The 288,358-nt window shown below is 38.6% G+C and overlaps 6 protein-coding genes across 7 annotated transcripts; 3 read left to right on the forward strand and 3 right to left on the reverse strand.

Annotated features, from left to right (window-relative positions):
- Positions 1 to 20,901: 20,901 nt before the first annotated feature.
- On the reverse strand, positions 20,902 to 59,098 carry COLEC11 (collectin subfamily member 11). 2 transcript variants are annotated; one of them, XM_056488343.1, is made up of 7 exons: positions 58,858 to 59,098; positions 41,805 to 41,960; positions 36,001 to 36,072; positions 25,784 to 25,855; positions 25,025 to 25,078; positions 23,274 to 23,369; positions 20,902 to 23,124 (listed from the first exon to the last, which is right to left on the reverse strand). In XM_056488343.1, the coding sequence occupies exons 2-7, from the start codon at positions 41,932 to 41,934 to the stop codon at positions 22,715 to 22,717; spliced, it is 834 nt and encodes a 277-aa protein (XP_056344318.1). In that variant the 5' UTR covers positions 41,935 to 41,960; positions 58,858 to 59,098; the 3' UTR covers positions 20,902 to 22,714. The 2 variants fall into 2 exon arrangements, with proteins under 2 accessions (XP_056344318.1, XP_056344319.1); XM_056488344.1 differs by having other exon boundaries at positions 20,902 to 23,106; positions 58,858 to 59,074.
- Positions 59,099 to 74,299: 15,201 nt separating this feature from the next.
- RPS7 (ribosomal protein S7) lies at positions 74,300 to 80,965 on the reverse strand. The gene is made up of 6 exons (XM_056486761.1): positions 80,572 to 80,965; positions 80,186 to 80,257; positions 78,476 to 78,619; positions 76,859 to 76,923; positions 75,039 to 75,189; positions 74,300 to 74,415 (listed from the first exon to the last, which is right to left on the reverse strand). The coding sequence occupies exons 1-6, from the start codon at positions 80,644 to 80,646 to the stop codon at positions 74,338 to 74,340; spliced, it is 585 nt and encodes a 194-aa protein (XP_056342736.1). The 5' UTR covers positions 80,647 to 80,965; the 3' UTR covers positions 74,300 to 74,337.
- Positions 80,966 to 85,118: 4,153 nt separating this feature from the next.
- Positions 85,119 to 92,409, forward strand: RNASEH1 (ribonuclease H1). Its single transcript, XM_056486762.1, has 8 exons — positions 85,119 to 85,298; positions 85,368 to 85,492; positions 85,954 to 86,157; positions 86,718 to 86,817; positions 87,298 to 87,352; positions 88,398 to 88,482; positions 89,903 to 90,027; positions 91,999 to 92,409. The coding sequence occupies exons 1-8, from the start codon at positions 85,189 to 85,191 to the stop codon at positions 92,083 to 92,085; spliced, it is 891 nt and encodes a 296-aa protein (XP_056342737.1). The 5' UTR covers positions 85,119 to 85,188; the 3' UTR covers positions 92,086 to 92,409.
- Positions 92,410 to 94,597: 2,188 nt separating this feature from the next.
- Positions 94,598 to 100,091, forward strand: ADI1 (acireductone dioxygenase 1). The gene is made up of 4 exons (XM_056488927.1): positions 94,598 to 94,838; positions 95,241 to 95,360; positions 96,863 to 97,042; positions 98,665 to 100,091. The coding sequence occupies exons 1-4, from the start codon at positions 94,719 to 94,721 to the stop codon at positions 98,794 to 98,796; spliced, it is 552 nt and encodes a 183-aa protein (XP_056344902.1). The 5' UTR covers positions 94,598 to 94,718; the 3' UTR covers positions 98,797 to 100,091.
- An 8,717-nt stretch (positions 100,092 to 108,808) lies between these two features.
- On the reverse strand, positions 108,809 to 157,601 carry TRAPPC12 (trafficking protein particle complex subunit 12). The gene is made up of 12 exons (XM_056488925.1): positions 157,532 to 157,601; positions 155,547 to 156,757; positions 152,258 to 152,374; positions 144,989 to 145,102; positions 144,033 to 144,171; positions 133,465 to 133,577; positions 126,894 to 126,966; positions 123,271 to 123,344; positions 116,525 to 116,623; positions 111,423 to 111,523; positions 110,552 to 110,639; positions 108,809 to 109,149 (listed from the first exon to the last, which is right to left on the reverse strand). Exons 2-12 carry the CDS (start codon positions 156,750 to 156,752, stop codon positions 108,907 to 108,909), a joined length of 2,367 nt encoding a protein of 788 aa, XP_056344900.1. The 5' UTR covers positions 156,753 to 156,757; positions 157,532 to 157,601; the 3' UTR covers positions 108,809 to 108,906.
- Positions 157,602 to 157,635: 34 nt separating this feature from the next.
- On the forward strand, positions 157,636 to 232,305 carry EIPR1 (EARP complex and GARP complex interacting protein 1). Its single transcript, XM_056488926.1, has 9 exons — positions 157,636 to 157,746; positions 166,897 to 166,980; positions 171,786 to 171,918; positions 193,350 to 193,506; positions 206,128 to 206,227; positions 215,485 to 215,621; positions 218,898 to 219,065; positions 220,299 to 220,466; positions 230,029 to 232,305. The coding sequence occupies exons 1-9, from the start codon at positions 157,705 to 157,707 to the stop codon at positions 230,201 to 230,203; spliced, it is 1,164 nt and encodes a 387-aa protein (XP_056344901.1). The 5' UTR covers positions 157,636 to 157,704; the 3' UTR covers positions 230,204 to 232,305.
- Positions 232,306 to 288,358: the final 56,053 nt, after the last annotated feature.

A 288,358-nucleotide genomic window follows, 5' to 3' on the forward strand; every position in this document is an offset into this window, starting at 1 on the left:
GGGCCTCCCACAGCCTTAAAATAGCCCCACCATTTGGTTTGCTTAAATTCCAACACAAGCCACTTGAACCACTTAGGTTATATTTGGAGGATATAAATGGGTCTTCATTAGTGCCAGCATTCCATATTGTCTGTTATGTCCCTGGCTGTAACAAGCTATTATAATGATAAATACAGCAGAGATGTCACAATGCAAGTGTGCATATGCTAGCTAGGTCAAACTGCCAAAAATCACTTGAAAGGAAAGTTTAGCATTGTATTATCTGTATCAACACTGTCATAAAACACCCTGTAATCCATACTAGATGAATTACACATAACTAAAACTTATCTGTTTGAAAAATAAACAGTTAGGAAAATGGGCAATTATTCTGTGTGACAAAGTCATATGGATTTAGGTTTATGATTCAGTGTACTTGCATTCTAATTTTGAATGTTTCTTATCCTCCAGTTTAAATCCAAATAAGCTAACTTAAGACCTATGTGATTTGGTCAGTCTCTGGCTCCACGAAAGCAAAAAAATGAGAAAATCTTACTTATCTGGCATCAGTTTGAGCTGGGATGAAAACCATGCAGGATCAGATAAGAAAGAACAACTCTTTTTTTTCAGTGAGGTGGGTCAAACACCAGCTGGCTGCCCAGGCAGATTGCAGAGCCTGCATCCACTGGATACATTCAGAACCTAAATGGACAGGGCACTGAGCAACCTGTTTATCTGTCCCCACAGTGAGCAGGGGTTTGGACTGGACGACCTCCAGAGGTCACCTCCAGTCTCAACAATGCCATGACACTGTGATTAATCACTAAATGCTATCTGTAGTTTACACTGCCTGAACTTCTACTTTTATACTCTACAGCAAAGGATGTGAGAGTTATAATTACTTTTAATTCCTGAAAATATTTCTTGCCAGTCAACTGATGTTTAAAGAGTTGCACAGTAAGGACAAAGGAAAGTTAGGATAGAGTAATATTATCTTTGTATGTAAAATTTTACGTAACAAATCTCAGGTAAATTGATATTATTATCATATCATACTCTTCCCTGAAACAGCATACATTAACAGTTAAACATAAATTATACAAGCATAAAGTAATGAATGGGTATTTTTTCATAGTAATTTAAACAGGCAGTATTCATAATTAAACACTTACTATCATTTCTTTCTTTTTCCCCTCAGGCTTTTTAATTCCAATTTCAATGTAACTGTAGAGGGAAAAAAAAAGACACAGTAGATAAAGTATGTTCATTTGTATTCAAATTAAATAGACAATCTAAAAATACTTTGGCCTCCCTGTGAAATCCTTATCTGAGGACTGAGACACAAAAAAAGGACATGTGTAACATCACTTCAACTTACTAGAAGTGAAAACTGAATGTAACGCATTGTCACCACCACAGAATCTGAAATCCCATCAGGCACAGGACTCCACAGATTTGGAGGCTTTAAGACACTTCCAGGGCTGCTCAGAAATCCCACTCTGCTAGGATTGCCTGCAGATGGCCAGCAAGAGATATTAGCCACGTGTAACAGTACAAAGCACAGTTGCACACACTAATTTACTGAGACAGGAGAGAGAACGTGCTCTGCCAGCTCTCAGCCCTGAGTCTGACCTCTCCCTGAAAACTGCTGTGCTTCTTCTCATGCTGCAGGTAGTGACAGCACCACCCATCTGCAGCACAGCAGCACAATGACCAACACACTTGTACTGAATCACTGTGGTTTAACTTCTGCTCTACAGTCATTTTTTTGATGTCTACTCTGATACATTGCATTTATGTGTATATGTGAGTATACAGAGTGGGAGCTTCATGGCCAGATTTATTCCGTTCCAGAAGAAATGTCTGTAAATGGTCAATTAAAATACAATTTTTGAAAAAGGTTTTGCTGTCTGGATAGGCTTATCCATGGAGACGTGTATAACAGAAGACAAGAGACATTGTATTTATTTCTGCTGTATTCTTTCTCAATAAAATCTGACCAAATCTCCTGTGCAATCTTTCATTGAGCTAAGCAACAGCTCATGCTGGATATCTAAGCTAGTTAAACTAATTTTACTCAAGTTGAGATCTGCCAGCTAGCTAATCTTGTTCACGAAAAAAAAAAAAATCTTTAATTTTACAGGGAAGTGATTGATTGCATACAAATGTAGCTTATTGCTTATTCAGAATTTTAATTCAAATTACTGAATTCTGTTTTGCAGCAATCCATTAAGTCTATCACTGTTCAAAAAAAGAAGGAAAAGAAGGCCCCTGGATGTTTTTTGCTGCTCCAGTTTCCCTAAGGCAGTAGCAGCAAAGTGTGTCTGAACATTATGAGGCTCTTGACCATTTTTGCTATACTCTGAGGTTGTTCAGAGCAACAGTAAAACTGAATAAATCTTACTGTTTTGACTTGCTTGACAAAACAGAGACCTAACAGAGTTGTCTGTACATTTGGGAAGATTATTCATTATTTGCACAGAATTCCAAGAGCTCTTGCTCAAATTCACTGCCTGCTGTGAGCACCATTACTCTCACTGGTGAAAAAATCGATTTTATCTTGCTGCTACTGACAGCCCTGTTGCTGCCTTCTCAGAGCAGGAACAGCTGAACTCTGTTACAGCACCCCACATGAGAGCAGAGAATTCTAAGATCAGCTCTGAAAAGCTTTGCAGGGTGACAAATTAATTACTGTATTAAAGAAAGAAAAGAAGCCTTTGATCATCACTATTTCCCAGAGGAGCAACATGGCTGAATAAAACTTAGGTGTTTTCTCAAGCAGGCAATTTTCCTTTCCAATGTAACACGTGGTAGGGAAGAGTATATCCATACGTCCTCCTCCTCCTCCTCTTCTCTCTCCTTTTTGAGTTTTCAAGCAGATTTCAGTAATTCATAATGACAAACCCTGGCAGCACTAAGGCAGTTTATAAACTCAAGGGCCAGGGCAGCCCTTCAGCAGAGAGGGCTTAGCTGCTCAGGGACAAAGGCTGCAAAGAGCAGCCACTGGCAGCTTCCATGGAAGTTTTCTCCCCTCCCTCATCCCAAGCCCTGATGTTCCTCATGAGCTCAGCAAGCCCAGGGTGGGGACCAGCCAGCCCCATCCCTGCCTGGAGGTTCAGCTGGGGCAGCCAGGAGCCAGAAAACACCTTCCTGATTCCTGCTGCCCATCCCACCTGCCCTGCCCCAAGGAGCTGGACACGTTGGGTGGCTTCCACATGTGCTCTGCACACAGGGTCAGACCCACAGGGTGGTGGGAATACTAAAACCTCATGAGGTTAACTGCTGAACATGTCAAATGCCCTGAACAGCACCAGGTTCTGGGGTGGGTGTTACAGAACACTTTGCAGTGAACAGGAGATCAGCTTTTAAAATTGATAAGACTTCCCTGAAATCTGAGGCCTTTCCTTCTCTGCATGAGTCATTCCTTTCTCCTGCTCTGCATTTCTTTTTCACAGCTTTTTCCCTAACTGATGCTGCAGTGCCTGTGGAGCACTGGGAGGGCAGCCAGCTTCCTGGAGCAGCAGACACAGGGAAGATCTGAGGAGTTCAGCTGGGGATTGTGTGGAGATGCCTTTCCCCTGCCTTGTGTCACAAGTTTAGAATGTCACTCACAATGAGCTTCCTATTTTATCCAGTTTTATTCCTTTCCAATAGGACAGTCAGCACAGAAAAGGATTCTAAGGACCAGAAGTCCTTACATGAAAGACAATATCTAAAAAGTGTCATTTGGACTTGTAAAACAAACAGTGACTTACAAAGTCTGTCCTTATACAAACAAAAATATTATTCTTATTTTATAATAATATTCTTATTTTATAATATGATTAAATAGAAACACAGAAAATGGAAATGCAATAAATCGAAATAAATACATTTAATGATAGCATTACTCACTGCATCACAGACACAAACATTAGCATGAACGAGAAAGGAACAGAACAACTATGAAAACTAGGTAATTTCTAGCATGAGATATTAATATCTGTGATTATTGGGAAGGAATAAAAGTCCTAATGCTAACCTGGTTCTGAAGATGTGGAATTAAAAATTGTATTTCCTACACACTTCCTGTTTACTGTCTCTATATCACCTTGTTTCTGTCTTATTTCTCTGGACAAAATATATATTCTGGCATTTATCTGTCACACAAAGCATTCTGAGCAGAAATATGTTACATGAGGGCAGAAATGGACATGAGGGCCATTCTACAACTTAATTTTTACTTAATTTCTTACGACTTTACTACTTTATATTGTTTGGATTACATGGTTACATAACCTGAATTTAGTATTTTTATATAAATATTCTTACATATGTAAAAAGGTGAGCTACAGGAATCATATTCATGTTACAATTCATGCTGCTATATACATGCATAGAACAAATCAAAATAAATAACAAATCAGCATTATTCAGAAGTAAATTTTAAATGTATAAAATGGCTAATTCTTCAGTGTGGTTTTTTTTAACCTCCATATAATAAACAATTCACAATATAACTTCAGTGGTATTTAAATAATCTGGTGCTATTTAAAATGCAAGTTTGGAAAACACAATGTCATATGTTACATTGCATTTTACAGCAAAATAAGTGAGCACCATTTTTTAAGGGGATACTGCTTCAAAATAGTACAAACACAATAAAGAATTTGCATTCCACAATTATCACACAACTAAAGAAGTGATACTGCATCTCATCTGAATGATCAAACAGAAAAGTTCACAGTAAAATTGTGTATGAAGGTCTGTCTGAGATATTACCTCTAATGGAAAAAAAATCTTAGCTAATTCTTTCAAAGCATTTGAGTTGTTTGGTTTTATATTTTCTTTAAAATTAAGTTCCTTTTGCCAGGCACAAAGCACTCCTTGGCAGTGAAGCTGGGGAAGATCTGCCAGTCAAGATGAAGATCAAGTCAAATCAAGATGAGGGTGCTGTGGAAAAAAGTGTTGCAGGAAAACCCTGGTGGTCCCCAGCTCCTGTGTGGGCCAGGCTGTGCTCAAGCTGTCACATCTCAGCCAGCAGGGGACAAAGGGGACAGGGGCACACAGCCAGATCTGCCCTGCACTGGTCCCACATCTTCTTCTGAGGGTGGTACATTTGCTCTTACAGATGCAGCTCAGGAATCCTGCAAGGAAAATGGTTCTCTGCAGGGTCACTGGTTGCTGGCCTTGTATCCTATATGAAGGATTTTTCTTCTTATAGCCACAAGGTATGACTCTCAAAACACCTATTGATAGCAAATGCTGCATCAAATAGATGTGATGGAAAGCAATGAAATTAGCTCCTCTTTCCTCCCTCTTCCTCCCCACTGGCATTTTGTCCTTGATAAGACATAGCTATTGCAACACTATTCTTATCCAAACATCAGATTTTAAGGAATTACTTACACCAACTATGAACTCTAAAATCCAATTCCTCTGAAAAGAGCATACCTGTGGCCTTAACTATAGAATGTAAAGATCCAATAGCTCTTTCTCTATGAAGTCTAGTAAGTTTTCACAAACTAGTCTTTTACCTTTTTTCAAAACTAAACTTTTATGTTGCTTCAAAACATGCTGCTTGAATTGATATAAGAAGAACACAGCTTCCAGCAAAGTTTAATTCACAACAGATAATGCCAGATGCTCCCAGCTGGGTAATGGATTAATCACACCTGGAAATGGAAAAATATAGAGAATATAAGTTTTCTTTTGTTTTTAACTAAGAGAAAGAAAGAAAGAAAGAAAGAAAGAAAGAAAGAAAGAAAGAAAGAAAGAAAGAAAGAAAGAAAGAAAGAGAGAAAGAGAGGAGAGAAAGAGAGAAAGAGAGAAAGAGAGAAAGAGAGAAAGAAAGAAAGAAAGAAAGAAAGAAAGAAAGAAAGAAAGAAAGAAAGAAAGAAAGAAAGAAAGAAAGGTCTTCATTGGGATCCTCATCTGTTAAGGAAAAAAGTCAAAGATTTAGTTGGTTTTATATGGATTTTTGGACCAGTTTATTTTATTAAAATTATAATTCACACCAAAATCTAAATTTGGGTAATGAAATTATTCAGTTGCAGACCTTCAGACCTTCAGGCTGAATGCACCTGTATTTTGAGATAACCACTATGGCCATTTGTCAAGCTCAGGAAAATTTTCAGAGGTAATATATTTCAGTGAAAGTAGGAAAAAATTAGTATTTCTTGGTTTTAAGAACCATTTTAGAATAGACTTGTGGCACCACAAGAAGTCCTCAAATATACACAAAATTCTTCACAGCCCAACACAGGTTAATTTTACCTACCAGATAAACAGGAGAGTGCATAAAAGCTGAAGGTCTGCATTTTCAGTGGACCAAAAAAAAAAAATCTGCCTATACTTTTCATCATTGCATTATGTGAAAAATTAGAACATCCATGTGAAGATTTTTACTGGTACTTTGTTTTAGATTTGGAACTTCTCAGAAATTTCCCCACAGTCACCAGAAAATAAAGGATTTGGCAGGATCAAAGCATTCTGCAGGGTTATGCCAATTCAGTTGCAACCCTTGAGGAAAATCTGCTGGTTTGTGGTCACTCTGCCCACTGCCCCTCTCCCTGGTGCTTGGCTGCTGAAGCCCTTTTCCCAGCCAGCTCCTGGCTGCTTAATCTCTTGAGCTCTGTGGGATTTTCATAAGCAGCCTGGCAGAGTTCTCAGCCACCATCCAAGCTCATAAAGGAGCTGCTAAGGTTTAGCAATTCCCTGGGCAGCTGGAAATCAAGATAATACAACAAAGATGAACCCTCTGGAGCTACTGCCTCACTCTGCAGCCAGCTGGCTCCACATGCCACAGACAGCACCAAACATCCTCAGCAGCTTCCCAAGCTCTCTGAGCTGCATGGGTAAAGAGTTCCTTGACAACTCAGCTCTCCAGACATTCCCAGTGTTCCTTTCTCAGATCTTCATCTTACTGGCAATACTGCTTCACAGCTGCTCTTTTACAAGATGGACAAAAAAAATTTAAAAATTAATTTTAATTTTAACTTTTTTTGTCTTCTATAAATTATCCCTCATACTAATTGTTGTGTTCCTGAAATTTTGTCTTTGAGTTGGATTTGGTTTTAAACTAGGGTAGAGGGGCAGGGGGGGAAGGGTTTTGCAATGGCCTGCCAATCCTCTGGCCAGCTGGAGATTGTGAAATTTCATTGTCTCTCATTTTTCACCTCTCGATTCTCAAAGGTTTGGCTCCAAAAGGTTGGCATTCCAAAGGCTGACACTCCAAAATATACTTACCTGTTTTTCTTGTCCAAAGAATAAAAGTGTTACTGAAACAGTCATTATCAAAAATGAAAGAGGATGTTGGAGGAAGAACACAAATATGGTTCAAATAATTAGCACATCCTCTGCTGAAGTTTGCTCACCACATTCTGCTCATTTCAAAGTTGAAGTGAGCAGCTAAGGAATGTTAGTTTAAAGCTCATAAATTTTCACTCCATCTACAATTTCAAAATCTTAATTGTCACATTGATCATCATTTTTGTATTTTATTGATCCACCCTCTAGAATCATTCACCCTTTATGTACTTAATAGTTCAATTTTCTTTGGGGAACTTTTGTTTCTTGCCATATTGGATGACAACCAGAGGTTCCCAGCAGTGGAGCTCCAGGACCACACATAATCTTCAGGAGAGGCTGGTATTCAATCTTACATCTGCTTATAGAGAATACACAAGGTATACACCTGGAAAGCTGAGAGGCAAAAGAACATGAATAAAAAATCCCAAAATTATTTATAGAGTTGACTATTTCTGTGTAATACCAACATGAAACTAGATATGTGAACTACCTTTTTTAGTAATAATGTGCAAATTCTCTACTATTGGGCAAACCAAGCATCAGTCTACTTTACCTTTAATAGCTCTTCTGATGCAGCAAAAATCTCATCTGAAGTAAACAATGTTTATCAAGGAAAAAAAAAAAAAGAAATTTAATAGTTTATGAAAACTTGTAAGTAAAGCAAACAAACAAAAAGCATGAACACAACAGCTTTCATTTATGACCACTCACTTCTCACTTAAAAAAAAAATCCCCTTTTTGCACCCTGTGCTCCTACTCTTTAAAAGTGAAGCAGTCCTGAAGACCACATGAAAAAGAAAACTCCCTTAAGTTAGTTTGCAGGTTATATATTAACCTCTGGCAGGGCACATGCCACCTGTGGAGCAGCCATGCTCTGAGCAGGAGCAGCAGGTGAGCTCAGCAGTGGGTGCAGGCTCCTCTGCAGGCAGGGCAGGGCAGCAAGGCACACCTGCCCTGCACAAGCAGCCTCTGAGCAACGGGGCCATGCAGCAACAGGGCTGCTGGCTCCTGCTGGCAAGGACACACCAGCCAGCTCTCCCCTTCCTGACAGATCCTGCTGGCATCACCCGTGTTTCACCCAGAGCTGGGACCCCATCCACTGTGAGTTGTGTCAGCAGGAAAGGTGTGGCCAGGAGTGGGCACAACCTCTCCCATCTTGCCCCTTCTGCTCTGCTGTATAAATAGGGCAGGCAGCAGCTGCAGCTAAATCTATTAGAGCATTTTCACAGGTTTTGAACAGAGATAGGAAAGGTTTCTAGCCTGCAGTCCCACCTCTGCCTGCATATTTTCTCAGGGTCATCAGCTTCTGTGTGTGCAATTCCTACTTCTAATAAATTCAGTTATTTCACATGGCATTTGCAGAGAGTTCAGTTCCAAGATACACATCTGCCACTAACAGCAGCCACCTGCCACTTCTCCACCAGCTAACTTGATTTTTCCCCCTTTTGATTTTTAATGATTCAGTAATGCACCATAAAAACAATATTTTAATTACAGATAATTTTATAGAATTAAGTCTTCCTTCTTTCATGGGTAGAAGCATGAGGTTTCACATACAAAGCAATTCAGAAGGATATTTTTTCATCTTTTGATTAACACTCTCTCTTATAGTACATAATTCTATTTGCTTCAAAGGCACATAAAAAGAGGGGGATTATGCTAGTGACCCATAGTTTATGCTAAAGTACAGGGAGGAGAAAATTTTGGCTAACAAAAGTTAACTTTCTTTTTATGAGCTCTGCTGTGGGCTGTTTGTGCCATCCTCAGAAGACTAGAACCTAATTTCCAAGCTTTAAAATATTCAATATAAATTTCAATGAGTTATATTATCAGAATTTCAACCTGTACATCTACTAAAATTACTGAGAACCACTTACTTTAGGAAACAGCTTTAATTAAAGCAGGAGACTATGATGAAGGTTTTCAGACTTTATTCTGATTTTTATCACAAGATTGCAATGATGTGGTTGATAAATCTGATCATTTCCTTGTACCTTAGTTTTTCCCATAAGGAAAATTAGATCCTTACCTAATTCACAGGGATGCTGAGAACCTTAATTTTTATGGTCTATAAAACACTTTTTGATCTTCACCTAGAAATAGAAGTTTACTTTTTTCTGTATCTTCTTTTACATATGAGAAGTCAGATAAATACTGAGTTTTTCTGCTTTGTGATGACCAGACTAACAGGTCACTTGTTTTGCATGTCTGCAACATTTAGCAGCAAGAAAACTGTTATGACTGGAATTAGTTGTTAATTTCAAAAAACACACATCCACTCAAGGTACTGCTTTACTATCTACAAGTATTATAATACAAGCTACTGAAACACATAAGACACATGTATTAGGTAACAAAGAATTGTAGAATAAGTTTTTTAAGGTTATATTTCCTTCAAGTATGTAAGGCTGACAAATAATTATGTTTTTATTGCAGTCATATTATAAAAACATATACTTACCACAACCATAATTTTTACTAGTAAGGGTGATTCCCAGATTCCCAATTGACCAGATAGGAAGGACTGTTTTAGAACCAGAGGGCAAAAAGGGATCTCCATCCTTGGCCTGCATAGCTTCAACTTTGAGGTAGACCAGGTTTATCTTAGGAAAGGATTTTTGTGCTGTTGTAGCACATTGTCTGCATCAGAGATGCAAACAATAGATTTAAGGAAATGTTGTGATATTTGTTCAATCAGAGTCTTATTTACTTTGTTATCAGAGACTAATTTACTTTCATAGTTTTTATCATCAGTTGCCTGAACACCATTTTGGAGAACATAAAGTAGAGTGAGGAGCACAGGGCAGTCCATGTGGAGATTGGGATGCCCACTGAAGCCTTCTAAGAAAAGCATATCCTGTACCAACTCTGACTCTTCTTTTGGCTGAGTCCAGCAGCTGATGCCATCCATCACTTACTTCCTGAGCAAGAGGACCCAGGGTAATGTGGGAAAAGGAGCAGGGCAGTGGCAGAGGAAGAAGAAGGGATAGGGTCCTACAGTCTTGGAACAGGGAAATAGCATCTGAGTAGAGCAAGAAGAGGGATGAGTTACAGTAGAGGTCTGTGGATTTGTGAGAAGCTCCCACAGTATGGAAAGGACCAACTTTTCATGGGCTCTTCCCACACAACACCAAAAGCTATTGGATAAAGCTAGTTGGAATCATCCTCAGCAAAAGTAAATGTTGTGAAGCTCTACTTGGAACATTTACAAGGGTTCTTTGACATTACTTTAGAAAACAAATATTCAGGTTGAACAACTCATTCCAACAGAACTACCCTCATATTTCTATGAAATGCAATTTAGCCTCTCAAAAACAATACTTAGAAGTCTTAAAATAATAATTACTTTACGCCTGCTGCCACTCTAGCATCTGCCAGAGACTATCTGCTGGGAGATCAAAGTCTAGAAAATATTATGGAGATCCCAAAGCAAAGCTATACCACTGAGAAGCAAACAATCCCTGGGCTTAATCTTGATTCTAGAATGCCAAACGTTAACTGTTTATGTTTCCTTATTTTGGAGTGATATTATATGTGTGTGGGTGTAATTCTTTTTGTGTAAAGACATATAGTTATTTATATCAGCCTCTTATTACTTGAGTTGCCCTTGGTGCTAAGCTGGCCCAAAGGAGCCTGAGCTACAAATGGGAACTACAAGGGGTTGGGATGGGAAAGTCAACAAATTCCTCACAGCTCCTGGAAGTCAATATAATTGTGCACCCTGTGCAGGGCAGGCACAGGCAGGCAGCCAGATCAGCATACAGCTGGCTGAGAAAGCTCAAAATCCTCTCATTATCAAGCATTGCCACACTACACTCCGCCAGTAAAAGAAGCTGTAGCATCATGGCACTGGGCACATGGGCCTGGAAGGAACCATTCAGCTCATCTTGCCTTTAAAATAAGGCAAGAAGAATTTTTTTTCAAATAACTGGCAATGCTTCCATGAAGAACACAGAAGTATGATAGTAATAACAATAATAGGTAGCACTGATTCACTATAAAATCTGTTTTAGAGCTTAAGTGTCTCTTTTGTTAGATTTTTTTTCTGGTATCCAAATCAAATCCTGTTAGCTTCACAATTAACTTATTTTTTTATGCCACATCATGAGCAGACATTGAAAATAATCAGTTATCACCATTATAAAGAGTCTTTACTCTTCATCATCACACAATTGCATCACACACTTCCTTACTTCAGTCTCCTCTAGATCAAATGGTGCTCATTACACAGGTCACATTTGCCAGCTGTTTATCTGTTTTATTGTTTCACCTTTGTATTCCCCACACTTTGTCTGTATCCACTGCTCAGAAGTGAGCCCATTACTCCAGCTGAGACCCCAGCTATACAACAGAAAAGAAATTAACTCCCTTCCATGTCCTTTATGAGTATACCCCAGACTGAAATATCTTGATAAACAAAAAATCTTTAAATCTTTTGCCATTTAGCACTGACATTAACCCTAAACCTCTAAGCCTCTTTTGTCTTTCACATATTCTGGGGTGTCTGGTCACTTTTTCTTATGTACAATACCTTTCCCTTTCTGTTATTGCATTTCATTTGTTAATATCTGGCAATTTTTCATACAGTAAAAATCGATTTTTATCATGACACTGTCTCCAAAGTTCTTGAAGTCTTCCTTATTTTTTCATTATGTCATTGAAAACAGCAACATGAATTTGAGTAGAACGGTGCTCAGGATAAACCTCACAGAACTCTAACTTCAAATGTCCTCTAGTTTTTACCCAAAGCACTGATAATGTTTCTTAGCAGGTGTTTTAATCAGTGCACTCACTTTATAGCAATGAATCAAAGCTCCATCCCATTTGACGTGTGAGCATTAAGAATACAACATCTTACTGCTTTTCCACATCTACCAGATCAGCAAAGAAGCCAAATATGTAAAGGAGGATTTGACATGATTTGCTCTTGACAAATCCACAATTATTATTTCCACCACTTTACTATCCACTTGGTGCTTCCACTTATTTGTTTAGACCTTTGCTCTGGTAAACCAGTTAATCTGCCTGGTGAGTTACTTTGCATTTTTTTTTTCTTTAAATAAAGGCACTGTCTGGAGGATTCTCTAGGGCTATGAGACCTCTTGATCCTCCACAAGCATCTGAAGACAGTCACTAATAGTTCAGCAACTCCTTTGGCAACCTTCAACCAGATTTCACCTGACCCTGCTGACTAGAACATTTCTAATTCATCTAAATATTTTTAACTGGCCCTTTCTCTCTTCTGACCTGTGATTCTCTTCCCCTGTTAAAATTAATTGCATCGACGATCTGATTGCAATTAACCTTGGGGGAGTGAATCTTTCAGCCTTTCCTATGTCATCACAGCATACAAAAGCTTACTCAGTCAAATTAAAAAGAAATGTGTTGTCTACATAACACCAGCACCTCAGTAAAGCATTTTCATTCTGCATCAGCAGACATTTGTCCTCTCAATAGTTACAATGCAGATGTGCACCCAGTGATGCTGCTGGATTTGCAGGCCTGGCCCCCTCTCTGCTGCTCAGCACTGGCTGCTGTGACAGGACCACAGCATGTCTCACACTCCACAAGGGCATTTTACCCCAGCACACACTTAAAGGGCAGGGACATCACACACAGTGTATGATGTAGGAGATTCAAATGCTGTTCCCCAGATCAGAAACAATTGTTTGATTTTTCATTTACAAGCAGGAAATCAGTAATCTTTTTAAAACATTCAATATGGCAAGTTCCCTTCTGGGCTCTGGAGCACACACACCATGCTTCTCTGTTGAGTTTTTTGCTACTGAAACTAGTCAAGTGAGAACATCTGTGCATGGAAGTTACTGAAATGATCTCTGACATGTCTGTGCCCATGGTTTCTTCTTTCTGGGGGTGCTATTTATTGCTTTGCAGCACAGACAAGGAAAGGTAAACATCACAGTTTGCAGGGAAGAGAAAAACAATGCCAGGCAACCATCATTGTCTCTCTCTCTCATGCAAGAAAGAGAAGTAAGAACAAATTCAGCTTTCCTCTCACACAGTGATCATAACTGCCAGTTTGAGAAAGGAAGAAAGAGAGTTATTTTCTGCAGACAGAGCATTGGTTTTTTCCTGAGTGTGACTCATGAGCCTGTACCACACTGGGCTGCATGATAGAAGGGGCATCCAGATCCACCCTGTGACAAAAGTCACCCGTCGCAGGTCGTGCTCCTCTGCTGGGTGTCACACCTCCTTCAAAACCTTTTACAGCCTCTCCTCACAACCTTACATGACAAGCACCACTGGTCAGCAAAAGAAACATTTGAGTGGCAGTTCCACATAATGGGGATTTTGTGATGGAAACTCCTGAGATTTGATGGGTAGGATTCATCTGATCAGTCAGAAATGTCTGCGTTTTAGCTTGTCACCTTGGTCTCAGGGCAAATGAAAGAAATGAAGAGTCAGAAAAGGAACATTCCTATCCCAATTTAGACATCTAAAATAAGACAGATGAATCATATCCTGAATGCATTTATTTCTCCCCACAGACCAGAGAGACAGTGTGACTAGCTCAGATGCATTTACCGACAGTGCTGATGTTCAAACCTGGAGGAGACAGCTCCCCACCCCCAGACCTCAGCCAAGGGTTCTGGACAAACCCAGAAGGCTGAACTGGTCATCACGATGGACTCAATTCAGCTGCCTCATGGGGAGGTGCCTAGTGCCCTGTTAGGCACCCTAGGACATCCAAGACATTCAGCAAATTTATCCACTGGCCTCTGCCCCAGAGATGCAAAATTGACCTCAGCTGAGCGAAGTACCAGGTCAGGCTGCTCACTGCAGGGCTGTTCCCAGGACAGTAAACCCTACACAATGTCACAGCAGGTGAACATCCTCCATCACAAGACTGGTAGTGAAGCAGGGATAGAGATCATGCAAGGCAATCTGTAAGAATAAGCCAAAAAACAGTACCTAGTTTAAAGACACGTTTTTTAAAAATGGACAATTTAAGGCAATTAAAGGCAAAATAGGCTCACCAAAACCTTCAACAGTAAGGAACATCCCAGTTAATTATGCTCCATGTTTGCTACCTTTTAATACTTTTTTTACATGTAATATTACTTTCTTATTTTCAATACTAATTTCATAATAACACCTTAGTTAATATTGATTTCCACTGTGGGTTTTTCTTATTTCTTTTCATTTTCACTACATACCTAGCAATAAACTGAGTCTGCATAATCATTATCATACTCCTTAAGACCTTTAAAAATTTCATAACAGGTTTAAATATTCCCCTCTGTAATCTTATGACAAATGATTTTTCCCTGCCTACTTACTATTAAAAATGGATTCTTGTGAATGCACTTATCTGTAGTCTCCATTCACATATATACATTGCTTGTTTAAACAGCAGAAAAGACCTTTTTTTCTTCCTATATCACAAGTAAAGAGTAGGGGAAGCAAAATACATCCAGGTGGGAAAAGGTATTATACATTGAATAAATGCAAACATAAAGCATGCAGAACCCATCCAGCAGTAAAAGTGGGATGCACAGGACTCTATTACCCAGCTCTGTCTTTGCCTTTCTTGCTCCCAGGAGAGCCAGGACAACGCTGAGTGGTTTGGAAAATTCTTTCTTTATCCCTCATTAGTGATCTCAACAATGGAGGGGAAAGGCACAGGATCAGTGTGGGATTAAGTACAAATATGAACAAATATCATTTACACTCGAATCACAGCAAAGCTGATTCCAAATGACATGGGTGGAAAATGCTCTCTCCTAGGGTGAGAGATGATCTAATGGTCCCTTTTCCCTGCAGCCAGCATAACATCAACTGGACATCACAGAGCAGCTGAGTTGTGTGGTGGGGCAATCCAGCAGAAAGGCTGGTTTCCTACAGCATCCATCAATATTAGTTCAAGTCTTCAGTGCCCAGAAAGCACAATTTCTCATCAAGTCTTTTCCTGTGGTCAGAATTTTGTACAGCCTGTTTCCAAGATGTCCCTCTGCTGTTTTAACAACAGGTGAGCTCCCACTGCAGCCATCTCCTGAGGAGGGAAATCTTTGTTTACTACCCATTCACATTTTTACATAAAGTGTTTAAAAAGTGCAAATCCCAGAGACCTCATGTCACACCTGGTTGGCAGTGGCTAAAAGGTTCAAAATGTATTTTAGGGAAATACACCATGCAATCACACTAGCTCTGTTCTTCACACAGCTGATCAAAGGAGCAGCCAGCACCCGAGGCAGGCGCTGCTTGATGATGATCTGCAAGTGGCACTAAAACCAGAGATTGGGCCTGTGCAAAACTGGCCCACAAAGTCCCAGACCAGGAGTCTCTGGTGCCAGCTGACAGGGGACATGCAGAGCACAGCCTGGGCTCAGCAATGCAGGCACTGCTTTACCTGAGCTTGAAGGTCACTCACCTTCTCACCAGCCCATTCCGGTTTAACTTGAAATCATAAAGCAGATTTGTCTCATGGGTTAGATTTGTGGGTATTCTATTTATCATAAGCAAAAAATACTAGACTGGAAGGAGATTTACCTTTGTCAACAATTTAAAACACACTTTCAAAGAATCCTATTTAAGTTGCTTATGATTTGAAACTACTGTACACACAAATCAATTTCCAAGAAACTACAGTATGGAACACATAATCAACATACATAATTAACCTCACTTTGGGTCTGACCAGACCTGTGAACCATGACAGTAGTCTCAAAGAATATTTTTTTAAGTGAAATGAAACCACTGTGTGTTAAGCATGGTGTCAACACATCAGCTGTAATGCATTTATACTTTTGCAACACGAGTTTAAGGGATACAGCATTTATGTGTTGTTTTCAGAAGCCAGAGACAAAAATCAGGATGGAAAAGGAATTCCCTGAATCAAGAAAACTGTAAGTCTTCTGCTAACCCAGCTGGGATATTTGGAGAAGGTAGTTACTATATTAGAATTATTTATGTAGAACAGGTTGGTAATGCTGGGGAAGAAGTAGGGAGTTGGATTAAATAAAAGATGCTGACATGTATATGTTAGGGCATAAATGGCAGGGCATTTGTAATAATGAAATTATACCTTATTTTTTTCTGTGTTCTACAAACACAGTGGACTTAACATATTCATACCTTCCCTCTTGCAGAACGATCATGTCATTCATTCCATACTAAAGAATAAAGCAGGAAGAAAGTTGGATTTGTAGTTCTTTAGATATGCAATGAATCTTTTCTGCACTAGATGGCACCCTGTCTTCTCCTATGGATAAATATTGAATACTGCAAAAAGCAAAGGTTTCATTTTCACAGACTATAAAATGATAGAGGATTTATTCTTTGTGTTGAATGCTTTTACTGCTTCTTTTGTGTTCTACATCATACCCCTTGTGTACTTGCAAAGATAAAGTTCTGCATCGTGGACATACTTCAATTATTTTACATCAAATATTTGTCTCAAAATTGATTATTGCCCAGAAATCTTCATGGGAGACACACCCATTGCAGTGGCTCAGACTCTGAGTAACATTTAAAGTGCTTGGAATAAATTATAAATATCAAAATACTTCTCTCTCTTTCTTTCCAAAATAAGCATAGATCTAGAATTGATGACAATACTGTCTCAAATTCTCAGCAGGTATAAATCAATTTGGCTTCACTGGAGTTGATTGATGCCAGGTGAAGATCTGCACCTGCAATTTAGATGCTGGCCTGCAGAGCACAGCTTGACTTGTTTTCTTTTTCTTCACTCCAAGGCATGATAATTGAGCTCATTTGGGCACGCTTCTCACTTCTTAGTCAAAACTCCCACCTGAGAATTGGACTTAAAATCTGTGCACATCTCTTTGTAATAATTCAAAATAATCTTTTCACAAAGAAAAAAGAAAAGAAGAAGAAAGCTGAGTAAAGACTTCAGAGCTGGGAAGTCTGTTGTTCAATACAGCATCAGTGATTTCAACACTGCAACAGATGCAAGCAGAAGCAAAACACCACTCAGCTCCTTCATTTTTACCCTTGCTGCCACTAGATGATAGTATGGTAACACCTGTATGGCTCAGCTGCACACCAGACCTTCTGCTGCTGAATTCCTGGCAGCATTCACACTTTTATATGTAAAGAATATCCAGAAGCTCATCAATACTACATGGCTAGCCTTTGAGTAGCAGTGCTTAATTATATCCCCTGTGATTTCATGCATTAATATACCCAGAGACTGGTGGATGCTATTATTTGTTCATAGACCCAAACTGGGCTTTATTTAGGCACAGATATTGCACTAAATTGGTCAACTCACTCTATTTTTGTGAGTTACCCATCCAGAGCTATAGTGAGACATTGTGATGGAAAGGGCAAGATAATTACATTTCCCTAGCAGGAAGCTGGAGAATGGCTGGAGGTAACATTTACATTCTGCCTCATGGGCATCCCACTCACTGCCAGTTCTGCACATCCACTCACTGCTTCTTCCACCCTTTCCATTTTGTGCTCTCCCTCTTGAGAGGATTCCCTCCTCATCCAATAGAAAAGCTCTGGCCTAGGAGGAGAATTGCATCTGGAAAAACACCTTGAGCAAATAACTGCATCCTCTCCACAAACCCTTTCTCTCCCATTTCACATAGTTTGTACTCTCCTATCACAGCAAAATTAAAACCAAACTGTTCTTTCTCACAGCTGCTCAGTAAAGTAAATAGTCAAAATCCTTCACTGCACAATTTTTCCCTAGGTGAATCCTAAAACTCTGGTTTCTTTTTACCCACAATAGCAAGGTCATTTTTACTTTTGGTGGGCTGGACTGACTCTCCCTGGCCAGGAATGTGCACCCCAAGGAAGGGGTGAGTGGGCAGCTCCAGCTTTGCACAATACCTTTCCCATCACAGTTTTACAGGCACCTCCAGGTCTCCACAGTGGAAAAAGTCCTGTCTCTTTGTAATCTGTGGCAGACATGTAGAGTGGTGAACCTGTTGGCACCACAGGAAAGCCAAAAATTGAAAACAGAATCTCCAGTGAAAAGACCCTTGGACCAACAAAGGCTAAGGGGATGCAGTTCAGAAAGTGCAAATGGCAAGGTCACACATCATTGCATTGTTCTCTGCTTCTCTACTCAAGGATTTGATTCAGCCATCACAAGCCACTGAGTTTCCCACAAAAATTAGGTCTGGCTATAGACCTAGAGGAAACCCTGAATTTCTGCTTTACTGTAAATTTGGTTGCTTTGGGAAATTTCTGTTTTAATTCAGGATGAAAGTAGATTTGTAAGACTTTTAGGTTTCAAAGGGCTCATATTTATCTTATATAATGATTGGTTTAGACATTTGGAATAGTGCATAAACTACTAGTTATATGACATAATACTTAAATGAATAATTTTCAAAATCAGTAAGAATATCTTTTATGTAATGTCAGTTGAACTATCTATTCTTCTGCACTCTAAGCATGTAAAGTGTCATAGCAGGTTCAGGAGGAAAAAACAATTCCATTGTCACAGTCTTTCAGATAGCAAACAGAAGTCTCAAAAAGGTAACTTGTTCCCATTGGAAATCAAGACCTAAAGAATAAAGTAAAATATTTCAAACATACAGATCACTGTTACTGACACGGTGTAAAGCATATGAACAATACTATAAAAATCAAATCCCTTTATGGCTCAAAATAAAGCTTTTGGAAATTAAATTCTGAAAAATTCTAAAAGTGAACATCTTGAAAAATGTCTGCTTCAAAAGTCTTCCTCTGATGTGAACCTTCATCATATTTTACAATTAAAATTGTTTTGATATCATCTTCTTTTGCTTTTCATCAAGAGCTGTAACAAAAAAGGTCCAACCAGCTGCTATTTTACGAAGCATATTTGAACTGGCATTTCCTGAGCTTATGAAAAATGAAGCACTCCATTTCACTTGCATGAATAAGGATGCTCTATATCCCACATATGAATATTAATTTTTTTACAGTTCTTCCCTGTGATACAAGGATGTTTAAAACTCACAGTCAGGGAGTTCTGCTGCTAACAAACCTGTAACAAACCCATATTTCCAGGGATAATCATGTCAGCTGTCAGAGCACAGTGAGGAGCAGCTGGTTCATGAGGGATGGTGAGCCAGGAGCTGAGCAGAATAACAAGGCAAGCGGGAGCAGCACTTCCCACCAAGCAGTGAGGTTGTGGAGTGGCAAATCTGGATGGTGCTCAGGATCAGACATGATCCAGAGCTCTCCCAAGGTGTCCACAGGGAGTCAGAGCTCTCACAGCACTGGAGCTGCCCTTGGACTCAGCCAGTCAAGTGCTCCACCTTCACCAATCCCTCTCCTAGAACAGGAGTGCACATCTGCCCTGACATTAATACTACAACATCCAGCCCTAGCAGCTAAAAGTGCAGAGTACAGCTGGATGAAATCCACATTTTATAGGAAGAAGTCATCCAAAAATATGAATGGGTGACTACATTAAAAAAACTCTGCTATTGTTGCCTGTTTAAAATGCCACAGAATGCCCTTTATTTGAGAATAAAATAAAAAAGGGCTATGGGGATATATTTATGAGGAAAAATTATCCATCAAAAATAGAGCATATAAGAATAGTCTGAGAAACACCTGTGCTTGGCAGGCAGACATGTTCCAAAGGCTTCTGCAGAGCTACACAAAATGAGCAATTATATTACAGCTGCAGGTTTTAATGTACATGGAAAACACCCCAAGTAAAATTAACGTATCACTCATTTCATTTTTTAAAAAAACAATAGTTCCAAATTCCAGAGAGAGTAATGGAAACCTTTCCAAGCATGTCAGCAGGCTTCATGCAGGCTGAGCACTACATGCAACATTGATTCCTGCCTCCAGCAAGGCTGCACCTACAGGCATCAGCAACTCGAGGGTGAAAGAAATTATGAAGGGCTCATTCATTTCCAATGCCTCCATCATTTCTCACCCAGTTCCTCAAAGGGGATGTGCTGCTGTTGCCCCTTGCAGGGCAGCTAGAGACCTTACACACTAGCCTTGCTCCCTTTGCCCAAATGGTGAAATAAGGGCTGCTGCAGCCAGTGTACAGGTATTTGACATTGAAACTAACTTAGTTTCTACCTCATATATCCAGCATTGCAAAAAAAAAAAAAAAAAAAAAAAAAGTATCCTGAAGAACATGAAAACTAGGAAAAAATAAATGTCTTTTCCATTGCTTTTACTTTTTATCCTAAATTATAATAGAAATTGAGACTGTTTAAATGTTCCAGATATCAAGGCAATCTTTAAAACATGGTGTGACTTCAGCTAAAATAGGAGGATTTGGCATCTCAAAAAGCTTCCCCTCTCCCTAAAAAGCCTCTTTTCATCCTTCTGAGGAAACTGAACAATACAACAGAAATTTTCAAACCTAGGTGAAAAACTGCAACTTCAGCACACATAATGAGGGAACTTCAAATATCTGTATCTCATGTTAGGACTGTTTTAATATAGCAACAATGATTTGACAAAAGTATGCTGGAGATTTAAAGAGTTTCTGAGGATTTGTACAGCAGGCAGGAAACAATCATGATATTCAAAAGCCACTACTCTAAACAAATTGCTCTACTGGAATTGTTAGCTCCCTGCAAATTCTACAGAGTTTTGAATATTAGCATAGGAAGCAATTCACATTATTTAATAGATTTCGATATGCAGTTGGAAGAATGACTAACACACAGGTGTTATACTTATCTTTATTAAAAGAAAATAAAGCAATCAAAGGACCCATTCATTTTGAGTGAGTGCTCTGGAGCTGGGCTGATAATGAAATACTATAAGATACTATAATACTGCTAGTGATCTTCAAAATTAATAGCAAACATATATATATATATAAAGGATTGAGATTTACAGAGTAAATACAGCAAGCAAAAGAGTTTGTTCTCTTGATTATACAAATCAAATAATGTCAGTGTCTGTGGATATGAACAGCATTGTATGGTCATTGATGGTTTACATGCCAGAGCAGAGTTGATAGGAGTTGGTTTCCATGTTGTAGGGAAATGTCTGGGACCACATACCATATCCACTGTGGATATCCTATATGCCAATCTGCCATAATGATCAGATATGCATTTTGATCAGAATATTATGCAGGGATCATTTATCCTTAAAAATCATCTTAAAACACTGTGCAAGGTACTCCTAAAGAAACACAGCCAGAGATTTTGTAGATTTTTCTATGCCCAACAGTGAGATGCATCCAACTGGATCCTGGGAAGATTTAAAGTAATTTATCATTTCTTGTGTGAAATTATGCTGGTTTTGTTTTGTTGGGGTTTTTTAAATATACAACACATTTTTCCATCACATGCAATTGTAAATTTGGTACATAAATTATTTGTGCAAAGTCATTTATTACTGCTATATACATAATCAGGAAAATTGCAGAAACTTTTCTGCTTTTCAGGGCATTATTTTAACAATCTGTGTAAACATGTAAGCTGTTTTCTTACTAAAAGGAACTGATAGCTAATGTGTTTTCATGAGCTTAATTGCATATATATGAAGTCTGCCTTAAATTGTGGAGGGGTGGTATTTTGCTTGTTATGTAACAAGATGAACACAGATTATCTTTAAAAAATGTGAAAGGTTTACTTTAGGGAATTATTTGGGGTCTGAAATTCTCCATGCACTGAATCCTTTTCAACAAAGGAATGCAGAAAATCGAATTGCTACTTTTACGTTTAGCCAACCCCAAAGCACCATCTGGATGGAAACCCTCTTTAAGTGCTAAATTATAAGAGTTGTCATAGCATAGAATCATGGAATCATAGAATATTTTGGGTTGGGAGAGACCTTAAAGATTACTTAGTTCCACCCTCCTGCCATGGGCAGGGACACCTTTCACTAGACTTTGTCCTCCCTCAGCACTAAAATTCAGTTTACTTAAATGCTTCCTGGCCATAAATCTGTGAACAGCTTAATAAAGAAGTATTACAAAATTGGTAGGAATCATGACTTTTTGGTTTGCTTTGGCTATTTAAAAAAAAAAAAAAAAAGAGTTGTAACATTCAAAAAACCTACAGCAATATTTGCACTTATTAAATTGAGTATAGAAAATATTTGTCTTGTTGCCAAAATATCCCTGTAGCACTACCAGTAATTAGCACTTATAACTAAAAATTTTACTAAGATAAAAGAATATCAGGAATCTAATTCTAATGATTCTAACAAGCAGAGGTCAAATTTTGCCTTCCCTTACAGTCATGTAATCACATTTGTTAACTGTTGTAAGGGCAAAATTTAGCCCAAAAGCACATTTTTATCTAAATAGATATATTTTCCTACATTAAAAAAAAAGCCAACCAAACTATGCCTTATTACTGCTCCTCCCTTCTGAAGGGTAAATTCTGATATTTGAATACCTAAACTGTATTTACAGCTGTACAACTCTTGCAAAACTTCACTTGTACTCTGTAAACGCGGAGTATGTCGCTCAATCAACTTAGAATCAACTTAAACTCCTAGAATGAAGAAAGAGCAGAGCAGCTCAGACATTTTCCTTGTCAAACTCGCACACGAAGTACATGGTGATGTGGCAGGCCACGTCGTTCCAGCCGCCCGACGCCACCATCTCCACGCAGTCCTCCTCGTCGTAGGCGTTGTTGGGCTCCCCGCTGCGCCACTTGTTGAAGGTCTGCATGGGCGACCGGTCCGAGTAGACGAAGTTCCCCTCCTTCTCCAGGTCGTTAATGCCGATGAAGACCCGCGTGAGCCCGGCTTGGTTGATGTAGGAGGCGATCAGGCTGTTGGCAGTCTCGTCCTTGGGCATGCCCAGCGTCCCTCCCCGTCCGTGGCAGTAGAGTTGCGCTTCCTTGTAGCGCTTCTCCTCCTTGACCAGCAGGTAGATCTTGTGGTCGGTCTCCCGCACGCCGGCGACAGCTGCGGGGGAGGGCAGTGCTGAAAAGTGAGCGTTTCCACAAACCCAGTCACTGCGCACCCCAGGACAGCTGCACGGGTCACAGGAGGAAAGGGGCGCTCTCTGCGAGCGATTGCGCCGACACAACGAGGCACAAAGAAGGGAGAACAGCTACGTAAAGTTAACCTACCATTTTTTATGAATTTCAGTTCTGTCGTCAGCTGGGCTACTTGAATATCCATTTCACCAATAGCCTTCCTCAGCTGACTGCACTCACAAGGGATGCCTGTGAAATGATACAGATAGCCCAAATCAAAAAGCTACCTAATTTCAACAATTATCTCAACAATTTTATGAAAAGGCCCAGCATGGCAGCCCTGGAAAAAGCTGTCTTGCAAGTAACAGACAGAAAATTAGAGCTTTCACCACCCTGCACCATTATATGATTCTCAGAGGTGTCTCGACCTGTGCAGAACAGCTCAGTTCACTTCCTATGAATCTTCAGCTCTGAATTATTAGCACTAACCTAAGCACAGATAGATATTCTCTGAAAAAAATCCACAGTATTTTTAAAATAAAAACATTTTCCAACAATTCTCGTTTTCAGTAAAATTATTTTCTTTAGCTTTCTCAAAGATTTTTTTCTCAGCAAAAAACATTGTTTGCAAGTTTTTCCCAAGGAACATATCATGGCAGATCCTAAATTCCAACCCATAATGCACATAACTACCTGCAAAATGCAGTTCTGTTTTTGAAAGTACAGAATTTACAATACTTCTGACAATAAAGTTAGACAATAAAAAATCATCTTTTAACCCAAATTGGTATCGGTTTGATAATCTGAATGTGAGTACTGAAAGGATAATTGTCACATCTCTGACCACAAATCTCAAAATGAGGGTCAATTACTGTTTGCATTTATTACAGTTTGCAGTTCTGTACGTAATTGTTAAAATGTGCATTGGACACCCAATTACTCAGCCCAGTTGTGTAAGTCAGTCTGAGCACAGGGTACTTGCCCTGCAGAGCTGTGCATGCTGGCCAGGTGCACGGCACGCTGGCTCAGGAGTCAGAGTGACAAATTGTGCTCTGATGAGAAATCCAATCTGTGCACCTCCAATGCACCCTGCCAGGAAGGGATGAATTCAGTCAAATCCTGCCACTTTTGCAAGGCTTGCACTCCTTATGCTAGGCTGTTTCTCTAGAACAGCTGTATAGCTCTGGAAGACCCATATACCTCCATATAAGAATCTGAAGAGGGGGTGACAAGACCAAGCCAGGCTCTGCTTGGTGTGCCAAGCACTATGACAGGAGGCAATGGGCAGAGACTGATGCACAGGAAGTTCCTCCTGAACATGAGAAAGAACTTCTTTACTGTGTGGGTAACAGAGCATGGGAACAGATTGCCCAGAGAGGCTGTGGAGCCTCCCTCACTGGAGATATTCAAGAACTGTTTGGACACAATCCTGAGCCATGTGCTCTGGGATTACCCTGCTAGAGCAGAACTTGGACTAGGTGACCCAATGTGGTCCTTTCCAACCTGACCCATTCTGTGATCTGTGTTCTTGACAATCTCCTGCTTCTTTAACCATAATCCATGAAGGGGCAGGAATCCATGAATCCAACCTGCTCCTTCGTGTTGACTGGAAGACAAAGTGGGATATGCAGAGACATCCCTTTGCCCTGGTGATAAGTGATGCAGACAGTCTGACTTCACCTCCCACTAGACTTCTGGAGAGATTACTCCTCTGAGAAAGTATGATATATTGTTTTAGCACATACATCACAAGTCCAGCAGCTGCTGCAACTTCAATGATTTTAAGTCATTTGGAAATATCACAGTACCTATTAAAAATCATTCATTATTTCCCCCAGTATGTAAACAGATGCATTTTTAGTGATGAAAAGTCTTTCACATAAACAAGATGTGTTATGGATTACCTGGGTCACCATTAGGACCTGGTGGTCCTATGTCACCATTATCTCCTTTTTCACCTGAAAAAAAACATAATGTTAATGCAGCCTTTTCTGTCAATAGTTCATTTAGCACTTATCTATTTTTTTCTCTAGTGAAATTCAAATATGGAAAGTAGAAATATGCCCAAGCAAAAATAAAGGTTTTCCTGTCTGAGTCATCCCACAACAAAGGCTAGCCAAAGCTATGAAACTTGAATCCAAATAATATGTACCAATATACACTTCTTGACATTCATGAACTCCACATGAACTTCACAGTAAATTCAGATGCTGTAAAAGGGCTGGATATACCTAAATTTCAAATCATAATCTAGATGATTAGGTAAACACTGGTCCAAATGACTTAACCAAAGTCACACAGGAAGCCTATAGAGTAGGCAACATAAGGAAACACATCTTCTGGCTCTTAAAAGTCTGCAAAAGTACAGCACATCTTCCCACTGCTTTGACTGTCCACACTTGTGTGATAGTGTGAAGTTCTTTATTTACCCTCAAACTAGGACACTCTCAGGGCTTTGAGACTAAATATACTACTGACACAGCAAAAGGTAACTGGTTGAGAGATCTCAGTGACCTGGCTGACTACAGTGTGAGAAAATTCCTACTGAGGTAAACTGTGAGAATTGTCAGCCATTTTTCAAGCCCCTAAACTTTTCTCAAACATAACTGATCACAAATTTTTCACCTGAAACACAATCAGAGAAACAACTGAATTAAACATACCTTTGGAACCAATAGGACCAATTTTTCCATGCCGTCCTATGCTGCCTTTCTGTCCTTTGTCACCCATTTCTCCTGCACATAACAGAAGGATGAAAGGCACAAGGTAGTAATGCAGTCTGATTCACTCAGATTCTCCTGTGTTTGCAATATCAGCTTTTACAATGAACAAAACCATGCTATATCCCAAATATTCATTGAACTCCAGAGGTCTAGCTCAATCCTTGTGAAGAACTTACAAACAGCAACCTAGACAGTGATTTTATCTTTGCTAAACAATTGACATTGACAAGGCATGAAGATGTAATTGTCAACAGCTCTTGGCTGAAAACCACTGGAAAAGCTTTTGCAAACTTCTTTCAGCTGATCATGATAATCATATTGAAAATACAGATTGTTGCATTCAAACACAGATCAACAGATTAAAACTATCATGGAGTTGAGAAGACATAAAGGATAAAACACAATCGACGTTTCATCTCAGACAATGACTCCACTGTAACTGAGGACTGGCTTTGGGCTTAATGCCTTATTTATATATATAAATATATTTATTTATTATATATACTATTATTATTATTTATATATTATATATATATTATTATTTATATACATATATAAAGTATAAACACTGTCACATGAGATAGGTTTCCCTCTGTTCCACACTATTAAAGCAGAGGATATATGGAGGGACTACATGGATTAATGCCTTCTGAGGTTCCCATCCAGCAGAAATCCAAGCCCAAGACTGCTTTAGGAAATATTTATGAAGTTGTTTTCAATGACTGTTGAAAAAATTTCTTCTTTGCTGAAAGCAACATCTGCTATGCACTGGTCAATTACACAGGTGCAAGGGAACAATGAGACAAGCTGGAAGGAAAATCTACTGTAGGAATCCAACAAAAGGGCTTGTGCAAACTGTCATAGCTCAGCCTCAGTTGTGGATCTATGACAACTGAAGAGCTGTTGCCCCCTGTTGCTACTGCAGCTGGACAGACATACATATTTTTGAAAGCTGGATAATTTTATGACCCATTTTGTCATTACCTTTAACTTAAAAGAGAAAAATCAACAGAAATCAACAACAAGTATCAGAACATAAACTGACCACTAAGAGATGTTATCTCTATTACTCCATGAAGTCTCAAGCAACCCCTGTCACTTTATGGCAAAAAGAAACTATTTCCTCCAAGAGATAAATGTGTTAGATTTGTTGATCTAATTAATTATTGGCAAGTCCTACAACCAATGATTTTCCTTTGTTTCTAATAAGTATCAAATTCAGACACTACAGGCTTTCACCAGAAAGCAAAATATTTTTCTCTTATCTATTCCTACTGGAAGTACCATCTTGTAATCAGTTTATCAAATTGCTCTGAAAATTATATCTCTTGCTTTGCATATTAATGAATTTGGATTGCCATTACAGATCATGAGATGTTTGAATGCTTTCTCTTTTCAGGCTGCCACACCTGAAATTAAATAAACTGGTAGATCTAATGCATAAATAAAATAAAATATATAAAATTATTTCACTTTCTTTCTCACAGAAACTGGCCAGAAAATGAACTTGTTTTCAGTCACAGCCAGTAAAACCTATGTGCTCTGCTCAGAAGTAAAAGGAAAGTGTGTTATCTCAAGCAATGAAGACATATATTAAATCTCCTTTCCTCATTAAAAGAATTGTTCACATTTGGGTTTTTCTTACAGTGACTAACCCCTGCTTCCACTTCAGGGGCTTGGTTATTCTGCTTCTTCTGCAGAATAAATCACAAAGTTTCAAGAGACACCCATCTGCCTTGAGGGTTTCAAAAGTTTTAATACCTTTTGTAAAACCCTTTTTAGTGGCCCTATGGTTGTCAAAAATGCAGTCTGAGGAGTCTTAATGAAACCAGGAAGTGAAAGCTGGAAAGAAATGGGGACAATAAAAGAAATTAAGTCTCCATAGACCAAAAATAGGAAATCAAACACAAAGAGTGAATAGAGAACTGAAGAAAATCATCTGTCATCTCTCAGATGAAGGTGGCATACACTGGAACCAATTACAGAAGATTTAAAGGATTTGGGAAGGAACTGAAGAGAAGGAATTTCTAAATTATCTGCTTGGTGGCTTTTTCAGGCCTACAAACAAGTGGAGAAATAAAATTTGAGAGATGAGTGGTGGGCTACAAAACAAGTGAAAAAATGGGGGGTTTGACTGTGCAATATTATAAATGGGGGTCATAGAGTATGGGCAATATCTTCAGAATTAATTGGAACAGACAAGAAGGTATAAAACTACCTAGAAACAGAAAAAGAGACCAAAAAGACAAATCTATCCAAAATGCAAATTGACCATGTCACAGACAGATTTAATTGAGTCAGGTTTGAAAGAAGAGAGCAGTAGTTTTCTTCACAAACGTAAGGATTTTAAGATAAATCAAATCAAATCAAATCAAATTCATGATTTGACATAGAGGATATCACAGACACCTATCTAACAAGGAAAGTAGAAGTGTACCAAACCACACAAAGATCTCTTGAATCTAGTGCCATCTTTGACAGCAATCTGCAGAGGATACTTAGAAAAAGAACATAAGATATAGGTGAAGATTAAAAAGTCTTTCCCCCAGTGCACCTCGATAGTCTTGCAGCAGTCAGCATTCCCAATGCAAATAGCTAGCCTGACTTGAATGAGAATGATATTTTGAAAGGGTATAATGATGATATAGTAGTAATCTACATTCAGGACACTTCATTTTTAGAAAACTATTGGCAACTGGAAATCACAATATTCCATATATGTCAACAGAATACAGAAGTGCTTTACATTGAAAAATCTGAATTATCCACCCCAACGAAGGTCAGTGACTGGTGGGGGAACAATGGCTACAATAAGTTACATCTTATTGTAGAATCATAAAATGGGCAGAGTAGGTCTAGTATATCTAGTACAATCCATTTCCATGGGCAGGGACACCTTCCATTAGACCAGGTTACTCAGGGCCCCATCCAACATGCCCTTGAACACTCTTTGAGGGATGGAGGATCCACAGCTTCTCTGGGAAATTTGTTCCAGGGTCTCACCATCCTCACAGTAAAGAATTTCCTCCTTATATCTAATCTAAATCTGCCCTCTTTTAGTTTAAAGTCATTCTTACTTGTTCTATTATTATAAATTGCCCTTGTAAACAGTCCCTTTCCAGCTGTCTTGTAGGTTTCCTTTACTGGAAGAGGCTCTAAGGTCTCCCTGGAGCCTTCTCTTCTGCATGTTGAAGAAGCCAAACTCTCAGCCTGTCTTCAAGGCAGAGGTGTCCCATCCCTCTGACCATCTTTGTGGCTCTCCTCTGGACTTGCTCCAGCAGGTCCATGTCCATTTTGTGTTGTGTGCCCCAGAGCCAGATGCAGCACCCCAGCCAGGCTTCTCATGAGAGCAGAGCAGAGTGGGAGAATTGCTTCCCCAAATCCTGCTGCCCACACTGCAGTTGCTGCAGCCAGACTGTGGTTGGATTTCTGGGCTGCAAGGGCACGTGGCTGGCTCATGTTGAGCTTCTCTTCAACCAACACCCCCATGCTCTTTGCCTCCAGGCTTCTCTCAACCCACTCTCTTCCCAGTCTGTATTTGTGCTTGGGATTGCCCCAACCCAGGTGCAGGACCTTGAACTTGTCTTCATGGGCCCACCTCGAGCCTGTCCAGGTCCCTCTGGGTGGAATTCCTTCCCTCCAGCAGGCTGACTGTGCCACACATGTTGGTGGCATTGGCAAACTTTCAGAGGGTGCATTAGATCCCACCATCTGTGTCACCAACAGTGTTAAACAAATATTCTTACATGAATGAACACTGCATAATCACAGGAGACATTTTATATAGCTGGGGCAAATCAATTTCATCCAGCATTAGCCATCCTAAAGTTAGGGTTTTTAGTCTAAGATGTTTATTTAAACTCCCACGGTAAGCAACAGAAAAATAAACACCTCTCAGTAGTGATCCAACCCTCATGTTAGACAGGGATCATAATGACAAAGTGATATTCTTAAAGCCTTGCACAACAAACAGGAGGGGAAAAAAGAGTAAATTATTTTCAATATATACTAACTAGAAACGAGAATAGCCAGAAAATTTGCAAAGGAAACTAAAGCTAGGGAGAAAAAATCCAATCCAGGAAGGCAGCAGAAAATACTCAAGGATTTAAAAGTACATTCAAAAAAAATGAAAATAGAAATAGTATGGTACATTCCTGAATGGAGGAGTTTCTATTTGGAGGCAAGCAAAAAAAAAAACAACTGCCCTCATGAAATATTGTCTTGCTAGAATTATGTTAACAACACAGTACCAAACTTCTTCAAACCAGTGGTCCCTCTAGCCCAAGACTTTGTTTCCTGTGATGGCAGCAGAAGGTGCAGTATGGCAAGACCCCACAACCACAGCCATTCTCTTCAGGTGGAATTGCTGGATCTGTCCCCAGCAGCTTCAGAGGGTGCCTCCTAGTTCAGGTAAGATGGGATGAGGTGATTCTGTAATCTTGATTATAACCTCCTCAGACTACTCTGTACAGATGCAAGAGTCTCAGCCTGTCCAGTTTCTCCTTATGAGGCAGCTCCTCTTTTTCACGTTTTTGGTGCCCATCTCTCACCTCTCAACTCCTTCTTGAGAGACAGAGGTCAGAAGAACATTCTTGAGACAGTGCATGTCAGGCTTTTGTACAGAAAAAAACAGCTGCAAAAAGAAGCTTCCTGTTTTGTCCTTTGTCATCCTTTTGTGATGATGGGCAGTGTTCTGTTGGCCTTGGGACTCTTGCTAATGACTTCAGACAAGTCCTGGAGTTTTAAGTGACAGTTTGGGGTTTTTGGCATCATGTAAGTATGGATTAAATCATGCATCCCTAATTTCTCTAGGCAATATATTTATTTACATTGAAGCCCATCTGCCAGCTTTTTCCCCACTCAGTTTCACAGGATTTTCTCAAAATCCTATTGAGTTCAGGTGAAACTGAAAGACAGTTTTGAACCAGATACTCACTTTGTGAATTCACAGCTGTCAATGTCAGGACTTTTATATGGAATACTGCCTGCAGCACTCCTTAGTGAGCAATAAATTCATGTAGAAATTGACTCAGAAATGCAAAGGATTGATTGATTACATATTAATGAGCAATCAGTAATAATAAAATATAAATTAAGATATTATTACCTCTTTTTAGAATTTGATTATACAAATGACTGAGCACTCTGGTTCCAATCCAGTTAAATTAATGAGTCTTCTCTTCTGCTTAAGAGGCTGTGCCTGTATTAGTAAACTAAATGCCTGGGACTATTTCCTGGCAGTGGAAAACAGGTAGTCAAGAATGGGACACTCCATGATACTAAATTGCCTTACTCTTCAAACCAGGATAATCTTGAAAGCTGCTCATTGTGTTAGCTCCCAAAATATGCCCAAATAATGCCCAGGAAAGTGTTAGCTGACAAAAGCCAAAATCACTGTGCTAACCCTGCAAAGGTAGAGACAGTTGAATTCCAAGCCCAAGAACAGTATATGACTCTTTATCACATACCACTATAGTTGTCTATAAATTAAGTACAATTGTATAAAGGCTGAAATTAAAATACTAAAATAATATACATTCTAAATGGTTATGGCTCTAAGAAAATCTTAGAACGTATTTTCAGTGTTCTATTCCTTTGATGTTACATTCCAGGTGTAAATCCACTTTGCCCTCATTTTGATTGCTGTAAGGCACTCTGGGAATATTCACAGGACAGTAGAGTTACTGAACTGTTTGTGAGGAATTTGAAACATGGAAGTTTCAGTCTCACAGACTGCACCAGGACTCAGATAAATATCTGAGTTTACCCCCAACATGGGAGAGCACAGTACAGCCATCAGTGCAAGGGGGGAAAGTTAATTCTGTGAACTTCACAGCCCAAAACTTGCACTGCAGTACACACTGCTTTCATCTGAAACAGCCATTGTACTTGACCCAGTGCTCTGTGCTTTACATAAGGCCAACACAGTTTCACATTCTGCTGACATGCTATGCATCATAATTGACCTATACAATTAATTAAAAGCAATGAGGAAAGTAAGTGGAATTTAACCTTAATCAGCACCCAATGACTTCAGTATTTCTGATGTCACCCTGAAGCATCAGGACAGCCAGAGCAAGATTAATTTCAGGTAAGCACCAGAAAGTTTTAGTTTTTAATTTTTCTAAGTTACCAAATCTGAAAATATCATGAGGAAAGGTTATTATAAAAACATTTGCAGCACTTTCTGATCTTGAGCTGTTCAGGTCAAATATGCCATAAGAAGATAGCTTCTTTTGTAAGTGATTTTATGGTTATTATACACCTATGAAGTTCAAAGGAACTAAACACATTTTCTTGGTCATGAACTTGCTAGAAAAATGAAACAAAAAAAGGGGAAAGAAAAGAAATGAAAGAAAAAATATTAGTGTGATTTTGATAATGCAAATTAAGGTCAAAAATAGAAAACTCTACAAATGTGGTAGAAGGATTACAGTTTCTTCCTCATGTACTCAAAGAGGAGAAAAATAAAATTAAATTTAGCATCTTTCATCAACAGAAGGAGCTAAATATTAGACCAAGACAAAAATTATCAGATTTCAAGAGAAATACAAGGCATTGAACACATGCTAACACACTGACTGAAATTCAACAGACTACTGCATAGAAGCAGAGTTGCTGTCCATGGGTGTTTTTAGGGGCAAATGCAATGTCAAGTGATTTTTGCCAAACATGTTGTTATACTTTATTTTTATCTGAATGTTCCATCTTCTGGATAAGAAATAGGAAAATCCTTAATCTGCTGGAAGAGAACATACTCAGTCTCCTGCAGCTTGAGAGTATAGAAAAGTATTTATGCATGAACTTAGCTACAGGTCTGCACACTACATACACTCTGTGGAGGTTAACCAGAGACTGAAAGGTCAGGAGGCTGAAAGGTTTTTCAGGTCAAAGTTGGATATTATTCTGTGCTCTTTCCACAGAGTAGAAATTACACCTGTGAAGTCTGTTTGCTTATCCAGTCAACACTGGCATTCAAAGTATACTGGATATACTACCATGATGAAAGTGGTGATATGTAATCCAAATTGTTCTTAAGGTGTCTCTGTTTTTTTTCTTTGACAAAGCACTTGTGGAAAGGAGTTGATGCAGACAAATAACCACAAAATGTACAGCATTAATGAAAGACTAGTTAATTAGAACTTATTTTAAACAAGAGCTTGTTTGTAGAAATTTCTGGATGCAAAAAGCAAAGCAGAAAAATATGTTGTTACAGAAATAGTATGAAATTTTCCTGTGTTTAGTTGAAAGTATTACCTGGAAAAATACCAATATAGCATGCACTGATATTCAATTTTTTTAATCTATTTTCTGTTTCATTTATGTTTTCTTGTGTGTTTCCACTTCAGTGTTTCTTCTTTCAGTCTAATCAGAATTTTGGACTTTTGCAGGTATGAAAAACTAGAAAATTACCACTGTTGCTAGCATTAACCAAGCATACCTTATGAGAATTATTTTCCAAACAAATGCAATTTTACAGTATAAAAGAAATAAATGAAATGCTACACCATGGATTGCCCTGACTGAAAAAGAGTACTTCTACATCTCAGATGGTCCAAAGCATTTTGAAGTGACATGACAAAATGCCAAGAGATGCAGGACAGACAGATGAGAGGGGTTCTCAAGAAGCTGCCAAGACAACCTCATGCTGAAGGACACAGAGAAGGCTGAGGCATTAGTGCTTTCCTTGCCTTTGTCTCTGCTGGCAAGGTCTGCTCTCTCTCCTAGTTCTGCATGTCTGGTAGCCAAGATCTGGGGAGGACAAGCTGCTCCTGGCAGCTGACAATTGAGAGAGGGACTGCTTCACCTGGGTGTACCTGAGCCCATGGTCCTGCCCACAGGCATTCAGGGGTGCTGAGGGCTGCCAAAGCAGAACAGCAGCTGCTAATGAGCCCTTCACTCATTAGGGAGAAGAAGTAGAAGATGCTGCATGCTGGCAGGAATGGTTGGTGCATTGGAGGATGGCCCTGCCAGTCAGGAGGAGCTCAACAAGCAGAAAGGTGTGAACAGGAATACCATGGGTTCAGCCAGGTCCTAAGTTCCTCACTTGTGATGCTTTGATGAAGCCTGACCAATGGCTGGGTAAAAAAAATCCTTTGCATAAGAGGACCCAGAGATTTTTGGGCTCTCATATGTGAGAAGCAAACTGAAGTCCAGCTGAGGAAGGTGGTTTTATTTAGCTTGGAATACAGAAAGATAAAGGGGAACTTAATTGCAGTCTTCCACTACTTACAAGAAGTTTCTAGAGAAGATGCAGCCTTTTCTTCTCAGACTCACACAGAGAAAGGGCAGAATGCAATGATTACAAGTTGCAACAGGTCTTTCACAATTACACCTGTGAAACAGACTGATCAAAGAGTATGTGGAATCTCCATCCTTGGAGATTTTCAAAAGTCTACTGGACAAGGCCCTGAGAAACTTGTTCTCATATTGAAGTCTGACCTGTTTGAAGCAGGAGGTTGGACTAGATGAGCTCTTCACAAGCTTTTAACCTAAATTATTCCATCATACTTCACTTCATACTGCTTTGCCTTAGAAGAGCCAAAATTTAAGTTTCCAATTATTTCTTTTTTTCAAAGAGTCATCCTTGAAGGTACATGTACATAAAGGAAATACACTGACTGAACACACACACCTCATGGAATTATAAATTTTTCAATGCACTGTAGGAGGAAGAGATCTAGCTATGGATTTTGGTCCCAGGGTAATCAGTAACAGACTTGCATAAGTGCCTAAAAAGAACAACATAATGGATCATGCATCATCATAAGGAAGTATAAATTATTGCTACAATTGCTTTGAAAGAAAGATTGCAAACTCAGTAAAAACCAACTCCAACCTTCTAATGATAGCAATGTCAATCTTTACTTTCAATATTGAAATCAAAGGCTTTGACTCTTCCTAATTTGAACCTTCCAGAACACAAATGTCCTGGAAAACTTACGAAGGTCAAATTTTCTCCTTGCTTCAGGAGGAAAACAAATGTGAAAAGACAGAATTTTCTGCAAGGCAGAAATGCTATGTTTCTCTCTGCTGCATAACTGAACATTGTTGAGCACCATTCTTCTCAAGAGCTCAAAATATTTTTGAATTACAATGCAAACAAATTTTATCACCATTTTCCCATATCAAAAAATTGTGGGAACACTCATGTTCATCTTTGCCTGTTATGGCTTACTGCCTTCCCTCAATGGTTTTAATTAAGATATTGTGAGTGCTCAAATTCACAAAAAAAAAAAACAACACAAAAACAATAAAATAGAGCCTTCTGAATTTTTTCCTTTTGATCTAATATGAGATTTTCATTTGCAGCAGGCAAATTATGATGGAAACCTTATGATGCCTTTCTTCATAGATATCTTTTTTAAAAATCAAGATTATTTTAAAATTTCCAACATATATCTTTTTAACCAAAGGTAATACTTAGTCTACAAATAAGTGCATAAAGTTGTACTGGTTTTGGCTAAATTAAATTAAATTAAATTTTATCATCGTACCTTGGAGGGTGCTGTATTTGGGATTTGTGACCAAAGCAATGTTGATAACACAAAAACATATTCATTATTGCTGAGCAGTGTTTGCACAAGGTTAAGGCATTTTCTGCTCATGACCCCACCCCATGAGTGGGGCTGGGAGTGCACGAGAAGCTGGGAGGGGACACAGCCAGGACAGCTGATCCCAAGTGACCCAAGGGAAATTCCTTAACCTCTGGCATTGTGCTCAGTATGTGAAGCTGGGGGAAGAAGAAGGAACAGGGGGCATTTGGAGTGATGATGTTTGTCTTCCCAAATTACTGTTGTGTGTGATGGGCCCTGCTCTCCTGGGCATGGCTGAACACCTGCCTGCCCTTGGGAAACACTGGATTAATTCCTTGTTATGCTTCACTTGTTTGCACGTGGCCTTTGCTTCCCCTATTAAATTGTCTTTATCTCAACCCATGGGTTTTCTCACTTTCACCCTTCTGATTCTCTCCCCACCCAAACCAGGGGATGTGAGTGAGTGACTCCATGGGCTGAGCTGCTGGCTGGGATAGCAGTAAACAGGAATGCCCAAGGAAGAATTAGTCACCAGGATAAGGAAGAATCATCATCATCTCACAAGAAACAGCAGCATTTTCTCAGGAATGACTTCCAAGACATCTTCTTTATCAAAGATACCTTTTTCTCCTGGAGGTCCAACTCTGCCCGGGCGACCTGGAGCACCTTTCTCCCCCTTTTCTCCAGCCTCCCCTGTTGATAAAAAAGTAAACAAAAAGAAGAATCATATTAAACCAGGACTATTTTCTGTTAGCAGAGTGACAAGGATGCCATTCTCTCCAGTGAAAAAAATAGAAGCAGACGTGATCTGATTTAACAGCTTTACTTGATGGACGGAAAACAGATTTTTCTTCAATTAATGTAGACATTGGTAAACCTTGTCAAGATGTTACTGAAGTCTCATACAACAGGTCTACTTTTACGTCACTGACCTCCAAAAAGCCAACAGCACAACTCACTTAAGTAGAAGCTTCAGAATTAGACCCCAACTTAGCACATAAATTTCTGTGTTCACCAAACTCTTTCCAAGCCTCTGCTAAGGACATGCTGAAGTCTCGAGTGAAAATAGTTTACTATGACCTCGAATTAAAAGAAAAAAATGTCTTTTTTGAGACCTATAAGAAGGCACTGCTACCTCCATCATTATAGGACCATTTTTAAGCATGAAACTCCCTACTCCATATCCTCAGCTATATCCTTTTAATCTCTGAGGTATGAACCACTGAGTTTTTTTATTTACACACACATAGCTTGTGGTGCATCATTATATTCAGCAATTTAAACACCAGTTTCTGTAAAAAGTGTTCACCTCCCTGGTGCCTTTCATTAAAATTTTGGGGATGTTTATCTTGTTTTAGTTGTTTACAACTGTACTACTACTACTTCTACTGTAGTCTGCCATTGACATAAAATTAAAATCTCTGACAAACAGAAGTTTAAAGAATTATTTATACAGCCACCATGACAAAACAAGATTTACATGATGAAGGAGAAGAAAGTATTATGGCTTCCACAGAAAATATAGTACTGCTATTTAAATTTCAGAGTTAGCACAGCACATATGATGTCCCAACACTGTATTTCTATGGAGGAGAGTGAGCATTAGCTGCTCTCCAGGAAGCTGATGGGAGCACCACAGCAGGAAAGTCAATGCACCCCCAAGCTCAGCTCTCTGGCATAGCTGGCAGCTGATTCAGAGAGCAGTCACAGAGATGACATGCACAAACATGTCACACCATGGTACATTTCAAACATGCAGCCTCCAGCTCTCTTTCCATCTCTCTCTTTACTGTAGACCTAGGTGGCTGTGAGCTGAACTCAGCCCTCCATCTGTTATATTTTCATTCTTCAGGCTGCTCCAGACCATCTTCCCTGCATTCAGACATGCAAAAATAGGCCATTCTCTGACCTTAATGAGGACAAACTTCACATAATCCCCAGTGAATAATATTGTTAGTATGAAACAGGCTATAATTTGGCACATTTGGGAATGTCGCATTTTTATTATCAAGTAACCAATAGGCTCTGTGTGATTGCCTTTCACCCCTCAGGGCTGGTTATGAGTTCTTTGCTTCCCAAAGATAAATCCTGACAATGACTTTTCCTTGCTCTCTGGAGGCTGAGAGCAGGCTATTACAGCCTATTGCTTCACATGTTCTCCAGAGTGAAAGCTGTGCATTAGGGATCAATAAAATAGATCACTCTTGCTTCAGGCCATTACACTTGCCTGCATTTATTCTTATAATACAATGACACCACATTCCTTAGGTGGGTGTTTTAAAAACTTCCTCCAGGAGGAGATTACTCCATTACAGGCCCAGCTACAGACCAGTCAACATTTTTTTCTAATCAGCTGTTTTAAGGAGCACGACCTTGGCCAAGAGGGACTGATCAGTGGTACAGCTTTGCCTTGTGTGAGTCCCTATTCTTGCTGTTGGTGCCCTGAGCATTGTGCAAATTGAGGAAGTAAAGCCTGTGCAGGTGTAGGCAACAAAACAGTGTTCTAACAAGAAATTTCAATCAATTTAACTTTTCACCAATAAACAATCATGTTTAACTTCCTGATTTGTGAAATAAAGACACTCCTGTGTCTCCTTTCTGGTCTCCAGTCCCAGCTCAATCTACAGCCAAGTCCCTTCAGAACAGGTTGGGGTCTGTGCATTATGGTCCCTACCCAGCTGATCTTTTGCTGCCTCTTCCACCAGCCACAGTCCCTTAGCACTTGCACCTCTGTCTCCTCTCCATCCCTTCCTGGATATTTACTCCAGCCCAGAAACAGAACTGTCTTAGCACAGTGCAGCACTGCCTACGCAGCTGGGACAGGGTGAGATGTAGCTAGCAGTGCTCCACAGTGCTGAGATACCCCACACTCCTAGAAGAAATTTAGCCCTGCCACCAATGTGAGCTGTGGTAGGATTATGGGTATCTGGCCCTGACACTATTACAAGTTCTTCCTACATCATCTCTGGAAGAGATATTTCTTAATTCAGAGTACATGTCTTAAAACTGCTGTTGATTTGACTCCTTTTATGAATTCTTTGGGATAGGATTTGTCTATGTTGATATTTGCAACTTCCTACCATCTACATGTACCATCTACAATGTGCAATGAAAATAGCACACAAATATTAACTTTGTGAGCTATTAAGCATTCCTGGCTGGTGATAACTTCTTTCCATTACTCATATTCCCTGTGTGAGTAGATGCACCAAGTGTGGGAGTAAAAAAATTGGGTTTTTTAATGTAGCATCCACTTTTTTATGTATTCAACATCATTGAGACTACTAAGACAATTCCTGCTTTAGACTCCTGAAGGCAGATAAAACAAGTTGGCAAACTGAGAATTTAAACTTTGAAGGATTGCTCTATGTTATTTTTTTCTCCACAATAATAACAACTTCAATTTCATGTGCCTATCAAAAGAAACTGGACTTCAGGAAGAATATGAGTGAGCTGAGTAGTGAGGCTTTACCATCCATTGCTTTTTCACACACAGCACACTTTTCTTATTATTAATATTGCTGGCTTTCTAAAACATGGTTGAGTCTGCCATCTGCATCCTCAGAGCCATGGTTTTTCCCTTACACTTTTCATCTTGTTCCTTTATACTCCTGAGTTAAAAAAAATCCACCAAAACCTGCCCACTAGAAAAAGCTTACCAAAATAACTATAAAAGACCAAAAAAAAAAAAAAAAAAAAAGACAAAAAATTCACAAAAAATCAAACCAAAATAAAAATGCTCCAAATATACAAAAAATACCCCCCCAAAAAAAACAAACAGCAACAACAAAAAACCATACTAGTCCCTAAGACCTAAGCTGCTGAACTAAATCTCATTTGTGCTTTTTCTATTCTTCATGTCTTTACTGGCTTTCTTCCTCATCCTTTTCCACCTCCATTCTCATATCATGCCCCTTCTGATTTCCTCTTTTGCTCTGTGGGATCTTAACTGATTTTGTGTCCTTTTATATTTATTTAGTTTCCAGTCTCTCCATTCAGTCTCATTCTTGAGCTCTTCTTCCTTTGTTCCTTCCCTGTTTTCTCTTTCTGTTCTTCTAAAATTCCTCCTTTATGCTCTCCTGCTTTTGCATAGTTTTCCTTGATGACCTTCTCCCTCTTCTTCATCCCATTTGGGCTCCACTTTTTGCATCAACTCTTAAGTGTCTACCCTCTGGCACTCACATATCCCATGGCCTCCCTCATTTCTTGCATTTTTCCCTTGTACCTGTTCTTCCCAAATTCTGCCAGAGCCATGCCCAGCAGCAATGTGGCACTCAATTCTCCACCACTGGAGGTGTTGCTGGCAGCCCAGCAGAGGAGGAGATGGTGCAGATCTAAAAGCTGCAGTGAGCAAATCCCGCAGCACAGGAGCTGAGATTTGGGCACGTGTGCTCATTTTAAAGGAAGCCTTGGCCAGTGAAAAGGGTTGGAGATGTGCCAGCAGGGGACAGCAGGATCTCATCACCACCTCTCTGAGCATAGCTGGAGCATTGAAAGCTTTTTGGGGATTTCATTAACTAGGTCTGTATCAGGCCATTTGTGCTTCACTGAATTTGTACATCAATTTCTCTCAATTTTGCAAGGCTTATCTCTTATGAAACTGAGTGAAATCATTAACACACAGTGGTTTTTCAGGCCTCTCTCTGGTTTCCAAGCTCAGAATTGTCTTCTGACTAAGGGTCCTGCACACCCTGAAAACACACCCCAAAAACCTCTGCTGCACGGATCCTTTAATGCAAGGATCATTAGTATTAATGAAAATATTGATTCTCACATTAAAATGGTTATAATGGATGCTAATTTTGACCAATTAGAGAAATAAGGAAACCAATGCAAAGAAGTCACAAAACTGTCAACTTCTTTGATATGAAAAATATTTCCAAACCTTAGGGCTGTGGAGTCTGACTCTTTGGCCGATATTTCATGAAATTTGGACAATACATTTAACTTGGTTGTGTTCTCCTCTGTTAGTCACATTAACAGCACTATCTTATGCCTCTCACTCAGTAAATATATCAAACAAATTAAACAACTTTACTCAAGCCTTATTCAAACCTCAGCAGGCCTGGATAAAATGTTGTTCTTTCTAACTAGAACATCTGCAGAAGGTCTAAATATTATTAAGATCAAAGCCACTTATTAAAGTAAATAGAAAAAATAGCTTTTGGTTGAGTCCAGGAATTCAAAGTTCCAAGAATAATAATAATAATAATAGTAATAATAATAATAACAACAACTATTTAAAATAATAATATTCTTAAAGGCAATTGGCCAAGAACAGCCCACATCCCTGTAGTCTAGTTCTCTTGCCTCAAGCAGAGGGCAGCAATGTCTGGAGAGGGCAGTTTACACCCAGCCAAACCCGTGCCCCAGCTGGGCTCACAATTAGCTGTGTGAACAGCTGCAGAACAGAACTGAGCCTCACCCTTCCCATCAGAACAGACAATGCCTGCAGTCCATGCTGTGGCCCTCAGGCAACTCAGGAAAGCCCAGATTTGTACAGATAAGATTAATGGCACCAGTTCTGGTTAGGTGGGTTTTGTGACACTACAAGGCATAATTACAAGAAAAACTGAAAGGTTTGTGTGGTTGTGTGGTTCTTAAACAATGCTTTTTTTTTTTTTTTTTGATGATAAACTGGTGGTTTTCACGGGTTTTTTTTTTTTTGTCCTTAGTTAAAACATATTTCCCCATGTTCAAAAGTGTTATATATCAACAGAAATGTCATAGCACCCACCAGGGGAATTATTGTTATTGACTAAACAGGGCTGGGATTTCAACAACCATAATGGATACTGTTGCTTTAAAGTGCTAATTCTTCCCAGTGGTTGATCTCTTATGCAAGATATATTTTTTCCTATGAAAAGACCAATAATTTATTACACCACCTACTTTGGGCAGGAGTTTCAGGGAATATTCTGTAAAAATATGGCCTTTTTCCATAAAAACTATAGAAATGCCAAAAACTTAACTAATGATTGCTTTCTCTTACGAGGTATTTGAGCTTTTAAAAGATCAAAAGAAGACAAACAAAAGACAAGAAAACACAAAATAATTCGTATTACATTGCAAAATGGAAATTAAATACTCTCCAGGTATAAAGTAGGGCCTGATTTTACAGGTTTTGGGTATGTGTACCATTGCTCAGTATAAACACAGAGACAATAACCAGGAAATGTATAAGAGTAGCAAGCACTAGTGATCACAAGCAAATCTGGGATAGTGGCCTGCATTCTCTTAACCATTTAATTTCACCTTATGGACCTTAAAATTCCATTTTTAAGGAGGCTTCAGACAGGGGCAAATAAGAGGACAACTGAGAGGCACCTTCTTTGTCTCTGTTAAAACTGTCAGCTGTGCAGTTCTAACTGTCAGTCAGAACAAAAAGATTAATATTTGAATAATGGAGCAGGCTTTCACATTACCTTTGAGGCCTGGAACAAGGATCTGAACAGAGCAGGACTCCTCTGCAATGTGTTGAGGATATCCAGATCTTAGCAGTGACAGGAAGGCAAGGCTAATTAGAGTCACCAAGAAAACCAGATCTCTCTTCATAATGAGCACTTACAGGTCACTGACTCCTAAACAAAAGAATGAATAAACAGTTATAAGAATTCCAAAGGCTTCCAACAGTTTCTGAACACATGCAGCATCCCACTACCAACACAATATATATTTGTGTGCCATAACCACACTGCTTGAGAAGCACATGTGCAGCACCTCCAAGCAGGTTATGTGTTCCTCAAACTCACATGAAACAGGCAGCAGCACATTTAGCAGGTTTTCTTGATGTTAGACTGGAGGATAAAGCTCAGGAGAAATTTAATTAAACAAGAAGGAGATTAAACAATGCTAATCATTGGCAATTCTGTGTTCATGATTTCTCATTGAAGGAGCAATCTGGAAAGGTGAAAGGAGATAATGCAGCATGCAGGCTTAGAATCACAGAATTGCTTAGACTGGAAAAGACCTCTAAGATCATCAGCCAAGCATTAACCCAGGACTGCCAAGTCCACCACTAAGCCACATTCCCAAGTGCCACATCTACATATCTCTGAAATAAGTCCAGGGATGGTGACTCAACCACTTGCCTGAGCAGCTTGTTCCAGTGCTTGACAACCCTTTCCACGAAATAATTTTTTCCTATATACAATCTGAACTCCCTCTGGCACAACTTGAGGCCATTTCTTCCTGTCCTATTCCTTGTAACCTGGGAAAAAACATCATCTCCACCCTGGCTACAATCTCCTTTCGAGAAATTGTAAAGACCAATAAGGTCTCTCCTGCACCTCCTTGTCTCCAGGCTAAACCCCATTCCTCAAAGGACTAAGTTCCCACTTAGAGTGGATTCTGCTTTAAAGAGGGAATTCAGTAACAGATGAGACCAACTCAGAGGCCTGAAAGTTCACTTCCCATCTACCCGAGCACTGGAATTGTGCCCAGGCAAATTGTCTGATAAAATAGCTCTCATATAAGTCATTGAGGGTGGAAGGCAGGTAATATTTCACTGTATCATTCAATAAAGTTGAATCGGAGTCTTCAATAACTCCTGAAGAGAATCACCTTTGAAACACATCCTAGTCTAAGCTGACAAGTGAAATGGCTTGCCTGAAATTAGACTGTGAAGAGATGTCTCAGAAAACAACCAAACAGAAATGGAGTTTGTGTGAAGGGACTGTCAAAAGACAGTATTTAGGAGGCCTGTAAGAATACCTTGACAAAAGTGTTATTTATGTATTTCTGATATGTTTTTTCAGTCTGTCCTTAACCAGAACTCTGTACTACACAAATAAGCTGAAAGTCATAATAGGTTTTTTATCATCTTTTATAGCCACCATAAGGACATGTGCATTTTACACCTAGAGCAAGAAGATTGAGCTGTATTAATTTCCACTCCCTGAATCCCTTAAAAAATAAGTCAGCTAAGATTAGGCACAGGTGTGGGACCAGTATGTGGGTCTGTATGCCTCATAATATTGGGGATCTAGGAGAGTGGAATTGTTATTTTTGGAATGGCCTGAAGGTATTAACTGGCATAACAGATGTATTAGCAGCAAGGCCAAGTAGATGACTTTGGAGTTGGGGGAATAAATAGTCCCTCTGAATTACTACAGTTTGTGCTTCCATTATCCCCTAGGAGACCATAGCAAGGGAATCTGATGGGAGCAGACTTTGTCTCCTTCCTCATGTGTGGAGGGCACTGTGTGAGTTACAGGCCAGGTTTCTCTGCCTCACAACCCCCTTGCCACACCATCTGTTGCTACATCCACATTGCAGGACAGGGAGATGCCCCAATACACCCCTAAGTTCTTACTGATCATCCAGATCTGAGGCAGATTGTATTTGCTATGAGTCCATTTTGATCCAAATCTTTTCCCCAGGTTTCTCCCCAAAGGAGAGAGACCTGCAGCTGGAGGACCTTAAAAGGTGTTATCTATGCTTAGAGCTGGGAAGAGCCTTTGGGCCAAGAGATCTCAATACAGTCATAGTCTAATGGGCAGGAAACCCTAGGGAAAAGATAATCCTGGGTAATGCTGGGTCATTTTCCCATGGGCCAAGGGAGAAACTGGGACTATCTGAGGATTTCCACAATCTGCCATGGAATGTAATGTCCACGAATGGGTCAGTCCTGTAATGGATCAGGCATAAAATACTTCATAGACAAGCTTTGCCAACCAGAAAGAATACCCGGGAGTGTGTGGAACTGCTGCTCAAGTATTTAAGCCATGATAAGGTTTGTCACAATTGCAGCAATTATCACTTGAGTCTTCACAAGAGTACAGGGCAAAGTTGACTTTTGCCACCCAAGGATGAAGAACAAGAGCTAAAGGAGAAGGCACATCACAAAGCCATTTATGGATCTGTTAGAATGTGTCCAGAGGAGGGCCACAAAGATGATCAGAGGGCTGGACCACCACTCCTACAAAAACAGGCTGAGAGTTGCAGCTGTTCAGCCTGGAGAAAAGAAATCTCAGGGGAAACATCACTGGGCCCTTCCAGTACTTAAAGTGGGTTTATGAAAAAAGAGGGAGAGCGACTTTTTATACAAACAGACAGTGATAGGACAAGGAAGACTGGCTTTAAACTGAAAGAGGAGATATTTAGATGAGTTAGAACAGGTTGCCCTGAGAAGTTATGGATGCCCCATCCCTGGAAGTGTTCAAGGCCAGATTGCAGAGGACCCTGAGCAATCTGGTCTAGTAGAAGATGACCTGTCCATGGCAGAGGGGTTGGAATTAGAAGATCTTTAAGGTCCTTCCAACCTAAGCCTTTCTATGATTCTATGATAAAGGTGGACATAAAGACCTGCAATAGTCAGGGAGGAAAAGTAATGGAAATTTGGATGCCATGGAGAAGCAGCAACCAGGCCAGCTCCCCAGTGCTCTGACAGATAAAACCAGCAGGAAAACATTTGCCATATTGCTGAACTCTGCTTTTCTGGGCTACAGCCTCCCTTGCCTATGCACAAGGGAGCCACAAGCATTAGAAACCAGGTCAGGTCACCACCTACTTTACAGGTATTTTCTAAGGTTATGCAAGCTATTTGACCACCAGTCTTGAGATAGTTTTGAAATATCAGTTTCTGTGAAAGCACTTCTCTCCAAAATATCCTCATGTGCCTACTAAAATTACTTCAGAAGCATTAAGCTTGAATCTGACTACATCTCCCCAGAAGGAGATTCCTAACCCCAGTGTACAAGGAATTTGTCCACAGTGGACAGTCCTGCCTCTTTTTTCTTTCTCTGATTCACAAAAGTCAGCAAGCAAGGGGGAGCAACAAAAGCTAGTCAATAAGAAAGGTTGAAGAAAAGGGTGTTTTTCCAGATCTTCAAAGGTTTCTAAGTACAGTCTTGACATTTGAATAGTCAGTACTGGCTGGCTGCAAAATGAAGGGATCCCTGGCAGGAAAACTATTTACAATGCCAGATGAGGAACCAGTGCTCCCTTATGGAGGAAAGCAGTGAGTTGTGGTTTTCTCAGCCAGCCAGGAGGATGTGCTGGAAGTCTCTTTTAGACACCCTCAGCAGCAGCCACCCTTGAGAGACAGAGTTTGCAGGCTGAGCAAAAAGAGGATGTGGGACCCATCTGCCTCAGCCTGCAGGACCCCCCTACACCCCAGGAGAACACCTGGTCACCAGCCTGCAGGACATCCCAGGCAGGATATCCCACCTTTTTTATATGGTAGGAGCACTTCAGGATTCGGAAGATCAGACAAAGAGGCTTTCAAGCCAAGTGGTTCAGATACCCAGCTGAAAAGCCTGGAAATTAGGCAGTTCCAGCATGAGCACCTGGCAGACTGGTGATAAGGATTCCTGATGGACAAATTGGAGAGTAAAATGAGATAGCCTGAGATGGAAGAACAAATTGAAATTACAATGGTGCTCCAGTCTCTGCATTAGTGAATAAAAAGCAATATCATCTCTGTCTGCATTTTCTGAGGATTTAGATGTACCCAGACTCCAGTTGAAAGATCAAAGACACCAGGTATGTTAAATATTAATCTGCCTTTACAAACTCCTCCACAGCTCAGAGATGAGACAGACATCGAGCAGCAGAGAACTGTCAAGGCTGCTTCTTGCTCTGCTCAGCAGCCACATATGAAGGATTTTCTGGGGAAAACAAAATCTCCAACAAAGCTTCAGCACATTCCCTGCTGTCTGCTGTTGGGCTTACATCTCAGGGACAGAGGGGATGCAACCCCACCCTACCTCGTATTAGTTCAACTCACAGAGGAAATGCACTTGTTCTAGAAAAAGGAGTTTCTTTAGTATCATTCAGGTAACAATACCCAAATCCATAGGAACACTCAGGAAATTACCTTGGTCTGAGAAGAGCCACTAACAGAAGGAACCTCTGAAGAGGTTGCACATTAAATACTCTAGAGAATCTGTGGCTGCATTAAAGGGACACATTAATAGTAGAATCAAGCCAAAAGTACTTTGTATATAATTTTATCCATCTCTCCCTGCTTTTAAAATAAACCTTCTGCAGCTAAAATTTCTTTCTATGATTGAAATAACAGTTTGATCTCCAGGTATGTGCTGCAGCAGTTTCTTTCACTTTAAAATCCTACAAAAAATTTCTTGTGGTTTTGACCTACTTTCAAGCCCTTCCATGGGCTTGCATCTGCATAAATGGGCTTGCATCTATGCATAAAGCCATTTAAGAAAACTAAATCCCACTGAAACTAGTCCTCAGATAAAGAAGGACCAGCCAGTTTTTTCAAACATTATTTAGGCCCTGGTATTTGGAGCATCATTTGGTAAAACCAATGCCAAAAAGAAACCTAGACATGTTCAGCACTTGTAAAAGTATGAATGTTTTCTCACTTCCTATGCAGGGATCAAAAGTCAAATTTATGGCCATTAACAGTGGCCATTAAATCAGTAAAAGCTGAAAGTATTGGAAAAAAAATAGGAGAAGAAAAAAGCAGCACTTACTTAAAAAATAAAAATTAATGAAGTGCCTCTATTTCTACTAGAAATGAAAACATATCAATGCAGCCAGCACAATAATTCCAAAACAACTTTTGGGACCTCTCAGCTTTAGGAAATCTGCCTCGGTCGCCAAGAGAGAAGAGGTTTCCCAAGCCAAGCTTTAAATGACAAGTCCTTGAGAGGTCACTGGAGAATCCCAAAGGCCCCACAGGCTCACTCAAAGCTGCTGCAGGACAAGCCAGGCCAGCTGGCACTCACCGAGTTCCCACACTTCCCCCAGCTCTGGATGAGATCACTTTGGCCAGCTAATGCCTCATGCATGAAGTCCCTGCATCTACCAGTGGCTCCACAAGTGCCAGTGGCTAATTCCACACCATTATTTTGGACCTAGAAGACACAACACAGATGATCTGCTGAACTGAAACCAAATGGATGAAAAATGCAGAAGACAAATGATGCTCACTGGCATTAATGCTCAGCCAGCCAACAGCTCCAGAGTAACTGTAATCCTCTATATCATCCTACAGGACTCATCTTTGAGCTGGTTTTATTTCACTAAGTAGTTTTCATGCAACAATTTTTTTCTTTTTTTTGCTGTTGTTTTTAAAACTATACTTCATTCTCAGGTATCTGATCTGAATTATCGATATTCTGAGTTGAGTATGCTTCTGGTACAGACACACAAATCTGCAGAGCCACAGCCACATTTGGTGAGTGACTTTCCCAAGCCAGTTTGAGTCAGGACTACAGAAACAGCAATAACTTCCAACAGTTTTCACTCCCCTGACTTTTCAAGTCCTTGTCATCCACATCTCAACACCTCCCTGGCTCATGCATCCTCAAGCACCTGCAGGCCCTAAGCTGAATTCTAGGAGATGCAACACATCATCAAATCATGCCCACAAAACAGCAGGCTGTGACACAGCCCTCATGCTATTCCAAACATTTTGAACAGATAAAAGACCAAAAAAATGTCAAGTCCCAGGGCTACCACCAGTGCCCACTGCAGACCAGGGACAGGGTTCTGGAGGAAGCAGGGAGCAGCAGAAAGGACAAGCCTCCAGCACTGTTGTCACAAGCTGGGTTTCACCCCTTGGCCCAAGGGATGTGGATCATTCCCTGGGGAAGAAGCATTTCACATTGGAGATGAAACCTGTGTCACTGACCTCATCTTTCTCCATTACAGCTTTAATAATCTTCCTAACCTACAGATGTTTAGTGCAGCTATGCTTTTACTTTATCTAAGCATTTTCTCATTTGTCCTCCCAGTTCCCTTGCACGTTACCTTGGGTAATCAAACGTTTGCCATTTAGCTAGACCATAAAAATCAGAATCAATTACAAAGCTGCTTAAGCATTGGGTGATCATTATCATAACATTGCAATCCTCAAGTTAAACCCTACGTGTTGATTTAAAGGTTAAAGCAATGGACTTGAAAGACTGAAAAAAATCCCTAAATATTAATACTGTAGAATTGCAAAAATGAGGACCATAATTGCTGTGGTTACCAAGTCTCTGAGAAATCTATGGAGCATGAAGTAGCATAAAGCAGAGACATAACACATTTCAGCTCCTGATGATGCTGAAGAACAGCAAGGTTTGCTGTAGAGGACAAAAGAGTGAGTCTAAGCTGATTTTCTGCTAGCTGAAGCTAGCATTACCTGAAAACCAAACTGATAGTAAGTCCTTGGCTACTCCTCAAAGTACACTTAATACTGGCACAACGGGGCCAATTCCTCAGATGATGTTCGTGAGGTATAAGGTATGAACAGTTTGTCAACACAGATGCCCTTACCAGATGTATAGTAGTCCCAGTTTTCATCAAGAAAAATGTTTTTAAAAATTGGGACAAATTTCTTCCTGATGTTGTTCTGCTGAAGTCAATGAGTTCATGTTAGAATCAATTTACTGTCATCTGTACTAAAAATATAAAAACAAGGCTGCAGCAAGAGTGAGATGAAGCAGTGCCAGAAAGGGGCAAGTTTTCAAAACTTTTAACTAGTGCCAAATCTTTCACAATAGTTCTCTATGGGTTTTTAGACAATCTATGGATTATTTTGTATTTTGTAGAAATAACACTCTAGTACATTTTTATTTTTATGTAAGATGTCTTCTGCCTTCAGCTACGTTTTACAAAAATAGTTTGTGATTTTGGATGCCATCATTTTTATATGTCAGATCAAATTGTTGGTATTCTTAACCACCAAAAAAAAAAAAAAAAAAAAAAAAAAAAATAAAAAAAAGGAAAACAAAAAATGCTCAGGGCTCTAATTTAAGTATCAGGTCTTCTAAAACCTGGGTCTAAATGTCTCAGTTCACTCCCACTCCTACAAAGCATTTACATGAGAACGTCATACTACCCCCACATGGCTTTCTGTAGGAAACAAAAAAAAAAAAAAACCAAGGATTCAACAAGAACCAGTGAATGATGTGGAGAATGCTGCAGGGAACATTTCCTTACATCAATAAATACATAATGTGAATTTAAAATGCATGTGTGATTTTATTTATTAAGCTTTAAGGCGTTGCTTTCAGCCTTTCCATCCACAGAGGCTTAGGACTAGCTGCACAAGTTGGGGTATCTGTGCAATATTATGCCCACTCTTACCAACATACACTTTGTGACACATTCTCACTCTTGAGGTGCTTGGATGTTTTCCTGGGTGGGCCTGACCATTGTCTCCTTGAGGGCACTGGACAGGCTCAAAAGGCAAATTAACCTTGGGAGGAGGGTGTCCCAGTCCTGCAGCTACATTTTGGAAGGTGTAGAAAAGAGGCAGAAAAGTCTATCAGGACCCCATCCAACCATCCCAGCCATTCCAGCAGTGGCACCTGCCTTTTGCACAACAGAAATGCCACTCACCTCTTGACCCAAAAGGTGTGAGATAATAGCTGGGAAACATCCTTAACTTAAAAGGATTGAAACACACAGCTCCAGTTCCCTGAGACAGTAATTGCTCACATTGGATGGACACAACCAGTGAAATTAATTAACTCAGGCATGCTACAATAAAGGATGAAAGGAAGCAGGGAAGAAATCTGATGATGAAGACAGCTCAAGCCTAGTGATAGGACACTCAACTAAAACTGGGTAAAATGAGTATTCTGATTTCTGGTTTTATGTCCCACAATTGAGTCATGTATAAACACAGGGACAGGTCGGGAATATCCAGAGAGGAGACAAAATCTAAGAAAAGCAGTTTATGAGGTTAGAGGAAGAATAAAGAGACAAGATATAGGATACAGACTACTAGCTAACATACAGCAAAAGTGAAAAAGCAGAGGTCTGACAGGGGAGAGTATCAGAGAAAGGACAGAGGAGCAGTGGCACCCTCCCAGAGGGCAAGGGGACAGGAGAAAGGTTTGCTTTTGGTTGTCACAATATCCTACTTCTCATTGAGGAAAAAAAACAAGAGCAGAAACAGCTTTTGACCCCCTTTTCTCACACATTAGATGAGTGACAACTACATTTAAAGGATGCTCTAAGAATAAAGGGAAGCCACTTGACTGCTGCCCAGTTCTTCCCAATGCTGCAAGTATGACACCTCAAAAAGTGAACCACAAGACAGAGCTGCCATTAGCAGATGCATGTTTATCAGGACAACTCTGCTTAGACCCCAAGCTAGCAGAGACTAGTTTTAAACAGACCCTTGTGGGGGATTTAACTGTTCTGGCTTAGGAGGTCAGTCTGAGAAAGCCATCCTGAGCACTCTGTATAACCAAGTCAGAGAAAGGCACCTTGACACAGGGATTCATTTCATCCCAATACAGAACAGAACAGGTAATTGACTCTGGAAGTACCTGTTCATTGCCTGGTATCACCAGTTCAGCCTTGCAGGTATGTAAAATTAGGTGAGGGGTGTCCATCATTGCTAATTATCTAAGTCAATCTACAGGAGGCATAACAGCAGCCTGGCTTCCTGCTGCAGTCACATACTTCTCTGTACTGTCACCAGTGGCCAGCTGATCCCAGCTAGCACAGGCTGCTATTCCAGCAGTAAGATATTCCTCTGCTTGTAATGTCATTTTTCAGTTGATTTAGTTCCTTGGTTCCTGGCAAGGATAAAATGGCCATAACTCCTGTGAAAAATTATGCCAGCCAAGGAAAGGAATGCCCTTGGCAGCAGCTGAGATGTGTGTTACTAAACTGTGCCATTGCATGCCAGCAGCATACAGAAAACAGGAAGATGTATAAGAGAAAAAATTCAACGGACTAAATTACCAGACAAACAAACAAATAAACAAACAACAAAAATCCCTAAACCAAAACAACAAACAAAACCAAACAAAACACACATACACACCAAAAAAACACAAAAAAACCCCACTCACCCCCCAAAACCAAAAAACAACCCAGCACATAATTAGAGTGGGGACATTTTAAAAGAAGGAAAGATATGGCAAAATACCAGCCTGCAATGGAAAATAATAATCAGCAAAAGATACAGGACATAGGAAATACAACAACATCAGGCATTTTGTACTAGCATGCAAGCCACCAAGAGTTATGGAAAGGATCCAAGAGTGTTATCCTCAAATGACAAGGATGTATTTCTTGGAGTGATGTCCTCAATATAACAAAACACTGTGGTACATAAGTATTCATAACCAGAATCTTGCATTTGAACTGGGCAGTGTCAATGCTATTTCAACAAAAGGTTATTTTTACTTTCAGGCTGAGAGACCAACTAACACTCTACATGTGATTCTATATGTGACTGCATCAGTGGACAAGGCAAGGGCTACAGATGTCATTTATCTGGCCTTCTGTAAAGCCTTTAACATGGTGCCCCACAACATCTCCCTAAATTGGAGACAGATGGATTTGATGGGTGCAGTGTTAGATGGACAAGAAAGTGATTGGACAATCACATCTTGAGGGTGGTGGCCAACAGCTCAGTGTCCCAATGGATATCAGTGATAAGTGGTGTCCCTCAGGGGTCTGTACTGGAGCCAATGTAATTAATACAATTATTAATAACATGGATGAAGGGATCAAGTGCACCCTCAGCAGATTTGCAGATGGCACCAAGCTGAGTGGTGCAGTGACCCTCCTAAAGGACAGGATGCCATCCAGAGGCACCTGGACAAGCTGGAGAAATGGCCCCTGGGAATCTCATGAGGTTTAACAAAACCAAGTGCAAGGTGCTGCACCTGGGTCACAACCCCAGGTACCAAGACAGGCTGGGGATGAACAGACCCAGAGCAGCCCTGCTGAGAAGGATTTGGGGTGCAGGGGGTGAGGGCTGGACATGGCCCAGCCATGTGCCCTGGCAGCCCAGAGAGCCAAAGGTGTCCTGGGCTGGTCAAAGGCAGCGTGGGGAGGGGATTCTGCCCCTCTGCTCTGCTCTGCTCAGACCCCACTGCAGAGCTGCATCCAGCCCTGGGGTCCCAGCACAGGAAGGACATGGAGCAGCTGGAGCGAGTCCAGAGGAGGCCACCAAGATGAGCAGAGGGATGGAGCACCTCTGATACAAGGAAAGGCTGAGAGAATTTGCAATTCCTGGAGAAGGCTTCAGAGTCATCTAATTGCAGCCTTCCAGTACATAAAAGGAGCCTAAAAGAAAGATGTGGAAAGACTTTCTACAAGAGCATATAGTGATAGGACTATAGTGAGTGGGTTCACACTGAAAGTTATAGAAAGGTTTAGATTCGACACTGGGAAGATATTCTTTACTGTCAGGGTGATGAGGCACTGGAACAAGGCTGCCCAGGGAAGCTGTGGATGCCCCATCCCTGGAAGTGGTCAAGACCAGACTGAATGCGGCTTTGAGCAACCTGGTCTAGTGGAAGATGTCCCTTTCAATGGCAGGGGCGTTGGAACTAGATGATTATAAAAGTCCTTTCCAATCCAGGTCATTCTGTGATTCTATAATATCTTCAGTGGACAAGTGACAGGTGATCTTGATAGCAATAGTATTGCTCAACATTCTTTTATTCTTAGAGCTCTGACACACCTTTCCAAATACAAATAAGGGAAAGAAGGCAAAAGAAAGGGAAGCTTATCAGAACAGCTGCCCACATTAATAGGAAATATATGGTTGGTACACAGAAATGGTTCTAGAAGCAAAATGAAGTGGGAAAATAAACAGGTTTCTTTGCGTCTGATGTGACTTAGTTGAAGCACACACTAAGGCACTCAATTCCTGCACATAACAAGACATTAACAAAGTTCTCAGAAGTCAAAGTATTCTTACACTAGTATGCTACAGCAGACTCTCACTAATCAGTCAATTGGCAATAGTCATGATCCAATGTAAAAGCTGTTACCAAAAGGAACCCAGCTGAAATATCTTTGAGTGGCACAACCTCCCAGAGCAGTTCTTACACATACCACAGCACATGCACTCAAAATACTTTACCATGTACAATGGGTGACAAATATTTTTAAAATCTGAGGAGTACAAGAGATTGCATGCAGTTTGAGATGCTTTTGATAAACACATCTCATTTTGAAAAAGACATATGAATTCAGAAGGAAACAGATAGAATCTGTAGAACAAAATTTGCAAGCAAGGGTGTTTATCTGAATTTATATAAACTGAAAGTGTTACTTCCCTTAACTGTATGCCATGATGCTTCTGCTACCAAAAGATTCTGAGGATGACAACCCCCTTTGGAATTTTTTCATTAAAGTTCTTCCATCTAACCAACTGCCCTGAGAGATTTCTGTATTTTAATAATGCACATTTCTGGGGAATAATATAACAAGCTGTGTTAAGTATGTGATAACTACTGGCATTTCCACCTGCTTTGGTACTCAGCAAATTCTCTAACATAGCAGCAGATGTACCTTTCACACAGCTAGAACATGACCAGAGGGCAGCTGTGCACCAATTAAGAAGCTGCAGAACAGCTAAGCAGTGATCACTCGAACCTCCACGTTTGTCTGCTCAGAATTTATAGGGCACTTACAGAAGCAAAAACTTATGCTTCTGTTCTGATTGTGCAGTTACCAATAAAATAAAAGGCTTCAGTGGTGTTAAAGAGTACGCTGACCTGAAATCCCAACTTCAGCCACTTCATTTAGGAAAATGAACAATGAAAACAAAACCAAGACTGACAAAAAGATACAGAGGCATCAGTATCAGAGCTACTCAGCACTGTAGCTGCAATGTTTAATGTCATCTTCCCTAAAATCAAGGAGCAGTGAGAATGCAATCACTTGTAATGAAGTGTAAATAGGCAAATGCACGTTTAAATTCAGAGTTTTTTATGAGAGTCAGTCAGACATGGTGGGCTGGCCTTGGCTGGATACCAGCTGCCCACCAAGCCCCTCTATTGGCTTTGTACAGCACCCATAAAAGTAGAGAACGACAATAGAGACTTTTTTACATTCTACAATTAAATAAAAGGCAATTCTGACATATCACATCATATATGGCCTCTGTTGGAGGGAAGTTTAAAGATCATCCAGTTCCAACCCCTTTGCCATAGGCAGGGACCTTTCACTAGACAAGGTTGCTCAGAGCTCCAACCTGGCCTTGAACACATCCACAACTTCTCTGGGCAGCCAGTTCCATTGCCTCATAGTAAAGAATATTTTTCTAATATCTAATTAAACCTGTCCTCTTCCATTTTGAAGCCCTCTCCCCCTATCAGGCCTTTGCAAAAAGTCCCTTTCCATCTTTCCTGTAAGTTCCGTTCAAGTACTGGAAGGTCACCCCCAAAGCCTTCTCTTCTGGCTGAACAAGCCCAATTCATGAAGATACTAAACAGCACAGGAAGATAACCTCCAATAAGAGTTTTTCCAGCTGCAGCTCATAGCATGACTCTCACTGCATCACCTCACTTCATCTCTACATTGGCTTTAAACTGCAAGTTCTTTGCATAGCTGGAGAGAGACACTGCAAATGCATCTGTAGGTGCTGCTGACAGATCCAGCACTCTGGAATCTTCTCAGCATGCACCATTAGTCCTTCTCTTGCTCTGCCACAGGTTCTCAGTGTCTGTTTCCTTAACATTTCTTGAACATAACTCCACTCCAGTGAGTCATCAGATGTTTTCTTATTAACACCATTCTTACAAGAAAGCTCATTGATATACATTTTTCTTTTCCTATTTAATAAGATACTTATTTTTTCTGGTTTCTTGTCCTAGGCCTTCATTAGATTCTTGTCTCATGTTTCCAATTGATTGGCAATTATTACTGTGCCACCTGACAATGCCAGTTCTTCCGTATCAATTTTTTTAAAGCTCTTTTTTTTAATTCCCAAAAATTAGATCTCTTACAAAACTTTCTCTGATGATAATAAAAAATTCTCTATATAAGTAGAATTAAAATTATACAATAATTTATATCATTTTGTCCTTCCAAAGAGCAGACTGACCCTGACATTCAGACCAGATGGTGATCAAATCATATCTCATCAATGATCTCTTGGAGGCTCACAGACCATTTCCAAAGAGTCCACTAAAGATGAATAAATGCATACCTACTGTCAGCAAGTTTCAGTATTTGCAAAAATCATCAGCATCATCACAGGAGATTTTGGGGTGGTCCACAACTAAGCCTGGAAATTACTCAAATTAAACAGAAGATCTTAGAGTACTGTCTGAAGGATTTTTTGATGTTGTTGTTATTTATGCTTATTCTGTAATTAGCAAACAGGACAAAAAGAAAATAATCACAGAGAATGCCATGCTTCAGACATGCACCAGGAAATTAAGCACATATGTGGGTACAGGTTCATTCTTCAAGGTCCCTATTCAAAAACCAGCCAAAGCTGAAGCAGTTTCCACTCTCCATGCTTTTCCACCATTTTTCACCCCTCAGCCTCCAAGTGAGAGCTGCTTAAATTCAATACTGGCAACACTACTCTGAATCAATCTCTATGGCCTCATCCCAGGTTCAAACAAAGCATCCAAAATCATCTCCTAACAATTCAGCCAGCTGAAGAGGTAGGAGGTTCCTGTGGTTTTACTGGAAAACTTGAGTGCCTAAGCTTTTCTTACTGCACAGACCAGAGACAGTCAACGTCTTCCCTGAGGAGAATAATAAGACACTCTTCTCCCACCTTCACATTTCCATCAAGGAAACACATCCAAAATCATTCAGTCTCCTCCAAGCACACCAAATTTCTGTGTTGGTTAGTTACAAGGGCACCTTTCCAGCAGATGGGAGGTAGAGATTTGGAGCACTGCAGTGAGCTGCATTTACACCTCCTACTTCCCAGGTAAGTAGTCTCAGACAGGTTATTATGTGACAGCTGGGTAGAAACAGTCTATTCTTCAGAGAACTGTAGAAAACACTTTTCTCAGAGCCATTTTTCAAAATCTCCATGCTTGAAGGACAACTCAGCACACAAATTCAAGGTAAGCTTCCACCTCCATCACACACTTGTCTGAGTGTGGTGAGTCACTTTCTTCAGCACTTAGCCTTCCTCCACTCACTCCATATTGCACATAAGCATAGCCAGTTCTTGGTTTGGAGTCTGGTATCCAACTTATAGCACTGTGCAACTATTTATTCATGTCTATGTTTCATTCACATGCTGTTGGACTAGATCTTTAAAAGTTCCTTCCAACCCAAACTGTGCTATGATTCAATGCAGAAGGAAACCAATGTAAATCCTACAACTTCTCACAGTTTGTCACACTGCTCTGTCCTGGACCCTATGGACCTCTTAAACAAAATTCTGATAAGGTTTTGAGGAAGCAGCATCCAAATAGTCCCAGAAGCTAAGGATCCTTAGATCCTAAGGAAAAATTAAGAGACTGGTACACTGATGAAGTGCTCAAGCAGACCAACTTCTGTTCTTTTCTTGCCCACACACATCTTATACAACTATAGGCAAATGACCCACAACTAGATTTTTCTGAAAAGCCACTTAGATGGGTGGGATGACACCTTGCTGGATTTTCAAAACCACCTCTTTCTAAAGCTTCAGGCTCCTAGTAGGTTGTTTTCCTCTTGACTTAAGAGTTCTTAAAAGATCTTAAAATCCAGCCATACTCCCTTGCATTTTTCAGTTCCAAATACATAAAATGGAACACTTTTAGCACAAAAGTTGGCAGAAGCATTAACAAAGCCTTGGAAGTGCTATTAAATGTTCTCTCCCTCGTACAGGTGTTTGCATGGCTAAAAACACCAAAAGGCTTTGAACCTTCTGCTGACACTCTCCTGAAGGTCCTGCTCTCATGGCTGAAAACCAGGATAGCTTGTGGCTCGTGCAGACCAGAAGGAAACACTTGAAATCTAAGAAGCTGCCAACAAGTTATCAACCAGCTGATGCCTTATGAGCCCAGTCTGGGCCCTTTTCATGAAACTAACTTTTCCAAAATACACCCTAATGCTCCTTTCATCATGGGAAATTAAAATAGTGAGACCCTGACCACACAGCCTTACGGGGAGCGTGGTTCAGCTGTGAAGTTCAGCCAGTAGTGAAATGCAGTGCAAAGCACAAACTACACTTCCCAAGAGATACCATCAGAGTATTTTTGGCTAAACTGTCCTGGTTTTCAGCCAAAATAATTTGACAAAAGAACTGAACTATCCCAGAAAACTAACACTTTTCTTTAAAAAGCTACTCTGCCAAAAGCCTCCCTACTTCAAAAGGATTCTGGTTCAAGAATTTTTGGACAGACCTAGAGATGACTAAAAAGGGCTTTAGAAACAGTGTGAAATCACTCAAAATAATCAGAAAAAAATAGCCTTGAACATAACATACAATTAGAAATTACACAGTAGATTTCTGGTGCTTCCACAGAGCAATTCTCTGTTGACTGTAGGGTTATGCCATGTTTAAAACACTATTTTGACTATGAATTTAACTTGCACATTATCTTTCATGTATTAATTTAAAAAATAATTTTATTTTAACAGATACATCTAAGAATTTAATGAAGGATGGTCCAAACATTTTTAAAAGAAATACTCAGCTTGGAAATCTTACTTCTTGTCTACAACAGTGGCACACCTTAGTTATGCTGCAACAGTAATATATTACAAGTTTAGGGAGAGTATTATTGTGTGATCTTTAAATCAGTGTTTGTTCTATATTTTCTGATTACTATAATGCCTTAAATGTTCGTGATCATGTAAACAGTCACATAGATATTAAATACAAAGATCTCAGCTACAGAGAGGAGAACATAGAGCAACCGTTTTTATATTTGCAACATTTTAAAAGTCTTTCAATACCCAAGAAGAAAAGAGTATTAGTTTTACACCAACAAACAAAGTCATAGTATTTCCAGTCCAGTTTCTCTGTTTCTCTGTATGACAAGTTAAGTTATGTATTGAGTTCTCCACAGTGATTTGATTTTGGTAGAAAATTATTTCCCTCCAAAATTTCACTGCCTATACTGAGCACACATGTATGCATAGAGGTGAGAAAGGAAACTTGCAAGTCCTTTATGAATCCTAGTTTTCATAGCTCATGACTAAAAAGCAGGCATGTGCCCTCCTGCTTACTCCAGTATGACTTACTCTCATATTCCTGCTCACTTGGACCAAGATTTTATATCATTACACACCCTTATATCTCACTAAGCATTTCTGCATGGCACTACTCCCAACATGATTTAGTTTTCATTGAGATGGCTCTTAATTATCCAGCCATGTAATTCCAGCCCTTACTGGATCTTCACTTCTGCAATGCCAGTCTTAATTCTCCGATTTGCAGTTGTATTAAAAGATCACTTTTTAAAGTGGAAAACAAACAACTCCCTGTGTCTGTTACCAGGAATTACAACTCAAGAATGAAGTAAAATAAGTTTCAGTTGTAGGAAAAGTTAAAAGGAAAAGTTTTGTCCTTCCCTGCTAAAAGGAAAGCGAGCTCTTCCAATGGCATTTGTACATTTTAAATACAACCCCCCCCAACTAAACTTGCATTCAGTGATCTAACCCACATGGGTGCTTCTCAGTAGAAAAGTCCAATGTTATCCAATAGACTCGAGCAAGCTCTTTTTCCTTTGCCTTCCCCTTCTACTGGGGATTGTCAATCATGTTTTGCCATATACAAAGCAGCCCCCTAACAAACATTCAGATTTTTTCCTCTACATGTTTTTACAGAGTGAAAGCATAAAAGTCTCTTACCTTATGGCTGCTTAGAGAATGGGAGCTGCACAAAGCTCTGTGCCTGCAGGGACACTGCACAGATGAACCTCATTGCTGCTGTTTACAGAAGTCTGACAGTTTTTAATTTGAAAAGAGGTTGTCTTTTGCTTTTCGACAGTTCAACAAATCAGACAAAACAGTTGCAAGTGTTATCTGTAAACAGCTTCCTGTTTGAAATAGATCAGCTGTCCTGCAGGACAATAATTAGGGAAGAAGTGTGGGAAAACTGAAGAGGTCCATGATGTAAGCTTTTTATTTTGGGAATGTACTTTTTTGGGAATGCACACTTACTTTCCCCTCCTCCTCTCTAGCAGAGAACCCCTTTTTAACCATTTATATCTATTCAGCTCTAAGCCATGCATGAACACTGCTCCAGCACAACACTCTTCTTGCTTTGCTTCAGCAGATATGAAAACACATGAAACACAGCACTGAATGTGATCATCTTGTGTGCATAATTAGCACACTCTCCCTTGCTGAAATTCTCTCTCTTCTTGCAATTGTGAGAATATCCTGCAGCATTCTTGACTTGAGTAAAACAGGCAACTGTTTCAGAGCCATGTCTGAACACCCCACAACAATGAAAATGCTAAATTATCCACATGGTAGGCATCTTCACAAAATATTGTGGGGTTTTTTTAAACACCTTTTGATACAACTTTAGTGTTATTCCACTAGAGCTTCTAAATAATTGTACACCTCTGGTTTTTACCTTAAACAGCTAGATTAGTTTGAGGCCTGGATAAACCACAGTACTCCACATTCAAGCTGCAAAAAACTGGGGCCAGCTGGGTCTGGAAAGTGGGATTTCGAGAACACCCCCTCAGTTACAGCAGCTTATACTTCAACAGATATAAACAGATATAAACAGCTTCACTCTCAATTTCCAGGGCAAATAGAGAGCACCACTTGTGATAAAATCAATTAATACCCTCTGATGAAAAGCTGCTGTATTTTTAAGACTGTAGCTTTGATAGCTACAAAAAAAAAAAAAAAAAAATCCTGTAAATCATCTGTCTCCATCCCTCCCATGCCACAGTTCCCTCTTCCCAGTTCTTCCAAGTAATGTTTGAGGGGTCATGATACAAGCAAGCCCCCAGTGGGCTGGGAGCCTGGGTAACCCTCAATATGTGACCCTTTCCTAGAGAACCAGAACAGGAGCTAAGGGCAGTAGTGGGAGGTTCCTTTCCATCTTCCACAGCCCCAAGGTCAGGAAAGTGTCAGAACACAGAAAAGGTTTTAGACTGAGGGGCTAGAAAAAGCTGCAATAGCATCATCTGTGTGTTCACTTCTTTATCACTTTTCAGATCTCTTTTGAGGTGTAGGTCCACTCCATTGAGGATTTTGTCCTGTGGTGGGGCTTGCAGTACAAGCTGATGACACAGCACTGATGTACTCTCTTCCTGCTTTGCTCTTGATGTTACATATATCCTCTCTCCCAGCAAACCTCTCCCTAAGCCTGGGGTGTGCAGGCTCCTTGCCCACAACAGCTCCTGTTTTGTTAGCCCACAACACAGCACACTGACCAGCTTTAACAGCAAAGACAAAAACAGCTACACAAAGAGGCAGTGATGCCTCACTCTCAGGACTCCCCGTGGACTACCTACACACAGGTTTCCAAGTTGGACTGGAACCTCCTCCTCCACTGCTATGAGTTCCTGTATTTTAACACACACCAAATGGTTGTGAAAAGTTAAGAGCCAATGATCACTTCCAGATTACCTTAGTAAAGAAAGAGCAAAATGGTAGAACATGAACAGAACTGTCTGAGGACCATGCAACTTTAAAGTTCATTTTTTATGCATACAGTCCCCTTCAGTTCAGTGGGAGCAGAAGGCAATTAGCAGGACAGGGCCCCTGCAGTACTCTGTTGGCAGAAACTTGCCAAGACAAACATTTTATTTATTTTATGTAAAGAATGCAACAAAGTGACTGTATCCAAGCCTTTGAAGATCATATTACCATGGCAAAGACAACATTTACATACATATCTACTCTCCCTGTAAACATAGGCAAATAACTTTGAGGCCAGAAACAGAATTCAATGGAGAAATAGAGCCATCCAGGGAAAGCTGGTAGAAAAGGTAGGACTCAACACCAGGAAAGCAGAAGTTAAAACAAACATAAATGACCAGAGTTCAAAAGGAAAAGGCAAACACTAGAAATCCAGGGAAAGTGCTTTCTCTAGGAAAAGAGAGAACAAGCAAGTACATGGTTTTCTTTCTCATTATAGAGAGAAAGGCATGGTCCCCATACAGAAGGGATAATTAACCTTTTCCCACCCCAAAAACTGTAGCCATATTGGTGCATCTAGATCACATAGGTTACTATGTGCAAACTGGGGTACTGATGCATGGGCCATGTGGGAGCAGCTTAGGTCATCACCAGGTCACAGTAGCTGCTGGTTATTAAATTCTTTATTATGTTGAGATGTCTGTCCAGGACACTGCAGCATTTCAAGGGATGGTTCCAATGATTCCCAAGTCTTTCAGCTCCCCTTGCTGGATAGAGAAGGACAGCCTTCAGAGACCACAGTATACCAGTACAGAGGAACAAGGAGCTCCTGGACAAACTGAAACACAGAAAGGAAGCCTGAAGAGGGTGGAAGCAAGAATGGGCAGCCTGGGAGGAATAGAGATTGAGCAACAAGGGATCATATTAGGAAAGTTAACATGCCCTGAGAGAATTAAATCTGGCCAGGGACATCTAGGGCAACAAGAAAAGCTTCTTTATGTACCTCAGTGACAAAAAGGAAGACTAAGGAAAATGTGAGTCCTCTCTGCAAGGAAACAAGAGACTTGTTTGGCAGGCTTGAGAGATGGGCCTGTGCAAACCTCATGAAGTTCAACAACACCAAGGGCAAGATCCTGCACCTGGGTTGGGGCAATCCCAAGCATAAGCACAGACTAGGCAGAGAATGGATCAAGAAAAGCCCTGAGAAGAAGAACTTGTTGGTTGATGAGACGCTCAACATGAGCCAGCCATGTGCCCTTGCAGCCCAGAAATCCAACCACATCCTGGGCTGCATCAAAAGAAGCATGGCCAGCAGGTTGAGGGAAGTGATTCTGTCCCTCTACCCCTTTCTCATGAGAGCCTGCCTGCTGTGCTGCATCCAGCTCTGAGACCCCCAACACACAAAAACTTGGACCTGTTGGAATGAGTCCAGAGGAATGCTAATGAACATGATCAGAGCTGGGCTGGAGAGCTTTTCTAATGAACACAGGCTGAAAGGGTCAGGCTTCCTCAGCCTGAAGAAGGCTCCTGAGGAATCTCAGAGCACCTCCCATGACCTGAAGGGGACTTTTTACAAGGACATGTAGTGACAGGGCAAGGCAGAAAGGCTTCAAGCTGAAAGAGGGCAGGTTTATACCAGGTACTATGAATTCTTTACTGTGACTGGTAATGCACTGGAACAGGTTTCCCAGAGAGGTTGTGGATGCCTGATCCCTGGAGGTGCTCAAGGCCAGGTTGGATGGGGCTTTTAAACAACCTTATCTAGAGGAAGGTATCCCCACCCACAGCTGGGGGGCTAGAGTAGATCATCCTTAAGGTCCCTTGAAAATCAAACCATACTATGTTTCTATACAGCAAGACACCAGTTAGGCCAGCTACCTCAGCTTAACCCACTGACAACTTTTCCTCAGCCTTTAAATTCAGGTTAAATACCACAATGACACAACTACAAGTAGAATTCTTGGATTCAAACCAAACCAAAACTATGCAGATAATATCCAATTGGTTGTAAAAAGACAATAAAAGTTTTTAGAAAACAGGATAAATATGCTCATACATTTTAGGAGCATCCAAGAAACTTTTCTATACTTTGCACAGTCAGTTGGCATTATCTTTGCATCTGTAAGTGGATTAAACACAATAGGTATTTAAAAACACAGTGGTTATTTAAAAATCTTAACAGAAGATGACAATGCCCTGATTCTCCCTTTGGTTTAAGAAAGCATCCAATGGTATCAGCATTTCCCAATCAGATTTTTCTACAGGATGAAAACTTCCAATATCTAAACTCTTTAAGGAATCAGTATCTGAGCTCAGTTTATTGCAGGCCATCACAAATGCTGTTCCAGTTATTTTAAGTAAGAATGGCCTCACTAACCAGCCCTTATTAGGCCTCCCAGGGCACCCCCAAGGAAGTCCTAAAAGTGGCAAGGAGATGCAGCAGACACAGGACTCCTCCAAGGTACACACCCCCACACAAGCACGCCAGGTGCAGCCCCTCTTCTGCTCTCAGGGCAGCACAATGATATGTCCTGCTCCCTTTCCTTCACATAACAGTATCTGTTTAGCCAAGAAAATAGGAATAACATTATTAAGCACTAAGGCAATCCTGGTAAAACACAGCTTGTAGACCTGTCCCTGTGAAAATAGCCATCTGCCATCTGAACATCTTAGCACTGCCCCAGCACCTCTGCCCTCTGTGGGCACAGAGCAGAAGCTCTCCTTACTGACTCTTCTGTGCAGTACATGAGATGTATGGTGGGAAAGATCAGTGTGGACACATTAATACAGAATTAACTTTATTTGCAACTGTATAAAACCTGGCCTTCTACTTCATTAGTGATGTTGACCTAATTGTTTTTTTGTATAAAAATTTATAAGCAGCACTCACTGCAGCAATTGTGCTTTTTCTGTTAGCCATCTCTAAAACTGGAATAATCTCCTCAGTGCTTGGATTTAATTCTGTTTTTGCTGCTTCAGGGGCAGATCACAACTGAGCCAAATGTTAGCTATTAATCATTTAGCAACACGAAGTAGCAACTTTATGACACTAAGCTTAAGAATGATTTTCCTGAAAACAAGAAAGAGTAACTGCTAGAAGAGGAGGTACATGAACTAACAGACTTAACAAATCCAACAAACTTTCTCCTCTTCATGGCAATCCATAAATAAGGTGCTTTACTTGTATCTCTGCAGGGAATAGAGTACTAGTACATAGATGTTCATGTCAGCAGGGTTTTCACAGCAGCACCCTCAAGGCCAGCAGCAAGGGGCAGGGCAAAGGCACTTTGTTTAAGAGCAGTGGATTATTCATACTGATCAGTGCTGCAGTCAGCCCCTACTGGAGACAGGGAAACTCACAGTCCCCCAGCCAGACCACCAGCCTTCATTTTAGGAGGCTTCGTAACTTTCTGTAATTAACATCTTTTTTTCTGTCTTTCTGATAAAGTTCTAGTAGTCTAAATAGCACATCCCACAAACTGGAAAAGGTATAGCTTTTCAGCATTCCCCTGACCTTCAGATGCTCAGACCTCCCACTTCTAAAACTCAGGAAAAACAAAGAAATAGGAAATAGATTATTTTAGTCCACAATGCAGGAGTGATAGGATTTCCTTTGAACGCTGCTTGGCATGAGATCACTACACTGAAACTCACCCGCTGTTCCCACTTAATACTCAGGAGGGGTTACTCAGACATGATGTTATCATATTTCAAGTTACCCTATTAACACAAGATAGGTCAAGCACTTACCACCCAACTCTTCAAGCAAGTTCTGTTACACTAGAATTGTGACACATCTAAACACCTTCTCGAAGAAAAATTACCAGGGATCAGTCTTCCTTACAGGCAAAAATATTTGAAGGTATTGTGAAAGGATTCATGTGAAATAAACAACTGAAGCTCTAAGATCAGGTGAAAGCCTCATGAGCTCTTAACAGAGGTAATGCCCTTGCTTCTCATTTGGAGCTATTACAGGAAAAAACTTCAGTATATGGCTGTCTCTCCACATTGATGCTACCCACACTACTGCTGCACAGTCTTGGTACAGAATGCCCCACCACTTTTTCACTCAGAGCAGCTGACAGAACTTGTGATCAATCACATGTTCAGAGTTCAACTGTGCCAGCATATGAAAGGTACAGGAAAAGTCTAGCATCATCTCACATGGAGTCTGCTTAGGTTAAGGTAACATTTGACACCAGCATTCCAGCAGCCTCATTAGCACTTGACCAGATGGCATCAAACTGACTTTCCAGATTGCAGGCATGCACTTAGTATGCTTGTCAAGAGACAGAGGGAGTTGTCCAACTCTATCACTGACACAAACACACAAGGGAGTCTGTAAATAAAGGCAAACTAAGACTAAAGTCTTTTGCAAACACACAGCCTTGTATTTTTATGCCACAAAAGTTCAGCTTTTTTTGTAGCTTAGTTGATGTAAAAACCACAGAGCTTTGACAGCATTATCCTTTCCCTCCAAGAATTTTCTTATGGGGCCATTGTGAGCCTTTGCATATCATAGCAGTTCAAGAGGGCTTGCAACAAGAGCCAAGAAAAATCTATAGCCAGCTGGCAACGCCTGGGAACGTTTGCAATCTTTATGTTCAGTTTACTGGATTTCTCCTCCCCTGCTTGCCCCCTCCCAGTGCTTCAAAAGAAACTCAACTGACATTTTTATTACTATGAAGATGAAACCTGAGTTACATTTCCCTACAAAACAGGAAATGCTATCTAGCAAAGCCTGCTGAGGATCACCTCTCCTTGCAGAGGTTACACAGCCCCAGCAGACTCACCCATCTCTAACTAAAGGTAGTTAACATCTGGTAAGTCTCCAAATACTCCCCAAGCTGCTTCTTCAGCCCACACCAGCTAAGGTCTATTTGCACAGGCTGCCATCTGTGACTGTTTTAGTGGAAAGCTTAGTAATGTGTCTGACTCAAGACTGTATTTTTGGGGGACTAGACGAGGTGGCATTTCCAATCTGAGTAATACCCACTTTTGCAATGAAAACTTGAATTCAAAAGTTGTGGCTCCTCTATGGTAAGATCTTTTACAATTACACTCCACACAAGCAGGATTTGGGGTTATAAAATACCTACAGCTCCTCTCATCTAATTTTAAGGGAAGCTGATGCATTCACTTCTGCTGAATCATTCAAGATGAACAATAAACAGTCAAGGAATAAATAAGGAATTAAGTTATACTCCAGAGACAGAAGTTTGAAAAGGAGATGGGAAAACAAAAGGTAAACAAACTTCTTCAAAGATACAGCATGCTTTCTGTGCAAATATTCAAGCCTTGTCAGCAAGTAATAGGAAATTAACTACTAATTGCAACAGGGCACATTTTCCTCCTCTTTGCATTCTTGGCACCAACAGTAATAGCACCGGGCTATCCATCCTGCCCTACCAAGGATGCCGTAACTTTTAAAGTCTTCATTTTTAAATGCAAAAACAATGCAGAACTTGTTTTAACCTTTTAGCTCTCCATAGAGAGCTCCTTTTAGCTAAAGAAGAGGTGTCAAATGGGAAGCAACCAAATGATGCGGTTACACTGTGTCTATTTCCTAATTACTTAAGATCAGACACAGTATCGCATCATGGATGGAGAAGGATACCAAAAGACGCTCTTTCAGTCTCAGTTTATTCCTGGGCGATGGTATGGCCGGAAAGAGGCCGAGTTTCTCTGGGGAACAGGTAATCAGGAGAGGGGAATGGGAGTGGCCTTGGCTGGCTGCCAATGGGATGAAGACACAGAGGGGACAGGGACCGGAACCCGACCCCCGGTGGGTACAAGGACACAAGGGAAGGTCACAGGACCGGAAAGGAAGACAGGAACTGGGGTTTGCAGGAAGGGGGTTACAGGATACCTTGATTTCAGTTCTTATACCTCATATACCGAATTACAACATCTCACCGTTTTTTTGTTTTTTAAGTAGGGGGATGATATTAAACTAATTCTAGTCCGAATTTATGATTTTGCTTACCATTTGTGATAAGCAGGAGAATTAGATTGTTTTATATTTGCTATCTCTATATGATTGTCTGCTGAGGTAGAAGAAGTGATACCAGTAATGGCTTAAATATTAAATGACATAGGATACCAAATGCTATCGCTACAAAGGAAAGAAATAACAACAAATAACATAATGGTTTTTACTGTGGAAGTCCACCACCCAGAAAACCCCCAGCCCTTGAACAGTTCATTAAGCCAGTCCTTTGTTTCTTGCAGAGCAGCGTGGACATTTAGGAGCTCTTGCAGTCAGGTTCATGCAGCAAAGTCCTTCAAATCCCTGGCATCCCAGGCAGGTGGACACAGGGTCTGTTGCTGCTGCGGTGGACAGGCATATGTTTTCTGAGGGATGATCCACGCAGCTGCCAAACTGTTCAAAGCTAACAGGACACAGGGTTAACTGGAGGGTAGCTTTCTTCTAAAAGGAAAAACAAACAGTTTAAAACATGTTATAAGTCCTTTTCTGCCAGAGGGTATTCCTTTATGAGGTTTTTGTTTCCTTTCCCTCTGCGGCGTCTTCTTTTCGAAGCAGTGGTTACTTGCTTCTCATCTCCTTCTGCTGTGGCTGGAGTTTTGGGAACAAAAGGTTTAACCCACTTTTGGGGAATCCATCGAGGGCCTGAGGGGGTTGACACACATGCATAGCCCCTTCCCCAGGTTACTAGCTCATAGGGACCCCTGGTTTCCCATGTTTCTGGATCCCTAATCAAAACAGGTGGATGCTGAGACAATTTAAACTGTTTACTGCTGTTAAAATGACGGACCACAGGAGGTGTCATGGTTTCAAACGAACAATTCAAGAAATTGATTGTGAACAGAGCTTTACAGAGCTTTTGTTGGGGAGACATCCACACAGTTGAACTGTTTTGCCTAGCAAGAACCTGTTTGAGTGTCTGGTGTGTGCGTTCAACCACTGCTTGGCCTGTAGGGGAGTGGGGGATGCCTGTTTTATGTCCCAGTCCCCACTGCTGGACAAATTCCAGGAACTCCTTGGATGTGTATGCTGGTCCATTATCTGTTTTTATTTCCTTAGGGATCCCCAACACTGAGAAGGCTTGCACTAGGTGTTGTTTTACATGTACAGCCTTTTCCCCTGCATGTGCGGATGCATAAACTGCACCTGAATATGTGTCTATACTCACATGAACATATTTGAGGCGTCCAAAACTAGGAATGTGTGTGATGTCTGTTTGCCACACCTCACAGCTGCCTAGGCCCCGGGGATTAACCCCTACACCCAGCGATGGCATGGCCTGGAGCTGGCAGCTGGGACAGGTGGCTACAATAGCCTTGGCCTGACTCCGTGTTAGCTGGAACTGACGGACCAAACCTGGTGCATTCTGGTGGTACTGCTGGTGGCTCAGCTTTGCCTGTTGGAAAATGTCAGGAAGGCGTGCCTTTTCAGCTGGAGCTGCAAGGGTGTCTGCCATCCGGTTCCCTTCTGTGATTTCACCTGGTAGTTCTGTGTGTGACCTCACATGCATTACATAGAAAGGATGTTCTCTGTGTGAAATCAAATAGATTAGTTTTGACAGCAGCCTAAAGAGCTGCTCATTATTGATGTCTTTGAGCACTGCCTGCTCCGCCCTGGATACTATCCCAGCAACATAAGCTGAATCTGTTACCAGGTTGAAAGGCTCTGAAAACTGCTCAAAGGCTCTCACAGCTGCAGCCAGTTCTGCAATCTGGGGTGACCCCTCCACAAACTTAACATCAGCTTCCCAATGCTGAGTCTGAGGATTTCTCCAAGTCATCACCGACTTATGGGAGGCCCCCGATGCATCTGTGAACACTGTGAGTGCCTGAAGCGGTCTCCTGCTTCTCTTTTCACGAGGGATGAGGTGGAATTCCTCATTGAACAACTTATGAGCTGGGCTGTGAACAGATATCTGTCCAGTGTAGCTATCCAGAGATATCTGGAGGCTGGCATTGCTCTGTAACAAATGCTCAAACATTTCTTTTGTTAGCCTTTCAGGAGAGTTTTTTCCCTCCATAGAAAGTTTAATTGGCAGGTGAATGCATGTGAAGTCAGACCCAGACAGTTCACGCAGCCTCATTCTTGCTTTTTGAATCAACTGAGCCATAAGCTCCTGTGGTTGTGTGATAGTTTTGGATCTTTGGTGGGAGAGGAAGACCCACTCTATGATTAAGAGTGAATCCTTCTGCCCCTCAATCCACTGAAATATTAACCCATGTAAATGTGGTAGTTTTCCCAAAACAATGAATTTGAAAGGTAGTTCAGGCTGGTAGCGGTGAGCCTGCCTTTCAGACAGGGCTTGCTGTACCTTTTCAATTGCAGCTTTTGCCTCAGGTGTCAGCTCTCTGGGAGACAGTAGCTCCCTCTCCCCTTTCAATAAATTAAAAAGGGGTTGTAAGTCCTCATTAGTGAGGCCTAACCAAGGTCTTACCCAGTTCAATGACCCACACAGAGAGTGAAGATCTGCAAGAGTTTTAGGGTTACAATTAATTTCTAATTTCTGTGGAACAATGGTCCTGGCTGTAATCTGTAGGCCCAAATATCTCCAAGGTGGCATCCTTTGAACCTTGTCTTCCTGTAATTGAAATCCAGCAGAGGTTAAAACTTTAACTACTAGGTCAAGAGTGTGTTGGAGTATGGAATTGTCAGGAGCACACACCAGCACATCATCCATGTAGTGTAGGATTATAGCTTCCCTGCTTTGTGCACGCACAGGAGACAACAATGAAGCTACATACCACTGACAGATAGCAGGACTACACTTCATGCCCTGTGGAAGCACTTTCCAGTGGTATCTCTTCATTGGAGCCTCTCTGTTCAATGATGGTACTGAGAATGCAAACCTGGGAGCATCTTCAGGGTGTAATGGGATTTGGAAAAAGCAATCTTTGATGTCTAAAACTGCCAATTGCCAGTCTCTAGGTAACATGCTGGGACTAGGCATTCCAAGTTGAGGAGACCCCATGTCCTGAATTACTTTATTTATTTCCCTAAGGTCATGCAACAATCTCCATTTGTCTTTCCCTGGTTTTTTCACTACAAAGATTGGAGAATTCCAGGGACTAAGTGTTTCTTCTATATTATTTTTTGCCAATTGTTCCTCTACAAGTTTTTCAAGTGCCAGTAACTTTTCCTTTTTTAGCGGCCACTGTGTTGTCCAAATAGGTGTGTCACTTAGCCATGTTAGCTTCTGGACCTGGCAGTCTACTGTGGCTGCTTCCAAAAAATCTTGAGGGGTTTTTGGAATTATCATTTTAACTCCCCACTGTGACATGGAGTCCCTCCCCCACAAGGGACATTTGTAATTAATTACAAACGGACGAACACTGGCCAATTTGCCGTCCGGTCCTTCAATTTGTACCATGCGTTTTGATATTTTTGCCAATTTAACTCCTCCTATACCCTGGAGCTGCCCAGCCACAGGTTGCAATTCCCAATGTGAAGGCCAAAGTTTTTCAGGAATAATGGTCACATCTGATCCCGTGTCCAGAACACCCTGCACGTGTAGGTGATCTGATCCATGTGTCATGTTGCATGCTAGAGAAGGTTTTTCCTCCTTTACTGTTTCTGCCCAGTAAACCTCAGGTGACTTAACATCTGCTGTGATGTCTGCTGGAATAGGAAAGGCTTGGGCCAGTACTTGCCCCTCACACAAATAGAAAGGTGCTTGAGAGCAACGGGCTAATATTATAACACTGGATATTTTCCCCTTCATGATCATAGGAGCTATTTCAATTTCTAAAGGTGTGTGTGCTGTGTCTCCCACAACAAAATACTCACTCTCCATGTGGTAAACCGTCATGTCAATTAAGGGGCTTGAGATGTCCACTGTAATGATGGTCCACTCAGCAGATCTGAAATGAAAACCTTTGGTAGTCTGGAGCCTGACACGGCCACAGGACTGCCTGACCTGGTTAAGAGAACATTTAACATTTATATCATCTGTTATCCCCACATTGTCCCTTCCACCGTCCCCCTTTGTTTTTAAGAGAGAGGCTTTTGCTACAGTATAGCCTGCAGAATTTATATCCTGGCGCTCTATGGTGTTTATGGCAGGCCAGCGCCTCAGTTCTAGTTTTTTGGTCCACTGATTTTCTTCTGTTTCCTGTTCTGAGGACAGTCCCTAGCAAAGTGTCCTTCCTGCTGACACTGGAAACAGGTAATTTTCTTTAGCTGCTGTGATGACATGTGCTGCTTCTTCATCTGTGGTGGTGGAGGTGCTGGAGGCTTAGGAGGTGCTGGACTCGGGTTCCTCTCAGGATCACTGAACAGTTCTGCTTTGCGCGTGCATGCTTCGATCATCTGTGCTAGGCTGGGCTCCGGGTAGAGTGGTAAGCTTGAGATGACTCTGCGACATGCTTGATTGGCGTTCTTTTCTGCTAATTCCTTAATCAGTTCTGCATGCATGGCTGGATTTTGCACCTGGCGTTCCACCTGTGTCTTTAATCGATCTATAAAACTTAAAAAACTCTCAGAAGAATGCTGTTTAATATGAACATAACTAGTAGTTACTTCAGGTGTTGGCAAACTGATAAAGGCCTTTTCAGCTGCATCACTAACCTTATTCAAAATAAATTTAGATAATAACCGTATTTGTTTTTCAGGGCAGTGAATTTCGCCCTCCCCACATAAATGGTCCAATGTAATTTCATTATCATCAGAATCTTTGGAATGCTCAGGGTTTTTGTGAAGCTCTGTTAAAAGACTGCTTAAAGAACGTTTCCAAATATTAAGCCATAATTCATATTCAGCTGGAGTTAGCAAACACATAAAAAGGTCTTTTATATCCTGGGGAACTAATTCATTAGACAAAAGAGTTGTTCTTAGCATCCCTTTAAATATTTCACTTTGCCTCCCAAATTCCCTTTGCACCTTACAAATTTCCTTTTTATCTTGGTATGAGAATGGCTCGTAGCTTCTCCTACCATTCCTTCTACCCACATAACTAACCGGAGCTGCATCAAAGAACTGAGGAGGGTTAGTCAGCAAGTTAGGGGTTAAGTGGTTCTGTGTCTCTGCAGTCTGCGTTCCTGAAACACGTGCTGCCCCTCCCCCCGTCTCAGCCCTCCCGGAGTTCCCATTGTTTTCTGTCCCCGTGTTAGAAAGATTGTTACAAGGTGATATAGAAACAGCAGCTTGGAAATATGGGTTTACATAGCTAGGAAGATATGGAGCAGAAATGGGAGTTGGATGCAGGAATGGGTTATTGGAAGAAAAAGGCATATGGTTTGAAGTTAGTACAGGTTTTCCCCCTTGCACTGAAGAAAGGTGATTTTCTAAATTAGAATTTTCAGGCGGCAACATTGTATAACTGGGGGGATTGTTAGAATTAGTAGTTTCTTGAGGTATTTCTGATTTCTCTTTTAATTCAGGGACAGAAGATTCCGAATTTAATTGCGTTAAGTGTTGGTGAATATTTAGAAATATAGGCAAAAATAAAGCAGCCGTGGTATCACCTTTCTGTATTTTAGAAGTCAATAAATTTCCAACATTGTCCCAAAATAAAACTGAAGTGACATCTTGCTTTTCAAATTCTATAACTTCTCGAGACAACAAACTAACAAATTTCTTAATCTGTTTTTTAGAAATTACAAAATTTTGCGCATCTAACATTTCTTTAAGCTGAGAAATAATACTCTTTTGTTGTGCAGAAAATTTCCCCCCCATTCCGATGTTATAAACACAAATGCACGATTCCTATACTGTTGCAGAAAGTTACAAATTAGCAGTCCGTTGCAAACCCAGGTGGGGGTGCTGGGCTTTTGTTACCACACGCGGCTGTCGCTACGGCAGCACCAGGCGGTCCCGGGGAAATCCTCCTAAGGGAAATCCCCGCGCCTGTACTCACGCCAATAGCCCAACCACGCCGGTGGAGCGGCTGAGCACGTAAATGCCGGCGGGATTTCGCAACACCGCCCACGTGTTCACCACTCCACGCGGAACTGCCGCCGCTGCCCCCCTCGGGATACAAACCTCCCCCCGCGAATTTGGGGCTACTCCGTCTAATCTCCCCCCTCCCCTGTACCTCGGGGCTAGATAGGGGTTCCCGCCTCCCCGAAGGGATATTTTACCTTCCTCAGACGGAGTGCGGTCTCGCCGTAACTCTGCAAAAGCTCCAATCCAGAATCGGCTCCTCCGAGTTCGCGGAGAAGTTACCCGATTCACCCTCCTATGTTCGGGGCTGTCAAAAGCAGCTCCGACCCACAGAGGTAGTTGAACAGCTCAACGGGCCTTTCTTAGCCAAATGGGGTCTAAAACTGAGAGCCCCACGTTTGGGCGCCAACTGATGCGGTTACTCTGTGTCTATATCCTAATTATTTAAGATCAGACAAAGTATCGCATCATGGATGGAGAAGGATACCAAAAGAGGCTCTTTCAGTCTCAGTTTATTCCTGGGCGATGGTATGGCCGGAAAGAGGCCGAGTTTCTCTGGGGAACAGGTAATCAGGAGAGGGGAATGGGAGTGGCCTTGGCTGGCTGCCAATGGGATGAAGACACAGAGGGGACAGGGACCGGAACCCGACCCCCGGTGGGTACAAGGACACAAGGGAGGTCACAGGACCGGAAAGGAAGACAGGAACTGGGGTTTGCAGGAAGGGGGTTACAGGATACCTTGATTTCAGTTCTTATACCTCATATACCGAATTACAACAACCAAAACTACTGCAAATGGAGAAAGCAAAGGTACAAAGACCCCCACAAAGAGTGGCACTTGTCTTCCATCTACTCTCACGTAGAAAAACACAAGTTATTAAGTGCTCCTGTCACACAGCTTGTTCTCAACTTAGCTCTCCACATAACAGACTGACTCCAAAATTACTTGTCTTTTACTGTGTTAAACACTTGCTCCTAATACTATGTTTAGTACAATCAAGTACTAAATTAATATAACTTGCTCAGAACTTTATATGACCAACACCACCCTAAGCTTGTGTAAAGTGTTCTTTAACACAGACACTGAAGTCAAAAGTGTAGTGCTTCTAAGACAGTCGGCCTTCAGATTCTGACACATCTAGTCCTTCCCCACCTCTCCCTGTATCACTGAGCATGTTAAAACATCATCTAAAAAAGAAAAAAAACCCCAAAATTTCTGAAAACAAGATAAAAAAAAAAAAAACCCATAGTTTTTGTACTGTGATGTAGTCAAGCACTCAGAAGTAAAAATTCCTTCCCATTTCAATCTGAAAGGTGAGAAGTTACAGAGTCTGCTTTTAGCTAAGTACTGTTGCCATTTAGAGGAAGTTAAGTTACTTCAAAGTCAACTGACACCTCCCCCAACCTATTTCCTAAGAATTCAAACCCCTTCAAATTCAAATCCAGATGTCATCTCTATGTATGTCATATGCCACAGATCACTTGCTAGTTGACTTCTTCCAGTGTCAGGAACATGTAGGTCTCCAACCTGTAGGTCTGCAAAACTGAGGAGTTCCACTGCTCTACAGTAATTCTCTGTATTTTCCCCAGGTGAGATTTGGAATACGTAGGTTTTTCAGTATGAATTCCTTTGCAGACTCTGGACTCTTTCATCCAGTTGTGTTGCAACAGTGCCAAGAAAAACCTAACAGGGCTATCATTAAAATGCTGGGGACTTAATACTTTGATTCACAGGTGTCACTCTCCAGAAAGTGGGGAAGTCCCATGAACTAGTGAATCCCTGTCTGTGTCTATGGAATTCAAAATTTAAATGAAATTACTCTGTTATATGAACAGTTGTTTATTCAGCCATTTTTTGCATTTTACAGCTGGAATTCTGGAAATTCAAACACCACATCTTTGCCTGTGAGCTTCTTGTACACACCAGAAAATGTTTCCACCTGTGAAGACAAATAAATCTTGCTTATACATGCTGCGTAAACAAATAAGTCAAAGTTAACATACTTAAGGTACTATACTATTTGCCAGTGTATGTTCACTCTGATGCCAATTATTTTTTTCTACATTAAGATAGCTGAGGATTTACAGAAAAGGTAAGTTTCCTTTAAAGTATTTGGGCCCTCTCTGATTTGCAACAATGTGAGACCCGAGAGCTGAGCAGGCCCAAACACAAGCCTCTCATTTCCCCCCACCAGAAAAAAACCAAGCAGAGTGCAGGCTTTACTGAGCACATCTGTTTAACATCAAAACTAAGCACTTCACTTGAAAAACAACAAAAAGAAAAACACAAACAAACAAAGCCCAACCAACCCCTACACATACAAAAAGCCCAATAAAACACTGTCTGATCCCATGAGGGAACCAATATAGCTACTTTATAATCCAGGGGCTTTGGCAAGTTGAACTAGAGCTTTAGCTCAAAACTGTTTTGCCTCTATTTCAGCACATTACTCCAAATACAAACAGAAGCATCTCCACAAGCCAAAAGGCAAGGTATCCCCAAGCAGTCTCTTCAGGCTGTCATAATGTCACTCTCACCTGCATGAGAAAGTTTTTTATTTACCTTGTGTTCAACATTGTTCTGTTGTGCTTTGTCCAGATGGACTTTTATAAGCCTGCTGCCGTCCAGTTTTACGCGGATTCTCTTGCCCACGATTTCACTTGGGAAGACAAGGTCCTCAAGAATAGCATCGTGCACTGCAGTAAGCGTACGGCTGAAATGTCACATTTCTATCATTAAAACACATCCTTTTGAAAATTTTCCAGTTTGACAAGGTTTAAATCTTCCACAGCATGCTTTGGCTGAAAATTCAATGGCGTTTTTTCTTCTTAATGCCACAGTGTGACAATACAACACTATCACAGGGCATGCAAATAGAAAAGCTCAATTCTACAGAGTGCAGAAACTTAATGACTATACAAGTCAAAATAGCCAGGTTTATGACCTTTTAGAGCACACACTGTTTTGAGGCAACAGCCCTGAAACATTCTTCTATTTCTACACGTTTAGTAAATATTTAAATAAAAACGAAAATGCTCCATCTGCAACTCTGCCAGAGACATTGACTGGAAGAGTTTAAGTGTGTAAGTATCCTCAGCTGCACAGAGTACATTCATGGGAGACTCAGTTTTGGAAACACTGGTTTCTTCATCTGCCTAAACCCAAACAGCTTAGAAGACCAGTGTTATACAGAAAAAGACTAGCTAGCCAACTGAGTCCATGTTTAGAAGACTGTTTGAAATCCACATGTGTGTTCCTGAACTGTCCAGAAGTGAGCCAACATGAGAAAATGTGGCCCAGGTTATTTTACATGAGTCTACAGGACTGGTAACTCTTCTGATCTGCAGCATCCTGATCTGCAGTTTCAGGGCAGTATCACTAGTAACCAACATCTGTGTCTAGAGCAGTACTTCACACCTCCTGAGACTTGGCATAGCTAAGGGAGACAGACATCCACAATACAGCAGCCTGACCTCATCTCAGGCTGAGACAGGGGCAGTCCTGCACACCTGCCTTCCCTCAAACAGAAAGTGGCAGCATGCAACTCAGACACAAATGCCAACTTCTCTAACCACTGCACAGTGCTCGTTTTAATACAATGCAGGCAGAGTCCTCCAAAGGCAGGACTGCAGCTACATGAGTACTGTGAAACTACTTTTAAAATCCATGCCCGAAGACTGCAAAATACAGTAACACATGACACAGGTATAATAATGGGGAGGGGGCAGGGAGCAGGACATGCTGCATGTCACAAAGAGGACAAACTTTTAAGACACAAACTTACATAATGATATAGCAACATACAGATGAGGCACTGACATCCACAGAGACATAGCAGTGTTGCATGTCTAGCAATCAAGTGACTAGATGAGAGCAGGGAGGCCATTTAACACAAATGACTATACTACTGCTATCAAATTCATATCCAGAGGGACTAGTACTCGTACCTACACCCCTCCTCAGCCACTCTCTCCCTCATTGCATCCCCTTCAGTGTGCCAGCCTTGACTTCTGCACAGTCTAACATGTGATGTGGAAGAGGCTCTTCCTACAACTTAAAAAAAAAATAGTTCTTGTCAGCACACTGTGGTAACAGAGTCAGCAGGTTGGGGTTCCTTAAGCCAGCACTACTAGCTGAAAATTTGCTATAGCTGTAGCTGAAAATAAAAATTGAGTGCTAAGAAATGCAACACAGTGCCCAAAGGTGAGCTTTCCACTGAACACTTTAGCAGTCAAATGACAGATACTACTTCAAGCAGCAGGAGAAAGGACAAGTCCACCCAATCACTCAAATGACTTCTCAAAGACTCAACTAACCATTACTTGACTAAACTACCAGATACAAAAGAAGGCTGTCATACTGAATCAGTATCATTTACTAACCTCCTTGGACGCTTTTGCTTGTTTTTTGTGCGGCTTTTTCTTGTTGGCTTGGGCAGAATCCTTCTCTGTAAAACAAGAGAAAAACAAAAAGGCATTTCTCAGTATCAGCACATACACCTTCTCCCCCTACACTAAAAACCAATTCATGGAAAGCCAAGAAGGAAGAGACTTAAGTATGCCAAAAGTTACATCAGCATTAGCAACCACAGAACGGTGGAGAAGGTGAAGTGCTGTACTGCTGTTTTTCTCAATTACTACTCCTGTATTCAGTGCACTAAAATAAAATATTTGTACTTCATCCCTCTTGCCAGGAATACAACCACAATAGTTTACTGTGTCTCATTAGCACTGTGAACACACTTCTTTGGGAACAGAAATCCCAGGGAATGTGAAACTTCTGGGAGACTGAGCCTCTGGTGCAAACCAGAGTAGTCAGCTCAGTTCCGCAGACAGCTAGGTGACATCCGACATTGAAACGCTAGTTTCAGTAATAAATAATCTATTGCACAATCCAGATCAAACCCTGGCTTAAATATAAACTGTCCCAAAATTAGGATCTAAATGTTAGGTCAGTAAAACCTATTTTCTACTTCCCTACTCCAACGGTAGATGTTTTAAAACATTCTAGATGAAGTTTTAGCCGCATGCAGTATTTTCTACCAAGACATCACAGCTTCTCCACGACTGTATTCAAAATGGAGTCACCATAAATAATCCAGACTGGGTCATATCATGCTCAAAAGCTCATGTTCCCTTCTAAAATACCGATTACTGAACCAATAAGGAATCCTCATGGGATTACAGAATCACAGAATATGCTGAGTTGGAAGACACCGACAAGGACCACTGAGTCCAGCTTCTTGCCCTTCAGAGAACATCCCCACAAGTCACACCATGTGCCAGAAAGCATTGCCCAAACATTTCTTGTGCTCTGTCAGGCTGGTGCTGTGACCACTATCCCGGGGGGCCTGCTCCAGTGCTCAACTAGCCTCTGGGTGAAGTGAGCCACAGCACTTCCTTAAAATAAATCTTCTTGGCCAAATAAAGAGTAAGGGTAAGGTGCTCTAGCTCTTAAAATTATATTAAAAATTTTCAGCTAGCTTCAGTTTAACCAATCGTCCATTCTGCAGACAGATCCCTAGTTTGTCCAACCCATAAGTACTGCCCAGGGATCACTCCAACACCTTTTCACTCTAGCTCCTGCCATATATTTAGAATTTGCATGAAGTTTTTTTCCTCCTTTCCTAGTAACTTTAAGTGCTTAGATTGTCTAAGTGTAGCAAAGTTCCTATTAATACTCGCTTTCTTTTATTTTAAGCTTTGTGCAACAAACTTCTGAAGGAGAGACCAGAACAAGAAAGTTATATCCTCCATGAGAGAACTTTGCATCTCACCAAGTTTCCACTGCTGCCAGCTGAAAACATTTTAGCTAACATTCACCAGACACTCATTACATCTCCTGCTGGTACAATGAATTACTATCACTGTTACCAGGAATAGGTAATGCAACACTGGAATATACTTGAGCCTGGACTAAGTCACCTCCAGATATCCCTTCAAATCAACATTTTTGTGATTCTAAAAGTTTTGGTGGTTTTTGTTTGGTTTTTTTTTTACCTGAGCAATGAACACCACATGTTTTCCACTAAATTTCTTCTCCAGCTCCCGAACTAGCCGCACCTGAATCTTCTGGAAGGACTTCAGCTGAGGAACTGGTACGAAGATAATGATGGCTTTTCTGCCACCACCTACTTCAATTTCCTGAAACAGAAGTGCAAAGTAAACATTAGCTGGAGGTGAGAAGTAATGTTTGGTTTGACTGTGAATCCTCTGAGTACAGGTATTGATAGTCCTGCTTCTGACCCTGTGGGGCAGGGAGAGCATCAGAGAGCAGTACCTGCCTTAATGCTCTACTGACAAAGCACTGAACAGAAAAACTTTTATCAGAGCACTTGTTTCGCTGTGAAGGAGTGATTGGGCAATAAATCCCACCACCCCTTCAGAATCCCATCCTCTGAACAGCAAAGCCCATTCCTTCTGCAGGATGAGACTCAGGTGCTAGAACTGTAACTATACTGAACACTTACCATCACATCAGCAGTTGTGCTGATACAAACTTTCAAAAACTACTTGCCTCTAAATTAGACTTCAGATAAAGTTCAGGGGAACAAATCTCTTACTTTTAATCTACTGCTTCATGGAAATGACCTTCTGCCCACCACTTGCCTAGGCCTGCATCACTACTCAATCTAAACATTTATCACTCCTCCAAATACCAAAATAGGATTACAATACACTAGGAGACATTACTTCTCCCTTGGTTTATTTCTCCAGAAGTTGATCAAACCCAAAGTTTGCACAGGCTTACAAGGCACTTCTTCCATGAAACTGGCTGCAGAGACATCCTCATTCTCCAACAGAATGGAATGATGGATTGTTTTTTACCAGCTACCTTCTTCATATGAGCCAACTCAGATGCCCATGGCACATTTCTCAAAATTAAAGTCAAGCAGCTCAGTAAACAACAAAGACATGTCTAAAAGCCCTTCACTAAGGACATCTAGCACCACTCTACTTCCAGAGAAATATGTTTTCTTCTGAAGGCCCCTCAGCTCATACACCAAGCTGCTTTCTGCATTCCCAGATTCTTTAACTGAACTCTAAGCAGCCAGGCCCCTGTGTCTGTATTGGTGGGCCTGGATAAGAACTAAAAGCAGACCACTAAAGTTTCTGATTGCAGCCTCATTGCTGCCATCCAGTCTCCCAGAAGGACAAACTCTAACACTAATTTTCTTTCTCCTTTTCCAATAATTGCCACCTTCTTTTTCTTTCTTGATGTAAAATTGAAATGTACAAGCAGGCTAAGCTACATGATCAAGTCAGTCTATTGCCTTAATCCATCTACCACCTATTAACTACACATAAGAGACTCAACAACTTTTTTTTTTTTTACAAAAAGTATTGTAGTTTAATACTCTGACTTTAGATAATACCTACATTTCTAGTCAGTATCTACATGTGAGCAGCCAGCTTCAGACCCCAAACCCAGTCTGCAGAAACATAAAGTAGAATAATCATTGCTAAGCACTCTTATTTAACACACTGAATTGCTATTTGGGTTTTTACAAAATCCTAATAAAAACACTGTTATGGAATCCTACGAGCTAGCAGCAAATACCAGAAGATAAGCCACAACAAAACATAACAAAACCATCACAAGCCATAAGGGCTTAAGACACCATTCACCTAGGACATTAACATCCACAAAAATTAAACATACACAGAATAAGCCACCACCCAGTTCTCAGTGGAGAAGGTCCAGCCTACCTTAGCTGCTGTGATGTTCAACTCCCGCAGCTGAGCCTTTAAGTCGGAGTTCATTTCCAACTCCAGCAGAGCCTACAAAAGTGAGGTTGCAGAATAATCCGTCACATACACTTCAGTTCATGAGAACACCTGAGACCAAAGTGTGTCCACAGTGCCAAAGAGCAGATACAGACTTTTAACCACAGTCAATATCAAAAACAACTTCCTGGAAGACACACCAACATCCAACAAGTTTAACTGATGGAAACAAAGGCTAACTGACTCAGTTGCCAAGTAAAACTAGAAAAGAAAACACATCGACAGGATCAACCTCAAAGTTTAGGGTCTGGAAACTCTCTCTATAACCTGAAGTGAGTTACCAAAGAGCACAAGGAAAAGCCACATACCTGGGATATACCAGACTCGAACTCATCTGGTTTCTCGCCATTAGGCTTCACAATCTTGGCGCTAGAGCTGAACATGGCCTCTCTACAACGCAAAAGAACACTTCGGCTGTCACCAAGCACGTGTCACCTGTTCCTAACACAGCCAGACTGTGCAATCTGGCTGAGCAGCCACACGCTCCAAAACTAAGCCAGAGAGCGCCCCGCGGGCCGGGCCAGCCCCAGCACGTCGCACCAGAGGAAAAACGTCCCAGGGAGCACGGGGCCTGCCCACCTCGGGGCCCGCTGCAAGGCCCCGGGAGCGCAGGGGAGCGGTACCACCGCTCCCAGAGCCCCGCGAGCCGCCCGACGAGCGAGCTGCACTCCCGGGCCCTGCTCCCGGCCCCAGCCCCTTCCTCCCGCGGGGCGCCGCCGGCCGAGGGAGGAGGGAAACCCCGCCGGCCGGCCATCCCCGGCCCCGGGCGCCCCGGCGGCCATCGGGCCCCGGGCAGGCGGTAATCGGGCGCATCCCCACGCCGCGGTGCCGCAGGGGGCCCCGCTCCACGCCCGGTCCCGTATCGCGGCGGCCCCGGCGGGGAAACGGCGGCCGCGGCCCGGGCACCCACCTCACTCCGCGCCGGCCGGGAAAAGGGGGAGCTCTCGCGAGAGCAGCGCAGATCGCGGCCCGGGAAGGCGCTGCCCCGCCCACCGCGGGTGAAGCCAGAGCCGGAAGAAGGGCAGGGCGGGCGCTGCGAACGGCCCGCGGATCCGCGGCAGCGAAGCCCGAGCGGACATTTCGAGTCCTGGCGGGGCTGGCACAGGCGCAGTGCCGCCGAGCGCGGCGGGAGCTGCTCTCCCGTCCCGCCTCAGCCGTGCGCGCTTCCCGCGGCCGGGAGCGGAGCAGAGGGCAGGGAAAGCTGCTCTGCTCTGTCCCTCGCTGTTACGCCGAGCCTTCGCCCTGGGCCGCCCCCGGCGCGCCTCTCACGGGCGGAACTCTCGGCCTCTGGTGTCGCAATGCCGCTCCTGTGCAGAGCCGCCAGAATCTCGGCCTTGGCACCGCTGTGCGTTCTGTTTGCGCAGCCCGCGGAGGAAGCGCGGCTCTGCCTGCGCCGCGGAGCTCCTTCCATCTCTCCCTCACTCCCTCCATCTCTCCCTCCATCCCTCCCTCCCGCCAGGGCTGCAGGAGGCCACAACCACCTCTCAATAACGGTGGGAGAGTGGATGGTTGTTGTCCCTGCCCTCCGTTCCATCGTTCCGCGTTAATATGGTGTGTGGGAGCTCACCCTGATGTTCTGCCCTTTCAAGGAGAATTGATGGAGCAGTACTGGCACAGTCACCCCTGGCCTGTAGCGAGGACTGTGCTGGAGAGCCATGGCCAAAACCAGGGAGCATGCTGGTAACCCGGGAGTGTGGGCAATGCCCTGCCAGCACAGGACAGCCTGGCGCTGGTTTTTGTTTGCCTCTCCAAACATTACCTCTCTGTTGGCTCTGCTAAGACAGTGTCACAGTGATCACAGCTACCAGACTGTTACTAGGCTGGAAATAATGCATGAGTCTTCAGCTGTGTTCAGGTACTAGCTCTAGATGAGAGTTCTGGGCTCAATGTACTCTGTCATCAGTGGAAGTACTCTTTATTATATACTGTGTTATTATCCAACAGCGAAAGCTTTAATAACACTTGCACACTGATAAATAGAACAAACTGCACTTTTAACTTCAAAAGAACTGACTTGCATGTTGATTCAAGTAGAAGTGCCTGGCCGTATAAATATCTGAAGTGAAGCTAAAACCTCGCCTCGACAAAAAAATCCCCACCTTGACACTTTTCTTGGTTGATTTATGTTTCTTGCTCAAGGGAAAGTCCCATTTGGAAGCTGGTGTGCAACTCTTTGCACATACTGTCCAGGGATGTTAGGCCCAGGAATGGGGTTCAGAGCACTGGTTCTGTGCTCAGATTCCCTGGATTACCCTAAGGGCAGCCAGTTTAAGCTTGTATACAAACACATTTGCTATTACCAGGTAATGCTGTGTGTAGTCTGTTACTTTACAAAATGCAATAGTAGAGTAATAAGCTCTTGTAAACAAAAAACTGACAAAGACACCAACATTCCAGATTAAACAACTTTAGCATCTGCAAAAGGCAGCTCATCATGTTTTCTAACCTTTGTGGACTTTTCACTAAATTTATGATAGCCAGAAAAGCAGATTGTTCAGTGCCCATTTTTCTCACAAGTCATGCTTCTTTCCTAGCATTAATTCAATGAATGGGAAAAACTGCTCAGCTCATACTGATGGCCAGTATTAGTATTTCTAGAGATTTGGATTGGCTAAACAACAGTGATTAGAACCTGATTGAAGAGTACCAAAAAGATAACAAGGAATCATCTCATCAGTCCAGCAGCATGCACTCAGTTTATACTGAGAAGCCATTCGTGAGAGGGAGAAAGAACAGGTGATGTGTGGATGGATCAAAACAGGACTGTTCAGAGAGTTAATGAATAAAGTTGCAATGGGACTATCTGCAGCTTCCCATCTCCATGCTGTGAGTGCTGCTGAACAGACCAGGATGCTGCATAAGAGCAAGGAGAAAAAAAGCGTAGAGAGATGTTTCCTTTTGAACACTGAATTTATATTAAGAGAGGGATGTGGAGTGATCAATCATGCCTGGTACTCAAAATATCTGACAGGTTTTTAAGAGTCACTGTGGACCTGTGATCTTTAAAAGAAGTTATGTCACTACAAAGTAATATAATTAAGAAGGTTCTTATGCCGAGCAGAATAGGCAAGGTGAAGAAGTGGAAAGAATAAATTAGTCAGATTGTGTAACAAAAGTATCCCAACAGCAATGGGATGCTATGAGTATGTGCAGTCCCATGAATATATTGGAAGAAGCAAGGAAAATGCAGTAATTATATTTTCATACAACCCTGACCAAGTTGTTTCTCTGTTCCAACAAGGCCTGTCAAATACATAAGCTCTTTGGGTTTGGGGTTTTTTTAGGAGAAGTGTTATCCAACTAATACACATAGTAATTATGTGTAATGTTGAGCTAATTTGTTGGTTTTGCAACAGAAGGCAAAAGCAACACCAGTGTTTTATATTCCTGGCATTTTACTGGCCCACCCTTTTAAATCTGAACAAAACACTCTGCAGCTCTGGCACCATGTGGTCATCTTTGTCCCAGGGATCTGTATTAGAGCTATGAGTACAACAGCAGCTTGGATACCTTAAGCTCTTTCTGGAGGTGGCCACACCAGTGCTACTTCATTCTTGTCAGAAGCCGGGGTACTGATTTTGGCACACACCCAGCTCTCAGCTTTGTTTTCCCAGTCCAGGTGCTAGGAGGATGGGGCCAGACTCTTTTTGGTAGTGCTCAGCAGCAGGATGAGGAGTAGTGGCCATAAACTAAAACATGAGAAGTTTCACCTCAACATGAGGAAGAATTGTTTTACACTGAGAGTGGCAGCTGCTCAGGGAGGTCATGGAGTTTCTCACTCTAGAGACATTCAAAACCCCCCAGGACATGCTCCTGTGTCACCTGCACCAGCTGACCCTTCCATGGTGTGAGATGTTACATAGTGATTCATGTCATTATGAAAATACACGAGGAGATCAATATAAACAAGAATATTGAATCCAAAATAAAGCATGGACATAAGATGTAAGAATACTTAATAATTTCACTATATTTGTTTAAATCACTTTGCTGTAAATTGTTAATTTTTTTTTTTTTTGTTTTTATTATTTTTTCACAATAATCATGAATTGTATCCACTTTTATGTAGAAGGAAAATGTGAGCTTGTTTGGACATGAGCAAGCTTGTTCCTGCTGTTACCTGCTTTCTAGGAGTGTAACCTGAGAACGCGTTCAATCCTTGTCCAGACCAGGTGGGGGCTTGTAGCCACGGCTGCTGGGGCCCTGGCCGACACGGTCGGGCTTGCACCCCAGCACAGGGGCATGTCACAGCCCACCCAGAAACTGCCTGTAAAAGGGGCAGTGACCAGGGGTAGGGTGGACGTGCTGGCAGAGCACAGACTGCCCACGTCCCCAGCCTGTTCCTTATCAACGAACTAATAAACTGCTTTATTCATTGACCTACCCGATTTTGGCGAGTAATTTATAAACACAGGCAGATGATCTCCAGAGGTCCCTCCCAAACTAACGTCCCTGCTATTCCATGAAGATGTTTCTCCTCACTCCAGAGGCCATGTCGACACAGGGCTCAGCTGGAACACATGCACCTGGAGCCTGGACAGCAGGATGAGAACCAGCTTAATGACCTTGTTCCGCTCCAGCCTTTTGGATGTGCTAAACATGTCAGCGCACCTGAGAGGTCTCCTTTGCTGCTAGCAAATGGGGCTTCCAGAACGAGCTGGTTTGTGTAAAGCTGCTGCGACCTCACAAACCACATACGCAACCCCCAAAACAACAGCTGATTTAGGTTTTTAAAATGCCATTGTTGGCGGGGGGAGGGAACAAAACCAACCAAACCAAAAGCCGAGCCGCACAAAGCCCCGCGCTGTGGATTTTTCTGGTGCTTTGGTCTCTCTGGCGGCCCGTAGGAGGCCCCCGCGCAGGCGCAGCGGGGCGGCGGTGGGTGCGGGTCGGGGCGGGGGCGCGGATGGCGGCCGGGCCGCGCGATGCTGCGCTGGGTCGTGGCCGTGCTCAGCCACTCCTGCTTTGTCCCCAGGGACGGCTCCATGTTCTATGCAGTGCGCAAGGGCCGGCGGACCGGCGTCTACCGCACCTGGTGAGCAAGGGCCGTGGTGGAGCGGGGAGCGCGCCCGGCCCTGCCTCACCGCCTCCCGCTCTGTTGCAGGGCGGAGTGCCAGGAGCAGGTGAACAAGTTCCCCTCCGCTAGTTTCAAGAAGTTCGCCACCGAGAAGGACGCCTGGAGCTTCGTGCGCGCCGGCCAGCCGGGGCCGCAGCAGCCCGAGCCCGCAGGTGCGGGGGGAGAAGGGGAAGGAGGGCGGGCGGTGTCTGCCGGGGTCGGGGCTGTGCCAGCGCTGCGGCTGCAGCGAAACGCGGCCGCCAGCCCCTCTTCATTCCTCTCACTGGCGCAGCGCCGTGCCCATGGCCTCCGGACACGGCCATCGATGTGCTAGTGCAGTGAAAACATTTATGTGGGTGTTTGGAGAGCGTTGCCTGTTCCGTGTCCGCGTTAAGGTGTAAAGGCCCTTGCATGTCTTTCCTCTTCGCTTTGATTTAGGATGAAGAATGACTGGTGTATTCTGTTTCTTTTCGTTAATAGTTTGGGGTGATGCCAGATAACGGACTAACCATGCTAATAGTTGCGAACAACTGTTGTCTTTAGAAGCAGTCGTTTCAAATAAAATTTGATTTTGCCGAACTTCCTTTTTTTTTTTTTTTGTGTTTTGTTTTGTTTTTGTTTTTGTTTTTTTTAGGGGCATTTGGTCCTCCAGCTGTAACACAAGAAAGTGGTAGCTGGAGAGAGGAACCAGAATTAAATACCGTGTTTTACAGTACATATAAAAGGCCACATGAACAGTCTACAAACGAAGAGCAGATTCCAAAGCGTGTAAAGCACGATGAAGTACACTCAGCATGCTCAACACCAACAGTCAGTGAAGATAAGTTTTCATATATGGGTGAGGTCTATGATCATTCCTTTAATTATTTTCATTTGTTTATTATGTGACAAGCAACAAGTGTAACTATTAGAAAGCTATCAGGGAGGTTTGTATGTGGTAGCATCAGGCCCATTATTTCTTTTTGAAATGAAAATGTGAACCATAATCTATTTGTTCACATTGTCTTTCAGCGTAATATTGATTGGTCTTTAACTGGTATGAATATATAGCTTAATCATATTGTTATAGGTGTGATTTCTGGGCTGCAGATTATATTTAAATATTTGGATGTATCTGGGAAGTTTTGAAGAAGACATGAACTGTAGTGAGAAGTATGGGACTTGAGGCAGAAGTTCCTGTTGAGGATGACTGGTTGGACAGCAGTGAGGGTGTCAAGCTGCAGCAGGACTTGTGTTCTGTGCTGCTAATTCACATGGCTTCTGCAGTTACCTCTTGGAGGGGTTGTCTGGGGAGGGAAGTTTTGGGGATTAATATGCTGGCAAACTGTTCTTCTATCTGAAATAGTCAATGTTTTTGAAAAAGTGCATGAACTTCTGATTTTGGTAATTTTTTTGTAGGGGACTTTGCAGTTGTTTATACAGATGGTTGTTGCACTGGTAATGGACGTAACAGGGCACGTGCTGGAATAGGTGTCTACTGGGGACCAGGCCACCCTTTGTAAGTAGCTCAATGGATTTTTATTTTTTTTTAATTAATGTATTCTGTTTGGTTTTTATGTGACTTACAATACCAGCCTCCTTTTAAATATGAAACTGTTGTTGAGACTTATAATGTGTTATGAGACTGAGCCAGGAGATACTGAGGGGAACTAAGAAAGCAGCCTCTCTGGGAAAAATCAATTGGAAATAATATTTTCAGGGGATAAAGCCAGAATTCAAGTAATGTGGAAAGTTTTAAAATGGAAGTCTGTGTGCACAGAAGGTGACAAATGTAGTGTCATATTGATCTCAGGTCCGCATATGCAGATTGCTCTATGGAAGAGAAAGCTAGAGCTAGAATATCCATTCATAATTTTTTATAAAAACAAAAGTGCCATTCTTGTCTTTATTTTTTTTTTTTTTTTTTTTAATGTGTAGCTGTTCTGCACCATTCTGAATACTTGGGATAACTAATGTATTATTTGTTCTTTGGACACAGAAATACCAGTGAAAGACTTCCTGGACGGCAGACTAATCAAAGAGCAGAAATCCATGTAAGTAGCAAATGTCCTGAAATGCTTTTCCATGTTAGACTGCAGCTGCACTTTCATGCCTGTTTCCACTCTGGTTTCCAGAAATCAGTATGGAGCTCTAAGGGAAGTAACCAAAACATTAAGAGTTATGACTTCAAACAAGTAGTTATCTCCAATTTTTACTGGTCTTTATTGGCTTTGAACTATGTAATTCACCTGGAGAATTCCCAAATGTCACCAAGCACAGCTATTTAAACAGTCTTACATTTGGAAAGTCTGGCTCAAATCTATATAGATTCCTTTAAAGTGTATGTTTCAAACCTTAGAGTGAAGGCTGCTGAGTATTGGTTAAGAGGAGAGTCAGTGTCTTATGATGGCAGGATCAGAGTATCATAATCCTTAGATAAATATAAAAAACAATTCTAGGCTCCTAACTTCTGTTGACAATAGCAGATTTAGCCTTCTCATCTCCTCTTAATTATGGTGTTGCTGCTATCTCACACTCCATGTTTGGAGATGAACTGAAATGGGCAATTGATCTGCTTAAAAACTAAAAGTTCATTTTAGATGTGGTGTTGGTGTACCAGTGGTCCAACTGGTCATTAAAGAGCTTTTCAGTTCTACATTCACACCCAGCCACTTCTTCCTGTTATATTTCAGAGCACCAAAAAACCCTCAACCTGTTAAGGCTTCCAGGCTGTTGAAACTGATACGAATTCTTCCTCTTCAGAGTTTTGGAGAAAATGCCTTAGTGTTGTTAGAGGTTTTGATAGTTAGAAAACGAGTCAGAGAGCTACTCCTTCAGCACATAGTTGAACATCAGAATGTTATGAGGTTTTATTTGCCATTGAAACTTAAGTGCCTGCCTCTTTGCCTGAATCATCAAGGTGTCATCTGCAATACACACCTTTGGGATACTCTGCGTTAAAACTTGTTGATAACCTCTCCACAAATGGTTATAGAAATACTTTGTAGTTCTGTGTTAGCATCAGGTACTTTGTTGGTATTTTAATTCCATATGGTCAGAATCCTTTCTGAACTGTGGTTGTTTTCAAATGTTCTTAAGGCAGCCTGCAAAGCAATAGAGCAAGCCAAGAGTCAAAACATCAAGAAATTAATAATCTACACTGATAGCAAGTTTACCATTAATGGTAAGTTAATGATTTTAATTTTCCTGATCCTTAAAGACACAGTGCATGCTTTTCCATTATATAAGACCCACAGAACATTCTGAGTCCTGGAGAGAGGAATGTTAGGAAGACAGTACATAACTTATCACTCACGACTGCTTGAGAGAAAACTTCAGGGTATCAGAGATTGCCTGCTAACTGCATGAAACAGAAGTAGAGTCAAAGTGTCTGTTACAGTAAATGCTGACAGAAGTTACAACAGGATTTGTCTTGAGGTGTGCAGTGTGACACAAAATCTAGAAAAATGTTCTTCATGTATAGGCTGTACTCAGGAAATTACTTGGAAGTCAGTGTGGTAACCTGTGGAGTTTTTGTTGTTCTGCTTGTATTGGATAGACTGTATTTAACACACACGTGTGAAGTACATGCACATTCTCTTGCTTCCAAACTTTTAGGCTACATTGGAAGACTAGCCAGAGATATGTGCTCAGAGTATGTGTTAAAAGACCTGGAAAACTTAGTTTTATTTTCTACAATAAATACCATATGAAGCAGCCAATAAGACTTAATTTCTGAGAGAAACTTCTTTCTCTTTCCTCAAGATCTTCAGATTTTGTCCTGTGATAATCTGGAATTGCATAAGTATTTTTTCCTGTTTTCTCAGTTTTACAGAAACAGTATGTTTTTGTTGTTTCCAGATCACTTTGGAGATTTTGTGGGTCTTCTTTGAAATAGCATTAAACAAAAACTTACTGTAACATATGGTTGGAAATTAAATATCACTCTTTTTGGTTTTGTCTTAGTCTCTTTGGTTTTGCTTGCAGTTTCAGTTTGCATTTTGGGTCACTGGGGTGCAGGTTCTATTCTTGTTTAACCAAAGTTATTTTGTAGATATGTCTAGGAGTTATTACTCAAAAATGCCAGAGAAGGAGGCTTTTAGTTAAGCACAAATGCATGTAATTTGGTTTTTAGGAGGTTTGGCATGCAAGATCGGAGTTTTCCTATTTGGTTCAGACCATGAAAGCAGTAAAGATGTCTTACATTGTCCACACCAGCAAAGATTTAAAAAAAAAAAATCCTTACTTAGGAAGTAATATAGAAAACTCTCTGGTGAGGCATAGGCTTTGCTTGCTGTATCATCAAGCAAACCCTTAGCTTCAGTTTATTGAAGCTCATGAGATAATTTGTGTACTATGCATTTATAATATTGTAGCCTTTATATTAAATACCTGTTTGGAAAAACATAGTTGGGTAATTCAGGTAATAATGAAAAAATCCAATCCTGAAAGACAGCAGCAGAGAACCAAATGAGAATTATCTTTTGTCTCCAGTGTTTTTGCCTGAGTACAGAGGTAATGATTTGTTAAAAGGTTGTTGGCTGCAACTTGATCCTTGCTGGCTTCTTTAATAGCACTCTTATGGTGATACTCCCTCTGCACAGGTATTACGAGCTGGGTTGACAACTGGAAAACAAATGGTTGGAGAACAAGTTCAGGGGGAAGTGTAATAAACAAAGAAGATTTTGAAAGACTTGATAACCTAACAAAAGACATAGAAATCCAGTGGGTAAGTTCCTTGTTTCTTTTTCTTAATGACACCTTAAACATGTCTCTGGTAGAAACTTAAAAGTGTGATCATAACTATCACTTTTGTAGAACACATTATTGTGCATCCTTAAGTAAAACTGCAAACACAGAGAAGCTGCTAGTTGTGTTTAAAGAAAATTGGCAACATAACCTAGATTCTTGGAACCAGTATTTCATTTATTTAAATGAATATTTGTATTTGTTTCCTGTCTCTTATTACTTCTTAGGAAATGCCTGCAATAATTATTTTTAGTTTATTAGTGCTGTTAGTAGATGCAGTTTTGGTTCCTGGAAAAATAACCTTGGAACATAACGTTTTTTTTGTGCCATAGCTGAATTTTTGTATTTGTTTTTTAGAACCCTTTAGGATGCTTGTTGGAGTAACTCAAGCATGAGTGTCTTTAAACTGGGAAAACTGAATGTGTATAACCCCAAAGAAACTAACTCTAGTTTTATGTGCCTTAACTGTGTTTTTTCTAAGAAAAATTGATGAGGTCTTTAAAATAACAATTTTTAAATTGTTTTGCTCTCCAGTAAAGAGGTAAATCAACTTCTATACAGGTATTTCTGGTAAAATGTATTTTTCTGTAACCTCTAATGTCAGTGCTTAGTACTTCTGGGAATATATTCCTTTGCTCTTAAATTTTAGCCTAATCATGGTATAAGACTACTGATTTGATAAAATATATATAGATATACAGTTGACTTTGTAGCTGCTAATGACATGTTTACTCAGCTTCTGGCATTACTCTGTAGAAAACAGGATCATATAGATATTTAATGTGCAGCTTTTTGTTGGGAATTTATTGCAGGTATTCATGTTATTCTGTTTTAGAGTTGGTGACTGCAGTTTACAGGCTGACTAGATTTTCTATAGCTACTCCTATTTCCTATTGAGGAGAAAGCATAAAAATTTAAAGACCAACTAAGTTCAGCTGTTCTTGGAAATATTTTACATAGTTAAAAGATATTTCTTTATGCATACTTAAACCTGAATCTCTTAAAAAAAGTGGGAAGAATTTTGTTTCAGGAGGAGTGTATGTATACATAATCCTCAATGGGCTGTGGGTGAACCTGTGCTCCACTGTGGCTCTCCCTGGGCTGTAAGGGGGACAGGCTGACTGACTGGTCTGCAACACAGACTGCAGGGGAATCTCAGCTCAGGTGCTTGGACCACCTCCTCCTTCTGCACTGACCTACATTTTTACCCTTTCTTAAACATGTTATTGCAGAAGAGCCATCAGCTTGGAATGATGGGCTTAGCTGTGTCGAACTGTGGGTCCCTTTTGGAGCTGTCTGGATCTGGCTCTCTCTCATGTAGGGGCACTGCTGGTGTCTTTTCACAGAATCCACACCTACAGCCCCCCACGTGGTACCAAAACCTTGCCATGTAAATCTAATGTCATCTCACACACACTTCATGCTTGTCCCATCTCAGATCTTCCTCACCTTCCTGCTCCACCCTTACTTCTGGCTTAGAGTATAAAGTTTTTTTCAGTTCCTGATTGATGGATGGACAATTAGGACATCTGAAAACTGAGAGGATCTTTTAATATTCTATATATGTATCCTGAGTGAGTGCTGTAACTATCAAGGCTTTTAGTGGAATAGTGGTCTTTGGCTTTTGGGGAAAGATTAACTCAGTTTAAGCACTGAATGCAGGATGGTGAAAGTTTTGAATTGGAGCTGTTGTCTGCATTTCTTAAAGGTAGGTTAGCTGATCCTCCTGCTTTTTGCTAATTCCCATTAAGATGATAGTCACAGTTTGGCAAGAGTTTCCCTGCAGGAAGAGAGACAGTGAAAATCCCTGGGAAGAAAACCTAAGGGCTAAATATTAGATGAGGAGGTGCTCCTGTACTATCAGTGATAGAACATTGCTTGATCAAATTTCATGTATCTACTTCTTTCTGGTTTCTTCCATATCTAACACTCCTGTATTTTGTCCTGACAGATGCATGTTCCTGGCCATGCTGGCTTCCGAGGAAATGAAGAAGCTGATAGACTAGCAAGGGAAGGAGCTTGTCAACCAAAGTGCTGATGTCCTGGGACTAGAGACTGCTGCACTGGGAGGAAAAGGCCTAACATGGCAGCAACAACTTGAACTGCTGTAATTGTTTTGGAGTTGAACTTTGAGCTGTACTTCTTTCTGGCCTGAAGCACTAAATATAAACCAACTTCTAGGAAGGAAAAACCCATATTTTCTTCTATGGCATTTGTTTTACAGTTGAGACAATATTTAGTTGATGATACTGAGTATTTGTTTATTCTCCATCTATTGGAAGGGCTGTGGTCAGTGTTTCTAGCTGTCTTGAGTACTCATGAGTTTACCTTAAAGACAGGCTTCTGAAGAAGTGATTTTAAATTGAAGTGTTTTGTATTTTCCTCTTAGTGAAATAAACTTTTTTTTTTTGTACAGAGGTATATATTGCAGCCCAAAATAGCTGGGCCTGGGACAGACTTTGGGGTTGGTTTATTTGGTAGGAGGTCACCTAACAAGATGCCTGTTGGTCTGCTCTGGCATTCTGGTACTGGCAACTGCTCCACAGATAGGCTTGTAACACTGACCTGTGTGTGCCTCACAGTGTCAGCACCTGTTGCTTTTATCATGTTATTTTGCAGGGTAGCTTGAACAAAGAAAAAAACAGGTCTCAAGAAAACTGGAACAATTAATCTTTATTGTTCTCTTTACCTGATTATGTTCAAGCTCTTTGTCTCTGGCTTCCTCTTTCCATTAAGGAGTTGTTTTGGTTTGGTTTTTTTGTTGGGTTTTTTTTTTTTTTTTTTTTTTTTTTTTTTGTTTGTTTGTTTTTTAAATGCATATTGGTTCTTGTTAGCATTGTTAGTTTCTCTTTGGTGTTGTCCCAGAGGTACTAATTGACCATTTCATCTGAAAGGGACTAGAAGATGAGCTTCTCCATATCTTCTGGATCTCAAGTGTTCGACTTAATTTTTTCCAGTCAATTATGAGATTGGCTAATGTGCACTTGAATTGGAGAGTAATTACCTGCAATCAACATGGGTTTATTTTCTATGCAGGTATACAGGAAAAGCAAACACGTTTGTTATGTTATCTGTGTCAGCTTCTCTATACTTGTACTACTGAATAGTAGGGCTTAAGCTAGGAGTCACTGAAATGTTTTTGTATTTGTTAATTTCTATACGGATGGTTAGAGCTGCAGAAATTTGTTACTTAATAGTTCTCATGCATTACAGTATCTTTCCTGAGGCAAAGTGTGAGGTTTTACAATTTTAATCACATGGTTGGAGGAGGTAGTTAATAGATCCGTGAGGATTTTTTTTCTCTCATTCAGAATTGCACATTGCACCTCATTTAGGGGTAAGGAGGGCACTGATTGAGCCCCCTCTGCTTCTTTGTATATATGCACACAATTAGCTATTTACTTTAGAAGTTTAGCTGCAAAGACATACCACCCCAATCAGTAACTTGGCTATCTTACATATTCTGTTAAACAAGCAAATCCTAGTAACTATATGGAAATCAGTTTTGGTTTTTGGGGTTTTTTTTTGGTTTTGTTTTTTTTTGAGTGGGAGCTTTGGAAAACCTTTAAGGTATGGGTAAATCATAACTGTGTAATACTGAATTTAGGCCACTTGATTACCTGAATCTAATAGGTAGATTATAATAGAAAATCTAATAGGACAGAGTTTTGTATCCATTTGATATGAATGTTTATTCTTATTCTGGAAATTCAGGACAGAAGAAAGCCAAGAGGGAGGTTACAAGATTAAGGCTGATTAAAGGACAGAAAGCAAACAGCACTTCTCAAAAGGACTTAACAGACGCTCGAGGGCCTGCAGAGGGTGGTGGATGTCAAAGTCATCTTTTCAGAGAACTGCAGCTTTAGGAGAATATTGGGATTTAGCAGCCATGATATTCAGTGCTGGCTGTCCAAACATTTCCTTGTCCTCCACGTGCCTTAGCACAGCTTCTAGAGTACATGTTTGATAACCAGTAGTGCTTAAACATAAATACTAGACATTAAAGGGATCTGGTACATTTTCATGAGAATTGGAATAGTAGTGATTGAGACACTTTGGTAAGTAAACTCTTTAGGAAGAAAAATTCTAAGGAGGGATTGTTTAAGTTGCCTTGCCATTATTACATTGTGCTTAGCTGGCTGATGGTTTATTTGCCATATAGGATCAGGCAGATGCAGAAGTGTGGAGGCTGGAGGGGACACCTCAGGGTGTCTCCTTCACTCCAGCTTGGGGAGGGCGCTGAGGATGCATCATGTATCCTCACGCATGGAGGCAACACGAGTTACCTGCGCAAGCATGTTTTGCCACTTGCTTTGTTCTAGTTTCTTTTTGGTTTTTTACATATTGTGGGGTTGCAATGCAGGCCTTTAAGCCTGAGACGTACCAGTGATTTCTGTCAGAGCATATGCGAACACCCTGGCCGTCCACTGGGTTTACCCCGGGCGGCTGGTGCGGGTGAGAAGCACTCGGGGAGAGTCTCGGCCCTCAGCCCGGAGCTGTTTCCCCAGAGCAAAGCCCCGCGCCGCGCCGCGCCCCGTTCAGCGTGTTGGGAGCGGCCCCCGTACACTGCCCTAGGCCGCGGGGCGGGCCGTGCCGCTCGCCGCCGGGCCCCGCAGCCCCGCCGGGGCGGGACGCGCTGCCAGCCCGGCCCTGCCGACCTGCGGCGGCGCCATGGTGGAGGCCTGGTACATGGACGAGTCCCAGGAGGACCAGCGGGCACCGCATCGCCAGCGGCCCAACCGCGCCGTCAGCCTGGAGCAGCTGCGCCGCCTCGGCGTGGTGTACCGCAGGGTACGGCGGGGGGAGTATCGAGGGTACGGAGAGGTGTGTGTACCGCAGGGTACGGCGGGGGCAGTATCGAGGGTACGGAGAGGTGTGTGTACCGCAGGGTACGGCGGGGGGAGTATCGAGGGTACGGAGAGGTGTGTGTACCGCAGGGTACGGCGGGGGGAGTATCGAGGGTACGGAGAGGTGTGTGTACCGCAGGGTACGGCGGGGAGCCCCGGGGCCGGGCCGGGCCGGGCCGCCCGCTGAGGGGGAGGCAGCCGGGGCAGGGCACGGTGCAGGCTCCCCGTGTCTTTGTGGCCGCTCCCCTGCCGCACCTCAGGGTTCCCACGAGTGCCCAGAGATCCGCCTTTAGCAATGGCGTCCGAATGTTTTGTTTGTTTGTTTTCCCTCTGCCTATTTTTTTAGTTGGATGCTGATAACTATGAGACTGATCCATGCTTGAAAGAGATTCGGAGAGCAGAGAACTATTCTTGGATGGATATAGTGACCATACACAAAGACAAGCTTCCAAATTACGAGGAAAAGGTACGCGAGGCTTTGCTTTCGGCGCCGTCTGCCGCTGGACACCTGCGCAGCCCAGCGGGGCACGGGCATGAGGCTGCCACGTCTAAAATACATCCTGTACCCACGGCCTGAACATAAAAAAAGAACTTTTGATAGTATTTTAAAGATAGCAGAGGTCTTTTGCTTCTGTAGATTGCCTTCAAAGGTTTTGAGGATCACTTCTGTCACTGTCATTTCAAAACTAAGATTCCTACCAGGGGAGTTCTGCCAATGCTGACTTGTCCTCAGAAAGCCTCTCTGGGATGAAGGCAAGTGGCTGCCAGCTGGGCCTGGCCTTTGAAGGCTTTTACATCCTAATGGCTGCTTGCATAATACATCTTTTTTGAGTGTTAACCCCATGGAATTGGAGGGATATATTCTTTGTACAAGAAGATTTTTTTACCATAGGGAGCTTGTACCTTGACAATTTCATAACAGCTCAATGCTGTTCAGGTGAGCCCCCTAGAAGGAGATTTCTCATCCCAGCCTCCAGGTGCAGATGGCTTGCTGCTGTGACTTAGGGACAGCAACCCAATGACACTTTAATATTTTTACTAAATTTCCATTTACCAGTGTGTTTTAAGCCTGTTGTGTTCTAGCAGTGTTGTCTTGGTAAGAAGGTGAGTTAGGTAGTAACTCATTAGGTAGATGGCCTGAGAAGGCTCTATCTGACAGAAAGAGCCATTCTTTTCAAGATGTGGGGACTTTTGCTCATCCTGGTGTGCTGGATCACTTCTGGCTCAAGGACATCTGCACAAGTGTGGCTAAATATCTTCCAGACCTGAGCAGGTGGTAATGGTACCTGGCATTGCACTGCTCACTGTGCACTAAACCTCTCAGGTCTCTGTTAATTTTAAAATGTGTTTTATCTTCTGTGCGTGTACAAAGAATTTGCCATTCCAGGAAAAAGAGAATGTTGCTGCCACTGTCTTGCCTGTGAGAGCCTGGAGCTGGGTCTTTGTGTGTGGGCAGGCATGACACACTGTTTACATCAGATTGCTGTAGATGGGCTGTGTTTGGTAGTAGCTGCATTTTCACACAGTAGTAGTACCCTGTAGAGCTAATTCAGCTCTATGTAAGTGTAAAAGAGGCTTTGTTTTTGTGCTGCATGTTGGGGGGGGAAAAAAAAGTACAAAATGATCAAACAGAGCAAGCTCAAGGACCAAATCCTGCAGTGGGAAGTTTCACCCATCTCTCTTTCAGATGGGTGTAAGCATTACTGTTGTTCAGAGAATGGTTATGTACAGCTAGAGCTGCTGTTTCTTGTCAGAGGAGTTCCTTCCCTCCAAAGGAAATGTAGGAGCCTGCTTAGGTGTGCCCTGAGACAGGGGCTGGCTGGCTGACATGGCCATCTTAACCATGTTGGTCTCCCCTGTTAGAACACAGCTGCCCTTTGAACGCCATTCTCAGCTTCTGTGCTTTTACCAGATTTCCTTGCAGTTTTCCCATGTTCAGTAGTTTTACAAAATATTTGCTATTCCTAGATAAAAACGTTTTATGAAGAGCATTTGCACCTGGATGATGAAATTCGCTACATCTTGGAGGGGTCTGGCTATTTTGATGTTCGGGACAAGGACGACAAATGGATTCGGATTTCCATGGAAAAGGGAGACATGATAACCCTCCCTGCTGGCATATATCACCGATTTACACTGGATGAGAACGTATGTTGTTGTAGACTACTGTAAATTTTGGTGACAAATCCATGTGAATGTATATCAGATTAGTAACTACATGCCCTGAGACCTGCAGTTCATTAGCAAAACATATTAAATATGAAGGAGGAGAATGAAAAATACTAAATAATTCACAGCATCTGAACCTTTCATCTCCAGGTCAAAAATTCAGCTCCTTCTCAGCTGTAACTGTAAGTCATTCCACGTGATCTCTGTGGCATATCCAGCCTTGGGCTGCCACAGTTGCCCCAGCTGTCAGTTGAGGTGGAAGAGGTGTAGATGGATCATTCTGTATTGCCTTGTTGTGTATTTTTGGGGATAGAAGAGCATGTCTGTGTCCAGCAGTGACATTTTTCACAAGTGTTAAATTCACCTTCAGGGAAAGGAAGATTTAAAGGCCTAGAGCCACTGCTTGCAACTGCTGTATGCTAAGCTGGCTTCACAGGTGATGACCTCCTTTGGAAAGATATTTTTGTCATTGGGAGTGTGAGATTGGCACTTATAATCCCAGTCTGTGTTTCTCTTCTGGTGGGTTTTTACAAACCTGCTTGTCACCCTTGCAAAAGGGGGTACATGTGCTGTCTCCAGTGGGGTGAAATGGCATCTCTGGTAAAAAGAATGGTTTTGAGAAGGTTTTTGTTTTGTATCAGCTGCCCAGATAGCAGCGTTCATACATGTGAAAAATGGAGATGCTGCTTTGGTGAAAAGCATTACTTTTCCCATTTGCATATTGAGATCCACAGCAAATAAGCTACTATTCTCAAGCTTTTTTTTTTTTTTTTTTTTCACATAGACAAAATGTCAGGGGTTATGGTTGAATCCCCAAGGAGTCTTAAGTGTTTGTTCGTGCAGTCTTCAAAGTGAAGTCTTTAGGTGCTTCTAGACCCTGGCATTTTGCAGCTAAATTCTTTTGGTACCTAACTTTATTCTTACCATTGCTAAACACTTGGGTGTAAGATAATCATCTATCAGACTAAATCTATAGCATAGTGGGCAGAAGAGGAGGCTTCCCCATAACCCCATGGTTGGAGCACTTCTGCAGGATGTAAAATCCCATTTTCTGCTGCCACAGCTGCTCCTTGCACCAGGCATACTTTTGGTTAGCTGGTGTTAGAGGCTGTTGCTTTTCTTATTGGAATGTGGAGACTTTTTCAGTTCTTGTAAGCATTATTTTTTGGGTTGTTTATGCAATCCCCATTCAGTTTTCATGGCTGTGACTTTGACACTTCTTGTATTCTCCAGAAGCATTGTGTAAACATCAAGGGTGCTCTGGCTGCTGCTGTTTAAGTAGGCAAATAGGATTTAAATGCTGCACTGCTGAGTATTGTGGATGCAGTGTGGTTTCTTTGGAATGAGGAGTACTGCTTCTGTCTCAGCTGAAGGCACTGATCATGACACAGTGTCTCACTGCTTAGGTGCCAGAGTCCTCCACTGCAGGTGGAAGCAGGAGCAGCAGTAGTGCTGTCATTTTCTGGAGTATGTGGAACTTTCAGTCCATCATTAAATGGTTTCAAAAATTTCTGCAGAAGCACAAGTGAAATCTTAACTTTGGAATGAAGATCCCTTGAAGAGGAGCTGTTAAATTTTTTGTCACTCTTGTTCTTGGGCAGAATTACGTGAAGGCAATGAGGCTGTTTGTTGGAGAACCCGTCTGGACTGCGTACAACAGGCCGGCTGACGATTTTCCTGCTCGGAAACAGTATATGAAGTTTTTGGCTGAAGAAGCACCTAATGGTGTCTGAGACCTGACAGGTGGAACATCCTGAAGCCCTGCCAGAATAAATGTGCCTTCTTGGTTCTCACTGATAAAGCTTGTATTTACATAGGAAATTGGAATCACAGAATCATAGAAAAATTCAGATTGAAAGGTCATTTGGACGTGATTTAGTCCAACTCTGTGAATTACTATGCCAGTTTTAAAGCTAGACCAAGTTGCTCAAGTCCCTGAAGTTTGGGATCCTCTGGTGGTGGAGGTCCCGCAGCCTGTCCAGGTGCTGGTTGCAGCACTTAGTTGCTGCCGTGGCCAAGCATTTGTTCTTCATGCCTATTGCCCTTTCATTGCATGTCTGAGGAGAATCTGGCTCTGTCTTCTTCACAGGCCCTGCTCTAGTAGAACCTGTAGTTGGGTCTCCTCTGAGCCTTCTCCTCTCCAGGCTGCACAAACCAGTGCCCTTGGCTGGGCTCCCTTCTGTTAACTATGATGTTCAACATGTTTTGCCCTAGTTCTGGTGACTGGGGGATGTCACTTGTAACCACCTGATAGTTAAACTTGACCCACAGACTGTTTTGAGCCCAGTGGACCCGAGGTTCTGCATCTTCCCAGTAGTTTGTATCCTCAGTCAGGCTGCAAGGCTGCTGTGGGACAGACCAGTGAAAGTCATGCTGGGGTCAAGGTGAATGGCACCTCTGGTGTCCCCTCTGCCACAGAGCCATTGCCCCGGCCGTCAGTGTCAAGCACAATGTGTCCTTGGTGAATTGGCCCTGACTGGTTGTCACCCATTAGGGTATCTCTTGTGCCTGGAACACTGTCCATAATGGCTTATTCTGTAACATTCCTGGGGACTGAAGTAGGGCTGAGCAGCCTGCAGTTTCCAAGATCTTCTTTTGTGCCTTTTTGAAGGTGGTGATATTATTTGCCTTTTTCCACGAAAAAGGTTTTCCTGATCTCTGTGACCTTTCAAAGATGCCAGCAACTTTGCAGTGACATTAGCTAGTTGCATTTACAGTTGCTCAGGAATCCATTTTCTAACCTTTTTTTCTTGGTATTTCTGGCAGGTAGAATTGCAAGAGGTGGGCTACATTAATATTCATTTTGCTCAGAATCCATGCTAATGAACTATGTAGGATTCTGGTTTTAATTAAAGAAAATAAACCCTCCTTCATTCTTGTCTAAAAATGTTCATAAGAGAAATTTGCATAATCAGCATTTTAGTATGCAGCTTTCCAAGTTCTGCTCTGGTACATAAAGCTGTGGTTTTCTCAGTAAAATGTAGCAATTTGTTCTTGTGAGTTATTAATAAAATTACTTTGACCTGGGTATGTTGATTTTTTTTTTTTTTTTTTTTTTTTTTTTTTTTTTTTTTAATTGGTTTGTTTGGGTTTATTCCTCTTGCTGACATTTAGGACCCATTGAACAACAGTGTTACTATAATTATTTAATTATTAAATAATTAACAATCAGTTCCTTGTGCTGGCACTGATTTGTTCTGTAACATGGGACAAATCACTGACTGTGACTCATTTGCTTGAGCTGTGGAGTAGGCTTAGGCACACTAGGCTGGTTTTCAGTAAATGCCTTGTGCAAACACAGGACATGGAGCTCCCCAGCAATGGGCACTGGAGCGTTTTGCTCTTCTCAGTGATGAATTATGGCAGCTGGGCACATGTACTGCTTGCTCCAGCTCTCAGTGGAAGATGAGCCAATTGCAGCCTGTGTGCTTATTTCAGCCAGATATAATACATGCTCCCTCCTTGCAGTCTCCTAAAATAAAAAAACTCTAGAAGGAAGTTGAAATGGCCCTACCTGGATCTTCCTAGTGTAGCAGATGATGGATAATTGGAATTTCCTACTGCTCTTTCCTATGAGTGTGTGCACAACCATTCTTTAGTAGGTTACAGTGTGTTTCTCACTTTGTAGCAGCATTACTGTTAAGGGTTTCTAGGTGTTTTATTTCTTTTAGTTTTTCCAAAAGTGAAGTTGCAGTTTTGGAGTGAAATTGTACTAAACTTGCAAGTTGGAAAGGGTGAAGAAAAAAGTCATGTTTCCTGGGGTTTGAGTTGCAGGCTAGATGAGATGTGGGGACACAGCTGACCCTTTAGTCTGCCAGTGTGGGCTCAGTTTATTGGAGGGGCTGCAGGCACAACCCAGACTTGCAGAACTGAGACTCACTGAGGTCTCCATGCAGCCAGCACTGGCTTTTGTGCCATGGTCCATAAGCCTGTTTGAAAAATCAGTGTCGTGAACAAATAGGAAGTATAGCTATAGTCAGACACACAGGGGAGGCTGTGCTGTGACATGTGCCTTACTGGCTCAGGGGTTTGTGTGCCACTTGTCTGAAGGGAGAACTTGAATGTCCTCTTGAACAGCACAGTGGGGCTTCCTGCTCCCAGAACAAACTGGGGATTTTCAAGGTACAAATACAGGAATAAATGACAGTCGTTGCCTGCAGCAGATTTTATTCCTTTGATTTATATGCCACAGAAAATTTGGTTTCTGAATGTAAAGTAAAATGACTGCTTTCTCCTGGTGCTGGTATCAGTCCCTGGTATGTCATCTAATTCACCCCCCTTCTAAGCTTTTGTTTCCTTTTTTTTTAAACAGAAGCCAAGGTGAGACTGTTCATTCCTCCTATGGGCCTTTCTGTTTTGATCTCTCTCTGCAAAAGGAGAGGTGGGGCAGCAGCACAGGCCCTTAGGAACCCCACTTACAGAGCAGCCATCCCCTGCCAGGCTGGGGGAGAGCGAGAGCAGGTAATGCATTCTCCTCGGGAGAGATTTACAGTGTGGAGCAGTGATGAGGGATGGACAGTAAAGCAGCTGCCTGCAGCAATTGCTTTCAGCAGCCTGCTGATGTAGGATGTGACCTGGGAAGCAGGACTGAACCACCTTGTTTTGTTGCCTCTCTGGAGGAATATATACACCCAGTACAGCTCCCATCTCCTGGCTGTCAGAATAACACACGATCACCCCACTGGAGATCGTTCATCATTTTCATAGCACAATGCATTCTGCTGCTGAGAGGTGGCAGGGGCTGTGGGGGTCTGACTGTCAACACTCTGGAGTCCATGCCCTTTAGTGCTATAGGTGTCTTTGAAAGGGTGAAAGCTTTGCACTCTCAAAGTGGTTTTTGTCAGCCAGGAAAAAAGCAATTTGGGGCCAGTATAAAGATTCCACACCTGCAAAGAGGTTATGTGAGAAATTACAGTGGGAGGAAACAGCTGGGCAGAAAAAAATATTAATAGAAAACATTCTAGAACGCAGAGAGATGGGAAGGAGAGCATGACATTCCTTTAGATGAAAAATGCAGTTTATTTTCATCGTGATTTTTGTGGTTTTTTTCTTTCTTCCCCCACCCCCCCACCTCCCCCCACCCCCCCAAAATGCAAAGTGAAATTGATTTTTGGTCCAAAAACATGGTTCTGTTTTACCACAGCTAGTGGAAAATCTTGGTACATTGATGTAGTATGAAAATTCATGTAAGTAGATCCAGCAACATCATATTGGCAGCATTAACTCAGGCATGATTTTGTATTTCAGCTCCTCCAGGATTAAAAAAAATAGGAGAAATGGTACTGAACTGAGATGTTTAAAAATAGGTTTTTTTGGTACCTATGTATTATTTTCTGCTTTAATCCAAACTTCCCTGAAGTGGCATATATCCCATTTTCTCATGAACATCTTGGGAGAGCTTTTCTGAAGTGGACTCAGTGCAAACTGTGGATGGACAGTAGGATCTTCAATAATTTAGGTGGGCAAACTGGTGGCTGCTCTCCCTTGTTATATGTCCTGGGGCAAGTTTCTTTGGCTGGATTTTTTAATGAAAAGACATTTCATGGCCAGCAGGTAGTTAACTAGTAACATCCACTTGGGGGGGCCTGAAAATAGGTGAAGGGAAGTGCTGCTGGTGATGAGTGTCTTGCCCTGGGCTGCCTGATAGCAGGGGCTGTGCTGCTTCCTGCAGCCCTGGGAGCTGGTAGCTGCCTCCTTGACTGGTAAAAATCCTCATGTACTCAGAACATCGAGTCCTACTGGCAGAATAGGTACTCTCCTGCCGGATTTCTGGTTCCAGAAACCAGAACTTGAACTTGGAACTTACGAGAAGGGACAGTTTCCTGACAAAGGCAGTCTAGTATCAGCTGGCAAACACCAGCACACGTGAAGACTGATGCAAGCTGAGCACTGCTTTGAAGAATATTTCTTCCTAGCCACATTATGGACTTAGACATTTGGCCAAGCTGTAGACCTGACTTGTGCTATGCTTGAAAATGACATCATTTGTTTGTGACTCTTTCCTGGGAAAATTATAGAAATTCTCAGATTCTCCTCCAAATAGGGGAGAAAGTCTGACAGTAGGGTTACTGCCAGTTGTCTTCTATTTCCTGAAGCCAAATAAACATATCAACTCATTGGGGGATTAATTGGTGTTGCAATTAAAATATTTCTGGCTCAAAGATGCAGATTTCATCTGATTTACTGCACTCATTGTGATTTTACAGCTTAATTCCCAAAACATTTTGTGTGGCTGCAAAAAGGTAATATTCTGCTATACCTGCAATTTGAAAAACCTATTTTTGTGCAACTGAGTAACTAGCTCTCATTATTTATTAACTGTATAAATATCCAGATAAGGCAAAGAAGCAAAATTTCACAAACCAAATGCTTGGGGAAAGATTCAACAGTTAAAGGACTGTGAATCTCTTTCAATTCTGGCTTCCCCTGCTGCAGTTCTCTCTGGGATACCTGCATTAATTTTGTTTTATTCTCTATGCTGCTTCTCAGAGTACCAATTAAAAACTGTTGTGCCTGTCAATATTGGCTGGTAGAAAATTGGGCTGGGTATGCTCTGGGATTGCCTTTGGTCACAGACACAGCCCAGAGCAGCCAAGCTGAACTCTGGGTTCTGGTTTCCCCTGTGATCACAGGCATTTGAGCTGGGAGAATTTGATTTGGGCCTGCCCTCAGGCTTATTTTTTTTTCCCCGAATGATTCAGGCAACTTAAAGCTGTTCATGGGAAAGAGGTGACGCTGTAACAAAACAAAGTGGTGGCCAGGTTATGCACAATGAGCTGCTGCCCCAGCCTGGGGTGGGCTCAGTCCTGCTGCCTGCACTGCAGCGTGTCCCAGAATTTGAAGTACTTGCTCACATCTTGCATTGCAAATAGTGTTTTGGTTTGGGTTTTTTTTGTAATTTTTTTTTTTTTTTTTTGTTTCTTTGTTTTTTGGTTATTTTTTTTTTGGGGGGGGGGGTGGGTTGGAATTGTTGTGGGTTTTAATAAACAGCTCTAGTTCTTTACTTCAGTTTTTTCAATTTAGTACTGACAGTTTTGACAGTTTTTCAAAGCCAAAGAGGAACCTTGCCCCCACTTCCTTCCTTGCCTCAAAAAAGTAACATCCAATTTTTTCCCCTCTTTGTGGGAAAATTATAAGCCTTTATTTCTTCCTTTCAGGTGGATTCATTTTAATGACTCTCCTACATAATAAACTTCTGCAGATGACTGCCCAAATCTAGGATAGAAAATTTACATGTTGATCCAGAACAGCTTGGAATGGCAGCACCTAGGTCCTCCTCCCCATCCACACTATTCCTCCCTAAAAACAGGGTTGTGACCACCTCTCATGCCTCTTGAAGATGAGAATCTTTAAATTTGTAATCCCCAGACTGGCTGGGAGAATTAAGTGGGAAAGCAGCTTTCTGCTACCATTTCCTGAAAGTGCTGGGGCTTGTTTGCATCCAGCACTATGCAACTGTTGTTCAAATGCCAGAAAGTCTGTGCAGGTTCTTACATTGTAAGGTACCTCACTGGTAAGAAAATTTCTTCCTCAATGTTTAATTAAATGGGTAGTAAGCAGGATGAAAGAAGTGGATGGCATCTTCCTTTGAACTCTTATAGTTGTGAGGAACTCACTTTGTTTTAACATCTTTAACTTCCCTGGCTTCTGCTCAGGACAGCAGCGATATAAATTGCTACTGAGCAACCCCAGAGAACTTGACCCTGCCTGCTGTGGGTCTTCCTGTCTGAAATACATTTGCATCTGTATTTGATGCTTCAGTCCCATTTTGCCACGCTGCTTAGTTGCAAGTTGCAGCAGAGAGGGAATGTGTGTTTCTCACTGCAGCTGGTGATGGCAGTACCACACATCCTGCACTTCTCTTTCAGATGGCTCCAGCACATGCTGATTAAGTGTCAGCTGACAAATGAGAGAAACAGAATTTAGCTGCACAGAGATCACACCTGCTAATCCCCCTCTCTGGGTGGATTTGCAAAACACCTGCAGCAAAGGCTTGACAGGGGGGCTGTCTGTGCACCTCTGATTAGACCTATAGTGCAGAAAGCCTAGCAGCCTCCCCGGGCAGCGTGGAAATTCCCAGCACATCCTCGTGTTGAAAGCCTCAGGATGATGTGTCTGAAGAGGGCGTTAGCTGGCTGTGAGTTCTTCCACCAGGTCATTGAGCTCATCCAGCTTGTGCAGAGCACTCCTGCTGACATGAAGGATGGGGTAGGTGAAGGAATGACATCCTTTCCAGTACACTGGCTGAAGTCCATTGTGGAGTTTCAGGCATGTCTGCACGTGCCTTTGGGGAACACTCAATGTGTCCAGTCTGAAAACTGAGGCACAGGAAAACGTCAGTGACCAGCTGGTGAGGGGATGCCATTATCACCTGAACTGCAGTTAGGTATTAGAAATGCCAGAGATGCTCAAGTTCTTCTGAGGATCAGAGTCTCTGTGCATAATGTAATTATCTGAATGTCTGAAGTATAGCTTCTTTTCTCCACTTTTAATAAAAGTGGGAATTTAAATGCAAAAGTTCTGTTAAGGCACATTAAGCTTTAAGATTTGAATACAACAATCGGTGCATTCAGGCTCTGCTTTCCACAGCTTTTCTCACTTAGCCAGATGACATATGCATGCTGTGTTTTAGAACTGAGCTCTGCCCTCATTTACACCAGGAACCCTCATTAAATTCAGCTGAAATCACTGAATTTAACAGGATTGCCTGGTGTAATTAATGTTTTGAGGACAAAGTTTGTCCTTAGCTTTAATGTTTTAACATCATATAGAATTTTCAGATGTGTAATAGGGAGAATTTAGAGAAATCGAATACTTGAGTTGTATGTATGTTGAATCCAAACCATAAAGTGACATTGAGTCTTGCCTGCATTTCATAAGCAGTTAACAATTTGCATACATCCAGCAGTGATAGTATGCCTTTGCATTTAAATTTTAATTATTCTGCAAGTCTACCAGGATGTCACTTGTTTAATGGCTCGCTGAGCTTAGAGGTCACCCAGTCCAAGTCTCCTCTAATGGCATTTTTATCTGAGTAAAAAGCTTCTACTAATAAGAACACAGCAAACATGCTGAAATAAGACCTATGTAGTAATACACATGATTAGAATGTAGAGAAATTTGGAGAACAGGGGATTTTGTTTTCAGAGTGTTTCTTTTATAATGGTTATTTTACTCTGACTAGGATAATAAATTTTTATTCTCTGCTGATCAGAATACAGACTGTCATTTCCATGTGCAGTATCAGGCACTAGAGAATCAAAAAGGAAGCTTTTAACTTCAGTTGTAAAGAGGCAAGTAGCTTCAGCATGCTGGATGATGATGGATCATGTACTTTCACTTAGCATTAGAACAGACAAACGACACTTCCTGAAAGTGTAGGCAACAGTACAATAATACAACACGACACTTCCGTCTAAATGTATGCGAATCTCTTTTATATTATTTTACATATTATTGAAAAAAAAAATTAATGGGAATTACAGATAGCTTGGGTTGGAAAGGGCCTTTGAAGCTCATCTAGTTCAGCCCTCTCCAACAGCACAGACCTTCCACTGTAACAGGTGGCTTAAAACCCATGGAGTCTTTGTCTTGAATGCATCCAAGGATGGGGAGTCTCTCTGGGCAAACAATTCCAGTGCCACACCAACAGGAATAATATTTTTCTTATGTCCAAGCTAAACCTATCCTTTTTTGGTTTAAATCTGTTGGCCCTTGTCCTATCACTAGATGTGGTAAATTGTTCAGTGCTCTCAGCATCTTTGAGAACAATGGTGGTCACATATTAGGAGTTCTTTTTACCTCCAAAGAAACCCCATGCCAAAGAAAAGGGACCTATGCTGAAGAAAATATACTACTAGAATAAAAAAAAAGAGTACAGGGAGTAACATACCTGATCAGATTAACAGCTGTAACAAAAGGAAAACGACAGTGAATTCAACTCAGTTATCAATGTAAACTGAGAATCTGTCCAGTTATTGTTAAACCTTGTCTAAAATCCTATCAGCAATTAAAACAAATGTAAACCCTTATAAAGGATAATACCAATATAACTACTTCTAATTTACTATTTCGATACTCACTAAAGTTATGTAAATGGTGTTTAAGCCCAGCTGAAGCAGGTGGTGCTGAATATTTCATTTTTGAGTTTAGTAGTGGTACCTCAGGACAAGTCTACCCAGGTGCTGCACAAGTTTAATTCAGATCCAGCTGTTCAACCTAGAGGCCAAGTCAGAAACAGAAATACCAACTGCTTTCATTTTTTTTCAGTTGATTGGTACACAACTTGTACACAACTGTTGTTGTTTCAGTGTACAAGTATAGCCTGTCAAGCAGAAATATACTGTAAAAATGGAGAAAATTCTGTTTCTGTATAAGCTGTAGGCTAATGTCTTTTCAGGTGACCAGTGACTTTGCAGCATCCTTATGTCTCTGCACATCTAGACTGCAGAAGCTTTTAAACAACCTGACTTTTGAGGACAACTGTTTGGCCCCTGTACAGTATCTCCACATAGGCAAGCATAAAAATGAGTTATTGGTTACTGAAAAATACAAGTTGGGGTATTTAAAGGGAGTGAGAATTAATTGATGGATATGGTATTAAAAATGTAACACATTTATAGAATTGTCCTATGGCAGTGATTTATGACAAGAAACTAGTTCAATTGCTAAGCATTAAATCTCAAACAATAGACCACCCCTATGAACAGATGCATATATTGTGTTCATGTATGAGTGGGAGCATCTGCATTGAATCTTTATGATACAGATGAAGGGAGAAATGTAGGCAGAGATGTGAAATACACTGGTATCACAGTGGTACTGTGATTCCAAAAATCTGTGTTCTGAGGGATGCCAAAATCAGTGTATGCTGATACTGCTGCATCACTGATAACTGCCTTGTGTCCTGAACCCCATTTGCTTCCACTCTGTGCGGCCTAACCCTTAGACACCTCTGCCTCAAGCTCTGCATCATTTTCCCTGGGAAGTACTTTGTGCTTAGTGTTTTTGCTTTATGATGGGAGAGGAACTGAGCTGGAATCCACAGTGTTTCCACTCCAACTGGCACTGCTCCTTTCTCTATCCAGCAGAATGCCAGAGTGGAGCAGCTTTGCAGAATCCACGTTTTAATCTAAAAGATTTAATAGTAACACAAAACCAAAGTACAGGGAGATAATTTAGTCCCTCATACTGTGGGAAACTGACACTGTGCAGGACTCTAGGACTCCCTCACATGCTCTTGGACATGTCCCTGTGGTACTGGGACTTGGGCCAGATGGCCTCCAGCAGTTCCTCCCAACCTCAGCCATGCTGTGACCCTGAATGGTGGTTATCAAGCAGCCTCCTCTGACAGCCACAGACACACACAGGTATTATATTCAGGAGTCTGACTGGGACAAATTAAGCACACGCAGTAGAAGCAAATGAAGAGAGGTGCATTCAGAATTTCCGTAATACATGTACTGATATTCTCTCAACTCCTAGCTGATGAAATAAGCTCATGTGGCTTGCTCATTGACTACTGAAAAATCACCAAGACCACATAAAGTTAAATTCAGTTTTTCTCATAAAAGAATCTGAGTAGTAGATTGTGCATATATATAATATATATGATAGTGCACTGTAATGAGGAATAACTGAACAGTAACAGACCTGTAGGGATGAAGCTGGCTCTAAGTCAGCACAAAGTCTTTGCAATGACAGGCCTGTTAGAGATGACAGGTTCTGTAGTAATGCCACTGAATATTCATAATTGAATAGATTTTATTTCACATTTACACACTGGTGAGAGTATATACAATTTAAAAAATCAGCCTTGCTGGAAAAAATTAGTTGGAAACGATCTATCCTAACTTGAGACACTGAGTATTAAAGCTATCACCCTCTTTGATAGCTACAGCCTCTAGAAGTGCCTGCTTCTTCTGCATACTGCGAGATGACTCCAGTTCATACATAGTGGTCAGGTTGAAGAGGACACTCTCATGAAGGTAGTGCTGAGGGTCCTGCTGAACCATTCCTTCCAACTGCCGGAGGGAATCCTTCAGTTTCCCCAGATAAAGAAGACAAACAGCAGCATTGTTGTTAGCCTAGTGAAAAACATATTGTAAATAAATAGTTTATAGATATATATATATGTATGTATTTACAAGTGATGAGTGAGAAGGAAAAGAAGTCTAGCATCTGCAGTTACAACATATTTACTGCATGCTAAGAATTACTATTCTGTATGCTAAGAATTACTATTCTGCATGTGTGTGCAAAACTAATATATTATTGATTATGTAATGCTATCCTTTTCTTCTTATAATTCTCAAGATTTACCCTCTGCCAGTACAACCTGCTGACTTCTAAAAGCTGAAACTCTAAAAGATAGTCTAAAATGAAATATAAATAGTATAGGACATTAGTCAGTTAATTCTGAAAGCCAAGTGAAACAAATTTCAGAAACCACATGAGTCTCTACATGCAGTAATTTTCATAGATTTTTAAAAAAAAATTACTTCACAATATTTTCAGAAGTGTTTTTCTCTCTCTCTGGCTTACATGTCCACATAAGAACAGGAAGATTCTTTCTTATCACAAAAGCATCTACATCTGACTTCACGTAAACCTAGCAGATAGGGCAGTCTAAATACATAATAAATGATCAAGTCAGGTTCCATTTTCCTTACCACACAACACAGGTTTTATGAGTTACTGAAAGATATTGTACAGAAACAGTACAAAGTGATATAACATGTTTAGCACCAGAAACTTTCATATTTTTCTGAAAGCTACAGATAAAGGAAGAACATGGCCTTTTAGAAAAAAGTATTTTTCTGTCAATTCAGGAAACCTTACTGATCTTGTGTGATTTATAATACACACAATTTTATAGCCTGCAAAATAATGCAATTCACATGTTCCCTAAACTCAGTCCATTCAGTCTGTACATGGCCTTGGAGCAGATTACTGGGGGTAAGCTGTCTGACTTCTCAGGAGCACTCTTATATGACCGTGCACTGAAAACTGCCAGGTGTAAGAAACCCAAAGGTAAATAAACAGCTCTTTGATCTCAGTTTGTGACAGGAACCCAAGGTTCTGATATGCAATGTGTTAAAAATTTCATATTTAGAATTACAATATCCTTTCAATGTTGTGTGAAATCAAGTTAATTTTATACATGTTGGCAGCTGCCGTTTCTTTTTCTGACATGCAAGTCTATGCTAAAAACAGTGAGTGCAAAAAAAAAGTACTTTTGCAAAGATCTCATAAAAGAAAAGTGTCTTGGAATTTCTACAGGCATGCCTAAGTATTCACGCCCTTCATACAGACTGGTTCTTAATTTCCCATTCCATTTCCCTTATGTATATTGAAAACCTTTTGGCACACATGCCACATTTTTCTGTAAAGCTCTGAGAATACTCTGGGTACTAATTAAATCCATGCATGAAGTATTATGAGAATAATTTAGGTGCTCATTATATATGTAGCAATTTGAAGATTTACCACAGCATTTGATGAGTCGATCCTTAAAATTTCTGTGAAAAATCGATGAGCTTCTGCAAAATTATTCTGACCAAGGTGGAGAAATGCTCTAGAAAGTAAGTGACATATATAAATGAGTTCTCCTCATAAAGCCAAGGTAATAATACATTTAAAAAAGAATGGACGCCATTTTTTATTTTTCCTGTTACAGATGTGAGAGTTTCTGACATTTATTCTTCACAGTGTGGAGACACTGATTTACAGACAAATGGAATGACAACTTGGATCACTCAGCTACTGTATTTTCTGCCACAAAAGCAACAGTCTTCATTGTGTTTTTATTAATTTAAATGCAGATACTCTCTTCCCAGAATTATTTCTCTTCATGAAATCAGCCATATAATTTTCAGAGCACTTTTGAATAGTATCTTCTAAATATATTAAGCCAATGTGCTAACCATTGCAAAGTGAGTCTCCCATCACACAGCTCTATTTACTACTGTGTGTTCAAGCATCCTTTGAAGCTACTGGGTGGTACTTTCCTGACAGATCTGATTATAGGATAACTGCCCAAAATAACTTCTCCTCTCCTTAGAGTTATTTATGCAAACGTATATTGAAAAAACACAGTGAAAATATGCAGTGCCTGAAAGAATGAGAAAAAGCTTTGTAAAATCAACTGAAAGATTGCAGTTTCAATGCAGGATAATACAACTGTACCAAGTTATAGAGATCTCCTGAGTCTGTATGCCATTCAGTCTCACTTATGACAGATGAAGTCCCATAGAAGAGAGAAAGAGAACAGGATTGTCTCACAGGTAATTTAACAATCACCTTGCATACTTTTAGAACTACATTTTAAGAAGTTTTATTTAGCTATTAAATTATCTACCTGTTCATTAAAACCATAATTTGGCTCTGTAGTCCATCCAATTTGTGAGCTGCTTTCTCAACATCTTGAAAGTATTTTTCTGCAGTTTTTATGTCTCCAATCTAGACAGAAAAATCGTAAGTAAGTCATTACAATAAGAAGAAAAGAGCTACATCCTGATTAAATCTTATAAGGACACAAAAGCATATATAACATATCGAAGTCCATTAACAATCTCTACACCAAGGTGACTGGGTAACACCTGTTACCAAACAATGTATTTGAAGAGCCATGTTAAGGTAATAAAAAGCACCCCAAAAGCACATTCAGTTTGCCCAAGGCAGTTTCACAGTTGGGGCTGTGGAGCTCTCATGGACTGTAAGACAGGGACCCCATATACTCATTTAGCTCCTTTGTTGTAACTAACTCCACAGTTCAAAAAAGCAGCTGAAAACGAGAAAGGTCAGAGTTACTTCCAATGAGATGGGGCATTAGTCCACAGGAAGAGAAGACAGACACAGTGGCCTTGTAGGTAGCACAGGATCCACACCTGGTCAACCCACAGCCTCTGGGTCATAGTCAGGGGCCACCAGGCAACTTCAGTGCATCACACCACCTGTCAGAAAACAACTCCAGTACAATGGGCCACTGAGGATATTGGGAAGATGGTCCATTTGCAGATTAAAAAAACATCTAAGAGTGAGGTGAGCAGGATGAAGGAATGAGAGATTTGAAAACTGGTATAAAAAAGTAGAAATTGGACGGGGGGTGGAATGGGCAAGGGGATTCACCTAAAGGTGTGTCACATACATTGCTTTTTGAGATAAAAAAAAATACTTGAGGAAGGCCACTTATTTGGAAAATAAGTTAGCAGAATGTTTTTTATGCTGGAGAGATGGAAGAAGATGAAAACTTACTACTGGGCAAAATAAATCTATCAGAATATATCAAAAGGAGTAAAATTAAACTAGTTCGGAAGCATAAAGCCATGGAAACCAGGTAGTGCTCAGGTGGGGAAATTCAAGGGGGCCCTCAAGAGACCACCCATTTGTTTAGGAACAGTATGAAAAATGTTTGTGACAAATGTGTTGAAGTCTCCTTAATACTCTCAGATGGTGCATATTACACATTTAAGTCTTCTTAGGAAACTTAATCCAGAATTCTTAAATTGCCCTAGCATTAGAAAATACCTTCTATCTTATTGCACTTTTTACCTCAGCTTTTTGTTCTGTCCATAATGGTAGGGGAGAATGTACAATGGTTCTTTTTTTATAGTTTTTTAATACTTGAAAATTTTTCTTCCCCTTCTAAAATGAGAATAAATTTTCAGGCTAAGCAGTGTTTATCCCTTTCTCATAGATAATGCTGAAACATTATGGTTCACATGTGAATATGAATTTTTTTTTTACCCCAAGTATCTGGAAGTCCAATTTGTTTACCCTTGTGTAGTTTTCTGCAGGAAATAGGCTTGTTGTTGCTTCTCATTTTGTATTTGTATATTACTCCCAGTCTTTGGTAGCATTTTGCCTTTGCTGTTTGAATCAAAGCCAATTAACATTTCAGCTTCTAACTTGTCAAAATTATTTTGCATTTTCTGATCCTGCCCTTCATAGTGGCTGTATCACTCCCAGCTTGGCATCATCTGTACATTTTACAAGCATGCTTCACATTTCATCATACAAATACTACCTAAACAGAAGATACAAACACTACAAACCCTAAAGAGATCCTTGTGGAAAAGATCATCTAGCAATGACTTCTACTCATCAGCAAATGACTTTCCAATTGCACTTTTCAGAGACAGCAAACATCCATTCATTTGAAGGCTTCATCTACATTTCTTCCCAATTTGCTTATGGGAATATCACAGTGGCAGTACCCACAGCTCTACTAATACCACTAACTGCTTCACCTCTAACCACAAGATTTATCCCTTGTCAACAAGGAAATTATCCTTCTTTACATTTAGGATATGATCCAATTGAAGACTGCAGTCAAAGACGCTACTGTTAATCTACCAAACATTTCTGAAATACCTGTTAATAGTCTTTTTCTAACGAAACAGATGCATTTCTTCCAGACATAACTGGACTCAAAACGAGTATTATTCATTCTAAAATACCATACATTCAGTTATAATAACAAAGGATAGAACTTCTCTCTATAAATCCCACTGCAGATGTAAACCACCAAGAAAATAATTACATTTAACTAGAGGATAATGCTGGCAAAGCGTAAATGAATCTGTCCTCGAGTATTTTTAGCCTGGGAATCCCTTAACCATGAGAACAATCAATTTCTAAACCGGTTTGTTATCCTGGGAGCTTGATGAGTCCAAATCTAGTAAGCTTTGATACTAATCACACATTATATGTGACCATGAATAGTTCTGATTTCTTAGCAGCATCTTGTGTCTTCTCAGCAAACATGCCACACTCTTAAATCTCACTTTCCCACAGAGGGGAAACAGTTTAGTTTTTAAATTTTTTTGTGGGAAAGATAATTTAAAATAAATAACTAGTTTTAATTAGTGATTAAAGTAATTTAACCAATTTAAGTGATCTTTATCACTTATTCACTTATCACTTTATCACTTATTTAATTCAGAAAATATAACTTCAGTATCTAATAATAATTAGCACATCAAATGAAAATGGAGATTCTACTGTTTACCTCAAATAATCATATTCTCTAACAAGAAGTCTCCAATATACTACGTGCTTAACTTTTTTGTTTGTCTGGAAACCAAGATTATTTTTCTTCTAGAAATTTTTTATTGCTTTTGACTCAGTTTTTCAGCAATTTATTGCAGAAGTTAAGGTCAGGCAGCTTTTAAAATTTTTTCTTAATGTACTTATTCAAATGGAAATTTTGGATAGGTCAGGTAGTGAGAGCTACACAATATAATCCCAGAGACTAAAATGTATTCACTGTTTCTCTATTTCATGTGAATTTCTGTTTTACAGGTCAGGTGACTGCTGAAAGAATTACAGTCCTTATGAAAATTTCTTTGTGAGAGCCTCTGTCTTTTCCTCCATTCTGCACTTCTATAATTCTCATTTCCCACTTTTTAAGGCAACAGCCAAAGGCCACACATCAGATCTAGACCTCCTTATGTTCCACTTACATGTGAAGATAAAGAGGACATGATGCCTTAGACTAGTTAGCTCAATTTAAGAAAAAATAAATCAAAGCAAAAGAAATAAATAAATAAAGCAAAGTTTCACATGATGAAAAAGGTTGCAACTTTTTTCTGTTAAACTCCTGAATTACACTTTGTTCTACTTTATTGCTTTGTTTCATATGCATGATTGTCTACTGTCAAACAGTGGCTGCAACTCGTAAGCAACTGGAATCTGGCTGCCTTACACCCCTCTTGGTAAATGTTCAAAGTTAGCAGCACAGTCTGAGTTATTTGGGAATTACTACTTGTTTTTGAGAAGTTGTGACATTTGAATATGAGAAAATTGCTGTTCTGTATTACCTGAAAGACATTTTAGTTTTTTCCATAGAGTGCCTTCTCCAGAGTGCACACTTACCACAGAATGATCTCACCAAAATGATGATGCCCAGGACTGCAACACATTTATTTTTCTTGAATTCAAATGGCTTGGTTTTGATTACCTGGACACTGCCTATTTATCTTAATGTATCAAAATCTTACATCTGCTGCACCAGTATCCCCCAGACAGAGCTCAACATTTTGTCACAGAAAAAGACAACAAACCAAGCAATAAAACCTTATCTCATTAAGGTGCTAGAAGAAAGGAAAACATTTGAATTTAGAAATTTTTTTTTTTAACTTCTAATTAGGTCACATGAAAATATCAAGGACTCCTCATAACCCTTTTTGCTATGCCCAGATCTGACAGTAAAACCCCTCAGAACTGGAGCCCTGTTGTCACAGCCAGCATTGTGGAGGTCAGTGATTTCAAATGATTCTGTAAATTACAAGATGCTTTCCTCATGGGAATGAAAATCTCTTCATAGTAAATGGAACGACAAACAGACTTTGGGTGTGACATCATGGCAGACACTCTTGTCAGAAAGGCAGTGGCAGTTAACAGACCCAGTCATTTTCCCAGTAAGACCAGAACTATTAATAACTTGTACTGCCTTTAGTATTTTGCATATTTACAGTACCATTATTTAATACGCATAATTATTATGTTCCCAATGTAGGTAATAATTAATGCACGCAGTCAATATCATGAAATTGCTCTACAGTGATGGAGATCCACTTTAAAATAGAGACTTTTAAAGACAGACCTGTCTAACACATTGTGAAGCCATGCTCCTGCTGAGAACTGAAATTCCATAATTGAATCTGAATGACAGTCCATGATTTCAAGCAAGCAGTGTTAATAATTATGTATTAAATGACTCAATTTCAATATAATTTTATGACAGGAATGTCACAAACAAGATCATTTGTAAATACTTGACAATCCAAAATTAGATTTATCATTAACAACAGAAGTAGATAAAAGAGGAAAAGTTTGAATTATTAGTATCGAAATATGAAAGAACTGCAAAGAATCTGTGGAATACTAAAAATTTTAAAAATCAGAGCTAAGTAGCATCATTTTCTGAAAAACAAAAAGACATCTATTTTTATTTATCATTAAATACAGTTACATGGACATTAATGATGCTGGTTTTTTTCTTTAAGGTGCCCTCCCCTGTCTTCTCAGGGATATGATCTGGACAAAAGAAGGACACTTCAATTTTTTCTAGATGAAGATAGCAGTTATACAGTGTGACTGAGAGTTACATGCAGTTTGAAGCAGTGAGACATGAGATTTTTAGTGATACTGTGTCTCACTAATGTCAATGGGAGCTTTACCCTTAGTTTTAGGGAAAGCAGAATGTCACTTTTTGAATAAAACACTAGCATAACTTTGTACAGCATGCTCTTTGTTTGCTAATGCACTTTTAATACTATAGGTGTTTCATACTGTCTAATTGTACCTAAAATGACATGGTAGAAGGGTTTTTGTTTTGAGCACTACTACAATTTGACATGTGCCCTACAAAACAGCTGTAGTTTTAAATGCAGTGATTATTCTCTACACAGCTATCAATAGCAGTATCACCTAGCAAATTCAGAATAAAATGCATACCTGAAGGAAAATCCTTCCAATTCCACTCAGCAACTGAGGCTCTTGCTGTGGGTAATATTTGATGACAGAGTGGTAAGCATCTACAGCCAGCACGTAGTCCTAAGGGTAAAAAGCATACAATCAGGTATTTAAGCTCAGAATACTTCAGCCTTTGTGTCACCTTCTTTGTAAAGACATAGTCCAACGGAATTAAAGTATTTGCACCTTGTCATGGGACAGAATTTCTATCAATCACTGTAAGTACTACTAGTAGCTGACTACACTGGTTTTAGTTATACTGGAACTGCATACATAGGGGATCTTTCTTTTTTTGTTTTTTCATATTCTTTTTGTAGCTAAATGCCACAAACTAAACCTCTGAACACTTACTCTTCATCTTAGATTATGATTTAGGATGAAAGGCAAGCACCTTCTGTGTGACTGGGGGTATACATACTTGAGAAGTGTCTCATGTTCCAAATATGTGTATAATTTACATGGTTTAACAAACTATATTCCAAAGCTTTGTGAAGTGCCTGTACACATGCTCTTGTGAAAAACATCACATGACAGAAACTGCAATTCCTGCACATCTTCAGATGACAAACTAGCACTACTACCAAGGGAAATAAGACATTTTCCCTTCCTCCACCCAAACTGTTAGGTTTTTACTGCATAAAAATCTAAATAGAAAAGTATTTAGGCTAAAACTAAGTGAGGGGAGGACTAGCTCTGATCTTCAGAAAGCTTTGCAAGTGACACCACATTGGCATTGAGGTCATGCTGGCAGGGGCAGCATTGAGATCTGCCTGCTTAATTTGGAATTCTAGTATACCCTCCAGCTAAGGACCAATGGCAGAAGATTAAATAAATGGGTCCCATTTCCCCCTGGGAAGAAATGCCCATGTGACTGGTTCCTGCAGTTCAGCTGTTGCATGGTTGAACTGCAGTAATTCAGTGACCTCGACAGGACATGCCTTTCAGAGCCTGGCCACATGGTTTGGCAGGCAGAGGTGAGAGGCTCTGCCCATGCTCTCTGCTGAGACAGGCTGTAGCTGTAGGGACATCCACTGGTCCAGGGCTGTGCCAGCCTCAGGTGCTGCAGCCTGGAAAAATGTGAGCAGAGGCAGAGAGCACCCTGCCTTTGCTTACAAGGGCCAGGCCAAGCAAAGGCTGAGGACTCTGTGCTGTAACACTTCAGTGCTTCCCAACAATCCTATCCTTCAACTCAATACAAGAATTGTGGGCATTAGAAAGCAAAGGACAACAGAGAATAATCTTACAAAACTACGCAGACATCTTGGGATTCTCTCTGCCCTACCATTATTCTTGGTCAAATTACAGTACTCATTTAACTTGTCCCTAGTGTGATCCATTTAACTTGTCCATAATGTGATCACAGCTAATAGTAAAGGTTGTTTTTCTTCATCTCCTGTTTAGCTTAAGGAAGCAATGTTCCCCAGGTGTAATGAATTTCATTTCCTAGGGATGCATTTAAAAGGATTAAAACCTGCATCTAGTTCTGAAGTCCTCAGCACAAGAAACACATGAATGGAGCAGGTCCAGAGGAGGGCAACAAAAATGGTGAGAGGGCTGGAACATTTCTCAAAAAGGAAGGCTGAGAGAGTTAGGGTTGTTCAGCCTGGAGAAGAAAAAGCTCTGGGGAGACCTCACTGCAGCCTTTCAGCTTATATATCAGGGCCTGTTGTAATATGACACGGGGTAATGGTTTTAAACTGAAAAGAGGGTTGATTTAGACTAGATATAAGGAATTAATTTTTTCCAATGAGGGCAATGAAACACTAGAACTGGTTACCCAGAGATATGGAGGATCCTCTATCCCTGCAAACATTCCAGGTCAGATTGGTTTATGCTCTCAGTAATCCCATCCAGTTCAAGAGGTGCCAGCGCATGGCAGGTGTAGGTTAGACTAAAGTTGTAGAAACAGACTAAAGGTCTCTCCTGACCCAAACCATTCTCTTTGAAACATATTGTTTCATACAAACAAAAAGTCAAGATAAGTCTTTGGAGTCTGACCTGTATATGAGACAAATTACATGTCCTGTAATAGGAGATGAGTTAGCCCAGAAAAACCCTCTGCAGGACCTTTCTTTTGCAAACAACTTATATACTGTGTGTATAATAATTTATTCTGAACAACTGATTATTAACATTTAGAATTTATTACAATTCTAATGTGCCATGACAAGTTCATACTTATTGTTGATAATAAAAAGAGTTCAGAGGAAAACCAGCATGCCACGTTCATAAGTGTATTTATTTAAATGCTGCTGTATTTATCATTCACAACTCAAATGTGATGAAATTAAAGCAACCATAATTTTTCACAAATTTATGATTTAGGAAAACTTCAATTTTCATTATTACAGCTCTCAGTAAAGGACTTAATTGATCACGGAGTATAACTGTGTTAGGCAGGCATAAAAAACTTGGAATAGGGACCCAAAGCCAAAAGCAAGGATGGCCCCAGGATGAAACTGTGAAACATCTTAATTCTAAATACAACCTCATTCTGTGGTCACCTGTGGATCCCACAGTGAGTTTAATATGCATTTATTATTCACCCCACACTACAATGAAAGCATTAGAGAAGATTTCTTGAATATATTACACGTGATACAGAATGATACTATTCTGTGGTGGGTTATAGTGGCATCTTATCTGGCAGCTCCTTCTCATGGAGCACATAGACAAATAGATGATATTTGGTCTCACTAAAAGTCTGTTGTCATTCACAATTTTGCTAATATGGTATAATACAACAAAGATTGTCTGAAGGAATGATAAATACACTGCCTCTGAGGAGTGAAGTCTTGATTGATACAAGGTGTGGTTGTGAGGAGTAAAACATATTAAGTATTGCCAGTAAAAAACCAAATGACTACAGCTTGTGATCTTAAGACTTTGAGATGGGGCTGACATATTGTCATGGTCTTTAATTTAAAAACATTAAGAGCCTTCCAGTCTTCCATACCTTAGTAAAAAAAAAATCCCAAAAGAAGGTCTGAAGTTACACTATTTAGGATATAAATAATAATTAGCCTATTGTTTTATAACTCAGTACCTCTTTTATTATGAAAATTTGGGGCTAACATTACTTATACTAATCCAAAATATTTCTAGTAAGTCACTGGACCTGCTTGCTAGAGTATGTTTTTCCTTCAATGCACCACAGTATAACTGTGCTTCCCTTCATGGTCACTGCATTACATATTTTCATATTTCCCTCATCACCACCCTAAGGACTTAATTAGAAATAAATATAAAGGACCATAATGTGTAGAATGCTGAGAGTAAGTTCAAGAAACCTTAGACTAAAAATCTTACGTTACAAGGAGTGGATAGTTCATAAATACTTTGTTCTGGGGAGAGAGGACAGAGATAACTTATCCTTCCTCTGTATCTAGTGCAGTTGTGGAAGGGTTATGAAAGCAGAGATTCACAGTGCTGTGAATCCAGAGAGCTGTACTGCAGCACTCAGGCAAAAGACATGATGATTCATGCAGTCTTACTCTTTTAAATCACAGAGGAACCAAAGTCCTCAGGCATCAGTCCCTTGTGTCACTAGCACAAGCTGTTACCTCCTTCTTGGTACCATTTTAATTGTATTATATACCCAGATGAAAATAAATTTTAATGCTTTTGTTTTATGAAGCGCAAGTTCTACAAAAGCTAAGACAACACTGAAGAAAACTAAAAAGCACAAAATGTGCCTTTAATTAGAGTGCATTTGTAATATATAAGGAAAATACTTAAGTGTTTATTCCTTAGAGAGATAGAAGTCTGATAAGATAATGTCAAAAGCGATTTTAGCTCAGATGAAAAGAACTTTAAAAGTTTTAAAAACACTTCCACAGTGAATTAGTAAAGTGACAAGCATTTTGCAGATAGACTTCTGAAATGAAACCATGTACGTCATCAGCTGTATGTTAAATTAATATTCCCTTCATGCTGCTATATTGAGTAAGTGCTTTCATAGTGAGTGACATAAGCCCACAGTTCTTGTAAATGGAAGTCGACAGTGACAGGTTCCATGGTCTCCCATTCTCCTGCTGTATTTCTGCATCTTTCCTTAAGTTGCCCCTTGTTCACAGGAAAAGGGAAAGCTCTTCGATATCAATTGATACAACTGTGATCCACCATTTCTTTGTAATTTGGTTAAATCCAAAAAGAAAGAAGGTAGAAAGAAAGTAGAACCCATTTAGAAAAGGTTATACAAAGAAAGGGTGATGAACAGGAAAGAAAGACTGCCTTGAACTGCTACCAAACTGTTACTGGTCACACGGATAAAGGGACACAGCAAACAGAGTTCAGTACCTAGGAAAGATATTCCTAGGGTGTAGGAGACATGACTGATTTCCTATGTCTGGATGAATCACTTTGCCTGAACTCACTACCTCCAAAATAATATACTACTCCATCTCAAAATTTAAGATGTTTATGAAACAAATGAGGCATAATTAAAAAGGCAAAAATTATTGTATTACCTGAACAGAATTTTTTGATTCAGGTAAGTAATGTAGAAAAGATATGACATAAAATAAACCTAATTAAGAGCTGAAGATAAAGAAAGCAGATTTAAATAGTTATAGGGCCAACATCTAATCAAAGTGGTTTTTTTTTTTTTTAATTTTCAGCTGTCAATCCTGACAAGATTGTTCCCTGTTAAATAGTACTGTTGTTTTTTGGCCAAAGAAAGAAGTCAGTAAAAGTAAGATAATATGTTGGGTATTTTTTCTTCATACCGAAGTAACACACTTTTACTTTAATAAATTATTATCATTATCATCATCAACTACTTGCCCAAGGTATTCCATCACCCACCAGTACCTGGGAATGAAGCAGTGTTGCAATATTGTAAATGGTCACTAGATGGCAATAGATGGTGCTAACTTGGAGAAAGAAATCGTTGCTTTTTCTTACATTACATACACTTGAAACACTTGAATAAAAACAAATGCAGTTTTTAAAATATATGGTACAACAGCAAAAAGGGTGGAACCGTGTTAATTTAATATAATTGTTCATGGCAGAACTTACAAAAGTGTGTTTAAAACTTATTTGAATAGATCCATGCTGAACACTCTGGAAGGTGGAGAAGATGACTACAGTACTGCCTGCATGTTAGAATGATCTGGGCATATTCCCTAAAACTGAAAGACTCACAAGTACTCTACAGCCAATGCACTGAAATGCAAATTTCAGATGGAAGTAATTATGCATTAACATGCAATTGTGGGTAATTTGGAAGTTATTGTGAACCCTAAATTTCTGTGAGATAGGCCCTAAATACAATTGATCTTAAGAAGTATACAAGATGCAGTATTTCTGAAAAATAATTTCCAAAAAGATGATAATTGGTATTTACAAATATATTTCTGTTACTCAAAGAAAATAGCACTAACAAGACCAAACCAGAGGAAGGTGAGAACCGAGTGTGCATGTAGATTTGTGTGTACATGAAAAACTTGAGTTAAAAAAGCATTCACAGCAAAAAGTAAAGTGAAGTTCTTGAAAATATATATACCAATATTTTTTTATTTGTATATTCTTCTTTGTTTGGGATAGCAGCTCATGCTTTTGTTCACTTGATTACTGAAAAAGAGAATGATTTAAAAAATGAACCTATGTCATGCACCTACTTTAAAAGACAAATTGTTTTAATGAGCAATTATTTATATGCAAGACAGAAATGTTCTTATTACAATATAATCATGAAAACAAATGTGTTTGCCCTAATTCTCATAATGAAAATATTTTATTTCATGTAAAGCTGTATAGATGGCTCTTATATTAAAAAAGAAAAAAAAAAGAAATAAGAAACCATACTTTTTTGATGTATTGTTATATTAAGAATGGTGCCTTGTTTGGGAATTAGCTCAGTAAACATCAGAGGATCAGGTCTGGCATGACCTTGGGCAATTGAAGTGCAGGGAGCCAGGAGTGCAAATCTTGGTCTGTGAAGATTCTACTGCTGACAGCCCTGCTCCAAGGCTGTTGCTGCTAATTGATTTGTAAAGCACAGTTAAGCTCAGGATAACAGCAGTTTGCTGCAAGAATGGTGACACCCCTGCTTTCCTGACCACAACATGATCGGCAGAAGTCATTTCATTTCTACTTCTTGAATACAAGGAGAAGCTAAGAGTGTTGGACCAAACAGAGTACAACTGGCTAAAAAACTTAAGGAGGAATCAAGGGGGGAAAACCCCAGCAGTGAAAGCTAGTCATTTTTGCTCTTACTGCCTTCTCTTCCACCCCTACCCAATAGTGAGGATTTAAACTTGAAAGAAGACATATTACAAGTGAGATCAGTTGACAAGCAAGGATGTATTTAGATGTGTTGGATCTCTATCAGATACAAAAGTTACAGCATTATTAAATCTCACAAGCAGAGCAACACTCCTAGTGCAGTTTGAAAAAGGCAGAGCACATAATTGCTTTTAATTAGAGCATTTAGTTAAGTGTTTGAAAAATTCAATTTAAAAATGCAAATTCTGTATTGTTATTGCATGTACTCTAGGATGATTTGGGGAGAAATAAGTACAGATATGTTCCCAAAGAATATTACTGCAAATAGCTATCTATTAAATAAGACATTATTAAGACTAATTAATTCTTCACTAAGCAAAACCTTCATGTACTGTCAGGTAGTCTTCCCTTATCTCTGCACCAGTAATTCACTTGCATTTTCTCTGCCCTTCTATTCTGGAATATACGGTACCTCTGCAGTTCTGCCACCCACGTACCTTCATCATTAGCAGACAGTTTGCCATGGAGTACATCACCCGGCCCAGACGTGACCTCCACAGCTGAACAGAGGCTGCAAAATAAGAGCAGCTTGTGAATTTGCACAAATAAATTAGAGGTTCTTTCTTGCCATCAATTACTGGTCTTATAAATTACGATTTTGAAAGGTCCCCCTCGTTAACACCACTGGGTTTTAGCCTAGAATTTTTAATCCTCAGCCCTGCTGCAGCATCAGAGAATTCTGCATCTCTCCATGGGAATTGCTCAAGCAGCTCTGGGTACCATACACAAGGCAACAACACAGAGCAATAGACAGTCACTCAGCTCAGGCCAAATATTGAACACTGAAATAAGCCACTCATTCTCCAACATCAGAGCAAAAGGTGCATAAAAAGATTCAAGTAATAATGAGCAACAGTTTAAAAACATGTAATCTACAGCATTGAATGTGATAAATTAAAAAATCAAACATAACTAGAATGTCATTTCAGAGCCAAAACAGGCAGAGTGAGAAATGCCTGAGTCTGGGTCTGTTTGTGCTTGCCTCTGGCTGAGAGATATGTTGAAAAAAATCTGCCAAGCTTGTCTGCTTTCCCTATTCTCCTGGAGCTTGCAGGCATTAAAAGCTGCAGCAGATTTCTCCCTCTTGTTTTGCAGACAGGCTCCTGATGTTGTAAGAGAACAATTCACACAGACCCTTATTTTCTCTCGTGTTACAGTACTATAGATTATGCTAGAAATATTTCTTTAATCCTCAAAAATAAACATTAGGACTATTCATTTAGTACATTTGAAATATATATATCTCAGTCAATCAGCTGTCAAGGTTACTGTAATGATTTGAAAGAGAGTGAGGGGGAAGGGAGAAGAGGCTATTTCAATAAAACTGTGATAACTGAGACCACTCATTTGTGTCATTAATGTAGTCACTGATGAAAGCATGGCAGATTACACAGATAATTCTTTCAGCACACAAAGAAGTCATTACAAATAAGAAGAGCTTGGTGAAATGTCTACTGCCTTTCCTAAAAAGGAAAACTCCTTCCATCCTCTTCAACAATAAAACAAAAAAATCCAAGCCATGAATATTCTCAAATTATCTTTGTCAAAAAGAGGGTTATAATGTACGGCCCAAGACTGAAGCGAGTTCATCCACTATATCTTACAATCATTCATTACTCCTAGCTTTTGTTTTAGAAATTCCCCCATGACCACACATCCTTAGTGCTACTAATGGAGACAATACTGTAAACCAATAACAAATACTTCATGATACATTTCCTTTTTTTCTTTCTTTGTGGGTATCTGTAAAATCTGAACATAATTAAACAACTGCCCTTCATTATTTCACTTTGGTAAATATCTCCCTTTTTTTGCACATCCTCATAGTTTGGTAACACATTCAGTTTTTTAGGACTTAGGTGACAACTAACTAGATGTTGATTCCCACACCAGAGATATCCAGGTTTCATGTTAACAATCAGATACCACCAGCTACAGTTCTCAATAAAGGACTGCAAAGCAGGCAAATTAGATGTCTTCAGCCTGTGCTATAAACTGGAAACCTGGTCTGGAAATTCTGTAGCTCTGTGGGATGAGGCTTCTTAGCACTGGCAGAAAGAAGTTAAAAAAAACCTGCAAAGCAGTAAACAAAACCAAAACCCAACAGCAGATCACTGTATTTTAGTGAGATGCCGAAAACACTCTCTGCAGGTCCATGCAGCCATGCTTCCACTCTAAGCATTTGCTTTTCCTTGTTTTCATCAGGGCTCTGCACTCCACACTGCCATTCATTTGAATAGGCACTGTGAAGTTACAAAATTGGCATCTTACAGGACGCGTTACCAGGCAAGTGGTGCAATGCTAAATCTCTCTGCCTGCTGAAAAACTGGCAAATGAGCTGCTCTGTTCCAGGCTAGAGATGCACATGGTAAATTGATTGGTGTTGCACCTTTTTACATCAGCAGCATGGAAATTACATGCTAAGCATAATCCCCATAATGAATTAGGGCTGTCTTCACAAAAAGCTAATAAGGTTTGCTTCAGCAAGTCTCAGATGAAAAAAAGCAAGCCCATTATTAAGCCTCCTGGAGCTCCAAACGCAGAGATGAAGCAGAGAGGGAGCAGACCTGGCTGACCTCTACAGACAACAGCAGTCAACAGCCTCTGCAAAGGTCCCGTGGGCTTTTTGGCAGTCTTAAACCTAGAGGCAGCTGCATAGTAGACATGTAAAGATCTCTCCAAATTTTCTGCAGCCATGTCCCTTGATAATTACTAGCTGCTGCTTTTCTAACTATGCCTCCTCCTGAGCCCATCTGAGCTCTGAAGCAGAAGCAGAGAGGAAAAGCAAGGAGCCAGTAACTCATGAGTGAAGCAGACTGCAGGACACAGGATTATGATACAGCTAGGAAAAAGTCCTTGTACCTTAAAGGGGGATCAACACCTTGGTTTTAAAGTTGTAAAAAACAAAAGATGTGGAGATAAAGATGAAAATTCTGTAAGAAAGTGCTAACAAGGAAAAGTAAGTAGGAGAGCTGAGACAAAAAGAATATTAGATACAATATTAGGTAAAAGAACAGAAACTCATTAAGTGCTGTGTCTAACTGCAGTGTAAGATTATTTCCCTTTTTCCTAAATCTTTTGAACTGAAGACCAGGCAGAAAAATAGTTCAGACAGGTCTGCACCCTTCCATACAGATACAGTTTTATGGAATTAGTTATAATTTTTTTCTGCTATTAACTCTATCTAGCCTCTGCTATCTCAGAGCCAGACTTTTACTTTCCACAGGCTATGTATAAATGGTCTCCTAGAAAGAATTTGGTAACATTCCTCAGAGTAGCTAAATGTGAAAGCTTTTTGTTTTCTTAGTGTGTGTTTTAAACTTGCTAGGCATCATGAAGGGTCCATACAATCCATAGCAATGCCTAAAATGTCTCCTCTTGTCTAATTTTCAAGTATACTCAAATGACCTCACAAGTATAAATTCTGTTAAAAAAAAAATAAAAGCTTGTCCTGATCACCCTTTTCTTTGTGCAGTAATTTGCCCTATACTATTGAAGCAACATCACTAAGATACAAGGAGAAAACATAACTGGATATAATATCATGAAAATGTTAATGTAGTTCAATATAATCTAAATATTATTCTAATAAGTAAGATATTTCAGGAGTCTAAATACTATGCAGCTACAGTAAGACTCAGCCATCTGTGCAGCAGCACCCTAAGCCAGAGTTGCCATTGTATGGTGGTAGTTCAATCTGAAAAAACTGAGTGGATGGTAGACATGAGGTTTGAGAGAAATCAGCCAAGGCTTAAGATGAAACAGCCATCTAAGCTGCAACAGCAATACACTTATACATTCATTACTAAAGGATAAAGCCATGTTGTTTCTCCTAAGTAAGAAAAAGAATTGATTTATTGCTGGATTTTGATCAAGGGCAAAACTATGAAATTAATTCCAGCAAAAAGTAGTACAAGGTGTAGCACTGCAGGGGTTGAGTAGGCTATAAGATTACAAAACTACAGTTTTAACCAGTCTGGAGCAGTCTTGTGAAAACTTCTGGCACACTTAGGCAAGCAATAAAAACACACTGTGAAAAAAAAGTTTAAAGAATACCTACCTTGTCTGTTCTCCTGTGTAATGTTAGTCATACTTCCATCTTCAGCTAAGCCTTGTTCCAAATGTTCTAGTATCTGTAGCAATTTTTTAAAGTAACCAACATGAGTTTAAACAGCACTATATATTTAATGCAGATATCTACAATGGAGAGTTTCTGTGTAAACCAATTCATGCAGGAATGCATCACCTAGGTACAGTTCAAAATTACTGGTTATTACCATAGCTAGATCAATTGAAAAAAGTAAGAAAGTCATAGTACTGTAGGAGGATGTTAGAGTTCAGTTTATGATACTTACAGAACACTAAATATCAGCACGCTCTAGGGTCATACACATTTTGTTAAGTAAAACAGGGAACACACTTCACCAGAGAATGAACATCAATGACCACAATGAAAGTCAAAACCAATTTTTTCAGAGGCCACAGCTTCCTGACTTCTTCACCCTAATATGGGCTTCAGTTTCTTGAGTTCCATGTTTTTGTCTCTAATGAAGTATTCCTTTAGTTCTTACTGCAATTTCCTTCTCAAACTTTGGGGTTTATTGTTTTTTTTAATTTATCATAGATTTTAAATCATGTAAATTGTTGAGTGAATGAAACATTTGTTGTTTTATTAAAAAAATGGAAATGTATACTTAATGAAGATTGTGTCTGAAGCACTTTTAAAATATGCATGCAAGGCTCTATTTGAAACACAAGTCAACTTTCCTTTTCCTAATTCCATTACAATTTTCCAAATTAATTTTCCAGCTCCCACAGATGACCCCATTTTCCATATTACAGATGTGTAACTTTGGTTGTAGAATGATGCCTGAGACTTCCTTCAAAAAGCTATCAGGGCCACTTGCTGTTTAATCAGCCACTGTGGTTACCCAACGAGGAAGTACAAGGCACTGCCTCTTCTGGGGACTGAGGGCACTTCCAAATGAAGAGCTTTCAGTTTCTGGCAGTATAAGAAATAATTGTGTTTTCCTAAACCAACGAAGTTCACTTCAAATCAACACAGGAAATCCTTGAAAAAGAAGACAGGTAGAATTAATCTGGCCTTGGAAAGTGTGTTGGTGTTTTCTACAGCCAATCAAAATAATCTCTACCTCCAGAAAGTCATCTCATACCACCAATTTTAGATATATTAAGCTGGAAGAAATTGCCCTATGAGATACTAAGCCCTTTTCACAGACTAGAGTGAAGTTTTGAAGTTAAGTTCATAAATTCAGCTACAAAGAACTTAAGAGCACAGAGAGACATACAATGAATGTAGAACATTTAGCTGAGCCAGGGTAATTTTCCTGGTAAGAACTGTTAGGCCATGACAAATACAAGGTCACATGGTTTTCTGTAAACGTTGGTCAGAGAGCTACACTGAGCTGCCTTACCTCAGATTTTGAGAGGCTATGGGCAAACACCAGTAGATACTGCAGCTTAGCTGACAGGTGGCAATTTATGAGCTGGCAGTGGCAGGCCTGCAAGACTGACTCTCAGTCCCACTTTCAAAAGCAGCACAGCCACCTAGAAATCACTCAGAAACCAAAGTACCTCCTTTCAGTGTTAAATGCCTAGTGTATAATAAGACACCTTTGTCAGAAAAAAACCCACATTTTTCTCTCCCACAAATCCAAACCACTTTATAATCTACTTTCTGTGGTCTAAAAACCCTGATCTTTCTCTTCCCCTACAAAATACCTAGTGACTTCCTCAGATTCAGTAAGGCCCAAAGTTCCTACTGTTGAAATGGTATAAACACAAGGAGCCTTCATCAAGGTGACATGCTGTCTTGTTTAAAAAGACAATGGATTTCTCAGAAAACATCCTCACTAACATAATCAAAAAAGGAAGAATTAGATATTAGCATAAAATTAGAATATTACATTAACCGTTCTGTGACATTACTTGGGGATATCTAGCCGTGACCTCAAGTTCAACATCATTAAAAGAGAGGTTGGTGATGATTTGAGGCTAATTGTTTTATTCCCCAGGTTTATCTCTCTTTTGCCCTTAAGTACAAAAACATCACCTGCAGTCCCAGTATTTGGGCATTTCTCCATTTTCCAAGAATTGTTTAATAATAACATTAATGATTCTGACAGTCTCTCCATGTAAGTTACTGCATTTAGTCAATATGAAATATTTAGGTGGTGACCTGTTTATTCTAGCAATGTCACATGACACAGCTCTAACCACCCATGTTCTTACTATGAAGAAAAATATGATTGAACACTTCTACCATTTAATTCATCAGTTTTACATATGACTTGTGCTTTTTCTTGTTTTGAACACTTATTGTTACGCACACTAATCAGTTTCACTGGCTAGTACGACTTCACTGAGTCTTCTGTTTCATTCCCTATCTACTGCCTGTATGCCAGAATTACTAATATATGCATACCACCATTCAGTCTTTTTTGGTGCTTCTGGAACTGTGGCTTTTTGGCTACTCAGACTGGTACAGGGTCATTATAGTTTCTATGATCTTAGAAAACAAGTTGTCAAGACAAATACCCTCCAGACTGAAGTAGCATATGAAAACCAGAAAACTTATGTCACCTTAGCAACTAGAAGCTTATAGTAATCAAACCTAAGAGACTGAAAAGTTCACCAATTTGGAAGTAAAACAGACATGGAAGGTCAGATTTGGAAGAGTACATATTAAAGGGCTAGGGAAAAACACAACTTCAGGAGCTGAAGGAGAGTGGTAGTACTACAGAAGTTGTGACTGATGGAAAATGGCACAAAATATTTTTGACAAGTTTTACAGAGGTAACACTTGCAGAGGCCTTTTTAGGAAGCTGTTACCCCACTTGCCACTGCTCACCCACCTGGTAGAAGAGACCGATATGGCTCTAGCAGTTGAGGGATCAGGGTTTAAGAGTGAAATATATTATACTAGGAAATGTCTAAATTTCCAGGAGCTCTACCTCAAACATCTAGGGAAGCATAGGTACATACAAATGAGGAGTTTAGATTTAGCCTGATAGTTGTCCTTTTCACATTTTGGTCTCCAGCTAGGCATTTTTTAGCATGTCTTCTGCATTATTAGCCCTAAAGTGATCATGCTTTTAAATATTTTTAAATGAACATTTAAAAAGAACAAATCCTTTTGTGATTGAAGTTACTATTGTTACTCTTATTGCCTGACTGTTCAAAGACCATTTATTTCAAGGCAGACTTAGAGATGCAGCAACTCATTGAGGCAATTCATGTTGGGAAGACCAGCAATAACACAGAGACAGCAACAATTTCACTGGATTCCTCTCCCGGGCTATAACACCCATTTCGCACTACAGATAATTTCTTTCCCCAACGTTGTTCATATAGAAAAAGATGCAGAATACCTAACCAGATCTTGATTAGACACTTGAAGGAATACTGGAAAAGGTAAAAACATTTTTGCAGGAAAAAATATATACGGAAACATATATTCAGGAAAAATTAAAATAACATTTTTGCACCCAACCTCCAATCCTGCTTCAGGTACCAGAGATGTGTAAGTAGAAGGAGGCTATAAAGACCAAATAACCAAAATAAATAATTTCATTTTTAAGTGGAATAGTTATTCTAAAGTTGGCAGGTGTCTGTAGAATATATATAACAAAAAGCAATAAAGAATGTAGCAGATTAAAAGCAAGTATTGGATAGGAAAAAACCTCACCGTTACATTAAGGAAGAGAAATTAAATAGAAAGACAAATTTTCTTATGATCAGAATGCACTACCATTAGCCTGGAATAACCTCCCAGGGGATGTGGCCTCAGCACCATAGGCTGGCTCATTAAAAACTACAAAACAACCTTGTATTGCAGAGAGACAGACTAGGTGAGCTAATAGGTCTTTTCTTTCTTCTAGCATTTATGACTCCAAGATCATCTCATTTACATAATGATGATTCGTATGCCCTTCTGTAAATACGGATGACCAAAGATTATTTTTCCACTTTTTAGAATAGGGAGGTAAAACACTAGAGGCTTTTGGTTGAAAGCTCCCCAATTAATTCTGTTATAACCCAAATGGTTCCCAAGTGTCACACACAAATATTAAGACTAATGAGTGTACATCCTTTATGTTATTCTCTTGGTTATGCCATGAGTTTTTTTAAGTATTAGAACTATATCCTTGAAAATTCCAGTTGAGATCAAGATTGTTAGACAAACAACATTCTATACAAAAATCAAATGTTATCTATCAGCAAGCCCTGACTTCAGATGATTAAATTACCACCAATTTACAACTGTCTTTTAAAAACAGTTATATTTACACCTTTTTCACACGCTTCTTTCTACAGTTGTCCTTCAATTGCTTCAAAAACTAAGCTACTTAAATGAATGCAAACAAATGGAAGTAATCTGCAATGAGGTATCTAGAATAACTGATCAGAAATATTTCCAAAAGGATGCTTTATTTGTTAGTAGTTATCTGTCTGCTGTACTTTAAAAAGAATCATCCATCAGCACAGCCAATAGCTTGTCCTGGCTATCGCACCCTGGCTCTAGAGGAAGCTGTTAGAACCAAAGGGATATTGTTGTCTTTCTTTCTGCAACTGAGCACACTAACACAGGGGAAACCTTGCAAATTCAGACACAGGAAGGCAGAGGCAAAGAGGTGACAATCTCTGAACCAACACCAAGTGCAGAGAACAAGAGACTTCTCAGAAGAGCTCGTGGAAGACATGGAGCAGCTTAAAGCAGCTTTCTCCTAGGGTACAAGGGAACACAGTATTTGCAGTGACCCCGGTCACTAGCAATTGATGGACTGAGAACACAGCTAAAGAGACCTGCTCTTTAAGAACTTAGGGGGTAGGTAAATATGTGTGTATCAATTTGTAACTCTTCTTTACTTCTATTTAATCTTCTCCACCATATTCAGTTTCCCTTATTTAAATAATTAGCCTAGTTCACGTTCAAACAAAATCTTGTATTGCAATTTAAAAGCTTCCTTGGTACACTGGATATGCTCTAAGCATATGCACTTATAGAAAAACATCAGAGGCCTCTAGAGCCACCCCAAGGATGTAGATGTCTTGAAGGGTCATGTAAAGGAGTGTGTGTGTGAGGACAGAGTTAATTTCCTTTTATTTCATTCCCCTATTGGCCAGCATCTTTAACCTGCAGAGAATCATGGCTGATCACACTGTAACTAAGATATGGCCATTTCAATCAAGTCTGCCAGACAGATGATGGATGCCCTGCTCACCAGTCACTCCCTCTTTCACATTCAGTTTTCTCTCTTCGTTACAAGATTAAGGAACTTAGAAACCAGTTTAGTTTTGGAACCTGGTGGAACCTACATGACTAAGGGCAGACAGTGCAGCACTTAATACCAGATTGCATAAACCCAAGATGTGAAACAGCCAATCTGCTGCACACTGAGGCAGGCAAATGTTAGTAGAAGCTCCATGAAATCCTGCAATAGAGAAGTATGGCATTTCCTAGAAGAACAGAATTACTTCAAATTGAGGACTCTTTATGAAGAGGACTGGAGAGAATAGCTGGCCAGTGATATTAGATGAGAGGTAACAGCAGTTGTCAAGTGCTAAGAAGTACCACTTCTTGGCCAAATTAGATATATCTCTCAACAGTTTCCAAATCAATTCTTTCCAACTTTATAAAAAATGCCACTTTCACCTCTTATTACCTAAACCATTCATTTTTCCCCCTCATAATAAAAATAACTGGGCTTTTTACTGTAAACATTTGGTTTTCCTACACACTACTGTGCTAGAAGAAAGTTGATTTCATACACATAATGCCATTACAACTACACAATTGGCAATTATCAAATCCCTCCACTTCCCTTATCCCAGTTATTTTAAGGAGGAAATATAGGAAACTTGCAAGGAATACTGAAAATGAAAAGCAATCACACGTGTTTATCTTATGTATAGTTTTGTACTTTCAAGTGTCATAGATAAAGCAATAATGTTGCATTTCTTCTACAGTTCACCAAATTGTAAAATTCATGGTCACTGGTGCATTAGACTACTAGGGAAAGATTTCTGTGAAAAAAAAAGTTAAGGACGAATGCATATGGTTCAGGGTTGCTGGTTTTAGTGGATAAAGTAAGAGCTCACAACACCATGACTCCAATTTCAGCACCAACAAATCCCATGTTAGAATTTAGGCCATAATTTTATATTATAGCATTTGACAAAACAAAAACCCCAACCAAACTCAGCAGGTTGTATTTTTATTCCTAAATGACTGTTGTTTCTAAAACCAGTTATTTGGACTATTTCTGAAGGATCAAGGTCATTAACAACTGTTTTCAGCAATCTGGACACGGCTCAGTGAAGGAAAGAAATCTCTCCTACTCGCCCTTAAACACATCTGCTCCACATCTTGTCTGGCAAAAACCATGAAAGCTGTCCTCTGTTCTACTCAACTGAGCCACACCTACCACAGAGAGGAGAAGGATCTCTCTCAAAATGGAAGAGGCACTTCATTACTTTTAATAGCAGATTTCTTATTTGCATCAAGATGGAGTAAAAAATGTCATAATTGAAAATTACTGTTCTTTATAAGGAAAATAAAATTTATTTCTTAAACATTTGGAAATATTAGTGCCTAGAGATGCTGTTACCTTGGTGCAGATTATCTTCATACTATGCAGTCTGTCAAGGGATTCCTGAGGATTTCCTAGGTACTGAGGAAGTTCAGCATGCAAAATCCGCATGGAGAAAGGAACCATGGAACCTAGAAACACAATTAATTTTGTTATGTGTGTTTGCTATAATGATCCCTTTGTGATTTACCTACGTTAAAAAAGGAATGTCTCACTAGTGCTTATATCACAAAGTCCATTTTGCCTTCATAATATTTTTCTTCTCCTGATGACAAATGAGAAAAAAGGAAACTTCTTCTCAACTATATCATGTGACATGTTTAAAACACTTTAAATAGGCAAACAGAAGTAAACCATAATCAATAAGGCAAGAAGAAGATGCACCTAACTTAAATTTTCAAAAACAAGTTGTACTGGGAAATACAATGTTTCATTGAAGATTTCTTTAAACTAATTAAAATGAAGGATTAAAAGTATGCTTGTGAAAGAGATATAACCAGGGCATACAAAACCTCTTGGCGTGTTTTTCCGTAACTTGTGGTTCATTCAAAACATCAAAGACTAGGGAATTTTAAGCAGTATTTGGGGAGAAAATGAAATTCATACTAGTTTAGTACTACTACTTCTGTTGTTGTTATTTTTAATATTGTTGTTATCATTACTATTGTTATTATTATTGAATTAGTAGTAGTAGTAGTAGTAGTAGTAGTAGTAGTAGTAGTAGTAGTAGTAGTAGTATTACCAAAGACCTCACTGTCTTCATTTGTGGGCATCCTGGCTGACTTCACAGGCAGTTTCAGGAGTTTACCTGAACCCTAATGTGTTCAGGTAACCCCTGCTTTCAGGTAACTGCATGCACAGACAAGAATACCAAACATAAACTAAACACCACTACTGAAACCGAATCAGAGCTGGCATAATGGGGATACAGGCCTTGGAAAATACCATGCCACTGATGCCTTCAATAATACCCACTTTTACTCTCTTAATTTTGTCTATCCTCTTCTTTAGGTAGCCATTCCAAGGCATCACCATACTTCTAATATTTTAATATGTACATTTGCTATACAAATATTCTAAGGGGATTTCTCTCTCAAGTTACCTCGTGCCTCATCTCTTCTCAAAAACAGGACTCAGGAGCTTTCTAAATAGATTTTTGCACCTGTTCTTAAAGGCTTGTATGTCAAAGAGGTAAATGCTATACAAAATGAGTCACTGCCTCTAGACTTTTTTTTAAAGGTTGAAAAATTTTAATCACAAGACTCACTAATTATGACCTTCACAGTAAGCCACTTACATCTACATAAATTCTCTTTCGCTGATGCTAACTATTCCCAATGGCTTCCCTGACTGCTATGTTCCTGTAATGGACGTAAACAGGAGTTTCATGTATCATCATATGTGGAAAACATATTAAGAAAATAAAACTGCCTTTGAAGTTCTATTAAGAGAGATGTAGAAGTTGATTTAACCACTCACAAACAATGTGAAATATTTTATGTACGTATTCTGAATAGTGCCTAGCATGACAGAAGATACACAATCAGTGTAGGCAGTGAACAACAAAAAGGAAGTTGAAAATAATTTAACAGTAAATTCTATGCCAGAATACCAGAGAAAAATTGCATTGCAGACATGCTGCAAACTGCACTGCAAACCTATGTAAGCAAATCTGAACTCTGGCTGGTTCTATCTCTACCACCTCTCCAATGACTAAGTTCTAATACCGCCACAATCCAACAGTAATCCTGCCAAAAAAAAAAAACCAGTGCCTAGAAACAGTTAGTTTGGTACTACTCTTTTGGAGAAGATAGTCTTAATTTACTGATGATGCACCTTCTACTGCACTCAATGGAATTTCTGAGGCAAAGGTAAAAAACAGGGGGAGAAGGTTTTTAAAAAATGAAAGAAGCTACGGGTTTAGCAACATTTTGGTTAATGACTGTGTTGCAGCATTGTCAATTCTGAACAAGCTTGTATGTTTACATCCTCTTGTAAAATACAAAAGGTCAATTCAATAAACACTCATACAGAAAACTTGAATTAGTACCAGAATTCAACATACAAGCAGACAGGTATTTAATAGAGCACAGATGAAACATCCCACATTATCAATTTTTTATAAAATTTACATAATGTTTTGTGATACGTTTTTTTGCTGAATGAAACCACTCTACTACAATCCCTGTGAAAGGAAAGAATAACCCACTACCAATCTACATCTTCAGAAGTGGTGTCGGAGGATGTCAGAATGATGAATGTGACTCCAGGTCAACTTAGACTCCATAAGAATCTGATTTCTTTTCTATAATAACTAAATCCTCAGTTGTAACAGGCATTCAGAATTATATTACTTCAAAATGTACTGTATAGATGTATTATGACCAAAAAACACCCCAGTGAGATCCTCAGTACTACATCAAGTGTGGTGACAGATCTCTCAAACAAAACCAGAAGAAAGCTGGCTCAGGGTGTAAGGTTAGTTACTGTAAAAAATTTTCACACCAGAATTTGTATTACAATTTCTCACAGGAGGATCTAAAACTCTAGCATCTGTTTCTTCTCTTTTTGAAACTCATGACATAAACAGAAGAAATTTTACTGTAAACATCCAATAAATCCATCCAATCAATGTCTGTTACTTATTGCTTATTAAGCAAGCTACTTAACTTTCTTAAAAATATCAGAAACACTACTTTTTCTGTGCTCTTCCTCAGTTTCCTTGTAATCCTTCTGAATAACAGATTTTTTTTTTTTTTTTTTGAGAACGTACAGAACGACATGTGGTCTCAAACAAATGTGACAACTGGGGAAAGGGTAAGAGGAAAGAAGTGCCCTTTTACTACTGGTAAGGCTTTCTTACCAGTCCATGTGAACAGTATTGTGTAATTTCAGATAAAATCAGATGAGCAAATGGCTCATAAAAAACCTGCAGCACTTATTCAAGCCACTCAATCCAAATATAGACCTTAAATACACTGCTTATAAATTATAAACTCTTGAGATTTTTATTAAGTGCATTTTCCCAGATATGTTCCTGTCTACAAATAAACTTCTTTTTAGTTAAATTATATGAGGTATGGGTAATGTATCTAATTCAGTTCCTACAGTAATAGACTGATTTTCTGGTTAAAAGAAGGGCCATAAATTTACTTAGATTTAGTAAAGTTTTCAATGAGTGCTACTTACATAAGGTGCTAATACAATTTACATACACTCCTCAAAAAGAAATACATGTCAGTAATAGAAAATGCATTCAAAGAGATCTGTTCACCAATGTAATTCTGTAACTGATTAACAGCTGTGCTAGAACTGACAAGAGGTGGACTTAAAAAAGGCAAAAGATTTTCAGAAAACACTGTGATTTTCATTTTACATTGTCTAGTTTAACAAGAAAACAATTGGGAAGAAGTAAATGACATTTGCTAATGACTCGAATACATCAATAATAATAGCATTAGGAAGGTCTGAAAGGCAGGTTGTAAAATTTTGAGTAGAAAATTTAATGAAAAAAAAATTAGCAGGGAAAAAAACACCTATACTTCCCTCAATTAAAATACTTATACTGGGGAGAAAAAACCCCACAAAAACAAGAAGGTTCGATTGACTGCATGGACATTCAGCTGTAACCAAAATAATACCAAATACCAAAATAATAACCAAAATAATGTGTTTATTAGACTAAAGATTACATTATCATTTCTGAAAAGTTTCACCTACTTGCTTTTAGGCCACTTAAAACATACAGGGCAAGACATATTTAGACATATTTCTTTGTAACAGGTTTAAATTATAAGCAGGCATACATATCTATTCCTCTGGTATCCCACTAGGGACAAGAAAATTTTATATAAACATTGAATTTATCACAGACTGCCTTCTGTAGTTTGAAACTCTGAACAAACCACTCCGAATTAAACCTGCGTACCCTATTATATTTCACTTAGTACTGAATTTAACAGGGCAACATGTCAAGGAAGTATTTAAAATAAATAGCATATCCTGTAATTAAAATGTTTAGTTAGCATAGGAGAATGGATTTTGCTCTCTACTTCATACTTCTGATTTCTACAGTAATGTCCTCTTACACAGAAAAACTATGCCAGCTAAGCTTAGATAATTTCCACAGAAGGCAATACCTTACAATTACTGCTATATATTGAAATTTTATCTTTAAGTTAAACAGGTCTTATTCTAGCTTGATACTTTATAGTTGAACTTGGTTGCTCCTTTTTAGGGGTTTCATAATAATATATAAAAAAACTATAATGGAAAATGTTTAAGACAATTTTCTTAGCAATCACTTTTAAATACACTGGAGATTATTTCAAAGAATGTGATGTTTGATTGTCACTATCACATGAATTAATATCATTTGTATGTATATATATGTATTACTATCATACAAAAAGTAAAAAACGGTCTGTTGAAAGGAAAATGGATACACTGAAATCATGGGAACAGATGGAATAAAGAGCAAGATCAGGTAGAATTTTCTAAGACCACAGATTTCAATTTCTATTTCTTTATGAACAGCTGCACATTTTCATAACTGTCAAAACATAAACATCACCTCATGTCAATCAAATTCAAGCTGCAGTCCTCATCTGCAGCCCTTTTGGAGCAGAGAAGAGTATTCCAATGACCAGCTATTTCATCTTTGAATTTTCTTGTTGCAAACCAGTAACCAGAAATGCTTTCTGATCTGCCTTCTATAGCTTGTTCAACAAATCTCAAATGCCAAAAAGCATCAGAAGTGCAGATTATCAATTACTGAAAGAATTTAGTGGTATCTTACAATCATAAAAAACCCCAAACCAAAACAAACAATTTCTTCCTTCACTGGGTAAAAGAGAAATACACAACATTGAGTTTCTGAAAAATATTCTGCTTTACACATATATACATAGAGGGATATATATGCTTGCCTTTATATGCACAAACATACTTCTACCAACAGTGTATTTGTATAATTTATAGGATTTTTAAGAGGGATAATGTAGCAAACTTCATATCCTAGCTTTGTTGACTAGAAATTAAAAGTACACTCAAAAATCCCAGTTCGACAGATCGGTTTCCAAGTTTTTGTTTATTACCTTCAATATAGAGAGACTGAAGATGAGATAGGAGACTAAATGTTTGTAACCATTTAAAGAAAATGCTTTGAAAATTTTATCTGAAATTACATGCTTGCATATACTTGACAATTTAACTGCACATGACCTAAGAACAGAAACTCTGGATCATCATCTGATTTTAAAATTTTCAAAAATATCGTTTCAGTAATTTGGAGTTACTTGCATTGAAGAAAGGAAAACATAAGATAAAGAATGTAGGAAAACTCTACAAAAATTGCCCTGCAGCAAAGACATCACCCTAAATCCTACCTACTAATATCTGTAATAAGGCAGAATTTAGAAATTAGTTACTTGCTCATAGTATTAAGAAATCCTGTGTGAAGCTGGCACTGTCTACAATGAGACTATGCAGCCTTGGGAAGGAATGCAAAACTAAGTATTTTAGCAGTACTCTACCCCTTTAGATTATACATATATTTCTTAACTACAATATCTGTATTATTTCAGAACAATTTCTATTTCCCTGTCTGAGTAGCCTGAATAACCAAGTGGAATCACAACATTCCAGTGGTATTTATTCAAGCTGTATTAGCTGATTTTACTGTAGACAGTAGCTCTGAAGCAACAGAACACTGAATTTAAAGAGGCAGAAGAGAGATACACAATCATGAAAACAAAACAATGGGTAACCCGTGGCACTAGAAGTTTTAATACATTTTTAACTGCCAACACGAACTTGAATGAAGAACTCTCCTGAGCAACTATCAAGACTGAATCAGTTGACATGGGAGTGTTAACTTAGGGCAGTACTTGTGGTAACACATGAGAAAAAAAAACAGTAGCGTGTCTAACAGTGGAGTATTTTTTTCAGCTTTCCTGCAAAATTTATTAAAAAACAGTACCACTCTCTAAGACATAATTTCTTTATCCTGTGCATTTCTTACCTTTGTTTTCACATTGATTCCTTTGTTTTGTTTCTCTACCCACCACAACATTTTATTATTATCAAACTTTTTTTCCCCAAACCACTTCACATTCTGCCACAGTTATCCCACTAACCAAATCTGATGAGGGTGAAAAAAAGGATGATTTATAGCATCATCAGACCCCATAAATTAAAAAAAAGGAAGCTTCAGTCAGCCTGCCTCCTACTAGCATAGACAAGTAGAAGAAAAAAAGAAAGGAAGACAGTAAACTCAAAATGGCCAAATGCCACTGCAGAGGCATCACATAAAGGAGAAAACTTCCCCAATCCAAGTCTGTCCTTATTTATGGCATAGGCTTACATTCAGAAACAGGACCAAGCTTCAGGTAGACCTTGCAACTCTACTGAGTCCTCTGCACTACACACGGTCCAGACACCTGTAAAATGCTTTTTGTGGGTATTAGAGAAATACTTTGGATAATGTTTTCATAGCTAACACAGTATCTCTGTATCAACAGACATAAAACAAATTTCTCATTAGAAATTTTGCTATTTTATAAGCTTACAAAATGAGTAGCAATTATTACAGTTCACCTTAGACATCAGTGCTAAAAACTTGCTAACAACATGGGTTAGTGTGATAGTTCTAGACCATGGATGATGTAATTCCTTTAGAATGACTGGAATTTCAAAACTGAATAAAAGAAACAAATTAAGACCACTGCTTGAGTAACTAAGGACACATTAAAAATGACATCACACACAAATTCTATCAATTTTTTTCATTATTTCTGATAAAAATTCTAAATACAGTGGATATTAGTAATGTCATAAAAGTATCAGTAGTGTAAAGAAGTGTAAAGAAGTTGGGTATCTAGACTCACACTACTTTATAGAGATAGGAAAAAAAATATTTATATATTTTTTATGTTATTTTTTAAAACTATCACTGTCCATCCAGAAGTGCCATCCTATTGCAGGACACACTAGTCCCAACATTGCCACACTTTTCAAAACCTTGTGTTGTGTTGGTATTGAAACTGGAGCTCAAGGGAAGGAATATACTATGAAGTAAATTTCTAGTTAATGCCATGTTCCTTATTTAGGCCCTTCCCACCAGAGAATAGAAGATTGATTTAATTTAGAGGAACACAGATGATGTTGCATCATCACAAGGAAGATGAAAAAGGGAAAGGGAAAGAAACCTCAACTCATGTTACATAAGCTTCTGGTCAGGGGAATGGAAGTTCAATTTTTACTTATGCATAGTTTTTTTTTTCCCTCCTTTGCAATACAAAATAAATTATTCACAAGTTTTGTAGCTTTAGAAGATTGATTTTGGTAGCATTAACTTTTCTGGAACTTTCTGCCCTATTAACCAGAAATAAGACCAAATTACCTCATAGAATAATGAAACAGCTTTTTAATGTTCCGTTTTAATTGTTGGCTCTCACAGATTCAGAAACACACTGGCATTTACAATGGAAAGGCTGTCTCAGGTTAGGTAAGCTATCACATGAGAGTTTATTATATATCACAAGGAACACAGACACAAATGGTATGAATAGAAGTGGGTGAGACTGTGTAAATATAAAGTTAAAATCCTTAAAAAAAATTCCTGAAATCCATCTGTCATGAGAACAATGACAAAAATTCAGCCTTATAGTACAATGAAGGTGTGCAGGAAATCATCTGAAACAGGGTTCCTGACCTAAGGACCTACCTATTATGAAAGAAAAAATAGGACTTCTAATGTCTTTATGCAGATGAATTTAAAAATAAATAAATCCATAGCTAAAGAATTTTAAGATCTTACTAGAAAATGAGAACAGTTTGTTCTCTGCCCCTCATCAATCAGGAATGACCTATGAGTGCCTTAACCAACCCCACTGGCCAACACAAGGATCCTGGCAGAATGAATGTCCTGACAGGCTGCACTCCTACATGCAATGCAGATAACTGAACAAAGAGCCCACAGAAATCTGGAAAGGAAAATTCCAGAAGGACCAGGTCTCACAGCCACGATAAAGACAATAATAATAGGAACAATGCACATCATGGCTGCAAATACCATAAAAAATATGAGGTGGAAATGGAGATTAGCAGCACTGCTGAAAGGGAAACAGCTTTAGGCAAGTTTCAGAGGGAAATGAAGAAGATATGTTGGCCATGTTAAGCTAAATTAATGGAAAAACATCATCTTTTACTGTTCATACAGTTACTAGTAACTTAAATTCTTTGAGATAGATTTCTCAGAGATTAATGGATGCAGGGCTATTCTCACTGCTGTAAATTTTGAACTTTTCCTACCTCTTTCCCTACTTCATGTATAAAACTCAGAAAACTTCCTCATGTATTACATTTTTTGTTATGATTATATTGAATACAAAGAAATTATGTAAAGTATTATCTGTATTACAATTAATGGGTACATTATTTATATCTGTACTCTCTATTTTTAAATTGACTTTTAAGTGCTTACTCCATTTATATACCATGAATCAAAGTTAAAATGTTGAATTAAGCCCTTTCTTTTATGCTTATTACACCACAAAATGATACACAAAATTGCGAAATAGCAGTGGATTGTGTATTCATACTAATAGATTTCAACCAAAATACAGGAATGATTTATTGGTATTTTATTATTTAAATTAGCTGGTTAACAATGCATGTATACTAAATTTCTTTATCCATAATCCAGCATAGCATAGTTTAACTCTAGATGAAAAAGAACTGCTTGTGTGTCTCCTACATCCCTGCAAATGGCATTTATCTCTCCTCAAAACTATGTAAGGAATGTTTGATAACTGTTCCCACATCATAATCTTCTTGGATGTATATCAGGTATCTACAATTAACAGGTCAGCTCCATTCAACCTTGATCCTATTTTCCTTATAAATGATCAGATTATGGTCCCAGTTGGCATGTTCAATTGTTAAAAATTAACTGAGGCATGAAATAGTCTATCTTCCTTAAGCTCACCTTTTTTTATCATCAATATCCTCATAACTTGTATGGAATAGCCACAGTGGTTGAGAGATTGTTCCAGGATCCAAAGCTCAGTCACAAGACAGGTGATTGAACACCTGGCCACACTGTCCGGAACTGCTGCTCCCTGCATCATCAGTGGCACAAGCACTCAAGTGCCTCAAATACTGACATGACCTGCAAGGATTTTTCTTAGACAAAATAGTTTATTTTTAATATTGAAAGAGATGTGAGACATACATATGGCCTGCAGAAGACTTCTACTGCTGTATCATCATGTGTGCAGCCACCCTAAGACCACCAGACCCAAAAAGCTGTCCAACCTGATGACCAGGACCTCTTTCACTCTTCCAACTGAAACAATTCCTTCCCAGTGGATTGCCTTTGATTACCAGAAGATGAGTTAATGCTGGATGGAGTTTTCTAGAAAGTCCACATTGGCCTTGCTTGGCTGCAACTGATCTTTTGCATCACTAAGCAAAATAATCTGCAAAAAATCGTGAACTTTCTGACGACAACTTCCCTTCCTCAACAACTTCAAAATCTTCTATCTTTCTAGGTTACCCCATCAAGGCTACCAGCATCACATGTAAAATGGACTGTAATTTTTCAGAGTTGCACTGCCTGTAACAACAGCTTTTTACAAATGTTTTATTACACACTGTGGTTCAAATACGAAAGCCAAAGAACATTAAGAACACTCAACAGTGTACTTGCATCAGAGAGTTATTCTTTTCTAAATAACAGATATAGAAAAAAAATTTTGAAATACCCTGAACAGGATCAAAATTGCTCCTAAAACCAGCAATTTTTCAAACCCAGACTTCTGGAGAACTAGAGTATCTGGAGTAGTTGAACTATGTGGTTCACCTATGAGCTATTTGGATCAGTGGGAAGTAGTGCATTTGTAACTTGAGACAAACTGCTTAAAAAGAATTGAAGCTGGTTTTGTCTTTGTTCTTCTCAATAATGAGATACATAGTAAATCTCTAATTTTTTACTTACTTTCAATTATTAAGCAAATAATATTACATTTAATTATATTTCAATTAAGGAGAATTATTAACTTAGTTTTACCTTTAGGTCTTTTTCTTTTAATCCTAGAAACAAAGAAATAGCACCTGCAGTAGTGTGTGGGCATGCAAGGGTTAAAGACAGTATATTGGTACTACTTGGATGAACTAAAGAGGAAAAAGCTTATAGAGACTACTTCCACAAACTCTCTGATCATCTTTCAAGCCTGTTTTTGGGTAAAATGAACTATTCAAGGCTGGCAGTTTTTAATTTCAGTATCACAGAACTAAAATATTATATTTACTTGTTAAAACATTCCTCTGTAGCAGCATCATGAAATACACTGCCTACCTACATTACTCTATCTGTTACTTCTTATTGCTACCTCCATAATGCGAGCAGGACTTTAATGTACTAATCAATCATGTTCTTTTGGGGAAAGAAACAAACCAAAACCAACTCAATCCAAAGCTCTCCAATGCTTTAGGCTTAAAAACCTTCTGAATCCAACTAATATTTTATAATGACTGGTAAAAACAGAAGAAAATAAAAGCATTTCATAAATCAAGTGTTTTACCTTTACGTCCAGGGTATACGTTAGGGTAATATTCATAATAAAGATCAGGCTGGTCTAAATTTCCAAATGGTTCAAATTCCATTTCTGCATTTTGGAACAGATTCAGTTTTACCAGCAGTGCTAGTCTCACAAACCACAGCTAAAAATTAATACATATAAAAAAGGGAAAGACAAGGTCTGTTATTAGCTTCAATCAAAAGCCACATCCAACACAATTTCAACTTTTTCTGATAAAAGCTGAGTAAAGACTTTCTCTATTACTGAAAAGAATCACGATTTATATTTATCTGCTTATTTACATATACTTTTTATCAAATCTTTAAAACAAAACTCAGAGGATGAATGTTTGTTTGTAAAGGTACTAAGATTTTTAAGATGAAGTTTAAAAAGTAACCTGCTTCAAAATTAGAACATGTCTCTTTGAAATAAACTGGCATGTACAAATTATCAATCTGGTATTTTAACTGCTTTTCCAACTTTATGGTATTCTTAAAAATCTTTCGGTGAAACTTCATGAGCTTTATAATCACTGGGGCCAAAAACATGAGTTCTCATCTGGTCACATCTGAATCACTTGCAGTATTTTATTAATTTGGATTCTTCTAAGCAACATGAAACACATTTCTAACATGCGGAATCTTACTATCAAGTTCACAATCTAGATAGTTCCATGAACTTTAGCAGAGTGAGTCTTTCAAAACAGCAAAACATATTCCATTTTACTAGTGTAAAACCTTTAAAAACATGGAATTGAGATTGGATTTTCTTAAAAAACGAAGTTTGTTTTAAATGAAGGCCCACTTTACATAAACAAACAGAAAAAGTGACTTGTTAAAATACTTAAATAACCTCAGTTTCTATGTTACAACTAGGAAAAGGAGTTTGAGCATGTTAAAAAAAAGCAACTATGAATATTGTTGGGGAAAAAAGTGACAAGGGCATAGATTTAAACATACCTGTAAAGAATCTGTTGTATGGCTAGCAGGTAGCCCACTTTTTTTATAGCCTTGACCATGTGCAGTTAGAAGCCGCCCACACAAGTCAACTGCTGCTCTCCAGTTTTTACTGCTCTGGGAAGAAGAACAGATTAAGTAGCAAAATCATAAAGTCCCTAAAATATACAATTGCTTATTTTGCCTGCAGCAGCAACATGAACCCATCAGTAATAATGACAAGGTCAGGAGAGCTGGCCAGCGAGAAGCAGAATGTCATTTGTCAAAGCTGCGTGTCTAATTAAGCAAAAAGAGAAATCAAGGATTAATATTACCAGATCACTAAAACAAAAGAATATACAATACCATACGTAATTCTAAACTTAAAACTATATAATGTTTGATTATACAAATTTACTATAACATTCACAACTTTGGGAGAAAAAAAATTGCCAGCCATGTGTTATCAATAATATCCAGGTTACTCTACAATCAGAGTATTCAATGCCCATTCTTGTCTCACTGACTTCAGTATCTCAGATTATAACCCCAGTACAGTTCACTTAATGAAAATAAACTTTTAGCATTGTCCAGGACATAAAATTACTATCAATCAAAAATAAAGAACAAAGAAGAATACAATGCATAAATGATAAATTCAGAACAATAAGAACTGTTTCACCTCTAAAACAAACATCTGGATTTCCACTGCATGACTATTTCAAAATACTCTTAAATTAATTTTTTTATTCATAGAACAAAAACATTCCTTGTTAGACAAATCAAACTGTAGTCTCACACTGTTAATCAGTTTTTCAACAGAAATACCCCAATAATGTTTCTGCTTTGTATAGTCTAATGCAACAAATCAAAAACTTAAAACACAGATTAATGCTTCACAGGTTTTAAGCTATCATACTTTCCTATTATACAGAGCAGTTTTAAAAGAACATGTACTCAGCAGGTCATTCTAAAGTATATATATGTTATTCTTGAAAGTAGTATTTTTTTCAAATAGTTTCTTAGTACATAAAAAAATATTACTGCAATAATAATGTTGTCTGATTAAATGTAAAGGAATAAAATACATTTCTATTGGTGCTTGCAAAGTTCAGATACTAAGCTTGAATTGATATTTGATTAATTTTTCTCCAATGTTCTAGAAAATGTGTTGATACAGCAGTCACATTGAAAAACCAGTAGTAACAACTGAAGAGTTTCCCTACTTTCTGGCCCCCATTCTGCAGCCACACAGGCTGCAAACAGGTCACTACAGAGATCACCATGCACTGACCACCTCACCTCTCCTCTCTGCATTGTCAAATGTCAGCTAAAGTTGAGTTCTACTGGAAATGCAAAAGTTGGCTGACAGCAAGACCATGAAGCAGCATGGCAGACTCTGAGCCATCTACACTCTTATGGAAGAGCAGGAATTGATAATGCATTATAACATCCTTCAATATCTACCTCTATCAACTTTGAAAAGCAGAGATATACTGACATGGATTGCCTGAAATTCATTCCTCTTCTGGAGAGACAAACTAAGTTCTTATAATACTTAGAACAGGAGCAAACACAGACTCTAGAAGTGCTAAACTTTTCTTCCCAAATGAGAGTTAGGATCAAAAAATAGTAATGGATCATTTATGACCAACTTAGTTGGTCATCTTTTAAATTCTATTTCAGGCAGGGACAAAAAAAATACCTTATCAAAAATGACAGTCAAGAGAAGCAAGTCTGACAATTATTGTGAAAATAGTCCTTGCTGGAAAATGAAACACAATATTTGCAATGATTTCAAAATTAGAGCTGCCCGCTGGTCATGGAGCATAATTCTCTGTGGAAGCTTAAGAGAAGGCTGCTGGCAGTACAACTTAATTTGACATTAACTGGAAACATTATTGTCTCAGGCAAATTGTACCAGACTTAAGAGTTGCCAGTCTACCAGAAATCTTCATCCATTTCAAACATCCCTCAAAACTTTGCAGGTTGCTTTTGTGCTTCCTATGGTCTCCAACCACACAGTTCTAAAAATCCAGGTTCCTTATATCTAAATTTTGTTTGGAAGTTGTAAGTAGAGACCCAAAGCAAATATGGTTACTACAACTTCAGATACAGCATAAAAAATACTGAAGAATATTCTCAAAGACAAAAATAATTATTCTGTGATGATCAGAATATGGTTGTCTAGCTGTAATTGTGTGAAAACACTAATTTCTCTAAGAAAAAATACTGTCAACCAAATATTATTGCTAAATAGTTCACTAACACAGCAACAGCCTGGAAGAAAAGAACTTCTCTCTACACAATGTAGTATCATCTGTCCACTCCCTGCAAAAGTATGGAGCTGTTGTTCTCTTAATGAAAGGCACCAGCTTGCATGATTTTTGTACTTTTTAAACACTATTAGACTAGAGGTTCATCTAGTGAAAGGATTTTTTTAAAATCCATATACATAACCAAAAATCCAAACCATCTCAGTACTGACTGCTGTACACACATCAAAGCTAGGCCAAGTAGATCAGCCACCCAACAGACAATGCATCATTCCTTACAGAACTCCTCTGTTCTTCAAAAAAACCCAGAAATCCTGGGGGAGGCTTACATACAGACTGGAAACTGCACAGTAAAACAGATTTCAAATGTAATTCTTCTGTCAAGCAAACAGAGGCATGCAAACTGGCAATCTATAGAAAATGTGTTCAATGATGAAAAGGGAACTCCTCTGATACACAAAGATAATTTATAACATTGTTCAGTTTCTCAGGAAAACCGCTGAAATTTTATCCAATAAATATACTGCTTCTTAGTACAGAAACGCAACCTCTTCACAAAAGCACACACTTTATAGTTTGTGCTACTCCCACCTTCTCTCAAAACAGCTATAAAAATGTAGGAAAATGCTCACTGATTTAGAAACAAAAGAACAATATCCTCCCCTATTTTTAGGGGTAATTTCTAACTTATTAAAGTGAATATGTATGTTATACCACTGTATCCAGATGTGTTATATTTGAAAATATACGCAAAAGCACAATATTACTCGTGCAAAAGTAACAGTATACAACTTTTAAAAAATAGACTCAAAGGGAGTCATTAACTCTACATGCAGCACCATTAAAGTGATTAAAATGTCCTCCTCCACTAGATATGACATGCTTCTCCTCTGTAAATTACATTGGTAGGGCACTTACACATCAGTTAAGAAAATGTAGCTAGTAACCCTTTCTTAGTCTATGAAGAAGAAGCTTGAAGAAATAATTCCATATTTAGAGGAAACATAACATATTTATAGTGGCAAGATACAGCAATCTTTTTTTAAGTATGATAACTACGAAAGACTGAATTTTCCTCTTGCTGCAGGCACCTTACAACTGAAAACATCAGAAGGGCTTCTGGTAAGCAAGACTGTGCTATTTGGTGAAAGGAGGGTAAAAAATTAGTCTAAAATATGGAATAACAGGGACTAACATAATTGCAGCTTGCACCTTGTATTTGCTACTGTAAGACAAAGCAACACTGTGATAAGAAGATCTTGCTTACGTTTATTTGCTCTAGATGTAAATACATGTTCCTATGCCAGATTCATAAAACTTTTTAGAAATTGAAAACCCAGATTTTCTGTTTTCAGTTAAAAAAATACAAAAACTTATCCAGTACAGATGTATAATTCTATTCACAAGTTATTACAGAATTATTGTGCAGAACTGCTCCAGCAGCCCTATATCTCTTTAAAGCCCTAAAGTTGTAAAACTAATTCACCTACACTCCCTCCACACCGTTTTGCTACCAGTAGAGCATTTCCAATTCACTGCTGCCCATCCCACAGAAAAAACTGAAAACATGGAAGTGCAGCTGTTCAAGAAACCATCTTTGGCTTACTGGCAAAAATCTCATTCAAATCATCTAGAGACCAAATTGATGCTGAACAATTTTGTTAGCAAAGTTTAATAACTTCTGTTCTGCTTCTAGTGAAAAACTGTTCGTCTTAGACATGATGCTACTGTTGGTGATTTCATCAAAGGTGCACCTTTGGAAGTAACCAATTTCTTGATAAATTTTGTTTTGTGACAATTACTTGTACTTGAGGAAGCTTTTGCAGACTGCACTATGACGCTCCCAAAAGGACATCAGTCTCCAAAATTCTTTGCAGCAAGCACCAACTGCATCTTACTCACAAACACACTTTTACTTAAGTGTTTCTTACTTGTACAGGAATGTGAGAAGGTACTATTTGAGAATGCACACTGGAAACAGTCCAATATAAGATATTCCTTTGTGGCCCTAGTTAAAAGAGGTGGTATAATTTCATTTGTAGATGTAACCTAGGAGTTGGAACTTTAAATATGTAATGACCGCATCACTACACGGGGATCAGATGATTTACAACATCAGAATAGAAAAGGTAGAACACATGGCAAGTCATGCAATTTACAATGTCATGTGCTGAGTTCTGAGCAGTGATAACAAGAAGAGGTTAGCTTCAATTGGGAGAGAGTCTGAGAAGAGCTCCTAAGATGATTATGAAGGCATCCGTGATGAGATGACTAGAGAAAGGTTATTTTTTTCTTTAAAAAGAAAATCTTGAGAAGTGGAAATGCCATGGCTGTCTACTCATACAAAGTGGCAAGGGAGAAGAAGCAAATATTAAGGAAAAGAAAAATTACTTAAAAAGCAACATAAGACCAAAACACTTAAATTATTGTTAACAACTTCAGCTTTGATTAGGAAAAAGATTTTGAGGGAGGACTGATTAGAATGCTTTTGATTAACAACCAAATGAATGAACTTGTGGAATAGCCTTTGAAAGCAGAAGCAGTGTATCTCTGTATGTATTAAAACAGCCAAATAAGCTAACAGAATTAAACACATGGTAGAATAGAAAATCTTCAGAATTGTCGCTGAAGACTGCTGTGGTTTGAAGATTTGGTATGTTGGTGAGCATATTTTTCCATCCACACAGGATTAAAACAGCAACCAGACAATAAGGAAGCAGTTTCCTCTGAAGCAGACAGGCTTAGAATACTGATTTTATTTTTTTCCATTTTTTTCCTTTTGTCCCCGTAATTACAATGGAGTTTGCCCAAGACCATCTGAGAATTTTATCCTAACAAAATTCTTCATAACATGACTAAACATTCACTTTTGGTTTCAGCTGTCACTAGTGTCTTTCTACAGCACAAGATAATTGTTGGGACTTTCAGATGGAAACCCATGTAAATTTAGCTTGTGATCAGGGACTGCACTATTAGGTCTCTACTGACTTAAGACTTCAGACAACAACCCACAGGTAAACACCTAAATAATAGGTATCAAACTGAAGGTTAAATTTATCCTAATTCTAAGCATTGTTCTTCTGTACTGCAGACACATTCAAAATACACTCTTCTAAGTTGCTGGAAGGGATTGAATTGGGTGACAAAAAATTTCATGTTCATGTGTAGTACAAAAGGATACCAAATAAACAGCTAAGGAAAAAAAATCTTTATAGAAACTGCACAGCTATATTGCCAATATTCACTAGTTTTTAACTAGATCTTAATATAAATACTGCCTGTAAATTGTCCTTTGTATTAAAACATTTATTCACTGAACATATTTGGTCAGGAATTCACTCATAAACAAAGTAAAAGTCGTGACTAGTAACAGAATACTTATTATATATCATTCTGGCCTATCATGTATGTAAAAAGCATATATACTTTTAGTTAATATCATCTAGCAAAGGATTTTAATGCTTTTAAGTCTGAAATCCCTTTATAGTCAATCAGAAATAAGTTTTCCACATTTAGACTTTAAGAAATGAATGCAATGTTTACAAGGCAACAAAAAGAGACCAACTAATTCTCTCCATAAAAAGACAAGAGTTCTACAAATGAAACTGAGAAAGTTATTTTGAGTACTCAAACCCAACCAACAGCTAATTACTGAAAGCCTTGAAAACCAAAGAACATTCTGGCTTCTACCCAAATGGTTTCTATTTTATAAAAAAACCCCACCCTTCTAAATAAGGCAAGTTCTTTTTTTAAAAAACCAAAACATAAGTAACCATAAATGCCAAAAGCAACAAAAAATCCTATAGCTGCAGACAGCCTACTAGCTTTACTGCCTTGGGCCTAAAAGCTTTAGCACTACTCTTCTGAAGCTTAAGAGCATGCTCAAAGCACAAACAGTATCAGCAGCAGCACTGTAATTAAGGTACAAGCTAGTCTGCAGCATAGAACAGCTTGCATAGACACTGCTGCTAGGCTACACAGAAAAGCATTTCCTACATATCAAAAATTCTCTTCCGGAAGATGGAAAGTAAATGTGAAAAAAAGCTTCTCCTACTTCAGACACTGACGGGTGGAAGACTTTTGCATAAGATTTTTTCTCCCCTCTCAAGTCAAGCAAAACACTGAGATAAACAGAAAAACATGTGTCTAAGATGGAGATCACAATCTGTTTTTTCATGTTGAGTTTCTAAAATTACCTCTGAATTCCTTTAAGAGTGCTTGCAGAGAACTCCTAAGAGATCCTAACATGACAAAAAAGTCACGGGTTTTGGAGCTTTACATGTAAAGTCACATGATTAAATGAAAAGATGCTAAATATTAAATACAGCCTATCCTGATAATTCCTCACTACTTTTCCTCAGTAATTTTTCATCAATTTTTTCAAAAATAAAATAAGTCCAAAACATCTTGTTATGTCATCAGATTTATTAAGGCTCCATCATGCAATACTAATGAATTTTATACATGAACATAATGGTTAAAGGAACAAGGCAAGGTTTACAATGCTGCTAGACACAACTATTTTCAGAACAGAAATATTTACGTTATTGAAAGGATTAAGTTAAGCTTTCCTCTGGAAGTAATTTGCTTTAGTTTTCTGCACTGAAGTAAAAAATTAGGCAGGTGCAATTATCATAACAGTTTGGCTTGCCATTTACAACTTCTGTGTCTTTTTGCAAAACACTCGGGTGAAAACATAAATACATATACAGGTAAACAAAAACATTCTTAAAACCTGTTTAGCAATCATTTGTATTACATAAAAACTCACAGTCACTTAAAATAATTTTTTGTATCCTTTGCATGAAAAAAATGTTTACTATGTGATTTAAACACAAATAGTTAAACTCCAGTGTCATTTCCATTAAAGATTATTGTAGTTTGGCTAGTACTATAGAAGGATCAGGAATAGACTAACACACAGATTTTTTTTCCAGTTCCCCCTCAGTCAGTAACTCCCAATTCTCTTGAGAGAAATACAATATTAAATATATATTATATTATGATTGTTACTTACAATTAGCTGTTTCAAGCCTACAAATGACTGCTCTACAGAGTTGGCATTTAAGACTTGTCTCTTCACTGCAGCCTGCTCCCCCAAGAATCGAAGCATTAGGTCTTTTACTGCATCTCCCTTGGTGTTCATGGAACAGAAAAAAAAAAACAGATAATGAGACTATTTAAAATATTATTTCAGCAAAATAAAATGTAGAATTAAAACTGAGCAAAAGAGTTCTTTCCTCTAGAGAAATATACAGTTTCCAGTACATTATGTGTGAAATAAATATAACTGCACATGTATATACAGCATTGGAATGAAAACTTCTACATTTACTCCACATAATTTGCTATGTTTCTTTTTCCCCATGTATAGGTTTCAGTTAGCATTGATACATTCAGGTTTATTTGCATCTCATACTATTACCATTCACAGATCTTATAAAATATTCCTTAAAGATCTTATAAAAACCAGAAAGTTTTACACGTTTTTGTAATGTATGTTAACATTGAAAGGTGCAATCTACTGATCAAAGATAAACATGCACACAGTAAGTTAGCCTTAAATACCCACAGAAAATAAACTCTGAGAAATCGTAAACCAAAGTAAACAGCAACCCTTTAGCAAGTGTTTTAAATTTCAAAAGAACTAGCTGCAGGAATCAGAGAAACTGGGCTGTCTGAGCTCAGCAGCTTTTTGCCTAAAAAGAGAGTGAACTGCATATAATAACAGCAGAGCTTAACTATGACAAAGACAATTGACATTAAGTGTTTCAACTTTCCCCATGGACAGTGATGGGAAATATATTTGTATTTTCTGTCTAGTTTCTTAAGGAAGGAGGACTATATTTCACAACATGGAAACTTTTTAGCTCTAAGGATGTCACTTACCCTATGCATAAACAATGTATCTGCCTCTCTGACAGAAGAGCCCAAAGAATTAAGAAAAGACAGTGAGCACAGAATGACATAAATTCAGAAAAATTTTTAATTCTCCCTAACAGGACTTTGGATCCAACTGTCCTTTGGTGTGGGAAACAGTACAAATGAAATGTAAGGAAACAAAGGACAATGGCAGAAGAGAGCAACTCATGAAAAAAGGCATAATGGAAAGAGCATAAAAAGCAGCACTCAGATTTGTTCCGACACTTGGAGAACACTGGTACAGACAATCTTTACCATACACAACCCAAGATAAGTTTAAAAAACAATGGTTTTTAAATGATTGTCAAAAAGTAGCATGCAACTGAAATAAAAATCATTCAGTATTTTTCTTGGTGTGATTTATCTACATAAGACTTGTCCTACTGTACCCTTTCTGAGCGAGCAGGGCAAAAAATAAAGCCCCAAGCTCGTCAATACATCATGTGAAATTTCAGTCCTTCCTTGAAGCACAATTTGAGTTCACCCACTACAAATGCATTTTTCAGCCAACTTCTCTGTCCACTGCACGTAGTCTGGTTTAACATCTTGCATTAACACTCAGCATTAGCAAACTATTCATAGCAAAGCTGTAACAAACCTTGTTGGAAACACTGAAAACATACCTCCCCACAAGGTTTCAGTTGACATTTCAAGCACTCTACAGTTTCAGGTAAATACTCAATTTGCAATACTATGGAATAAAGATACCAAACTAGGGCATGTCAAACCAGTCAATGCATGCACTCAGGCCACAGAAAAGCAGCAACTGAAAGTGAGGAAAGTTTTCTAAAAATAAAGCACTTCAAAACTTGTCACTGTGGAGACTCTATATCTAGGAGACTCTTATAAACAATGAAGAAAGCACTAAGATTTCCTTAAATTCCATTGATGATTTTAAATCAGGTCTTTCATGGAAATGGACATTGTCAAACATCTTGCCATCAATTATATACTAAAGGGTAGGTCTGCATACTTGCACATGCCCAGATTTAGGGAATTGTCATCAGAAACAAGAATTTAATCCCTGACTGGGCTGAGGAAGGTGAAAGAGGACTACTGTAAAAAAAAGGAAGCTTGCAAAGAGGAGACCATCATCCTTGGAGGCTGCAGAAGGGATCACTCCATCTGCCTAACTGATTACCTGTCAGGAGAGAAAGAGCACACACTGGAATAACTCACCAAGGTCTAAGAGATATTTTGGGCACAACTGGAGGAGGAATAGCTTCCTGCTACAGTTTTTTCTTTCATGCTAATTATTTGGCTCTGTGATAACAAACTAATGTTTTAAGATAAAGCAAACCCAAGAAGCAGCAGCAGTGTGGCATATGTCTAAATTGGAATTTATTGCTTGTGACAGAAACTCAAGATTTTTTAGATAATTCATCTACAAGTCTAGACCTGATTCACCCCAGAAACTCTTCTGATAGCTCCTGCAGATTGGGAAGTTACTGCAGACTGCTCTCTGCTTGTATCTGACTATTGACGGATGGTCTTTGTTATGCATAATTAAGGATTAAAGTATCCAAACCCTCAACACCATCCATCTACACAACAATTCTATTATCCAGAGGCATAGACATCAAAGAGCAGGATTAGCCTGTTTCCAGGAAAAATCCAAAACATTATGATGGTTAGCCTGTCTGAGTAGCCAGGATAAAACTACTTCATGAGAAATCTTGAATAAAATTCAGGAGCGAGTGAGTAAAATTTCCCAAATTCTGGAAAAAATGCTTTATACCTTCTCATCCGTTAGAAATTGATAAATGACAAAAATTACTTTTCTCTGCTATGTTGTTTGCTTTGTAATCTCCTCTAGTCTTTTTCTTTTAATCTTGGGTTTTTCCCTTCCCAGCAGTTGCTGCAGCACTCATTCCTTCTTAGAGGTTATACCTTTCCATCACTTAGGGAAGATTGAAATTATGCCATTTCAGTCAGTGTTAACATTATTTAGACCACTGTGAACATGAGTGAAATTAATTCCCACTCAATTGCAACACAGAGTTCTACAAAGCTGTCAGCTCTTAGACTCTGTAGCACATCTTAGAGGTTGTGCATATATTCCAAATGTAAGTATTATCTTACTAACTCAGAGGATCAAAAAAAAACTACTTAAAAATGCAAATAGCTTTGGCTTCTACGGAAACTGTCAACACTGGTTCTCAATGTAGCAAACAAACTGCACTATGAATAAATGAGATCTGGTTTTAGCCTTTTCCTGTACAAGGCAACAGTGACACAGCATTTTCGAATTAGGACTGAAGTAATGCACAGAAGGTGACCATCAGTAACAATATGAAGCACTATGATATACAGATTACTGGACAGCTCTTCTACAATATTTCTAAAATATAATCATAGAGGAAGAGAGAGTAATAGACTCTTACCTGGATATTATCGAATTTTAATCCAGGCATGGTGAGATTCTCTTTATCTATGAACACGGCGCTGTATTGTTGTGTGGCAACTGAAATGAGAACATTTCTTGTCTCCTCACTAGGAATCCAAGCATCATTTCTTCGATCTAGTTCACTCATATTTAAGGCTGTGGCAAACGGGTCATCGCTCCCAGCAAAAACAGCTTGGATTTGTGAGAATGGCTTGGGGGATTGAGTTATTTCTAGAGATGATGGGGGACTGCCTGCTTCAGGTCTCCCATTTTGCACATGGAAGGTAGAGTTGGATGAAGAACTATCTCCACCATTAGAAAGAGAGGACATTTGTTCTGAAACTGAAGAGCTTGCATTGGGATTACTAACAGAAATAAAACTGGATGTGGTAAATGAATCAAAAAAATCAGAAGCTAAAGTATTAGTGTTAACAGTGTCACCAAAGAACTTGCTTAGACTAGGACTTGGTTGAACCACCTGTGGATTAGACTTCACTGGAGTCTCTATTATACTACTAAAACTGGGAGATTTCACCATCTGAGGCTCAAAACCATCAGGTAGGAACAACTGTGGCTGAGAACTAGCATTGTTTGCTTGGCTGAAGATGGTGCACACAGGAATGGGCTCAGCCTCAGAAGATGGTTTAGAAGTACTGGGTGACAATATTTGGTCCTCAGGTGTGCTTTCATCAATATTATTTGGTTTTGTTTCAACAGGAACATTATTTCCCAACTTTGGTTCCTCCTTCGCAGCTTCCTGAATTGATTCTTCCTTTAAAGATGCCTGATCATCTGTTCCAATCTCTGAAATGTCTTTAGGAGTTTCTTCATGTTCAGTTTCACTCTCATTACTTAAAAACTCTTCTTTATCCACTTCTGTTTGTGTTTTTTGATTATCTTTAGCTTCCATTTGGTCTACAATTTCCTGAAGACAACCAAGTTCACCTGTGTCATCTTCACTATTGTTTGGAGAATCTGAAATAATGACACTCTCCATCATTTGCTCATTAAGTTTATCCACAAAATTATTTGAATCCTCTGATACAGTCTCATTCCCTTCAGACTCAAATTCATCTCCACCAAGATCAATGGTTTCCTCATGAAAGAGAATTTCTTCCTGACTTTTCTGCTGAACTACATCTCTGCTGTCATCTTCATCTGAGGTGTTCTTTGCATCCTTAGCATTGCTTTCATTATTCTCCATAGTAACTGAAAAAGGAGAAGCCCCCCAGCAAAACAAGAATTAGTTTTATTACTTGTATGTTGCTCAGGTGTCACAGTTAAATTCCTAAGTATCATACAAATAGTGAAATTCCTGCTTTAAAAACATAGCAATTTCACTATTTCAGATCTTCCCTTAGACATTTTTCATTTCACATCCAGTCACAGAACAAATTCTAAAAATATCTTCTCTTTATCTTTTCTGCAAGTCGTAAAACTATTGAGATTGAAGACCAAATGCCTCCCACTAAACACACACAAAACAATACCATAGAATCGTATCAGAGAATGGTTTGGTTTGGAACGGGACCTTACAAGATCATCTGATTCCAAACCCCCTACCATGGGCAGGGACACCTTCCACTAGACCAGGCTGCTCAGAGCCCATCCAACCTGGCCTTGAACTCCTCCAGGTATAGGACCTCCCCAGCTTCCCCGGGCAACCTGTTCCAGTGACTCAACATTTGCTGTCCTGGTCGCAGAGACCCGCTAGGTCCCGGTTTCAGCCAAGGGACGCGTGGGCTCAGGGCCATCCCCAGCTCCGCTGCGAGCACGGCCCGGCTGAGCAGGAGGAGCGCCCGGCGGCGGCAGCGCCGCTCGCGAGCCCCCGCAGCCCCGGGCCGGGCTCGGCGCTGCCTCCGGCCCGGACACCCTCACGGCCTCCGCCTGGCACAGCCCCAAGGCCGCCCCAGTGACCACCCGCCCACCGGACGCCTCTCAGGGCTCCGCTCTGCTTCATTTCAGCCCATCCCGTCCCGTCACCTCCGCGCCGCGGCCCCGTCCGCCGCTGCTCCCCCCGTACTGCGCCTGCGCGGCGCCGGGCTGGGCGGGGCTGCGCACGCGCAACTCCCGGAAGCGACCGACGACGGGCCGCGCCGAGGGTCAAAAAGCATCGGACGCGACGGAGGGGTGCCTGTTTGGGCTGGGGGGTCGCGATGGAGGACGACGCGCCGGTGATTTACGGGCTGGAGTTCCAGGTGAGCGAGAGGGGAGGCTAAGGGAGGGTTGGCAGGTGGCGGTCCTGTCTCCGCGAAGGCGCTGGTCGGGGGGTCGGGTGTGTGTAGTGGGGCAGAGCAGAGCCCGCACGGGGGGGGGGACGGGCGTCCTCCCTCCTCCCCGAGCTGGGACCGGGGGCCCCACGGGCACCGCCGGGTTGTGGTGGCTTTTGGCAGCCGCCTTGGGGTGTTTGAGGGTGGCCCACAGCGGCCGGGTCGTTCCCCGCTGTTTGCGGGGCCGGTGCGGGGCCCGGCCGGCTCCCTGTGCCCGTGCTGCCTGCGGCTCCTGCCCGGTCACCGCCCCCTGCCCCGCCTGGAAAAAGGCTTTGTCTGGCCGTGGAGTGGTACGAAAGTACTGACAAAGGCATCCTTGATTCTGCCTTGTCAGGAAAAAAAAGGATTAAAAATTGCTTTTCTGGGGAGAGAGCATGAAATTGTTTCCAGTAAATTTGGGATTTTAGTTGGTTATGCCCTACTGTAAATCTGCATGAACTTCCTGGGACCTCCCAGTGAGGTCTATATATGTGCATTTGTCCCATGGGACGAATCTGTCCATCACATCAGTACTTCATGGCTGTAAGGAAATGCAACTGTCTAACTTAGAAACTTATTGATCATTTCTTAGAGGAGCGCAGGTGTTGTGTTTAATGAGGTTTCTGGAAGTTCTGGGAAAGCAGAGAAAGGACCCTAATTCGTTCTCCCTCCACCTAAGGGCTTCACTTAGCTTTATGTGTTGTCTTTGGCAGCGGCTGCCTTATCATCACTAGCCATTAGAGCAGTAATACCTGCAGAAGAAAACCAGCACCTCCTAACAAGCGATTCATTCTACAGTAGATGTAGTAATAGAAATATCTACACATGCACGTTTTTTTTCTTTTGGCACCTTTGCTAAAGTGTTAGTGAAAAGTAATGCACAAAGGTTCTTTGTAATAATGTCCTCCATACTGAGTAGTGTACTCTGTAGTCCTGATTTTACCAATAGATTTTATTAGCAGATTTTGTGTTTGTTTGGGTTTCCTCTTAGGAATAGGAGCTACTATGTAATAGTCACCTGCATTAAATATTGAATCTACTGAAATCTGATAAAGTCTGATGGTATGCTGTCTGTTGTGTTGGATAGTATTTTGTGATTGGCTTGAAATGGCTGTAACTTGTATTTCAAAATTAATGAAACTTATACGTAAATCTCTTTTGCAGAAGATAATATATATCCTGTGCTTAATAAAATTAATTTCTAGTAATTTTCACATATAATCCATCTTCCAGGAATAAGGGCAAGCTAGTGTGTATTGTCTGGAGCCTCCATGGACCTGTGTATCCTGCCCCCTTCCATACCATGTATCTCCTACAGACTTCTCTCCTGTGAAGTATGTTGGAGTTGTCTGGCAGGAGGCTAAAGCAAATTGGTGAATAAAGTGGCTGTAATAAAAGGAGATTACTGTTAATACAGATCACTTCAGGAGAGGGTGAGGAAAGAAGAGATGATTTGTGCCTAAGTCAGAAAGGGAGTGTAGAGATGAAGGCTCTGTTGCTGACCTCCATTAACTCCCAGTGTGGCTTTAAAGCAAGTTGCATCTCTGTGCTTTTTGAAAATGGAGATACTAATATAGAAACTTGAACCTAAAACTGGTCTGATTTTTCCAACTTCTATCTCCAGGGCTAATAAGAAAGTTTTGTTTTGTTTTTAAACATAGTTTCTTCTGTGTTGGTAGATAATAATTGTTAGCTGTATCATCACAATTACTGCTTTTTGTCTGAAAGCATCCTTTCAGACTAATTTTTCAGCCAAGTTTAAAAAATTTTGGCTTTACTTCCTATGTTTGGGCTCCAACAGTCGGTGAAAGTCCATATTTGACCACTGATAGAGAAGGTGTAGTAGTGTAGATGTGCTTTTCATCTGATCTAATGTGACCATGTTTATAGGAACACAAAGCTGATTCTTCCTAGGTCCTGTCCACCAGCTAACTTTAAGGTATTTCTGCATGGTTTCTGTTCATTTCCATGTACAGAATGTGTTCTGATGTATTGGCATATGTAAGGTAACTTAGAGTAATGAACAATTTTTTGCTTTTTTAATCTCTTGAGTATCTCTGTGAACGATATGAACAATGTACAGACACCCAAATTATGTGTGAATTTTGGGGTGTATGACTCTTTTTGTGACTTTTAAAATGACACCATAGTTGCTCTGGTTGTCTGGCTGCAGTGAAAATGAGAAGAGTACAGTGGGTGGTGAATGAAAATACGAGGTACTGCATGAGTTAAGGTACTGAGTGATGCGACTGTGGCTCAGGATGATGAATACAAAGGAACAGCAGCAGCTGCAGAACATTTCAACAACAAAGTAGTTCTTCTAAAAGGAATATTGGTAGAAATAATCAATATCATCAATTATGAGAACATGGTGTGTGAGGTCCCAGGAATATCACTGAGTGCTGATTTTTGTCAGTGATGGCATGTTGTTCCTGTCCCATGCAGAATTGATTTGGGGTTTACTCTCTAACCTGAAATATATGGTATGTCTACTCCATGTTGAATTGGCTTTCATTTTCAGGGAGTCACAATTTTCCCCATGTTTTTCTTGAACAGTGGCATTTTGAGCAGGTGTGAAAGCACCACTGAACATCTCAAAATACTGTGTTTGCCCTAGTTTAAGGTTGACTGGATAACATTTATAGCCCTGGAAATGTGCAGTGGGTAGAGGTGCTTTCTGGGATAGGCATTTGACTCAAGCCTACATATTTCTTGTTTAAAAACATGCAGAAGCCAGTCAGCATCATGAGATGAGGGAGGAGGAGCATGACTTATGCCAGAGAGTGTCATTTTGGACCATTTAATGGATTTTGGGGATACCACAACACTGAGCTGAATGCTCCTACTGTATGTTGCATGTCAAAAGTGCAGACGTGAGGGAGAAGGACAATGAGCAGCAGACAAGGACAGCAGAAAACTGCCTGGCTGAGCACAGGGCTGTACTGCTCATGGGCAGCTCCAGCAGCTCCCTGAGATAGGGTCTGGCTGAAGCAGGCTTGAAAAAATGCACTGATGTTTTGATAGAGTTAGTGTTCTGCATTGTGGTCGTCGTGCTTCTTGGATAAGCAATACTTGGTCCATTTTATGTTGTCTGTTAATTGTTAAGAGGTTTTATAAATCTGAACAGACACTTTATTTTTAAGACTTGCCTGCTTGCAAGAATAAGATGAAACCCATTTTTCCTAAAGTCAAATGTGTTTTCTTAGAGTAAGAAACTTAAAGCAAAATACCAACAGAAATAGATTGTAGAAGACTGTGACCTATTGTCATCAATATGTGTTGAGAATAGCTCAGCTGACTTACCAGTGATGGAGTAAAAGTCAAGTGTAGGTTTACTAGAAGTGGTAAAAAGGGTTTTCCCTGGAAGATGTCACCTGTGAGCTACCCAGGGAAAACTGTGCTGGCTTTCAGACTCAACTGTTCCTGGTAAGGGAGAGTAGAGCCTATAGCACCTATTGGCAGTAGTGTTCTCTCCCTGGGGGAAGCTTTTGTGCTCTTCTGTGGGTTCTGAGTGGCCTAAGCAGAACGTACTTAGTAATTTTGGTGCAGCTTTAGCAATGTCTTTGGGATATTTACTTTGAAAATCGAATCAGTTTAAGAAACTGCATAATAATGTCTTACTAAAATTCTTAGCTTTTGTGTTAGTTCTCTTTCTTCTCTAAGATTACTTGCCTCATGAGTGTCAATCCTGTATATTTTAAACCTTTGTGGTTTCAAGTGTTACTAGAGGAACAAAAGTAGCTAAGTGGCAAAGCTCTTTTAACTAATCCCCTAAAGATCTTCAAAATGCATGAAGTGAAACAGTTGGAAAGTAATTTTTAGGACCCTTAAGCAATTATAGGATCTTCCTAATATTAGGTGTGGTACAGAATAATGACAATTTTAAGATACAGTTAGGTGAACTTGAAGGAACTTTTACATGATGATTGTTACCTTCATGATGAATGAATTTTCTGAGGATGATGGTGCTGTGCAGGTCTTTGTGTGCAGATTGCATTTGTTGCTGTGAGGGTTTACAGAATCTGTCAATTTTTAGGCTAGGGTCAATGCACTAAATACATCAGTGGTGGAAATTCTGGTGCTGTGAAAGACTCGGGGAAAGCAGCTGTCTGAGAGCATTGAAGGTCAGCTGGGCATGTGTGCTGCCAACCTTTTCACTGATAGTCACTGCAGCTTATTAGAGTCACTGAGAGAGTCTCCTACTGTGGTGGGAGAAACAAGGCTGTCTTACCTAAGTAAAAATCAAAGTGTACTAACTTGAAAATTGAAAATGTGCCAGAAGGCAAAAATAACATTCATGACATTAGCAGCCTGGGGCTTGTCTAGGGGAGCAGGGAACTTGTAATCTGTCTCCAGAATGAGGCATCAGCAAATCCAGCTCCTCACCCCAAATAACAGTACACTAGTCCTGATTTTCAGCATAAGCAGATGGTCAAATAACTTTAAATTCAGAATTAGGAATTGCCAAATACTGTGTCCTTACATTTTGCATTGCAAGTTCATGGTTTTTTAGTACAGATTGATTGTATGAATTTCAAATGATGCCTACTTTGCAGAATATTTTTTGTTTGAATTAAATGTAATATAAATATTCAAATGTTGTGGTCTGTTTGTTTTCTTGCTAGTACGAAACCAGTGCAGTGCATCAGCACAAAAGCATATGTATTGAACAAGTTCTTTTTTGTTTGTCTATTAATGCCCTAAATAGGAACAGTCAAATTAACAGAACAAGCAAACAAAAAACCAAGCCAAAACTTTGTGCATTTGGCTGGTATTTCAAAAGATGTTGAGGAGTGAAAGTTTTTGAGAAGAAATGAAGAACAAAGTGTAGAGAATCAGTGCATTGCAGTTCCATAATGCATTTAGTTTAAACCAACCTTTTTTTTACCCTTTTGAGGTTTGTCATTGTGTTCTTCTGGATCATCTCTTGGTGTTGTCAAGTACAATAGACTCTATTCTATTTCTTTGTGTCCAAGGTTTTTATTATTCTGCAGGTGGCCTGAACTGGCAAGGGCAAGGTAGGAGGTGATCTTTGCCCAGCATCATGCTGAGCATAGTGTAGGCATAGACAAGATGCCTAGTCTCCAGTTAATCTTACCTGCATTCCACTACAATGATTGTTTCTTTTGCTTTGTCTTGATACTGCTGTCTGTCATGCTTGTGTTCTAGGGTTTTAAATGTCCTTTGCATGTCTATTTATTGTAGTGGATTTGCAATTCAGTTGTAATCCTGTTTTGTAAAACTGCTTGCTTTAAACTATGCACATTTCTTCATAGGGCTATTGATAAATATGAAATGTGGACATGTAGCCAGAAAATTCTTTGTGGTTCACAGTGTTTTATGCTTTGCTAATATTTTTTTCCTAGAGTTAGGCCTTCTTTAAAAATGAAATTATGTAATTGCATAGATTATTGCATTGTCTAGCACTCTCAGTTAAGGTGGGATGTTGACATCATATGTAAGGATTACTTGTTTTCTTGCTGCTTATGTCTTTCAGATGTGTATTCTGGTTATTTTCTAAGCATTATGGCAGGTTGTTTTAGTAAGTAATAGTTTAATACCTTAGGTAGAATCATAAAACTGTTTGGGTTGGAACAGACCTTAAAGATCCTCCAGTTCCTATCCCTCCTTGTCATGGGCAGGGACACCTTCCACCAGACCAGGTTATTTGGAGCTCCATCCAACTGAGCTCCCTTGAGCTCCAGGGACAGGGAGTCCACAGCCTTTCTGGACAACCTGTTCAGTGCCTTTCACAGTAAAGAAGTGTTTTTTTTAATATCCAGTCTGAACCTGCTATCCTTCAACTTAAGGCCATTCTCCCTTGTCCTGTCACTATGTGCCCTTGTGAAAAGTCTCTTTCCATTTAAACCCAGTAGTAAACTCTTTTTGGGCTATATACAGTTCTGTGTTCTGTGGGTGCAGACTTAGAAAAATAATGATTTCCATTGGTTTAGATTAATCAATATTCATATTGCTACACTTTTTTACTTATTTTCTATCTATCTGCAGTCATAAGGTAGGATTCTTTATGAAAGTTTCAATTTGCAACCGGCTCTGAAAGGTTACAGTACAAGATGACAAAGTTAAAGCACTTTCCTTGATCTTGACAGCACTCAGGTTCAGCTGTACTGTTCAGTACAAGGATTACTTGGTGTCTTCATCTGTTGAAAGAAGTTCTTCTCTCAAAGTAACTCAGAGTAGACAAAATTGCACATACCTTTGTGCTGGAGACAAGTGAAAATCAATTGTGCTGATATTGATATTATGAATCAGAGTTTCCCTGATTTATGAAGGCTTGATGAGTTTGAACTTTGTGTCCTTATGTATGGATGCAGGGTTTTTTGTCAGGGAATAAACAGTAGTGTGTCTCTTCTTGTGAGATGTCTAAATATTTTTTATCTAATGCCTTTTATTTTTTAATTTTTTTTTTCTGTGAAATTGAAAATTATTTTAAGGAAGAGCTAGAGAAGCTGATGACGTGAAAATTACTATTTATTTACACAGCTTTATTTTGGGCACTTTGTGTCCAACTTTATGCATTTTTGAAAGCAGCCTGATGAGACCTACTTGAAAAGCTTTGGAAGGGCTGGAAACCTCTTTTATTTCTTTATTTTATTAAAGATCCTGGTGGTCTCTACTTCTCTCTGATGTATAGAGACAACAGAAGCTTCTTTGATTGAAGGAGATGCATAGTTGTTGGCTCATTTCTAGTGTTTTCTCAAAATAATTCAATGCAGATCTTTTAAATGAAAGTAAATACTTGCAAAGATCTGCAAGTGTAAATTCTGTTAAAGACAGTCATCTTGGTGGACTTAATACTCTCATCCATGCCATCAATAAAAAGATTGAACAGACAACTTGAGTCTTTCATTAGTAAATTTGCAGATGACACTAAGCTGCAAACACATGCTGCTGGGAGTGTGTGTTGACCTGTTGGAAGGTAGAAGGGCTCTGCAGAGAGACCTGGAATGGTTGGATGGATGGGCAGAGTCCAGTGGGATGAAGTTTAATAAATCCAAGTGCTGAGTCCTGCATTTTGGCCACAGTAACCCCCTGCAGTGTTACAGGCTGGGGATGGTGTGGCTGGACAGTGCCCAGGCAGAAAGGGACCTGGGGGTGCTGGTCCAGCTGACTGAACATGAGCCAGTGTGTGCCCTGGTGGCCAAGAAGGCCAATGGCCCCTGGCCTGTGTCAGGAACAGTGTGGCAGCAGGAGCAGGGAGCTCATTCTTCCTGTACTCAGCACTGGTGAGGTCACACCCTGAGTGCTGTGTCCAGGTCTGTCCCCTCAGTTTGGGAAGGACGTTGAGACACCTGAGCACATCCAGAGGAGGGAACGAGGCTGGTGAGGGGCTGGAACACAAACCCTGTGAGGAATGGCTGAGGAGCTGGGGGTGTTCAGCCTGGAGAAAAGGAGACTTAGGGGCGACCTCATCACTCTCTGCAACCCCCTGAAAGGTGGCTGTCTCTGGTGGGGCTGGTCTCTTTCTCCAGGCAGCAACTGACAGAACGAGAGGATGCAGTCTCAAGCTGCATCAAGGGAACATTAGGTTGGATATCAGGAAAAGTTATTTATGGAAAGAGTGTTAACGTACTGGAATGGTCTGCCTGGGGAGGTGATGGAGTCACCATTCCTGGATGTGTTTAAAAAAGACTGGATGTGGCACTCGGTGCCATGGTTCAGTTGAGGTGTTAGGGCATGGGTTGGACTCGATGATCTTGAAGGTCTCTTCCAACCTAGTGATTCTATGAATCCAGAACACTCTAGGCTTGTTGTAGATGGGTGCTGCATAAATAAGAAAGTAAACCAAATTGGCATGATTCACACTGATCTTTGATCTGCATTTGAGTGTTTTGAATGCAAACTACTCATTATGTTCTCTAGGTCTTTTTTTTTTTTTTTTTTTTTTTTTTTTTTTTTTCTGTATAGATATTATCAATGTAGGTATATGCTATATTTAGGTATATGTTCCAGATATTCCCTTCCAAGCTTTTAGGCATCTTTTTAATATAAATTTTAGAAGACATTTCAAGTAGAATGATATTGATGTGTTCCTGAATCCAGAGGGTAATAAGTTGCACAACAGGATGGCAGTAAGAAGGGCCACACAGCAGTTACTTGAATCCTTCAGAAGTATTTGCTTGCAATATTTGCCTTAGTGTCTGGAGAGATCTGAGCTATTTTATGCCAAATAGGATGTGAATTGCCGAGATTGATTTTGAGATAAAAAAATTCATATTGAACAATATTATTAAGGGTGTCTTTTGCATGGAGAAATAGTAGGTATTCCTCACTATATATAGTTGCTAAAAATGCCTTTGAGTATTAGTTTACCTTCCATTTACTCAAAATTATCTGAGTCTCTACTAATGACTAATGCAAACCAGTGATTGTGGTTTTAGTTCAAGCTGTGCTTTATTTATTGGTGTCTCCCATGGCCCTTAACTGCTTTGTTTTGCTTCTTCCAAGACTGTGGCTGGTATAACTTGAAGAAGCAAGGCAGAGACTCTAGCAATGTTATTAACATAACACAACAAAGAAATAACATTGACAAAATTTTTAAAGATAAATAACAAATTACTTCTCCCATCATTCAGAAAATTCTTATCTCTAATGGGCTCCAGTGGAAAAGAGGAGGCTTGATTTTTAATTTGTTTCTATACTTTGTGATTAATAGTGAGAAAAAATTAATTTTTGCACATGCATGTTCAACCAGAGTGGTGTGAAAACTTCTGTAAGAGCAGCCTCTTTCTTGGATATCTTGCTGGTTTTTAACAATAGTTAAAATTTTTCCACTGTTCTATGGAGTTTTTTAATATGATAAAGGACAATTAGTTAGGAAGAGATGCTGTGTTTAATGTTATCCCTATTATAATGACGATCAGGTAATGTATTTAGCACCTCTGTTCCTCAATCCTCACAAGTACAAGAAACTGCACAAAAAATATATCAAGCAAAATGGAAATAAAGGGTAGGAAAGTCTGCTGTTTTTAACAATGTAATGCTTAAAATGACAATTGATATATAAGTTTTAAGATTTTTGCTGAAATTAATGGATTTTATTAATTGTACTTTTCTAATGGCTTTTTTCTTCCCTAGGCACGAGCTTTAACACCTCAGACAGCAGAAACAGATGCAATAAGATTTTTGGTTGGAACACAGTCTCTTAGATATGATAATCAGGTAATTTTTCTGTCAAATGACAGATGTAATTTTTTGCCACTTTTTTAACATTGTTCCAAATCCTCCTCCTTCTTTTCTCCTCCCTGTTCAGTAGATCATTGATAGTCAAGTTGAAGACTTCCGTGGGTAGAATGTAAAGAGATTGGTAGGGAATGAGGTGAATGAAAGCTGTATGCATTTTCTGAAAATCATATTGCTCTTCTAAATTGTATGACTAAATCAGATTGGTTTCATTATATTAATTTAATATTAATATGTTAAGTAATAAGATTGCCATATTTTTGTTAATTTGAATCTGTACGTGCTCTGGAGCTATCTTTAAATCCCTGAAGAGATGCAAAGTAAAACAAAAGTCTTTAAGCCTTAATTGCTTCTAATGGGACTCCTGGTACATTCATAGTTCATTGTACGTGATGCTTCATAAACTGAATTTTTCAATATTCATTATTGTAAATCATCTGTGTCCTTTCTGATCATGAGTTTAACAATTCCAAGGAAAATTTGAATGACTTTCGTGGCTCAGTTTCTGTTAGGCTGTTTCTTCTGAAGTTAAGTCTATGAGTTTTAATTGTACAGCAATTTTAATTTCTGTGACTGAATCATACTGGAACAAGTTCTTGAGGCTGAAAGGGTTAGAGGGCTGTACTGAGTGTGGTTGGCAAGGCTTGGGTAGCAGAAGAGCTGCAGTGGTGGCCTCTGAGGAGGGGCCAGGGGTTGCCTATGCCCACACATGGCTGGTTCCAGTGAATCCACTTCAGGTGAGTCAGTTTCCCATTAAGGCCCTGTGCTGAGGCAGAGGAAAAGAGGGAGGTGCAAAGAGCATCAGAGAGAAAACACCCATAAACCACCTCTGCCCCACATCCCCCTGCCCCACTTGAACGAGTCAGAGGAGTCTGGGGTGAAGTTCAGCCTGGAAAGCAGAGGAGAAAAGGTTCTTGTTTATTTTAGCTGCCAAGGAACTAATTAATTCATCCAAGTCAAGTCTGTTTGGCCCAGGTAGTAAGTGACCTCCCTGTGTGTAGCTTGGCACATAAACTATCTCATTCCTGTTCTTCCTGGTTCCTCCCTGTCCTTTTTGGGTGGGATCTGTTAGCCAAGGCTAACACCCACCACAGAAATCACTGGAACTGAATAGTGACCGACTCTTTTGAAATGGCTTGTGATGGGCTGCACAAAATGGCTTGGAACTTTAGCTTTGGGACATGTAAGCTGTCAATTCCCAGTGAGGTTTTGAGTTCATTACTCAATGATAATACTGGATAAGACTCAAGAAGAGTTATTCCAAGGCATAAGGGGATGGAGCATTCGGTTCATTTACATTTCAAGTAATACTTTGGCAAAGAGTAACAAAAGAAGTGGCAGACAAACTTAGTTGAGTTCAACACACACAATTATATTTTTGATTGTGCGCTCTTGCTCTTCAACTATTTGGTTATAATGTTTTTGGTTTTTTTAACTGTTACTTCTTTGATGGTTTTACAACTTGCTCAACTAATTCAATTCTGGTACAAATTTTTAAAGAGTGGTTCTTACTTATCAGTTGATAGCCAACAGATCTTTAATAAATTAATTTTTCTGATTTTGTTAAGTTTATTTGGTATATGCTATGTATTTTAGAAATGTTTGCATATGTTTCAACTTTGAGTATGCTTTTCTTTTTCCAGTAAATAACATTAACAGTAGAAATGCAGGGCAATTTCTGGTGTATTCACATATATTTGGAGGTTATTGGCCTTTAGCTGTGCCTCAGGCCATCATTTCTTCTCAGCTAGTTCCTCAATCCCCAAGAAGTGCCCTAGGCCTCAGCTCATTATAACTTAATTCAGCACTAGGTTCTCTTCATTTCCTTAAAAACTTTTTAGTTACCTGACCAAATTTATGAGCTTTCTTACAACACTTAATACTTTTCTAAGTCCTGCACAGTGAGAGGTTTTATCATGTGCAGATTATTTCTTCTCTTCTGGTCATGGGCAGGTGTAGTGCAAATGAAAGAGCAATAATTTTACAGCTGGCATGATAACTTTTCTCTCATTGAGGCTTATTGCTGTATAAAGCAATTTTAGGTATTCATAGGAGAATATATTTAAGGTGAAAATATTTTCCTATTAATACTAGTATTTCAAAGGAAAGGAAAGTTTTTGTAAAATTTTATATTGTTAATATTTGACATATTAATAGTGTATAGTAATTGGCATTTTGTCCTCATAACATGCTGCAAATGGTTTTAGTAGCAGTGTATTATATGTGGTGTAGTTTTGGAACTTTTGTCCTCAGTACTTTCATTGTTGCTAAACTTAAAGTGTTTATTGTATGCATTGGAAGTATCCAAGTATGTAATTTATTCTTTTCTCCTCTCATTCTCAGAACTCTTCCAAGTTATTTTCAGTCTTGTGTCTTAGAATTTAAAATACTAATTTTCATTATTTATATAGTGCATTGCATCTGCTGTACTCAGCACCTCAAACCTTGTGTTCAGTTCTGGGCTCCTCACTGCAAGGAAGACTTTGAGGTGCTGGAGTGTGTCCAGAGAAGGGTGATGGAGATGGGTCTGGAGCACAGCTGTTAGGAACAGCTGTGGGAGCTGGGGTTGTTTAATCTGGAGAAAAGGAGGCTGGAGGAGGCCTGGGGGTGTCTTATCACTGTCTACAGCTACCTGAAAGGAGGTTGTAGCCAGGTGGGGGTCATACTATTCTCCCAGGCAGGAGACAGGACAGGTGAGAGGAAATAGCTTTAAGTTACACCAGGAGAAGTTTAAGCTGGATATTAGGAAAAATGCTTTCAGGGGAAGGGTTGTAAAGCTTTGGAAAAGACTGCCCAGGGAAGTGGTGGCGTTGTCATACCTGGAAGAGCTCAAAAAAGTGTGAGTATGGCACTTGAGAACATGGTGGTGTACCGTATATGGTATTAGAATACTTTCTATGAAATTTCTATTGTCCTTAGTATTTAGTGAAGTGACTATTCCATATATCATGTATTCAAATCTAGTAGGAAGATTCTTAGCAAAAAAACACTGGTGGAACTTTTGCAGTTCTTTCTGTTATGCTAATCAGCTTACTGGGGTAGGTGGTGTTGATTGACATAGCTGTGAAAGATGTAACTTTTCAACTCAAAAGATATAAACAATACTGCTGCATAAGAATTAAATTTCTTATTTCCCAAAAATCTCAGTCTGGGCCTTTCATGAGCTACCTGTGTTTTCCACCAGGTTACAGCTGGTCCATGTTGTCAGCTGAATCAGAAACAGCAGCAGAGAGAAATTGGTTATCTGTGCCTTCAAAAGGCTTCAGATGGGGTGAAGAGCACTCCCTTATGTGCCAAGTGACTTTTAACCTGGTTAGTGTGGGAAGAGATATGTGTGACTGTAGTAAATAGGATTTAGATTTATGTCTCACTCTCTTGGGTGAGAGACTTGGCCTGAGCTGCCAAAGGAGACTCCAAACAAAAGCAAGGTATGATGTTAAACTGATCTTTTTTTTCACTCTTTAAGATGGATATGCATTTTTTGGGGTAGATGGTTAGTGTTCTGATTCTTGAATAGATTCCTAGGTTCAAGGCAGCAAATGAAGTCTCAAAAGACAACTTGCTGATCAACTGCAGAGGCAGTTCTATGCCTGGGATGACAAAATGGAAGAATAATATAGGTGGTGAGGTCCAGGATTATATTTGAAAAAGGAGTTTCTGATGACTGGGCAGTAAAGAAAAAGGTAACGTGTAAACGCATCCCCTTAAAAATAATAGTGTTTAGATGAAGTTGAGACCTATATTGCAGCTTCTGTATTTTAAGAAAGGCTTCTGTATTTCTGCATAGCTAAGATTTTTGCAGTGATTCAGTGTAGTTCATTTAGTAAAGTTGATTCAGTCATGATGATAGGATAACTCAGCTTTTTTTTCCCCTCTTCATTGTTCACCAACTTTGAAAATTTATTTTTAATGAGGATACAGTGCTTTAGAATTTGTGAGTCTTTAAAATTTATTTGTCCACTGTTGAGCTTAGGGGAATTAGTAAACAAGTAAAGTTCCTTCTGTATATTTTACCAAGCTAAAATCTTCCTAAATTTCTTATATTTCTGCGGCAACTATAGAAAAACAGCTGACTAAAAAAGGGACAGAAAAATTATAGTAATGTAGACCTATTAGAAAAACAAATAGCAAAAAAACCTGCAACAAACAAATGAAAATAATTAAAAAGCCAACTTAGTTCTCTCTTTTAAGAATAATATCTATATATTTACATATTACTGTTTTTCTTCATCTTTCAGTACTTCATGTTTCCATATAGTATGAAAATATTAGATTTGTGTCTTGGTAAAGATATGTGACTGCTAAAGTGAACCCTCAAAGTTTCTTGCTGAGTGTAAAGTACTTACTTCAAAGAAGAGTCCTTTCCCTCTCTCCTTTTTTCTTTGTAGATGATTTGAATTAGATGATTTGGCTACAGAAGTGATGCTGACATTTAGACTAAGGATTGTAATGTTATTATTTTTGTTTATTGCTGTAAGAGGTGTTGAATTGTAATACATGGCTTATTTACTATTAACCATAAAATAAAAAATCACCTTCAAGCTTGAAGTTGGAAATTGAGCATAAGCATGGTATTTCCTCAAACAGGGAAAGTGCTTGTGTTTTCCTAGAAAAGTTCATCCTGCATGAAATCAATTGTATAGTAAATTGTTAGTATAACAATTAATTAAAGTAGATGTCGGTTATAAAAATCTCATTAAATTGTTCCATGTACTCATTGTGTATAATTAAGACCCACAGGAAAACATTTAAAACACTAATGTTCTATTTTATTGTATTTGCAGATTCACATCATAGATTTTGATGACGAAAATAACATTATAAACAAAAATGTTCTCCTTCATCAAGTGGGTGAAATTTGGCACATTAGTACAAGTCCTGCAGATAAAGGTGTGCTAGCAACATGCTACAATAAAAGTAAGTCCTAAATATGCTCAACTTGTTTTGATATTTCTGAATGTGTAAAGTTTGAACCTCTAGCTATGTGTAAACACTTTCAGTTGGAATTGTCAACACAACCATTTCTAAAAAAATCTGCAATTCTTGTCTGTACCTCATTTGTGTCACATCCTTAGGTTATCTTGGTTAGAAGTTAACTTGTGCATTCATGTTAAGAAAAGCAGCAAAATAAACCTTATGCTTAGCTGATGAATACAAAGCATGGCAAATAAAATATATTCCTTTTACTTGAAGCATAATTTTTATTGGTTTGTATGTTTCCCTTTGAAAGTACAACTAAATATCTTTCAAAATGTGCTGGCATCAAGCTTTACTTAAACCTGTGGATGAAGTTTGTATATAATGTTATTTTTCATATGTGAAATGCATTTATGCCCACAGAGATCTACAGCTTCTTATCCAAGTATTTCCTCAGTAGGAATGCTCCTTGTCTAACCTTACTGTAAGTGCACAACTATTGAGATTAAGGATCTCTGTAAAATTCCTGAGTGAGGCAGGTGTGCAGATTTGTCATGAGGCTAGAAAACTTCACTTGCATCACTTGGGGAAGGAGGAGATTTTTCTCTCTGACAAGAAATCTGAGGTGTTAATTGAAATAAATGTTATTTCTTCTAGTAAATATTAGTCTGTTCTTTCATGGAAATACAGTTCAAGAGTATAACAATTAAGGAGTGAATTTCAGGCTTGGTACATCTGTGAACAGTTGTAGAGATGTGTGTTCCTGCTGTTCAGCCTTCTGGTTGTATTAGGGGGAGGTTTCCAGGATTGCTTAGTTCTCCTAATTCTTTTGGATTGAAATAAAACTGCTAAGATTTGTATTTCTTTCAGAAATCTTGGATTTTTTAAACCAAATGATGGAAGATAAGTAGATTTTTTTCCATTGAAATGACTGTGGGCGTTTTGATTGAGAACCTTTCTGTGATATTTCCAATTGCCTTTATTTGACTTAATAAAACATATGCATGTTTTCTCTTCCAGATTACTTGTGTTCTGGATTTAGTTTATCTGATTTTTTAGTATTAAGTTCTGTTGTTTATTCTTCATGCATCTTACTTTAGAATTATCATCCATTAACATTCTGCAGAGAACAAGATCTCATTCTAAATGGTGATTACTGACTCTAAATAGCAATGTACAGAACTGAAAGCACACAGTGTGGGGTTCTGTAATAAGGAATACTGAGTTCAGCAGACAACTTATTTCAAGTAGTAATGCAGCTAAATGAAGCCATCGAACCTTTACAACATTTAATGTATTGCATTTCCTTGTTGTTTTAAAATGACTTTTAGCTCATTTTCTCATTGAACTACAAGTCAAATGAGATGATGTTTTCAGGAACAGCTGTAAGTGTTGTGCCCATCCCTTGTGTCTGGGCCCAGTGCTACTGTCAAGACTTGAACATTCTTGAAACTGGGAGATTGAAGAAATGTGATGTGTGTCCATTTTAATAGCTGTTTTTTGAAGTTGCTTAAAGAAATGATAAAATGTGGCATTGAAGAGAAGTGGAATTATGTACATTTTCTATTTCCTAGCTCAGTGGATGAGCTAGTGGAATAGGGTAGAATTTCCTCCTTTATATTGGGAAATATACTGAGTTTTCTTTTACTCTCTCACATTTTCCAAGAGTTATCATAACTGAGGTATGAAAAGATGTAGTAGGTACAAGTACTCTAGTAGGTGTCGCAGCTCTCCTGATATTTTATTTTTGTTAAGAAGAATTTGCCTTTTATAAAGGAAGTTTGGGGAATATAAGCTTATTTTATTAAATGTAGTAAAAAAATCTTTCCATGGTATCCACTTGTTATCATCCCATTATGAGTTTCAGACACAGACTTGTTTATTTTTTTCCTTAACTACTTGATAGTTAATACTATTGCCTGAAAGTCACAGATGACACCAGCAATCTTGCTCTGTGTTTTGAAATACAAATTAGATGCTGGTGTTTTCTTCTCTTTTCTCACAAGGGAATAAAATTTAGCAAAATAATGTAATATGCAAAGCTTTTTGATAATTTCTGCTGAGTGCCAAGAATTCTGCGTGAGAAATGGGTGTGTGCATTCAGCTGGTAACAATGGGTTATTTCTGGGGTCAAGGTTTGAACAAAAAGTTTAAGTTGTCTCAGAAGAGGGCTGATGGAATAATGCTTGGAAGTTTTTACTATTTTGGTTGAGAGGTGCCTTGAACTGATACCAGAAGTCTTAATCAAAACTCAAAAAATCCTCTTGTATGGGCAAGTTCCCACATTTGGTTTGGTTTTGCTGTTGGTTTTTTCATTTGTTTTTTTTTTAATTGCAAAGAGTATGTTGACTGCTTCTGTAAAATCCCATACCATCATGCTTAGATCTGAAGTTTTTTTCCCATGTGTGTGGATATGTAAATGTGTAATGGGTTGTATTCTCCTGAGCCATACAGGTAGGAAACCTCATTCAGAAGTAGAAGCAATCTGGCCCTGTCATTCTCTGGGAGCATGAACTTTTTTTTTTTTCCTGCCTTCATGGATATATGAAATTTTTTTACTTGTCATTGACTTGTAAGTGAAAGAGGCATAAAGAGGTAGAACTTAAAACATATTTATTATTATTACACCTAGTAAAGAACAAAGTGATGTACTCATGAATTATAATAGCTATGCTTCTATGTCAGTAAAAAATAATTTCCTTGTTGTCCACTATATTATTTTAAGTGCTTACTTTTGATAAAAAAAAACAGATTATTTTTTTGCCATAAATGGCTAAACTTGCAGCAACCACAATTTAGTCATTGGTTTGAGATGAGCTTTTGCTTTTAGAAACTCTAGGCAAAAATATATCAGAAGTCCCAAGTATAGCACATTTTGATGATTGGATGCAGACTCTCCATTCCTATTTTTTGCTTTACTGCCCTTTTATATAAAGCCCATCAGAATATTTATTATTTACTGACATTGATTCTGCATATCTTTAAATTCTATGCATTCGAGAAAAGCATGTTCCCCTAAAATGTAAAAATAAGATGGCTCAGTTAATTTTCTTGTTCACAAGAAGTCACACAAAAATTTAAATCCTTGCTGAATATGCAATTTGAGAACTATATTCTCTAAACAGTTGGTGAAGTTAAATTAAATGCTGCTCTGTATTCTTTGTTCAAGATATTTTATTAGAGTATCAATGTACAATTAGGTTTTAAAAAGGAAAATACCTTCCTGACTCTGAAGTCAAAATGAAGGAAACTGCCTTTTTTTTTGTTAGCATCAGTATTTACAATTTTGTCTATTTTGACATTGCATCACTAATAAAGCCTTGTATTTTTTCATTCTCAATTATGCCATTAACTAGAATAATAGTGGTTCCAGTAGCTTTGGAAAATGGTATCTTTGGTTATTAACCAGAAATTCCATTTTCTAGGACTTTTTTTTATAAAGAAAAGATTGTGGAACTGTTTCTCCACCCCTCCTCATGCACACACTTCAGAAATACTGACTTAATACTGACTTAAATCACATAGTTACAAAGGGAAAACTTATTAGACTCAGTTCCTGCCTTGATTTTAGTTGTCTTCTCCCCTTAACCAATCATGAGTTTGCCACTTAGGAGATTTTATATTGACTGATATTATAGGAAGACCATTTTATTCTCAAGTGATAGGCTTACTAGTTATGTATAATCTTGTCCAGCCTCCAGAAAAGATCAGGAATTTACTATGCTGGTGGCACAGCACTTGCCTGTGCTACACATTTCTAATTTACCCATTGATATTGTGTGCTAGAAATGTATTAAGACTATTAAGACCATCCCAGTGTAACTGGCATTGCTAAGAGACAAGATATGTCTTGAGGAGACGCTGAGAAGTAACTCCTATTTTTGTAAATGTGTTTGGCAGCTATTTGATCTTGTGAGAATAAAGATTGTTGTATTTTATCACAGATTCCCTAACGAAAGAGAGAAAGTGCATGAATATGTGGAAGAAGCTAAGTATAAGAGGAGAAAAGAAGGATTATAGTCTTAATATCTCAGGGGCAGGGCAAGCTTCAAGGCTTTGCAAAATTAATATCTGAGGTATCCAGAAGAACTCATGCACTATTACTCAGTTTTGTGACATGTTGATGCATCATTTTTCTCTTCAACTACAGCAAATCAACTGAATTAAAACCGGGGTGTGGGTTATATTTTTTTTCTCTGGAAGAGAGTGAGATTGTTACTGACAGCTTTAAAGTAGTAAAAGTCAAGGGGAGAAATGAGTTTGGTAGTCTTCTAGCTTTAGAAGTTAAATTAGATTGTTAAAGTTCAGTATGAGACAGAGTAGGACTTAAACTAAAAGGTTGGATTCTTGAGAGAACACAATTTAGAGATTGTTTTTGAGTGATGATAATAAGAGTGACAATAAGATAGAGTGCTACAGTTGCAATGTAATTTATTTAATGCCTAATCTCTGGAAATTTACATGTGCTTATTTGCCTATGGTACTTATTAATATCCTAAAGCTATGTTCAGCAAAGCAGAAATCATATAATTTGCTTTGCAGTAGCCCAGAATTAAAATGGAAGATGCTGTATTTAGTGGAAAATCCATTTGAGCAATTCTAGGAACTTCATACCTTTCTTCTTTTTTGCTATTCTGACTAGTTGTAGTCTATTGACTATCCTCATTTTTTATTACTTTCATTAAATTAAAGTGGGACAGGAGTGGCACTTCTAAAAAGTGAATAAGAAAGGTGACAAAGTAATTAAGGAGATCATAGCATTTCTTATAGAAATGCGCATTTAAATATCAGAAAAAAAGGATTATGGGGTGGGTTGAGGGTCAAGAATGTACCCTCCAAATAATGATATGAACCAATGAGAATAATGTTACACTAAATACAATATGATTAAAAATGAAGCTAAATTAGTCTGCAAGAAGTTAGTAACTCACCAAGTGCTCTCTTCAACTGCTAAGGGGAAAATCTTTTCACATGTGTATTCCTACTGCAAGTCTGAAAGAAGCTTGCTTCATTATTCAGAAGAGCATCCTAGCCTACTCTAGGATAATTTTTTCATTGTGAAAAAGTGAAATGCCAAACCCTGTAAATCATGCTAAAGGGGAGTCACTTGGGAACTAGAACAGTGGAGACTTGACAAAGTGCTAGACTCCTTTGGGAAATTATCTGTATCCAGTCTCAGTATTGCTCAAGTTTCAGGCTCTAGGAAGGGAATTCAGAAGGCCATTTCATGGACTTTTAATCATGTTCTGAGGCAACAAGAAATACCAACAGTCAATGGACTAGGCTGTGTTTAATAATTTTTGTATGTAAAGTAGATGATGGAAGCCTCACTTTAGAAATGGCTGATAAAATTTGGATCCTTGAATTGATAATGATGATTAATATGATGTTGGATAATACTTGGTAATATGTTGATGATGCCGTTTTTGTCATTTCAGTTTATCATACACTGTTAGGGGTTGTTTGAAAAATTCTAAGTGGATGTGCAGTGGTAGGAGTGGATTGTATGTGGGTTTAAGGGCTTGGAGGAGTCATGCCTTGCATTTGCTTTATTTCATACAGAACTTTTTTAAACTCTTCCCTTGTTTATACATCCCTCCCTGTCTCTCACCTGGTGTTTTAGGATACTTTTAAAATGGAGGCTGACTGTTTCCTGTGGACTTATAAACTTCAGCTACATCATTAAAGCAATGGGGAATTTGGGGATTTTTCTGTAACCTATTTAAAGTGTTCTGCAGCCATTTACCAGTTTGCCAGTAATGGATGGCTTCTTTCCGAGTGACTCTTGTGTCTGGTCTCTGCAGACCAGAATACTAAGTAAAGAGATTGCAATGAATGATCATGCTGATGAATTTGGGGAAAGCTATCATTCTAAAACAATGTTTTATAAATTAATTGTAGTTTATACAGCATTATTTGCAAAACTGAATATAGCTTTCATTATATCTTATAAGTTAGAATTAACCCTCAGATTTATGCATTGCTCTGAGATACAGCTGAATCCATTCAGCATGTCAGCAAAGAAACTAGTGGTTGGTTTGGATTTTGATACGGTGTAATGGTCAGCTACTTGAGTAGTTACTGTGTTCTGTTAGATATTCTGCAGATCCTTAGAGATGGTAGCATGGTTTGAGAAGTCAAGGATTAAGGCAAACTGCTGGTTGGTTTGGGTGACATGATGGGGAGATAAAGGGGAGGAAAAAGAAAAATGATCCAAACTGAAAAGTCTGCATAGGTGGAGAATTGTTTGCCTCCTGAACCTCCAGTTGGATCTGGGTAGTGTTTTCCATTATTATAAAGCTGAATTTTCAGAATGTGATTGTATGCAGTTAACCCCCTGTGTGCAGGGGAAAGTTATGCTTGGAGGGGCAAAAGTAAAGGACCATGTTTTACAATATAATTGTAGACAATTGTACTGTTGCCATCACAGGTCTAATAGGGGAAATGCTTGCTGGAAGACACAGTGAGGAAAATAAGGCAATGGTAGAGTTGAAGAAATAAGGACATCCTGAGGAATGAGGTCCCAAAAACAGCTAAGGGGTATGTGAGAGCACAAGAAGGTATGAGATGGTAAAATAGCTTTTGGGCAGTCAGTTCTCTGAGAGGCTGGAGAAATGTTAGACATGAGATCTGGCCCTTAGGTGCTAGCAGACATTTATTGTCTGTCCATATAAAAATCTGTTGTTGTGGTTAAATGTCTGCATGTTTTTGATTTTTAATTAGCATTATTTTGTTTTGTATTTTGTTTCTTCTTTATCTGTGGCAACTTCTGCTGTTTTCCTGACACCTTGTTTTTTCTTCCTTTCTGTGGCATTTGCTGAAATGATTGGTGAAATAATTTGCCAAGTCTTATATTGCAGATCTGACTTTTCGTTTTGATGTTGCTGTTAGATGAACAGTGGTCTAGAGACTTCAGCTTCTCTTTTAGCTGTTTTAAACAGAATGATTATGCTGATTGTTTATGCAATTGTGGGTTGGGTTGCAAGGGTATTTTCACGACCACAAGAGTACTTTTATGTAGTTGAAAACCTGAAAATTAGTATGTCACAATATAGGCAATAAAAATAACAGCATTAAAGTCTGATGTTTGGAATGATTTACTCTAATGATGTCAGGTGGGGTGGAAGCAGATGTGGAATATGTGTGTGTGAGCTGTATCAGCACTAAAAACCGTTTAAGAAAACAACCCTTACCTGCTAGTTTGTGAGGATTAGAACCTGCTGGCTGTGAAAGTCATAATGTTGAATAATCAGGTTTTGGTATCAGTCACCTGACCACATGTTTGTTGAGTTTTGGTGTTTTTTTGTTTGCTTGGTTGGTTTTTTACAGCAATATTGCTATAATGACATTTTTTTTCTGGAAATTGTAACCTGTAGAGTAAAAGAAATAATCTCAGGATATTAGACTATTATTTTAAGGTTATATATGTATTTCAATAACTTGGAACAGGGTCATAGCATTGACCTAGGGACTGACTTGCAGTAGAGCCTGCTGTTAAGCTATGAGGGTACTCCCTGAGCAGTTTTGGTTTGGGTTAGTGTACTTTCAGACAATGATGCCCAGATGTAATCCAAGAAATTCATTAATAGTTGAAGTTTAGCCTCCTTCTTTTAACATAGCCTTCCAAAAAATTCAGCTAGACTGTGCTTTCTGGCCTCAGGGCTGGAGACCTGTACCTGACATTATTTTAAGTAAGTTGCCAAAAAATAAAATACCTGTCATAATTCTCCATTGCAGACTTCTATAAAATACAGACGGTTTGTTTTGGAGAATGTATTGAAGGGAAACATGCAAGTTCTTCAGAAATTAGATGAAAGACATTATAAAGATGTATATGAAATAAATTACACTATGAAGATCTGGTCAAGAATTTCTGTTCTGCTGATCTCAGTAATACAGTGGCTCTGTTGTATGGCTTATTCCACAAAATTAAGAGTAATAATTTTAGAGATAATTTCGGCCTTCTAGAGAAGAGGATATTTTGAAACAGTTGCCTTCTTTTGTGTAGCATTTTTACAGTATCTGGTGCTATGGGGTGGTTTTGTTTTGATAAGGATTAGCAGGTGTTGTGTAGGTTCATCTTAAAGAATCTTGATGAATTAAAGTGAAATCTTCATGCTGCTCAATTTGAAGAGAATGTTTAGTTACTGGGTATTAGGTGCATGCATTCATTGTGGCAAAATTAAGTTTCTGGCAATAATTGTCTTAATTTTTACTTGTTCTTTTCTAAAGAAAGTACTTTTTTCTATCTGCTTTCAGGTACCAAATGCTGAATCAGATCATGAACTGGAGTTGTTTGCCAGGTTGATGATTTCTAACTTTATAGAAAGACTTACCAGGTCTTCATGGGGCTGTGAAACAATTACTTCTCTTTTATTCTCAGTGCCCTTTGTAAGAATGGCAATGTTTTGCTGACTTTCCCATCTAGTGCTGCACATAAGGCTCAGAAAACTGTCAGTCTTGATATAAAGAGTTTTTTTCCTGAACTGTAACTACCACTTGAGAGTACAGCCTCATGTTGGGATGGCTTGAATTATTTCTCTCTACATGCATTAAGTAACTTTGTAAACAAAGGAGCTCATCTTTTGGGTCCTTCTCACCTAAAAGTGTCAGGTCTGCAAGACTAGGTAGTTGACACTGTTGCACTAATAATGCTGTTTCAGGAGCTCACAGTGGAATGCCTCCTCTGGTTTTAACTTTAGCCTTTCAGATAAATCTTTGTTTTAAATCCATGAGATAAAGCTAAATGAATTCTTTTCACTAAGAAGAGCTAAAACTAAATTTAAAAGCAGAATCTTCATCTAATCTAAATTTAAAAGCATAATTAGTAAGTTTCTGTGTTGCTGTCATCTTTTGTAGTTGTGCTTGCCCCTGCTTCTCCTAAGAATGCAATTTGTTTCCAAATCTGTGGAAACATCTGTGGAAACTTTTTTATTGTCCCACTTCAAATGTATTTTTTCACTCCTACAAAAATAGATTCTTCACTTCTGTTTCATGTAGGGACATAGAAAGCCACCAGAGGGCAAAAGGAAGTGTGGCTGGACAAAGCTGTTACCTACAAATTTCTACATGCAGGCAGGCGTGTGTGCCTGGTTTTCACCTGGATTTTCTTAAACAAGATAGGTGCCCTGGTGCAGTGGTTATGAAGACTTCATACAAATAGCTTGCATTTGTACATTCAGAGCATACAAACACAAAACTGGTGTTTAATTTTGTTGAAAATAGTTTGCCTTTAAAATCCATTATTTCAAAACAATAAATCTGCAATGAGTTATGGCTGTCTGGTACATTGCACTTACACACAGTGAACTCATGTATTAAAAAAACTTTCTGCAGAGAAAATTCATCAGTAAGGATTCTGGAAATAATGCTGCTGGTGATGCTTCATCTGCTTAGTATTGAAGGCAGCAGGTGACATGCTTTTCTGTAATGAAAGCACTCTGTGTAGGAAAATCATTGGTACAGCCATGGGATATGCTACAGTCATTAAAATGGGCACAGAAGAGGAATGCATCTTTAAATATTCCTTCTTCTCAGCAGTAGGGTGGGATGTACAGAAGATTTATACCCATAGTTTGAAGGAAGAAATAAATATCCTTAGTGTTATCCTAATGTTCTTTTTAATCCTTTCTTTTTTCCTAGTAATTCTGTTATACGTCTTTTGAGTGTTCCTTTACAAGTATCTTGCAGTAAGGTTTTAAGTGAAATGGTTGACTCTCTGATCCACATGATAAAAAAAAAAAAAAGCTACACAAGTGATGAACAGCTTGAGAAATTGTTCCATGTTAATTCTATTCAAATTTTAAGGCATCTATGCTTAGATGTATATTGAGTTCTGTCCAAATGAGAGGTAACGTAGCTGTCATATCATAGCCTGTGCTATAATCTTATTTGTATGTAAGACTGCTGTAGGAGTCAAGCTCTGTGGTGTCTCAGGCAGTGTGTAAGTGCAGATGCATAGTAAAAAGTATAAGAATTGGGGGACCATGGGCCATGTATAATATAATTAATTTGAGGCACCGTTCCTTGTTATCCCTTGATTTAGGATTTCATCTTTATTTGACAGATTATTGGATAATTGCAGGATTTTTGGTATGAAGCAAAAGAGAATGAAGAGGAAGGAGAGAAAATGACAGAAATTCAAGTACTTCAGAATGGTCATGATATTGAAAAGAGTGCTTTAAAAGTAGAAAGTGGATAAAATGCTTCTGAATTAGTGCTGTCACTGAGGGATAATCTCTTGAATTATCAAACTGCTTTCACCGTTAGAAGCCTTAATTCTATTCCCTTTTTTTTTTTTTTTAGCTTAGAAAGAAAGGAGTGTTTTTCGGTCTCTAATTTGAAATATCTGTCTCTATTTCTGTCTCTATTTTCAAATATCAATCTGAACTAATATAAAAGACTGAATGAGAATTTGTTCTTTTGCCATCTCCAGTTAGTGCTTTTGTTGCAGTAAATAACATTTTGCAGAAGCACATAAATTCTTACAGTTTGTGTTTAGGTATTCTTGTCCAAGGAGCTTGTTATACAAATGAAAATTAAAGTCTTGCTTTTCTCTGTATTAGACTTATTTCTCTTATGTGAGGTTTTTTTGTGTGTCATCAAACAAGCATCAATGTTTCTGACCATTAGGCATAAGACTTAGAGCATTTCTGCTACTGCAGCAATTTGAGTGACAGAGCTAAAGGAAGTTTGAGAATTTGAGATTAATATCTGTATCCTTTTTGATATTGTGAAGACTATTTTGCAGCTCAGCAGAGTTTTATGATATCCACTGTGAGTGCACATGCCATATAGTAGACTAATAGCACTGTTCCTTATGCTCAAATTACTGTCACCATGACCTTCAGGGCTCTTTTTGCAGAGCATTGTTGGACTTCGAGGTTCCTGTTGGTTTGTTTCTCCAGCCTGTTTCTGTGCCTCTGATGTCCCCTGATGTCATTACTGAAGATGCTGAGCAGTGCTGGCCATGCTGCCAGCCCCTGGGACACACCAGTAGTAACTGGCTCCAGATGACTTTTATGCCACTGATCATGATAACCCTTTGAGAATGGCAGTTCAACCAGTTTTGAACTCAACCCTTATGATTCAGTTTGTTTGTGAGGATGTTATGGACCAAAGGCTCGTTAAAGGTGAATAACATCAACTGCTCTCCCCATTTTTACCAAGCCTGTTTTTAATTTAATTTAGATTGCAGAAAGCCATCATGTTTGTCAGGCATGATGTCTCCTTCATAAATCTGTACTGCGTAGTCCCAGTCACCTTATGTTTCGAAATGTTTTTTCAGATTCTTTTAATCTGTCACCTTCCTTGGGAGTTAAGGGAAGACTAACTAGTGTATAGATCCTTCTTGCCCATCTTAAATATAAGAATGCCATTTACTGTCTCAAAGTCCTCAGGAACCTCTCTCTACCCATGACCTTTCAGAGTTAATTGAAACTGGCCTCATAAATACATTAGCCATTACTCAGTTCTCGTGGATGCATTACTAGGCTCCAATTTCTTTAAATATTCCCTAGCTTGACTTTCCCACTGGTCTTAACAGCCTGGGATCCCTCAATCCTGAGGATAGCAAAGACACTGAGCTTGTTAAAGTCCTTATTAAAGGACCAAGACTATAAATAAGAAACTCCTCCTTGTTATCAGAAGGTTGTGTTATCCTTTGTTTCGTCCTTCTAGCAGACACCAACTGTGTGCTACCACTTTACCTTCTAATCCTAAACCACGATCTCTCACTTGAGCTGGGAGCTCCCTGCACTTTAGTTGCTGATATTCATAAAGGTGATTCTCCCTTCTTACCTTCCTGACCCATCCCTCCTAAAGATCCATACCTCTAATCTCAGTGAGATTGTACACACCCATAAGACTCTGCATTTGAAATAAACATAAGGTGTACTTGGTCAGTACTAGCAAAGGAATTGTATCCCATCCCTGAGCTAAAGATTTGAGCACCAAGGTATTTCTGGATTTGTTTCTATTTGGTTATGTTTTCGTAATTACTTTCCTTAGATTATAAGCCTTTTTGGAAAGAGCTGTATCTCTTTCTCCACTTGAATTCAATAAAGAAAATGTGGTGGAGTTTCTGAGGTGTAAACAATTGAGAACTGCATAGTTTTTAGCAGCCAACTAACAATATGATGTATTGTTTGAATGCTCAAGTTGAGAAAACTACTGACTAGCAGAGGGTAACATTCAGTCTTTCTTTCTCTAGACATTTTGGACGTGCTAGTTGTTGATACATTGAACTAGGAAAAATCCCAACCACAGCTTATTTTTCTTGTATTAGTAAAAATACCTTTCTTATTGTAGCATTTGTAACTGACATAATGAACAGAAAACTGAGTGTATCTCAGAATATCTATCTAGCTGGTAGTTGTTTATAGTTATTTTCTTCCGTTAATTACTTTTGCTTGATGTGTGAGCACACCTGGAAGCTAGCTACCCAAATTGTCCAGTTAATGTAAAGATACAAGCAGATTATGATTCTGAGATCTAAGCTTGGAAATCAAGTTACTGCTGGAAGAAATTTTGTGTGTGTTGGTTGTGGCCACTCATCTTGATTTCTATTGAAAAAGGGGAAGTACCAAGTGGAGACCATGGAAGGCTGATATGAGGGGTAGTGAACCTACCTTTTCCAATTGAGCTAGTGGTTAGAACGTACTTTATGAAATATCAAGTGGGAATGTAAGTGCATTGGTTTCATTTGACCTTATTTCACTGAGAGCTGCCATGGTTTTGTTGGTGATGAAAGTGAGTTATCTCCATGAGACAACTGTTGTGTGTGTAAAAGTAGCAATGTGGACAGCGCTGTTCTGCTCCACTCAGCTATGAGATGATGGAAGCCAACATGTAAATATCCCTTATTAAGTTTTATTGGTGTACTGTGCAGCTTTCCTCAGCACAGAGTTAAATCTCACAAATCATTTTTCAATGGCCAGCCAATACCTTTTTGCCTATGTGGCTCTCACTGTTGCAGCTTTTACATTATTGCAGCCAAAATCTACCTGAAGAGCAGAGTTCAGCTCACCAGTATAGTGATGGTTGCAGTTCTTTGCTTGGGCTGTCCCCATATGGCAGAGTTCCAGAAGTGCAATCACTAAATTTTGACCTCCCTCAAACAGATGTATATCTGCAGAGTATACCATTAAAAAATGTCTGTGCTGAATCATTGTCTCAAATCACCTTGGGATACCATAGGAAGCATCAGACTGTAAAAAAGTTCAATTTATGCCTTTTCCAATTTGACTGCCTACTTACTTTCTGCACACTGTTTTCTGTTCTTCCATAGAAAATGATGGGTTTACCTGTCTCTCCCTGTCATACCCCACACCTTTGCACACTTCTAGATCGTTCTATCTGCATTAGTGTGCAGCAGGATTTTAAAACCTCCTTGGGCAATGCAAACATATACCATTACTAGGATAAAGAGTGATCTTCTCTATTTCCATGTTTTGGTTTTGGGTTTGTTTTTTTTTTTTTTTTTTGTTTCGTTTTTGTTTGGGTTTTTTGGTTTTTTTTTTTTTTTTTTTTTCATTTTTTCTGTGTTTGTTTTTTTTTTTTTTTTAAATTAATGTCTGGTTTTGGGTAGCTAAATAGTGCATTTAAGTAATGGAAAGAAAAATTAAACTGCCTGTAGCTCTTTATTCCTATATGTATCTCACGCTGTGTGTTTCAGAAAAAATGTGGAATCAAAGACTACACAGACTTTTAGGACAAAAGGTGGAGTTCCTAACCCAGAAAACAAATAGTCTGTTTTACCACCCTTTTTTTTCTGTGAAGGACATGATGTTGAATAAATAGAATACAGTTAATTTTTTTATTAATTGATTAAAAAGGCTAGAAGACATATTCTTTTTTAAAACAAAATACGTGTACCTGAGTAATACATTTTTTTATTTCTTAATTGTATTAAACTCAAAGAAGGCTGTTCACATTGATAAGGAAGAGTGCTAACTGTTTGTCAGTGGAAGGGAGGAGGGTTCTGAGCACTAGCTGCTTGTTCCTGTCATACCGAGAGCACTAATGGGCACCAGCTGGGCTGTAGCTATAGCAGCTTCACCACTTCAGCCTTGCACAGCACGAGCTGCTGTGGCAATGCTGCAGAAGGGCCTCCTGTGCAGATTTAGGAAGTACACACTTCAGTTGTTGTTCCCTGGGCAACAGAATAACTGCAGACAGCTGGCTTTGCACCACCTGAGCTGATCAAAGAGCAAACCCTGTCAGGCACTGATACTTCAGCTCCTCCAGCTTCAGTGTGAATGTCTGCAGGCAGTGATGTAGGAGGGATTGTCATTCAGGTTTCAAGGTTAAACACAGGGGAATGAAGTAGAATGACAACAAAAAGTAATATGAAAACATCGTTCCTGTAGATAGTACAGTCAGGTGTATATAGCTATTGGTGATCGAGAATTAGCTTTTAAATACCAAATTACTGGTGTATATGTAAAATGTTTTGGAATTATTCAAAAAGACTGGGAGGCTGGCAATAATTGGCTTGAATTTTGGGAGAAGGAAGAACAATCAAGGGTGATACAGTATGTGTTTCATTAAGAAAGACTAGAAAGAATGATTGAACACAAAGATTAAAGTGGTATGTAAAAGGATATGGCTATGGGGGATATATCTGGTCTGCTGCAAGCTTCTGACAGGTGAGGTGTGCAGCAGTGTGGTGGGTTTTATTCAGCAAGTGGTACTAGAAGCATGGAAGGTGGTGATTGAACAGTAGTGAACTGTAATGTGGTTTGATGTGGACCTGTAAAATTGGGATTAAGATCCACTTGAATGCGGTACATAAGAGTGGAGGGGTGGGAGGGACAGGTGTTAGCATTTTGTAAATGTCCATTTAACTCTTTCCTTGTACTTCTTTTATATTATGGTAATATCCATTTAACACTTTGTTTAAGAATGGTTCTAACTTCTTAAAATCCTTTTTAAACTTCATTGTGAAATAATAAAGATAGTTTTTAATTACTCCTCTTGAAATAAGTTTCTCCTTAATTTTTTTTCTGGTATCAGTATTTACTTCAAAAGGTAGTAACTTCCCTTTTGGAGAAGCAGCTCCAGTGAGTAAACATGGGTGAGTGATACTACTGACTTTTAGCAAGGTCTAAATGTGCATCTGTCCACACCTAAAAGAGTGAGCAGAGTTGCTGTTTTTCTGAATGTGCTCAGTTCCTGTTTGCTGAAACAGTGGAATATTGATTAGTATCCACACTTCCGTTGAGGGATTGGTTTTTATATTCCATATATTCTTTGGATTTTTGTATTTCATCTTTATTTTAATATTTGATGAAAGTCTCCCTAAAGTGATTTCAGGTGGGGCTTTTTGCCTCTTGTTTTGTTGGGGATTTTTTTGGTTTGTCTTGGGGACAAATTACACAGTATCTTTCTTGTTTGACTATTCTGATTTACCGCATCAGTGATCCAGATATCAATTGGTTTCTTAGTATGTTTACTGAGGTTGCATGTTAAGTTCTTTTTAAAGCTGTTACTTATTAAAAAGAATTAATTAAGAAGACTTTATAAACAGATTTTATGATATCTGATGTTCAGTTGCATTCTTTGTAGTTTTGCAGTTTATGGCATTTTCTGAAGGAATCTTTATAATAATTCTGAATTACTTAAAATTTTAGGTTCTTCTGTCGAAGTCTGGAAATGTGACAAAGCTCACTTCTTTCATTCTGTGAGGCAGTGTGAAATGGACAGGCCATCCCTTCTAGTTTAAAAATCTATCGGGTCACAAAAAATGCAACAGCAGGAATGACTTTCAGTGTCCTAAACAACTTGCATCTGGAATCAGCAGGTTTTCCTTTTTGCATCTAGTCCAGAAATGATTGTGTAGGTTTTAAGGGATGTCTGCTGGCTACTGTGTTCCAGCAGCAGCAGTGCAGTGAATTGATTTGTTGTGCATGAAGGAACTCTATCAAGGAGTAACAGGTACTTTTAGTTAACCTTACAGATCTGTTTCTTTTTGAACTCTGGTTACGAACTTCCTGTTATTTTTTTTAAATTTCAGGCAGGTATTTTTCCCCAGGCTTATTTCTTATAACTTAAGTTGGAGCAGCATTTGGAGGAAGATAAATGGGATGTCCCACCAATTTGCAGCTTTTACTTTTTTTTCTGTGTTGGAACCACCTGGTAGTATAAAGCTAAAAATTTTCATGGAAATAGTCCTCATTGAGAAGTCCTTTTGAGTGCTGCAGGGAAAATTGGTATTGATTGACCATATTGTGACCCTTTGCAAATTGTACACTCTGCATGCAGAGCATTTTCTCACTTGCTCAACTTGTAAAGTAGGCACCAAAGATGGCATCATATTCTATAGCCACAGTTAATCTCTTAGGCTTTGACTGAACTCAACAAGTTTGAACTCAACAAAGCTGATTTCCTATATTTCTCTACCCTTATTGCTACCAGCTTCATGTGGAGTTGCTTCCTAATTCAGTGCTGTCAAGGTATGGGATTACTTATTTATTCCTTAAATTCTGTTTTGCTTGTTTGTAAGCCTGGATCATTTCAACAGAGCTAGGTAGATGAAACTATGTGCAGTCACTCTAGCAGATGTTATCCTCAGCCCAGGAGATAATATTGATGGACTTGGGGAAATGATGCTTAACAGAGAGTTGTTGCAGTTGGAACAAGTACATATAGCTCCATCCTTAGCTATACCTACCAAAAGATATGCTGAAGATGTATGATGAATTAGATAAGGGATGAGGAGGAATGAATATTTCCCCCTCTTGAATAAGAAAGAACAAATATGACAAGGATTCAATAGTTCATTGTCTCATTTCTGTATCATTTTATGGGAACATTTTTCTTAATGCACTTGGTGATAAAACTGCAACACAGCCTTATTATTCTCTTCTGTGTTGGTGCTATGACATAAATAAAAAATCCTGTTTCAATATGAAGTAGGGATGCAAAAGTGGTTTCCAACTATGTAAAGAGTTTTAAGGAAGGCATAGAAGCACAATATAGAGACCCTGTGTTAAGCTTGTTTTTCTTTCTTTTACAGAATAACTGACATTGCCATTTAAATATTAGTTTCATGCTTGCCTTTTAGCATTTTAAAGAGATAGTATGAAAGCTGGTAGATAAAAACATTATCATTTTGTATGCATATGTGCAGTAATGTGATGTGAAGATAGTAAAAGATGGGAAAACCTGGAGTTTCTCTTTGCCTGTAGGCATTCTAGATAAGCAATGGCACTACAGAGGTGGTAGTGAAATTACCTAGTAATACTGAATTTTTAGATTTTTAAATGATCATTTGGGAAATAAAGCTATATAGATAATGCCACAAATACTGTATACTGTTAATGAGCTTTTCATGTGGCAATGGGAAGCTTGTTGTGGGACTTTGATTTCTGTGTAGTGAGAGTTCCTGTTTGTGTTTATGGATTTCTGTACGTCTGTAGCTTGTGGTTATTTGATTAAGAGGAATTGTGACCCAGAAAAAGCTCCACTTCAACTATCAGAAGAGTGGCACTTTCACTCACACTTAGATTTGCCCATTCTTTTACAAGGGAGAACAAGGTCTCTTTTAAAAAGTTCCTTATAGAAAGGTAAATTAAGCCTTCCTTAAGGCCAGCCATATCTAAAACCATTTCTCTGGGTGGCTGTGGAAATTCTATTTTGGTTTCACACATCTGGGAATTAACAGAGAGTCAGAACTGTCCAAGGAGAAGTTAGCAGTGCTCTGAATAAAGTCTTTGTTCTACAGATTTCAACCATGTATCTAATTCCAGAATTTCTCCAAAGTTTAACATTAGAATATTTGCAATGCAAAACATGCAGTTGTTAGAGATGGATGGACATTCAGCAGCTGCAAAGTCATCTGTTACTTTCCCTGAGCATCATCAAACCCAGCTGAAAGCAGAGGATGATGGCTGTGCTGTGTGTCAAAGTTTTGTGCCTGTTGGCTTTTAGTCTTATCCCTTTCTGATGTGCAATTTAATTTATTCCTCTTCACTAGTCACAGTAAAGTAAAGCAGGCATGGAACTGCACAAAATTCTGTATAAAAAATTCTGCACCAACCTGTACTTCAGTTTTCAAACCACCAAAGTGTTATAGGAGCCTGGATCACATCAAGTCTGGGGGATTTCTCTCTCTGTACAAATATACACGCATATACACTTATGCTTTGGCCTCCCTCAATCTTCAAAATAATGCTTGCTTAGTTGTTTTAGGGTTTTCAGTCTGGAAATATGGTTGTGCAGGGAACTAATATTCCAGTTTTAAGAATCTAAAATGTCATTTCAAGGCTATTTTTAAGACTGTGGTGCTGTAGTAAGAGGAAAATGTCTTGAGAACATGTTTCTCCCCACCTCCCTTTATCTAAAACCCTTGCTGCACAAAGCAGTAATACTTGGAATTTCATTCTTTTTATGGAATATAAATTTAATGTTGCACTTCTTTGATTTTCAGTCTTCCTTCAACTGATTTGGCCTACGTGGAAGTAATTCATTGTTTGTTAAAGATGAGAATTCATATTATATGGTGCTTGTGTAACTACACATTTCTCTTGCTTGATAAGACAAGTAGTACTGCAGAGTTTATTAGAGGAATTTGTTTCCTTTTTCTTTCTGGTATTCAGAAGAAAGCTAAATTTGTCCATTGTATATTTGCAAGTTTGTTGCTTTATGAGTATGCGTATATGATGTGTTTTCACTGCTTCTTGAATAGATGCAGGGCATAGAAATGTTAATACACTTACTCCATGTTTTACCAACCACAGTTTGACATCATTTTGGGTCCACCTAGCCAAGCAAGAAAAGTTGAAACTATGAGAAAGTGGTCTGCTTTTCAGAAAAGATACCATGTAGGAGGTGATCATGCAAGTTTTACAGGCAGCTTCACAATTATCAGAGAATTTTAAGGAGAGTGTAATAACAGCAGATTTTTGTAAATTAAATGAGAAGTCTGAATTGAAACTGAATCAGTGTAATGAAACATCAATGTTGGATATTGCCTTTCCACATAAGAGTGGAAAGGGCCTCTTTGGTTTCTGTATTGACACCTGCTATGGAAGATGGCCTTCATAATCTCATTATACTTACATATATTCTAGTAGGAGTAATTTTAATTTTATCAAAAGTGAACAACAGTTAAAATCAGTCTCAATCCTTTTCAAAATCTGGCTGCATACAAATTTCTATTCGTTAGCTAGCTTGTAACAAACAACAAAAAACCCCAAAAACATAAAAAACCCTCCAAACCAAGCAAACCCAAAGCACACCCCTCCATCCCGAAATGACTTCAGGAGCAATAGTTAATTTTTGGTTTTTAATTATGTCATTGACTGTATTGTAAATTTTAAGAATTTATCTCACCACTGATTACTATTTGGAGCCTTGTAGGTTAAATTTCATCTAAAAAGAAAAAAGGTTATATTTATTAGACAATTTTTGGGGAAAATAGGACCTATTAGCGCATTGAAAAGTGTTTTGTGCATGCAACTTTTTTTTTTACAACAAAAATCTGTTTCCTGAATATTCTTTGTGAACCTTTGTAAAACTTCATTTTAAAGTTCTCTTAAGACTTGTAGTGCTGTACTGGAGAGGAAAGCTGACTTGAGGAACATGTTTGTTTTCCATTATTTGCTTTTGTAGTTCTCTGCCATGATCTTGATAACAATGGAAAAGCTAATGCTTTATATGTATGGTACGGACCTTTTAGTATTAATAATTACCAGAATAATTACCAGAAACTATACATTACTGTTCTGTCACACTGAAGTGAAATGTTTGATAAACGTCCCCTTTAGGTGTATTGTACTTTAAGTTGTTTATTACTTGCATGGTGTACAAAGCACACTGTGTGCTAAGGAAAGGTAGTCATCCACTGCTGCTTTCTTCTCTTCCTCAGTGGCACATGGATCTGTAGTAAACAATATGCCTGAAATTATTCAGAAATAGCTGTTTAGTTAGCATGCTCTACAATTAGCAAAAGTTCAATTCAGTGTTAAAAAATAAGGGATTTTCTATCATCTTTGAATGTGTGGTCTCTTTACTTTATTCAACTTGTATATCCAAATTACTGTAGAACAGTTGTGTTATGTGCATCATACATATAATTTATGCTCAACACAAGTATCCTGTGATTGTGTGTTCTGAATTCATATAAAGTTCTCTATCCCTGTTTCCTGTTGCAGAAATGGCCTTTTTTCCAACAGATTTGACCTAACTACCTTTTTTTTTTTAATCTTTTTTTTATTTTTTTTTTTATTTCACACAACTGCATTTTAAAGATGTCTTCATTCTTGTATTCAGGACTTATTATATATCAGTTACTTTTTGTCCTATTCTGTGTTCGGGTGCCTCTTTTTCCATATAGAATATCCAGGTTTGTGACCTCTATATGTTTTTTTCTTCCATTAGTACGCTTTTAGCCTGAGAAGGCCTTTTCAGTGTCCTTCCTTCCTCTTCAAAACACTCATTACAGCTGCTGCCACTTTCCACTGATGAAGTTGGTCACGTTTCCTCACGGCTCTGTAATCAGATGCTCTTGACTAGAATCAGCTAAAATGTACTTGGAGATAGAGGCCTCTAAAATGACCTCAGAATAGAAAATGTATAATTCGTTGCTGCTTGTCCTCTGGACTTCTCATTCAGCTCATCCTGCAGGGGCAGTGGCTGCCCCTGCTTTTGCTTCCTGTGGCTGTGGCTGGTTCCTTTGTTCCCGCTGCAGTGGATCTCACCAACCCGTTCATCCTCGGTGAACCCCGGACCAGTGAACATATGCACTGCTGCTCTGGTCTCCTCCCATTCTGCACTGCTACAAATTGCTATACTGGGTCATAGGCAATGCCATATGTGCACAGACCATATGGTATTCTCTCCTCAATCTGCAGTTACCATGTTCTTCATACATTGTAATACTTTGCTATATGCATATTAGTTCAGTTTGTCCTTTGGAAGCTGTTGTTATTTGCTGGGGTTACAGGCATGTACTTAGACGGGAAACCTAATTTTGCAACAAACACTTACTGGTAGTAAAGGATATGAGAGAACGCTGGATTAAACTGAAGATAGCTGTTAAAAGAAAAGTGTTTAAATGATGTCTGTATCTTTACTGTTGAGGAATCAAGCAATGTAACTTGTGGGTCATTTTCATTAACATCAGTATGGGGAATGAAACTTGGAAAATATACGTCCTGAAGAGTTTTCATGAGCACCTAATTGTGCTTTTGTTCAGGGAGACAGATTAAATACCTGCGAATTATGAGTTTTGCAGCAACTTGACTGCTAACTTGAGGTCTGTGTCTGTAGCCATGATGTGCATTCTTTGAATTCATCTTGGTATAATATTTTTAAATATTTCAAACAGCAGATGTGCATTGCTTATAGATTTGTGTAAATGTTGGTGCAGTGTGTACAAAATACGTCTCCCATACAATGATCTGTTGACATTATTCTCTGTTGCTTAGCTTCAGACACTAAAGTCATGACATGTGCTGCTGTTTGGAGGATGCCGAAGGAATTGGAATCAGGCAGTCATGAATCCCCTGATGATTCATCAAGCAACACTCAAACCCTGGAGCTACTCTGTCACCTTGACAACACAGCCCATGGCAATATGGCCTGGTAGGATTCTGCATATTTTATACTCCTAGAAAAAGCCTCAAGGATAGACCCATGCTGTTAGTTCTGTGCAGATTTATACTGTAGAAGCTATGCTATGCACTTTAAAAGTATTCCATCTTAAAAAAAAAAAGTATAAATTGGATTTTTAGTCCCAGATGTTTCATAGATTAAAAACATTTATTATAGTCCTGCAAACACATATGGAGTAACAGCCTGTGTACTGTTTGAATGTGTTTTTCCCCACCTGCCCCATCTAAGCCCTTTATTGTACAAAGGTATATGTAGAATTTGAATCTTTTAATGGAATATAAGTTTGATGTTGCATGTAAGTTTTTCTTTTTTAGTCTTCACTCAACTGATTTAGCCTAAGTGTGAGTAATTTCTTGTTTCATAAGAATAAGGGTTCATTATATTATATGGTGCTTGTGTAACTACTCTTAATCTGTTGTGGAAGTGAAGACAAGGAGAGCTGCAATACAGCAGAGGTTATTACAAAGGTTTGTTTTCTTACTGTTATTTAATAGAAAGTTAAATTTTTCCATTGTGTATTTGCAAGTTTGGTGCTTTATGGATGTGTGTATATGACGTATTCCCCCTTCTTCCTGACCAGATGCAGGGCATAAGTTTTAAGCATCCATTTCTAGCCACAGATTTCTAGTTTGAGCCTTGCAGATTAAATTTTAACCAAAGAAAAAGAGTAAACTGAAGCTAATATTTATTAGGCAGTTCTTGAGAAGATAGGACATACCAGTGCATTCAAAAATGTATAGATGACTTTTTTCTAAGATACAGGTTTTCTGAGTATTAAATTTCTTCATAGTGGCATCCTTTAATTCTTTGCTATGTCTTTTGAGTACTCCTCCTTGTAATTATTTTATTATTTTAATTCAATTTTTACTGTTGACACTTTTTGATAACTAATATTCCCAACTATATTGGAGAGGTTTTGTTGCTTGTTTTAGTCTTTACCTTTTTACCCTTTTAAGCTTTGTGCCTTTTGTCTTATAATTTTCTATAATTGCTTTCTATCTGATGCTGGAATGCCAGAAGTTTGTATGGTAGCCAGATCACTAAAGAAGGAATAGGATGCATATCACTGCTTTTTATCAGGATGTGAATTATATGAATGCCCAGAATAATTTTTTTTTCATCTAATAACAGCTTATAACAAGCTCATGCACAATTTTCAGTCATCTGTTATCTAATTTTGTTCAGTTCTTGGTGCTTACAAATATCTGCTGCTATTTAGTGCCTTTTATCTATGTGCATATGTGTATATATATATATGCACAGAGATTTGAAAATTCAAATTCTCTCTGTGTTACATAGAGATAAAATGTGTAAACAGAATACTTGGCATTAGTGCTCCTCACATCATCTCAGGAAAGCACAGCTGAGTTAGAGGATCTTGTTTTAGAGTTGACTTTTCTATTTCTGTCTCACTGATATTGGACACTGCTCATAAATGAGTAAATTAGGCCTTTTGTGCTAAATGTCACATAACAGACCACACCCCACTGAGTGGTGTGTTGTTTACAAATAGCAATGTAAATATTCTTTGTATTGCACTTCCTAGGTGTTCAGAAAAACATGAAACTATTTAGACACTAAGGGTTGAATTGTTGTTGGAACTAAATATAAATCAGAAAAGCAATTTTCCTCAATGCAAAGTGTAAGTATTTTTCAAACCACAGTGTAAGACCAGCAGTTTGGTGTACATAATCACTATGACATCAGTGGTGGTCTGGCACCATACACTTGCAGTAAGAAGGAGCTGTCATTTGCCTTGCCATTAGAGCATGCATATTCTTTATGTTTTGCCTGGAAAACCACAGGCTGAACACTGGACCCAAGTTTAGTGTGGCCATGTGCACTTTAAGGAGGTTTCTTAATCCACATCATGTAGTAGAGCAGTGTGAATGCAGCCATGAGTGATTGGATACAGGCTTCATTTTTGAAGTTAATTTTCAATATTATTAGTCAGAATGCATGCTAAAAAAAAACTAAATTAAAAAAAAAACTGGGCTTTTATCATATCTTTATATGCTGGGCCTGCAAGAGTGAGCAGAGTTGCCAATACAGTTTAAAGAGGCAACGTGTAATGTTGGTGTCAACCTCTGTGACAGTGACTCCAGATAGCAGTTTCTAGGAAGGTATTTTTTGTGTGTCTTGATATCCATGGCATAGATGCTTCATGAGATTTATGGATCAGGTAATTGAGTTTTGATTGTAAATCAGGAAAAAAAGCAAAACTGTCTTTAACACACACCTATTTCTGTACTCTGGCATATACCACCCTCCTCAGGGCTTCATTTGCTTGTAGTTTTGCTCATGTTTACCCTGCTCAGCTTCATTCCTTATCATGCTTTTTTTCAAAGTAAGCCTGGTAGCTGAAAAATTACCTCACAGATTTTTCTGTTTCTAGTATCATGCACTAGAAAACACAGGGGGGGAATTTGTCCAGGTCTGGTGTGTCAGGTATTGGTTTTATTCAACTCTGTGCTGAAGTTAAGAACTGATTCTGCATTTTTTTTTACCTTTATTTCATCTTCTTTATGGAATGCTGTGCGTCAATGTCTCTGAAATTTCTTGCTAAAAACCAGAAGAGACATATTTAATACCAGTTCTCTTTTGTGAACCAAGACCAAAAGAGTGTTTTCAATTGATTTTGACTAAAATCTTAAACTTTGCAGGTGTGACTGAACACTGTGCTCTCCCTGCTCAAAAGCTATTGAAATAATTTTCTAGTCTTGACAAAACCTTTGGCAAAAATCTAATCTTCAAGACATTAGAGGCAAGTGAAAAAGAAATTTGCTTTTCTGCAGTTCCATTTTATTGGGATTACATGAGTTACTGTATTTAAAAATTAGCACAACCATTAGTTTTTAGTTACTTTTAGTAACTAAAATTTTTAGTTTTGACTCCAAGCTTTGAATTTGGGACTGATCAGCATTTTTACTCAAACTCTTGTATGACATAAATGGAGTTCAGAAAATCAAACAGATGCTTAAATTAGGCCAACAAATAGTCTTGTTAATTGTTCTGTTTGATTCTAGCCTAAGATAATTTTCATCCTCTGCCTGTTGCTCCTCATGTAAGCCAAAATGGAAAACTTTAAGTGCAAAAATCCTGAGTGATTTACTTTCAGTGTGGAAAGAAAACCCCAGATACACACAGAAATTTGTGTGTTTAAAATTTAAAAAAAAAGAAATCTCTGCAATAAATTCCTTGTGTAGATAAGTATGTGTATTTATACAGAGTTAAACCCACATAACAGTAAGTATGTTGGTCTATGCAACGTTGTAAGATTCAACTAAAGGAACTTGCCACTGGCAATCTTGCAAGAAGCAGTCCAAGGTTCTGTCTGCATAGGAGAGGCCAAGGAAATGGGAGAGCAGTTAATGAGATTTTGATTATTCTTTTGAGTGCAGCTTGGAGGAATCCCCCGAACTTTTGTCTGTTAAACCCCTGAAGACTTGTCTTTTAGTATTTAGAATGGTAACCTACTGTTCTATTTCTCTCTGTTTTGCTGCAGACTTTTTTGGTAGTAGACTTGACAGGATAGTCCTTGGAGAAGGGGGATACTACAGGTCATCAGAGAAAGTATAATCTGTGAGATCTTGAATTTGTAACACATCAGGGAGTTTCTCTTGCATCTCCTGGAAGCAGGCTTGCCTCTCAATGCTTAACATCCTACTTTTTGCTTTCCAAAGGTGACAGGCATAAAATAGGGTAGATCCTGCTCAGTAAGCTAAGTACCTCAGAAGAGAGGGGAACAAGTGAAATAAGTTGGATTGTGATCTGTGGAGTAAATGTGGAATAAAATGAAAATAAATAAGGGGAAAGTGTTAGATGAACAGTGAAATACAGTTGTAAAGGGAAAATGAATGAAGGTTACAGAGACAATAAAAGTGGAGACTCAATTCTCAGAAGCCTGAAAGGTGAGGAATGAAGAATTAATGTTTTAAATAGAAAATGAGTGCTGTTAAAAATTTGTTTGAAAGGGATTAGTTTATTAGGAATAATGACGGATTTTTTTTTTTTTTTGTGTGTATCACATTCAATCAATCCTAGATATGAGCTTGTAAATATTACCAAATCTAAGAGAAAGTAGAGAGGATGACAAATTATAAATTCTTTAGAGTCACAGATGTTTCAAGAACTCTAGGATGTTTATCACCAAAATATTAAATTAGAACTTTGAATTCTCAAAGGTGAAAGTTATTATAAATGAGCTATTCCCACAGATTTTAAGTATTTAGATTTTATTTGGTATTTCACTGAAGGTCTCCAAATAGAGTAAAGAGAAGTACCATACCTTCCTTGGCCAAACACAGTACAAATCAGCCTCATTTAGGTTGGCTTTTTACAAAAGTAAAAATTTTGCTCTTATAGTCCTTTCAACTTGAGTAGAGATTTAATTTATTTAAGATAAAGACGGTGCTATACATAGCATATTATTTTTTCAGTTTTCTCATATTCATTCTGTTAATGCACATACTCACCTGATCAAAGTTAGGTTCATTCATAATTGATGCCCTGAAGACAGATGACTAAATCCAGTATGTTTTACTTACTTATTTGGCCTTTAAATTTATTAAAAAAAACCAAAACCAAAACTAAAAGCCCACAAATTTTATAAACCACCCTAAAACATTTTCAATTAAAAAAAAAAGCCAAGAAGTAAGAGAATCTGAAACTCAAAAGAAAACTAAAAATGGTGTTTTTAATATCTCTAACACTTTTGTGTGTTATTCAGGTATAGCTTCTCTTTCTTGTCATGATGCTGGTAATGTTACTTCTATAGTTCCCCTCTGTAGGCCTCAGGATATATGTGTAAAAGTTCTACCTTAGGGTTTCATTAAAAAAAAAAAATCTGAAACATTTTAATAGCCTGTACTTAATGAATATAAGTAATAATACTTTTAGAAGGATCGTATGATCATGAGTATGTGGTACAGTAACTGTTAGATATGTTTTATAGCAAAGATATGTAATAAATGCAATCATAAATTTTTTTAACCTTATTTTAACACTTCATATATCCCAATCCCTGAAATATAATTGTGTGGACAGAGCTGCATCTGATATTTGTATAAAGGTTTCTTTGAGACAGTCAGGACTGTCAGTTGTATATTCTGGTGTATAAACTGAACTCTATTTTTGTGGGGGAGGGTTTTGTAAGAGCTGCCCAGCAGATAATTGTCTTTTCACATGATGCACAAAGTTTCTGACCTATCTGAAATTGTCAGCATTTAAGAATAATTTTTCCACACTTGGTTCCTTCCACATATTCCATCAGTCACTTCTGATATTACAGTAAGTATAAGGTCAAATTTTTAGACTAACTTACTACACGACAAGTTGTAATTTTACTGGGAATGTAACTTAACAGCTGCATATCAGTACTGATAATACCCTTTATATTCCTTTCTAAATTGGTTTAACTGTATCTATGTCCCTGCTCTCTTTATAATTCTGTGTGATCCTGAATTCTTCACTGGATTTTGCTCTCTTTAATCTTTGATTCTTCTTTATTGTAAATAAAATAATCTATTATATATAAATCTAGATGTTTAGTTCAACCATTAGTTGTCTTTCTTACATTTTCTCTCTCCTTTTCCATTTTTGTCATCCTCTAAAATATGTCTCAAGCCAGCAGAGTAATTTAGAACGCTAATTTTCTTGTTTTTATTCCCTTGAACATTTGTGGTAATTCTGAGTGGTTAGTATTGTTCAATTTTAAAACTTTAAGCTCTTCAATGTAATCACTTTTCTAGGGAATAAATGTGATTAATTAATTGGATACTGAAGTAATAGAACTTTGTATTATATGCCTTGTTTATTATGTTAGTTTTTAATCAGCATTTATTTAACTCTACTATGTAAAGCAGGGGAAACGTATTCAAACTAAAATCTGACACTGAAGGAAATACTAAAGGGAAAAATATTTATTTATTCGTTTTTGTGAACTTACTATGTGTGTTCCATTAACTTAGAACTTCTAGTAAGTTAAATAAATTCCATATGCTTGAATGGAAATTAGTTTTTATGAGGTCTTTGCAGCTGTTTGTGTTTAGTTTTATTCATAAATCATGATACAGAAAATAGTGCAGATTTTCTGTTACTCTACAAGTAAAAAAAAAGGGGGTTGTCGAGTACTATTTCACTGCTCTATCCCAACTTGAACATAGTTTACTTTCTGTTCTTAATATGCTGTTATATTCCCCAGTTTTACTGCTAAATTAGTTGACATTTTTTCCCCCTGAAAGAAAACTGAGCTATTTTTAAAAGGGGTTGTCTTCCTCTTTGTAATGTCACTTAAGCTATTCATACCACTTAAAAAGTGAGGGTTGAAGTCTGCATCAACTGATTTTGCAGTTGAAATAGATTCTTCTGTTTATTTACTACTATTCTATTTATTCTAATAGTTTTATTTTCAGTCTTACTGAATTGTTTAAAATGTTAGTGGGAAATGTTGAAGAAAAATGGTGTTGCAGAACTGTGAAAAAAATTAGTTATGCAGGAAAAATTTCAATGTTCACGAGGAACTAACTGAACAGGTGCCCTTGTTTTCTTGGTATCAGACTCCAGTTTGCTCTCCAAAACCCTGTTAAGCATTTATTATTTATACTGTTTATTCCTTAGGGTAGAATTCTTTCCAGCACAGTATTCTGGGATGACCATAGATGTAGCAATGTTGCTGCTGACACTTGCTTACATATTAGTTAAAAATTCAGGGTTTTGAAATGTCTTTTGGATGTCTTTTGGATGAAAAAATTGACCCTTGTACATTTGTGATTAAGTACATCTATTTGCTAAAATGTCTGTGAGACCTGAAGGGGTGCCCTGCAGCCTCCCACAGTCCCTCCACCCCAGTGTTCAGTCTTGGGCAATGGTGATGGAGAGGTATGTCAGGGAGACCACATCAGTACAGTCCCAGCTGCTTCTTGCAGTCTCTTCACCTCAAATGTCCCCAGGATGAATTCTGGGTTAGAGGTGTTAGAGGGTACATCTGTGCTAGGTCTGTGTAAACCTTTAGTATTCTGTTCTTCAGAACATAAGGAGTGGTGATTTTCTTCACTATCAATGCTGATGCAGGTAATCATAATTTTCTCAGGCACACTTTATAAAACACTGGAGAAATATACTCAGTGGAATATTCTGCTTTGTGAGATATTATTCCCCTGACTGACCATGCAGTTTGTTACAAACAGCATAAATTAGTAAGGATATGCTATATCCATATTTCCACCTTTGACAGTCCCTGCTGAAAATACTCAATACTTTTGACCTTCTCAAAAGTACATATGTGTTTTCTCTGAAATAAGTCTGCAGAGATTATTGCTCACTCCAGCTGTTTAGCAAGTAAGTTTGTTTCATAATTTTTACCTTAGGTACATGGAAAAAAAAATGTTGTCCTGAGGCCTCCAGAGGCTGGGCAGGAGTTTTACCTGTGTGCTCTCCTGACAGACATTGATACTGCAAAAGTGTATTTTCCTAGGCTGATCACCTCACTGATCTTTGATGGACAAGCCAGTTGTGTGTTTCTTTCCTGACATGTTGAATATCCATAATATTAACTTTGGGGGTTTTTTAAGCCCAGTTCAGGCAACAGAATAGAAATGTTGTCTGTGGCAGCATCTGCTTTGTGAGTTATAGTGTTGTAGGGGCGTACACAATGATCATTTAAGGGGAAAAAAAAATTTAGAAATAAGTGGTTTTTCTGTGGCACCTCTTTGTTGGGATGCTTTTGTATTCGTTTGTAAAGCAGTTTAATTTTTCTGAATGTAAGAATAATGCAAGAGTCAGAATAAAGCTCAGTTGTCTTTGGGGTTCTTGTCCAAAATAATCCTTCGTTTCTCAATTCCCATTTCTCAGCAGCTTTTTAGCTTAAATGTTCACCTTGTCTTCTAGGTTTTTTTAGGAAGCTGCAGTTCTCATTTTGCTGCATCTTTCAGAGTTGGACTCTGAATTAGATCTCAATGTCTGAGAATTTTGAGGCAAAGTGTAACTTGTGTCCCCTGCAGCAGACTTCAATACATAAAATAGCCAGAACTGATGTCATTCAGAAGCATGGCTCTTTTGTAGAGCACTTGGGCAGGGAACAAGAATCGTGGCTTCCAGGTTGTACTTGGTGTGATCTCCTGTCTCTTAGCATTAATGTTCTGTTTATCTGTTAAGTAAGATTCCATCTTTAAGTTGGAATCATTGTCATGCAAAGCAAGCACGATATTTGAGTTCTTAATATGTGAGTTTTTCTGTGGGCTATCTGGAGGCTACAGGACAGTCTGCTGAGTTACCAAATGTGTGGTAAACCATTTTTCAGTTCATGAGAGTTTTCAGTCTAGCAAAATCTTTCCATTTACAGAAATAAACAGTTGTCACTTCTGTAATTGCAGTTAAGCAGTAGTTAATGCTTGCTTTGTCCAACACTTGTGGCTTAACTACGTTTAAGTGTTTGCATTTTGCTTTTTTCTTCCTTAGTCTATAGTGGAGGACTTGGAATTGTTCATTTGTAAAAGTTCAGTATGATAAAGGTGTTAACTATCTTTTCAGCATAGAAGAAGATAATGGGGTTCTTTCATGTGTGCATTTGAGTGGATATTTTAAATACTCTTATTTTTTGCTGTGGTATTGTTCTCTGTAGGATTTAATTTTATTTTTTTATACCAAAGCTACTAATTGCAAGTTTAATTGAAGCATCCTGAGTTAGACGATTACAAAATAAGGTAAAATACAACATCTGTAATTGCTTGTCTTCTATTTATAGATTATTTAAAGAGCAGCTCTGAAGTTGCCACTCACTTTCTGAGTGGCAGCTGTGAATTTGACAACTGTCTTGTCCATTTCTGAAAACTGTAAGCATTAGCAGCTGTTGGCACTCTGAGGAAGATGGTACTTCCTGGTTTATCTGTTTTGCATTTTAGACATTATCACCATCTCTGCTATGCTGAAAACTGTTCTAAATGAAAACTTCAGTTTCTCTAAAATTTGTATTTTGCTTCAAAAGTAACATTTTCTTTTCATTCACCAATATGTGCTGCCCACCTCTTCTCTATAGTATTTCATGTTTAACATTCAGTCATCAGTATAGAACATAGTTGAACATGTTACAAGGGTGATTTGAGTAACCTCTGCTTAAGTTTATAAAATCTGAATGAATGATCTCTACAACCACACCCATACATGGGAAATGAAATAGAAGTAAAATGGGCATATCACAAGGGATAGAATGAACATTGGAGAGACCTTTTCATTGCAAGGTATGTCAGCTCTGTTATAATTGGTTCTAATTAATGCACTGTATTCAGCTGTAAAAGTTCTTTTACCTTGAAGTTCAGTGATGCTCCAAGATGTGAAATTTCTTCTTACCTTTGAAAACATCAAAGAAATTGTTTTCAATCTAGATTTTAAAACTGAAAATTGAGTGATTTGTGTAGGAAAGGTGCAGATACATCAACAGGCATAAAAAATACTGATCTCTGGCTGAAAGGGCTCTTAAAGGGTTAAGTGGTCAAACCAGATTTCATTGTCTGTAATTAAAAATACATCTACATAGATCAGCACTAAATATCAGTTATATTTTCAGAATATGTAAGTAAAATGATGGACTTAAATTAATGCAGTCAGAATCAAAAAGAAGATTTCATAGTTATCTATTCAGCCATGTGATGATCCGGATATCTTTCAGTTTCACTTGGGAAAACGGGATTGTGGAAGGTTAGTTGTGATCACATGCAGATTATAGTGCGTTAATTTTCTTTATCCTGTTACATGTTTTCATAAAATATTTTCATCTATTTGACAGATCTAACTGATGTATCTGTGCAGCACAACTATATGAAATTTTAAAATCTCCATGGCAGTGCCGGTTGGTTCCCTCACATTGTTATGGGCGAAATATAGTTGAACATGTAATTAAAAGTGCATGTCATCATTTTTATTATCAACACCCATTTTCAATTGCTTCTAAGTTTTTTCCAAGTTGTACCTTAGAACTTTTTGAAAGTGTATTTTGCTAAATAAGATTGGCGATACTACAGACAAAACAGCCAAATTTAAAATAAATCAGCGAATCATTCTAGTACCATGTTCTTTTTAAAACACATTTAGAAACTTGATGGTAGCTTAATGTGCTCAATGTAGTGATTTTGTCCTAATACAAGAAAACTCACTACAAATGGGCTTTTATAGGTAGGTAATTTTCATAGAATGAACACAGTAAGGATGCAGGTCATGCTTCCAGCAGAAGATAGGTGCAGCAGCTAGTCCTTTCTTTATTCTGCTGGGTTGCCTTAGGGAAAAATTTGGTGTATAAAGGGTCAGCCAATGCACCCTTTTAGTTATAGTTCCAGATTTTTCTTTAAAAAAGAGCAAACAGGTTCAGTCATCTGTCTTGTCTATCTGATGCTTGTTATACTAAAAGTGCAGAGTAAAAGCTGATGAAACTGTTTGCACAAGGAGCAAGAGTAATTTTAGAGGAAGATATCAGGTTAAAATTACAGTTTTGTTGTATTAATCGCGTGAAAAAAGATACTCAGTCACTTCTTTCTGTTATCTGCAACTTCCTTTTCTTTTCCTTGTGTTTTATAACGTAAGATTAGATGAAATTCCATCACTTGGATCTGGGACCAGCCAGGTTATATCCAGTGTTTTAGGAACATAGGAGTAAAGCAAAATCTCAGATAAAATAGAAGCATGCATGGTGTGCAGTGCAGGGATAGGAAGGTTGCTAGTGGCTGCCTAATATTGGGCTCACTTACCCAAGGCTGCATCTATTTGTGCAACATTCTTTCATCTGTTCCCTCTGTTACAATCTGAATTAACACAAGAGTGAGGAAAACTAAATCTCTGTGAATAAAATGGATCAAACCCAGAATAGTTTGAAATATATCTCAAAACTTGATTAAAACCAAATGAGTTTAGATATTGGTGCCAAAACACTTGATATATTTTATTTAATAGTAAAAGAGGCAAAGGAAAAGCAAGAGAAAGGAAAGAAAAGACTAGAAAGAGGAAAGAAAGAAAGAAATAGAAATGGAAAAGAAGTGTGTAGGGATGGGAGGACAGGGGAAGATTAACAGGGGTGAGGTAGAAACAACATCAGCCTTCCAGGGGTCCCAATGACATCTCGTGACTCCCCTCTATCTGGTCTTCTTGGTGGTGAGAGTGGCCTGCCACCCGCTACCACCACAAAGTATAGAATCCAGTGGATTAAAAATGTTTATAATATTGAGGTGGGAAGGCCCTCATGCCTCCCCTGGGGAGGGCAAGTTTGACATTGTCCCTTGCATCATGTTGCAGTGCTCAGGTGCAAGGGTCTGGGGACCCCTTTGGTGGGCCATGTCACCCCTTCACCTTTCCGGGGGTGAAGGGCTCCCACAGCTGGGCTCCCCTGTGCATCAGAGGATGGGCATTCACTGCCTCTCACCAGAGGATTTTTCACCACACACCCAGAACCTCTCTCCCCTTTGGTGTGAGGGTCTTTGTAAGCCTGTAGCTGATAGCTCTGGTGCTGTGGTCTCCACCCCAAAGGTGCTGAGCTTGATCCCTCTGTGAATGTATTCTTCTTCCCCAGCCCAGACTTGAGTCACTTTATCTTACCTCCATCGGTCTGCAGTCTAAAGTTTGGGTGATTTTCTCTGCAGCTTTTATACAATTTTCCTGTAATAGGCAAAAGTCTTTCATGAGGATGTTTAAGCCATAAATTATATTTCAGTCTCCAACCATCCAATTACTGAATTGATTCACACAAAAACTAAAACAAACTAGAAAACTTGTGTCTAGTCATGGATTTCTGATAAACTTCAAGCAGTGGGACTTCAAACGGGCATTGAAGATGAAAATAGAGTATCAAATGTGTTTAGATAGCTGTAGTTTCAGTCTTAAAATGGAATGAAGTTTCTCTATTAACCTGTTGATACTGAAGTTGTGATCTCTACCTACCGGTATATTGTTGCTCTAAGATTATTGGGAGGTAGCAAAACTTGGTTGCAGAAGTGTTACAAAATTACAAAAATAGAAGCCTCTTCTCATAAAATGACAAGTATTCTTTAAATCTTGTGTACCCTCCATTAAGTTTATTATGGTTAGAGTCCATGTACTTAGCTGAGCTGCCCATACTGACTGTCTTAAATATGCTGCTTTTCATAGACAGAATAAGAGAGGAGGACTGAATTCTTTCATTTTTTCTGTATACCATGAAGCAAATCACAGGTTAAGAGTGTATGCTGATCAAGTCATGATGGCATAGAGTTGGAAAAAGCATAGCTATAGAGTTGGAAAAAGTTTGCATCAAAACTAAGGCTTATGATTTTAACACTCCATATGAACAACTCTGAGCTTTCAAACTAAAGCCTTCTAAAATTAGTGTACATCAAGGTCTCTGGTTGTGTTTCTGTGTGTGTATGTGGAATAACTGCTACAAATTGCTAGTTAATGGCAGATTTTGGACTTAAAATATGTGATGGATTTTATCTAAAGGAAGCCAGAAGGAATGTAGTTTTAACATATTTTGGTACAGATTAGATCTACAGTATTAAAATGTCTTTCTAGTTCCAATTCTGATGGATTTTAATATTGGGTTGTTTATTTTGCTTTTCTGTTTCTGTTTTACAGTGTTATGTGGGAACCAATGGGAGATGGTAAAAAGATTATTTCACTGGCTGATAACAACATATTAATGTGGGATTTGCAGGAAAGTTCAGGCAAAGCTGTGGTAAGAAATTTTCTTTTACTAAAACATGCTATACTTGAATGTAGTGCAGATGATAACATACCCGAGTCTAGAATTTGCTAATCTTTTAACTATTCCTTCAGAATTACCTTGTTGCCTGTAATGTAGGTGGGGAAATGAATATTCTACCACTGTCTTAAATAAGAGTGTTTAAGAGTAATATTTTAGTATCTGTTGCTAGTGGGTAAATGTTTTCTTTGTTCTAGAGTTCCCCTTACTGTCCTACTGCTTTTATAGTGAGTAATGTATAATAAAGCAGTGCTGATTTGGTGAATGTCTACAAGTAGAAAAATTGATGATCAGTAATGCCAAAGGCTACTGAATTCAGATAATGGTGTAGTAACTCATGCTGGCTAATACCATGCAGCCCTTTATTTAATTTACAACTCTTCATTGTATAAGCATAATAATAACTTTCTCTGTTTGCTGTGTACTTCTTTGAATTCCTAATGTTAGTTTAATTTAGTAATATACAGTTTATTCAGATTATTTCACTTATTGTTAAAAATGTCTTATTCAGGAACATATAGAAAAATGTGGAATGGCATAGATTTTTGTCTGATTATGCCATATCATAGAATGTATATTGAAAACTTTGAGTGATTCTGTATAGTAATTTAGAGCAGTGTCTGTGCTTATAAGTGGAATCTTGTTATGTCAAGGGCATTACTATTCAATTGATTTGTTGTCACTTTTAACTCTTCAGGTCAGGGTTAATTTTTTTTTTCCTAGATCCTGAAGAATCAGTTATTTCAACTTAGCCAAGATACTGTTTCCATAAACTCTCCCCTGTTGGTACCATCTGACTTCATGCAAATAAATGATGTCTTGAATTATTAGTATCTTGCTAGATTTCACACAGTAACAATGTAATATAATATACTTTAATACTTGATGGTTGTAATTAAGCCCTTCGGGTTCTCTAGATGAGAAACTTTAGCTTCTTTTTTCACCTGCAACTTCAATTGATGTTATGTTGCCTTCCAAGGCTTCAAATTAGTGTTTGTTTTTATCAAATTGATGTTGAGAGTTTCTGACAGTTTGCCTCCAGGAGCTTGTCTATGGCATTGTGTCCCCTGGATTTGCATTACACCTGCATTAGTCAGTATTTCTTTCTTAATGTCTGAATAATACACAAACCTTTCTGCAAAATTGAAAAACTACTTAGGGGCTGGTACTGCTTCCATGCTTTAGGTGCTCATGTCTCTTTGAAGTATTGAGACTCTAGGCAACTTAGCATTTTCCTTTTCTCCTACTTTCACTACTTGTGCAGTTCTGTCTTCACTTCCTGAAATTCTTTTGAATGTTAATCAGTATTTTCAGTGTTCAACCACTTTCTGATAACTCTCTGATTTTTTTCTTAATTCTAAACTCTGAAATGTCTCTGCCCATGTCAGGGGATTGGCATTAAGTGATCTTTAAGGCCTCTTCAAACCCAAACTATTCTATGATTTCCTTGGGGGAAATACCTGTCTGTTATATTATCAGTTTCTCTGTGTGGAAATCTTGTAATGAATGCCAGATTTTCTGGGGTTCTTATTCCTCATTTTATATTGCTTGGGACTTCTTTACTAGAATTTTGCATGTTGTGTCTTCCTTATACTATTCCTTTCCTCAAAATTAAACCCCCATTCTGTCACCCAAATATTTGTGCAGATAACTACAATTTCCATTTTCTTTTCCTTACATTGCTAGTATTATGGTCTGCATAATTTTGGAGAGGAATAGGCTATGAAGTTTTTAAAATTCAGCATGATTTTGGGAATCAGTATTTTTGTCCTCAGACCAACATTCAGCTTGCAGATCCTTTCAGTATTGCAAGTAGCCTTCCTTATGTAGAATATTTTTTAACTGATACTTCTAAAATATCCTTGTACTGCATCAAATGTTGATGGCACAAAAGGGCTGTAGAAGGCAAAGTAAGTGATAAAGGAATTAAAGAGATTTAACCTGTGACATTTGTTTTGTGGTTATATTTTTTATATAGGATATAAGGAAATGAATAAAACCAAATGTGAAATTCTGTATCAAAGAAACTGCTTCATCTAATGAAATAGATATATCAACCCTTGACTGACATCTTCAGATAGGAGCATTTTAAAATGTTTTCTAAAACCTTTGTTTGCACAAGTTAAGAATATTGTTCGGATTTTACAATCAGGCTCTCAGGAGGCTTGATATAGAATTTGACTGATCCTCTATATTTTCATCTAAAATAATCTAGTATCTCATGTGATTGCACTGTAAACAAGAATTATTTGTGATTAAAATTTTACCTGAGAATAACTGTTTAGCATAATCAGTCTTCTTCTCCAGCAATTTTGAGTTGTTCTTAGATGATACTTCAATACCAAGTCATACACTGCTTTTAAAATGAAGTTTGGTAGAGAAAGTTCACTGAAACTTGACTCTCAGAAAATATATCTACATATATCCTGAGCCCAGTGAATCACTTCTGAGACGATTGGAATTCTTTCCATTTTTGAATGTTGAATTTTTGTCTGCAACAAATTTGTCTTAAACATGTGTGTGGATTCCTGAGCTAGCTGGAGTCCAGCTGAACAAGACTAAGGAAAGCACAAGCATCTCTTTAAGAGGCCTGCTGTAGACTTTCACATAATGAAAATTATGACAATTAGAATCATAGGCTTTTCCAGGATTAGAAGTAACTGTGGTACATTTCTGAAATCTCTGAAGATTACCTCCTTACTAAGAGATTAACTCCCTGTTAAACTGTATATATGGCTGAAAAATAATAACTTTTATTCTGTAGCAATTTTATATTTGCAAAAAATATGTAGGACTGACAGTTACAAAGACCAGTAAAAAAAAAACAAGCAATGTTTTGTTATACAGTTGGCTTTCTCTTCAAAAAAACCCAAAACCAAATGAGTAAAACTCTCCTCCATAAATAACACTCTACCCCAACTTTTGCTGTAGTATTTAGAATGTGAGAGAAATCTGTGAGAACAGGTTGGTTATAAAACAGATATCATTAGTAGGGGTAAGCAGTAAACATATTTTCTGTTTGGTTATCACCATGTACAAGGAGTATTTGTAGGCTAATGAGCTGTTGGTGAAACAGTGATTTCTTTCTGTGAATATCCTGTTTATAAGGGATTATTGCATGCATAAGATATCATAATTCTAAAAAGCACATTATTTGTATTTTAATGTTTTTACATCAGAATGTCAAGAGTGACTTTCCTGAGTTATTAATAAAAAGCCTTTTTTTTTTTTTTTTTTTTTGCCTAGAAAACAGTTATAGAACAGCCTAAAGCAAGGAAATAAGGTCTTGCCACATTAAAAAAGGGACATGTTAAGGCAAATAAAAAAAAACAAACCCCACAACATTTCCTTTATATGCCGATACCCAGAGGTTATGTAAGTGACAAGAAAAGTTGTCTTTATTGTTCTTAAGATGAAAGGTTGTGTATTTTTGGAATCTCTTAGCCCCCTGATGGCTCATCACCTAATGTGCTGTTTGGTTAAGCAGGCAGTGACTAACAGGATGTAGCTGTTGTTGAGGAAATGCTCTTGTCTGACCATCCAGGAGTCACTCTGGCAGTCACACACCCATGGCCAGAGACTTTGGGCAGCTCCAGTGGGCTGACAGGTCCCCACCTGACTCCCTGCATGCCCCCTCTCACACATACCAGGTTTCTCATAGCAGTGGGAAACCTCTCCATCCTTTAAGTCATTTAATCACAGTGCAACAGCAAAACAACAACCTGGGCTGATGCCTCTCATGAGGGACCATGAATAAAGAAAACCCTGAGTTTTGTACCCTCCCAGTCTATGCAGCAAAAGTCTGGAGTCTTCCTTCTCAGTCCTCTGCTCCTGCTGTGTCTCTGAGAGTCTAGTCAGCTAACTGGTGACACAGGTCTCTGTGCCTTTTGTTGAGCGAGTGGTCAGCTCTTTTTCCTGGCCTCTTGCCTCATTTATCTCCACCATCCAGAGCTAAATCTGCAGCTGGCACTGTAGCTGCACACTGGGCTACCTCCACTGAATGTTTTCCTCAACACTAGTAAACTTATATATTCTGTAGGGATTGCTAAGGGGAGAACATCTTTACAAAATATGCATGTTGCTATAGACGGATAAATAAAATAAAAATGTACTTCTGTATGTGTTTATAACTGATTAAATCAAGAGCCTAGGATTAAAATAATAGAAATGTCATTGTGTTTTAATTGTTGTTCTCTTTTTGTGAAAAACACACGATGGTGTTCAAGTTGAATAATATCAGTATTGTTAACTAAAAGTAAGATCAGTTCCCCTGTACCTGTGTCAGGTAATAGAGGTAAGGAGATGTTCATTACTGATCTTCCTGTTTTTGCAACACATTTCAATTGCTTCCTCTTTTTTGCATAGGCACATATTATAGGCCATTTTAATGGTAAGAGGTAAACAAAATGCTGCTCTTTAAGGACATTTCATGTTTATGGAAGTTTATCTAAAAATCGGGTATAATAGATGAAAAAACGAATATGTGTGTCTTTAATGTATCAGCCAAAATTTCTGCTTCTCTACAGTGATCAAAACTTCAGAGTCTTATTTGGTTCCTTTTCTGTATCTGCTTGTGATTTGCAAGTCACATTGTTTCATTAAATTTAGCCTGAAGAATTTTTGAGTTCCTACGCATTCAGAGCTTATTGGTAATAAAATGATTGGTGTATTCATGCTTGGGATAAGAAACATTTGCTAATTGTAATTTACTGTACAGTTCAGTGGGTTTGTTTGAGTTCATTTTGGTTTTGGTTTGGAGTTTTATTTTTTATTTTCTTTCAATGTGTTTTTACCTATTTGTTTCTTCATTACAGTGTTCAGATTGCATGTGTTTACATTAAGACAAGCTTCTCCTGTCCTTTTGATCACTCCCTTTATTATTGTTTTGAGGACATTACCTTCTGGGGTGAAACTAATCTTATGCTCACTGCATCATTACCTTTTGCAATTAAATTAGCTATTCTTTGTCATTTATAATCATTAGCTGGACCCAAGAGAAACCCAGACAATCCACAAGGTCTGGATAGAGTCTGCTGAGAAGATGACAGTTAATATTTCTGTGTACAGACTTGAGGTCAGATGTCAACAAATTGCTAGAACTCTTCCTTGGGTAAATGCAGTATGTTTAGCATGGCAGATGAATGCAACAGAATGAAATAGAGATATTAAAATCTAGATATTTTTTCTGGTTTTCATATGTTTTTACAAAGGCAATAAATAGAGGTGTGGTTTTGATCATTTTAATACAAAATATTATAATTATATTCCTTTTAGATTTCGTGTCCTGGATTATTTAGCAGCATTCATGTGGTCTTGGTTCAGAACAACAGATATCAGACAGTGGTATTCCAGGCACGGCAAAATATATTTTTGGGAATATTTCACAGGCTATCTGGTTAAAAGTGGTGTATCCAAATAGAGAGGGTGTTAAGAATAAGCATGAGACGCTTTCTTGGCAAAATAGCTGCTGTTTTTCAAGGCAGGAAATACCTTGTGGAATTTAGTAGAGAATTTTTTCTGCTCCATTATTACTGCAACTAGAATAAACATAGATTAACTATAGGAGGGCAGAAAACTGAAGAAAAATAAAAGGAAAATTACTGGATCAGAATGAGAATAGAAACCATCTCATAGAGTTGGAATCAATTTTATTTAATGGTCTCCTTAATGAGAAGTAGGAGTGAAATAATGAAAGTTATTGCTGGCAGAACTTGGAATGCATCATCAGCAAATAGGAATAACAATATATTTCAGAGGATGAACTTGATGTTTAGTTTAATTTTTGTAGTATAAAGCAGAAAACTTGAGTTTAAGGAATTAAAATATTTTCTTGCTGTAATGTAGAAACTCAGCACTTAAAAATATGTGAATCCTATTACTTAGCTATTCTGAGAGTAGCTCTGAGGTGCCAATATGATGATGCTATTTGAAAAGGCACATAATTAAGATGGTTCAGGAGTCAAGAACAGTTATGAAAGGACTATGTGGCATGGTTTCTTGCAGTTGGAGGAACTGAACTCAGTTTACAATCCTCATCAACCTTTCTGTTTCTGTCAATAACAAGTCAGAAAAACACTCGTGCCTTTTAATATCAATCCCAATATAGTCTGCTTGGGTTTAGTCTTAGTGTAGCCCTTAACATACCTTTCTTCCAAGTGCTTTCCTGTTCTGTTCTTGGTCACATAGCTCTTTTCTTGAAAGAGAGCATGAACAGTTGGTTCACTGTCTCCATGCTGCTTATGGTTTTCTTAGATAATTTCTGTACTCTTTAACATTTAATATATATTGGGTTTGGGTTATTTTTTTCAAGGATACTGCCTGTCCTTTCCTCTTTCCAAGCCAGCCCTTATGTAATCAAGTTTTGAAGCAAGGAAGATCAACCTCAGTTCTTGATATTTTGACAAAAATAAGTTGGAGTAATTGATACTTTCATTTGATTGCACAGAAATCAGTCCTAGATCTAGAATATCTTAGGACAGATGTTTTCATATTTTTATACTTTGTTTCTGTAAAAACCCTTCCTTTATTGAGGGTAACATAAACAGTTCTATTCTGATCGTGTTACATTGTTTAATTTTTTAAGAAGATTTTTTTTCTTATTTCAAAGTGTTACTCTTGTGCAACTGTAGTGTAATATCACGCTGCCCTTCTATTCTTGTTCTTGTGTTGCCAGATTTAGGTATTGTTCCAGCTAAGCATTTAGAAATAGTATAAAGTCCATCCATACTCTGGTAACCATTTTACAGTGTTCAAGATTTCATTTTCTCCAGACTTCTTTTCTGAAATCGGTGTGATCCTTGTGCATTGCAAGAGTAATTCCTAATTTTGTTGTCTAAAAGTAGACATTCAGTCTTACTCTATTCCTTTCCTTTTTCCTTAATGTAAGTCTCGTTTTGTGTTTGTAAGGTAATACCATGAATTGTTTACCTTCACTCTCCAGTGAGGCCCTCACACCTGCATGTTTTCAGCCTCTGGGCAGCACAGATCCTAATCTTCATTCAAGGATAATGTTTAAAATACTCCTATGTCATGTCTTTCTTCCCTTTTGTTGTTAGCTTTTCTGCATTTAAAGAAGTGGAGGAAAGAGTTCAAGACAAAAAGAGCACTTACTTACCTGTCCATATATTCAAATATGAATTAAAGTGTTTTTGAACCTGCCTTTCTGATTCAGAACTACCAACTTTGTTTCCTTTATTTCTTGGATTTCCAGGAAGGAAACTTGTAGACTTCCTTCTGTTACATAAGGATTCATTTTTATATATGAAAATTTCTCTTCTTTAAATTCTTTAAAGCCTTGCAGTTACTTTCAGATTCACAGACAGCATGAAAAAGATTGAGTTGGTTTAGAACTTTGCTGTGTGTATATATATATAGATGGACATTTATATATATAATCTATAAAATATATATAGCTATATAATATATATCTATATATATTTCTGTATAAGGAAAGATGCCATTTAATTTACTTATGAATTGCTTGTGAAGGCAAGGATGAATGGGCCCATCTAGCATATAGATGATTTTTTTTGTGTGTTGTTAAGAAATATCACAGTATGTATGTGCTGGCCTCAACCCTAGACTTTTGACTGCAAAGAAGAAAAATGCAATCTTTTTATAGTAGCTTACATTATAAAAGTTCAAATGAGAAGACAGATATATATATATATATATATCTGCATACATACATATATATGAGTGTGTTTGTATATATGTTCTGGAATGCTGGAGAAAGTCTTGTCTACTGCTGGCAAACACCCTCTGCCCTGAGTAATATTTTGAATATGTGAATATTTCTGCTGTGCCTGGAATCTAGCATGTGTCAAAAAATAAAAAGTGAATTTTATTATTCCATGTCCAGTGTCCTATGCGGTGTTTTTTGTTTCTGTTACTAACCTGTGAGTTGTAGAAAGGCTTTCAGACAGTATTTGTTCTAGAGGAGAAATGGTGTTAGGGGAGTAGGTTTGGCCACAGTGTTACATTATCCATTTACACATGAGCAATATATGATCTTGCATGCTGGGAATTCCACGTTCTTTAAAAAAAAATTCTAAGTGTAATTTTTAGATTGTTAATCATAATGCTAAAGAAATATGATAAAAAGTGGAGTTGTAGTAATAAAAATTTAGTAAAATACATACATTAACATTTTTACAATATACAAATAGATCTAGGCGGTTTAGTATTGACAGCATATTTTTCTGTTGATGTCAGTTAAAGTCAATGTAAAGAGTTTGTATGTTTTAGTCTTTTTCATCCATCAAAGCATAGTATTTGTGCTGGGAAATCTACTATTAAATAGAATATTGATGTTGCATTAGGATCCAGTGCAGTAATCTGCTTTTGTGAAATACCTTATGAAACATTTTGAAATATGAAAGTTATATGAAAGATAACCAAATAAGTCTGCTGTTTATGTAGGTGCTTGAAATTTGTGTAAATTCTGGTGTTCCTCTTCCTCTTTAGGTATTAAACAGTTTCAGAAAGTAAAAGTAATTTGCAGCATTGGCAGCTTTGAGTTCCCCCATATTCACATGGAATTGGGGGATAACTTGCTATACAACTTCAAAGAGAAAGTTGATTACTTGGGCCCTTCTTTTCATTAACTGTGAAGATGCAGAGCTGTCTGCTCCCTGATATGCAAGCCTGCTTCTGGAACTGAAGCCTTTATATCTCACAGATTGTAGATTTGTGCTCTAGTATCTGCTGTTATTTTAACAGGCATGCATGTGGTGACATGGGCACCTGGGCCTTAAGTTCTTTGTTTTTAAAAGCTGCTATACATTTATCAAAAAGAGTCTTTGACACCATAATTCTGTTACTACAGATAAAATTTGACATTTTGACATGGAAAAAAATCTTGTAAGACTGTTAATGAAGCTAAATGTATGTGTGTGTGTGGCAGCTACAAATCTGTGCAATGTGCCCATATTGTCTGTCTACTGTTTCAACAATGATCTGAAACTGTTTTAATTTATAGACTATAAACCATAGAATATAGTACTTTTAATATTTTGGCATACATTACTCTGCATAAGGTTTTTACTAAAACCAGTGGTAGAAAATCAGCTCTAATTTTTACTTCTTGTTTCTTGACTTTTTTTTTCCAGTCTTTGGATTTGGTATTGCACTTGGAGCAATAGGCTATTGAGCAGCTTTGTCTTCATTGCAACTAATTTCATTTTACTGTTACATTTAGAAACATTGCCAGCTTTGTTTCATTATTTTAGCTCTCTAGTTCCGCAGCCTTGGAAGGGAAAGGACAATTAAAATTTACTTCAGGAAGGTGGAGTCCACACCACAATTGCACCCAGATTGCCACAGCCAACGATACCACGGTCCGAGGGTGGGATACACGGAGCATGAGGTAACGACAGCTTGCAGTCCTGTTCTCTAGAAAACACCATCTCCTTTGGAGGTAGATTTTTGCATTGCTCCTAGCATAATTTTTTTTGTTTTAAATGATAAGTGACAACCTTGCATAGCTGATACAGTTACAATTTAACAAAGAGTTTTCTCTGGTATTCTCCCTCAGCTTCAATTCTGACTTGTGTATTGAGTTTTACTGAACTATGTACTAGTCTTACAAGGATTTGTTCAATACATAGGGATTACCTGAATGAAGCTGTTTTGTAATTCAACCTGAAAATGGTTTCACAACAGTCCTGACTATGCTATGAACTATCTTCATAGCATTTAAAGGTGACTTAACCTGTGAATTGCCTTCAAAGATTAAAGTTTGCTCTTCACTTCTGATTTTAACAAAGTGTTAAAGATTGTACTAAAGTACTAAAGATTGTAGCGTACTAGTTATAAGAAATCACTGAATCTATCAAAATCATAACCAAATAAAAGCTTTGAATATACCTAATAAGGCATTTCCCCTCTGCTTAGTTGTGATTTTGATAAGCAAAGGAGTGATGTTGTGCACATCTGTTGCCATGACTACTAAAGCCTCTTCAAGCTTTTTTAAAAGTACACTTTATCCCCTTAGCACATAGTAATTTATCACTAAACCGAGAAGACTGATGTCTTGTAATAACTTCTGTTGCTTTAAAGGGCGATGACTTTAAATTTAGTTCAGTGGTTCCTGCCAGCTCAGAGTTGTAGCAATAAATCCCTTGTTTGCTAGTCTTGCGTGTTTTTGCCAAAAAGATTTATTTAATGAAGGAAAGTTAAAAATAAAGTAATTTAAAGTCGCTTCCTACATGATTATCATTATGTTTGAAAGTCCTGTTCTTTGCCATGTAAAATGATATATAAGAATCTAATTTTATGTAATGTGCACACTTAGATTTATAAAGAAACTTTATAAAGATAAGAGTGGAAAGAAAGGACAAAGGAGAAGGGGTTTTATTAATTTGCTTTTTTTGATAATGTTTTTGTAATCCTATTTCTAACATATAGCATGGAGATCTTTACCAAAGCCTGTGTTTGGAAGAGAAAATATTAAATATTGTAACATCTGTTTTATGCTCTATCTCATTAGAGGAAGCATCTCTATCTTGCATTAAAGGAATCCTCTGAGTAACTTCTATGAAGGCTAGATAATCTGGATATTATAGTCTGGTTCCTCAGTGAAAGGGGTAGCTTGGTTAACAGAAACAAACCCCACTATTCTATTTACTTCAAGTAAAGCTCAGAGTAGATAGTCCTTAAACCAGTTTGATAAGTAGGCTATGCCGAGCTGTTTGCAATACACTCAAAAAGTATGTGCAATAATAAGTCCCATCTTCAATTACACTGTAATAAGTCTATTATGTGAATATTTTGTAATAATTAGTTAGGCTAGAAGTAGTTTAATGTCAGTGCAATATAAACTGTGGCAGTATAAGAAGTATAAAATGAGGAGGGAAGGAGGAATCAAAGGTAGAAAACTGTTCTACCAGCAAAGTGAAGAGAAGTACTGGAAGTAGCTGGAATAGCTGCTCCTGCAGAGTGTGGTTATGATAGCTGCAAGATAGAGGACATGGCAAACAAAGAAGGGGTGAAAAAAAAAGCATTGGCAGGAAGAGTCCTAGACTAGATAGACTAAGCAGCAGTCTTAATCAGAGAAGAGCTTGTGATGCAGAGAAGACAGACACTAGGCTGATTGGATTTACAGAGAGAAATTTATCAGGAAAATCCAGACTCCAAGGCTAAATTCTAAATAATATGTTAGAAGAATGATAGGAGAAAGTGGAGCCAATAGCTGGAGAAAATGGTCATGTGGTCTGGCAGTAATCTCATTATGTAAGTGGGAAATTTAGTGTATGTATTATTGCTGTAAGTAGGGTGAAAAGTGACAAAAAGAATATTCATGTTTGGGGAGGAAGGGATCAAATGGTCAGAATAATAGTTAAGTTGGGATAGGTCTTTCATGGTGAGTAGTCCTGAATATACAATGGACAGTAGTATCTTGAAGCCCTTACATCTCTCAGCAATGCAAGAAAAAAGTGAAAAGTGCAGTGAAGGAAGAAAGAAGTGTTTTACTTCAGCAAGCTTTCTTGAGACTTAAAATTTTTGCTATATACATATTCTAAGAAAATAAGTGGAAGCTTGAATTCCACTCGTATAACACTTGGCAGAAAGGCATACCTGAATGATATCCTTAGCCTCTCAAACTCTGAGAAGTGTGTTAGTGCTCAATATCCTAGTAATTTCACTGGTGCCTGCCAGAGCTGTCAGGATAGGGCTTAGTGCAGGCCTGAAATACTTTGAATCTCTCCTTCTAGAGCTATTTTGCTTTGTATAAGTAGTTAGGTATTAACAGCAAGAGACTATCTGATCGTGACAGAAGGCCATAAGAATATGTAGTTTTCACAAGAAATAGGAAGTTTTGGTCAATATGTTTACTGAAGAGAAACATATTTCATTTAAAGGAAAACAAAAAGCTCATGAAGTGTTGAAAAGTTTTAGTGAAGATTGCAGGAGACAGTCAAGTCTGAGCAGAACTTTACATGATATATTGGTAGCTTGGAGAAAACTGGCACTACAATAGTGGAACAGAAAAAAACTCCAAATTTAAGAGGCAGGGTAGGGAAACAAACTGATGGCACGTGATGCTTTGAATAGATATGCTAGGTTGTTAACAGTACTACAGATGTTTTCTAAAGTGGTCCAGATGGATAAGGTTGTGTCTGGCTGAGTAATTTAAGGGCCACAGGTAAATTAGTGATAAATGCAAGAGCTCAAGAAGGTAAATTCAATACAGAGCAGTAATAAAAAGCTGTCATTGATATCTGTTGCAACTGTTGCATTTCAGTTTTTCCTACAGGGTGAAGTAGATGTCATAAATAGGGAAGTAGTGTAATTATTTAGGGGTGAAGAAGTTCTTACCTGAAACTGTTGTGGTTTATCAGCAGACATTTCTAATGGTTGTTACAGATCTATGCTAGAATCATCTGTAACTACTGTTTCCTTTTAACTCCACATGATATTCATGGAAACAAACATGGATGGAGCAAAGCTTCAAAGCAAGCTGAGAAATCTATACAAGTCACTGTTGTTAATAACTGGGAATTCCCTAAACTCTGCACTTGCAATGAGAACTCTAGGTCTGTGGGTGCTAAGGGGATTGTGCAAGTTTCCAGGGAAACAGGTTTCTGTGGGTGGAATGCAGTCAGCTTTTTATAGACCATTTAATTTTTTTAATGTTTTCCAGGCAGATATATTGTATAGAAAATGCACACGGACAGCTGGTACGAGACCTGGACTTTAATCCCAATAAACAGTACTACCTGGCTAGCTGTGGAGATGACTGCAAGGTGAAATTCTGGGACACGAGAAATGTCACTGAACCAGTGAAGACACTAGAGGAGCATTCTCACTGGTAGAACAAATTATCTGCATGCTGTTTTGTGGGTGGATGGCTTATATAATTTATTCAGCTAATTATTTTATTGTTTAGGAACAATGCAAACTAACTATGTTTGTGCTATTCTGCATAATCATTTTTTTGCACAGAGGAAAAGTTTCAGCATGTAAATGTTCCTTGTGCAATTGTAAATTAAGAGTTTAGACAACATTAGTCTAATTGGCAAGAAACTGTTGTTAAGATTGTTGGAAGATGGGGTACACCTTTGAGAAGCACAGCACAGAACTTGGCTCGTGGGGCCCAGCTGGGACACAGGTGTGCCTTCCCAAATGGAGCCTGATGTGCTGCACCTGATGTGCAGAAATAAAGCAGCTGCCATCCATTCTTCTGTTGTCAAATGATTGAAGTGTTCACTAATGCAGCTCCACTTTTTAAATGTTCTTCACAGTCCTTAAGTCAGAATATGCAAGTGAATAATTTTACTCTCAGAGATAACTTTTAGAACCTGTATTTACTGCACTGGCCTGTGGCTGGAGTAAGGAGAATCTTGCCTGATGTCTGCAAATTTCAGTGCTTAAGAAAAGATGAATTATTCATATTTTATAAAATTTGGGTTGGAGTAATTCTTTCAAAATAAATCCAGAACCTAAAGCTACTTTAAGGAAAATAAAAATGGAATTAACAGAAGCATCATTTATACTTTTTTTCCTTCAGAATATTCAAAGAAAAAGAATAAATCAAGAACCACAAGACGTTTGGCATTAACTTGATATGTAAAATGTAAAAATTGAAGAGAAATACAGTCCTGCATTTGTTTTAGGATCTATTTTAAACTAAGAATGTTGTGAGATTTTTTGTTGAAAAGGCTATTTTTAATCCATATTTTGCTTTGGGGAAATTTTTGCATTTAGGACTTAAATATTTAACTGGCTTACTCAACAATGAATTGGCATGTGCCCTCAAGGAATAATGCCATTGAATGGTGTGATTTGTTGTGGTTTGTTTTTTTGTTTGTTTTTTTTTTTTAATTGTTGAATTTTAAAGATACCTCATAAAAAACAGATTACATGTAATCTTAAAAATCAAAAGAAGATGGCAAAGAGAGTCTTTGGGGTGAGGCATGTTACTTCTATGCATATTAAAAACATTGAAAAGATGAATTTTTAGTGCTGCTCTAAAAAAAAGTTTAACAGTCATGCCCTACCTATCATGAATAATATTGTGTTCTCTCTGCTTTAACTTTTTTAGGGTCTGGAATGTCAGATACAATCATTCTCATGATCAGCTGATCCTTACAGGAAGCAGTGATAGCAGAGTTATCCTGTCTAATATGGTATCAATTTCTTCTGAACCATTTGGCCATATGGTAGATGATGATGAACTCAGTGACCAAGAGGACCAGCATCAGGAAGAGAAGTATGAAGTTTCCTGAATTTTATGTAGATGCCTACAATTTGTCTTTTCACTGTAATGGTTTACATGCTATTTTTTTTTGCTAGGATTTTTGTATACAGGCCTTTCAGGTAAGTAGTTAGAATTCTCACTTAGTTCTTCTTTATTCAGTCTTGGGTGGAATGCACTCTTTAAATCTGATTGGCATGGTCACTCCACATTCACTGGTAGAAAGGGAATGGTGATGCTGAGCACCAGTCCTAAAGTTCACTGGGTTGGTGAAAAGATTCACTTTAAGGGGAGCTCTGGTTCAAGTCAAGCACATACAATAATCTAGGTTAAGTGAGAATTTGAAAATATATTTTTGTATTTTCTGTGTATATATTAGGACCCTTAGGAAATGTTACCAGTCTAATGAGGCAGAAGAAAGGAAGTATAAGCACATAATTTCTTTTTTTTAAGTGTTGGTCTTCATATCTCTGATTGCTCTGGAACCCAGTAATCCATCAGACCTATATCAAGCAAACCAGAAGCTTGGTTTCAACATTCTTGGTAGAGAATAGTGCATGCTATTAGCAAATGTTTGTAAACCCATACATCTCATTTGTGTGGAATCACATATTTTCCTTGTGAATTTTGGAGGGACACAGGCTGATTTAACTCCTGAATGGTCTTTTGAAATAAGGAAAAGTCAGATGTGATAAGGAACAAGGAAATTACAAAAAATCACCTAGTTGCTTAGCTATGTTTGCTAGATGTTTCAACTAAAATTCTACTTAGAGTTTAGGTTACTTCTCTAGTTGAATTTTTAAGGTTGCTCTTTAACCTTAATTTTATTAATACATATGTAGTTTTGATCCAGATAGTTTTGGTGTTTTGGTTTCCTTTAAAAGACCTGGAAACTATTATTTTTTAATAGTAAATAAGAAATTTATTCCATATATAGAAATGGTAATTTTAAAAGTACATGATTTCTTTAGAAGATTTTCTCTATGTATTGTAAGTGCCTGAAAAATCAGGGAGTATCAAATTATATACCTCAGAATTTGCTTACATCAGCAGTCACTGAGTTACAGTGTTTTAAATATAGAATCAAGGAATGGTTTGTGTTGAAAAGGGTCTTAAAGATCACCTAGTTTCAACTCCCCTGCCATGGGCAGGCACGTCTTTTGGTTCCTTATCTTTGACTGAAGATGGCAATTTTTTGCCACATTTTTTTTAATATGGTGGGTATGCATTAAAAATATCACAAGTAAATAGCATTCTGACAGACATTGTGTAGTAGGTTATCTGAAATCCTGAATTTATGTGGATTGTAAACTGTGTAGGTTGCCTCATTGAAACACAACTCATTGTGCTAGAATAGGAATTTTTGAATCCAAGGTCATCCTATGCAATACAACAAATATAATGTATCTTTTCCTATGGCTATGGGATAGATGTAAACCACATCATTACTTATATAGTAAAGATGTAGATCCCTTGCCTGTCCCCAGAGGCTACAAGAGAATAATTCTGCATTTTCTTTTTAAATATGTGCTTTTCAGCTGCTCATCTGTTTTCTATAAAACCTGGGAAAGTGCATTAGCTTTTGTAACCTTTGCTTGGTACTGTGAAAGTCTTGTTTTAGGTTCCCCCTTCTGCCCCCTTGTTATGAGTTGAGTCAGAAGGATTTTAGCAAGCTGCTGCAGCCTTGAGCTGTTGCCAAATGAATGTCTGTTTAGTTCTGAGTGCACAAATGAAGTAGGGCATAACAGCTGTAGAGAATACTTCTTGTATTCAACCAATAGTGCCAAATGTTTCTGCTCTAACACCCTCCTAGAGACCTCTGTGAAGAGACTCTTGCACCTTTGCATGGGTACTGTCTCTTCTGTAAAATCCAGGTTTTCACTCTATGGTTTAATGGGGGAAGGGTGTGGGGTTTTTTTAGTTTTGGTTTGTTGGTTTTTGTTTTGTTTTGTTTTGTTTTTTTTTTGTTTTTTTTGTTTTTTTTTTGGTTTTTTTTGTTTTTTTGTTTTTTTTTTTTTTGTTTTTTGTTTTTTGTTTTTTTTTGTTTTTTTTTTGGCTTTGATATATTCTAGACTTTCAAGCAAGTGTTATAGTTGCACAAGGTTCACTTATCCTGTTTTGGAGGACATTTGATTTGTTGTTAAACAGCACACAAATACTGATAAAGAGAATGTCTTTTTCAGGTGTATCTTGAAATACACCAGGAGGAGCATGTATTTGTACAACTGGTGTCTCTAACCAGTCCTCTCGAGACTGAGTACTGTATCTCTGTCAGAAGGTTAAAATATCAAGTGGAAAGAAGGGAAAAGACTCTGCATTTTATTTGTCCTGAATACAATCACTTGTAAAAATACTCCTTGGATTAAATATAAAAATGATGAGTATGTGCCAGTTTTATTTTCAAAAGTTTATTGTTTTGTCTACTTAGTAAAGCCCCATATTTTGACAACATTGACTTGTAGTACTGTTCTACACAGTTTAAACTCCTTCCTGAGATCTTAAAGACTTGTTAATTTTTAATATCTTTCAGAGTAAATGTCATAATTTTTACTGTATTGGTTGGAAACAAAAATAAATACCCTTAACCCTTCCTTGCTTAACTGTGTAGAGCTATGCATTAGTCTACCTACTCAGTTATTCGTGCCAGTTTTACTGCAGTAGTTGCCTGGTTTTTAATTTCCCAACTGTAAATAATTATTTGGAGATAATTTTTTTAAAAGAAAAGAATTCAAGTTCATTGCATAATGAATAGACAAACTCAAAGTTTCCGTGTTCCATCCTTACGAAGAATTTCTTCTTAGTGGTTTCTTTCTTCAGTGTTTGTCTGTGTGGACACCTTGGGCCTATCTGCTCCCATTTTAGAGATCAGAACATGCTTAAATAAGCAATATAACTAGGACTGTTGCATGAAGATCTGTCTCTTGTTGAAATCAAGTGACTGCTGGTTTCTCCTGCTGGTTTAGATCAGACTCTTGTCAAGTCTGTATGTTTCTTATTCTTTAACTGCTGCTGTAGTTTCTCTCAATCAAAAAAGGTAAGAGCAGGCAGCTTCCCTGTATTGGTCAAAGATCTCCCTAGCCTGTATCATGTGTCTCATAGTAGTCAGGAGGAAGAATAATAGAAATGGGAAAAGATGTACTTCCCCTGGATGTGCTCCTAGCCCTTGACTATTTGCAGTTCAGGGACATTTACTGCCTTCTGAATAATCTTTGAAGACTTCTGATTCTTCCATGTATGGTTTTCCTTTGCTATCAGCCATATTCTCGAGTTTATCTGCTCTCACTAACTGTGTTTTTGTTTGTTCTAAAACATGCCAGCTGTGCATGCATGGTTTTTGTGAAATGTATCTAGGAGAAACATGCCAACTGGGTTTGTTTTCTTGCACTGAATTAAGAAAGACTTCAGTTCTTTCTGCGTGGGAAGCACAAAGCCACTGTTGAAAATGGGTCGTCTAAGAAGAGGCTGGATTTGTCCTCAGAAAAGAGCTATAGGCATGTGGCCAAAGGACAGCTATGCTATATTCTGGTCAAGTCCCTGCTCTGGATTACTTAATGCACAGTTCAAATATGGAAGAAAAAAACAAAAACAACAGCTGAGAATGAAGTGCTGTACTAGTTCAGTTTCTAGCACTTTGATCCAGAGGTACCAAAAAGCATACAAATAAATTAAAATAGAACAGATGAATGTGAATACTTGGGTTCGTTTGGGTTTCATCACCAAAACACAGCTAATGTGCCTGGATAAGAACATGAGGAGTGATTTTCAGTGCCTAAGTTTGAACAAAACTTTTAAAACATGGGATTTCACATCTGTGGATGCAATTGCTTGTCAAGCTTCTCCTTGACCACTTTCTTTAGTGGCTTTGCACTCTGTTGTTGCAAGAACTTTCTCCCTGCAACACTGTACTTGCTGAGTTCTCAATCTTCTGAAGCTGACTGTCAGCTCCCTGTAAGATATTAGGAGAGCTTTGGGAAGTGTCTTCTTCCTAAGGGGAGGTAGTTACTGTCTTCCTTTAGTCTTTGGTCATCCAAAATCCTGATGTTAGTGAGTGACCCTATATGTTACTGTATTAAATTATTCTGATAGTCATTTTAATTCTACATTGCTCTTTCTAACAAAAAAAGAAAGCTACTAGGTTCTTGCAGTTTAGTGTAGCCATCTTTACTTGCCAGTCAGGATTCCTTCAGTTACTCCAATATGTTTGTTTGCCTTATAGATTTAAATTATGAACTGTGTAGGTCTCTGTTTGGTATGCTGGTGATACACAGCTTGAGAAGAATATTTGGTATCATAGGAGCACCAGCAGCAAGGTACATGCTGCATCTACAGCAGTGGTTTTATTCTTCATTACTTCTGTGGCCAGAACTTTGTGACAAGGCTCAACTGGTAATGCAGGACTTGCTCTTAAAGAGAAAAAGCTTATTCTGTATCTATAACAAAGAAAAGATTAATATTAATTTTATTTATATTGAATTTATACATCAGTTCTGAAAAGGAAGCCATCCTAAAACTTTAATTTTGCAGTATAAGCTACCAGCTCCCTTAGTTTTCTTTTGGGTTTACAGGCTTAAGATGTTTGCTGTTTTCACTGGCAGAACTGATCACTAAGGTCAGTATACTGCCTTCTCCCCTGTGTTACATTTTTTGATGATATGTTCTAAAATAATATATTAATAAAAAATAATTTTCTGATAGGAATTTCTGGTACTGTCCTCAAAGGCTAACAAAGATTATTATCCTTTGAAAATTGTACCAGAAATTGCTATCAGAAAATACACTTTCAATGTATTTTTTCCTGAAGGCTTATGTTTCCATCTCTTTCATCATAGATGTTAGCCATAATGTCCTTTGATACAAATAGAAGATCTAACCACAAGCACTTCTCAACATTTCATATTTAAAGCTGAGAGATGTAAAGAATTAGTTCTTCCAGTACAGAGTATCTCAGTTGAGATTGTAAAGTTTTTAATGAGATATTGTATAGAAGCATCTTCAGCCTTCAGAATGGACCAGAAAGAAAATGGTGGCTGCCCTCTCTGTAGAAGGAGACTTTCTTCAAAATTCTATCTAAAGAAGTTGGTGGTATCCACTTTTCATGATAGAAATGTAGTTTAGAGTTTTTTGAATAACAAATGATGTCATTTCACAATATTACATATGAACTGTGCAATCTAACATAACACCTTTGTATATGCATCTGTGACTTCAGGAGCCACATTTGTCAGCATTGATATTTTGAAAAGCATTTGCCAAACATGCTGAGGCAGGCTTTCAGGATATTTTCACACAGCTGTCAGCAGTGTTAAATTTGATGCTATTTTGCTTTTGATATTAATGTCTTGGAGAAACCTAGAAGTCATAGGATTATGCTATGGAATCAATCAAGAGACCTAATTAATAAAAACAGGTTAAATAGTTTCTGTTTTGGGGAATGCCAGGATTCAGGACTACTTTGTTGGATGTGTAAGAAGCTGGGCAAAATGTAGTGCAGCAGCACTTTTCAGTTTTAAGAGTTTTTCTTTAAATGCTTCTTCTTTTCCTGTTATATTTCTTTCTTTAACCCTCATTAGTAAGTATACCTTCCTTAATTTATTTTTCATATTAGGACATCTGTGAAACATGCTATATAAAAATATTCTTTTCCTGTTTTCCTGGGGATGCAGTTCAGAAAGCTCTTTTTTGAATAAAAAAATTATGATGCTTGGAATAGTATGAATGGACAATTATTATCTACAAAAAATGTGTTCAAGAATAAACATACTTGAATTTAGGCTTTTTAAAGTGAGTGAAAAAGTAAGTAGTGTGTTGTCTAATCTTACCAGAAACAATTTTCTCTTGAAGTCAAAAGGAAAGTGCATCTATGGATTTATTCCAGAATCCAGTGCTATGCTTTTCAGGATTCATTTTTGGATGCTGCAGTACATGCTGCTGCTCTATTGATTTATTTCTATTTCACAGTGATTTTTAGATTAAAGAGGATTTAATTTTGACTGTGATAAGGAATTAATGATTTTGTTGACTGAAAATCATATTTTATTGAACACTGTGGTGACAAAACAGAATTGCAAGCACTGCAAACTTAAGTGGTTGTTACCATGAGAAGTAATTGGAAATAACAGCTTTCTACATGAAAACAATTATCCAAGGCTGAAACAGACTTCTTCCTTGAATCTGGTACACAATTAACCTCAAAGTTATCTAGTAAAATAAAAGCAGCTCTCCTTTCATAGAAGCTAGTTGAGGTTGTGCTATTTGGATAAGACTACAGAGAAAACTCAGTCCATATTCAGCTCTGTGTGGTACAGGTGTAAAATTTATGCATGATGTAGGTAGAGACTGCTCATTTCACACTATGATTTCTTGGTGGCAAAAGGAATGTGATGCATTGTCAGTTGATGCAGTGCAAGAACATACAGAAGAAAAGGTATTTTAGTCTGGTCAGAATAAAATCTTCAGAAAAGATAGGAAGGTAGGAAACTAAAGAAGCTTTTTAAGGATCAAGAAGATCTGGGGCAAGGAAGAAAATAGCTTACTAAGCTTGCCAGGTGTAACAAGGGATTACCAAGTATGTTATTAAATACAGTCACAGAATCACAGAATAAGCTGAGGTGGAAGGGACCCACAGGGATGATCGAGTCTGACTGCTGGCCTTGCACATCAACATCTCTCAATCATGAGATCTATAGGCCAAGCACCTGCATCTGTGGTACACTGAACTAGCTATATGGCATAGCTATCCATGGTATACATGGCTGTTTTGTGCACACATGTATTCTACATTATATATATATATATATATATAGCTATACACATCTGTTTTGATATCCCCAACCTGAAGCTTTTAAGCAAAAACAGCTTATCTCTGTGTGAATTACACATATTAAAGTAGTGTAGAAGAAAGTTTGTTTCATATCCAGCTCTGTACAGCTACTATTCTTGTTAATCTGGGATAATTCTTAAATAAATAAAGATGTGAAAAATTTCGTTTGGGTAAATAAATAATTGTGTGACTCAGGAACATAACAATTCTAAGTACCCTAGCTTGATATAGATTCAAAAATTAATTCAGTCTATTCTTGGATTACCAAAAAAAGCAAACATAGCCAAAATGCAGAGAAATCTGATGTGCTTTCTTGGAAATCTCTTAGCATCAGGCAAGGTAGTCTGCCTCTAAGAGATTCCTGTTGTAAGGGAAAAAAAAACCTCATCACAAACAAGTCGGCTCCTTATGTTGGTTTTGGGCTTGTTTTGGGTTTTTTTTTTTGTTGTTGTTTTTTTAATGTTTTAGAGAAGTCTTCCACATGCATGAAATGAATTTGCTTTTTTATTTCACTAGCAGAATCCTTCTGGGCTCATTACCCATTGCATAATTTAAAGGCTAATCTATTTTCATTCATCATGTTTGTAAAGCATGCTCATGGACAGTTTCTTTTGGATCTTCTGATGGTTCCTGAGACACATCATTTTGAGATTTTTTTTTTTTTTTTTTTTTCTTTTCCATCCTGGTTGTATAGTATCTAGCTCTTTTACACCAAGTGATAGCTTCCATGAGGATTTTCTTTGATTCTCAGTAACTGTTGATTTCAAGGCCATGCCATTGGCCTGAAGAACCACATGGAATAGCATGCTTTCTTTTTCTGGGAAGGTACAAAATTTACTTTCATACCTAAGTGGAAATTCAGTGTATAGACAATAATAAAACACAGTTAAAAACTGTAGTTATAAATGGAAATGCCAAACAGAAATTCATCTACAGGCTTGTTTCCTGAACACTCATTCCCCTTATGACTCCTGTAAATTAAATTAGATGAGCTGTGTTATTTAAATGAAACACTGAAAGAACCCTGAGCATACAGAAAATAGTGTAATCTAGAAGCTGATTTGACCTTGTTTATCCAAGCTTGGGTTAACTGAGATTCCTGGTTAAGTGAAAGTCGGTCGTGTCCCCTGACAGCCATGTGCACTGTGCATTACTCCCCTGCTTATCCAGAGAGACATCTGAAACCTTCAGAATAATGGAGTTGTGGGTAAGTGGGTGAGCACTGCGTGAAGCACATTGCTGTCTGGGGACATGACCAACTTTCACTTAACCAGGCATGTCAGTTAGCAGGAAGTTAGACAAACATGTTGCAGGAGATGAAGTGTCTGTATGTGTTTTTTAGCTCTCTGCTGTTAGATGGTTTGTAGCAAAGTTCATATTCAGGACAACTGCAAAACAACCTTGTTCTTTGCAATTAACCAGAGGCTTGGTTGTGCTGTGACCTATTTTGGTTAGTTGACCTTTAATATAGCACAAGTAAATGGTAAAAATCCTTGAAAATACGTATCTGAAGCTATTCTACAGTGTGAGTCTGCTTTTGGTTTTTTCATTAAGCTCAATTGAATTTTAATGGCAGTGTTAGATTTGCAGCTGGCTAGGTGGGGCAGTGATGCCCTGCAAAAGATCCTACTGTGCTTCCATCCAGGCTTTGTGATTGCAGAGCTGCCTGCTTTCAGAGAGCAGCAGGAGAGGGCAAAGGCAGCCAATAAAAACACTTCATTTCTGTAGTAGCAGCATCTGTTTAAATGATTGAGTAGCATTCACAAGGCTCTTTGGCTTTACTTTCTGTGAGGAGGGTTGCAGCTATAGTACAGGGCTGTTTTAGGAGACAAACAGATATCTCTGAAGGGCTGACTGATCCTTGTCAGAAAGAGACAATTCTCTGTGGCTGAAGGAGCTCTAAGGTCATCTGAAAACTCCCCTGCCCTGTAGCTGCAGAATAATGTTCTGTAGTGTTCTGAGAGGAGAGACTAGCTTTGGGAATGGAGAGAAGCGCTGTGCTCAGTTAGCAGAGTACAATCAATGACTCTTGAGTAGTTTAGACTTCAGAGAATTGCCTGAATATCTTGAATATTTACTATACTGAAGGAATTCTGTGTCTCTCCTATGATGTAGGTGACCAGGAGCTTGGCTGTGGTAGTGAGAGGTGGGGTATACAATAACAGATGAGAATCTGGAGCTGATACAACTCTAGCAGTGGGAGATAAACATCAGTGTTCAGAGTGATGGCTCCATCCCCCTTCCATAATTCTGGAGAAAATGGGTCCAGGATGGCAGCACAGGAGAGACTGATGTTAGGGATTGCAACTTCTTACCCATCTATGAATCTCTAAGGTTGTGTATTATTTTAAGCATTCACTGAACAGGGAAGGGGGAGAGGACAGGATGTAACATGATGAGAGAAAAGATGTTTCTAAAAAGTTGTGCATTTAGATCATGCCACATAGTTGAACTTGCTTTAGAGAGTGAGAGATGTTTAGTGTAGGTTCTGAGAGGCAAGAAATGCACTGAAATTTTGAGTAAGAGTTACTTTGTCCCTGTAAATGGGTTTTTTTGCACTGACTTGACTTTGTCATGTAAAACAGAAGTACATGCAAGCATCAGGTATAAAATATTTCCTTAGAACCTACTACTGCATTCTTATACTTTAAATGGGATTTTATGTATCCAGATGTTAATGACACTTAATATGGCCTTTAAAATCTAGTGTGTTCGCAAATCCTTACTATTTTTTTTGGTGTTTGTTTTCAATTTTAGGATCAAAGAGCCCCTTCAGGACAGTGTAATAGCTACCTATGAAGAACATGAAGATAGCGTGTATGCAGTTGAATGGTCCTCAGCAGACCCGTGGCTATTTGCCTCTTTAAGCTATGATGGGAGACTGGTTATTAACAGGGTTCCAAGAGCCCTTAAATACCATATACTGTTATAATTTGTTTGAATTGTTAACTTGATGTACACAACTGGTAGGTATTGTTAAAGATTTTTTCAGGATCTGTTTTTTTAAGTAAAAAAGTTAAAATTTTGTTAGGAATATCTATGCTGATGTAGACCTGTAATTTTTTCTTTTATGTTTGCCTTGAGAAGCTATGATGCATTTTCTGAAGGCTGTGCTACCTAGTTTTTTTTTTTTTTTTTTTTTTTTTTTGAGGGGCTAATCATTTTGTGAGCTCTGAAGGTTCTGCAGATAGTGGGTACATTCCATACCATTGCTTTATTACATCAGCTTGATGCAAATATAATGAATTAAAGAAATGTTATTATGCTGATACAAAACTGGGACAATGTAGGGTTCATGTAGCAGAAGTGATCTACTTGTTTTCAAGAATAGTATTTTATATTTCTTGTATAAGCAGCCTTCTTTTAGGGGGCCACATTCCACTAACTGTTCTGGCTACAAATAGAATTGGGAGTGGTCTTAAAGGGCTTTCTTAATACTGTCTAATATTTTAAACACTTTTCCCTTTTTTGCATGTCTTGAGAAGGAATGTTTTTTTGTGAAAGTGAAACCTTCAAATATATTTTTCATTTGAGCCTTATGGTAGTATCAACAAAGCAGCATCCTGCAATTTTTGAACTAAATGCAGTTCTCAGCTATGTATTGTTACTGGAAACAATATTAGTATTTACAAAAATCTCTGATACAATCACATAATGTGTTATCCTATATTTATAGGTTAAGTTGTGCTGTGAGGGACTCTGGAGCTATGCTACTGTTAACCCGAAAAATCTGTTTAATATTTGTCTGCTTAGACTTCCTTACCCTTTCAGATCCATGCCAATCTGCAGTACACTGGCATGATGTAAAAGGCTTGCAACTAAGCACAAAAGATCCTTTGCTATATCCTACTTTTTGCCATAGGTGACCCAGACATTGGTTACAATGTTGTTACAAATGCTGAGAACAGGCAGATGCTGCGCTGTAGGAGGATTTTTAGTACAGGAAATTTAAAACTTAGGTGGAAGGCCTGGTGAAACATTCCTGTAGATACTGACATCCTGTCTTCCCCTGGTATAGCTTGCACTAAGATGAAGATTTGCTGCTTGCTCTTTGTGTACCCAGGCTAACTGTAATATTAATTATTCCCTGCTGCTTTTTCAACGCTATTATTTCCCTTTAACTTCAGGGCTTGGGTGTGTATGACAGTGTTGGTTGTGGTAGCATTGTGTAAGACTACTCTGAAGAAATAGCAATGAACATGGGATGGAAAGATCAATACCAGCTTCTTCCATGATCCCTCCCGTTGCTATGGCAACTGTTGATGTTAGTGGTGAGGGACAGCATGCTGCTCACCTCTGTTTGTCCTTCCCCACTCTTGGATCGAAACATCCAAATGTGATTTGTTGTTTACACACAGCTGTGCAGAGATCACGTTTGGAATGACTGAATGCTATAGGCTGAAACATCCAAAAAAGATAACAGTTGAATTCCACTTCTGGTTTTCTTAAGGAGCTTATTTGGAAAAATTCATAGGAGTGGAGGAATCCAATTAAATCATCTGTACTATTGTTTGCATTTGTGTTAATGATGTTGCCTATCTGCTCCAGAATGAATGCTTCATTGGAAATTCTGATTGTCTGATTTTCTACATTCATGTTTTAGACTTGTGCTATTTCAAATTGTTTCAATTGTAATTAGGCATGAGCTATTTACCTGTATACTGTAAGAACTACATTTCCAAATCAGTAGTGCTTCAGCTATCTGAATGTCAAACACCTTGGTTGGGCTGCTGCTTTTTCTGTGGAGCTTTTCATCAGACACAAAATCTTGTTAGGTATCGTGTCTGCCCCGCCTATGTGCCACCCTCCCTACCCACCCCTCTAGAAAAAAATGAAAAAACCTCTGCACTATATCTTTGGTATGCAGCAGAACTCCTTAAAAGTTTCTTCACATTAGCAATAAAGGTCTAATGAAACTTTGTTTGGCAGTGTATATGGCTGGCAGTGTGAAGGTAATGGGGAAATTGCCTAACAGTGTGTGGGATTGGACTTGATTTTAAACGTGTAATAAATGCAGGATGGATTTCAGACTAATTTTTATGTGGCTGTATTTCCTTTAATACTGTAAGTGTATATGAACTGGAAATATCTGTAAATAAATAATATCAAGAAATCACTAGGTTGGAAGACACCTCCGAGATCATCGAGTCCAACCCATGCCCTAACGCCTCAGTTAGACCATGGCACCAAGTGCCACATCCAGTCTTTTTTTAAAACAGGATGTTAAGTCCAGGGATGGTGACTCCACTGCCTCCCCAGGAAGACCATTCCAATACTTTATTATTCTTTCAATGAAAAGCTTCTTCCTAATATCCAACCTAATTTTCCCTTGATGCAGCTTGAGACTGTGTCCCTCTTGTTCTGTCAGTTGCTGCCTGGAGAAAGAGACCAACCCCACCAGAGACAGCCACCTTTCAGGGAATTGCAGAGAGTGATAAGGTCGCCCCTAAGTCTCCTTTTCTCCAGGCTGAACACCCCCAGCTCCTCAGCCATTCCTCACAGGGTTTGTGTTCCAGCCCCTCACCAGCCTCGTTGCCTCCTCTGGATGTGCTCAAGTGTCTCAACGTCCTTCCCAAACTGAGGGGACAGACCTGGACACAGCACTCAGGGTGTGACCTCACCAGTGCTGAGTACAGGAAGAATGAGCTCCCTGCTCCTGCTGCCACACTGTTCCTGACACAGGCCAGGGGCCATTGGCCTTCTTGGCCACCAGGGCACACACTGGCTCATGTTCAGTCAGCTGGACCAGCACCCCCAGGTCCCTTTCTGCCTGGGCACTGTCCAGCCACACCATCCCCAGCCTGTAACACTGCAGGGGGTTACTGTGGCCAAAATGCAGGACTCAGCACTTGGATTTATTAAACTTCATCCCACTGGACTCTGCCCATCCATCCAACCACTCCAGATCTCTCTGCAGAGCCCTTCTACCTTCCAACAGGTCAACACACACTCCCAGCTTGGTGTTGTCTGGGAATTTACTACTGAAAGACTCAATATCCTCATCTTGTTATCAATAAAAATGTTGAACAGAACTGGCCCCAGCACAGACCCCTGAGGGACAGCACTGGTGACTGATCCCCAGCTGGATGTGGCACCGTTCACCAGCACTCTCTGGGCCTGGCCACCCAGCCAGTTCCTAACCCAGCAAAGAGTGCTCCTGTCCAAGCCATGGGCTGCCAGCTTTTCCAGGAGTGTGCTGTGGGAGACAGTGCCAAAGGCCTTGCTGCATCCACCAGGCGGGTTGCTTGGTTATAAAAGGAGATCAGGTTGGTCAAACACAGCTGACCCCTCCTAAACCCACACTGGCTGGGTTTGATACCCTGGCCATCCTGTAAGTGCTGCATGATGATACTCCATATAAACTGTTCCATAACCTTACCTGGTGCTGAGGTCTTTTGTTTTAGTCTTTTTAAATGTGTGTATCACTCAATAGGGAAGAAGAGAGTGGATAAACACTGGAAAGGATGGGACTAGCAGGTCAAATTTGAATAAAAATGCATTACAATAGAATCAGCAGAGCAGGAAGGATCAATTTTTAATCATTTTTTGGCTGTCTGTAAAGCAGAATCTGGGGTACAGGATGTACAGGATGAAAGAAAGGGTTCCAAAATGGTTAAATAAATTATTAAAAGGAAGTAGGAAAGAGGAATAAATATCAAATTTGATGGCAAAATAATAAATTACCAGGGAAGTCCTGAAGAATCTGTGCCTAGGCATGTGCTTTACAGTATACTCATCACCTTTTGGAAAAGGTGCTGCAGAAAAATATGGCTAAGTTTGCAGAGTGTTGAAAGTAGTAAAGATAACAAAGAGTATGAAATGGCCTTATCTCATGGATGATAAAATGTTAGATGAAATTTAGTGCAGGAAATGTTAAGTAACTAATATGGGAGAAAACCATTATTTTGTGTGCTGTAGGGTGTAAACACCAATGGAGTTATTACTTGGAAGTAAGATCTTGGGGGTTTTATAGATCTTTAAAAACATCAGCTTAATAGAGGTCAAAATTTAATTAAAATGTTGGGAATTACTAGCAAGCAAGTAAAGAAAATAAAGCATTGTTAATCCCTCCAAATACGTATTTATGAATCTCTGGTGTATGTGCATTCTTAATACTGTGTGTAGCTGTGGTTTCTTCCATCTTCAGCCCAATGTAGTAAAATGGAAAGATTTTAGAGGAGAGTGAGAGGAATGAGGAATAGCATGCAACACCTGTATGAGGATAACTATATAACAGTATATTCTAAGGCAGATGGTCACAGACACAGAATGACAAAAGTCCATAAAATCACAAGTGGGAGAGGGAGAAGATGAATAGGGAGTGATTGTTCAGTGTCTCTCCTGATACCAGAGCTAGAGGTTATTTAATGTATTCTGCATATGGGGACTCAAAGCATATGTAATAAAGTGGTCTTCACAGGCATGAAGGTGAGCTATGGCACTTCCCTTTAAAGAGCCTTTCCCCCAGAAAAAAAAAAAAAATCGAAAAACAAAACCAAAAACCTGCACAAAGAAAAGAATCTCATTAATGTTAAAGCTTACGTAAGTTGAAAGTGACTGAAACAGTACTTGAAAGATGAATCCAATAAAGGTTGCTAAATATAAAGTCAGCATACCTGACTTAAAAAAATCCTTTTGAACCATCAATTGGTGGACACTACAGAGTACTGGCAGAGAATCCCCATGTGGTTGTCCAGTCTTTAATTAGCTTCCTGGGCAAGTGCTATTTACCAGAAAACATAGAAAATGGAAATTAAAAATAATAACTTAGTCTCTAAGGTTTTTGTCTAAAGCTAAGACAGTACATTGCTCCTGTGTGTTTCTTTGCATGTTTCTCTCTGTATATTTACTTTTGCAGTGAGTTGTGTTATAGGAGATTTCAGAAAACTCTCATGTGTCAGGTGAATTCCTTACAGAATCCTAGTATTGTGTTTGGAAACAATATTGTTGGAAAAGACTCCTTGACAATAACATGGTGAAGGCAAGCACAGTTCTTGGACAGCAAGGAGTCCATCACTGCTTTGGAAGTTCTAATCATGGTCTGACTGATCTCACAGCTCTGGGTTGCTTTCAGTGTTTCAGAGAATTCTGTTTATACAGTCATATTCTGTTCAATTCTGTTTATACAGTAGCATTGGCAAGCACAAAAATACTCTGTTTTCAAACGCCTCTTAAATTATTTTTCTTTCTTTGCAGATTGTGTCCAGGTAAGAAATTTCAGTAGGTCTTGATTTTGAAAAAGTGAGTTATAGTATTCCTTAAATATGTCAGTTCTTCTGTCTAAAATTTTGTTTCTTTCTAGATTTGGTGCTGAAAGTATTTCTCTTTTCACAATTATATATTAATATGTCTCTGGTATGGAGTTACAAAACTGCTTGATATGTAGTATTTTTACTCCACAGAAAATAACGGCCATTTAATAAGAAGCTTGAAATAACAATCTCTTTAACTTGAACTAAAGTGATGCCAACTTAATATTAAGTTAAATATTAAGGGAAAAAAAAAAAAAAAACAACCCACCGCCAAGCAGCAAACCGCAGTACTCAGTACTGAACAGGAATTCTGTGGTGTTAGTGCTAAAATTAGCTTGATCTATCCTGAAGCCCCTGGAGTTAATGAATAGCTTGACAACATCAGAATGAATGAAGAACATATATTGGATAGCTTAGGTAGACTGAGTGTTTGCTCTAGGCCTATAGTCTTTACCTTGTACCTTGAAGTTGAGTGGAAAGAAGAAGCCAAATGATCTGGATTATGTGCAACACTAAAATCAGTTTAGAACAGTGCTTTGTAAAGAATTAAGCTTCCAAAGCATAGAATTTTCTAACAGGAAGCAGAAAGCATTAATTCTGGATTGGCCTCTGCATCTGGAATTCTTAATCTTTCAGCCTGGTACCTCTGGCAGTATTTGAGACTGAAATTCTGCAGCTGATCTAAGATGGACTTCAACAGTGTCTGACTAGCCTGACATGGTAAGATGCCACATGGTGTCTTATATGCCTTTGATTTAAATAGAGCAGTGAAAAGTAGGTAATCATCATTAAGATCACGATTTGAATGCAACTTTGTAGTGCTATAGAGCTTCCATTTGGCTTCACAGAAGATGTCCAGGATATTTTTTCTTTTTCTAGAGGATATGAAGAAAGTGCTTAAAATTATTCTTGTGGTGCCTGAGATACGAATGCTGTTCTGAAGCTGCAGAAAGCCTATGATTTCTGGAATAGCATGTGAAGTGACTGAGAGAGAACTGCAAATCTGTTTTTCACTAAGCCTGGCCTTCCTGTAAAGGGAGCTGCAGAGTGTGAAGCCATGGATATATCATCGAAAAATTTGCACATTGCTTCTGCTCAGTCCACCTGTCACTTTGGTCAGTGAGAATCTAGCAGAGTGAGAAGAAAATGACAGAAACAGATTTGGAGTAAAAGACATAGGAGAGAAAAAGGAAGACTGACAAATGCAGAATGAAAAGTGAATTGAAAAGGACAAGATCAGGAAAATTGGGATCCCTTAGAAAAGAGAAATGGGAAAGATGAAAGAAATCTGCAGGAAGTGAAGAAAAGGATATGGGGGTAAGGATTAAAAAAAGACCAATTATATTATTTGCTTGTTTTGGCCATGATATTAAAAGTCCTTAAATTTCTACCGTGCTAATCTTTCTATGTTAACTGATTTAAGTGGTAGAGAATTGCCATTTACGTTGCATCATTTATTTCTGATATTGAAGATGGTTCATGTAGGTTGGTTATTGATCCATAAGTTACTAGTCCAAGCATTCACAATCTAGGGATTTAGGATTTTTAGCTGTTCATTATTCTTTCCCTTTCAATTCACAGTTATCAGATGGGGTAATTAACCCAAGCCAACAGTAACATGAGAGTCAGGAAGAAAATTTCAAATGGGCTGTTAATATTGAATCACACTAGTTAAATCTGCAGAAATACTTGTTTATGACACACTTTATTCCCCTGTTTATCACTTCAAGAGGGTGTCGTAGTCAGGACATCTCATGATATTAGATGTGATTAATAAGCTATTAATAAACAAAGAGAGGCCCTCTCTTCCTTTACAGCAAAGGAATTCTGAACTATTCTTGAGAAAACTTGTTTGGTGCTACAGCTTTTGGTGCTATGGCTGCTCCAGCTTCATAAAGGAGTCTTAGTGCTCCAGCACAGAAGGTAGCTTTGGGAAGAAAGAGATGAATGAGTCTTACTAAATGCTGGAGTCAAGTGCCCAGTGTGAAGATGCCTGGCAAATGTTTGCCATTGCCCTGGAGCTAAAGCACAGCTGCCAAGCAGCTGGGCTGAGCAGGGAGGACCCTCTAATGTACCTTCTCAGCAAATTGTCCATTTATTCTGATGCAGCGCTGAGTTCAGGATTTTGGCAGGAGAGATGTGGAAAAGCTCCTAAGCAGAATGAATTGAGGAGAATGTGGAAAACCTTGGAAAACCCAAAGATACCACATACTTACTAATGGGTAAGTTTAGATGAGCTGAATCCTGGGGTGGCAATAGACTTGGCAGACAAACTCACTGAGCCACTGCCAGCTTCTGAAAATTTACAGAGGACTGAGAAGACAAGAAAGACTGGCAAACAGCAGAAATGGTATTGATATTTGAGCTTTGTGGAACAGCAGTGCACAGAGTTGGATAAGGAAATAGGTTTCAAAATGAGGAAATTTTAGCCAAATTATGAATGTTTTATTTGTTTGTTTACAACTGAGAGGTTTTTCTTATAAATACCAGTCAAAATACTGGCAAATATCAGAACTTAAGAGATCACATTAATGCAACAAAGTGGGGATTATGCATTTTGTTACAGATAAAAGCCAGAATTCTATCCCAACAGCTTATATGATTTCCTTTACACCACTCTGTTTTCCAAGGAGGATGGGTGGAACATAGTATGTAATGGTAAATTGAACCTGTCTTCAAACACTTGAAAGAAAAAAAAAAAGCCTGCAAGTGTTAGTTTTCATCATTTGAAAGAGTTTCTGCTAAGGCAAGTAATGGACAAGTTTTGACTCTGCCTGTAAAGTAGTGGGTGGGGAGAATGCCTGGAACTTGATTTTGCAAAGGTTGTGAACAGGAATGATCTGTTTTCCAGCATGCAGTTTGTGGGGTAAAGCACTCGAGGTCTTCCTGCCATGTTTCAGTATATATACATAATATTTTGAGAAGTTACCTATCTAAAGCTGCTTCCAAACAAAGGATTATGCTACTCAGGATAATGATATGCACATACAGGAATGCATCTTCTTAAGAATGTTTCTTTACCATCATGAGTGGCTGCATAACACATTTATTTTCAAGTATGAAAGAGTTAGGCTTGGGTGGATGCATGTCTGCCAATAGCAGCTGGTAGGTGGATAGAGCCATAGATGCTTTGATGTTGCTTTCTTTTTTTTTTTTTTTCTCTAGAAGTCAGTCTGGGTGAAGTGGAAGAAATATGGTGCATATTGATATTGGAAAGTCTGTTGAAGAAGGCACTAATGAAAGCTTCATCACAATGGAAATTGTTTAATCCATCCATCACAAAGCAAACACCAGTGAACTTCAAAAACTTCTGACCATCCTGTCACTTGTGAGGGATGATTACTTGAGTTCAGTTTCCTAGATGAATGCATAGTTTTAATCTGTGTTTTAATCATCTATTTTCAGCAATAATACAATTTGAATATCTTCAATCTATTTTGTGAATTACTAAGAAAAATGCTCTACATTTTTGTATTGCAGTTCACAGACACTTCATGTAAAAAGAAGGAAAAGCTTTTGTTTTCTAGTCTTCATGCTGCTTTATTGAGAGGTAGTCTGATTTCTGTTTCTGTGTCCTACACCTCAAGGCTCAAATCACAATTTAAATTCTGCAGGTTTTGGGCTGGTCATTGCTGAGGGCTGAGAAGGGATGAAGGCTGAGCATGACTGACATGTTCATATTCATCAGGAAACAGAGCCAGCTGGAGAGAAGGAGGGGGTAATTGCTGCAGTGCTGCCTCCCTCGCTGCTTGTGCAGAAAGACAGAGGCTGTGGGGAGGAAGCTACCTGAGGTTATTAAGATTAATACTGCTAGAAATTTCAATCAACTCACACAAGGCTGCTCCTCAAGGCTGTCAGATGCCTACCGCCTTCTCTGAGTCAGGCGGGGCCGCATCAATTTTGAATTTCCCTACAGAGATTGCTATGATTTATGAGTTTAGGAGGCTGATAAATATGGTTAGTTGAAATAATTGAATCAGAATCATTTCAGTCAGCTGTGCTCAATTTATTTTATCTGATAACCACAAGAGGGTGCACTTTTGGATAGGGAGTTTCATTTCAAGGATTCCTATCACAGAAAAGACATTGTTTGATCTGGAATAAGAGCAACTTAATTTGGCTGCCAGGCCTTATGACCTGACTTGAGACCTGTCAAAACTAAAGAATAAGTACCTAGAGCTCTTCTGGTATTGCCCATGACAGAGGCTGAGTCAGGTCTGGTTTATGCATTGTGGGATAATTTCTGCTGAGAAAGGTAATGAGACTTTTACTACTTGGTGTTTGAAAACCACTTTACTATTCAGTTGAGAGGGTGTTGTTCTTACCATTCATTTTAAAAAAATTACTTTCCCTTTTACGAAATGTTTTCACTTTTTCTGGAGTAGTGGTGAGCATCAGTTTTATCCTTACAGTGAAATGAGCACTCGTGCATCCCTGAAAAGTGCTCTATAAAACTTTTAAAAATAAATTTGTCCCTACAAGTTTAGTATTTGTCTGTTGTAACTTTCCCATACAGGTGAAAAAAATGGTTTTTTAGGTGGATTGTGATAGGAAGAGTATTTAATATAAAGGGCTGTGTAAAACCAGTAGTGTGAGCAGTGTTGTGGTGACTGGCTGAGGCCAGCAGAGAATGGGCAAGCCTAGCAAGCAGAGCAAGGGAACAGGTGAAGTGTGTTGCAGACAAGTATTTTCTTATTGTCATGGATAAGATATTGATGCAGTGGCTTGTGCCTGTGTCAGGCAAAAATCTAACAAGCTGCTGGGTCTAGCAGTAGTGCATTCTTCATGTCTGGAATACAGCTGAAATGAATTTTCCTGGCTAGGAAGATGTTGTCCTCTCTGCTGCTTGGAACAATGTTGTAGACTGGCCATCTTCCAGCTCCATTTGTCCCATTAGGATTTTAGACCTTTGCCATTTTGGTGTCTTTTACCTATTGAACCCTTCAGCTGCTAATATTTCCCACCACAAACAGGATTACCTTTAACTGCAATTTTATGTTTGTTTTGTATGGCTTTTCCCCACAGACTTTCACATTGCCTTTTCTAACAACCCATCAGCTTTCTCAGAAGTTGTAACCATAGCCAGGCAGCACACCAGCAGTGACAGAGATTGCTGTGGGAGCAGCTTTCCCAAGAGTGATAATCTGTGTGGGATAAAATTGGACAGGTTTATTCTATGGTTAGCCAGGAATGTGTGCTGCTGCTAGAGATAGGTGTTATCCCAGATGGTTTGTGTTGGTGTGGATATACCAATGGCCATGTGACATAACCTGGCCTGCCCTACATCAACCCCTCTGCTCACCCATGGCTTAAGAACAGTATGGTAGGTCCTTTAACAATGTGGTGAGGAAAAGCCTTACTTGCACAGGAAGAAATGTCTCTCTCTGTCTCTGACGTGTTATTCTCAAAGTTCCCTTGCCTTAGAATTTTAACATTTTAGGATTTTTCATAAACTTTAAAAAAAAAATAAAAAATTCTGGATATTGTTGTGATCATCAATTTGGGGGAGAGGGATGTCCAGATCTTGAGGAATCAGTAGGAGCTGGAGGTGAGGTGTTCTGATGATATAGGAAGATTTGTGACCTTAGAGTAGTACATGCTTTAGGGTCCATTTTGGCAATCAAAGTCTGTCAACATCAGACTTCAGCGTTTCAGATACACTGAACTGCTGTATTGAAGAAGCTGATGCACTCAGTTTTTATTGGAAAATAGTAACAAAGCAATTTTTTGGATAATGAAGTCCTGCTAAAATTCAGCTGCCCAACTCTGGTGTACAGTTTAATTCCTGCAATTCATTCATGATGGTTCTTTCGACTCACCTGACTGTTCCTTTTGTGTACAAATAATTTGGTATCATCCCTGCCTGTTGTAACTTATTTCTTCTGTATATCATATAAAGGAGTGTTCTGTCTAAAGAATGTCCTATGAAGTGCAGGATCTCTTAGTGACATGTACTCTACTGTGGCAGCACTATTCTATCCAGAAGTACAGCAGAAACTTAAGAGAAAAATATTTGCCAAGGTTTTACCTACTTCCCTTTTTCACTGCTCAGCACTTAGGAAGATGGTTCAATGAATAACTCTTCCTACATCTTGCTGAGGTCTCCTTGCCATGAAGTGCATGTTGTGTCAGAGCAGGGGGAAGGATATTGTGAAAAATCTGCTGCTTAGTCAGGATGTGGATATAAACCACAGAATGTTTTCCAAATCAAATTTGGATTTGGGGCTTAGCATAAAATGAGGGCACGAAATAACTACATCCTGTGCAGAAAATCCTAATAGAAAAAGTCAAGATTACAGTAATGCATTCTGTGTGGTCTTCGGTGAGTAGAGAACAGCAGAACAGCATGTGGCAGGACTGTCTCACTTGTGTCTTTGCCTCTGCTGCTGTGAAAAGCATTTTCAATATTTGCATAATTTAGAGCATGACATTATGATTTTCAAAGCTTCAAATTGGAGTAAAGCATTTACATAATCTAATTAAATCATGTAAATGTTTTATGATAATATTCAAGTAAGTGCGAAACTTGTTCCACAGATGCATCCCTTTCTTGGGCCATTGGGGAAAGTGAATTTAGGCATGCAGATGTATGTTTCTAGCCCTGCATGCTCTGGGAGGTCAACAGAGTACTTAGTGAATGCTCTGTTCTTAGTATAACCTCCAAAGCCTGCTTCACAGAGCATCATCTTTCCAAGAAGCTGGAAGGTAAGCTGGGACCGGAGGGAAAGGCAGAGCAGATTTAAAAGGCTGCTTGCAACCTCTTATAATTTGAATGAAAGCGATGCTACTGCAGTATGTAATAAATTGCTTCCATTTCAGTGAACATTAAAATAATCCCATGGTGACCCTCTTAGCAGCAGCCCTGCCACATTTGGTATCAGATCTCAGAAAGCATGCATCGTACTTGGATGGGAAGCTACCAGGGGAAGCCCCACAAATCCTCCTGGTGACTGTTGGGTTTGTTTTTGCCTCTGGCTGCACTAACTCACAAAATATTGGAAGCACTTGGCCAGCATCCATGATGAGAGATGCTATTTTGTAGAGAGATTATTTAAATAATATTTTTTATCAGCACACTCTCACTAAGCTGTCTTCCACAGTAGTTCTTAGTGAATCCTGTCTTTGCCAGGGTATACTACTGCAATAAGCAAATGAATTGAATCCCGATTTTCCAAATGTAGCCAAGCTAATGCTAAGCCAGTACTAATGAGATTCTTTTAGCAAATACCTCAGCACTGCTGTGCTAAAATGAATTTGTGTAATTGACAAAAAGGTAGGTTCTTCAATACAAGGCCCCTGTCTGTTCTAAATAAGCTCATTGCCATTGATTTTTATCAGTGCCACACTGATCTGCTCTAACTGGTGACAGAAATGTGTGCGTATATACACTGACACTGTTCTGTGCTCTCACAGTAATTACAATGTTTAGGTTAGGATGGTACCTGTGCCTGGCTGTTGATGAAGCCCCTGTGCTGTTAAAAATACAGAACTGTCTGCAGACACAACGTGGAGCTGGTTTTGTGCCTACACCATGACTGTGTTGAGCCCAGCAGCTCTGATTTTATCTGAAAATGTGGCTGTTGTAAGGGGAGCCTGGATCTAACATAGTGTGAAATCTGGGGACTCTGTTATTTATTGTCAAAGTGCATAACAATATCCAAAGGTTGTAAATTAGTTTGGAGCTCAGCTGTATGGAAAACTCCGAATGTGTGAAAGTCAGTGCTAAACTAGCTGACAGAAAGGTGAAATATATCAGTAGTGAATTAAGTCTTCTGTAATTAGACATAGGAATCTAATTACTTTGCAAATTTTTCATCTAATTTTTAAGGGAGTGAAGCTAGTGTAAATTTAAAATGGAAGCAGAGATGTTCAGCACGTAGTGTTAACTGCCAAGGAGAAAACACGGTCACCTTATTTGCAGCTGCACATGCATCATGTGTAGGAATGCCTGTCATAGCCATAATGATTTAACATCAGGGCAGGCCAATATTTCTTGGTTCTTCCTCTGCAGTGTAGGCAGTTTCCTTTATAGGTGGAATGGGAAGCTGTAGGTGTTTCTGGTGAAAAATGGTAATGCTAGAGAGGTGCCCTTTACTACAAATCCAGCACTATCCGCTTTAGTTCACCTCCCAAATAAGAATTTGCAAAGTCACAGCCTGGGGAATGAAGTCACAGGTGGGTGAAGTTTAAGTTTTGGCATGCTTGGACTCTGTTTATTTGATTACTGAGCTGTTGATTATACAATTTTAAAGCATAATAGGTGACATTGGGGATGTTTAAAGCTGCTGAATTTTGTTTTAAGGTGCCAAGATTATTTCATTGCAGAAAAAAACCTTTTAGTTTAAAACCTGCAGAATTTTGGGCATAGTAGGTATTTTACATTTGGACATGAGAACTCACAGAGCTGTTTAACTCCAAACATTAAGACATTTTCCTTAGAACAACCTTTTATACTTAAGGCATTTTGTAAGATTATGAGTATTAAATGCCACTAAATATCCTGTGTGAATTGCTGCTATTAGTTCCATAATAAAACCCCTTTTAACACTATATTAACAGGGCTATAGTTGAAGCATTTGGGCATTGAACACTTTCTGTGTTCAAAGAGTAAGGACTTGGACAGTCAAGTATAAAATATGAAAGGTCTGACAGTGTTTAGATCAACTCTAAAAGGATAACAAATTGATTTTAAGGAAATCCATGCTAACCCAGCTTCATGGCCCCATCTGGTATCTACTTGCATAGATTCAGTCATTTTGAACGAGTTGCCCTGTTTCTTTTAATTCTCTCTCTTGTTTTCCTCTTAACCTGCTCCAGTCCCCCACTGCAAATAACATTTGCTACTCATATGGATATGGCCCTGTTGCAAGGGAACAAATTTGGGATTTAATTTCCTAGTCTTTGTCCTTAATATTTATGCATAGTCTTGCAAATGAGACCAGCATTTCCACAGGGGAAGAAGAATTCAGCTGAGCCTTACCAAAAAATTATGTATCCAGCTCTAGTGTCTCTGGCTGCATACCTGCATGTTCTTAAGACACTGAAGAAGTCATGTGTAAATACTGAAGGAAGTTGAATATCATGGCAATATCTGACAGCCCTCAAAAATCTCTGAAGGAGAGCATAAATTGGGTTGTATTTAGAAGAATTCTGCGATTCTTAAGCTCTGTTTTTTGGCCAATAACAATTTTTAACCACCAATATTCCAAAATATAAAAAGAACTGACTTGATCACGTTATCTGTATTTGCCTCTGTATGTTTCTCCCAGCATAAGAGAGCCTGATTACAGAGAAAATCTGTCTTGTTAGGTTCATTCAGTACTTTTTCTGAAGGTTTTGGTGTTTGCTAATGCAACCTTAGTGTGTTCACTACAGCTTTTTAGCAAGTTCAGTACTTTTCCTGATCTTTTAAAATGGTTTTATAAATGCTACAGTTACTGTCACTGACAGCGTGCTTAACATTAATGAAACAATGGGCCATAGGCTAAATTTAAAAAAAAACCTCAAGTCTAACATGACTTCTCTCTTGTCCTTGATCAAACTGATTGGCATGTTTTTCTAGTTGGCTGTAATTTAAAATAATAACTGTATATTTTTCTTGTGTCTTGGGAACCCTCTGGATCCCCTTAATCTCAGTGTTCTGAACATAAAATCAGTTTTATCCACTACAGCTACAGTGTCTGTGCACATAACTCAATTAATTTTGTTTACATAGTATCTAACTTTAAAAGTGAGAAAGAATGACCCCTCTTGTAATTATAATGAAACAAAGGCTCAAGATGGTTTAGGTGACTTATTTGAGTAAATTGAAGAGATATCTGTGGATGTGCCTGAAAATCTTTGCCAGAGTCTTGAGGTTCTGTCCAGAAATTATCTTTTTAGGTCATCCTTTTTAGCATTATTGAAACATTGCTTTCTGTTGATATTTATTAATGCCCTCATAATTAAGGGGAACACCTGTTGGTACAGTTTTATGTTAGATAAATGTATAATTGGAAGAGAGTGTTTCGACAGTTACTGTCTAGATCTAACTTTTAAATGCCTGAGTCTGCTCAGGAGCCAAGATCACATCCACAAGAATGTCCTTACCAAAGCACAGTGTCTATTTAGAGATGAAAACAAGCTTTCTTATGTGCACCAGAGCTAGTTGCAGGTCATGGAGCTGTTTGCCATGTTCTACAGTCACAGTCCCATAATTTTTTCTTTCACCCTTGGACAACAAAAAGATCAGCTGAACTGAGCAGAACAGCAGCAGGGCATTTTAAGAATAACACCTCTGTACTGAAATTCAGGATTAAGTAGTTTTCATGGTCTACTTCTTGCAAAGTATAGTGACTTTGTATAGTTACTGCTCCATTATGATAGCATGTGATCCTAAGTGTTGGGAAGGGAGTTTAATTTAAAAAAAAAAAAAAATTAAACCCCCCCACACCTTCAATGCATCTGGTAATGGAAAAAAATTAATTTTGTTTAATTTTTAATCAGACAGTCTGAGACAACCACTGAGCACTACTTGATAATTAGAATACTAATGAAGTGCACACTGGGTTAGTCTGTTTTTAAAGGACAGGAAACAATGCACTCAAAGTTGAGGGATTCTATTTCATTCCAGTCAACTCTTCACATATTTACCTTCTTACTCTGTAAGAATTCAGGAAATGTTTGCCTTGTTTTCTTCTTTAAAAATCCCACCCCATGGTTAATTATTTTTCAAGCACAGAAAGTGATAAGTGATTTTCTTGTAAAACATTAATCTTCACTGTTTGAGGCACCTTCTTCGATACCTTAAATGTTTTCTTTTTGTTTGTTTGTTTGTTTTTATTCTTCCTCTAATATATTTGCTTCTGTCTACCATTCTGCAACTTTTTGAAGTCTTTGGTTTTCATGCTTTCTATAAATTAGATGTTGCAAGTATTTTTTGGTAGTGTGCAATTTCACAAAAGATAGTCTGGTGCGGGAAGAAATAAATTGCCCAAGCCTAAAGTGTTTATTTCTTATAAAATTTATAAACAGCTATCTATAGCAAGGTTGAATATAGTAGACAATGCTTAATGAATTCAAATGAGTTCTGAGTCATAAATTAAGTAGCCTAACCATCCATAGTAGCCATGTCATTCTGGCCTCACTGTGAAATGGATATTTCATTGCCCCTGCATGTCACATTGTCAAGCAGAACCATATAATTATACCCTGGCTGAAATGAAGGATTTGCAGTAGCTTACAGTAGGCCCCCTCTGTCAGTTCTAGCTTTAAAAGTTTGCAGAGGCTGTAGGTGACTTATCAGGATATAATCCTTTTGGTGTCATCCTTTCATGCTGAAATCTGAACTCCAGTGCTTCCCGTGGCCTTGAGCCAGGGTTCAGCTCTTGGCATGTTTAGTGTTTGAGCCTGGGGCAGATGTTTGCCAGACTTGCTGCATCTCCCCTGTTGACAGAGGAGAGTTGAGGAGATGCCATTAGTGCTAAGAGGAGGGAGACCAGTGTTTCCCAAAGTACAGCCATTGGCCTTCCAGCAGGGAGCAGAGCAAAAAGGGATCTTGGTTCTCTTTTCAATTAACTCTTTCTTCTCCTGTCCTTGCCCCACAGCAGGGGCTGTCAGTAACCAGCACCTCAGGACTGGGAGGCAAAACTCAGCTCCCTGCTGAGCTCTGCAGGTCCCTATTTTACCCCATTCCTTGCTGGTTACTCTCTGCCCTGTATTTGCAGTATCAGTTTCTTCCCTTTCCAGCTGATTCTATTCCAGATCTGATTATTGCTGTGGGAGGCAGAGCCAAGTCTACACTAGGGAGTACCATTTCCCAGTCTGTTTCATCCCACTAGGGATGGAGATACATTTAACATGGGACATGTTAGTATCTTCATGAGTTATTCAATGACTATTGAGGAAGAAACATGCTTGAAGTTCTAATGACATGAATAAGGATTTGTTGCAATGCTTAGCAAAGAAATTGAAACCCAAATCATCCAGGCCAAACTGGGATATACCAAGCCAACAGCTGGTGATCTTTTAGGAAAGGTTTGTGCACTAGTTGTGAATTGGCTTATGGGACAATGAATAGGGAAGTTTTCAAATTAAGAAAGGGCTGCTTAATTTTTTTCTTTTTCACATTGTATCACTGTTGTCTCTACTTTGCAAAAAGAGCATGTGGGAAAGTTCTGCTCCATATCATCATTCTCATGTTTTTTCCATAATACTGTGCTGAACTAAAAAATTCTAATAAATGAAAAGAAGAATTTTGATTCTTTTTTTCACCCAGGTTTTCTGTAAAACATAAAATGTAGAGCTTTCAAAATTGAATGGAAGAGTTGAAATCAAACATCAAAACTGGATCTGTTAAAACAACACAGGTCAATTTGTATCATACCAGTATGTAAAAATAATCTGGCTTATATTTTTCTGCATTTTTTCTGTTTTAAAAATACAACCTTTGTAAAAGGACTTATAATGTCTTTTTTATGCATTCCTGATGTCAAGGGGTTGATTTGTTAGGATTTCTCCTTGTGTAATTCCCAGTTCTCAGGGCTATAATTGGTTTTACAGTTTCTTTGAAATGCACAAAATAGTCTGTTATTGTGGACTGGGAGAATTAGTAGGGAGTACTTTTGCTGTAGATAGTGGTTTTATATTTAAAGAGAAGATGCATTTTTAACTGTTGGTTTGATGTGGAATCCAGGATGTGTGGTAAAACATGCATCAGTGAAACCCTTTTCCTTGGGGTGGCCATAAAAGCCTTCTTTCTTTGATTTGATAAATAATGTTACCATTGTTTTTTCATATTCTTTATTTTTTTTCCCCCAGATGACATTACTTCAGCAATAGGAGACTGCCTGAGCAGTTACTCTATGGTAACAGAATTATTGTGCAACTAGGTAAGTTCTTGTGCAATGGGGAATAGCTGTAGTTTCATACACTAAACAATTCTTGTATATACTAAACAGTTAAAAGAAAAAAAAAAAAACAATTAATGTATGAAAGACAGAATATGTCACCATCTTTTGGAATTTAGAAACCCTTGGCTCACATTGAAAATAAAGCTCTACCCCACTTAAATTGCCAGCACAGGTAAATTAAGACCACTGTATTCAAAGAAGTGTTTAATATCTAAGACAAAGTATTAATTTAAATGTGTAAATTAACAACCTTTCTAAGATATTGTTGGGGATGTGAATAATCACATGTTGAAGGTGCAGTGTAAAGAGTAGAGAAAAAGTTCTGAGGAGAATCTGAGTTGTTTAATTGAAGCATTAGTTTTAAACAGGAAGCAAGGCACTGGTTGTCTTTCACAATTCTTCATTACTGCATTCAGATCTCTTAGCAAGCAGTAAGTTTTGCTAAAGACTATAGCTTTTCATAGGAAGATCTGTATCTGAAGTGTTCATCAGAAGATACTGGGGAGCAGAATGAAGCCCCTCTAATGCAGGGGGAAATGGGCAGTGACCTGCTACATCACTTTGATACTCACAGGGCTATGAGGCTGGATGGGATCCAGCCAGGGGTACTGAGGGAGGTCAGAGGTGCTCACTGAGCCACTTACCATCATTTATCATCAGCCCTGGTTACTGGAGAGGTCCCAGGTGCCTGGAAGATGCAAATGTGATGCCCTGCTACAAGGAGGCAGGAGGAGGATCTGGGGAATTAGAGGCTGTGAGACTGAACTTGTCCATCCTGAAGGCTTCCTCCAACCTTAATAATTCTATGATTCTATAAACCCATTATCTGTTGTTAAAATCATGTTGGCATCTTTTGCTTAGAAAAAATTCTGTGTTATTTAAAAGAACAAGCTTAAGTGTATCATATCCATACATGAAAGGAAAGGTTTCTCTAGAAGTCCCAAGCAGACATTGACTGAGATATGACTGATTTTATCAAAGAGAAAATGAACAAAATGAGAACGAGACTTTTTTATATCCCAGGTCTCTCTAATACCCACTTCAGGCATCACTCAGGTTATCTTCTAAACTGAATAAAGAAACTTGCTCTACTAACCAGAGTAGCCCAATGCACTCAAAAGCTCATTAAAATTCATCCAGGTAAGAAAGGGAAAGAAATTATAAGTAGACATAAATATGACATCAATAATATTAGCATAATATCACTTCTCCTAATCACATCTCCAGTGTGATGTTGAGTAAAGTTACAGACAGTAGTTGGAACACTGAACCAATATTCTTTGGATGTTTTGTTGGCTTAAGTTACTTGGCTTACTCCACAGCTAAGTTTTAACATGCAGATTAGGAATAACTGTTCTAGGAGAATGATCAATGTATAAATAACTAACATCTCAAAAATTCACTTAGATGTCTCTGTCCTGAGCAAATAAGAACTTCTGTCTAGATGTAAAAAAACAGATTAGCAAACTCAAAAGATCCACCTGTTTTTGAGAGGAACTGTTGGAAAATAATCAAGGGTAGTTCTTTGTTATTTGGGAAAATGAGCCAGGTTCTTTCATTGGGTAGAGTGAAACTGCAAGTTTTGGGCAAGTTGAACATGATTTTGATGCAATCAAGTCTTGCATCCACAGACAGATGCACAGAAATGTAGCCACTACACTTCCAATGGCTGAGGCCACTGTTAATGGGTGCCAAGCACAGGCAAGCACGATCTGTTTCCAGGAAAAGAAGTGCAGTAATTGGAAACAATTAAGAGAGCATACACTGAATACAAAATAAGTTGAATAGTTAGACTCCTTCTGCTGTTAGATCAGTTTAATATTGCTGTGAGACCTGGAGAGAGCCTGTTCAGCTTAATAAAATTCTCTTTGAGTGCTTGGGAGTTAGTGCTACATCACTTGACATCTTTAGTTCACTTCTTCCTTCTGACTCTAAATGCAGTCAGGAGGAAATATGGGGAAATTTGGAAGCTAGCTTCTTTCCTGTTACCCCAATGTAGATAAATAATATCTTTCTCTTATGGCCCTGTTTTTCACGAGGCACAGGATGAGTGAGGAGCTGAGGCTACTTCTGTCCTGTGATCAGAATCCTATAAACTCACTGAATTTAAAGAAACCCATTTCTTGGCCTCAGAGGGAAGCTCAGAGAAGACCTCAGTTAAGTGCAGTGTTAGCAATTTCAAGTAACAGCATTTAAGTAAAAAAATAGATTCAAATAGGAGATAGGGATTTAAAATAAAATCTTGAGTTCTGTAAATAAACATGCATGTAAAAGTTAATGTGTAAAAGCTGTATAGTTACATTTTTGGAATTACTCAACACTTTGGACTACACTGCTTGATCAAAAAAGCTTCATACAGCACCATCTCTAGACTTGTTCCTCTTGTTTGTTATGATTTTAGGTTTACACTTTAGCTCAATAGGTAATTTTTTTTTCCATTTTCAATTGTGCCGGACTTTTATAACTATGGGAAAGAGCTGGACTTTTTCTAATGTATATTATTCTTTCATTACCATTCTGGTAGCAATTATTTGTCAATTTTACTCTGAAAAATGACTAGGAGAAATAATTTCCGGGTTATTTATTAACTGTTTATAAACCATTCTATAATTACATATCTATGTTATTCCTAACACATCTGTATCAAAGACTGATTTCCATATTACTGTCTAAGGATAATTTGCAGTATGATGTCATAGCCTGTTGGATGAGGTTTTTGGTTTGGTTGATTGGGGTTTGTTTTGTTTTGGTTTGGTTTGGTTTGGTTTGGTTTGGTTTGTTAAGTTGTTTGGTTATTTGGTGGAGAGAATAACAGAATTGGTGACGTTGGAAGGGAGCACAGTGGCCCATCTGTCCAACCTCCCTGCTCAAGCAGGGTCATCCTAGACCACGTGGCACAGGATTGCAACCAAATGATTCTTGAATTTCTCCAGTGAGGGAGGAGCTCCACAGCCTTTCTGGACAATCTGTTCCAGTGCTCAGTCACCCAGAGTAAAGAATTTCTTCATTGTATTCAGGTGAAACTTCCTGTGCATCAGTTTCTGCCCACTGCCTCTTGTCCTATGGCTTGACACCATCCTCCTGACACCCTCCCTTCAGTGAAACTGTATCTGAATATGTTTCAGGATTGTCAATAATGCATAACATTCACTGAAGCCAACAGTTACAGTGAATGAAAAGCTTTTGGTGTCCAAAGACATGTTATAGCCACTTCTCTATTTAAATAAGCTGAATAAGTGATTTCATAATTGTGACTTTGACAAGAGATTATATAATTTTGCCTTTGACAAGAGATTTTATTATAATAATAATTTTATATATGTCTTAGGCTATGGGGGAAAAAAACCAGTTGTCCTCTTTTGTAAATCAAAATAGAGAATTACCCAAGAAAATTCAGTTGTCACCAGCAAAATATAAGGCAAAAAAACTTGGTGTCTAATGATGTAGTTTTCAGAAGGAGGCTTGCTACTGAGATTATTCATGGGAGGGAAAAGCAGTGTGAGAATAAGTGTGTGTTTGTGACAGGGCACATACTAGTCTGATACATTATAAGCAACATAAGCAATTATAAGTAATAGCAATTCTTTTACCTTAGGATTCTTCTGCTCTTCAGCAGATGCTTTTGGTGGTGAGTGAATAATTGAGTGTAATTGTTTTGAGAATCCTTGTCTGGAGACTTCACCTGTCATGTCTTCTCTATAATTCATTTTCCATCTTCCTTTCTATTACTATCTTGCATTATTTTGAACTGCCATGCTATTGTTTGCTTGTGATGTACTCAACATGGGTACCACAGTGCAGAATATATATATATATATATTTATATATACACACACCACAAGTTTAATTTGATATGTATCACAAATTTTCTGAGACAGAAGTCTTGAATCTTAACAAGGAATGGTACTGTGTCTCCCTGATACTTGGAAATTATTTCTTAACAATTTTAATGAAGTAGGGAAGCTTTGCTGGAGGATCTCATCATTGCCTCTAAGTTCCTTTGGCTTTGATACATTTCAAGGATTGAAGTTAGCAGTTTTTCTATTGAGTCTGTTCAGTTCTTATTTTGTGTTTTCATTTGTAAAGGGAATAAAGCACCTATATATTTATAAGCTACATCACCATGGCCTTCAGCAAACATTGCAGTTGATTAAAACATTGGTCAGAGCAGGTCTATCTGATTGCATCAGCATCCAGAGGTTATAAACCTCAGCTTATTAGGGCTGTGTTAGTGATGTGATTAATGATATAATACTTCTTCCTTCCAGTTTTGCTCTGGAGGTTGACTTCTATAGCAACAGGTCAGGGAAAATTCTGGGGTAAAGTCTATTAATGATCCCATTTTATGGCTGGAAACTTTGGATCATGTTAACAGTTAGAACCAAACCCTTACTAGAAAACGTATTATTAGAAAGGGAAAAATGGATGGGGGGTAAATTTAATTCTGCTAAAAGATCAAAACTAAAATGTGTCTCCTGATTTGTTTCTTTTTTTAGTGTGGGTTTTTTTTTCCCCTACTTTTGCTTTCAAAGATGCCACCAATGTTTTCTCATGTTTAGGACTACCATATCCATAAACTCATTTAGAACAAGAAATGTTGCATCGGTGTCTGTTGTAAAATAAATTGTGTTTATACAAAGGAAATTTAGATATTTAATAGGATGTCCTTAAGAGAGGAAATAGTTGTTTATTGTTCTGGAAAACTGCCTTGGAAAAGACTTGGAGAAGCCATCCTTGTGCCCCATGCAGAATCAGATTTTCCTGAACAGATCTATTTTGTAGATCATCAATGATGGAAAACCCATAGCTACCCTTGACAATCTATTCAAGTATTTCATTATTAGTCTCAATTGAATCATTTTCCTAAAATTTATGCTGGATCTTTCTGGTTGGTATTTGAGCCCACTATTGCTTGTTCTGTCCATCACTAGTATGGAGAACAGATTCTTTTCTTCTTGCTTTTTTCTGTGTTGTGCCTTAGGTTTTCTACCTCTGATAGTTCTTGTTGATCTTCTTTTCAACTTCTCCTGTTTGTGCATTTTTTAAAATATCTAAAATCAATGTGCAGTGTTATGGTTATGATTCAGAGATCAGAAATAGCCCCCAGGTGTAACCCCCCACTTCTTTTAGTTAGTAACAGAACTTTTACTAACTAGCTTATTTTTATCTTATCTTGAGTAAGCATTGTTTCTTCAGCTTGTTAAAATCTGTTTGACTCTTTCACCAACATATGTCCTTTAACATATTTCCAATCCCTACTATTGTCAAGAATGTTCTCTTCTCTCATCTAGATTGTTAAGAGAAATGCTGAAAAAAGACCCTGGACAGACCCTCTGAAGCACATACAATTCATCTTTCTATTTGACAGTGAAACATTGGTCCTTTGTGGGTACAGTTATCTAATTTCTGTTTTCAGATTTCATTGTGACTTACTGAAGTCAAGATGAATGACAATCACTCCTCTTCTTCTAAAAAGGCCTTTTAGCCACAACACAGGAAGAAATTGGATTGTTTTGTCAGTTTGTTCTTAACAAATTCATATTGATTGTCACTTACGTCTGTGTTATGATATAGCTGAACACAATCGCTTCATCCAGAAATGTTCTTGAATATGAGGTTCAGTTTGACTTTTCTGTGATTTCTCAGCTCCTCTTTCCTGCTGTTCTAAGCATGGACATGAGGCATCACAGAACTGCTATCAGTCCTCATGTCAGTTCAAGTATTTTTTAATATGTCTTCACTGATATTTGTCAGGTTAATTAAATTTGAAAAATGTGATTAATAATCTGTGTTCTCATTTGAGCTCTGACTGTTGCTGCTGTTAATTCAGCTTGACACCCATAGATCTCATTCATATAGACTAATGCAAGAAGAGCTCTCTGGCTCTCTCTGCATCATCTCTGCATCTTCTCTGCATTCTCTCTGAGCTGTTGGCTAATGTAGTCATTCTAGTTGTAGACCCCAATTTATTTGTTCACAGCTTACTGCCTAAATACTTTGTGTTTAATATTTTGCATAATTCTTGTGGTTGCTGGAAAATGGAATTTCTGGAGAAGGGTATTGGTCCTTTCCAAAGAGCATGCTTAGAAGGGATATGTTTCTTGAAGGTAGACTGTGGTGTCTTGGTTTTGAAACAGGTCAAATGAGGAGAGAGAAGCTTGGGACACAGGCAGGTGATAGGCACAGGGGTCAGAAGGAGGCTGGAGTATTCATACACCTAGGAAGGGCCAAGTGGCTGCTGGATTAAAACAAGACTGAAGAGGAAAAATATAAAGATGTGGCAGGGAGAAAGTGACTTAATTTTCAAAGCTTTTTTGTATCTGTCTTATTTGAACAGTCTGAAACTTTCATCTTAAAAAAAAATACACTATTCTACTTCATGTTTAGGTATTGCAAGATCTTTGGTGTTTTGGAGCACTCACTTTAAGGGCAGGCTATTGGCAGATTGGCTTCAGAAGTTTGCCTGACCTGATCTCTGCTTAGCTGTGATCATAGGGTTCCTTTGTTTCTTATTGTCATGTTCTGTGTCTTGACCTCTTTGCTTGTGCTCCAGCTGTTTGTGCCATTCTTTTATGCTCTTCTTTAGTCATCTGACCTAGTTAGTAAGCTCCTTTCCTGTGTTTGAGGTCAATGAGGAAGTCATGATCTAGCAAGGCTAGTCTCTTACAATGCTTCTGTCCTTTTACATGGAAATGTGCAGTATTTTTGTCCTTGGTTACTAGTTCTCTCCCATGCTGTCAACTCTATTTACTTTTTTTTGTGCATTGGGAATGGCATTAATGCCCGATTTCAAGAATGAAAGGTCAGATATGTCCATTGGGTACACTTCCAGCTTTCTGTAGGATAGAGTGCTTGCTCTTAAACTCATGGCTTCTGGTTGTAACATTGCCTGGCTTTCACATAATAGTAGCATCCAGCTTCTTCCCTGTCAGTTGTTGGGTTAATCTTTATGGCTGGGTGCTGTTCTGTATAGCTGTTCAAGTGATTTGTTGTAGTGGCTTGTGTGTATCATCCTCATCACAGATATATCTCTGACTTATTTTTCAGCTCTCCTTGCTTTTTACCAACAGGTATCATCGAATCAAACACCTCCTTCACAGCCTTTACTGGAGCACAAATGTAGAAGTCTCTTCTTTCAAGTACAGCTCACAACTATGGGCAAGATATTGATATTGCTTCCTGAGCATGGCTCACAGCTGCAGGTAGATACAGAACAGAGTGGTCACTGCTCCTCTGTGTATTATAAAATTTAATTACTTCTCCTTATATGTCCTTTAGGCATTCTTCCATTATTTGTTCAAACACATCACAGTATGAAAGCTACTAACTTATTAGTTATTAGTACTTATTAGTTGCAAACTGATGAATTTCCCATGTTTTTCTCCTCCACACATGTAGTGAGGTATCCTGAACTCTACCTGTGTGCATTTTCAAGAAGAATTTGGAAAAGAAGATCTGACTGTATCAGTGAAGAAGAATATAGAAGACTTTCACTTAAAATGATGTATAATTGGCCTATTATTTTCTAAATGTTCATATATGATCTTGGAGGTGAACTTCTAAGCACAAAATAATGTATTTAGACCTACAAGTTGATTATGTGATAAGGAACTTTATCTTAATTACTACAAGACACTCAAACAACACTTAAAGGACTTTTACTGTGCAAACTGTTTTCTTTTTGAAAATACTTTGGCTTCACTGTTGTGATGAATATTATTTGGTAAATTACCAGGAATTTAGAGAGTACTCAAGGTAATCTGAAACAAATTTAGAAAAATAAGATAAAATATTCTACTGCTGTGATTTAATTTCCTGTAATATATTTATTTTAGAAATGTAAGTCATTTCAGGAGGATATTGAAGCAGGGGTCAGAAGTATATTACTTTTTTGTGGGAATACTGGGAGCATTTGCACTGGATAAATTCTTTTTCTGTATCCAGACACAAACAACTAAAATGTATATTTATAAGGTATAGATTTCGTCTGAATAGCTAATGCTAGGTCATGTCCAGAACAAAATATTTAATTAGATGAACATAATTTGTTGTCTGGAATGATAGTCTGTATATTTTGTTTGATTTTTCCATGTGTAGAGGAATGTGTAGAGGAATCAGAAACGATAGGTTTTATCCCAATGTAAAATTTTACACAAATTTTTCTGGCTGCTCTTTTTCCTTTTATAAAACATAGCAGTTCATGTGAAATCCAAAGAAGGAAATTAGAAGAGGTGAACAGAAGTCAGAAAAATTGAACATTTTCCTGGTAAAATTTTATGTGGCCATGAAAATGATGGATTTCATGATTTTTTTTTGCAGTGTAGTAACACTACTAATTGTAGTTTACCATCAGTGTTGAGCTAGGATTTTGAATTTAGCCCGTGGCAGTATAACAAGAACTTATGCCAACTTGCTGAGCTGTGCAGCTGATGAAAATCTCCACTCTAAGAAGAGCCTTTAAAATGTGTGAATGCAGAACTCCAGCTCTGTTGATCTTTAAAAAATATTGGAGCAGTTTCTACTCTGATGTGTGCCAGTATAAAACTCAAATTATTTCATTGATGACTGTTGAACAGTTTTCATCAATGCACTTGAAATAGTGGGTTTTTTTCCATTTAAATGGGCCTGGATTTGTGGGCAGGGAGGGGCTAAGAAAGTTAAAATGTCCTTTTAGCATCAGGCAGCCTTTTACCTTGGGGCTAGATCTGTCCCTGTGTGGCAGTAATGCATGTAGTAAGACTGTAGTAAAGCAGATCCCACCAAAATAAGAGGGTCATTGTTTATGTTGGTAGATGCAGAGATTTGTGCAACACCTACACTGCCTTTGTTGTTTTTTTAAAAGCACAAAAGTTAATTAAGAAACAAAACTAACTAATTTGTTTTTTCTTGAAGCTTCAACCTATAATTTGCTTAGGAACATTTTCAAAGTCCATTCTAAGCCACTGTAATTCAGTTTTCCATTAAATTGTTGAGATAAAACTGTTCAGTGGTAATATAATTGATAAACATAATGCACCTAGCATATCTCTGATGTAATTCTTCTGAGGAAAGCTGAAATTAGGTAAAACAAGAACTAATAGTCTGAGGAGATATTAAAGGTGCACTTGGAGTTGCCTCTATCAATATCTTTGGTGAATTTAACCCTGAAAATTATTTTCAGGGCAGATAAGAAAGATGTGCATGTTGTAGCTCTGAATAGTTTGGCTTTGTAATGTACTCACAGTTAACATTTCACAAGTAAAACCCACAGCAGCCATGTTTCTTCCTTTTACCTCTAAATAACAACTAGTTACAGATCTTGGGTGGGGTTTATGTTTGTCTGCCATCTTCAGAGCAGTGTAAAGGAGAGGGATGGAGGCCCTTATTCCAGTGAGTAGTTACTGGTTTCTCCCTGGTCAGTAACTTATGGGATTTCTGTTGAGTTCTGTCTGTCTCAAATCCAGATTTCTGGACTGAAGTAGTTTTCTCTTCCTTCTGTAGTCATCATAGAGGAAGGGCCAGCTGGACAGGGCAAGTCATCCCACCTATCTTAGGCTGATGAATTGCCCTGTGAAAGTACTTACTCGTAGAGGAAATTTAGGCAATGATCTCAACCTACTAAAAAGGGATGAAAATATTCTTAATAGGATTGTTAGTAATCAAGTAATAGTCCCATCTGCCTATATGCATTGTTCCCAGTATTGCTATGCCTATTTCTCATAAATTATTTTAAATGTCACCTGACTCTGGATCAAAGCAGCACTTTGATAAGACTTAAGTATTGTAACTAGAATGACTTTTCTGTTTGGAGGCCTCAATCTTTGGTACCTGTAATTATATGTTCCCCAGAAGGAAGCTCTAGAGATCATCTAGCTTAACCTGCCCAGAGCAGATCTGACTTTGAAGGCAGAAGAAATTGTTTAGGTCCAGTGGATTGTTTAGGTCCAGTAGAACATCTCTAAAATGAGCCAGAAAATTGTCATGTGGGGGATGTACTAGTCAGCAATCCCAATCTTCATTATTTCCTCATCGTTTTTTCTTCCCATCCACAGTAAATCAGCTTCTTCAGAATTCCCCTTTTGGAATCACTATTGCTGATTGCAAACTCCCAAAGGATGTGATTCCAGTAGCCTAATCAGGTGCTACACCCTTGGAGTATCACATAGCAGTTTTTGAGGGATGCCTTCCAAAGACACTGCCAGCCAAGTATGTTTTGCTTTGTTGTGAAAGAATGCTTTTCATTGTTTTTAATTTCATTTTGGATTTAAACAGTTCTGTAGAATCTGTAAAGATGCAGAGCATGTTTTCTCTGGTTTCTGTTTCCAAAGAATGCTTTTATCTTGGAGATCAATGGCAGGCATTTGGATAAAGCCAAAAGCAATACTTTATATGTGTCCATTAGATATGACAGATAGCAAATGACAGAGAGTTTATATTTTAAATGTATTCCTTCAAACTATGTTATGTTAGTCTTTAAAAGGCAATGCTTTAGGTTCAGATACACAGGTGTATATACAAATATGCTTTCTACAAAGCTGAGAAAGTACACAGAACCATTCATTTGCCATCTCCAGGTGAAAGTCAAAGGCTGTTTCTTGCTATGCAGTCTTAATGTGGGTATGCAGTCTTACTTGTGGGTATGTCAGTGGCATTCCATGGCTTACCTTGCAATTTTGGCAAACGTGGTTCAATGAGACTTTTTGTATTAATTTCAGTCAATTCCAAACCCAGACATTAGGTTTTTTATAGTAGAATTCCTGACTTTTATTCTGTTTTTGAGAACTGTTGATTCTCAAGCACTACAGACTCTTCTAAGAGTCCTGAGAACTTTTTGTTTCTCAGGATTAAATTTTAGAAAGTTGTCTACTGTGATGATTTTTTCCCCCTGGATATTAAGGCTACTCTATTCTGCCTCTGCTGTGGAACATTATCAATTGCTTTCATATGACTTGTGTTTCCCACTGAGTTGCAGATACTTTGGATTTAAGAACAGCCCTGTAGAGATGAAGCTTTCCTAAGAATTTTCATTTCTATTAAAGCTTTCAATGTTAATATTTTTAGGAAGGCTTTTCAACTCCTGTTACAGAAGGTATGCTTTCCTAAGTAGATGAGGCATGTTACCTCTCTGTGGGAATTCTTCTCGTGTCATAGCCAAAAACTGGCAGTTAAAAAATCTTCAATTTGGACTCTATTACTTTAGGCAGAACCTTTTAGTGTAAAAACCCAGATGTTTTAATGCATTAAAAAAAAAGACACTCTGTTGCATACACCTCGCCAAGTCAATTATTGGGTAAAATGTTTGTGGTGAAGCAGCAGTTAATGGAAGAGTGGCAGATGTCAGACTCAGAAGTGTCTATTTCACTATGGTGCTCCATGGTCTGTTGTGACAGCTAAATGAAGCAGCTCAACAGCTGTCAGCATGTTAATGTTTTGGATCAAATAAACACGCTTGGAAGAACTTTCCTCTGATTTTTAAGACTTAATGACTTTGAAGGCAGCCGTGCTTCTTTGCAGATGAAGTTTGAAGTGTTTTGTAAGTGAGGCCAGATGCAATGAGGAATATCATTGGACTGCAGGCTAGACTAGTGTATTTTGATTTCATTGGAGCTGTGTAACTGAACTACAGTGGGGCTTACAAATTCCTACTCAGTCTAAACGTCAGAATTAAATCAAGGTTGCAGTGAAGTAGTTTTCTTCCTTTGCTTTACTAACCATGGAGAAACCATAGAGAAATAAGCAAAAGGCAAGCTTTTAATTTTTGAAGAGTGTGGAGACAAAGCAATCAAAAAAGCTGGACACATATAAACAAAAATCTGATATAACATCTGTCCATTTCAGTCAAATACAATGCAGAAGGCTCAAGGATGAATGTATGATCATTTAAATATATTTGTTTGGAGTTTTTGTAGTGGTTGCTTTGTAACATAGTCAGCTGATTCTCCAAAAGCTTCTGTTGTGCCTGAGGGTTTTGTTGATTGCCTTTCTGACCTCAATTGTTTTGGAGTTGCAGTGTGTGATAGAGGAGTAATATATGGACAGATTCTGCTGCGTGTAGCTGGCCTGTTCTTTTTCATTTCAAGATTTGTTTTTGAGTAGCTTATCCATTTCACATCTGTTATTGTTATTACAAAAAAATACAGCTGGTGGGATTCTCTTTGCCATGATACTTTTCATGGTTGACTGTCAGACTAGGTAGGGGCATATCTTTCAGCACCAAGGTTGCTGAAGAACTATGATGATGATTGATTGACCATTGACTTATTCTCTTTATCTTGAGTTCTGCTGCTTTTTTTTTCTTCAGGTGTCTGCTTCTGACTGTGGTTGACTGGCTTGTGTAACAAAACAAGAAAACCAAAGTTCTAGATTATTCATCAAGTCTTGAAGGAATGAGTAAAGATTTAGCATCATCAGAGTGTCTTAAAAATTAGAAAGAATCATTTGTGATGATTGCATCTGAGGTAACCACAAGGATGCTACATCTTTAACTGTCTGTATGGATGGAGCAACAATCACTTATTTCCTGACACTCCCTGCCATTCCCAGAATCTAACTTTCAAAGACTGCAAGCATGAGCAATTATTGAATATCATATCTTTCTGCTCTGTCATTTCTCCACCAAGTGAGAGAGGAAGCTTAGTGAGCTCACTTAAGGAATGCACCAGGGCTATGGAACATGACAGAAGGGGTTTGCCTGGGAGCTCTACAAAAAAATAATTTTTTCTCCATTAACTCTGGGAGCTTTATTATATAGCTTTCATAAAGAAAAGTGAAGCTAGCAACAGCAAGATACTACCTCTTCACTCTTCTAATATATACTTTTTTTAATGCTAGTGTGTGTATGAAAAGCAATTATTAATGACCATTGTAAAGATAAATATTAAAAACACTTGTACAAAGTAAATGAAAGTGAAGTGTAATGCTATTGAAAAATGAGGGCTGCTGAAACATAAGCATGGAAATTTGCAGACTTTCATTGCTTGGGTTTTGCATTTGGTCACTTTTTTGTTTCCGGAATCTTGGGGTTTAAATTTTGTGGCAGTCACCCCACATGAAGGTGGGTCTTAATAGCCATTGCTTCAGAGCCCTGTGGCAATGGGTCTGGCAGATTTATTATTAAGTCTTCTGCAGGGGAAAGGTCTTTGCATTTCTCTATATTCATTTCTTTTCTTTCTGGAATTATTGTAGTACTCTTCAGTTAGCAGCCAGGCCACCACGCCTAGGTGAGCTTCTAGTGTACCTTTCTCTTCTCTGCTGTATCTCAGGCCACAGGTACCCCTTCCAGTTCTCACAAATCTGTCCTTTCTTCTTTGGTTTTAACAGTGTGGCTGTGGTATTTTGGTGTGGATTTTATGACATTATTACATTATCTTGGTGTGCAGCTTGGATTGTGAATTTTATTACATTGTCTTAGCAAGCTTGGACATAGCCGTAAGTGTGATTGTAAGATATCTGAAAATCAGATCCTGAATTCATGGGTATGACTGTCAAATTCTGAACCAGTTTTTATGCCATAGTAGAGTATATATCATTAGGTGGTTTTGGTTTTGGAGCAGCTCTAATCACAGTAATTTTTTACTAACTCCTCTTTCATGCTCACCCTCAAATTCTCATATAAGAGCCTTAGCACATAGAAATTATAATTTCCTTTTTGAAACCTCTAAAAATTTACAGCTGCTTTTTTCAACTCAAATATGAAGTTTTTTCCCTAGAAAATATTTTGTAACCTTTACTTTTCACCCATATGACAAATGAGTTTTAATACTGTTTTTGTAGGGATTGAATCTCTTTCTGGCTTTGATTTCTAAGTTGAAATTGGGTAAATAAAATAAGTTCAATTTCCATGTCAATAGAAATCAAGGAGGGTTATAAAGTAAGATTCTGCATGTGTAGCTTTGCAACAATAGAATAAAAAGTGGAATAATGAATTGTATTTGTATCTAATTACATAAATAATGCATTTGTGTAATTGTCTAGTAGGGGTGTGCTAATGAATAAATTACTTTAAATTGCAGGTTACTTGATTGTTTCAGAAACATAATTGATTGTAATCAAGAATCAATTAAATGCTGGTAGTAATTGTATTTATCAATTTTAATATATTATTATAGTTTAGAAACATTTTCCAAAAAGGAAGTATTAAAGGACTATATTGGTGTTATGTGTTCATACCACTGGGTTGATGGGGTGGTGCTTGCTATAACAGTGCACTACAAAAAAAGAAATGTGTATTTTCTTCTCATCTTTGTTTCTGATCCCTTCTGATCTGTGAGGATAAACAAGGGCTTAGACTTGCTCAGTATTCATGACTCTTAGCTTGCTGTGTGAAGTGGGCTTTTATAGAACTGAGTGCTCCCATGTGAGACTCCTTTAGTGGGGTGATGCTTTGCAGACCTGCCCAGATGAGAGTAGTGCTCTGCACAGCAGGGTGCTGATGCTCAGGGAATCCAGACCTGCCTGCCTTCCCCAGGTGCCCTCTGAGCTGTCTGCCCTAGATAAGCTTTCTTCTCTGGACTATTTTTGGATTGTAGTGTGTCCTGTGGAACTGTTAGCTTTTCCTTTCGACTAGTTTGGTATTCTTTTTGTAAATAAAACTTTATCTAGTGGTTTCAGTTTGAAGGATCTTTATGTACATGATGTGCACAGAAAAGGCATTAGGTCTGCCTTCCCATGGCTCTGCAGGTTTTACAAATACGAAAGACAAACAATAAAATTAAGTCAATATGACTCTAAATAGAATGTGACCCAACCAGGTAAATGAAGAGGGCTCTGTTTTAACATAGACCTCGTTTTGCTGTCACATGCAAATGCTTTGTTAATGCTGAGCCATTTTGGCCTTTGCAGGTCCCACTGTAGGTGGGAGGGTGGATTGTCCATTAACTGCATAAAGTACAGACCATATGTGCAATTCCTTTTTCCATGGGTTTGCAGGTCCTAACCAACACACTTGACCAGATTGTGTGCCATGGGAAAGCTGAAATCTGCACTAAGGAGTAGGTAAAGCACAGAGCTCCCTGCTAAGGGAAGCTGTCTAAGGACCTGTGATTCTACTGCAGTCCCAGGAGAAGCAGCACTTCTTTGACAAGCGTGCAAAACACGTAGATAGTAAATATAGAGAGTGCCATCTACTGACCTGTAAGGGAGAATATATATGTATGCAGCATTGTCCAGAATGAGTCAATAAAGTTGTTGTTGTGCTCCAAATGGCTTCCTGACTAGATGCATGAGTCTAGTTTGGGTTTGACTTTCCCCTTTAGCATCATAAAGGGATCAGTCAAGCTGTTTGATGTAATCTTAGTGTTTCTAAAACTTGTCATTGTAACCAAAACCCCAAGACTTAGGTGCAAAATTTCAGTGGGAAAGGATTTTTTTAAAACTATTTTAAAATCAGTTTGGTAAATATCTAAACTGGGTATTTTATGAAGTTTTTAGATCTGGTGTGACTGGAAATGTAATGGAATCTGTATCATGTCCTTGGATATTTTGCTGAATGAGCTGTGGAGTAGCTGCAGAAGTAGAAGCTGGGTCATCTCCCCCTGTTTTTTTTTTTTTTTTTTTCTGAGAAAATTGAATGTTGAGTTTTCATTTTGCAAAAAAGTGCTCTATCAGGTAATGTCTGGCTATCACTATAAGTCAGTCCTTAGTTTGACAAAGAGGAATTATCAGAATTACTTACTTTCCTGCCTGTGAGGGCTGTTATTTCATTATTTCAATAGTGAGTTTTTGAATTTGAGGATGAAGAGAGTATATGACCTTTTTGTTTTTTGTTTTTGTTCTAGCACTTTTTTCTAAACATAAAGGTCTGGGGGGAGGTGTATAAGGTGGAAAAGAGTATAGAAAAGGGAATTTTGGTCTTCCCCTTCACCCCAAGAACTGAAGAAGCTTAAAAAGACAAATTTTAGGAAATACTCATCTGTGTATGAAGAGAAAAACAAAAAACCTTATTATTTCTCTGTATCATATCTGGAATGCTGGACTCAGCTTTGGTCTAAGTAGACATGTTACATAAACTAGAGAAAGGTAATAGAGATGATCAAGAGTTAAGAAGCTACTGCTGTGCTTGACAGGGTCCTACAAAGAAAAAAAACATGCAAGGGAGGAAAGGGTTACTCTCCACTATTCACACTTGAAAAATTGAGAGGGAACCAAATTTAGAAAAATGTTACTGTGCACAGATAAAATTGTGAAACTTGGTCGTATATTATGGTCTGAGAGACAAAATAATGGAATCAGTGAAGAATTCAAGAAGACTACTTTGGCTGTTAAAAGTTGCCACTGTTGCAACCTTTGATTTATAAAGTCCTTTCTCTTCTAACTTGGGGCAATCAACACTATTGCCAGGAAGGATCACTTTATTCTTACCCATTTGTTATACTCTCCTCTAATTATGGCCTACTGAACACAACAGGAAATAGATTATTAAACCAGGTGGATTTTTATTCTAACACAAAGCAGCAGAAGCTAGAAGATAGGACCTTGCCTCTTACTCTGTACCCTGTTTTCTGCCTGTTTGTGGTCCAAAGAGATGAATAATTTTTGCACAAGTACCACTGGGTGTAATTTGGGATGCCTGGTAGGCTCTGCTCAGGAAATCCTTCAAGGAGGGAGGGAGGTGTGCCCAAAGCAAAGTTCCCAACTCTACCTTGTGACACAGGTGCCTAAAATTACTGGGCACTGTGCTGCCAATCCTTCAAACTCCAAAGGCACCCACTGGCTCTATCCCTCAATTACAAACCAAAGATAAAATTCTTCATCTGTAGATGTATCTTGATGTAGCTTGTCAAGAGGATTTTTTCTGGCTTTTCAAACTCAACTGAGCTATTTTGATTATAAGATAACGTAACATAACCATGCCACTAATCAAGTGAATGTGTTTGTATGTAAATATACCACATAATTCCTATTAACTGTTTTAAGAGGAAAATAACGTACAAAAATGGCAAATTTCTACAATTGGAACTCCTCTAGGTGTCCTCAGTTTCTTCCCAGGTACATGCCTGCCTTTCAGACATGGTATGCCAGTTCCCACATTTCCATAAAAACTTTGGTTGTCAAAGCAATTTTCCTTTTTTGTAATTTTAACCATGTGATTTGCCTCATGTTGAATGCCACCTTTGGTCCATACCAACAAAAAGCTTTCAAAGGATTAAATAACTCTTTCTTTCTCTCTTCTTTCTTGATTTTCTTAAGTAATTCTTTACCATGGAGGTGGTCACACAGTGCCCTGACTAAGAAACAATGTCTGTAATTTTCAAGTACACAAAAACCCCAACAAAATACAAAACCAGAGACATATGTTCATATACAGTTGGTCACAAATCTAGCAATCATGCCAGCTTCCCAAATCAGTTGCCAGTTATGTTCTCTAATCTCTTTGCTTCCTGTAATATAAAAATTCTTGTCACTCACTTTGTTAATAGGGTTTCTTCTCTGGTCTTAACACTCCTATTTAATTTCTGGGTTTGTTCTTTCAAATTTTTATCCTGCAAGCTAGTGTGAAAATATCTGTAGAGGATAGTTTCACTGAAGGAGGCTGACTGGAAGGGCATTAATGTCCAGATGCAGGTGATTCCTGTGAGCCTGCACCTGAAGATGGGAATATTGCACTGATATCCTTCTGGGTTATTTAATTTTTAAGTACACAGTACACAAGTTTAGTGTGAAAAATTGTTATTTAGCCAAGTTAATTGTGTGATTGAAATAATTTGCATGAGAGTGGTAGTTGGATTAAAAATCTCACTCCTTGGATTGCTGCAGTGCTACACCACTTGTCCAGGAGGTCACGCTTTGGCAAACACAGAGTTCATGCATTTCTGTCTGTGATAATACTGTCAACTCCAATTTACAGCAGCCTGGTTTAATGCAGAGCTTACCAATAATTTGTAGTGATCAGAAGATCAATGAGATTTAGTGTTCATGTTCTAAAAGATCAAGTAAGGGTTGAGTGGTCTCCTGGGGTTTCCTTTCTTGTCTTAGGCTGCGACAGCTCAGAGTCCTCAGAGTTGAAACTGTAATTAATTGATGTTATGTTAATTTTAGGATGTAAAAATGTGAACATTTGATGTTTTTTTACAGTCAGAAACTTGTGAAAATTAAATCAGGGTGCTGTGTCAGTGATTGAATTTTATCCCCTTGGTTTTTAGCCATCTTAATGTGAGCAGACCCTGGCTAATGGTCTCTGTTAGCAGCAGTGTGCTCTGACACAGCAGTGTGATTGTGTACCAATCTTTCTTACAGGCTTCCTTTCCCCATGGGGTGACCTGTTTCCTGTCTCATTGAGGTAAATTCTCCAAGATTCTTGACCTGATCTGCTGGAAGTGGGAAACTGAATAACAGTTTTAAAATCACTAGTCTCCACATTAACATTGTCTAGCACATACCTTTAAAAAATGAAGTAAATAAATGCTCTCTCTGCTCCCCAAACTCACTTATGGCTGTAGCATCTTCAGTCATAGAGGTATTTTAAGCAATCTGTTGAATTAAAGAGATTTTTCCCTCACTCCTCATATCTAATTTTTATGTATACAACACTGAACTTCTTGCAAAAAAACCTTAAAGCAGCAAGGCAATAAGAATAAATTGCTGAGAGCTTCAGTGAGAAATGTGTCATGTGAAATCATGGAGGAAAGAGCCAGCAGCTGTTACTGTGTTCCTGGGAGAAATAACCCCTTCACAGTGAAACACAAGGATAAGACAGAGGAAAACATATTTTAGCTTTCCTAAGCTCTAGCACTTGATGTAAAGCCAGTTCTGATTTAGAGGGGTAAAAGAAGGGTATTAGTTTTCTGGTTGGTGTATATAATTTTTTCCACTAAATTACAAGATCAATCTGAATTTTTGCATATTTGTAAATAATCATTATGTTTATTTTTGATGCACATCAGATACATGTACGTTAATATTTGTACTTTTAAAAGAAATCATACATCAACTCCAATTTCTAGTCTAGGAGTGATACAAGGACATTCTTATCCCTACGTTCTTGTGCTCAAGAAAAGTTAAGAAAGCCAAAACAAATTCACAGTTTAAAATAGCATATTTCTAAGATTTAGGGGTTTGTCAAGAGCTGACAAGTTATTTTTTCCCCACATGAATGACACTAGGTGCAGAATAGTTACAGTAAATTTGGGAGGTTATTGCTCAGAATCCAGTATCTCCTAAACTCTAATCAGTTCAGGCTCTGGATGTGTGGATTTTATTAATATTCCTGAACTGAGTCATATAGAATGAGTTATTTGAGGTGGCATTGCAATATTTCCTTAGCTACTCAATAATTGCTCTGGAAAAACTGTTCAAATTCTCTTCTTGCTGCTGGAGGAATCTGGGATGTTAACCCACTTTGGTTACTTTGCAATTATTTAAATTTATCACTTTGGGGAGGTTTTTTTCAGAATCATGTCCTCAAATTGCAAAAAGCTCATCTCTGGAGGAACTTTTATCATTGTTTCACCTGCAAAGGAAGGGGTGGTGTACAGGATTCTTCTGCTTCCAGGCTGTATTTTAAGATTCCAATAACAAGTGGTCTGAGTGGAGCAGACACTGTGACCAGAATTCACAGCTTACCTATCGAGGGCTCTCTGCAGTCACTGCTCCTGAGTCTTTCCCTGTCCCTGCCATTTGTTGTGCTGACTGTTTTCAAGTGCCTAACTGTTCCCCATAGCCTGTAATTGCAAGGTCAGCCTAAGGTGAAGCTGTGCCTTGTTTAGGAGAAGATGGGAACAGTCTGTTTAGGCCATATGTTTTGCCTTGTCCTTTTCTTGAAGCCTTTGGGTAGCTCAGGATGTTATCTACAATGATTAGGAGCATAAAAATCTTTTAGAGTGTACAACTGGGGCCAGCTTAGCTCCAGTATGCTTGGCAGCTTTTTGGGGTCTCTGCTTGAGTCTTAGATGGGTAGAGAAAGAAAGTTGTTCTAGTCTGACATTTGATTTTAAGAGTTAGGTACTACATAATGCCTGGCTTTTCTTGCTATCTTCTACATTTTTATTGCAGAGAACAAAGCCCACCAGGTATCTATTTTTCCCATTTTTTTTTCCAAAAACACAATATTTCCCACATCCACGGGCATGGCTGCTCTGTGTCAGCCAGCAGCCAGTGTCTGGAGGACATTTACTTTCAAATAATTCTTTGGGGTTTTTTTTAAGAACTGAAACTATCTTTGCCATGATTGCAAAAATGAGGAAAGGGTCAATGTAAAGATGCTTCCTTGACAATCAGCTTGTTTGCAGCCTTCCATTGATGCTCAGTCTAGGTGTTTGCTTAGCTATTTATTTGGTAAGAAGCACATAAGGACAGAGATCTATTATTTCCTTGCTTAAAAAAAAAAAAAAAAAAGCACAGCTACAGCTTTGTTTTAAAACAGATTATGGTTGCTAAGTAACAGTCCCCTAAATTGAGTGTCTTTCCAAAAAACTAATCCCAAAATCTTAAAAAGTGAGAAATGAAAGGCACGATAAATCTTACTTTGTCCGTGTGATTAACAGACATCCTGAGTTAAACCTTGGTCCCACTGTTGGTGGAGAAAACTTCTGCTAACTCAAGGGCACGAGTTTTTCTGCACTGATTCTCATCCAGAGTAGAGAAATTTGTATATAACACACTTATTTGATGAATTTCTTGTTAATAAATAATTTCTAGATTTTTCCACATTGCCTCCACCTTCTCACATCTGCAGTGTTGGGGTATTTTTTGTTTGTTTGATTGTTTGGTGGTTTTTTTTTTGAGAAAAATAAAGAATTAGTTAAACATAGGAATTAAACTGGACATTGTCTTTAATTCATAATTTAATGATGTCTGCTTCCATCAGTGGGTATGCTTTGTTTCCCAGTGAATTATGCTAGCTACATGGATGTGGCACAGCCCTGCTTTTTCTTGCAATGCTCACAAAAAGACAGGAAAGCAGATCTAGGCTTTAGGCTGAGGACTAGAATGCCATCCTCCTCCTTCACAGCCAGTGCTCAATAGTGTGAGTCTGAACACCACTAGATCAAGTCAATAAATCTACTGCAGGGCAGAGACACCCCTGTAAAGTCTGAGATGGTACCAGGGGTGGGAGTGAGATGGGCATGGAGGTGGGCTCTGCACCTGAGCTACTGAGCTCTGCCAGAGGAGGTTTACTGCCTGCAGAGAAGTGCTGCACTGACACTTTTGGACCAGGGTTAGTTCACCTGGGTGCTGCTGTGCAAAGTAAATAAATGAGCATGGTCAGGCACTTGCTTAATGCTTAAGCCCTATCCACTCACACTGTAGACATGCCTTCCAGGAATTATATTTGTGAAGTTGGTTGTGTTGTATGCTCTCTGTCTATTTCTTACTCATTTGAAGACTTCAAATTGTTGACACCTTACAGAAGTTGCCAAATACTATTGCAGTTAATACTACTTAAATTTATGTTTGCCAGGTTTTGGGACCTTGTAAACTGACTTAGAATGTGAATTTCTCATTAAAATATGAAGAAAGCCACTTTTTCAAGTCTCTCAGCATAAACTTCTCTGTTTTTCAAACATATTTGTAAGAACAGTACTGATGCCAGCGTGCACTTTGCAATTAACTAGACAATACAGTAAAGTGAAACTTCTAGTATATAGTTTCCCAGTCACTTGGTACTTCAGGTGTCAGGAGTACTGCAGGAGTATTTTTTTGCCTTTGACATTGAGCACCCCTGCCCATGGCAGGGTGTTGGAACTGCATGGTCTTTAATGTCCCCTCCAGCCCAAACAGTTGCATGATTCTGACTGAGTTTTTGTTTGGGGTTCCACCCATTGTCCATCCTGTCCTTGCTGTGAAGTGCTTTTAGTGGTGGTGGGCTCTTGGGCACTCACCTTGAAATGCTCTCAGCTTGTCTCAGGCTGAGCACTGGCTGGTTGCAGTGCCTGTCTCTGAACAGGAAACCTGTTCTGTTCTCAGCTGAACACCTCCTGGCTCTTCTGTGGCTGACAAAAACACAGGAATAGGTAACCAAAGTTTTAGGAGAAAAATGTCCATTTACTTCCTCCCCCCTATCAAAAACAGTATCCAGAACATCACCAGAGTCAGGGAAAATGGGAAGCTCAGGAAACTGCACTGTTGAACAGAATTAAGTTATTCTTCTTCTCCCTTCAGATTTAAGTCACTGGGGGTAGTTTTTTTCCTTGTTTGTCTAAAAGTAATATCCTTGCAGGAAGATTGATTTTTAAAATGAGACAGAAACCCACCCTGTAAAACCAGATCCTTTCTGTCTTCTCCTCAGTAAAAGGAGTGAACTGAGAAAATCCTGCCCATTAACTGTAACTTGTGTTGTTTCTTTACAGATGAATTTTGTGTGTGTTGGGATCTATTTAAAGCATTTCCATGAATTGTGTCCACTTAAGCAAGTGATTCAGATTGTTTGTAGTAGTGAGCATCTCACTCATTGCTTAGTACTCCATGAATCTCTGTCAACTAATGTATTTAACTGCCAAAGATTTTTTATTCTCATTCATCAAAAATATCTTCAAATTATTGATTAAAAATATTGATGAGAATTAGACCTAAAAAGATCTTTGAAGAACTTCACTGTTTAGTTGTCCAACTCATCAATGTTTTGCCAGTCACTTCATTTTCAGATGTGCTGGTAAAGTAATTTTTGAGACCCTCATTACATGTTAGATGTTGCTACTTGTGTATACTGTCATTCTTAAAACAGTTGAGATTTTGAAATCAAGATGTCATGTAGAAGTAAGCAATTTCAATTTTTATCTAAGTGTTTTATCAACAGAAATGTTATTTCTAAACTTCATGTCAGAAAAGGTTTGTGATTCAATTGGGAAGATCTAGTTACCATGGAACTTGTTGACTGAAATAGTTTTATCTTTTAACATCTATATTTTTTTGTTGATAGTCTCTATTCTGAATTATCTGTTTAGATATCTTAGGAGCCATATCAGCACCATCTTCCCACTTTTTTTTAATTTTACTTTTTACAGACTTCTAAAAATGGAACCAATTTGTACGTTTTTGTAATCATGTCCAAATCAAGTTATTTTTCCAAGATATTTATCAATAATTAATAGTATTTTGGAAAGCCCTGTATCCTTTAGAAAATAGTAGATTCTACTGTCATTGCTTTCTAATTATTTATCTATTTGTGGCCTTCATCAGTCCTTTCAAAGCAATTTTAATACTGGTAATAACAATAAATAAATATCATGATCGTAGTCATGACTGAAACATTACCTTTTACAAGTTCTTACTATATTCTTTAGTATTTGCTATAATACATGCTTCTTGAAGGAAACAAACACAACATAATAACTGCTTTTCAAACCAGCCACTAACTTTTAAAGTCAGTTTTTAATTCTTTTGTCAATGGAACTCAGTATTGCATTATCTCTGTTGCTGCTGCTATTCTCACTAAACAAATTGTGTCCTTTTTTAAAAATCTGAGTGTTAACTGTTTTTTAAAAATCTGAGTGTAAACTGTTTATTATTGAATGACATTGAATATAAGAATATTTTTGTCAAATCCTCCTCTACATGGGCAGCCATTAAAGAAAGATTTTAGCTGTTTTTTAGTGATAGTTGCTACTTGAAAGGAGTGGATGAGCTGGGTTTGTGTGCTGTAGTTCTTAGATTCCACAATAACTGCTGAAAGGCTGATGTAGACACAGTGATGTACACCATGTCACTGGTAAACTTGAATTCCATAGTCTTAATATTACAATCCATTCCACTGGGTTTCAGTTATATTTCCAATACTTTGGGATTTTTTTCCTCTATATATGAATATCTCCAATATGTGTCACCTGTCACTTAGGCAACTAGTGTTCATTGTTGGGCAATTTTTTTTTAAAGTGTGTTCTTCAAAAAATTCTGTGGAGTGGATTTATGTTGTTGTGAGACTAGCTTACACAGCACAGTGTTTGTGCCAGTTATTCTATTGACTGAAAAACCTTTTGGACTCCCCAGTCAAGTTTATGACTTTGGAGGGTGAGACTTGAAAAAGATGGGGCCAACTGAAGCATGAAACTCCCTCTATTATAACAGACTTTTCAGTATTTCTCAACTCTCAGTCCCCTGGTGACACAGCTTGCCTCACAGATTTAGCAAATTCCTTGTTCTTGAGGAAGAAGGGGCATTTATGACTTAGCTTTCCAGATATGCCCTCCTGAGGTGTTCCAGGATCAGGGGAACACAGTTGGTAAGATGTCAGAGGCTACCAAGAAAAGCTGCTGCCAGAGGGACTCCTCTTTATCACCTTTTTCAGTACTGGAACCAAGAAAACTGTCCTGCCTGTGAAATGTCCTGCCTGTTCAGCTGCTCTGGAGCCTTCTCTTCCCAAGTAGGCTTTAGTGACCTGTGGTGGGTCGATGTATTTGGAGCTGGACAGTAGCTCAGTTCTGTCATCTGGCTGCTTTTTCCTCTCTTTAGGTGACTCATTCTGCATACTGACGTACCTTAGGTCCGTCTGAGAAGACAAACCATCAGTCAGACAGCTTGCAAATTGACATTGCAACTTGGTACATTAGTGAAATACATAATTTGTTATGTATATTCAGTCTTTGGCAAGTGACAATTGCAGTGATGTCTACATTGTCACCAAAATATGAACATTAGAACACCTTGACCAATTTTAAAAATTATTGAAGTAATAAATACCTTCATTATATTTTTTCAAACTCATTTCTCACAAATGAATGATTTGTCTTTAGAAGTAAAATTGCATTGCACTTATTTCTGCATGAATTCAACAATTACCCTGAGAAGGTATAATTTTATAAGATTGACAAGAACAAAAAAGTTTACAAGAATGAAATAGTCCATCAGATACAAATTATATTGTGTTCTGTTACCTTAGACTTGCAAACTAGATATCTGGTGAATTTAAAACAAAATGCTAAGTAATTTCAGTTGGGCTTTTCCCACTATTTTCTCAGATTTTTGCTTTTCTTTCTTTTCTACTGTCACTTACCTTTAAACATCCACTTTTTATGTCGTGATCAAAGCCAGAAAGATCACTGTTTTTATTTGAAAAGAACTAGTGCTACATGAATCTGTCCTCTCTTTTTGTGGTGTGCTTATTTGTGATGTACTGTAATAATTTACAAATATGCTTATGAGAACCTGTACTCATGAGAATAAAACTGGCTAAACAGAAATCCCTGAAGTCCTTGGTAATGTGAGAAATAACTTTCTTTCACTTAATTTAACTGCAGTGTTGAAATGAAACATTAGTACAAAGAGATTTGTGTTTTAGAGATCACATTGTTGTTCAATTATGGTAATTATAAAACATTTTCATAGGTCATCAAACTTATGAAGAAAATAGTTCATCAGGTTAGGGAATCTATACAGAAAACTAAGGCTATTTAAAGTATTCATGATAGACCCCTGAAAAAAACATGTGCCTTATTAAGAAGTTCTGTTGCTAGGAGACAGTAACTGCAGTGTCAGAATAACATGTTTTTATTTCATATAAGAAATGCTGGTTAACACACCTAGGTAGATAATGAGCAAGGATAGCTAGGTGATGTAGAAGACTGGGTGAAATACTTTGTTTGTGAGATATGAAGCCAATAAAAACTGCAAGTCTCTAAAGGCTGCCTTAGAGTGGTGCCCCCAAGAATAGACTAGTGACCAAGACCTGTTTGAAGCTTGACTGATTTCATATTGTATCAAAACTTACCAGGACATCTGTGACAAATTATACCTGATTGCCATAAGTGGCTGACACAATGGCTCCTGCCTTTGCAAATAAGGGAATGTGGGTGAACAGCATGAAAATGCTTTCAGATATTTACTTACATTCCATGTTTCTGTCTCTCTATCCACTTTGGACATTCTTTTGTGAAAAGCTTTGCTGGCAGAATTTTTCATAGAAACATGAATACATGTAAGTAAGTATTTGTGGAAATAGTTTTAGAGGGGGTTTCTTTCAAATGTAAAATTATCCTACTATGTTTAACTATTCAGATAACAGAAAAAAAAAAAACCCAAAACAACCCAGTAAGTGAATTTTTGAACTTGCTCAGAATCAGACTATATATCTGATTTGTGATTTAAATGAAAACATAAAAATTTTAAGCTACTCCTGGTTAATTTGCAGAGGAGGAAATACAACAAAATGCAAAACTTAATTAATTAAAAAAATTTATTCCCCTACAAAGTCAGCCATTCAACTTGATACATATTTTTCAGCCTCTTCCTCAGAGGATACAGGAACAGCCAGAGAGGGGGACATGTTTTGCACATAATCACATAATTTTAGACAAATTCTAGTTTGACTGGATTCTTACCTGACAGCTATACTGAACATGAACTGCACTTTTTCTCTGGACATGCTAGCAGCAGGGCATGAGGAAAATACCTGTTGTTCAGTGAATTCTTTGTAAACATTTCTTGTGATTTCAGTATGTTTCAGATAATTCCTCAGAATGGATTCTTGCTAAGATGATATTACACTATATAATAATATTGCATTTTAAAAATCCAGCTTTTGACCTAATTTAAATGAATCTCTAGGGCTATTTGTAGGCCTAGCAGTAGCAGACAACTGCACCAGATAAGGAAAATGCCCTTAATTTTTACACATGTTCCTAGATAAGCTCTTGTCCATCTAGAAGTCCATAAGTTTTCCCAATAATTTATAAAGCTGTTGTTTCATGTGTCTTTCAAATAAGAATTAATGTGCTTTCACATGAGAGAGGTTGGTATTCTTATCTTTTTATAAAGAGAAATAGAGATAAATCATTGCCATTGATGTTTGCTAATTCTGAGCATCCAGTTTGAATTGTCTACAACTAGTTTTTAGGTTAACTACAATACTGCTAAATCCAGCAACTTCTGTGCAGAGGAGCAAAGTCTCTGCTCTGTGACCTGTTCTGGAGATGATCAATAATGGCCCAGAGCTGCAATTACTGGGGAAATGTAAACCCAACATGGACTTTTGTTATTCTGAACCTTGAATTCTCTCCTGAAAACATAGAGTGTACACCTTCTGAAGGGGACAGATACCACCTTTCCAATGGCAGGAATAATTACTCCTGTTCTATCCAGGATACTGTAGGTTGCAATTCCCACCTAGGCTGAGACATGAGTTTCTATTTTTGTTCATTCTGAGGATTTGAAAACATTCATGATGTACCAGGGATATATCAGCAGATTATGTTGGAGATGGAACATTTTGCTAACTCCCATTGAAATGGTTATAATTTTTATGGATAACTGTGGATTTTTTTGTTGTTTTATTGTTTGGTTGGTTGGTTTTTTTTGTTTGTTTTGTTTTGTTTTGTTTTTAATTGGTTTGGGTTAAACTAATTAGAGAGTGGGAGAAATGGCATGTGAGCCTTTACTTAAAAATCAGAATATTCATGTGGTGACATTAATATTTCACTGTAAAGTGACTCCTGTATAATGGAAGTTCTTTAACTGGAACAAAATATCTGACCAATGCTCTTTACTGAATCTCCCCATGCTCTGTGTTCTCCAACACCATAGAATAATTCAATTTCAAGTCCAAATACCCAAGTATGGGCAAATAAAAGCTGCATGAAGCAGAAATAAAGCAATGAAACTTCAGATGGTTTTACTAAAGCCCCAACCATGTGAAACCATAATTTTATGATGCAACCTTTTGGTGATCATTTGGTTGTCTCCTGTTTTAACTTGTTTAAATCAGTGCAAAAAAACTGAGAACTAAAGGGGGAAAGTTCCTGAAAGTTTTGTTTTCCTTATAATGAAATTATTTAAGTATCTCCAATAAGAACCATAATATTTTTGGTATTGCTTTTCTTTGAGTACAGGTAATTAATTGGCTCATACTAATTCTTCCCCCTTAAAGCAGGAATTTTAGCATAAGGTCACTGTAGCTGTGAACAAGTTTATAAATAAGGAAATAGTTTTGTTTGAAATACAATTTTGGACTAACAGGTTTTTGAGTCTCATTTTAAAGGGTTGGTTTTTTTTTTTTAATTTAACCAAATTAAGAATTTGTAATTTAAATTAATTATGAAAAATGAAAGAGCATGCAACATTAGCAAGAGCTTAACCAGAAGCAAGGAATTAAAATAAAATGTGTACTGGTATTCCTGAGTTAGGAGTTGTTTTTTTAATTTTCACTGATCTTATAAATGGGAACCTTTTAAAGCTCAATCAGGACAAAAGCAAAGGTCTGTACATACCTTGAAAGGAAGAACAACTCCAGCACAGGGGGGGAAACAGCTCTGGTGAAGAGACCTAAGGGTCTTGATGGATCATGAGCTGAGCAAGCTTGAATAAAAGCAGAGTTGCAAGATTAAAAATTTAGCACACTTGTGTATCTGGCAGCATTAAGGACTTAGACTGATGCAGGGAAAAAAACATGAAAGGAAGTGCTAAGTGTTGACTGTTTTTTAAAAACATGGTCTATGAGTTTTGAGTAAAGCCTTCTGCAGCTTTGGTGACTGTAAGCTTTAGCCTGGGCTGAATTGTCAAAAGAACAGATTTCCATGGGGTAGTCAGTAAGTTTGATCATGTTTTCTGTGTATCACATCTGCAAGCCTGCCTATAAAGGGAAAAAAATAACAAAAAACCCACTTTTCATAGTACAGAACTCCTAAAATGTCTGAAACAGAAGAATATTAGCAAAAAATACTGTAAATTCAGAGTTAATTTTTAGGGTTTTGTGTAATTTAGTCCAGTATCTGGCTGTCCCAATGAAACAGTGGCTGAGTATCTAATTTCCCTAGCCTTAATCATGAGGGCTTCATCCTTTAAAGGATACTTCAGAAGACATAACAGTGAAAACAAGCAGTGTTTGCAGTACAAGGTTTACTGGGCATAGTGTGATGCTGTCAACTGACTGAAGTCTCTGTACTCAGGCTGGTTTGTGTCCTCCCAGACTGGTTGTCTCTTGGTCCTCCCAACCATGTAGAATGGTCGTTTCTACCAGTATCTGCAGTTCTGTGCCTGGATTACCACATCAGACAAGGAATAAACTGTGATTATTAGATATGGGATATGGGAGGTCTTGAAATAAGGTCTCTTCCCAGTGATTGGCAGGAGAGCTAAATGGCTTTGGCATAGAGAGCTGAGAAATGTATTTCTGAATTGTTTTTACCTTTATTTCAGAGAAACCAGAAGCGTAATTTCATAATATCTCAAAAGTTATCAAGATCTAGAGAAGAATACTGTTATTTGAATTCAGAAGAGAATCCAACTGAGTGCTTTGCATCAGTAAACTTCAGAGGGCTCTGTTAATTCGTCATGCTCAACAGGAAGAAAAGCAAATTGAAGGAAGTGCATGTGTAGTGCTCTTAGCCCAGTTTTGGATTTAGCTGAACTTTACTCTTCAGTTCACTGGCTTGTGTGACATTAAGAAGACAAGAAAGGTCAGTCAAATGGCAACTTCAAAAAGGTTCTTAAATTCCAAGGATGGCTCTTGACTTTGGCCAGGCTGTAACAGTATGCCAGTAGACAAGCACTCTACTCTAGATGTAAATTCTGTTATTATGATTTTCAAATAACTTACAGTGATATAGCAAAATTCCCAGGTTCCCACCACAATAAAACAATCTAGGTTTTGTGAATTTGTTACTTAAAGTTTTTAACAGGTTCTAAAAGAAGGAGGCTTTGATTTGTGCAAAGATGTTTATGGTAAGATTTGACCTCTCCCTTGATGTGATTAAAAGTGGCAATATAATTAATACTTCTTCCTGACACTAGGTCCAGCAGGTCAGTAGTTGCCAAAGAAGGAAAGATGTTATTTCTAGGAGCCAAATAGGAGCTCTACTATTTGAAGTTCTGCTTGTACCAAATGGGATTTCAGTTTGGTAGATAAGGGAGCTGTAAGCAAAATCTCAAAAGTGCAGAAATAAAGGATTCTTTGAACTACTTAAAATTGACCTACAAGTTTCTTTAATCTCTGTGGACTTCCTGCATAGACCTGTGGCCAGTTTGGTATACATTTATTTACTATATCCAGCTCTTCTTCACATGAAGTGTGCTGAAAATAGGAGTAAGGCTGGCAAGGTTCCTGAGTTAGCAAACCGTTTTAGAAGCACCTTCACTCTTTAAAGAGTAAACAATAAAGAATAAAGGAGTGTTGCTAAAATGTCCACAGATGGAAATTAGCCCTGATCATTTATGGATAGCTGTTAGCTGAATAGTGGCATAAATTAGAAGTACCAATGAAATGCTATTCAGGTGATTCAATCAGAGACATCAAGGCCAACTAGTTCAAGAAAGAAAGTGAAAAGGAATAATCCCAAAGATGACTGCTGATTTAACTTGTTTCAATTTAATATACTTCATTGCCCTGGAAATGCCTCCAATTGATGAATGCAGTAGTAATGACTACTGAATCCATAAAAAATAAATATATTCATTGTGGGTGACTTTTGAATTAAGAAAAACCAGAAGAAAAAATTCAGCCATTGGGCTAATTTGAGGCACTTCATCATTGCAGTAGATAGCACTCTCATTTCTTGAGTAACACACACCTGTGTGCCCTGAGGAAGAGGCAGCTGAGTGGATGGGCAACACCTACAGAGGTCACAAAACCATCATGTAGCAGAGAGTTTTCTGTGTGTTCCAATGAGGTATTTGTTCATCAGTTCACTTCCCAGGCTAGACATATTTTGCAGTTTTGGGTGTGCTTGACTACTCAGAGCAACTCCTCTGTCCATCAGTACAGGTTGATTGTTTCTAGGTACTGCTCCATGAGCATTACATTTGTTCTCCCAAGACAAAAAGCCAAATTACTCCTTGGAAGTATTTTTTGGATTCCGTTGATCAGCATTTTTCTCTGCATTATAACAATTCAAGCAACTAAATGCTTGAATGTTTGCTGTGTAAATACTAGGCTTAATTTTTTTGTTGTGCAGTAGATTTATAAGTTTTAATGCCTGTGAACACCTGTGAATAGACCCAACTGTGGATGCAAAACATCTTAAAGCTGGTATCCCAGAATTTCCAATAATGAATCAATAGCAGTTTTACTGCTGACTTCAACTAGGCTATAAATACATATATTATGATAATATCAGCATTGCAATAGCCTGTCTAATAAAATTATAAAAAGAAAACTAGATGTGGGATAGGATATTTCAGTTGGAAGGGATGTACATAGATCATTTAGTCCAACTCTCTGGTGGCTTCAGGGCTGGCTGGCAGTTAAACATGTAGTTAAGGGCATTGTCCAAATTCCTCTGAAATACTGACAGGCTTGGGGCATCAGCCGCCCCTCTGTGACTGAAGTGCAATACAGAATCCACAAGAACCCCTTACAGTAGCTAACTGCCCCAAAGAGTTACACCTTAATCACCTTGCTGTAGTTGGTATTTATAACATGGTTACTGTTTTTTATTTGCCGTGAAAGATGCATAGGGTGGTTTTGGCTGACTTTTCTGGGGGAAAACTAGGGGGGAAGACACCTTTTGTCTATGTAGTTCCAACCATCTTAATTTAAGTTATAATAGGCAAGCTCCCATCTTTCTGGTATTCTCTGTTAGAAGCCAATCCCAAGCCTGTCACCATGATGGCAAGGAACAGTCTTTGGAGAGGCAGCATCTCATTTGCAGTGAATTCCTGGATGATTTTTCTTAAATTGGCTCTTCCCCAGGAGTAGCTTAAATGTGGTTATCCATTTAAATAGTTTACCACTGGGAAAACAAAGCTCTATAAAGTACAAGATCTCATTTGCAAAAGGGGTCCTGGGGATCTAAAGTGGATATACATGTGCCATGTGTTGCAGTCTCCATCCTCTGCTTTTCCTGCTGTTAGGAAATAATTTGAAAATTATCTAAAGTAAGAGCAATATATTCCATGGCTGAACAAGAGGCTCAGATCTGTCTCCACAGCAGAACCTGGAGTGGTAGAGTTCCCGTAGTCCACTGGAAAAATATAAGTGAGGAGTTATTGGGAGGAACAGCACAAACTCTTCCCAGGAGGGATGTCTCAAAGGAAAGCCTTGGCTGTGGTGTATGGGGGTCTCTGACCATGGCTGTACTACTAAAAAGGAAGTTCCCAGGACTGTTCTTTGGCCATAAGAGTATGTGCATATAGCAGCTTGTGTCTATGATGTTTAAAAGAAAAAAACCCAAAAAAACGAAGAAGTCTCTCATGCTCTGAAACAGAGAGGCTGCCTCAAAAATTTCTGGCTGGCTGATGGTGCCTTGAATCATACCTATGCCCAGGCTATAGCAAGGATTGGTCTTAAAGCATGAAAAGTTACTGGCTTTCAGTGCAACATCTCTTCTCAGAGATCCCTTGGAATTACATAATGAAAGGGGTTTATTTCCCCTGTATTTGGTTTCCATGGGCTGTTTTTGGTAGCATGGGGGGCCACAGAGGTGGCTTCTGTGAGAATCTGCTGGAAGCTTTCACAACATCTGGCAGAGCCAATCCATGGTGGCTCCAAGGACAGATGTGCTGCTGGCCAAGGCTGGGCCAATGAGAGAGGTTGGTAATGCCTCTGTGATAATGTAGTTAAGAAGAAATCAAGACAAAGGTTGTTGCATAGTTGTAATTTCAGCCAGAGAAGAGCAGAGTGAGAGCATGTGAGAAGAACAGCTCTGTAGACACCACAGTCAGTGTGTCTGAAGGAGGGGCAGAGATTCCCCTGCAGCCCCTGGTGCAGCCCATGGTGAGGCAGCTGTGCCCCTGCAGCCCCTGGAGAACCACAGGGATGCAGAGATCCACCCACAGCCCCTGGAGAGCCACAGGGATGCAGAGATCCACCCACAGCCCCTGGAGAACCACAGGGATGCAGAGATCCACCCACAGCCCCTGGAGAACCACAGGGATGCAGAGATCCACCCACAGCCCATGGAGAACCACAGGGATGCAGAGATCCACCCACAGCCCCTGGAGGAGGCCATGCTGGAGCAGTGTGTGGCTGAGAGGAGGCTGTGACCCATGGGAGGCCCCTGGATAGAGGGCAGAGAATTTCATGGAGAACTGTCTCCTGTGGGAGGGACCCCCCAGTGCAGCAGGGAAGGATTCCTCTCCCTGAGCAGCAGGGGAAGCCACAGATGATGGACTGACCATAACCCCCATTCCCTGTCTCCTTGCACCACTGGGTAGGAGGTAGAGCTGGAAGGAGGGAAGTATGGGGGGAAGCTGTTTTTAAGGGCTTGCTTTACTTCTTATTATCCTTCTCTGATTTTGTTAGTAATAAATTCACTTTATATCTCTAAGTTGATCCTGTTTTGCCTGTGATGGTATTTGGAGAGTGATCTCTCTCCTGGGCCTTATTCAATTCATGAACCCTTCATTAAATTTTCCCTCCTCTGTCCAGCTGCAGAGGGGAGTGAGTGAGTGGCTTCCTTGGGTGCCAGGCCAGCACCAACCCACACCCCCTAATTTAGGGAGAATAAACTAAATCCTTGGGTCCAAATCATAAGTGATAGAAGCTCTAAGGAAACAATGCTGCTTTCATACATCCAACACTTCCTCACTTAGAATGAAAGTTTGGGGAATATCTTTTGGGAAATATGCTCCAAAACCATCCCATGCACAATGAGTTGCCCTGAAAATAACAGCCATCTTACTAAAGACAGATGAGCACTGGCCCTTGGTACTTATAGGCTTCTTTGAAAAATGAGAAAATGTTTTAAACACTATCACAAAGTCCATTAATGTGATGTTTGTTGGAACAGATCCTGGTATCATCTGCAGTTTTAGTTTTACTATCCAAGAGAATTTTAAAAAGTTTCAGAAATAATTTGCTATATTTGGTTCTGTTTGACTAAATTTTTTTTTCACTTCTGAGTAAAATTTTTGTGTGTAATTTTAAATAAATTTATTTTACTCAATGCTCAGGCCCTTGTGCAGTCTGGGTTTGGCTAAACTCTTTTTTGAGAGTTTAAAAGACCCCAAAGTCATATCTAAGAGTTTAAACCTAAGTACAAAATATTGGGGAAAAAATGGGGGGATCTTTAAACGTGATTTGGTTCCCTTCTGTACTAACTGTACACAGTAAGTTAGTGGTACATGCTTTTCTTAGCATACTATTATTATTAGCATTAAAATTTAATAACATACATGGAATCTCTGGATTATTATATATAAATGAAGAAGACAAAACTCCTTTTCAGGTAAAATACATAACTTCACAATATGTCTATTTCTCTTACATATTCCTCATTTTTTCTGCTTTTTCTTTTATAATAAACACAAAACCTATTTACAGTCCCTGAAGGAAGACATAAAATTTATGACTGCAGGTACCAGTCTTAGTTTTTTTGAATTCTCTAAAAACCCGTGATTTTGATTTTGATTTTCTAAATAGAATTGCAGTTATTATATTCAATACATGATCTTTATTTATTTTTGAGGGGATAGCTTGGAGAAGAGAGATGAAGTTTCATATACCTTATAAAACCAGCATTTTATCATGTTGATGCTTGTCTTCTTCTGTGAACAATGGTTTCCATTAGTGTCTTGTACAATTACATCTGTTTGATTATTAATGCATTAATAAAAAATATTTTTTACCATATTTCTATTTCATTGTTCATTCTGGCTGAGAAGCAGATCTCTTTCTAAAAAGACAAAGAGCCCAGTTACCTGAATCTAATTGTATTCTCAGTTTACTTTAAGCAGAGATTTTAGTTGATCTAAAGTAAAAAAATGTTGAGTTTTTGCTGTAAGGCAAGTGAACAGAAGCTGTGCTTTCCCATTTCCCCCTGTCTTTATTACCTAATTGTTATTCCTTATTACAAATCATCTGCCCTTATGTTGTTTATTTATTTTGCAGCAGGTTCCTTTTGCCTCACGCTTGTTCTAACTGGTAGTAAACCCTTAATGCCACAATGACCAATGGTAAATCACCGTGTCTGGCACTGGGAGACAAAAGAAGCAGGAGGGATCTGTGAAAAATGCCTGCAAGAAGCAAAGCACAGCGTGGAAGGAGATGATTCACGTCTCTGCAGTGAATCTTCAGTAAAAGGTAGCAGAGCAGAACCAAAGACCATTTTCACTCATCTTGAATTCATTTCACCTGATCTCTAAAGTATTTCCCTGCTACCCACCAGAGCTTTGAACTAGGCTGCATGTCTGAGCACTGCTTTTTTCCTTTCTTTTTTTTTTTTCTTTTTTTTTTTTTTTCCCCAAAAAAGCAATTGCAAAATGGGCAACAGAGGGAGAAGCTACAAGCAAGGAATGCAGAAAAGAAACCAATTTGGACATTGGTCTGTCCATCCCTTGTAATTTACACAGATTTTTATGCAATCTGATTTAGAATAAGAAGTTTTCCAAAAAACATCTAATGATCTTAAGTTCCCAAGTTACTTAAATGCTTTTGGAAAAGTTGCTGGAAATTGATGAATCCATACTTAAACAAATAAATGCTTTCTATTTAAACATTGCTGGTATTTTTTTTATAATTTAAAAAAAGCCTGCTGGTAAATTTTTATCTATTTTTATTACTATTTTAGATGTTTCTTTGAAAAAATAACTTTTTTTTCTCTCTTTTTCAAGTATTGAAATGCATGTTTGATTTAGTAATTTAGGGCTATCTTATTCCTGTACAAATCTATGTAAGTCTTCTGATTACTTTTAATTAAGCAGAATCAAATCTGTTGTCCTTCACCATGAAAAGCAATAGCAGCCTGCTTCTATGAATCACAGACTTGAAGTAAGTAAATTTAAGCTTGCACATATAAAATGATACTGAGTTGACCTCATGGGTTGTTGTGCTCCTTTCTAGCACAGATAACTGCAACCATGGTACAAGCTGATTTTCTTTGTGTTTAAACCAGTGATAGGGCTAGCCCTGTTAGTGTGACTGAAAAGACACTGCATTTCCCTTCCTTCCTGGCTTTTCTGGTATTCCAGCTCATTTTTGCAGGACAAGAGACTTGGGATGCAAGTCTGAGTGCTTTCTGATTAACTTCAGCTGAAGTTTACCAAGATTACCTTGTTAAATTCTTTGGGGAGGTGCCTGCATTTTTCCTAGCTGCTGAAGATCTGTACTTGTTTCCTCTTCTGTCCACAGCTGAGACTTCCAATAGTCATCCCCCAGGTTCCCTCTTTTCTTGTGAGAGCTGTTGGCTGCTTCTCACATTTATGACTCAATTTTGAAATCTTCTAAAAAAAAAAAAAAAAAAAAAAAAAGTATTTTTCTAAAAGTTTTGGCCATATGGAAGTGATGGCATTGTTACTTGTGTGCTACTACACTGTTATAAGATTAATTCTAAATACACAGTTGAAAGTTTAAGAGGGAGCTGCTAAGGCTTGTGGACCTGAATCTTTGCTATAGAAGCAGCAATTTACTATCCAGAAAGTGATGGACAATGAGGGCTGGAAATTATAATGTCATAGGAAAATAAAGAATGGCCTGTTTCTTCTTGATCAATCAGAGCAGAATCTTTTTATACTGAGTGGTCTGCTTTGCCAACATATACAAGAGCCCCTGTGCCTGCATCTTAAAAGAATAAGCCTACAAATATATATACCTATACCAATATCTTGTGCTCATTGGTGCTATGTGTTGTAAGGGGTTTTTTCACTATAGAGGTGCTTTTGATTTGCTTGGGTTATAAAAATACAGCAGCAACCTTTTTATTTTGCTGCCATCAGTGATGTTCCGGGCCCTATTACCTAGAGGTGGGTCTCCCTGCATGTCAGGATAATAGCAGAGAATATAGAGTGCTCACCCTGCCCTGTCTCAGAGCTGCAGCTACAGCTCAAGGTGGCAGACAAAGGGGAGAGAGAGAGAAAACACGTGCATGTGTTTGTGCAGGCATAGGCAGTGTTAACAGAAGGGAATTAGCTGGCTCAGAGCTTTGATTATTGACTACAGAGAGTTTCAGCTCTGGTCTCTTGTGTGAATCAGTCAGATCCACCATATCCAAAAGTGGTTATCAGCTGATGATTGTTTGATTGCCTGTGAAGTAATTAGTTTGAGCTGGGCTCCCCCAGTGAGGCTCACTGGTGTCTGTGCACCCTTTCCAGGTACTCAGGGGCCAGATGAGGGGGTGATGCCTCCAGGCAGCCCCAGCCCCCTGTCACCCTCTCTGCTGATGTAGGGGCTGCCTCTGCCACAGCACTGCTGATGGCTTGCTGTTGCAATTGCATCCAAACCCATCCCAGTAAAAGTGAGCCAAGGAGCCCTGAGAGCTGAAATAATCAGTACTGGCTAACCTGGCTGGTTCTGCCAGGGGTGGTGGGGAGGTGGCCTCACAGACCCTTCTCCAGCAGGCTGCAGGAGCTGGTGGGATGTTTGCAGTGGGGCTGGCAGACAAGGCTGGGGCCAGCAACCTGTGCAGCTGACACAGCTTCATCTGCAATGGGATTGAAGGGGATCTACAAACACTAATCTGTTTTTCCAGAGACTAAATGAAAGTAGGAAAATGCCCACTTGGCCTTACTCGCCATCCTTTGGTTTTCCTTTTATAGGCACCAGTCAGGTAAGTCTAAACCTTGGTCCCATTATAAGAACAGCCAAATAACCATTGCTTTCTTTTAAATAAGAAGTTAGTTCTTAAATGATGAGAAAGTTTGTAATTCTTTGATCTAAAATAATGTAAATGTGCTCAGTTCAGCAAATAGGAACACTTGTCCTAACTAGCCTGATAAGCACCCATTCCTGTGGCCATTCCTTACACCTGGTCAAAGTGAGTGGAAACTCCTGGATGGTTCCAGTCCTGCAGCCAGGCTGCCTGATCTGTGTATAAAAGGACTTCCAGCAATTTTGACAAGCATTGAATTCACTGTTAAACATTTTAAAAGAGTGAGAAGTAGAGATTTTATTTTTGTGTTAACATTTATTGGGTTGTAATTTTGCATTACTGATATAAATCATTTACTGTACTAATGGGACAGGAAACTTCTGTGGGAGGGAGAAGCAGCTATCCTAGAGACAGGTGTGAGGTGTGGCCCTGACGTTTGCATTTCTGGACCACTTCTCTGCATGAGCTGCAAGTAATAACCCTGTAATGGAAGTTGTCACCTTTTGGCCTCTGCACCACTAACCCTCAAATAACGACCAAAACCAAGAAGACTTTCAAGTTAAAAGTTTTGCATCCATCAAGTTATTAATACATAGAAGAGAAAGTCTGATATTCATTCATGTTAAAAAGCAGTTGAAAGCTTCTAAACTGGAGCATGGTTGCCATTATATAAGAATACACTTTTAAAGAACATATTCTTATTTTAATTAAATCCTCAATGTAATCTTCATTGTTTCCTGTCTCATTATTTGACATGCAACATATGTTAATTTCTCTGAAACCAGCCCACTGTCACAGTTTGTGTGTGTTTTACACATATCTCCCCCAGCTGTATCACCTGTCAACAAGCTGGTCACCTCTAATGATCTGTTTAGTCATCTGCTTCCCATTATTTCAAATTTAAGTTATTTTTCTGACAGTAGCTGGAAATGTTTCCTCCTGAGTGTCTCTGATCCATGGCCCAGCTGGGAGGTGCAGCATCAGGGGAGCTTCTGAGGGCTGCACTGTGGTGCTGCTTGCACTTCTGGATGGAGCTCAAACCAGAGCGGTGCTGGTTAAATTAGTAAGCACTCTGAAGAGTGATGTACCTCAGAGACATCCCATGCACATCAAAGGTGAGCCAGGGCATTTCCTCTCAACATTTTACTGGGCAGTTGGAGCTATGTGCACACAACATGGAGTGACAGGTTTGCTGATTGTTTTAATTGAAACTCTCATTCTCTCAAAGCATTGCTTGGTACCAGCACACAACTCCACCCCACCTGGCCCAGCTAGTTTTCAGTTTAAATAAGGACATGGCCAGATACAGCCATTCTGGCTGCAGCAAGGTTGGACCAAGCAGGTCCTATCCATCCCACCCTGTGCTGCTCACTTCTTCTCATGGTACCAAAGGGTAGCTCATACAGTTCTGTAGGCTTAAAACGGGTATTGTGGACAGAAACTGGGAGAGGAGGAAGGAAATCTGTATTACAGCTGGACTGTTGATTCTGTTGCAATGCACATTGCCAAAATCTGGAGATGTTGCTGTGCTGGTGTCCTTTCTGAAGAAATGTTGTAGGATAATACCATCTATCCAGGATCTATAAAGTTCTTTATTGATTTACTGGAGTCGGTATTATTAGGGTTTTATTTTCAAGCATTTCTTTAAAGTTGTATCTACTTGTAAATGTTCACAATGCTGTATGCTTATTTCTTTTTACTGTTTACTATGTCAGATAAAATCATGGACCAACACTTACCAGAGCTGATATATTATGTGGTATTATTTTAATGCTTACAAATGCTACTGTTCAGCACCTGTATAAGATCAGCCATGACAGCTGATGGTTTAAAATTTATGATGCTTCATGTTGACAATATGATTTCAGCTCCAGAACATACAAACTCTATTTCAGTCGTCTTGTCTTTGCACATATAATTTTAAGCAAGAGAGAACAACTCTGGACTATTCTGACAATTTTATATCTTATTGCATCATATAATGTGGATTATATACAACAGAGATGGCTGAAAAGTACAGTTTCCCTGCAGACTCTGCCCTGACAGATTTGCAGTCTGCTGAATCCTGCAGAGAATCAAGGATGTGCATTACAATGCCTCATCTCCTGCAGGATGCTGTGAACTTTCAAGTTGTTTTCACTGTGTAATTCCTACGCTTTTAAAGTCAGGTAAAAGCAGTAGGCAACTAAGTGATAGATACAAAAAATGCAATTTATGAGCAGTGTTTTCACATTTAGGGTAGTAACACTGTAAATCAGATATTGTCTAGTTTGCTCATACATGGCAGATTGTGCTGCAATGTAAAGCTGGAGCAGAGCACTTACCACATGTGGAGTACTATTACTTAATTGAATGCATATCACGTGCCACAAAAGCAGACATAATATATATAAGGACAGAAGTGGAATAGGATGATGTGATGAAGAAAGGCATGATGCTTTTTGCTTTGACACCAGATGATGAAGTGACTGCAATCCATATATTTCAGCCCTTGTAATTCACGTATTTCATGCCAGCAATGGTATTTATTAATTTATCTGCAGCATTAAAGTATTAATATTATAACTTGTGAATAACATAA

The sequence above is a fragment of the Oenanthe melanoleuca genome, chromosome 3 (assembly GCF_029582105.1).
Source record: "Oenanthe melanoleuca isolate GR-GAL-2019-014 chromosome 3, OMel1.0, whole genome shotgun sequence".
Classification (NCBI taxonomy): Eukaryota; Metazoa; Chordata; class Aves; order Passeriformes; family Muscicapidae; genus Oenanthe; species Oenanthe melanoleuca.

Coding starts and splice junctions, on each gene's coding strand:
- COLEC11 (XM_056488343.1), bottom strand. CDS start 41,934: ATGAAGAGAGATCTGGTTTTCTTGGTGACTCTAATTAGCCTTGCCTTC. Junction 25,856..36,000: donor TGGACCTCCAGGAGAAAAAG/GTATCTTTGATA, acceptor TGTTATGTGCAG/GAGAAATGGGTGACAAAGGA. Junction 25,079..25,783: donor TGGTCCTATTGGTTCCAAAG/GTATGTTTAATT, acceptor GTTTTTTTTCAG/GTGAAAAAGGAGATAATGGT.
- RPS7 (XM_056486761.1), bottom strand. CDS start 80,646: ATGTTCAGCTCTAGCGCCAAGATTGTGAAGCCTAATGGCGAGAAACCA. Junction 78,620..80,185: donor TGAACATCACAGCAGCTAAG/GTAGGCTGGACC, acceptor CTTCTGTTTCAG/GAAATTGAAGTAGGTGGTGG. Junction 75,190..76,858: donor AAGCAAAAGCGTCCAAGGAG/GTTAGTAAATGA, acceptor GTGACATTTCAG/CCGTACGCTTACTGCAGTGC.
- RNASEH1 (XM_056486762.1), top strand. CDS start 85,189: ATGCTGCGCTGGGTCGTGGCCGTGCTCAGCCACTCCTGCTTTGTCCCC. Junction 86,158..86,717: donor AGATAAGTTTTCATATATGG/GTGAGGTCTATG, acceptor ATTTTTTTGTAG/GGGACTTTGCAGTTGTTTAT. Junction 88,483..89,902: donor TAGCAAGTTTACCATTAATG/GTAAGTTAATGA, acceptor CCCTCTGCACAG/GTATTACGAGCTGGGTTGAC.
- ADI1 (XM_056488927.1), top strand. CDS start 94,719: ATGGTGGAGGCCTGGTACATGGACGAGTCCCAGGAGGACCAGCGGGCA. Junction 94,839..95,240: donor TCGGCGTGGTGTACCGCAGG/GTACGGCGGGGG, acceptor CTATTTTTTTAG/TTGGATGCTGATAACTATGA. Junction 97,043..98,664: donor GATTTACACTGGATGAGAAC/GTATGTTGTTGT, acceptor GTTCTTGGGCAG/AATTACGTGAAGGCAATGAG.
- TRAPPC12 (XM_056488925.1), bottom strand. CDS start 156,752: ATGGAGAATAATGAAAGCAATGCTAAGGATGCAAAGAACACCTCAGAT. Junction 116,624..123,270: donor ACTGTCTGCTAATGATGAAG/GTACGTGGGTGG, acceptor TTTTACCCTTAG/GACTACGTGCTGGCTGTAGA. Junction 110,640..111,422: donor ATTATGGTTTTAATGAACAG/GTAGATAATTTA, acceptor CTTACTTTCTAG/AGCATTTCTCCACCTTGGTC.
- EIPR1 (XM_056488926.1), top strand. CDS start 157,705: ATGGAGGACGACGCGCCGGTGATTTACGGGCTGGAGTTCCAG. Junction 193,507..206,127: donor GCCCATGGCAATATGGCCTG/GTAGGATTCTGC, acceptor TCTGTTTTACAG/TGTTATGTGGGAACCAATGG. Junction 206,228..215,484: donor AAAGTTCAGGCAAAGCTGTG/GTAAGAAATTTT, acceptor TCATTATTTTAG/CTCTCTAGTTCCGCAGCCTT.